The sequence below is a fragment of the Ambystoma mexicanum genome, chromosome 2p (genome assembly GCF_040938575.1).
Source record: "Ambystoma mexicanum isolate Mex_15411 chromosome 2p, UKY_AmexF1_1, whole genome shotgun sequence".
Lineage (NCBI taxonomy): Eukaryota > Metazoa > Chordata > Amphibia > Caudata > Ambystomatidae > Ambystoma > Ambystoma mexicanum.
The window spans coordinates 923,813,281-924,101,638 of NC_090923.1; positions in this window are offsets into that span (position 1 = coordinate 923,813,281).

A 288,358-nucleotide genomic window follows, 5' to 3' on the forward strand; every position below is an offset into this window, starting at 1 on the left:
GGTACAGTCTGCCTTACAGCTTCCAGCAGTGAAGGAAGGCCAGGATTTCCATGAGGGAAGCAATATCCATCCCCTAAACATCTCCCAGGGAACAGAAGGAGATACCGGACTCAGAGGGCCAATCCAGCAGCTCCAGAACAGCGTGCCCTGCTAGGTTCTGCCAGCAAGCTTCCTAGGTGGAAAGTGCCCAGAGAGTCTCTGAACAAATGACAAGGCAGTCACCTGCAAACACTCTCCTCAGCTTTGGGTCGTTCACCTTAAAGGTCAACACAAGCCCTGCGAAGAAGCTAGGAGGAGTGCCACAACAAGCATCAATCAGCATCCATCTTTTAAGGACATTTATTCGAGACAGTGGAGCCTTCGAACCGCGACCGGCTGCACCAGTGACTATTGTCATGCTGCAGTCACTAAAGCCATCTCAGATGCCTTGACCAGCTTTCCAGATCTTCCAACAAGCACAGAGACAATGATTCTTGACCCTGAACCGCTGTGTAGGCCAGCCTGAAGCCGTCCGTCCAACCTCACTTGCCGAACTGCCTGCCGCCTGATACCTGCAGCCGTCTCCCATCTTGAACTCTGTCACAGGAGCTGCAAAGTTTCCTGGAACCGACTTGCCGCTGTCGAGCATCAAGATCATCTCAAGCACCAGGTATATTGTGGTACTGTCCCCCTAGTCCTTTCTCTGCAGGCCCCTGGTGACATTTACGACCCCTTGCTCCTTTGGTGCTGAAACCAAATAACCTTGAACAGTTATGACTGATTGCTTTACCGACTACCCTCCTGTCAGTATCGGTATCTGGTCTTTCCATCAAAATATTTACCATCAAATTAAAATCCAACAAAAATTATCCATTGAAATGCATTTCCATCGAAAGCATTTTGATTGAATAATTTTCATTGGATTTTAGGGTTAGGGTCAGGGTTAGAGTTAGGGTTAGAGTTAGGGTTAGAGTTAGGGTCAGGGTTAAGGTTAGAGTTAGGGTTAGGGTTAGGGTTGGGTTAGGGTTAGGGTTGGGTTAGGGTTAGGGTTAAGGTTAGCGGGTGACCTTGGGGGTTGGGGGTTTGGGGGAGCTCCCCCCAATAAACAATAAACAATAAAATGTTACATGAAGCTGGCCAGTGCCGAAATACTTTAAAGATTTCACCACTGGACAGCTTGTTAGGAAAGATTCCCTTTTATGTGTAATTTTCCCTCCAGTTCTGTACCCCCCAACATTTTGCTGATGCCTGAACACCATAGTCTGACTTTACCAGAGGAGCACAGTGTTCTGCTGCACTCCCCAGGGCTTTTCACTCACATTTTATGGGGAAACAGACATGCCCTTAAGACAGTCAGTACTGGGAGACATTGTTTCCTTTAGTCCTTTTGAATGTTGCAACCTTTCTGCAACATGTAACAAGTGTACAATATGCCTTACAGTACAGTATACTTGGGTCTAGTCATTTCCAAAGGCCCTAGATACTGTCGAAGGATTTTTTAGGAGAAGTGCAGATGTGCCTTGGACAGGGCTGGTGGTAGCTTATAATTTCGCAAATGTTTAACCCTTTCTTGCCAGGTAAACCGCGATTACCGCTTTTGGCACAGTTAGGTGGCCTGGCTCGAAAATGGCCACGTCACAAGGTTCTCTTTGTCCTGTCAATTGGCCATCTTACCCTTTCACCTTCCCCCGGTCGAGCCGACCAGGGTCAGTCCTTATCTGGGCATGCATTTTCCTGTGAAGCGCCAAGCTTTTGCGGGCTTCTGCATGCCTTGTGTGTGTGCCTCCAGGATGTGGGCTAGAACGTTTGGTTCCAATACATATCCTGGGTGCCAGAGAATCTGAAGTGCTGTGAATTCCTGGGACCACTGTGGTCCATGATTGTTACATGTATGGCATGCCTGTATGTGAGCAGATCTCCCATTGGGTCCTCTTTGTTTTGGTGCAAAGGAGATTCTGGATAAGAGAAGACCCCAAACACCCATACCATGTCAATAATAATAATACTTTTGCATTTATTTAGCGCTATGAACCCTCAGGTATCTGAGCGCTGCTTATTATTACCCACGGTGTGTGGTGCTCATTTATCGACCTTGGAAGGATGAAAGGCTGAGTTTGGCTCTGCCAGGATTCGAACCTGCGTTAGCAGGCTCTGCACGGATGTCAAAGCGAGCGCTCTACTCGCTGTGCCACTTGACCAGCAATCTCTGGAGTTCTCACTGAATGAAGGAGAGGATCCAAGTATCCTGAAACTAGGAAGCCGAGTCGAGGAACTGCTGGTGACCCGCTAGAAGGTTTAGCACCCTGAGCCTGCTGTCGTCCCGCTGGACCCCTCTGCATCTGATCGTCTAAGAAGGTCTGCAAAGGCGCTTCGACCCATTGGAATAGTGGGACCAACTATTCTTGGCACCTTCATCTTAACCTGCAAGTAAGCCTTTTCGGAAGTGTCCCTGGGCCATCCAATGGACTGACCAGCTTGCACAGACGTTGGGCTCTGATACTGCTGCCATTTTGAGGAGGCCCTTGAAACTTGGTACATCGCAAGCTCTGGGTTCACGACACTCTCACATCAAATTTTGTACACTTGGCATTCCCAGGTCTGGAGTAAAGTGAGTGCGCCCCCGGACTGGAGTTTACGCAGTTGCCGTGTCGCCCAGCTGTGGTAACAAACTTTGCAAGTTCATTGCAGCTGTGGTCCTCTGTGCCCTGACGCCTGCTGCAGCAGAACTGGTCTGATCCATCCACCATGAGTGGATAAATCGCCACTGTCCCTTAGGGGAATCAACGCTGTAAATTTGTTGCTGAAAGCCACAGTGCTGCGAGATTGCCGGATTTGAACCTGCAACCGAAGTGGAGTCGACTGCCGAAGTATGGTCCAGCGTACGCCAGGGCTCAACGAGTAATCTCAACCCTAACCGGTTGCCCCTAATGCATCCATCCATTTTTACGCTCAAGTGACCCTTGAGGGCCCCTCTCCTTTCCACTGCTAGTGCGAACTAGCAAACTATTCCCAACTCTTGGAATCGACTCTGCTCTCAAGTGGAGGCCCTCCTCGAATAGTGGAAACCTATTCTTCATCACCTCACCCACCTTCCTGAGCTGCTACAGACCCTTGAAGAGACCCCATTTTGCCCATTTGAACTACTGCGTGCGCCAGCAGTGCAAGTACATACGAGCAATAGGCTCCACTCTTCTTAGGGATTGGACTACCTCTTAGTTAGGAGTGTGTTGGATGCAGAAGGGACTAAAGACTATTTGCACTGCCTGTTTCCTTCCACTTGTACGTTGTGGGCCCATTTTGTGCATTAACCCTTTAGACCCTATTGGTCTTATATATATGTATTTAGATAGAAATGTGTTGGCTTAAAAGTATTACTGTGAATTGATTTGTGTGTTGAAACTCAAAGGCCTTGAAATAAATGTATTTGTGTTTTTAATATATGTACACCTGACTGGGAGTGATTTGTAAGTGTACTTTGCTCTGTGTGCTCATTGAGGTCTTTCAGTCACCCTCACCCCTCCTAAGACCTAGTCTTGACCGCCGCCAAGCTACCTTAATTGGTCTGGCTTGTCCAGAAGGTTACCCTGTTCCAAGAAACTAGGCTGGCCTTCTGAACCTCTGCCCACCAGGTCAGAGTTCAGAAATCCGTCTTAACAAATTGGTGTACAATGGTGGGATAGGACTGAAGGTATCCATTTCTGCACACTAGTGAAGGCATTTCAAATTATTCCTACCCAGGACACATAGTGACTTTGTAGTGATAACTGTAAAGGCCATAGATCTATCTAATATGATGGAAACAAGTACCTTTATAACCTTAATAAGTTAGATAACCTTAGATCAGAAACATTGAGAAAGATGTGTACTGAGAGGGGTTTACCTGCTCAAGGTACAAAATTGGAAATAATCCAGGGTCATGGAATGGCAAGAGTTGCAACTCGGTGCCATAGCTTCTGATGAAGGTGTAGAAGGAGGCAGGGCTGTTCTCACTGGCAGCACTGACAGTTCTGTTGCTGCCCTCATCCATATGGCCCATGAGGTTCTGGATGAAGTGATGTCCAATGTTTCCTCTGCAAGTGCTGATGCTGAAGCAATGCTAGATTTCAAGAAGCAAGAGCTGCTGTGTAGGCAGAAGGAGCTTGAATTCCACATGGCTAAGCTGAAGATAGAGCAGGCAGAAAAACAGAAGGACATGGATCACAACCTTCAAGTTTCAAATGAATCCAAGGGATCTGGACATGGGTCTGGGCCCTCCACTCATCCAAGATTTCCTAAAGATCTGCTCTGTGTGTATGATGAGAAGAATGACGTTATGTACTGGTTAAATGCATTTCAGTACGCATGTGAAGTTCAAGAGGTTGTAAATGCTAATGAGATTGCATGGTTGCTCAGCAGACTACCCCTTTCTGGCTGCAGTGCTATTATGGAAATGTCAAAAGCTGAAAGAGTAGATTTTGCAATGTTGAAGCAAACTCTCATCTTAAAGTTTGGGAAGACTCCTGTCCAATACTTGAAGAGGTTTAGAGAGTACAAGAAGAAAGAAGGAAATACTTGGGTGTCATATGTGACTGATTCTTTAAAAAAAACTTGACTGGCTGGGTTGAAGGCTATAAGGTCTCCACCTTTGAGAGTATGATATGTCTTGTCATGCTTGAACATATTTTTGCAGTCTTGTTCCCCTGAGCTTAAGCAGCATCTGGCCATTGTAGCAGATTTGTGGGTGTCACATAGAGTGTCCCATAAGGACAAGACTCATCCTGGTAAGCAGGAGGAGGGGAACAAGTCCAAAGATAAAGAGGGTGGGGGGTGTGATAAAACTTCCTCCCAGAAGAGCCATAAAAAGAAAAATAAGGGTAAGTCACAAGAGAACACACAGGGTAGTGGAGGTTATCCTCCAAAACAGAACTCGGGTTACAGTAAGCCTCCCTATGTCTTGGGGACCCAAGATGTATGGTCAAAACCTTGGCGGTCCACTCTGCTAATCTGGCTTCTCTTCCTATGAGGAAGAAGAGATTACAGAGGCATCCGTATTCTCAGATTCCTTCCCCAGTGGGACAGATTCTGAGGTAGTTTTAGTTTCCCTGGGTTCCTGGGAGCCTAAAGTCTCAGAGGCTTATGCTAGGATTCCAGATAATACCAAGCACTACTTTAAGGACAGTGTGCTGATTAATGGAGTAGATACTCCTGCCCTTAGGGATAGTGGGTGCAGCAGACCTTGATAGACCCAGAGGAAGTTGCCAGAGCTCCTCTATTACTCACTAAATTGGCTGATGCCCCACCTCTCAAGTTCCCAGTTATACCTGTAAATCTTACAATAAATGGTACAGTGGTCAGGATTCCAGTGAGCATTCAGAGAGATGTCCCAGGAAAGGTCTGGCTGGGAAATGATCTCAGAGATTTAGGGATGGTGGAAGATATAGCAGAAAGACCCTGCACAAGGTCACAAACAAGGGGAGCCCTGACCAAGACCCCTGCCATGCCCAAGACAAAGGGGAAACCCAAGGCTAAAGGTGTCAAGAAAGACAAAAGAGGGAAAGAGAACATTCCATCTTACTCACCTACCACTGAGGTGGAGGTAGTTGGTCAAACACCTGGACCTGTTGAGGTAGACGTGTTACCTGAAGTATTTGATCCAAATGACCACCCTGAACTAAAAGACTTGTTAGTAGAAGGTGGTCCTGACAGGGATGGATTCAGTAAGGGCCAGACTGAGTGCCCATCTCTGGAAGGCCTAAAGAGACATGCCAGCTCCCAGCTTGATGGTGGACCTCCTGGGAAGCATAGGATTTCTTGGGAAGGTGGGCTCCTCTACAGTGAGCCTACAGACTCTATAGAAGGAGACCATAGGAGGCTGGTGGTTACCTTTGCTGTAAGACCCTTCCTCCCACAGCTGGTGCGTGAAGTGCCCCTTGCTGGTCACCTTGGTATGAAGAGAACCAAGCAAAGGTTATCCATACATTTCTACTGGCCCAAGATGGGGGTGCAAGTAGAAAGTCACTGCAGGAGCTCTGCCACCTGCCAGTTATCTGTAAGAGTGGCACAACACTCCAAGCTCCACTGGCACCACTCCCAATTGTGGGGGTACCGTTTGAGAGGGTAGGGATCGACATTGTGGGTCCCCTTGACTCCCCAAACATCCTCAGGCAATAGGTTTATCATGGTGCTGGTCGACCATGCCACCAGGTATCCTTAGGCCTACCCATTGAAGACTGTGACTGTCAAGTCAGTTGTAAAAGCTTTACTTGGCATGTTTACTAGGGTTGGCTTCCCTAAAGAAGTTGTGTCTGATAGAGGCAGCAACTTTATGTCAAGGTATATGCAGGCCATGTGGAAGGAATGTGGTGTCACCTATAAGTTTTATCTGCATATTACCCACAAACCAATGGTCTAGTTGAAAGGTTTGCTAGAACCTTACAAAGCATGATTGGGGCTCTGGAAGAACCCCAAAGAAGAAAATTGGATCTTCTATTACCATGCTTATTTTTTCCTACAGAGCGTTACCTTAGGAGGGTGTTGGCTTCAGCCCCTTCAAGCGTCTGTTTGGTCACCCTGTGAGGGGACCCTTAGCCATAGTCAAGGAGGGATGGGAGATGCCCACTCCCCCCATTACTACCAATATAGTAGACCATGTGCTAGGGCTCAGAAAAAGAATGGTACTCCTGATGGATCAGGCTAGTGAGAAACCAAAGGCAGGGCAAGCACTGGTGAAACATTGGTATGACCAGAAGGCTTCCCTCATTAATTTCAGGCCTAGAGCCTTACAGTACAAATGGCCAGGCCCCTACACAGTGGTGAAGTCACTGGGTGAGGTCAACTATTTACTGGACCTTGGAAGGGCTGGACAGGCTCCAAAAGTGTTCCATGTAAATAGGCTGAAGGCTTTCATCCCACGATTTGAAGTCGCTGCACTGCTGCTGGCTTCAGATGTTGCGGAAAAGGAGTCAGAACCTCTCCCAGACCTGTTCCAGGGTAGTCCTTCAGACAGCTCCACTGAGGGTGTCCAAGTGGCCCCTCACCTGACTGCTGATCAACAAGCAGAGGTGAAAGGTTTGCTGAGGCAATTTTCCCCCTTGTTCTCACAGTCCCCTTGTTTGACACATTGGTGCAAACATGACATTGACACAGGAGACAGTATACCTACCAAAAGTAGGGGATACAGGATGTCAGACAAAGTTAAGTCTTACATTAAGATTGAGGTCAACATAATGTTGGATCTTGGGGTGATTGAACCCGCTAATAGTCCTTGGTCCAGCCCTGTGGTTTTGGTTCCAAGGGCAGGCACCTCTGAACTGAGGTTCTGTGTGGATTACAGGGCTCTGAATGCTGTCACCAGGACAGATGCACACCCCTTGCCTAGAACAGATGAGCTGGTGGATACTTTGGGTGCCTCCAAATACCTCAGCACATTTGACCTCACTGCAGGCTATTGGCAAATAGCCTTTGCAGAACATGCCAAGGAGAAGACAGCTTTCTCAACACCAGAAGGCCTTTACCAGGTCAGGGTAATGCCTTTTGTGTTGAAGAATGCCCGTGCCACTTTCTAGAGGCTTGTGAATCATGTCCTTAATGGGTTGGATGAATTCTGTCTAGCATATCTGGATGATATAGCAGTTTTCAGTGGCACCTCGGAGGATCGTGTGAAGCACCTCAAGATTGTGTTGCAGGCGCTTCAGAAGGCCCACTTGTGGGAGCCCTCTTGGCGAGGCATTTGTGAGTAATACAGGGAGTTTTGAATGTAATTCTAGCCTTTACAGGAAGCCAGTGCACTTCCCTCCTGGTCTTGGAGATGCGGTCAGATTTTTTGATGCCAAGGGCTGCTCGCAATGCTTTATTTTGCAGTAGTTGAAGTTTGATCATGCAAGAATTGATCTGCCTGAGCAGAATTTTACTGATAGCAGGTAAAAACGAGATAATGCAATAGTTGGACGGGAACACCCAATCTCCCCTTTTCAAAATGGGAGTATTTCTGCCCATTTCCTATAGACTGGAATAGAGCCCAGCCTTTGAACAGCTTTCAAAGGTGACAACAGGACACTGGCACAAGTAACAGGTTTGGATTTAAATTAATATATATTGGAATATGATTAAGGCCCAGGAAATTATAGGATATTTGGATAGATGGAGCATTTTACAGCCCTTGCAGCTGTAACTCTTACTATAACACCTTCAGATTTACTGTGCAGCTTTCAGCAACGAGTTACCAATTTTAGGCTTGGCAATTGGATCTCCTGGTCACAACTGTCCGACAATAATTGGGGTTCCTTTAATAGGGCTGCCTGTAAAACCTGTTAGGCGCTGTTTTGGGCCCCTTTTTTCTCATTGACACGCCTTCACTATTCTTCACATCATCAATATCTCGCCTCAGCACTATACTGCTATCCACTGTCCTTGCGGCCAGCTCTAGTCTGCATTAGTAATATTTATAAATAAATAAAAATGAAGGATGGATGCTGCTCTGGTGAAACCTCAGGAACGAGTGAAGAGCTTAGCCATGTTGCTATGGAAGACCCATGACAACACAATGTGAATTGTTGGCAGGCTGGGGGATGGTGAGGTACCATATACCAGACCAAAGTAGTTCAAAGTGAGGACCGCAGATTGCAAGTCGGGGAAGATTAGTGCTCTCAGCTGGATGGTGTACACACTGGGCCTCATCAGGGCCTTGGCGGTATCCCGGCAGTAATACCGCCGGGATACCACCAACACAAATAGCGTTACCGCTACTGGGCTTGGCGCTTCTAGCGCCGGATCACAAATAGCGGTGTAGTTGTACGTTCCCACTGTCCATTGGGTCCATTGGAACCAATGGGGTTTTTCAGCGTTATTAGCACTTGCACAATTAGCGCCGCGCTAATAGCACAAAAAATGGGTGGGATGTGGGGATTTTTACCTCCAGCAAAAAGCTGGAGGTAAAACTCCTAACATTCCACCCAGCTCGTGATTGGTCCAGCCCTGAAATGCGGCAGTAATAGCGTTACCGCCGCATTTAGGGGTTAGCGCCCAACTCCTGATGAGGCTCACTGACAAGCCATTTGCCCCAGAGCCTGCACACGTTTTAGTAGTTATTAACAGCTAAGATTTTTTTGTATTAACTTATTTTTGCCAGTGCAGATCCAGTTGGCCTTGGGCATATGAACTGTAGTCTGTCCTCGTTGTCTAAATTTAGAATCACAAAGCTTTATTCACGTCATAAATGGTTGTATTCACATTGCCTACATGTATTTCTACACATGTTTCTTTATTTTATCATTTCATCAAGACTGTTAAAATGTTAAGGTGTTATCATTATGTATTACTGCTTCCATTAAGCATCTTTAGTCAGCGTGATGGTCCATGGGAAGGTCGTCAATGAGATACAAGCTCCCCCTAAGCCATCACGTGGACTTAAGAAGCTTAAATACTAACATGTGCACAGGCTCTGTTGCTCTTTTTATTTGTTGCATATATCAAATGCCAACAGAGAGAAGAGTTAACCTCTGATAAAGCCCAGATGCATATAGTTCCAGACACACGTGTTGCTCTCTGGCCACTGTTTCTATTGGGAAATTAAGTAATTCCACCGATGGGAAAAGCATTCAGTGCCGGAAGCTTCTCATTGAGTGCCATGCTAGAGGATGCCCACCTCCATGCTAGTGGGAAAGGTCATGAGTGTTTCCTTGCTGTGACATTCATTGTGAGACCACACTACCCTTTCAAGATTTTAATCATAGAGATGCGTTTGGTCAGTTTCCAGGACAGATATCTGGTTGGCAGGAACTCCCTCATTGACATGGTTGTGCCGTCATATTTGTGGCTGTACATATATGTTAAACAACGTGTGGAGAACCCACGTTTCTCTGCCGGTCTCGTTCCATCACAGGGCCCCATCCATCTAGGGAGCCCTGCATGTCCAGCACTTGATTTCATATTGGGACTGGAGTCCCTCTACATCAACTGAAGATGGCCACCAGGTTACCAGAAGCTCAGTTGAGCTTCCTGCTCTCTGCAGTGTGCAAGCTGCTTGCCAATTGGATGCAGTCTGTTTTTACCCAGCCCTCCCAGCCAAGCCGGAAGGCGACGCCGGCCCTCCTACAAGGCCATCATCTAAGGCCAGGGAAGCAGCAGTTTGCATCTGCCGGTCTCCGCCAGGATGCCGCTGGCCTATGGGGTCCATCTTCAACTGCTGCACCAGGGGCTGACTCAGCTAACCTGGAAAACCAGGTAAGCCTTGAACTCTGTGTCCGACGTCTGCATCGGCTTGTGATTGCACCATATCGTGCCAATTCCTGCCTTGTGGTCACTCTGCACAGCATATCCTGCACTAGCCTGACCTTCCATCCCCTCTACAACCTAATCCAAACCCCCACTCAGCCTAATTTCTTCACCTGGTGACCTTTCACTAACTCGATTCCTTCGACTTCCTATCCTTTAGCTAACACCACCGACGAAGCTCCCAGTGCTGCTTTTAGGCCTTGTGACCTATACTATCACTATTACACGAGCCCGCTGTGAGTTATGCCATGCCACCTTGCCGGACCCAGTACGTAGGGCATGACAGATCCTCCTCCTTTAGAGCCCACTTTTCATATTTTTTTTCTTTCTTTTTTAAAATGTTTATAATGCGCTACACGCTGAAGCCCTCAGGGCGCACATTGAAACAAGATAACAATGGACGACAGAGGTGACACATCGGAGGAAACAGTGAGAGAAAGCAGACAGGTAAGGCGGGGGGCTCAGCGTAAGGGGACTTAAAGAGGAGGGTCTTTAGTCTACCTTTGAATTCAGTTATGGAGTTTATTTTCCTCAAATCGGGGTGAACAGCATTCCAGATGGCAGGGGCTTGGGCATCAAAGCCCACTCCTGTGTATTTGACCAACCTGAATCTCGGCTGTGACAGTCTGGCTTGATCCTGGGACCTGAGAGACCGGGAGGGCAGACATGCCTTCAGGCGAGCTCTCAGTTATTTTGGGACAAGCACTTGTGAGTCAGGTTCTGAGTTTTATGGGTAATCTGATGTTTTACTGGCAGCCAATGCAGCTCCCTCCTTGCATGAGTGATGTGAGTGTGTCTGGAAAGGACTAGAATGGCTCGCAGAGCCCCATTCCCATTTTGGATGACTTGCAACGCTGCTGTGTTAGATCAGGAGGTGCCATTCAGCAGAATGTTGCAGTAAGCCAAACGAGAATTAACAAGAGCAGAGGCTAGAAGAGAGATGTTCTTGAGAGGTGGAAATTGACAAATATGATGGAGCCATTTTTTAATTAAGCCACATGAGGCCCAAGTCTGAGTGACATGCTGCCTCATTGTCAGCTCAGCGTCCAGGATGAGGCCCAGAGTTTTTACATGCTTTGCTACCGAGATGGTACTCTATGCAATAGAAAAGCTTGGATAAGTGGGGGAAAGTTTCTTTTTTTTGGATAAAATAATTTTTATTATTTTATAGGTACAAACAAACAAAACAGAGACTAATTAACACTTAGTCAATACATTTAAACACATAGGTATACACTTCTTCTTGGTGCTTGGCTTCTTTCCCCTTTCCCCTTATACTGTAAATCTGTTATGCCCAATGAGTTTTAGGGTCATCTTGATCGCCTGCATGAGTTCTTTTTCGGCAGTTCAGCGGATCTTAGGCTCCTTTCTACATGCCTTCAGTTGTCCTCCCATCTTTGCCATATCTTGGCCGCTTTCTCTGGGCACCCCCTTGTGGTATACACTCTCGCTTCCATTGGCACACAAATGTCTACATCCGTTACCCATTTCTCGTACTGTGGGGGTGAGGCCGAGCCCCATAATTAAGCTAGATTCCTCTTTACAAGCCCTGTGGATGTTGCAAACATGAGTTTTTTGAATCGAGATAGTTCTATATCTGCATCTATCCCCAATATAAGAAGTTTGGGGTCCATCGGTATATCATGGCCAACCACTGTTCATAGTCTGTCGCAGCATTTTTGCCAGAAGTCTTGTATTTGTGGACATTCCCATAGGATATGGAAGAAGGTCCCTCTCGTTTGGTGGCACCGTAGAAAGTTGGGATCTGTCGCCCTTCCCCATTGATGCAAGGCCTCCCTGGGATAATATATCCTGTGTAGGATCTTTAGTTGGGGGGGAGGTTTCTTGAGCTTCAGGCCGGAGGCAACAATGAGGAGTTTGGTCTTGTCAGTGTTAATAGCCAGCGTATTGGCTGTCATCCAGGATTGGATCGCAGAGTAGATAGAGTTAATGGCCTTGGAATCTTGTGAGTGCGAACCTGAAGGTTTCAAGACAGCCTGAGTGTCATCCGCATAGTTGGTATAAAGGACACCCAGGTCATCAAGAAGCCTCAGTAGCGTAAGCATGTAAATGCTAAATAGAGTGAGTGAAAAGTACGAGCCCTGAGGGACCCCGCAGGTGATAGAAGAGGGTGAGGCGCTTGCCTCATCAGAGGCCACTCTGGCATTGCGGGGGCCCAAAAAGAAGGCAACCCATTGTGCTGCCAACCCAGAACAGCCCACCAATGATTTCAACCTGACCACCAGTAATACGTGGTCGACCAGGTCAAAGGCAGTGGACAGGTCGAGTAGAATCAGCATAGTGGGCTGGCCCCGATCCACAATGCTGGAAAGACTGGACTTGAGATACAACATGGCGGTTTCAGTGCCATGTCTGGCTCTAAAGCCGGATTGCCATGCTCCCAAGATGCTGTTCTCCTCAATGAATTTCTGGAACTGAAGATACGCCACCGGGTCCATGATTTTAAGGAGAAGGGGCACGTTGGTGAAGTTGGTGAAAGGACGATAATTTTTAGAACACATGGGATCCAGATTATCCTACTTCAACAGGGGAGTGAGCCACGCCTCCTTGAGAAGAGGAGGGACCAGACATTCAGCAAAGGAGAGATTGACCAGCTTTGTAATCCAGGAACTTAAAACATCCAGGCAGCCTATCAGTAGCCTGGATGGACAGATGTCACCATGAACAGGAGGGGGGTTTCATGCTGGATATAATCTGGGTAATTTCCAGCTCATTACTTTGCGAGAAATGGAAAGATGGTCTGTGCTTGAGAAGAGAGGATGGAGGAGCTTCATCCACAGTGTCCCCCTGAGTCTGAGCAAGATTTTGGATCAAAAATGGTTTGTTATGGTTTGTTGGTACAAAGCCACTTTGGAGACAAAGGAGTCATGTATTCCTTGGTACCATGTGGAGTCCTTAATGGAGGAAGCCATAGTGCGGATCTCACCATTAAATTCTCTCAGTATAGTAAAGAGCTCCTTAGAGCTTGAATTAGCCTGTGCGATCCCAGTGTTATACAAGGAGGATTTGGCCGGGTGATGGCCACCTTGAGATTTTTCACAGAAGGTTTATAGGTGGCCAAGGTAACTGGGGAGGTCTTCGGACACCATTCGCGTTTGGCCGACCTCTTGTGATGTCTCAGTGTGCGAATGCTATCATTCAACCAACACTTATTCTGAGTTTTGGGTTTCATAAACCTATTAAGAAGGGGGGTTAAGATATTAATAGCTCCATTCAAGGTATACGTGAGGTGTGAGGCCAAATCGGAGGAGTTGTTATAGTCATCCAGGAGACTGAGCCTAGGGCCGAGAACACCAGACAATTTGAGAGGTGTGAGGTTCTTCAAATTTCAGGTCATTTTTTGGGGTCTGAGGCAAGCATTCAATCTGGGCAAAGGTGCAGAGGGAGTGATTAAAAAGAAAGCAAGTGATGATCAGACCAAGGGCAAGGGGAAATGTATAGATTATTGATGGACAGCTGATGGGATAAAACCCAATCAAGTGTGTGCTCTCCAATGAGAACCTTATGGCATTCAAAGCAGCAAGTAGAGATGGGGCAGGATAGTCTGTGGGTGCATTGGCCCAGTAGTTAAAGTCCCCCAATACAATGATGGGGGAGTTGAATTTCGTGAGTTGAATTTCGTGATTTTACTCAAAAGATTAACAAACTGTTCTTCAAAGAGAGGCAAGACTCTCGTGGCCTATAGGTGATCATGATAATGAGGGAGACAGTGTCCGATACGTGTAGCTTCACCACTAGCATGTCACAATCATCAGGAGGATCAATGTGGGGGAAACATGGCAACAAAGTTGCTTCTTAAATAGGAGGGCAACCCCCCACCTCGTTATAAACCACGGTCGGCCCAAAATGGTATCCTTTGCCATTGCATTTGTGTTTGTGATTAATGCTGAATGATTTCCGTCCTCCAGCCCACTTCCTTTCGCAACCAGCTAACTTGCAGCCTAAGATTGTAACTGGCTGCCAGGAGGGTAACCTGTAATCTTGCGGCCTAGCATACCTCACTTATCCATCCTGCCACCAATGATCTCATACTACCTTTCACCTATTCGCATGCATCACGCAGCCCCCCCGGCACCATGAGGTGAGGCTGTGCCACCATTTATTTATTTTACATTTTTAAAGCACTCACACAGCCCGCGGGCATCGAGGCGCTGTTACAGATTTTGTTTGTTTTTTAGTTGCGTAATTGTTTTTTTTGTGTCTTTGCGTATTTATATTTATATTTATAACACGCTTAAACACCCAGGCCCTCATTACGACCCTGGCGGAAATCGAAAAACGATGGCGGAAATGCAATACCGCCATCGAATACCGCTCGTTGCGACTATGACCCGTCACCGTAAAGTACGATGCCATTAGCGACACCGTAGTGAACGCCAACGCTAACTGCACCAAGTACGTGCACACGCGCCATGCAAAACCGTAATTACCACCATGGCGCAACGGTACGCGAATTCTGACCCTAGCGGACATTTACATAACGCCATCAAGCATGGCGGAAAGTACCATTCCGCCATGGCGAGAAATACGGCATCGTGAACCAACCGTAAATGGCCCTACTGAGTGCCTGTACACCACACCCTGGCCACATTGCACAACTCCTCGTAGGTGCAATGAAGTCACACAATGCAACCAGTGAAATGCACAAGTCACCCACGCATGCCAACGAACAAATGAATGTATGGGCTCCAAGTGCCTTGTGAGTGGCCATCCATATTTGGCATGTCACCATTGCCGTACTGATGCAGCACAGGCATGCGAAGGTTCAAGTACAGCAAAATGAACTGAAAGATGAGACAAAACAACAAAAGGCCCCCATCGCCTGACACCAGTGCAAGGCAACATTCAAAGCAGTATCCTGAGGGAGACTGCACCAGCCCTGTACACATGCCAGTAAACAAACCAACCATCAGCATAAGCATGTACCACACAAGTTGGCAGAGTGACTGAGCAGCCAGGCTCATCTCAAGAGGGGCCAATGGGAGCTGCAGGGCACAGATGGCACGAATACAGAATCTATTCCAATGGACATGACCTCAGTCTCCCTCCAAGAAACGCACGCAAACACAGGCACCTGTGACCAGCCATTTCCTGATAATCACATCATTCCACCAATCCACCTGGCTGACCGGCATCAGTTACACAAAAGCTAATCCCCCGCCCCTAAGCATGACATCATTAAAACAGTCATGATGGCAGCCCCTATCCCTGACCTTAGTGCGCTTCGTAGGCAAACGCGGCCAGTACAGTACCACGCAACTATACTCAGAAGCCGGAACCCAATGCAGATCTACTCACAATACATCGCTCCACAAATAGGAATATGCTACATTACTTCCAAAGAATAACGCTACACGGTTAACATCAGACTAAAATTTTAATGCACATCAAATTCACCAAGCCCATACAGCTATTAGGTCATAAACCCCGAAATATCTACATTACTGTGGGCTGCATCCGCAATAAATGACCAGCTACTCCTTGTGTGACGCCCTGTTCCTTCATGGTACACAGGGGCTACATTCACGTTCATAAAGGCAACATGGAAGCGCCTAGAACCGCAGGCCCGTCCCATTAGGTAGGCACTAGTCCAGCTGAAAGGTTGATATGTTGCTCCTAGCTACTAGTACTGCGTAAGGGCATGTGGCCCATTGGCGATCGTCCCATAAGATCGTAATGGTGCTCCACTGATGAACTCGAAGCAGCAGGTGTCGGGAGTAAAAGCCATCTGCAGGAGTGGCATACAGATGGCAGCGGCAAAAGGGGAGGAGATACCTGTCACCCAAATGAAATGAAAAAGAATAGTATGGCCATCAGAACTTCATTAGTATTACTCACTTTAATGATCACACTAAATCTACAGCCATATGCATGCTAGCCCACTCAAAAGGATTATTTCCACCCATGATTCACTTGCCAATCATAACAATATAAATCGAGGTGAAAACACTATTACAAACGAGTGTTCGTGTGCATGCGTCTGTTAAAACAGAATCCATTAGATGGGATTAGTAACGTGCATAGACACAAGTGTTGGAAGGCACGTCGAGACAGGGAGGGTTCAACAAGGGCAGATAGACGATGGTCCCACTATGGCAGCTCTGCATCACATAGCGCAGGGGAAGGGGATAGATTCCAATAAGCCATGTACATGGCAAACTCTCAATTAAATCATCTGTCCATGCATCCATACATCATTCCCTCATCCCGGTATAAAAACGCATGATTATTTACTCACATTACATTTGAAATCTCCATTGAGTCTGTGCGTAATGCAGTCTGCAAAATCCACTGTGCTCCAGCCCGGAATAATAGTGTTGTGAAGTAACATGTATGTGGGAACGTCCTGCCTATTCGTCCACTACGCTATTGCGCATCCCATACCATTCATATCAATCATTGCATTCTCGCCATGGCCCCTGTCCCAAGGACATTAAACAATAGAACGTAATATTTGCAGTCAGACCTGTGGGCGTCCTCTCGCCGCTAGCTGAAAACCGAAAGCGCTGTCCTTCGAATTCCTCATTTGCAACATCACGTCGAAAAGGCATCTGTGACCGCTTGAAATCACAAAATCATCCATGTAGTGCGGCAGTGTGTGAAAATGGCAACTGGCTTCACTCACAAATGGGACGCCCCGCCCGTCGGTGAACCTCGGTACAGTGCTCACCCAAAGGGGATTGCAGCTGGCACAGGTGGAATGAATCACCACAGGTGGAGGCTATACAGCCTGAAAACACATAAATTGCACACCCAACCCCCTCCCACAACCACACCCACTCCAAAATGCTACCGGCAGGACTAGCGATGTTGGCCCTGGGGGACCTGATAGCACTGCAAGTACTCCAACTTCAAGAAGAAGACGAACACCAACTACTACAACAACCGGCCGCACAGAGGAGACGCAGGAGGAGGAGGAGGGCAAGGCAGGGCCAGCAAGGCCCACCAGCACAGCCACAACCACCACGCAGGCAGCCCGCAATCCCACGCCTCCGAGCTCATCCGTTCAACCTCACTGCTGAGCAGATCCACACCCTCTACCGTTTGGACCGGGACACCATAATCTCCATTGTGGACATGACACACGCTGACCTTGTCAGCATGATAGATAGCCCAACCGCCATCCCACCCCTACTGAAGGTGGTGTTTGTACTCCACTTCCTGGCCACAGGCACCTACCAGCACACAGTCGGACAGTTGCATGGCATTTCACAGCCACTGTTCTCACGGACACTATTGTTAGTGCTCGATGCCCTCCTGAAGCACGCAGACGACTACATCTCATTACCACGCTCGGAGCTGGAGATTACAAACACAAAAGTGGGATTCCATGCACTTGCCGGCATACCGGGTTGCATTGGTGCCATCGACTGCACCCATGTGGAATTGGTTGTCCCACATGCCATGGAGGTCCAGTACCGCAACCGGAAACAATATCATTCTCTTAATGTACAAATGGTGTGTGACTCCAACAGGATCTTTACACATTGTTGTGCCCGATTTCCTGGATCAACCCATGATTCTATGGTCTTGAGGAACTCTACAATACCACACTACATGGAGCGACACGCAGAGAACAGATCCTGGCTACTCGGTGAGTCTCAATCCATGCATGATAATGTGGGGTATGTGATGCGGCAATGACCTGGCAGGAAGGGGGGGGATGCGTACGTAGCAATGTCATCCCACAAACATCCTATCTTGTCCACATACAGGTGATGCCGGGTATCCACTGAAGAGATGGCTCCTTACACCACTCCGGAACCCACAGGACCAGCATGAGGAGGACTACAACCATGCCCACTCACGTACCCGTGTAGTCATAGAACAGGCATTCGGCCTACTGAAGGCTCGTTTCCGCTGCCTCAGCAGGTCTGGCGGGGCACTCCTGTACCGCCATGAGAAGGTTGCAAAGATAGTCATGGCATGTGTCATGCTACACAACATGTGCGTACGTAGAAATGTGCTCATGCCCCCTGACGCAGAACTGCAAGCACCTGAAGATGGTCATGATGAGGCTGGGGATGTGGCAGCACCTCAGGGAGTCTGCGAGGCACAGGAGGCCCGTGAAATTCGTCAGAGTATCATAGATTCATGCTTCTAGCACTCACGCCTGTTGGCTGATGCATGGACACGGCACTTGTGGCACTGTGTGTGTCGGGAACATGCACAATGTGGACTGTACGCCTATAAAGGACTCATACACAAGGAACAATGTCCACACATCTCATTGGATGATTATGTAATGTTCATAGCATATGTGAAGTCATGTTACACACCCCATCGACCCGCCACCCAAGTAAGCCCAACACCCCCCCTCCACCCTCCTACCTCCCCCCCGAACACCAGTGTCCAAAGATGCTCATTGTCAGTGGGCAGACGCTATTGCAAGCCCCCTCTCCGGGTATCAGGGGCACCCCTGCCTGTGGAGCGCAGGTTCCTCCCAGATCTACGTTGGGGGCTGCCCTGGACGGAACTTGCAACGGATGATGTCTCTGCCTGCTCACGTCCATGCATGTTCCTAAGAGTTTGTGAGAGCTCAGTGAGCACACGGCGCACAGCGGCAAATTCACCACATACGTCTTTGGACGTCGCATGCAGTTCCCCCCTCAGGCTCTCGGTGCTTCTCTCCATTTGTACCCTTAGTGTCTCTGTACTTCGCTCCATTTGTGCCCTAAGTGTCTCTGTACTTCGCTCCATTTGTGCCCTAAGTGTCTCAGTAGATGTTTCTATGGCTGCCTTAGAAGCCCCACATTCATCAGCATGCTCCTTGAGGAGCGTGGCCAGTTGCTGCTGTTGCACGATCACCTGGTCGAGGGACTGTTGCCTCTGCTGGGCCATGGCCATTTGCGGTGGGGTCACAGAGGGGCTGATCAACTCCTGTTGCCTTGCCACAGGGCTTGTGGGGGATGGCCAGTCGTCGTCTTGTGGGTGCCCCTGCGTGGTATCCTCATGGTGTAGGGGATGAAACAAACAGGGGGATTGAGAGAGGTCATGGATGGGTCCTACATCGACAGCACCGTTGTCTGTGTCGGAGCATGCTGGCATTAATGCAGTGTCACCTATGGTGCTGCTGCCATCAGAAGCAGTGCCTTCTGTGGCATCCATTGGGGGGACCTGTGGTGCTGCTGTTGTGGGCATGCTGGCTGCTGGGGTGCCTGTTGAAGTCCCCTCCTTTGTGCTGCCACTTGATTTGTGCTGCTGCCGTGTCTTGATCCGTGCAGCTGAGGTGGAGGGTCTTTGGCCGTTGGTCTTGGCCCTCTTTGCAGGTGTGCTGGTAGGGGTGTCCTGCAGCTCGTCGTTTGACTCGGACCCTGTGGTAGAGTAAAGGAGGGCGAGCGTTATTAATGGGTCTGTGGAAATTGGAATGGCAATGTATCACATGCATTGGGGTGGTACCTGAGGGTGATTTGGGTCAGGGCCTTGGAGGTGGTTTAATTTCTGTGTGGATTGAGGATGCAGTTGTTTTGCAGCCTGCAGTTAGGGTGTGCATGCTGCACGTGTAGAGGGTGTTTTTAGGATTTTTAATTATTTATGTATTTAATGTGACTTTTAAAGTGCGCTATCAGGCCAATGTATGTGGCCGTTCTCCTGGACATGTGTTTCTGTTGCACTATGTGGCCACATGGTACTTCACATGATTGGACATTGTGGATTTAGCATTGTTTTATTTGGCCCACCTACCTGATTCTTCGGATGTCTGCACTCCTTTCTCCATCCCTCCGACTCCCTCTATGCTCTCCATTCCAATGGTGGAGGCACAGATTTCTTCCCAGGGGGTCAACTTGATGGGTGATTCCGATCCTCCCCCGGTAGCTGTGGCAATGTTACGGTTGGCTGATAGTACGCTCCGTACGCGTATCCGCAAGTCGTCCCATCGCTTTCTGCATTGCTGTGGGTTGCGGGGTGCGGTCCCCACCGCACTTACCCGCTGTGCCACCAGGGCCCATATGGCCTTCTTGTTCGCAAGTGCCGTCCTGGTCATTTGCGTCGAGAAGACGACGGCAGCATTCTCCTGGAGGGTCTCTGTGAGCACGGTGAGTTCCTCATGGGAGAAGTGGACCTGCCGCTTGTGGTCGCACGCTTTTTTTGCTACTTTTCCCATTTTGTTTGTTATAACTAGGGTGGCTGTCGGGTTGGGATGTGTCTCAGGGTCGGATTTTTAATGGTTGTGTTGGGATTCTGATTTTATAGGTGTACGGCGTGCTGTTTCCCGTTCCGGCCCCATGTTTTTACTTCTGTTTCCGTATATTTACGGTCACCGTATTTTGCGATTGGCGCTCATTACGGTGACCGCTATGATGGGTGGCGGAATTGCACCAAGGGCGCCGTACGACGGCGGAGAGGGGCGTTTTGGGGACATTTCCGCCATCGCGGACTTTGCACTTCCGCCATGGCGTAATGCTCGTGCCCGATGGGTCATAATTGGCCGCACTTTACTCCATCGTGCAATGGCGGAAACGCTATTTACGCTATGGCGGTCGGGTCAGTTACTTTCCGCCAGGGTCGTAATGAGGGCCCCAGAGGTTTCTAAGCGCGGACCCGGGGATCGAATCTGTGTTGCTTCGTGTGGTCTTGCTTCCAAGGCGCGCACGTTGCTGCTGAGCTAACCTCCCGGGACCATGTATTTGCTTACCTATTTTGACTGTTATGTCTTGTGCATGTTTGTAACAGTCCCCCGGACCATGAGGTGAGGCTGCACCACCATGTATTTGCTTACCTACTTTGACTCTTATGTCTTGTGCATGTCTGTAACAGTCCCCCGCACCATGAGGTGAGGCTGCATGCCATGCATTCGATTACCTATTTTGACTCTTATGCCTTGTGCATGTTTGTAACAGTGCCCTGCAAAATGAGGAGAGGCTGAGCTACTATCCACATATGCACACGTTGTAACCCTTAGATGTACCATTGCACAGTGTGCATTATACTATGTAACATGCACGATCTGTAACTAGCGCCTAGATGCCTCAGGGTTGAGTGTGCTGAAATAAATGCAAAAAATAAATATATAAATTCAACAAAACGTCTAATGTTAACCCGCAGAGTTACACTGCACAATGTGTTGAGGAACAATGGCTTCAGAGCCAGTAGAGTGGTACTGAGCAAAACCACCCCAGAGCCCTGGGTGTTATGTTGTGGTCTAGGGCATTGAATGATATGACAAGGTTAAGCAAGACTGGTGCCCTTCCTCTTCCATTATGTATCTGAAGCCACACAGTTTTTATGGCTGATTGTCCACAGGGCTTTACCGGGATCTAAATCTTGACTAAAGATGGTTGGGGAGGGCACATGTATAAATGTGTGCAGGCACCTGTTTGGAAGATGGGCCTCTACTTGAGTGGGGTCGGTGAAGTACAATGCTATGCTCTTTAGGAACTGGATGGCCTTGTCTTTCTTGTATTGGAGTCAAATTGCTTTCTTTGAGCATAAGGAAAATGTCAAGACATCAGTGCCAACTGTGCTGGTCTCTGTCCTTTCCAATGCAATCTCTTTAAAGAAATGGACAGAGTGAGGATGCAAAGGGAAGTCTGTTGCCTCTGCAGGCCCATGTAGTTGGACGAGGTAACTGTGAGGGAGGAAAGGAGGAAGAAAATGTGGGCAATGTAGAAGTGACAATAGCATATCAAAGCTGGAATGCACAGATAAGAAATTTGCTGCAGATCTGATTCAGATTGTGAGGAACTACTTTTTTTGCAATGAAGATCTTGTGATTTTAGGCATGGTCAGTGAATCTGTATCCCCGAATTCTAAGAATTTGGTGTGCATTTATTCCAGAATTCTTTGGTTCTCGTCTTGGTGGTGTAGTGCACCTCTCAACATTACCTGCTGAATATTTTATCTGTCGCTATTGTTTCACATGTCTAGACAACAAATGGGTTGTAGTTTTGGGCCAAGTTTGTAGATGGCAGGAAGTGGCTCAACCATCAGCAGTGTAGCAAAGTGACATTAAGTGAGAAATGAGTCCAGACTTCCTGCTTCACCTACAAAACAATCACAACTAAAACACTGCTCTACTTGGCTGCGAAACTCATCATCGCCGGAGGCGAGTGCATCCCCAGAAGCCACAACAATGCCAGGTTGGAAATAAATAACTGTAAGAGGGAAAAACAAGACAGTGCCCTTTTCCTGCTGTGCACCCATCCTCAGAAACATGTTACCAAAGATGATAAGACTACCGCACCTCCATTTTAGACTTCGGGAAGGCCCTGAATACACTACTCCTCAAATAACATCTTGCCAATTGCTGATTTTTCCACTCCACACTATTTCTGACCTTCTAGAGTTCCTCCACCCCCTTGCTCCCCCTGACCATCTCAGCTCTTCTGCTTCTCCTGCACCTTACCTCTGACCCCTTTGGTGTATCCACTTTTTACGCACTCTATTGCTTCCCAGCTAGGACTGAACTTTATAAATCACACTCGTCTGACTCTGTCCGTTGTGGGATGGGTACAATTGTGACACTAGGGCAGTACATTTTGTGAAGGAGGTGGACAGCCACTCAATCCCAGTGATGGTTAGAGATTATGCCTGTGGAATAGATATGCAAACCACATCCTTTATGAGGCTACCTGTGTAAGTTGAGCTTGATTTCGAAGGGTTCAAAGGGTGGCTGAGTGTGCAGGTGCTTCAAGTGCATCTATGATATCCATTTATGGGTTAAGAATCCCTGCCACTATGGGATAGAAGAGAGGAACTGTGGGGAGACAAGATGAGAATGAGGTCTATGACAAGAGAGGACCGTGAATATCAAGGAATTGATGCCGTGCTCGAAGTGGATCTCACGATACGCGTGCAATAGGGAGGTTGCATTTGTTTCGTAGCTGGTTCCTACTTCTGTTAGCCTGCATAAACATGTGGCCTGGGGTAGCCCAGAGGAGATGCTTGTCACTATTTATTCGGTAAACCTGTCTGTTATCACAACTGTGTTCAGACCGAGGGCTTGGAGTCCTTTTTCACCATCCTCATTTTCACAGTTTCTTTTAAAACAGTTTTGACAAGCCACCAGTTTCCTTAATATGTGCCTTTGAATTTACTTCTGTCAAATGAGTTTCATTTTCCATGGCTTCATTTCCTTCCAAGTTGCAGAATTCACACATTTCCCCTTGAATCCTCGTTTTAGTAAACTGTACTCAGACTTGTTGGCTGCACTTGTCAAATACAGGGGCCATTTAATTTGGTTTTTCCTTTTTGGCAGTGTTCAAATGTACATGCTGGCCTATCAGTCAGCCAGTCAACAGTGTGCTTTCAAATCACAGGAAATAGTTTCTGCACTTTTAGGCCTCAGTCAGCCAGATGCAGCTTCCTTTTGTCTTGAAGTCATATTTACCCCACAGACACACCCCTTTTATCACTGAGATACTCCTGGGAAAGAACAGGAAAGAGTGGGGTTTTTTACTTTAGTCATCAGTTTTTCTACATTCTTTTTGATCGAAAATAATCCCTCTGCAAAGCTCCATTTTTAGCCAACTGCCCTGCCAGGTCGTTCCCAGTCTTATCCAGGCCCTCTATTTTGGATTGGTATTGCTTTCCGTCTTCCAGGTTCCAGGGATATGGAAGGGGCCTCCTTGTGTTGTGGCTCTCCTCTTGCCCATTTATTTCCCGGTTTCCAGGCCCCCACTTCTCCCAGTCTCCAGGCTGGAAATGAGGAAGTTCATTTTCTAAAGAGAGGAGTAAAAATAATTGTTAAGCATTCATGTTTAAAACTTAATTCCCTGGATAACATTTCAGAATAAGACATTAATGTTTCAATCACAAACAATATTCATTGACAATCATGAATCATAAATTACAATTTTTTATTTGATTCCTCACCAGTTATATATTTAAGTTTCCATCTGGGTTTTTGATCTTACCTTTTATTCCTCAGTCTTATTCACTGTGTTCCTCAATCACTCTTAAAGCTAGTCTGGAATTACAGATTTTTAACTGATTGATATGGACCCATTTCTCTTCCGTCTGTTCTCCTTTTGGGATGCACAGCTTATAGGCAACAGGTGATATTTTGTCCACAATCATAAAACTACCACACCAAGATGGAAAAAAAATCTGTTCCTAGGTATGGGTTCTCTGAAAATTGTACCGAACCTTGTCACCTACCTCATACTCCTTTTTCGTGGTCTTCATATCATAGTATGATTTCATTCCTTCAGCCGACTTCTTTAAGTTACGCTGGGCGTAAGAAAAAGCATGCTGGAGGTATTTCCTTAGGTTCTCAATATACACATCAATAGTGGACGCATTAATTAGCATCTTCTCCTGAGTTCTATAGAGCAGATGCTTAGGTAACACCATTTTTTGTCTGATCATAAGTTCAAATGGAGACATTTTAGTTGCAGAAGATGGTGTAGACCAGGTAGCCATCAGGACAAGTGGTAATCAAATGTCCCACTGGGTCCAGAGTCAGCCATGAACTTCTCCAGTATGGGTACATTTTCTTATTATATCTCTGAACCCCTCCAGTCAACACCATGCAGTAGATGATGTGGAGTGTTCTTTTTACCCCTAGAATCTCCCACATCTTGGTCATCACCTCACTGGTAAAATGTCTTCCTCGGTTCGACTCAGTCCTTTGCAGGAGGCCAAAATGAGAGAAGAGGTGGTTGATCATTAGCGTGGCAGCTGTCTCTGCTTTATAATTCGGGGCAGGAAGGCATTCTACTCGCTTTGTAAACAAGCATGATACGGTCAACAATACTTGTTTCCTCTAGAGGTGCAAATCACTGGCCCAACGAAATTGACTTGCAAATCTGACCAAGGCAGTGAGTGTCATTCCACTTTTCTGTAGGGGAGCTCTGTGCGTGGGGAAATGTAGCTGAAATTGTGCAAACACAAGACACCGCTTTAGATATATGTTGAGGTCTTGGCCCATGTTTGTCCTGGATTCGAAACATTTTGGAAAATGCCATCAATGCCCGGAGATCCTCTTGACCGGTATAATCCAATTCTGTTACAGTAAAACTGACAGGGCCTTCAATGTGTTGATAGAATTTTCCAATAATAGGGTCCTTTTTGGTGCAGTAATCAGATCTGCATCCTGGGCATCTTTACTCCACTGAGCAAGCTCACTGTTGGAAAGGGTTTGTGACCTTGTCCCAGCTGCGACTTGGATTTCACCCAGCAGGGATTCTGTATCTATGCAATCCCCCTGCAAAGCTCCATTTTATCCAGACTCTCTATTTTGGAATGACCCCTAATCGTCTTCCAAAAGATGGTCATCCCATTGGAGGTCACCAGCTCATCAACAGACTGTATTAGTTTTCAATGTTTTTGTTTCTATAGAGCACGCCCCCGACCTCCATCATACTGGAAGAACAGCAAGAGAGCACTGTGCATGACACCTGGTATCATCCCAATGCCACATTGAAGGTATGAGAGATGTTATACACTCAGACAACCGTATCAAATGTACCCTCAAACTGAAATGGTAGATATGCATCTGCAGACACAACTGGACATAGAAGAATTGTAAGTAAAGTTGGACAGAAGAGAAGTGATGTCACAAAGAGAGAAGAAACAGAGACGCACAGAATCTGATGAATCGATGTCCAAAGAATGAAGCATGTAACTGAAGCAATGAAGTAAACATATATGTGAATGAAGAAAAACATATATACAAAGAAGATAAGTGACGAGATGTGGTAGATGTATGTACATAGAAACGCAAAGTAGATAGGACAATGAAGAAGCTTGATAAAGTAGGAGATTAATGTGAGTAAAGCAGCCATGTTGGGAAAATGTGCATTGGCAGTATATAATAGTAAGCAAGAAATCTCGAGGAGAGAGACCAAGGCTGCAGGGCTGAAAGGCGCTGGAATACAGCTTTGTGCGAGAACAAAGCATATTTGCTTGGTTTAGGATCAAGGATGCCACAGCAAAAAGCAACTGTGAGGAATGAAACAAGTGGAAAAGGATAAGCCATGTGCGTAAGACATATTTCGGTCAGATTAAGTAGAGGAGTGAATAATTATGAGAGCCAAGTATTGGACAATCAAATATGCAGAAAGTGCATGCAAGACGGAGCAACCAAGTCTGCAACGGCAAAGTGGAGTAATAGCATCCAATATGTTTGAATCAAATAGCACTAAATAAAAGGACAAAATGGACAAAATCATGGTCACCCCACACGTGGTGTAAGGCTAGAAAACAAGGCCTATTCATAAAGCTCCAAACAAAGATAGCAATGTACCTTCACTTCCTTAAAAGTTCTGAAGAAGAGAACAGCCAGCAAGGTCAACTACAAACAAGAAACCTTGACTTAGGGCCGAACTGATGAGAGATGGTAGGCTAATTAGCCAAGAAAGGCAGTTGTCTGATGTTGTTCCCTTGCACGTGGGTTTTGTTGCTTACGTGCTGGTAACAAGCCGAATGTCCAAGGTTGGAAGCAAGTGCCAACCAATCATGAGGGTCCATGTAATGGTGTATTATACATTGTTGCAGAAGCCTATCCGCTGCTGGCATTATGCTATTATCTGTATTTTACATAGTTAGAGGGTGTTATGGCGTGCCTACCAGATAAAGGGATGTCAATGATGATATTAACAGTTATAGAGAATATACGTATATATGTTCCCTTAACCAATCCCACCACCCGATAGGTTTCATTGTTTGCCACATAGGATGATGTCATAGCTGACGTACATCGAGGTAAAAAGCCTTTTGTGTAATGAAATTGAAATGAGAGTGTGTGAGCTATAATCTGTTTATTCGCCAGGTTTCTCTACTTTATTGAGTTTATGATAAATTAGTATTTTGCCATATTCTTTCAGTCTGTCTGGTTATTTGGGCCTGAGACCATTTATTTCGTAATCCCATTTGGCAAGTGTAATGCTCCAGCTGCTATTGTACATTTTAATGGTTTATTGTTAGCGCACAGCATGCCTCTATTCTTCTAGTTTATCAGATGTTCCACAAACCCATTCCTGACATAATTAGAGTCAGTGATTATCACCAATTCTTTGAGTTGGTGATGTATTGCACTGAGGATGGCTTGATGCATGACCCACAATCTCTGCCTCAATAATGAAAGAATTGAGATGCTGATCGCGGGCTCCCTCTATCGCCTCAAAAACACAGACACTGCTTACACCTCTTTTCCCATCGATGGCACTACCATTTCTGTCCTGAAACATGTCAAAACCATTGGCTTCCACTTGGACACAGAACTCTCTATGAGCAAATATATCAATGCTTTGGCCTTCTCTACAGCCTACACCACAAGACTCATCTCACTAAGCAGACAATTCTTTTCTCAGAGTAATTGACTCAAACTAGCAAGAGCCATCATCCTTAGTAAATTAGACTACTGTAATGCTCTCATCATGTGTAACTCTGCTACTAATATCGCCAATCTTCAACTGCTCCAGAACAAACCCCTCTGTGCAGCCTTGGGCTTACGTCGCTCTGACCACATATCAGCAACCAGGTAAGATGCCCACTAGGTACGCATCAAAGCCTGCATCAAATTTAAAACTCTGACTATAGCACACCGATGTATCTACAAAAAGGCCCATGTCTACCTCCACAACAGCATCGCACTGAAACTCCATGTGCTTCCACTAAGATCTGCAGCCAGCTTCTCCCTACTCACCCATCGCTTCAAAAGTAAAAGAGCAGGGGATACAAACTTCTGTGGCACTGCTCCCACTCTCTGGAACTTCTTACCCTCCGACATCAGAAATGAGCTCTCTTACAAAATCTCCAAAAAAAACAGTAAAAACTTTGCTGTTCAGCAAATATGATTAATGTATTATGTTGCATTCTCTCTTTCCTAATCCTGTACAAATGCTTTGACACCCAAAGGTTTGGGCATTACAAAAAGGTGGAAAATAAAATAAACTCTGCCAACTGACTACTTTATGGTCCTATTTTGTAACCAGTAGAGGGTTTGGGGGTGTCATTGACCAAGGCATTCCCAATGCCAGCCACTAGCTCTTTTTCCACGTGATAGTCAACATGGTAGCAGCACCCGTACACATAAACTGTGGATATCCCCTGCTAAGTGTCTTCTTCATAGACCTTGTGTGGGGATGCTGCGTATGGCTTCATATTGTTTTTGGTTATTAGACTTTCGTCCTTGAGACACAATCATGCAAGTCTGCCAATCCTTGCAATAGAGGACTCTTCTTTATTTTTTATTATTGTGTTTTAGCCGATAATTCGACTTTTCACATTACACTTCATGATACACATCATATAAACATTACATTCATTCAATTGCATACAGTAACATAATTGGTTAAAAAGAAAAGAAAACGAATTCTTGCAGCACTTTCAAAACTTAAATGGTAAGACAAACTTAGTGTCCAGCTATCAATCTCTCCCAAAAATTCTCAGAGGACAACCAATCTACTTTGTCTACAAACTGGTGAAGAAACTTGACCCTCATCTCCTTGGAACTCTACAGTCAATCACAATGGGCCTCATTACGACCCTGGCGGAGAACCATGGTGCAATTTGCACCATGGTCCATGGCGCAAAGCTGCCAACTCCGCCATGGGGGTTGGCGGACTTACCGCCCCATTCCGACCTTGGCGGGGCGGTAAGTCCCCAATCCCCATTTACCCTTCCCCATTCCCATTTTTGCCCCGTAGGGTATAATGGGAGTGGGGAAGGCGTTAATTACGCCACCGTAAATTACGGTGGCGTAATTAACGACAAGTCCCCTAGCGCCATGGATTTTTCCGCCTGCAAAAAGCAGGCGTAAAAATCACCATGGCGCTACGGGAACTCGTAGTCGGGCGGAAAGGTACGCCATGGTTTACGCCGGCGTAAACCCCTTTTCCCAGGGTCGTAATGAGGGCCAATGTGTTTTAAGGGCTGCTTTTCCATCTCATCGCAAAAAGAATAGATGTTAACATCTTGTGAATGTTTTTTTCAAATTGACTGGATTTCAGCCGTGCAAAGCAAGTTTAAGTGAAACCTTAAGAATCTTTATTTTTATTTTATTTGTTCATTTGTAGTGCGCCGGAGCTCGCAGGCATCAGGGCGCGAACATAGAGACAGGGGACGAACATGCAAGACAGGATGAGAGGAGCAACCGTTCCTGGGTCTGATTTCTGGTTTCATTACTTAAATAGTAATGTTTTCAGTTTCTTTTTGAACATTGAAAAGTTGTATTCTAGCCTAAGTGTGGCTGGGAGATTGTCCACTTTAGGGAAGCTTTAACTGGGAAAGATCGTCCCAGTCCATTTGCTTTCTTGACATGAGTGGTCTTCACTAGGCCTTGATCCATTGATCTCAAAGATCATCCAGGTTCGTATAGTGATATTAACTCTTTTAAATATGCTGGAGCAGCCCCATAGACGCAGTGGTGAACTATTGAGACTGTCTTAAAGGTGATGTGGTCGTCTACAGCTAGTCAGTGTATAGATTTTCTATATTCTGTGACGTGGTCCCTCCTAGATTTCCTTTTGATGATCCTCACATCGTCATTCTGGATGACTTGACATTGGTCTATGCAGCTTTTGTTAGCTCCTAATAGCAAGGCGTTACCATAGTCCAGTCTTGAGAGAATAATAGCTCTGGCGATGGTGGTGCAGTTGTCTTTGTTTAGGACGGGTCTTATAATCCAGTGTAGCCTTTGGTAATACCTGCAGTTCTTCTTTAGGTAAGCTATGTGGGTGTTAGCTCCATGTGTAGGTTCCAAATATACACCTAGAGTTTTTACTTTGTCGGAGACTGGAATATTTGAGTTTTTTATGTTAACCCCTTAAGTGCCAAGGACGAGGTATCTCGTCCTTGGGATTACCTCCCTGTCCTTGGCACTTAAGGGGTTAATGAAGGAGAAAATGTTAGAAGGCATGGAATGGTGAAATACCAAAATCACCAAAAAAGGCCTTGGCACTGGGGGGGGAGGGCCCATGGCAGTTAAAATCCAGGCTGAGTTTGGCCCTGGCCTGAACAGAACCGAAGATCATAAATTCTGTTTTGCTGCTGTTTAAACACAGCCAGTTTGTTTTCATCCAGGCCTCGATTACATTGTAGATGTTGGTGACGGTGGAACTGTCCTTGCTGTAGCACCCGCTTAGTTCTACTATCAGCTGGGTGTCGTCTGTGAAATTAGTAAATAGTACCCCTAGATTGTTAAGTAGGGTGCAGAGCCATAGGAGATGTAGATTCAAAAGAAGGGGGGACAAGCTAGCCCTGTGAAACCTGATAGTATGGAGAAGCCTGGATTGTTATCATTATGGAATCATTATTCATTGTTATGGAATCATTACACATTATTACCCATTTAGGGATCCAGTTTTCCATCATTGCATCCTGTTTAGTCATAGATCATACATTCTGATTAGTACTGATTTGTAGTGACATCATTAGACTGCCACATATATGTATGCATTCGCAATTTGCTTATAGAATGAGGCCTGTTATATTTGAAGTGCCATGTAGAGCTATGTAGAGACACGTTACACATGTAGAGATATGTTGTATGTATTATGTATGCATGTAGAGAGAAACGCATTGAGTGTGCACTTAGAATATGCATGAAGTTTGCAATATAGGTAGCGCTTGGTTTGAGTGAGTGAATGTGCTAAGCACTATAGAGAATGGATTTAGCTGGCTCCTAAGCCATCCTGAATTGAGACACACAGAAGCTGTTCATTCTGTGGAGTGCGGAGAGATTGTTACAGTGTAAAAGTATTCCTAAACAGTTGCTTGGCAGAGAGATAACATGACCTTTGTCCGAGTGGAGAGGGATGCTGGCTTATCAGCATTTTGGAGGTCTTGTGTTCGCAGACAGAGAGAAAAGGTGGGGGCAGCGCCATGGAGAGAGGGAGAGGAGCTTTGCAGGGAGAGCTTTGCATGCAGGAGGATAGAGGGAATTAATGGAGAAATATGAATAGATGGTAAAATGGTGTACCGCAGGCAGACCGAAGATAGATAAGGTATAGATATGATGGCAAATGTCACATTGACAAAGAACACACAGTGATTGCAAAGTACAAGTACATGCAACACAGACATTTAGGCACTGCTCAAATATAGAATTGCTGACAGACAGAGAGGTATGTTAGCTTAGAGAGACAAGTGTAACCATAGAGATTTACCTACGTCATTGAACAGTATAATGAGAGGTGAGGCTTTTGGAGTTTCTAGTTGTTGGAGATGGAGATTTGAAGTAGTTGCTGCTCTCTGCTGGTCTGCTCTATGGGATGTTGTTGGAGATGCAGTTCTAAGATCGAGGGAGCTGACTCTAAGATGGGAGAGAGATGTTTGGCGGTGGCATAGGAGAGACACTTGGATGACTTTGAGTTCGGAAGCTTGGGGAACCATTCTGAGCAAAGCTGGTGAGATCTGGCAGAGAGATGCCTGGCCCTGACACTGACTGTCTGGTTGCAGAAGTTAGCGGGAGAGGAGAGACAGAGCAAAACAAGAGAAAAAGGGGAGTATTGCTGATTAAGACACGTGCATGGGGAATTAGAACAGATTCACACAGAGCTTTGGCTGACATGATAGAGGGGGTAATCAGACAACTATTGTCTAAGAGAGAGAGTGTGAAGTATGGTGTGGAATGGAGAGGAATTGTATTGCTTGCATTAGAAGCTTGTAAGGCTTGCAGTTATTTCACTGCATGGTAGATTTGCACCAAAAGCATAAAAGGTGCAAATTCAAGGTTTGCATTATGGTAGTGTTTGCATCATGCATGGCTATGTATGAATAAAAGTGTTTCTATTGTTGAATCGATTCATGTGTTTTCTTTGTGTCTTATGTTAATGTGTTCATAGGAGTAAGATAGGCGTAAGATAGGAGTAACACAGTGCACAAAGGCCCTGAGATACAAGAGCAGGGGGGGCATAGTGATCCACACCCCCCTTGGAGTTTGTCTAAGACTGATGCATGGTCGCCCACTAGGGCTAGGTCAAAGGCAGATTTTGTCTTACGGTCTCACAAATGGCACCCGTAACGCGGGACTTCACTAATGCTGACTGATAACATGGAACAGAGGGTTTAGTCTGCAGAGTTTTGCAGCTGGCTTTGATCCACTTATCGATGAGCTGAAGTAGAAGTTTGAACATCGTGTGCAGCTGTGTTTTCTGTTAGTTCATGGGAATAGATATTTTATGTGGGTGTTTTGCCTGTCTTAGAGATGTTGTGAATTAAAGCATGCTTCGTCCACAATTTTGTTCACTGTAGGAAGGGGAACGCAATTGTCTGACTGACTTTGAATCCGGAATTGATTGGAATTGATCCAGAGCAGTATTTCATGACTGGAAATTTTTTTGGGGGGGAATGAATGTACATCCGTTTGGCCGAGCTAGAGAAACAGTTTTTTCTTGAAGACGCTTGTGGTATTTTGTTTGTTTGGAACTCAGTGGAGACTGGTAGGCTGCCACTTTTTGGGGAAATCTGACCTTTGTTTTGGATTCACATTTTTGGCAAGTTGACAACTGTATCTGCATGTTTAGAGAAGTCTTGGAACTTGTTATTTTTTTTAAATCACTTAAGTGTCGTGAGGTTGGGTAGAGAGGAGAAATCCCGAGGGTGAATAATTAAAACTGAAAAATGAGCTCATTTTTTAGTGACTTGAAAACAATAAGAAATCGGCTTAGAAAGATGCTTGATGCGTGGGAAGTTTCGCCGGCACCAACCATAATGATTGGAGAATTGGAAGTGAAAAGTGAAGTAGCAGGAACAGAAATGACACCATATATTAGTGACTTGCGAGCAATAATATATCATCTCAGACATGTAATTGAAAACTGGGGAGATGTCCCAGCGGCTTTGAATTACCCATTGAAGTCTTTGTCAACAGCAGTGATAGGTGGGAACAGAGTTCCTAGAGAAATGAATATTGTTCGTGGGGAGAAAGAGTTACCTCAGAATAATGAAATAGATGAAATGCAGAGTGCATTTTTGACAGATATGTGCAGAATACTTAGAGGGTTTGCCTATGAAGATTTGCATTATGAAACTGTATCATTGGAGACACTTTTGCATGGAAGCAATTATGTGCATGGAGGCAGTTCTGTGAAGCATTTGCAAACTAGGTTTGTGAAAAGAAACGAGATAGTGAAAATCTTTGATTTGAATAGAAATTACATTTGTTTTTTTTTTAAACTTTGGTTTTATTGGCATTTTAAAGAATATAACAAGCAGGCTACATATGTAATCACCAATCGTTCACGATGCACTTGCCCAGCAAACTCCCCCCCCCACCCACCCTCCCGCCCCCCCTTCAAACCCCCCTCCCCCCACCCCTCGTTTTACCAACTCGAACCATGACATAGGGAGATTTGGACTTTTCTTTTGCGTCCTTTACTTGGTAGTGAGTGTGAGCGTCGGCGTTTTTTGGTGGCCGATGGCCGGCCGAATGTCCCCGGGCCGTGGGCGCCCATCCCGTCCATAAGGTCCCTGGTACTTTTTGGTACAGTCTTTCGGCTTAGTCCCCCCGAGCCCCGCTCGGCTCCCCCTCAGGCTTCAGTGCACATCCCATCCCCAGGCCTCCCTTACCCCCTGCCAATTTTCAAGGAATGACCCAGAATCATTGTTCACCATGGCCGTTAGTTTGTCCATTAGAAACAAGTTTTTCAATTTCTTTAGCCAGTCAGCCTTGGACGGGGTCTCCGGGCTCTTCCAATTCTGTGCCAATGCCACTCTCCCCGCCCGTAGCATCTTTTCCCACATTCTGGGGTACCTGTAGAGGTCCGAGGTCTCTGGCGGGAGGCCCAACAGCACCGTCAGGGGGTCCTGGGGAAGCAGTTCCTCTGTGACCTCAGCCATCCAGCCCCTCACCTCTGCCCAGTATGCCTGCACCTTCGGGCAGTGCCACCACATGTGGCCTCGTGAGCCCCTCTGGCCGCAGCCCCTCGGGCAGTCGGGGGACACCGCCGTAAACATTTTAGACAGTTTCACAGGGTCCCTGTGCCATCCCTGCAGAATCTTAAAGTTATGTTCCATATCTGCCGTGTACAAATTACCGTGAAAAGCAATTTTGAAGATCCTTGCCCAAGCGTCTTCCGAAATCACCTCTCCTGCGAGATCGTTCCAATATGAGCGAAAGCCCCTCCGTTCTACCAAATTCACAGTGTTGAGGATTCTATACATTCCGGAGACGGCTCCCTTTCTAGAGGTCGCCATATCAAGGAACTTCTCAAAGGGGGTCAACTGCCTCCTCAAGTTCTCTCCCCATGATTGGTCGCCGAGGATTCCCTTCAAGCGTAGATACTCAAACACGGAAAGAGACCCCCGCCCAATGGCGTCCCTTAGGTCCTCATAGGGCAGGAATTCCCCCTCCCGGAATAGCTGTCCCACCCATTCCAGACCCGAATCAGACCATGCCTGTGCCTTGGAAAAACCCCTGTTTCCTAATCTGAACGGGTGTCCCCAGAGAGAGGACATTGGGGATGGCCATGTCGTCAGGTGCGCCGTCTGGGGGCCCTCCCTCCAGACTGCCCAAAGGACGCCCAAGGTGGGATGGGATTTCAATCTGTTCGGGATGAACCTGTGTGGCGCCCAGAGAAGATCACGTACCTTGAGGGGGTGAGCGTCCATGTCCTCCAGGTAAGACCAGTAGGTGCCCATCCCCTCCCTCATGTGCTCCAGAAGGACTCGCAACTGGGCGGCTCGGAAATAGAGCTGGAAGTCAGGCAAGCCGAACCCCCCCTCCTCCCTCGGCAGGGTCAAGACCGCCCTCGCAGTCCTCGGGGTCCTACCCTGCCAGATAAACTCTCGGACCGCCTTCTGTAGTGTCCTCATGAGGTGGTCGGGAATGTTGGATGGGAGAGAGGTAAAGAGATACAGTAGGCGCGGTAGCACGTTCATCTTTACTGCCGTCATGCGCCGTACCAAGACAAGATCATAGAGCTCCACCTCCTGAGGTCCCTAGTAATGCTAGCCAGGGCCGGTTCATAGTTAGCGGGGGACAATTGGGATAAGTCTCTGGTGAGGAGGACTCCCAGGTAGCGTATGGAAACCCTGCCCACTGTGATCCCATGAAATATTCCCACGGGGTCCAGAGCCGGGTCGTTTACCCGCATGGGGAGAAGGACCGATTTGGAAGCGTTAATCTTTAGCCCCGAGAAGTGCCCAAATGCGTTCACCAGGGACAGGAGGGGGGGGAGGGAGGCGCCGGGGTCCACCAGGTACGCCAGGATGTCATCGGCGAACAGGGAGAGCTTGAATTCCACCTCCCCCCTCATTATCCCTCTGATCCCCGGGTGCGACCTCACCGCTATGGCCAGGGGTTCCATCGTAAGGATATACAACAGGGGGGACAGTGGACAACCCTGTCTCGTGCCCCGTGAGAGGAAGAAGGGGTCAGACAGCCTGCCATTCACTTGTACCCTGGCCTTCGGAGCTCTATAAAGAGCCGTCACCCAACCCCTGATGTGTGCACCGAATCCCATTCTCTGGAGGAGTAGCTCCATATATTGCCATTCGACCCGGTCGAACGCTTTCTCCGAGTCCAGAGAGAGGAGGCTCGCGTCAAGGTCGGAGTTCTGGGCGTGGTGGATCAAGTTTATAGTTTTACGGATGTTGTCCGAGCCCTGCCTGCCCCTTACAAACCCCACCTGGTCCCCATGGATCAGTGCCGGCAGAATCTTCTCCATCCGTTTCCCAATGATTTTGGCAAGGACCTTGACATCGATGTTTAGTAGGGATATAGGGCGATATGAGGAACATTCAGTGGGGTCTTTACCTTCCTTGGGAAGGACGACAATTATGGCCTCCATCATGGAGTCCGGGAGGGTCCCCCCCTCTAATACTGCATTGAAAACTTTTACTAAGTGTGGGGCCAGAGTAGAGCGGTACCGTTTATAGAAGGACACTGTGAAGCCATCTTCCCCGGGGGAGGTCCCCGCCTTCATCCCACTAATAGCGTTACCCACCTCCTCCTCGGTCACCTGCCCCTCCAGTCCCTCGGCCATCTCCCCGGACAGGGCCGGTATCCGGACCGAGTTGAGAAACCCCTCTATCTCCTCGTCCCGCCCGTCATATTCCGAGGTATAGAGTTTTTCATAATATCTCCGGAAGGCCTCTCCTATGTGGGGAGTGTCATAGCCCGTGGTCCCCTCCTCGCTCCTCACTGCCTTTACCATTCTTTCCCTCTGGACCTCCCTCAGTTTCCAGGCTAGGATTCTGTCCGCTTTGTCCCCCTTTTCGTAATACTTCTGCTTGACCAGTTGGAGGCTCCGCTCCGTTTTGTGTAGGAGGAGGTCTCGCAGCTGGAGCCGATAATCGGTTAGCGATTCGAGCCGACCTTGATCCGAGGGGGCCGCTCGGGGCCCCACCGGTTGGAGTTCGGCAATTTTCCCCCTCAGGGCTTTCTCCTGGGCTTCCCTCCCTCTTTTGGCCTGAGCGCTCATTTTGATGAGAAAGCCCCTTAATGTGGCCTTGAAGGCGTCCCATAGGGTGTGTGGGCCCACCTCGCCATTGTCATTAAATTCAAAGAATTCCGTAATAGCCTCTAGCACCTCCTGGGCACGGACCTCATCCCTCAGCAGGGAATCGTTACATCTCCATCTCCCTCTGCGGTCGCTTAGCCAGCCTCTTGCAATGGTGGTTCGAACCAGGTCGTGGTCCGACCATGGGACGGGGTCGACCTTGTGGCCCGAGACGTATGGGTGCAGGGACTCGTCCACCAGGATGTAGTCAATTCTAGAAAAGGACGAGTGGGTGGACGAATAATATGTGTAGGAAGGTGTACCCGTTCCGGGGGAGGGGAGTGTGTCCACCAAGCCCAGCTCTGTGTTAACCTTCCGGAAGGACCGGGCCATGTGGACATTCGTGGGCCTGGAGAGCTGAGGGCCAACACGCCTTCTGTCTGAGTCGGGGTCGATTACCATGTTGAAATCGCCTCCCACCACCAACCCCCCCGGACAAAGAGCTTGAGTTTCTCCGCCACTCGCTCCCAAAACTGGGCCTGGCCCTCATTTGGACCGTAAATCCCCGCCAGGGTGAGCGGGGAGCCCTGCAGGGATCCTCGCACCAGCAGGTATCGGCCTTCCGGGTCCTTCACTATTTCCTCTTTTACAAAGCCCACGTTTCTCCCCAGTAGGATGGCCACCCCCCTCTTCTTGGCCCTGTGGGACGCACAGAACACCTCTCCTATACCTCCCCCCCTCATCGTGGGTTCCTTCCCTCTTGCCCAGTGAGTCTCTTGCAGGAAGAGGATATCAAGACCAGCCCTTCTGAATTCTCTAGAGACCAGGGACCTCTTCGTGGGGGTGTTCAGGCCCCGTACATTGAGAGTGCCCACCCCCAGGGCCGGCAGACCCTCAGCCGTCATCTAGCGGCTCCACTCTCCGTGTCGGCTCACCTACACCACCCTTGTTTGGATACTCCCATGGTTGAATCCTTTGCACCCCCCCCTCCCCACCCCTTCCGGAGGGCCTGTAACTATTCCCCAACTGCCCCCCGGGCCCCCCCCAAACTGAAACCCCCCAACTCCCGCGTTGACCCCCTCCCCCCTCCCCGGCGTCCAGCCAAATTGTCCCGCCATATCTGGCTTTTGGCCGAACCACCAGCCCGCTCCCCTGGCCGGGCCGATCATTTTGGAAGCTGTTCCTCCTGAGCCCCCCGGGCCCCCCAGGGCCCCACCCCTTTAATACATCCCATATACTTGCTGTTCGTCGGGGCGTAGTAATCGGTACAACCACATGCACCGAACTGTGCTGTCCCAACCTGTGTGCAGCGATCCCTTTCCTAGTCATCCGGGTCTCTCCCCTCCCCGTCTTTAGCCGGTGATGGCGTATTCATTTTTCTGAACTTTCGTGCGCCGGTTCGCCTCCTCCTTTCCCCCGACGGGCCGGGTCCACTAGGTCCTGCCCTCTCCGGCCCCGACGGGCCCCTCCGGTCATTCATGTCCGTCGCATATTCCAGCAGGGCTCCCCGTATGTCCTCTTCCGTGACCAGGGTAGTTCTTTGGCCCATGTATTCAAAAGTCAGGGAGAAGGGGTAGCCCCATCTGTATCGCACTCCCTTCTCCTTGAGTAACTGCGTGAGCGGGCGGCACATTCTCCGCTTGGCTAGCGTGTAGGCGGAAAGGTCTTGGAATATTGAGACCTGGGCATTGTTGTAGGTGATATTTCTGGCCTTCCTGGCTTCCTCCAGCACCTTCGTTTTTTCCGAATAGTAGTGGAACCGCACCAGTATCGACCGGGGGCCCCCCGGTCTGCCCCCCGCCCTATGCACCCTGTCGAACATAGGTTCTGTGGTCATCTCTTCGGCGAATAGGAGGGTGATGATGTCCCGCACTGCTCTGATGACGTCCCTCTCTGTCTCTCCTTCCAACTCCGGCACCCCGAAGATTCTGAGGTTATTCCTTCTCTCCCTATTCTCAAAATCGTCCATCTGTCGGGCTCTCTCCTCTTCTCTCTTTTCCAGGGCCTCCAGCCTCACCTTAAATTGTATGTCTTGGGTCACTGATGAGGATTGATTGGACTCAACCTGGAGTAGGAAATTACATTTGTAATGACATTTTTGGCAGGAGGGATAGCAACAGTACTTTGCCCCCGTTATCGAGTGAAAATATTATTTTGTCTATTAACATTGAAACTTGGATAGCATTGAAGGAGAACGTGAATAGAGTGAATCATGCGATAGTTGGATGTTCTGAGATAAAGGATTGTTTGAATATTTTGAGTTTGAATGAGTGCACAGAGAGAAGGATTATTGACGTTATGCAGAAACATCGCTCGGGATTAGCAGACTGTTTATTTGAAGAAGGAGAAGGCAGTGAAGTGAAGGAATGTTGTTTGAATCTGAATTGTATTGCACATGTGGAAAGCAGTGTCTATTTGAATTAAATTGATTTGTTTTGTCAACATTTAGTGATTCAGCGTGAATACATTATGTAGAAAGGGGAGTCTGTGACTAGAACACATGGAAATGACACAGAAAACAATGCTTTTGCAGGACATGGAGTGCAATTGAATGAGAGGAATGCAGTTGTGAAATCTTTGAATGTGCATTTTTTGGGATATGTGAAATGGGCTGTTCTGTTTTGCTTTGAGAAGGATCGAGATGGAGGCTGGAGTAATGCATCATGAGGCATGGTTAAACAGATGCACTGGTTAGACTGATACACTAGACATGATACACTGAGAGAACTAGCATTGATGTCTTTTGAGAGACATGGGCAGTTTAGAACTAGCTATGTTCATTGAAGCATATATAGATTGAGAAATGCTGTTTTGTTTTTGGCTTTGAATACACCTGGAAACTGATGAGAAAACTGATACTTTCACTTTTGTTTTCTTTGCATGAAATCTGGAGAGACACCTTGACCATGCCGAGATTTGCAGACCGTGATACACCTTGCAGATCGCCTTGATGATCAGATTACATCGCATGAATTGACCAGACCATGATTGGCAGCAGCATGACGACTGAAAGCAGCATGACCACAATGATAGACTGACCAGACCAGATTGACCAGACCTTGATGAAACTATGTGACTTTGCATCATGGCTGTTTGTTGCAGCAATGATGAGACATTGGTACCTGACCTCTACGTTTTGCATCAGCCCTACTGGTGAATGCCGACCGACTGATTTGAGGCCTTAGGGTGTGGCTTTGTCTATGGCTGTGCTCCGAGAAGGTACCCAGAAAACCTGCTTGCTACCTGACTTCCTGGCATGACAACTTAAGCCATGGAAAGTGAAGATCGTGACTGACTTGAAACCGACACCTTGCAGCATTCTTTGCCAAGAGAGAGAACGAGAGTGAAAGATGTTCAGCAAAAAGGAGAGAAGTTGTTTGTGGGCTGTTTTGTAATCGGCAGCGAGAAGAGAATCCATTTGGAATGCCTTACCTTGTGAACCAGAACCAGACACAAGTTTGGGCCTGAGAGAAGAGAAATGCAGGAATGAGCAGGAAGACCCGCTCTGAAAGCATTTGAATTCCTGTTGCTAACCACGTTTGAAAAGCAGTGAAGCTTTGTCTCTTGAGTGAAAGAGGGAGAGCATTGATCTGACACCACGGTGCTTTGAAAACTGCACTTGCATCCAACGTTGGCTGGTCCCTCATGAGAAGAGCAGGGACTAGCATGGCATGAACTGGAATACTAGCATGAGATGGCATGACATAGCAACAACTGGCATGGCAACAGCATGACCTGGCAAGGAAAGAGATCATTTGAAGCTGGGGTTTTGGCCTATATGAAGGGCCTATGTGAAAGTGCATGGAATTGCCAAAGGAGAGTTGCCATCTGCATTGTTTTGCAACACTCTGAATGAGTGCCCTGTGAATGATACATCGGTATCAAAAGAGGATAGACTAGGGAAAGCTTTGGAATAGGGAAAGCTGAGGCATCATCGAAGGAAGCTTGCAGCAGTGAGGCTCTGGAATTTGTCGCTGAAATTGTCCGTTTGCAGGACACACACACTTGAGTCCAGTTTACAGATGGAACTACTTTTTGCTTGGGCTAAGCTTTGATGCCCATACACATGTTTGCTGAACATACATATACACGTTGTGACACATTTGTGACCCATTTGTGAACACTCACTTTGAACACACGCTTTGTTAACATTCCTTGGCTGAGATAAAGGCATTAGAACTGGATTTGTACAGACTTGTAGATTGTGCACAGATGTGAGTACACACATACATTCTGTTGGAATCCAACTGATTTGATCACAGACTGACATGCAGTGAGAACCTGAAATAACTTGGACTGGAAATGTAAATGAATTGGCCTGTCAATACACTGATATGTATACACTGGAAATGCATACATCTGAAATGAGCTTTGACACCTGTGAAAGTGAGATTGTCATTTTGTGCTTGACACATTGAAGTTTAATACAACTGAATCCACAGTACATATGCACTGATTCTATGCATTTCATTTTCATTTTTTGAATAATCTGCCTGTAGACACACTTTCACACTTTTGGCTTTTGACTTTTGACTTTTTGCTATGAGAAACTTGTATATGCTATTCTGATTTTTGACACATTTTGCAGCTATGCATTTCAATTTTTAGCTTGCCACTGATAGGTTGAAATGCTTGCATTTAAGGTTTTTTTTTGCATTATGAGATAGAATGTTTTTTCCCTTTGCAATTTTGCCTGATTAAGCATGCAACATTGAGACATATTTTTGACAAATCGTTTCTAACGATTATATAATGATAATAGGAGAGATTGTGAAACCTGATAGTATGAAGAAGCCTGGTTTGTTATCATTATGGAATCATTACTCATTTTAATGGAATCATTACCCATTATTACCCATTTAGGGATCCAGTTATCCATCATTGCATCCTGTTTAGTTATCCATCATACATTCTGATTAGTACTGATTAGTAGTGACATCATTAGACTGCCACATATATGTATGCATTCGCAATTTGCTGATAGAATGAGGCCTGTTATATTTGAAGTGCCATGTAGAGCTATGTAGAGACACGTTACACATGTAGAGATATGTTGTTATGTATTATGTATGCATGTAGAGAGACACGCATTGAGTGTGCACTTAGAATATGCATGAAGTTTGCAATATAGATAGCGCTTGGTTTGAGTGAGTGAATGTGCTAAGCACTATAGAGAATGCATTTAGCTGGCTCCTAAGCCATCCTGAATTGAGACACACAGAAGCTGTTCGTTCTGCGGAGTGCAGAGAGATTGTTATGAGTTACAGTGTACAAGTATTTGTAAACAGTTGCTTGGCAGAGAGATAACATGACCTTTGTCCGAGTGGAGAGGGATGCTGGTTTATCAGCATCTTGGAGGCCTTGTGTTCGCAGACAGAGAGAAACGGGGGGCAGCGCCATGAAGAGAGGGAGAGGAGCTTTGCAGGGAGAGCTTTGCATGCAGGTGGATAGAGGGAATGAATGGAGAAATATGAATAGATGGTAAGATGGTGTACCGCAGGCAGACAGAGGATAGATATGGTATAGATATGATGGCAAATGTCACATTGACAAAGAGCATGCAGTGATTGCAAAGTACAAGTACATGCAACACAGACATTTAGGCACTGCTCAAATATAGAATTGCTGACAGACAGAGAGGTATGTTAGCTTAGAGAGACGAGTGTAACCATAGAGATTTACGTACATCATTGAACAGTATAATGAGAGGTGAGGCTTTTGGAGTTTCTAGTTGTTGGAGATGGAGATTTGAAGTAGTTGCTGCTCTCTGCTGGTCTACTATATGGGATGTTGTTGAAGATGCAGTTCTAAGATCGAGGGAGCTGACTCTAAGATGGGAGAGAGATGTTTGGCGATGGCATAGGAGAGAGGCTTGGATGACTTTGAGTTCGGAAGCTTGGGGAAACATTCTGAGCAAAGCTGATGAGATCTGACAGAGAGAGGCCTGGCCCTGACACTGACTGACTGGTTGCGGAAGTTAGCGGGAGAGGAGAGACAGAGCAAAACAAGAGAAAACGGGGAGTATTGCTGATTAAGACATGTGCATGGGGAATTAGAACAAACTCACACAGAGCTTTGGCTGACATGATAGATGGGGTAACTAGACTACTATTGTCTAAGAGAGAGAGTGTGAAGTATGGTGTGGAATGGAGAGGAATTGTATTGCTTGCATTAGAAGCCTGTAAGGCTTACAGTTATTTCACTGCATGGTAGATTTGCACCAAAAGCATAAAAGGTGCAAATTTGAGGTTTGCATTATAGTAGTGTTTGCATCACACATTGCTATGAATAAAAGTGTTTCTATTGTTGAATCGATTGATGTGTTTTCTTTGTGTCTTATGTTAATTTGTCCATACAAGTAAGATAGGCGTAAGGTAGGAGTAACATAGTGCACAAAGGCCCTGAGATACAAGAGCAGGGGGGTGCATAGTGATCCACAACCCCCTAGGAGTTTGTCTAAGACTGATGCATGGTCGCCCACTAGAGCTAGGTCAAAGGCAGATTATATTTTATGGTCTCACAGCCCCCTGGGGCATGCCGCAATTTATGCTTACAGGTTTGGAAAATGTGCCACCCCAATGTATCTTGGAACTACGTTCCGTGAGGAAAGAAGGAATCCACTCTACAGCCTCCTGGGAGCAGTTTCCCAATGTTGCCAGTGCTTCTTGGAGTTTGTGGTGATCTAGCAAATTAAAAGCTGCTGATAAATCCAAGAGTATCAACATACCAGTATTTCCCTTTTCCAGGATATTCAACATTCTAGTCTGAATTCCAAGCAGCGTAGCTTCAGTGCTGTGCGAGCCTCTGAACCTGGATTGTTGAGCGTGGAACAGGTTACGTTCGTCCACGTAGGTTTGTAACTGTTTGGTCGATACTTTGTCAAGACTTTTCAATAATAGATTACAATTAGTTATTGGGTGAGGTTTGTTGGGTCTTGTTGGTCGAGCCCTGGTTTTTTGACCAGCAGAGTAACTGTCACTACTTTGATGGCTGTTGCTACTTTTTTATCTCTAAAGGAGGCATTAGTCATCCTGCAGAAGACCTTCTCCATTTCCTCTATAGCAAGGGGGTTGAACTTAAATGTATCTTCCCGTGAATTAATGATGTCTAGGTCATTCAATGCAGAGCTTTCTGAATTTTTTCGTGAAAGGCAAGTTTAACCCTCTCACAATCATCCTGTGAGGGTTGAAAGGGAGGGGACAGGGATGGAGGTTTTTCCATGGATTTTAGAACATGAAAGAGGTTTCCCGTGGAGCTGGCGGCCCCAGAGATTTGCTAATTATAAAAGTTTTTCTTGGCCTCAGTGAGTTTGTCTTTGTACTGTCTGTCTAGTTCTTTCCATTTGTTTTTATTTTCTTGCGTTTGCCTTTTTTGCCACTGTCTTTCTAGCTTCCTTTTCTCTTTTTTCAAGTTTTTGGTTTCTTCGTTGAACCATTTTTGATGATTTACATTTCGTCTGACCTGTTTTTGTTTCATTGGTGCGTGTAAATCAACAAGCTTTTGGAATTGTCTATTGTATTTAGTGACAATGTCGTCACAGGAGTCATCATCTGAAGGAAGGAACATGATATTAGCAACAGTTTGTGCTAGAATATCAGGCGTAAGATTTTATCTTTTATTTTATTAAGAATTTCTTTATGTGTATTGTCTGATTTCTTGAGGTTGGTTTTAGGTGCCAGTTTTAATTCAATTTTACAATGGTCTGACCAGATGCAGGGAACTGTCTGTTGTATGGTAACATCCACATTGATAGAAATTACCTAGTCCAGCTGGTTTCCATTGTCTGTGGTGGGTTCATTGTTTACCACTCTGTAATTGATGGATTTTAGATCTTTTTCGAGTGCAATAGCCTCTTTATCTTTGCTATTGCCTCTCCGTCTATTGAAATCGCCTAAGACCACGGTTCCTGTGTTGGACCCTTTGAGTGTGTTTAATATCTGTACTAGGTCTTCGTTAAAATCTGTAGTCAGGGAAGGAGGGTGGTAAAGTACTACAATATTTGTGCAGTTATTTTTAGTAGGTGTCATTTTTAGTAAGAGGGTTTCACATCCTTGACAATGGATGGGTGATGGAAACAAGTCTTACTAATTTCTGGCCATTATAGCCACTCTTCCGCCCTTTCCTAGGTCTCTGGTTTTGTAAAAGACATTATAACCTGAAGGTACTGCAATGTCTATTATGGCGTCGACCAGTTCCTGGAGCCAGGATTTGGTTAGGCATAAAATGTCTAGGTTCTCCTGGGTAATATAGCAGTGGATTTTTTAGGAATGGTTGTTCATTGACCTGGTGTTTAGCAAGGCTATTTTGATGTCAGTGCATTCTACAGCCTTTGTCCTGAGAGGTGTAGTGGTTGGAGGTACAACCTGTGCATTGTTTGTGATCGGCATGTCTGCATCAGGTGCTGACTGTAAGTACGTTTTTGGGGTTGGTTCCTTTCTGGCATCAACCTGTGGAACTGTCGGTAAATGAGCAGATGTCATAGGGTGCTGAGCAATTTCGCCTAGTCTTTTATCCTCAAAGTGTTGTACTAAGTTTAGTTGGTGTGCCTGTGTGGCCTGAGCCAGAAGATGTGTAATTTCGGGGTATCCCATGGCTTACTTGAGTTATTTTTTTCCACTGTGGGGTGAAGAGAGTTTCCAGGGTGAAGCGCCGAGAGACGGCGAGGACTGGCAAAGACTGGCATGCAGCGAAAGTGACAGCGTTGAAGCGCCTGACATTTCCCTAATTGCGGTTGCTGGCCTCCATCTTGAACTTGGAAAACTCCTAAGATACATTGGTAAAAAACCTCTTCGCTGGTCATAGGAGGATAGGGATTTTGCAAGTACCAAATAATGCATCTCTATAGTTCGAATCTAGTCCATTCTGGCCAAGGCCTCCTTGGTTCCCACAGGATCCATAATTAAATATTTCCCTGCTCATTCGCACCCTTGCAAGATTTTAATCACATAGTTCCTCAACTGTAGTAGGACTGGGCTAGATCCCTTGTTTAACTGAAGCCCAATATCTTCATTCAGAGAGCACTTCTGATGCAGCAATATAAGTCTATATGACAAGATGACTTTCCAGTCAATGTACATCTGCATGGATTGTAGACCCAAATCATACCTCAGGCTTGCCATTGGCAGCTTTGGGATTCCTAGGGGCAATAATCAAGGGACTAGACGTTTCGGGAACTGTTATTGGCCAGGACTCCTAACATCAATTCCCCATCCTTTTGGTGGCTTAAATACATGTGTGACCTGGACCAGTTTTTCTAGTTATTATGCAATTTCTTTAATTCTGGTTGGTTAGCTTGCTTTTTTTCGGGCCCATATTTTAAAGCCTAGATAGAATTCCTCAGATAACTTTTTCTGAGCCATGTTTCGTCATCAAAGGAATGTTTATGGATTGACCACTTGGTTGATCCATGAATATCCTGGATGGTCTAAATCCCACAGGAATTCCAGAAAATGTGTTGGATCACATGCTTTTTTCAGTTCTAACTTAGTTAGACTATTGATAGATCTTTGTAGATTGTTATTCAAATAGGCTCCTCCCTTTCTGAATTTTACAATTCTATTATTTCCATTATTCATCCGCAAATTGGAACAATGCCCTATTCCACTCTTGTTGTCACTTGAAAGAAACCCTGTATGAACATATTGTGATCACTACTACCTCCACCACATACACAGAAACTATTGCCCGTAGCAGGCAAATCCTCTGAGAGGGATAAATAATCAATCATTGAACCAACAGAACCCCTCTTCCAGGTTAAAGCTGGAGAAAATCCCCCTCTACATTCCCATTTGCCATGACAAAATTCCATTCTGAAAGAAAGGTTAACCATTTCTTACCATTTGCAGTAGGCTTTCTATATTTTGTTCTAACCCCTGATAATCGTGGTGGTTATACACTCTTCTTTTTATGGCCATATCTGAACTCCACAGAAATGCCTTGCGTGGACAGGATGCATGGACAGGATGCAGGAAGTAATTCAGGGATAACTTACATTCCCTGCCCAGCTCATGTCAGTTTGTAAGTACGGCAAGGTTTGGTGAGGAGTCTCTACGATGATGTGCTTCCCCTCAATAAACGAGCGGTTATTTTTTAATGCCCATATTTATGCCAGTAGGGCCTTTTCACAATCATTCAATTTTTCCTTCGCAGAAGTTTTGCTCACGTAAGAGATAACTTTGTTGACCTTGTCTTGCTTTTGGTACATGTAATGTCAGGGAGGTATCTGAAAACCCTGTCTCTAAGAAGAACTCCTTATTTTTAATGGGTTAAGCTAAACAAGGAGCTGAGAAAGGCTTCTTTTCAGTTGTTTAACTGTCTCAGATTGCTCCGGACCGCACTCCCATTTTACTCCGGCCTTTAATAAATAGACCAAGGACCGAGTGACCTCTGCGTAGTCTTCAATGAACTTTCGACTATAATTAGTGAGTCCAAGAAGGCTTCTCAATTCTCACAGAGTAGTAGGGTCTTTTAATTTCAATGAGGCTTCCACTTTCTTCTCCTGGGGTGTGAGACCTTCAGGGATGATTTCATGCCCTAAAAAGTTCTTACACCATTGTGCCTTCTGAAAGGACACTTTTGCTCCGGCTTTCTGCAACTGGGTCAGAACATAGCAAATGAATGCAATATGTTCTTCCACGGTTGACATCTTGATCAATATATCAGCCAGGTTTCCCCTTTCACCCAAGTCGGGCATGGTTTTATGAAGGAATATATTGAACTAATTTGTGGAGTTTATACATCCAAAGAGTGTTTGGGTCCATGTGTATTCCTGCCCCCAAAGGTAGCAAGCTTGCATTGGTCTTTCCTACTCTCGGGTACGTCCAGTAACTGTTGGTCGTATCAATGGCTGTATACACCTTTCACCCTTTGATCTGTGCCAGCCTTTGATCTCTGTAGGGAAGTGGCCATCTAGACATGTGGGTCCATTTGTTTAACTCCCTCAGGTCTGCCCATAGGGGGTCATTACGAGTTTGGAGGTAGCCATGGTGCTTTCAGCACCATGGCTACCTCCAAAGTCGTGTCGGGTTCTTTGAATGGGGACTTACCGGGTCATTCCAACCTTGGAGGACCTGGTAAGTCCCCATTCAAAATACACTTCCCCATTCCCATTCAAGCCCCCATGGGGAGGGAGCTAATAACGGGCCCGCAAATAGTTTTACCAGCCGCCCTTAGTGGGACCCGCTAAGGGACCTCGGAATGTGGCAGTAAGGGGTTAACGGCACCGGCATCCTTACCGGTGCCATTAACCCTTTACCGCTGCACTCGTAATGAGGCCCATAGTCTCCATTGAACAATTGGTTTAAGTATCGCCAGTACTGGGTTGTTAAATGTACTGTGGATCAGACGACCTATCCTTGAGGATTCCACGTTCATGATAATCTCTGTGAGGGACTCCATAGACACGAGAGGTAGCCGGTATTGTTTTACAAATGCTGGAGCCATCTTTGGATCCGTCAGTATGGTGGTTGAATGAATAGATATACGTCCACAGTCATATGAATCTGGAAGTCCAGGAACACCTGTTTCAGTTCCTGTCTTTGCTCCTCAGTCTCACAGGCATCAACAAGATTGATCCGATCCTTGACCATCTGCCTGACACCTGGAAAGACCTTGGGCTTGTAAATCTCAGCTGTATCCTCCAGTTGTGTTGAGAGATCTCTTTTTAGGGTGTTCAACTGGACATGAGATTCCAAGGACTCAAGCCCATTGTGGTTGACTCTAAGTACCGCCTCATCCTTCCTGATGTCACAGGTTACCTCTTCCACCCCATGAGGTCATGAATAGTACAACACAAAATTCCTGTCACTGGTGTCGAAACAGTTGTTCAGAATTGGTCCCATGATTTAATTCCCTAAATCAATAGAATAGGGTTGGGCATCAACCACCTCTCCTATAGAGATGTCCACACCCAAAGTGATACTTTGAGGGTCGCTTTCATCCACCAATATTCAAATGTTGTTGTGTTCTAATCCACTAACGGTATTGGATCTAAATATAAACCTTGTTGTTGGAAGTGAGAGCTCAAATGTATGTAGTTGTCGTTATGCTTGAGGTTCTGTCCTCGCTTAATTATTAGGGGAATAGTGAATTGTGGCACCTGCCATAGGATGGTAACCTCTTCTCCCACTTGAACTTCAACTGCATAAGGCAGCAAGTGAGATGACCAAAATGCTCCTTCAGCGTTGTCAAACCCCATGGGGTTATCCACCAGGCATGACCATAGTCTGTTGTTAATTAGATCTAAGTGAAGTTCAACTTGCTGAGTACATTGCTCAATTAAATGGCAGGTGCCATTCAGACTCAGAAAATGTGTATTCCACTTCAATTTCATGGGCCGGTGTTCTGGTTCCAGAGGACCGAGTTCACTCAGTCGATCAGAGGTGATATCCTCTGAAGGAAATCCCTAGTAAACAAGGAGTGCCCTCTGGAGATACGACTATTATCGGGTGTTTAAAACGATATCACCCAATTTTTTATTGTAGATCCATAGTCCTCTAATGGGAATATCGATCCCATCAAAGTTTTGGAGTTGTCCAGAAAGAGGTACAAGAGGAATCCCCTCTCTCCTTCCTAAATTCAGTTGGTCGAAAGCCTTTCTGGACAGGAGAGTAACTTGGGATCCAGTATCCACCAGAGCCGATAATTCACACTGACCCTGTACCTTTACTGGGGCATAAAATCTGCCCTCTTTTTCCTCATGTGTACAAAGAAAATGTGAGTTATTTGCCAGCTCTGCAGTCATTTTCTAATATTGAACTCCATCACTGTGTGATCTTGGGCGTTTTTCTGTGTCAGAGATTGGGAACATGTAGGAAGGAATATACATTTTGCATTGTGTGTAGTTTGGGGATTCTCTTTCTCCCCAGATTCATTGCTGTCCCCCTTTGTCTGAAGACAGTCCTCAGAACCTGTTTGTTGGGAGGATACCTCTACAGTCTCTGTAAGATCTGGCTCACATGTTTGGGGTCTCGGAATCTCTCGATCTGGGTCAACCTTCATACCTACCCTGTCAGACTCAGGGTCTCTCGGGACCCATTTCTCTTTGGGAGGGATCAGCCATTCCTGAAAGAGATTTCCTTACCTGAATCTTCTAGAGATTCTTCTCTTTCAAAGAGGATTATCTTGTTTTACTTCTCCTCAAAGTGGGGTTTTCTTTGGCCTCTTCTACTTACCCTCTGTTCTTTGGGTTGTAACTTCCCATGGGTAGAAGAGTCACTATTAAGCTGAGAGGTTTTGTGGGGTTCTGTTTTGTTAAGAAAGGATGCTTCCTCAAGGTATTGGCATCTCCCTTAAACCCGGGCACCATCCTCAGGAACCTGTTGATTGTTGAGACCTCCTTCAGTCATTTCTTCTGAGGGCACCAGACCCATGTGTTGGGACGTTCTGGAAAGCATGGTTAGGTTGAGGGTTTGACTGAGCCCTCAGCATGCACCCCAGGTCATCGGTCAATTTGGAGATCTGTCGATCCAGTTGTGTAACTTTCTCTTTGGTGTATCGGTTGTAGGGAGATCTCTGCTCATACCTCTGCTGCTCCCTAAAAGGGTAACTGTCCCTTCTAGTGAAATAAATTGGGCACTGGAAATGTCCACCATAATTTTCAGTCCTGATTCTCCCTTCTGTTTGGTTCAGGGATCTACTGTCCTGGAACCGGGGAGAAGGAGGAGTATTGTTTTTGGAAGTTAGGATTTTGAGGGTATATAGGTGGCAAGGTCAGAGGGGTCATTGTTCTGATACCTCAATTGACTACTATTCAATTGGGCCTGGGCAGAGGGCCTTCTATGCCTCTTATTCTGCGTATCAACTGGAACAGCATTTTAGCGCCACCCTCCCCCTGTTACCAGGTCCAAAGGAGGGATAGCTTTCACCTCTGCCTCCTTTGTAGCAGCGGTGTGGTAGATGGTTTTGTGGTTTTAGGGTTGTTTTTATTGTCATTGGGTTTCAGGACCTTGTGTATCCCAGTAGTTTACTCTATTACCCAATCCAGTGTCCTGCGCTCTTAGAAATCATGAACTAATTGGGGAATTATACATTTGGGAAGAGCATGGAAGTATGTGCTCACAAATTCCATGCTATTCATGTTCACCCACCTGGATGTCTGCGCAAATGCCCATTTTAATTCTTGCGCAAACTCCCTGGGTGCCTGATCCTCCACAGATTATAATTATATGCAGCCTTACAGGCCCCTTGTGGGCTCCTGTTGGTCGACAAATGTTTCAAAATGGCTACCTTGTAGGTGGGCCATTTATAAGGATCCTGGTATTCCAGCCCTGCAAAGAAACTGGCATAATCTGGAGAAAACATACATTTTGCAAACTCCATGCAATTGACATCATTTTTTATTTCAAATGATGACATTTGTTCATAATGTTCCAAATGTTCCAACACTGAGTACTTGGCGTTCTTGTGGTGTGGGGTCATGAAGCTCTTTATGGCCTTAATTTGCCTGATTGGGTCTTTAACAAACCCCTTACTCAGTTTCATATTTCTTTTTTGCCTCTGAACCTGAGTCCATTCAACCTCAGAATCAGTGTTGCTAATGGCACTCCAGTCCCTGTCACCTAAGCGCTACTCATGGGATGTGGACTCCTCCTTTTGCCTGTGCCATCATGAACTGTCAGGGTCACTTTGCCTGTTGTCACCTTTTGGCACAGGACAGAACACAGTATTTTCTTCAGACAGTTTCCAATAGGTACAATCCCTCCTTCAATGTAGTCTGGGGAAATCCACTCATTCACCTGAATGTGTGGAGGTTTTTAAATGACCTTACTAGGCTCAAGCTTTTGCCTTTCTCTTTCAGATAAGCGGGCAAGGTGGTGTCTTTGCAAGATCATTTTCTGCAAGTTTAATTTTCTGATCTTTTCATCATAACCATTCTCAGGTTTGGAAGTACTCGCCGGACTGTCTTTGGCCTCCCATGATACACTGAGCTGACCACCTTCCCATCTATCTGGTAGAGGTGAATATCCATCTATGTCAGATAAGAACTGGCCTTTCTGATCAGATTGGCTAAGAATAGGTGAGCCAACCTGCCTTAAGTTCCCCTGTTCTCTATAAGTGGAAATCATGAGGTCAGTTCCAGGCTGTACCTGGGAGGTAAGTGGCATGAGGTCCTTGATTGGAGAGGTAGCTCTCATTGGTCATAGGGCCCTTTCCCAAAGATTGGTTAGTCACACTGTCTCAATGCCTGTTTATATTTTCGGATTTCCTTATTTAATTTTCCACGCTTGTTTCTCTACGCCAGGATTTCCTGCTTCAGAGAGTTGAGCTGCTCACTTTGACACAGATGTTCGGCTGGCTTCAAGCACACTGCTCTGAGCTGCCAATTGAGCCCTTATTTTCTGTACTTTATCTTGAAGGATTTAATTTTCCCTCAGAGTCTTGCGTTATGCAAGCCTGTTCATAGCTCTTTTAAAATGACAAATTCTCTCTCATGAGCATCTCTACTATGCGCTGCCTCCACTAGGTCAGCTTTTGTTTGTCTCAAACACTCTCCAAAATGTATATTTTCTTCCCTGATTCTGGTCAGCTCTTGGCAACCAGGTTGGACCTTTTCTACATCCATTTTCATCGGATTCACTTTTTGCAACAGTAATTTCCTTAATCAGTTGCATTTTCTCAAAATATTTAAATCCTGGTGCATCTGATCAAAGTCGTTTTTGGAGTCAATCCCTATTATAATTAACTGGCTGTTTTCATGTGTAATCCCGTTCATGGACTGTTTGGAGGCCACAATTTCTTTGAACCATGCACTATTGTATATAGTTTGATCATTTAACTTGTGTTGCAGTTTGCTGACGTTTTCTACAAATTGTTAATGTGTGTCCTGGAGTGTAGAGAACTGCATTCCTCACTCAACACTCATTTTTAGTTGCTTCATGATGTTTTCGTATTTGAGCTCTAAAATCTAGCTTTGTTGAAATGTATCTGCAAATTGCATGAGTGATTGCTGGGCCTGTTCCACATCTCCAGTCTGATTCAGCATACTGGCCTCTTTATTTTGCAATCGCTATTCAATTAATTGTTAATGAAAATACAAATGAGCTGTGAGTTGGGCCATTTTAGTCTGTTCTTCATGCACATTTTGATTCATGTAAAACTCGCCCAGAGCTTCATGTAACATCCCACTATCAAGCCAAATATAAGTGTCTACTAATGTAACTCCTGTACAATTCTGACTTGCCAACCGCGAACCTCCTGCTCATGCCAGTCTCCCCGAATGAACAGCTTGGCTCAGAGATGCTTTCTGGCCTAGCTGGCTGTTTTCATGTTTAATCGCCATTATGGACTGTGTGGAGGCCGCAATGTCTTCAAGCAATGCACTATTGTCTGTAGTTTGATCATTCAACCAGTGTTGCAATTTGTGCAAGGTTTCTACACATTCTTTATGCATGTCCTTGAGTGTAGAGAACTGCATTCCTCACTCAACACTCTCTTGTTGATGCATTTTTACCAAATCTTTTGTTGCTCAATGATGTTTTCCTATTTGAGCTCTAAAATCTGGCTTTGTTGAAATGTATCTGCATGAGTGATTGCTGGACCTGTTCCAGGTCTCCAGTCTGATTCAGCATACTGGCCTCTTTATTTTGCAATTGCTCTTCAATTAATTGTAAATGAAAATACAAATGAGCTGTGAGTTGGGCCATTTTAGTTTGTTCTTCATGCACATTTTGAGTCATCTAAAACTCACCCAGAGCTGGATGTAACATCCCACCATCATGCCAAATATCAGTACGTACTAACGTAACAACCTGTATCGTTCTGACTTACCAACCCCGAGTCTCCTGCCAGTCCCCCTGAATGAACAGCTTGGCTATGAGATGCTTTTTGGCCTCTTCCATTTCAATGACAGTCATTTATTTTAAAAGTGGTTGTTTGCAACCTTATAAACTACCTTTACACAGGAACAAAAGCATTGCCCCTTATTCCGGCTAGATTTCAACAATAAATACCAAATGAGATTACTTTTGCATTCCTCTGCACACTCTTATTCCTCTGGACACCTCCCTGATTCTCAGGGGTCAAGACAACAAAGTTACTTTAACAATGCATCAACAATCTGGCATGCACCTTACTGATGTTGCACTACAATGAATAGCCTGTTAACAATACAGTTGTCTTGAATCAAGAACAGAAGACTATATCCCAGATGAGCCCCCATTTTATGAGTGGGTATATTTATGGGGCAACAATTAATGCGAGAGTTTGTTCCCCAATCAAAAGCACCACATGAATATACCTGTTTATATCATTCAATCTTGCCATGTCTATCAACTATATCATACCACGTAGATCCCTCCCCCTTTAGCAATAGGCAAGCCAAGAACCAGTCCAGTGTGTAGAATGAATATATATTTATTAATATGTCAAATTAATATTTGCACAAAATCTCCCAACACGCCACCTTCTCAGTGGCACGGAAACAGAGCTTCAATACAAAGAAGTAAAACACAATTTGCTTTTGTGGGTTAACTAAAATCACAGAACCTATAGCACAATCCCCTGTAATGTTTTCATTTCAGGTCAAATAAACAATCACACGCTTGGTAGTAAACTTTTCAGGGGTTTTAATTTCACTAACAAGCAACACTTTTCGGTTGGTAAAAGAAATGTAACATATGCAGCGCTATTTATTTTTGTTTCCCTGCGCACCTTGCACTGCTAACTGTGTTCCTGCACCACCAACTTTTAATAACAAAACACTTTTCATATAAAGGAAACCCTTTCTCCTTCGCTGCTGTGTAATGAAGAATCTCTCTTTTATCAGGAGTCACTTTCTCACTCTCTATAGAGGTTATGATTTTAAATCAGGGAATTCACTCCATTTAATTTGGCAACACACGTTTTTGCCCCAGCACAAACCCAGATACTCAGTTTAGTATTTAAACTCCTCTGCTTTAAGGCAGGGTCTCGGGAATGAGGAACATTAGGGAATTTAGCTTTGTATGCACTCCTCCACTTTTTGGAATTTTGGGGTTGGCAAAAACGAAAATAGGAGTACCCAATTCTTTTAACAGACTATATTTGTATCCACACTGAAAGTGATGTTGTTCATTTCGAACTTCAACAAAATCACCCTGTGTCATTCAGCTATAGGGACATTAATTAAATTATCACTTGTAAGAAAATGCTAGGGATCTACTTACGTACCCCACCAACTAAATAAGGGGAAGTTATTAACTCAAACAGATCCCCCCAACATAGTTGGTTCTGTTGGACAAGTTTACTTACATTGAACAGCTCTGGGTTTTATGCTCAGGAAAAAACATCAAGTCTCATAGGTCATCTCACGGTAAAGGACAGGCACCTGGTCAGACTCCAACATCAGTCATTGATAGCCTCCAACATCCACCTCTTTATTTGCCTCTCCTTGTATGGGTACCAGCCTCTGTCTCTTTCACTGGTTTACTCCACCTCCAAGGCAATGTTGGTTCTCTAGCACTTTTTCCAGCAGTTCCCATGCAGATGATTTCAGACAGCTCTCCTCTCAGATCATTTCAGACAGCCTTCCCTTTTCCCATTGTGTGTCCCCTTTTAAAATCTAAACCACACCCACAATGTCTAAATTATCTGGTGCTAGCTTATTGGCCCTTGATTTGGATTGGACCTCTATTGTCCACCCCCATTGGAATGATTGGTTCCTTTAGTTACTAGGCACCATCTATGGTGTGTTTATGACTCCATGCCCTTGAAAGGCATTTCTGACCAACTTCATTATGAACTTAAAATCTTCTACAACATGGCAACCTTTTCCACTTGACAGATAAGCATCATAAAATATGTATATCTGAATTGGTCTGATCATGCCAAAGGTAATTAAACGTGTCTGATGTTGGCACGATGTTGCCAGTGTGAATGGCAGATTTTTACAATTTCTTCAAGAAATATAGTGATTATCATCCTGAAATGTTATATACAGGTATCTAATTTAGTAAGCTACCATCTTGCCAACTCTCCGCTCAATGACTTTTCCTGGGATGCTAGAATCACACTGTAGCTTCTAACTCTGGGTGCCAAGCTTTTATGAGAGTTGTGTCAATGGATAGGTCTCTTCATAAGCTTTTCAGGGATATTTGGATCATTTTCTGTGCAAAGTATGGTTCCGGAGATAATTAACAAAATATGATTCTCCATATAAACTTATGGCAATCCCTAGTGACATGCATGATTTTAACTTTAATTAACCTAACATTTCTTTTCTTTAAGAAACTTCACGTTGCCTCGGTCATCTGTTCCTTTGTTGACCCATGCTGCTATAAATCCATTAACATTCTTGCAAAGTCAAAGGACTGAAGCTGTTATTTTCCTGAACAGAGGAAGACCATCCCACCCCCTGACTCCTGTGACACCCTCTGGCGTCTGTCAAATGTCATAAGCTCAAGCAGAGGGACCACAAATCTGATTTAATTCTTGAGAATTAATCAGCCTTCTCAACCATTATGCAGGTCTTTGTTTGCACAGAGGTCATCTGTTTTACCCTAATAAAACCTTAATCTGGCACAAGCTCGATCACTTTTTTTATGATACGATATGATATGATATGATATGATATGATGGTTTATTTATATAGCGGCTATACACAATCTGTTTCAAAGCATTTCACGACAGGGAGGGAACAAGGGAAAATTCAAAACATTCTTACGGCCATGAACAACAAGAATGCGAAAAAACTATCATACTCATCCTAGCAACATTTCAGATAGTGCAAGTGCTAAGACACAAATAGGAAGGAAATGGGAAACAGACAGGCGGCTACTGTACCAGGCCTGATGACATTTCTGGTAGAGCCGGAGAATTACACAAGGTGAGGGAGAGGGGAGGAGAAGGGGGAGAGGAACAAAACAAGCGACTATCCTACTAGGCCTGATGACATTTCAGATAGTGCTGGAGGGGGGTAGAGGGGAATAACAAGTAAGGAGGGGGAGGAGATTAACAAAGTTACGATGATACTAGGTGCAGGGACCATTTAGATAGAGTAAGTGCATAGATAAAGTAAGAGGGGGGAGGAAAGAGGGAGTAGGGGGGAAGGGAGAGGAGAACACAAAGAGAATAAAACAGTGAAAAGAGCAGAGAAGCAGAGGGGAGAGCGAAAACAGTTGCATAGGTCAGTGAGGCAGATAATGTTTCAAGGGAACAACAGAAAAATGTAGGCAAGGTTTCAGGAAGACAATGGGCACAGCATTGGTTCTGTGAGCTTCAAAGAGAGTTTCAGATAAAGCGAGAAGGCAGTATTTGCCCTTTAGGCTTGCTGTGAAAAACTCACTGAGCTAAATACAACTCTTTGTTCAGTTCCTATGAACAGAAAAATAAATGATCCTTTTACAGTCTCACTTTTTCTACATGGACTTGCACAAATGCCTTGAAATACAAAATATATTTTTCTCCATCCTCATTCTCACAGTTTCTTTTCAAATAGTTTTGACAAGCCACCAGTTTCCTTAATATATGCTTTGCATTTACTTTTGCCAATTGGAGTTTCATTTTCCATTTGTTCATTTCCTTTCAAGTTGCAAAATGCACACATTTCTCCTTGCAGCCCTGTTTTAGTAAACTGTACTCAGACTTGTTGGCCTAGTCATTTGAATACAGGGCCAATTTAATTTAAATTTTCCTTTTTCTGACAACACTGTTGTGGTATTCAGCAGTGTTGAAATGTACATGCTGGCCTTTTGGTCCGGCTGTCAACAGTGTGCTTTCAAATTAAAAGACAATATATCTGCACTTTTAGGTCTCAGTAAGCCAGACAGAGTTTCCGTGTGTCATGTGGTCACATCTACCCCACATTCTTTAAGTTACAATCCCACCCTTCATTACTTACTGGGGCATAAATTGTCTCATAGTATTACAACCACTCATGTTCGGCAATGGGTTTTATTAATTTATTTATTTTACATTTATTGAGCGTGCTAAACCCGTGGCATCAATGCGCTGGTTGCAATATTGAAGGTAATGGCTGAAGGATGCTTATATAAGGTATATAGAGAAAGGTAAAGATTACAGTGTTACAGTTAATTCATGAACAGAACATAGTGCATGAAGGTGCATCTTGCCTGGACCTAAGCACGTTAGTGAAATACACGTTACAGGTGATTTAAGGCCGATGAGTACAGTGTCAAAGTTCGAGCGGCCCTGGGTGGCTCAATGTGGCAGGTTGGAGGCAAAGAGTAAAGTTTTTTGCTGTTTTTGAAACGCCCAGTACGATTGTTCCGATCTTAGAGACAGGGGAAGGGTGTTTCAGTTTCTGGAGGCAGTGACCGGGATGCTGGTTCCACCCGATCTAGTACGCCTGAATGTCAGGATGGTGAGTAGGTGGGAGTGAGAGGATCTGGTAGGTCTAGCACATTGAATTTTGCAGAGGGATGTAGGCGCCATCTGGAATGGCATTTATGGGCAATGGCTAGCGATTTGAAGGTAACACACTCCCGGATGGGTACCCAATGCACGTTTTCTCTGAAAGCTGAGATGTTTTCATGCTTGGGAATGTTAAGTGATGCTCTAAGTACGTTGTTTTTGATAACTTGTAGTTTATTGATGTTACGAGCAGAGGATCCTACAAATAGGGCATTTCAGTAGTCTAATCTTGATCCTATAATTGCTCTGGTGATGGTGACACATCTTTCTGATGAAAGGAAGGGTCTACAGGCGTTCAGTAGTTTAGAGGTGTGACCTGCCTTGAAAGAGACAGAGTAGCGTCCAGGTAAACTCCTAAAGTTTTGACAGTGCTGGACAATTGGATGGTGATACCATCAATGATGAACGTTTTATACTCTTGAGTTTGCGCAAGGAGGTGTGCAAACCGACTATTAGAATGTCTGTCTTTTAATCATTGCGGCAGTGGAGGCTAGAGGCCATCCACGCCTGGATCGTATGGTATACTGAGAATACGTTTTGCAAGTTGAAGGCTTAGTTTCCAGGAAGGGGGAGAAGAATCTACGTATCATCCGCATAGTTAGTATAAGATATTCCTTTGTCGTCAAGCAGGTTGAAAAGGGGTTAGTTAATATGTTATAGAGTGTCGGGGAGACACATGAGCCTTGTGGTACTCTGTGGGTGATTGGGGCAAGGGGGCTGCATTCTTCCGAAAGAAAGGACGAGATCCAGGCTATGGCGCCTGGCAGGAAGTGAGCTGCGAATGCTACGTGCCTGCACAAGATTTGGTGGTCTGCCAAGTCAAAGGCTTCCGAAAGATGCAGCAGGAAGGGGGCTAAATTGCCATCATATTTAATCTCATCGAACTGATTTTTTAAGTCAGACAAAGCGGTTTCAGTCCCATAGCCTAAGAGGAAGCTGGATTGGCACAGGCCTAGAAGGTTGTTGGATTCAAGGTGGTGCTGAATTTGTAGGTAGGTGGCAAGGCTGATGGTTTTTGGCAGGAAGGGGGTTGTAGTGATAGGGCAGTAGTTGGTCAGGATTGTGGGGTCAGGAGTAGTTTGCCTCTAGTAAGGGTAGGACCCATGCATCTTTGAAGCTTGTCGGAACTGAGCAGGCGGCAACTGAGGCGTTGATGAAGGTGGCAAGGAAGGGTGTCAGAGGTTGAGCACAGTCCTTGATGATTGGTGCCGGGCAGATGTCACCTTGGCACCGGGAGGGTTTGAGGCCTGATCTGAAAAATCTGTTTGTGATACAGGTTTGTGATATAGGTTGTGCACTCTCCTGTAGTATCTCCCCCTTTCCCATCATTGTAAAAGATAAATGCAGCCATATTAATTCCTGGGAGTATGCCCATCCATCAACTCCTGACGGGGGTTGGGGGTGGGTCATTCAAGGGGCGCATCTTCATTCACAGCTTGATGTGATTTCAGTGTAGCAGTCTCTATGCCTGTTTCTTCTGTACCTGGTCACACTTGTCAAAAAGACAGGTGTACAATGCGGACACACGTCGACTCAGTCCACTGACAGCACTTATCTGCCTCAAATAGAAATCCTCATGCTTGGCACAAGTGTTTCTTTTACTTTTTTATTTCACATTTTAACCTCAACAATACATGGACATTGAAAAATAGCAATTTCAGTGATGCCCTAGACAAAAAGAAATGCCAGCTTAACATTTCTAAAGCAATTATCTAGCTGTTGGAATGTTTAAATAGCATTTTCAAGCAGTAATACACAGTATCTTCTATAATCAGTTAATTTATTATCTAAGTAGAGAGTAAATTGCTTAGAGAATGTCCACTGGATGTTTATTTAGCTAATGTTCAGTCTTTGTGCCCTACACATGCCTGGGTAGTGCGGAGTCATTTGGGGGGATTTTGCTCGTTTAGGAAATGCCTTTTATTTTGGTGTGGGTGGGACCTTAAACGACCGTAACATAAAATAGGCTTTCTGACCTCACAGGGTGGAACGTCCCGGGTCAGGGAGCCGCTGCATACAGGTCTCGTGCAGTCACATCCCTACCTGCCTGCTGCTCGCTGGCCCTTTCTATATATCCGTGATTGGCAAGGACATACATATGAGCGGTAGCGAGAATATGAGTGATTTCTGCCCTCCAGTTCTTTACTGGTTGGGGCCACAGAGTCTTATTTGAATGGAAGGAAGCAGCAGTTACTTTCAGTGGGCTTGGTTTCAAATGTTTTTCTTTTTGAGATAGTGACATCTAGTGGTGACTGCTACAACATGCACATGATGGTAACATTTGCCTGGTGATTTTGGATCTATGATATTCGTCTGCTAAGAGTTAAAGCCTGATTTGAAGCTGCAATGCAAGCGTTGGCTCAACAGGAGGGCTGCTTCCTAATTCGCAGAGCAGAAGTATATGCTGCAGTCCAGCTGAGCGCTGATGGGAGAAAGGCCACCAAAATACTTTCCCACTCCATGGCATGCAAAAAGCGGGACTTTATTGGAAATCAAGGACGACTAAGGCGTTTTTGCATTCTAGGCTTAAATGTCTTATAGCGGCCTAAAATATCCTACTACATAAACACTCCTATTCACTCCCCCTCCCAACAACATTGCAACCGTCAATCGTTGGCTGCTCACTTCTCTTCCTCCAAACGTCCCCAAATCTTAACGGCTAGGCCCCATTTTTGGGCTGTTACAGTCTTAACCCGCTACTCTTCTGTGTCTTCAATAAACAACGTTTCCTCCATTCCACACAGTTGCCCTTCACTCCAGACAGGAAGTTAACCAACTTTATAAACATTCAGTTGAAGCCTTTGTGAAGCTTGCAACGCCTTGCTACATGTGACCGAATAACTGTACAGTAGTCTACCACAATCACAGTCCTGTTTGCAAAAACAGCTTCGGTCTCTCATGCTCAGGAAAATCCAGAAAAGGGGTGTGTGAATGAACTTTGCTTGCTGGTGCAGGAGCCCAAAATGGTTTTCCAGCAAGTCGTGTATCATCTCCCCACGCAGGAACTCCGCTGACCAATCAGTGAGTTGGGCGGGGACTTCAGAAGAGAGGAAAGGGTACGACCTGTGGCGTTGGCCCTTTAAGGGTACGCACGCGACGGAGTGATGTTCACTCCGTCGCGTGCGCTGTTAAATAAACGGGGCGTTCCCGGTGACGACACAATCACCGGGGAGCCCACACTGGTAACACCGCTGTCTCCGTGTCTCTGTGTCATGGGAGGTGGGGGGCTCACGGACGGCGGCATCCGGAGACCGTCAACAGTGGCGATGAGGATGGGATCACTTCCTGGAACAGGCGGAGACATTCGCTGGGAGCGTAGATGATCCTACGTGAACGCTCCAGCGAATTCTGACCGCGGAGAAGGAAGAGACACATGCGGCCAGCGGCCATCTTGATGTATAGGCCTCGGAGACTCACGGCTTCATAACGAAGCGTCGGTGAGCCATCCGGACATAATTTTTGGATATTTCAGCGGCGGACAGTCACTGGAGACAGCACGTGTCAATTTCAGAATGATTCATTGACATTTTCACTGTTTTTCACCGAGTAGATGGGTAAGACTCTATGGGAAGCCTGCTGAATGCACTAGGGGTCTTCCCCCCTGCTCAATTTTTGGACACTTCATTGTCTGCCTGCTGGCTGGAGTGATACATCTGCGAGGAGTGCGCCTGGTGAGAGGCAGAATTCAAACCATCTCTGGAGGCTGACTGCTGGTGGTGAGTTGCGGCCCCATCATTTATATCTTCTGGGGTGCCTGTGCGCTATCCACCATGAGTCAAGCTGCTGCTGCTGCGCCTCCGCCTGCTCCCCCGCTGAAACCACCTGGGTCCCTACAGCCAATGCCTGAGTTTGATACCTCGGGTGCTCCATCAAGCCTGGGACAGAGGTGGAAGATGTGGATGGATAGGCTTGAGATGTACTTCAGGGCCACGATGGAGACAAGCGACGACAGCAAGCTGGCCACTCTCCTGTACTCTGCTGGCCCAGCAGTGCATGAGATATTTCTGTCCCTGCAGCCGGCGGATGGGTCGTTTGCGGCGGCAAAGGATGCACTCCATAATCATTTTCTGCCAATGGCCAACGCAGATTATGAACGTTTTCTCATGGGAACGGCTCGACAGAAGGATGACGAGACTATGGATGTGTTCTATGGGCGGCTGCGGAGACTGGCGGCGCCATGTGCGTGGAACGACCCTGAAGTCATGATTCGCAACCAACTAATTCAGGGGTGTGTCTCTGGGAAACTGAGGCGCCAGATATTGCGCTAGCCTGGCATCACCCTTCCTCACATCCTAGAACTGGGAAGGTGCCACGAAGTGTCGGAATTGCGGGCGACCAGAATGGAAGCTGGTGCCCGCCCAGGCAAGGTGGAGGAGGTCTGCGCGGTCGGAAGATGCCGTGGAGCGAGGCGCCCCATGGACACTCAGAGCCCGCGCCCGCCTGGGACGACTTCCTCGTGCCCAAAGTGTGGGTACGATCTCCCGCACCCAGCTGAATGCCCTGCGACTGGGGTTAAGTGCGGTAGGTGCCGAGGCGCGGACCACTTCGCCAGGATGTGCAGATCTGCAGCTCCCAAGGTAGTGCCTAGGGGGCCTGTTCGAGCCGGTTTCTTCTGACCCCAAAGGACGTCCAACGTTGCTCAGGTGGACCAGGGTGACGAAGGGGCCCCTCAGGAAGGGGAGGAGGAGGAAGAGGACGAGGAAAACGTCTTCTTCGTTTCCAGTGTGAGCATGCTGAAATCCTGCTCCAAGAGACAGCCCCGGTGCAACGTGCTTGTCAATGGAGACTCTGTACCAATGCTAGTGGACACCGGTGCGTCCGTGAATGTGATGGCCAGACAGCACTATGATACCATGCAGGCCCCGCCCACGCTGAACGCACCGAGAGCATGCATATTCGCTTTCGGCGGCGATCAGCCCCTTCCTCTGGACGGCGTATTCGTGGCTGATGTTCAATACGGTGACTCACACATCCGGGCCAGATTCTATGTCACACCGGTGAGCGACAACACCCTGCTTTGCTGTGCTGCAGCTGAGGCGCTGGGAATCGTCACATTCGCATACTCAGTGTACTTAGACGACATTCAGGTACTCCTGGCCAAACACAGCTCCCTGTTTGAAGGCATTGGACAGTTGGTGGGTGAGTCGATCCAACCAGTGGCGCTGAAGCACCGGCAAGTTCCTTTTCATCTCAGGGATCTGGTGGATCGAGAACTGGACAATCTGGTGGGTCTGGACATCATTGAAAAGATTGAGGGCCCCACCCCGTGGGTGTCTCCCATTGTCATCGCGCGCAAGCCTAAACAGCCGGATGCGGTGAGGATCTGTGTGGACATGCGACTCCCCAATAAGGCCATAAAGAGGGAGCGACACTTGACCCCTACCATCGATGACATCATAGCAGAACTGCAAGGGGCGAGGTTCTTTTCCAAACTGGACCTGAGAGCAGGCTATCATCAGGTGGTCCTGCACCCCGAGTCCCGCTACATCACAACCTTTACCACTCATCGAGGTCTTTACCGATACAAGAGGTTGAGTTTTGGGGTGTCTTCCGCGGCAGAGGTTTTCCAAAACATCATAAGAGGGGCACTAGCGGATCTGGATGGAGTCCTTAATATTAGCGACGACATCTTGGTGTATGCCAGGTCGGAGACGGAGCATCTGGCACGTCTGGCCAAGACCTTTGAACGCCTGCGCTCGCTGGGACTCACCCTGCACAAGGACAAGTGTGAATTTCTGAAAACAATGATCGAATTCTTTGGGTTTGTGTTTAAGGCGGATTGGGTGTTGCTGCACCCCCGCAAAGTGAGGGACATAAAGGAGGCACGTCCGCCAGAGAATATTGCGGAGGTGAGGAGCTTCTTGGGCATGGTTACTTACTGTGGCCGTTTCATCAGGAACCTGGCGTCCCGCTCAGAGCCGTTGAGATCGCTCACAAAGAAGGACACCACCTGGCAGTGGGGCCCCCTTGAGCAGGTGGCATTCAACGACATCAGAGGTGCCTTGGCGGCGGACGACACCATGGCGTTCTTCGATCCGAGCCTGCAGACAGAGATCGTGGTGGACGCCAGCCCATATGGACTGGGGGCAGTGCTTACACAAGTGGGGAATGACCAGGAGATTCGACCCATAGCATACGCCAGTAAGGCGCTCTCCGACACCGAGCAAAGGTACTCCCAGATTGAGAGGGAAGCCCTAGCGGTGCTGTGGGGTTGCAGACATTTTCGCCTCTACATTCTGGGGCGCCCCGTGACTGTGGTCACGGACCACAAGCCGTTGTTGCCGATCATGGCGGGCTCATCATTCCGTCCACCAGTCAGAATAGAGCGCTGGATGCTCGCCCTGCTCGAGTATGGAGTGTCGTTGACATATCGTCCAGGGGCTAACAACGCGGCAGACTACCTATCTCGGCACCCAAGAGGGGACTCGCAGGAGTCTGCATCAGTGGAAGAGGCCGACGAACATGTCCGTCTGGTCGTGGAGACGGCCACCCCAAACTCCATGCAGGTGGAAGAACTCGAGGTTGCGTCAAAAGGCGACAAATGTTTCGCCATCCTGAAGGAAGCCATGCAGAGGGGTACCTGGAAGACGGTACTGGAGGCCGTGGAACGCAGGACATGTGAAGCCAGAGTGGCCCTTGAGCAGTTATGGAGAGTGAGAGAAGAACTGACATTCTCAGAGTCGGGCCTGCTACTGAGGGGTGAGAGGATCGTGGTGCCCCAGGCCAAAGTTGCACAGGTCATCGCCTTGGCGCACCAGGGTCACCAAGGGGCGCCCAAAACCAAAGCTCGCCTCCGCCAGAAGGTGTGGTTCTCGGAACTCGAGCGGAAGGTGGAAGCATTTGTGGCGTCGTGCGTATGGTGCCAGGCTGCGGCACCAGCCCAGCGGGAACCATCCATTGAAGCGATGCCCAGAGGGACCCGGCCATGGGAAGTAATGCACGCAGACTCCGGGTCCACGTCGAGAGGCACTCACTTCCTAGTTGTGGTGGACGAGTGGTCTCGATACCCAGAGGTCGAGTTCATAGAGTCCGTCGCATTTGAGAACGTGGTGGTGGCGCTGGAGAAGATTTTCGCCACCTATGGCCTGCCCTCTGTGCTATGCTCCGACAACAGGGCACCATTCCAAGGCGAGAGTTTTGCCGAGCTCATGAGGGAGTATGGCATTCAACACTGGCGGGTAACCACACTGTGGCCCCGGGCCAACGGGGAGGCAGAGCGCATGATGCGCACCCTCAACAAAGTGTTCAGGATCGCCCATGGAAAGGGCGAGTGCTTGCAGAGGGCCCTGTATGTCTTCCTGCGGGAATATCGGACCACACCTCACTCCTAAATGGGTGTGGCCCCGGCGGAGGCTCTCTTCCAGAGATGCCCGAGAGACGTCATACCGGAGGTGGGGGACAGGGACCCTGCCGTCATTGACAATGAACAGGTCGAAGAGGACAGACGAGTCAGGACGCAGATGGAAAACATCCGGAGGGGCCTGAGGCCCCCACACATCGCGCTGGGAGATGAGGTGCTGGTGAGGAATCGTCACCCACAAGGAAAGTTGTCCCTCGCGTATGAACCCGCTCCTCTAGATGTCGTGGCGGTCAAGGGTTCTATTGTAACAGCCTCTGACGGGACGTCGTCTGTAACAAGGAATGATTCATTCTTCAGGAGAATCGGCGACCCGAGAGTGGACAGCCCGGACAACCGAGAGGGTGAGGGTGCCTTGGATGAAGGTGGGGGTGAAAGCCCCGCCGTGGACTCTCCGGCTCGAGGCAGACCCGGTCAAGAGACACCGGCCAGGGACGTTGGTAGGAGGTACCCCCTGAGAACAGGGCGTGGGAAACCTGCCCGTCTCACAGACTATGTGATGGACTGAGCTGGGGAGGCTGACCGGGGGCTAATGGTCAGGCCGTGACAGGTACCTGCGGGGGATCCAGGGTGGCGGTGAATAAATGGGGTTTTTTGGAATTGACAGAGTTGTGTGCTTTATAAATGTGTGATAATTAGTCCCTCCTGTTTCCAATTTGTTGTTATGGAAAAGGAGGAGTGTGGCGTAGGCCCTTTAAGGGTACGCATGCGACGGGGTGACGTTCACTCCATCGCGTGCGTGTTAAATAAACGGGGCGTTCCCGGTGACGACACAATCACCGGGGAGCCCACACTGGTAACACCGCTGTCTCCGTGTCTCTGTGTCACGGGGGGTGGGGCGCTCACGGACGGCGGCATCCGGAGACCGCCAACACGACCCATGTCCCAGTCACGCCATGCTCAGGTGAGGATGATTCCCGTGAAGAAAGTTTAGACGGCCTGCACGTAAGGAACTGCGCACTTAATCCCAATCTGTGGAAAAATTGTTTAGATTGCAAGGATTACTAGCATGCTTTTGCATTTTAAGTCTAAACGCCGAGCAAATACATTATCTCTTAAAACTGTGGATTGCTGAACCCTCACAAATCAGATTGGACCCAGTGGTGGAAATGGAGACAATTTAAAGGGGGATCCAACAAGAGGCAGAATTTTGAGGAGGGGGCAGAGTTCAAACTAGGCGGAGCTGACAGTTGAACTCCGCCCAAACAAAATGTTCAAAGTAATAGTTTAAACATTGTGAAATTTCTTCCATGCTGCTTCTTTCCAATAACGATACTGGCAAAGTATAAAAGGTGCTCACCTTTTAAACCCAGCAATCTATAGTGCAATTTTCCATGGAAAACAAAATATAAAAAGATGAGACACTTTTTTGTGGACTTGTGGGTAGGCAGCAACACTGGGAAAGTGACAAGCTTGGTGAAATCAGCTTGCTGGCATCAAAAACACAAAGGGATGCTGCGTCTGCCCTCTGAAAAAAACGACACTGTCCACCCACATGTATCTTTTCCTTGTGAGCTGCAAAACACTACAGTGCCACAATCAAGGAAAAGAAATGCTCCATTCTCCAGGATTGCAAACTCTCTTGCCACATCCTGGGAAAATATTCACAACTCATTTGTACTCTTATCATCTCCCCTCCTCACCCCCCCCCTTGTTGGCTTTCAACAATACTCTGCATTATAAAGAATGCTTGGAAAGGAGTGCGAGGGGCCTGGGGGACGAGAAGATGGATCCAAGGGGCCTGGGGCCTGAGAAAAGAGGTGTGAGAGGGCTGAGGGCCTGGAAAGGAGTGCGCTTTTTTGGTAGACTATGTGCTATACAAGATTCAATAACATAGCTTATCGGGGCATAGCAAAGAGTTTCACTCATTCTCTGTTGGGACAGTTCTCTGGATGGCCCAGGACACTTTGGTGACTGCCAGAAAAATGAGAACAAAGTTAATGGTGGCTCTGCTGAGGCCAGTAATCTATACTACAAGGGATTACATTATTTTCCCAGGACTACACCCTTTGGTTAAAGAGTGAAGCTGGGATTTTAACACATGCACAGTTTAACCACTTGAACACAAACCTTCCGAGATCCACTTGGCACATATATTTAAAGTTTGGATTTCAAGGCTTACAATAAAGTCTTGGAGAGCCGAGCTCTCAAGTTTCCCATGGCTATGCATGAGAATGCCATCCAGTCCTGAATTTCCCTGGAATTCTTGTGCTTTAAATGTTCCTATATTTCCAATGGGAGAGATCAAACTGAAGGTCCCAGAATGAAAGTGGAAAAAACAGGAACTTCATGGCCTTCTCACACGTGGCCCTGAGAAATTGTAGAGCTCTGATAGTTTACTTATGAAATACAAATATCACATATTGTAGTAACATTACAATACGTTAATCCATAGAGACATATCTTAAAGCAAAATAATATTGTTGTATTATTTTCCAAATCCTGAAGGATAAACTCGAAGGCCCACAATGCAAAATATTTCAAGCATGATAAAACATTCTTTTTTAGGCCACTACTTGGATAAAGGTTGCTTTTGTCACAAACTTCTAGCTGGCTGTTTGCCTATTCATATAAATCAAACCTTTTTTTTTTTTTACATGTCAGAGCTTTAAAAGGGGAGCTTTATTTTGAGTGAATTCCTTCTTGCTAAGCTAATGATCCCATCAGTGTCAAATAAAGGGTGTGCTGGATAAGAGAGAAAGGGGAATGTTGCAGGTCATTAAAAAGCCACAGGCAGCCAAGTTCAGGACACTGCGTGTGGCCTTGCACAAGACCTGCTATCAGCCGGAGCTTTGAAAGTGCAGGGACTGGGGTTGGGACCCTTCCTGGCCTGCCAAGCCTTATTTCACAATGTAAACTCACATGAGAAGGAAAGCCCGCCCTCTTTCGATGTGCGTTTACATTGTGAAAAAAAGCCAGGCCTGGCCCAGAAGTGCCATGCGGCCACATGATGACTGGACCCGTCACAGACTACAGCATGACTGAGGAAAACCCGTGTGATTCTGGGCAAGTCTCAATGCCTCCCTGGGAATACGTTGGACATCATTGTGATGGTGTGCAGTCAAAATGTCGAAAAAAAAGGTCGAAAGACAAAAAGGTCGAAAAAAAAGTGGAATTCCCTTTTTTTATATTATTTTGGGGTCTGGGAATAAAAAAAATGGGTAAAACAAATTTTTTTTTTAAAAAGTGGGGTTGGGGGGGGATCCCCCATTTTGAATAAAAAACATATTTTTCGACATTTTTTTTTCGACATTTTGACTTTCGACCTTTTTGTTTTCAATTTTTTCACTATGAACCCATTGTGATCTGAATATGTAAAATCACCTGCACTGGTGCTGTCTAGTACTTTCAGCCAGTTGCATCAAATGTAGGGTTCTGTGATCTCGCCCTGACTGGACACTGCTGGCCTGCTGGATGCATGCACATCATCTCATGTTTCAGAGCCTCCATCTACAATACTCTGCAGTGTGCTGTGTTGTACCTTTCATCCTGCGCGGAGCTATATCAAATGATAAAATCGATATATACATGGTTCACATCAGACTCACACACAAGTCATGTGCCATTCAACATGTTCTACCTCAAAGGCCCTGATATTCCAAATGAGGTCTGTTCTTAGTTGACAGAGCACTTCCCGGAAGTGTGGTTTAAGTTTAACGATGCATTTGTTCATTCATCCATCTATCCATTCACTTGCCCATCCTACTTTGTGCCTAAACGGAATATCCTCTAGATTTGGGAGTTTGCTCTCCATTATGTCAACCACTTTTTAAAGTTGGGGATCCACCTCCCTGCAAAGTAGAGGACAGCAGGGTTCATTGGGGGGAGGGAGTGTGGGTTGGTACACACAAGCAAGGCCACGCCGCTGCCTCTTCCCGCGCGCATGGATGTGGGCATCAACCAAAGCGCAAGCCATCCGTCGGGGAGAAGCCCTGGAGGTGCATTGTTCCCACTGGAGATTTTCAGATGCTGAACCTCTTCCTCCTAAGCAGAACGAGGGTCACTCTCTGCGCGGGGCCCTATGTGCGCAGGGCCAAGTGCATCTGCACATGCTGCGTCTGCCTCGCGCCGGCCCTGCACCCACCTCTAAGGCCAGGGCTGAGGCTGGCCGGGTCCTGAGATCCAGCCACACATCTGATGCCGGATCTCGGACCCAGCAAGAGCCGGCTCAATAACCAGCGCTCATTGGAACCACTCGAAACAATGGGGGTTCGAATACGATCAAATGCTTTGATCCGTATGCAGCTGGACATCTAAAAATAATTAAAATAATCTGTGATTCGAGCTTCTTGAAAAAGTACATGTTGGCTCAAGCTGGCTCAAACGTTTGCGCATTTTTCGGTTGGCACTTCATATTTAAAACATGTGTTGCACTTGTTTTAATGTTATTTGTTATTTGCAATGTCTTCTGCTATTTGGTCGTTTTTCAGATTCAAATTGAATGGCTCTGAAAGATGCCAATGACTCAAACGTTTTCAAATGGACCTGAATCAGAAATAAAGCTACAAAAGCATGTTAATGCTCTATTTGAAACCACTAAAAAGTCAACTCTATAGCGGTTCGAATGATTCAAACTGATCAAACCATTATCCTAATGATTCAAAGCCATGGTTCGAGTCCAGCACTTTTCAGGTCGTCCACGGCTATTTAAAACATCCAAATATATTAGCCTTCTAATCCCTTCACCTCTCGTATGGACCACAACCCTCTAGCATTGGTGGCTCGACTTCCTCCCCCAAACTGGCCCAACTATGGGCCTCATTACGACTAGTGAGGAATGGGTCTAACAGCGCCGGTAATGGTGCCGGCGCCGTTAAACCCACTCCGCACTATTACGAGGTCCCCTCATGGGACCCGCTCTGGACGTCTGGTTTTTCCAGACATCCATAGCGTGTCCCGCGAGGGGACCAGGGAGCTAACAATGGGCTTTAAGGCATCCTTTAAGGCAGATAACCCAAAGCTGAGGAGAGTGTTGCAGGCAACTGCCTTGTCCTTCGTTTGGTTCAGAGACTCTCTGGCACTTCCCACCTAGGAAGCTTGCTTTCAGAGCCTAGCAGGGCACGCTGTGTGCTGGCTGGGTACCAGTTCTGTAGCTGCCGGACTGTCCTTTGGATTCAGTATCTCCCCCTATTCCCTGGGAGATGTTTAGGGGAAGGATCTTACATTTCTCTATGGAAATCCTGGCCTTCCTTCACAGGTGGAAGCTGTAAGGCAGACTGTACCTTCAGCCAGGGTCCAAATTAGTTCTTCTTGTTACCCCTTGTGAAGTCTTCAGATGATCTGCCCAAAAGAGGGGCTCAGCCCTCTTTTAAAGCCAAATGGGCCACAGTGATTGGTGTAGGCGACACCTACAATAATAAACCAATCCTGGGTCCCCAACAACAATCTCTTGTATGTATGAGATCATAACCAGAGTGTTTTGCAACAGAAAAGGTAAAGGGGTGAAAACATGTAATACTAAGTCTTCCGGTTTGTTGATGATCAAAAGGTTTCTCAGGTTAATTGAGCTCTCTGTGGTTCCTGATTAAAGCAGCAGGTCTCTCTTGAAGCTGTGGCGAGAACAGAACTTTGGTCTCTGCCAAACCACATACTCATACCTCCTGAATGGGGTCCCCCTCAGGGGATGACTACTGTAAATACATAGTCCCAGACATTACAGGCCGCTTCCCTTGATACTGAGAGGCGGGAGCTGGCTTCAGGTTAACACAGTGCATATTAAAGCTTGTTGGGGTTTTCCTGTCCTTTGTTAGTCCTGTGGCCAGGCCTCCTGTGGGCCTGTTTGAATGAACTCTGATTAGTATGTGTGGCTGCCACCAGCAGTTAACAAAGGAAAGTGCAGATCCATGCAGCCTGTTAGTTAATTAGGCTGGCCACAGGGGGAATGTTTTGCCTTCCCACTTCTGAGATGCCTTGATGTATCCTTGGCTGTCATATTCCAACTAAACATGACAGGGGGGACTGCGCCTCTAGGCTGTGACCACCCAAAGTACATAGGTCTGTGTGTATGTCGTGCGTTGAGCATAGGAACATGTGTGAGGATAGCCCCACACATTTTCCGGTGGTTGATCTACCATTATTCAATTTCATTTAAAATTTCAAAAAAGCCCAGGCGAGTGCACACCCACCATGCGGATGGTCGAATTCCTCACACCCACTATGAAGTCCATCGTCTTGTGCACATACATCTCACAGTCCAGTCAGAAAAAGGAGAAGCACACCCTCCCTACACAGGCATGGTGGACTGAACTTCACTTGCTCATACTGCAGTTAAGTAAATGTCCTTGAAATACCTGGAATGTTCCATGTTTATCTTGCAGCAGGCTGTGACAGGCTGCCGACCTCCACTGTACATCCTCCTCGGGAGCAGAAAAGTCCAGTCCCAAATACCCTATATCCCTATTAAATGATTTGGTAAGCAGCAGCCCCATATCATTCAATAGCTTTCGTCACCAAATGTATTATCTGTAAATTGTGATGGGGGATGGGGAGCTCCACTCTCATACATATATCAAGGGCCCAAGCTGGCTAAGGTTCTACCCTCCTCTCCCACACCAGCAGTTCTTACCTGCCCACCAATGAAATCCCAACTGCCTCCTGTGGGACCTCCTCTCAGCCTGAGACCCCACCCAATTTAGCGATGGAGTGGCCCACAATTCACAGTCCCCTCTTCCCTGTGTCTGCCACCTTGCTTGAGAAAATTAAACCAAAAATGTGTCTGTTGCCAGTTGGCATTTGCCTATGGCCCTTATATCTGTCAAAACGCGTCCGCCCAAAGCACCTCCTCAGGCGTTGTCTGGAAGGCCACGTTTGCTTCCATGTTCTTCTTTCCAAAGCATATATCCGTGTATCCACGCTGTTCTGTTGCCGGAGGAGGTCAGAACCCGTGGGAAATAAACCAACTGTGTGCATGCACGGTTTGGCCCAAGGGAGAACCTGAGGAAGAATTAATCTCCAACATTGTGCGAAACATTATTCAAGTGAATACCAGAGTGACTGAAAATTGATTACACAATTGCATTACAAAAGCATGCATCTGACACAAAATAATGGAATTAATACATTCAAAGATACACTTAAGAAATATGTCTAATTTACATAAATGTTTACCAGCGCCTGTGTTTCATAGAACAGTCGGTGCTCTTTTCTGATTATTCATAATTTAAATCACAGCGTATTGTCGTAGATTATATTGTGCCAGCCCCACATCATTTAAGCTCGCAGAGCAACTACATCCCCGAGGGGTAACATTTCCCCAAATGAGGTTGCAGTGGCCTCGGGTCCACCACTCTGTAGGCCGACCCATAGTGCACTTGTAACCCTCCCTAAAAAGAACGGAGCAGGCACTCTTGCTGCATCTGGAAAAAATGGTCTCCTCCGCTGATAACCACAAACACACAACATTAGCCTAGCAAACCTCTCACAGTGCCATATCTCTTGCGTTGGCCTGTCCAGTCTGATCCTGTGGTGGGAGTACCCGCATGTGCCAAATCCTTACTGTCTTCTGCTTGCAAAATCCCCTGCCATGACCACAACTTTGCACGTATCTGCTGCAACTTCTGCATTGTATTGTTTCACCAATCGCATGCAATAAAGTAACCAACTTTCCCAACTTGCCCGCAGAGGCACCATAGCCACAGTGTCCAGTTTAGTACGCAATAAAGTCATCTTCTATGCAGGACCCTCAGTTATCTCTTATTGAAACCACTAAAAAGTCAACTCTATAGCGGTTCGAATGATTCAAACTGATCAAACCATTATCCTAATGATTCAAAGCCATGGTTCGAGTCCAGCACTTTTCAGGTCGTCCACGGCTATTTAAAACATCCAAATATATTAGCCTTCTAATCCCTTCACCTCTCGTATGGACCACAACCCTCTAGCATTGGTGGCTCGACTTCCTCCCCCAAACTGGCCCAACTATGGGCCTCATTACGACTAGTGAGGAATGGGTCTAACAGCGCCGGTAATGGTGCCGGCGCCGTTAAACCCACTCCGCACTATTACGAGGTCCCCTCATGGGACCCGCTCTGGACGTCTGGTTTTTCCAGACATCCATAGCGTGTCCCGCGAGGGGACCAGGGAGCTAACAATGGGCTTTAAGGCATCCTTTAAGGCAGATAACCCAAAGCTGAGGAGAGTGTTGCAGGCAACTGCCTTGTCCTTCGTTTGGTTCAGAGACTCTCTGGCACTTCCCACCTAGGAAGCTTGCTTTCAGAGCCTAGCAGGGCACGCTGTGTGCTGGCTGGGTACCAGTTCTGTAGCTGCCGGACTGTCCTTTGGATTCAGTATCTCCCCCTATTCCCTGGGAGATGTTTAGGGGAAGGATCTTACATTTCTCTATGGAAATCCTGGCCTTCCTTCACAGGTGGAAGCTGTAAGGCAGACTGTACCTTCAGCCAGGGTCCAAATTAGTTCTTCTTGTTACCCCTTGTGAAGTCTTCAGATGATCTGCCCAAAAGAGGGGCTCAGCCCTCTTTTAAAGCCAAATGGGCCACAGTGATTGGTGTAGGCGACACCTACAATAATAAACCAATCCTGGGTCCCCAACAACAATCTCCTGTATGTATGAGATCATAACCAGAGTGTTTTGCAACAGAAAAGGTAAAGGGGTGAAAACATGTAATACTAAGTCTTCCGGTTTGTTGATGATCAAAAGGTTTCTCAGGTTAATTGAGCTCTCTGTGGTTCCTGATTAAAGCAGCAGGTCTCTCTTGAAGCTGTGGCGAGAACAGAACTTTGGTCTCTGCCAAACCACATACTCATACCTCCTGAATGGGGTCCCCCTCAGGGGATGACTACTGTAAATACATAGTCCCAGACATTACAGGCCACTTCCCTTGATACTGAGAGGCGGGAGCTGGCTTCAGGTTAACACAGTGCATATTAAAGCTTGTTGGGGTTTTCCTGTCCTTTGTTAGTCCTGTGGCCAGGCCTCCTGTGGGCCTGTTTGAATGAACTCTGATTAGTATGTGTGGCTGCCACCAGCAGTTAACAAAGGAAAGTGCAGATCCATGCAGCCTGTTAGTTAATTAGGCTGGCCACAGGGGGAATGTTTTGCCTTCCCACTTCTGAGATGCCTTGATGTATCCTTGGCTGTCATATTCCAACTAAACATGACAGGGGGGACTGCGCCTCTAGGCTGTGACCACCCAAAGTACATAGGTCTGTGTGTATGTCGTGCGTTGAGCATAGGAACATGTGTGAGGATAGCCCCACACATTTTCCGGTGGTTGATCTACCATTATTCAATTTCATTTAAAATTTCAAAAAAGCCCAGGCGAGTGCACACCCACCATGCGGATGGTCGAATTCCTCACACCCACTATGAAGTCCATCGTCTTGTGCACATACATCTCACAGTCCAGTCAGAAAAAGGAGAAGCACACCCTCCCTACACAGGCATGGTGGACTGAACTTCACTTGCTCATACTGCAGTTAAGTAAATGTCCTTGAAATACCTGGAATGTTCCATGTTTATCTTGCAGCAGGCTGTGACAGGCTGCCGACCTCCACTGTACATCCTCCTCGGGAGCAGAAAAGTCCAGTCCCAAATACCCTATATCCCTATTAAATGATTTGGTAAGCAGCAGCCCCATATCATTCAATAGCTTTCGTCACCAAATGTATTATCTGTAAATTGTGATGGGGGATGGGGAGCTCCACTCTCATACATATATCAAGGGCCCAAGCTGGCTAAGGTTCTACCCTCCTCTCCCACACCAGCAGTTCTTACCTGCCCACCAATGAAATCCCAACTGCCTCCTGTGGGACCTCCTCTCAGCCTGAGACCCCACCCAATTTAGCGATGGAGTGGCCCACAATTCACAGTCCCCTCTTCCCTGTGTCTGCCACCTTGCTTGAGAAAATTAAACCAAAAATGTGTCTGTTGCCAGTTGGCATTTGCCTATGGCCCTTATATCTGTCAAAACGCGTCCGCCCAAAGCACCTCCTCAGGCGTTGTCTGGAAGGCCACGTTTGCTTCCATGTTCTTCTTTCCAAAGCATATATCCGTGTATCCACGCTGTTCTGTTGCCGGAGGAGGTCAGAACCCGTGGGAAATAAACCAACTGTGTGCATGCACGGTTTGGCCCAAGGGAGAACCTGAGGAAGAATTAATCTCCAACATTGTGCGAAACATTATTCAAGTGAATACCAGAGTGACTGAAAATTGATTACACAATTGCATTACAAAAGCATGCATCTGACACAAAATAATGGAATTAATACATTCAAAGATACACTTAAGAAATATGTCTAATTTACATAAATGTTTACCAGCGCCTGTGTTTCATAGAACAGTCGGTGCTCTTTTCTGATTATTCATAATTTAAATCACAGCGTATTGTCGTAGATTATATTGTGCCAGCCCCACATCATTTAAGCTCGCAGAGCAACTACATCCCCGAGGGGTAACATTTCCCCAAATGAGGTTGCAGTGGCCTCGGGTCCACCACTCTGTAGGCCGACCCATAGTGCACTTGTAACCCTCCCTAAAAAGAACGAAGCAGGCACTCTTGCTGCATCTGGAAAAAATGGTCTCCTCCGCTGATAACCACAAACACACAACATTAGCCTAGCAAACCTCTCACAGTGCCATATCTCTTGCGTTGGCCTGTCCAGTCTGATCCTGTGGTGGGAGTACCCGCATGTGCCAAATCCTTACTGTCTTCTGCTTGCAAAATCCCCTGCCATGACCACAACTTTGCACGTATCTGCTGCAACTTCTGCATTGTATTGTTTCACCAATCGCATGCAATAAAGTAACCAACTTTCCCAACTTGCCCGCAGAGGCACCATAGCCACAGTGTCCAGTTTAGTACGCAATAAAGTCATCTTCTATGCAGGACCCTCAGTTATCTCAGCCACCACTGGACACCCAGCTCTATCGACAAACTCTTGAACTGACCAATGAGCGAACTACAGTTGGCTGTACTTACTTTAGGCTGACAAACAAGAAGTCATGCAAAACCTGGGCTGCCCACTCCAAAAAGGTCAAGCAAGCTTCAAAATCCATGCATGACACCAACAGACCATAGGAGCTGCCTTGCCCACCAATATTATCACTTGAACTGCCTGCCTATCAGAAAGAATTGTCTGATTGCGGAGATGAGAGGCTCACCCCACTTGGCAGTAATGGTCCAGCACCACAATGGTGCACCATTGTGATTGACTAGTGGATGGTGGTGAAGGTAGCTGCAGACTCCCGTGTATTTATTAAATCTTTGACTGAGCCTCACTCAGTCCGAGAAAGGAAGTGGACTATTCTGTATTATCCTGAAACCTTTTTAGGATTCATATCTAGAAGAGAGACAGCCAGACCCTTTAATAGGTGAGAAAAAACAGGTCTACCAAGAACCACAGAGCCCTTTTCTTCCCCAAATGTGCTACACCATCCCTGGGAAGTCTTGCACCAAACACACATTCTTCACCCACCTACCATCTCCCAGGACCGGAAACTGTCACCAAGCTCCCGATCGGGTGCAAGACCCCTTTCCCATGTGCCCATTTCTGTTCCTCTGACCCTGAACGTTGACTTACCACCTTCTCCTGGCCGCTTGCCTACAACACTCTTAACACTGAGTGACCCTTACTCTGAGTTCTGGTAGCAGCTCGCCCTATGTTAAAAACCCAGCACACTCCAGAGCTGAGAGGGAACTGCCCCCACCCAGGACCTCCCACACCCTCCTGCGAAGTGTACCCTTAGGATGGCTGGAAGAGACCCAGAAGGCAGCGGTCATGTCCAATGCTGCTGTTGAATGTGTTGATGCTGTGCTGTGTGGCGGCAGAAGAGGTCAATGCCAGTCTACCACCTTTACAGATGGCTTTCCTCCACCATCCACAACCTAAACCCCTCATCATTTTGCAGCCAAGATAAACTACTAAATCTCACAGAGGCTTTTCTAATCAAGTCAATGCAGCTGAACACTGTTATGCACTGTTTTGATAAAAGCTCACAATAAATGGTGCTGTTGATTAGAAACACATTTCTTGGCTACCTGGGCTTCCTTTCCTCCACTTTAGCCCACTCCTTGCACCACATCTCCCTGTGCAACAGTTTAAATTGTTCCATAAACTGATCTACCCATTTTTCTCATAACCTATGCTGCCACGTTGCTGGGGCTGCACTCACCAAAAAAAGTGCCACTTGGCCATCATTAGATGTCTGCGCCCTTGAAGCACGCCAACACCGTCCCACCAGGTGGTGCGTGTCGGAACCCCCTCTGTCAACTTCCACAGTCCTGAAGCCCTCATTTGCTTAACCCCACTTTTTCTCTGACAGCCCTCCAAGTGGTTCACCCACTCCCACTCCTATGCCTTCCTCTCCATGCACATATCCCAGTTGTTGAACCATTTCTGGAAGAACACACCAGCCCATGCCACTGAAGATCCATTGGTGGCATCACTCAATGCCAGGTTCGTTCTCTGCCATGGGATCAGCTTCTGCCCACAATGGTTCCTGACTCCTCTCTTTTGGCCACTGTGCCGTGTCTGGTCCCCCATACTTATGGGAGCCACCTGCTTTTGCCAATACTGCCAACCAGCGCTCAGCAAAAACACTCAACATGTCATCTCACACTGCTCTCCTGCGGTATCTGGTCTTTTCATTGAAAATGGTGTCCAGTCAAAGGGTCGAATTCAAAAGGGTTGAATACAATACGTTCGACTCAAAAGGATCGGAAAAAAAAGATTGAATGCCTTTTTTAAATATATATATCTTTTTTTGGCCTTGGTATAGGTTAAATTTGTGGTTTTTGGCCAAAAAGCGGGGGTTTGGGAGGGGGACCCCCCTAAAAAAATACAAAAATAAAAGTGCATTTGATATTTTTTCTCCGTCCTTTTGATTCAAAACAATTGCATTTCGAATCTTTGTATTCAACCCTTTCACCTACAACCATTGAAAATGTATCCATCGAATGTAATTCCATTGAAAAGCATATTCATTGAATGAATTTCAATGGATTTTAGGGTTAGGGTAAGGGTTAGGGTTACTGCCCTTGGGGTTAGGGTTATTTGCCCCGGCAAATAAACAATGAATACAACAAGTTACAGGGAGCTGTCCAGTGCTGAAATACATTAAAGATTTCAGCACTGGACAAGGGTTACATTTAGAAAATGGGGGTTGGTGTTGGGGGTTAGAGAGGAGGACCCCTCGGTGTAGAAGAGGGTTTAGGGCGGAGACCCCCCAATAAACGAAAAATATTACAAGTTACAGGGAGCTGTCCAGTGCTGAAATACATTAAAGATTTCAGCACTGGACAAGGGTTCAAATTTGAAAAAGGGGGTTGGTGTGGGGAGCTTAGAGAGCGAGGACCCCTGGTAGTAGAGGATGTTTGGGGGGAGACCCCCCAATAAAAAATAAATATTGTAAGTTACAGGAAGCTGTCCAGCTCCCTGTAATGTTACGTTCAATCGAATTTCCATGAAAAAAAATGTAAAGTCTTTTTCGATTAAACGGTTTCAATGGAAAAACACTTTGCATTTTATATATGGAAATTTGATGGAACATATTTCGATGGAAAATATTCGATGGTACTTACCTTCGATGCATAATTTTCGATGGAAAGTCCATAAACCCTCTCCTGGCCACTATCTTCTATTTCCCCTTCTTCAAAAATAAATCCTTTATCCTGTTCACTTTCCTCCAAGCGGTGGAATCCTCTTGAAGGAAAAAAAAAATGTATTGGCTCTTCCTCACATATTCCATACATCCCAGACATTATACCCGCTGAGATCCTTTATAGCCCTTTTTGCGAGGCTTAGGGACAAGGAGGACCCCCACCAGCATCTGGGGTGGATCTCTCTATAGTTTGAGGTGTGACGGATGCATACACATGGTCTATGCACCATTAAGTGAGATAGCACAAAATGGGGAAGGGAACGTTACCCAGGCTACAAAGATAAACAGTTATTAAGTTAATGTTGGACATAACTGTGATTTTGTTGAATTTGAATTGCCATATATTTCCTTCATATGTATGTTGTATGCATGAGTGTGAGGGACAGATTCCTTTTGTTACAGTTTTTCCTTTAGGTTAATTTGATAGGCAGCGAAATCCTCATTAGGATAGGAATGGTGAGGCGTTTATCAAGCCTTTTTAATTTACTAAAGTGGCATCTTATGATAAACCTTCACAAAATTGTCTGACTCCAGTTTCTGATCCCTCATATACAGGAGTATAGTGCAGGAGTGGGATTGGAATTGACTGATACAAACTGGGGATCTGACATGAATATAGCAGATAATAATCCCCCAGATCTTGTATCAGAAGAAGATTAGTATGGACATACTCATCCCCCCTTCTTGATCATGTGCAGCATCCTTCGGCCATGTCTCTACGGCCTCCACCACTTGGGGAGGAAATTAATTTAGATTCCATTTCCATCAGAGGAGCTGGGAGCATAATAGAGAACCGCAATGATCTGTGGTTTCTCTGATGAATGTAGGATGACATTTATTTAAACTACGATTCCCAGAAAGGATAAGCATTTGGTTTCCTTGCTACTAGAAGTAGAGTTTCCTGTACATGTATCTGCCTACATTATGTCTGATCAGGGAACTGGATGTTAAGTATATCCTTTAATCTGTGGTGGTAAAGAACTGATATTCATGCTTCTGAATCTATCAATAAATCACTCGTAGATGCATAAAGAGGTTGATATATGAGGTTGCTTGGGAATCCTGGAACAGGGATAGATCTAAAAGTACTAATCTTCATTGTGTGCCAGGGAACATGTTTCCTGCTTGTTTGGTAAATTAAGCTAACTGTAGACTTCTTGAAGAGGAGGAGGAAGAAGTACAGGATATGATGTCTTGTTTCAAAGATGAACCAACAGAGTCTGAGGAACATATATGTCCCAACCATGAGCCTCTAAATAATGATTAATCAAAAGACTCATGAAGCTCAGAAAACAGTAACAATCCCAGACCAAACATGATCAGTATCCAATCCCTTAACATTAAGGAGAATGATATGAAGGGTTATTCACTATCTAATTTCATTTGTTTTCTTCATACTAAGTTCTAGAGGAAATTACCTCCAAGTCTAAACACATCTCAGGAAAAGGTGACAGAGGATCAGAGAAATCTCACCACCTCATATTTTAGGGATTTAGATTGCACTGCAAACAATGCTTCCACAGAATTGGTATGTTTTAGATGAGGGAGTTTCGAACCTTATATACGTCAGTGTATTTCACAATTTCCTTCCATGCTTAAAGAAAGAAAGGGGTGGGGGTATGAGGTTTCTGGTAAAAGTATCATCTCTGACAACTCTACAAAGACAAAATTTGATGAAAGCCCTGATATGATGTTTTGCACTGGAGAGAAGAATAACTATCAAATCCTACTAGCAATCCAGGGGAAAACAATTTGGGCTTGGTTAGACACAGGGAGCCGGGGGTCTGTGATGTAAACTGCAGTTCTTCCTACAAATTAGGAAAACATTGCACACAGGAATACAAGCTGTGTTCAGGGACAGACAGAGGAACATCCTTTAACTAAACTTAACATCATCATTTTGGGAAAAGCAATACAATATTCGTGGCAGTGATACCTGACCTCCCCACCTCAATGATTCTGGGTAGTGATTTTCCCCATTTTGATGAATGGGTTTTTCGGGTAGCATAGTTGAAGGTGAAACCTATACAACAACTTGAAGAAAAGACAAATACAATGTTTCCTTCCTATTTTGGTTCCATGTTCTTCCATAGCCTGCAATGTCATCCCCTGCCATTTCAACGTGAACATTCTAACGAGAACTTTCATCGTTTTGATTTTTTACTTATTTTGGGGGGGGCCTAGCTCCCCACCTATTTTTAGCTATTCCCTACAACCCCAACCCCTTAACTACCTTTTCCCAACCCCCTAAAAAATTCAATGACTGTTTTCGTTCAAATGTTCACGTTGACATGACAGGGGATGAAATTGCAAGTGATGAAAGGACGTCATACCCCTATTTTCCCCATAATTCTTGGATACAAGGAGAAACATTCCTTGAAGCTCCACTATGGGATTGGGAGATGTGTGAACCCTCTATTAAGGCATACATTCGTTTTCAAATATTGATTAGCAGAATGTGTTAATTAACATTTTCTTGATTAGCAAACCAAAATTGTTTAGCAATTTTGTAATCATATTTTATGTCACTCAAAGTTATTTGTACCCAAGACATACAATTGACAATGTAGCAGCGAAGTGCCTTATATATTGTATGCTTGACCCATCATTTGCTGTGTAAGGAGAAGTTGGATGTTTTTCATAAAACCAAAATGTTCACAATGTTAAAGGAAACTCATAGCCTGAGACTAAGTATGTAGCATGGTTTTATGGGAGGCAGGGTAATTGTCAAATTCAGGTGGACAAGATGGCCCTTGCCTGTCATTGATATCAATTGTATTGAATCCAGCATTAATTACCACTTTTGGAGGGACGACAGGGCCACTAATGTCCTCAAGCCCGAGTCGGGTAAGCGCAAGCGCAGCACTTCAGCACTATGCATCCATGAAGGTGGTATTTATCGCTATTAGCACTCAGAGCTGCCATCTGGTGTTCTGATACTTTTTTTTGTCTGTGAATGAAAATAAGTATTTCCAGGACCTGAATGTGAGCATGGAGGTGTGCAGGTGAATTGGCAGCAGTTTTAGATATGGCGCTGCAGTGGGGACTTGACCTGGGTCACCGCCTTCAAAGACAGGATGAAGGCAGGGTAGAGCTGTGAAGAAGATGTGTCCAGACCACTATCGTATTTTGTGAAACACAGTGAAATCATCCTGACAAAACATTGCTGTTGCTCTAGATGCACTGTGGAAGTGTTTTTTATTTCCTGAGTAGAAGTTGGGGTGATCTCTTTGCTGCAAGTTGAGAGACAAGGGGCCTCATTACGAGTATAGAGGTAGCCATGGTGTTATTAGCGCCATGGCTGCCTCCAATACCGGGTTCCTGCAATGAGGAATTACCGGGTCATTCCGACATTGGAGGACCCGGTAGTTCCTCCTTACAGGAACCCATCCCCATTCCCATGGGAATGGGGAGGTAGGTAATAACGGGCACATTACGAATGGCCCGTTATTAGCTCCCTCTTCCCTTCGCGGGACCCGGAAAGAACGTCTGGTTTCACCAGACGTCTGTTCCGGGGCCCGCAAAGGGAACCCCATAATAGGCACTCCCGTAATTAAGGGTGCCGGTCCCTTAGCAGTACCCTTCATTACGGGAGCGCCACCCTTGTAACGAGGCCCAAGGAGTTCTTATTTCTTTTGAACTGTTGGAAAGTCCAAGCAGAATTCTTTTTGGAGTAAGAAGAATCTTATCACCACAGCTTTTGTTGTAAAACTGAACTTTCCTATTTTGAACTGTTAACAGAAATTCCTGCTCTAAATCTGGGGAAGGGAACATTACCCAGGTTACAAGGAGAAACAGTAAATAATCTTATGTTGGACATAACTGTGATATTGTTATATTTGAATTGCCATATATTTCCTTCATATGTTTGTTGTCTTGAGAGGCACGGAACAGCACCTGGCCGTAAGCCTCGCTGTGAGTGCCAAAGCTCACTGGTTCAAGGTCCTGGTGCACTCCTTCTAAGTTTAAAGTTTTCAGACGATTCAGAGCCTAACAATGGGGAGTGTTCAAAGCATGTGAATCTACGATGCATTCTAATGCTGCAGTTAAATGTGTTCAACCATTAACCATCAATCTTTTCCCTATGCATAGGGGACAATCTCGCTAAGTGAAATCCCGCTTCCTAAGCCACTCCTCAGAATCAAAACAGCTTCCAGGGACCCGGAGAGGTGAAGACTGGTGAAGTCAAGGGTGGCTGTTGTGAGCCACGAGCTGTTCGGAGCAGCGAGATGATCGGAAACTGCTTTTGCTTGCTTCTGAAACAGCACTGCTAAGATTGTTTTGGTCCAGCGAAAACCTGCTCTTTGCCGTTGAAGCTTCACAGTAGCGTGAGAATAACCAGTCTTCGGTGGCATAGCGATGCTCGTGTACCTGTATTGAAGTTTCCATGGAGTGACCCTCCCACAGGGTCCGCATTAATTTCGCCTTTGCTTAAACCCCCATAGACGTCCATGAAGAGCTTCCAAACTGGCTACCCCTAATCTATCCTCTGTGTCTCCTGACCCATCATCAGCTGATTCACAGCACCCACCTCAGCAAATCTGCTAAACCACTGTATAAGAGAGCACAGAGAAAGAAGAAAGTGCCCACCCCCACAGGCTTAAATGGTGTCTGCCCCTAGGCAGTGTTCCGTGGTCCGTACAAAATTGCAGCAGATATTTTGACATTCTGATAATGGTAAAAAGGAAGGCGGATGGGGAAAGGCCTCATGGTGCTAGTCAACATAAAATATTGAGACTGTTTAAAACTATTCAAGTTGTTAATCAATTGATCACGGAAATCAAGGGCCTCTTATCTGGCATCGACAGACTTGGGGGGGGGGGGAAGGATAGATCAACAAATCATCCGCCACCCTGAATAAGGTTGGGGGAGCTACCTTGGCATTTTTCACGCAAAACATAGTAGGGCTGCTGTTCCCTAGGTTTAGACTTATTCCATAAGCAATCTTTCCCTGCTGCCTTGTACGGCTCCAAACTGTGAGGATATTGTAACATTCTGAAGATTTGTACTTATGAACACAACTTTGTGAAGAAACTGTTGTTGCTTCCTGTTAATGTTCCCACAGCCTTGCTTTTCCTGGAGCTTGGCTGTATGCAGTTGCTGTCCAAATCCAAGCTAGACCAACCATCTTTTGGGCCAGACTGTGGAAGCAGTGTGGCTTCGAAAGATACCGGAAATGCAGCACAACACCTTCTAGAAATGGTGGGATCTTAAACTGATAGATCTGTGGAACTATCCCGCTGTTGTAAGGCCCTCTTCGATAGAGAGTATCAAGGCAAAGATCAGGCAGAGTGGTAACAATAGTTTGTTGGTCGATGCCTCACTCTTGATACTTGGCTTTGGTTATCTCGATCAGAGGCTTCAACAGGGTTACAAGCTATACCTTGATGAAATGTATCTAGCTTATGAAAAGTCTTTGTATCTACGCTTTTGTTTGGGGATCCTCCCTCTGGCATCTTTCACCCAAGACTGGTTACCCGCTAATACGAGTATGTGCCCTCTATGTGAGGAGGGTATTGAAACAGTTTTGTATTTCCTGTTGTTTTGTGGTAGAAAAATCAACTTGAGAAAAATGTATTTTATGCCAATGTTGGGAGAGGCCGGGGATTCGACACTCCGATAGTGCTGTAATATTTTTGAGTCAGAGTTCAGATCTACATGTTGGGCCTCATTATGCGGTAGGAGGTAACCATGGCGCTATTAGCACCATGGCTACCCCCTTACCGCTTTCTGGGTCCGTGTTCCCAGAATAGGGACTTACCGGGTCATTCCGACCTTGGAGGACCCGGGAAGTCCCCTTTCCGGGAAACATTCCCCATTCCCATTCGAGCCCCCATAGGGCTCAATGGGAATGGGGATGGAGCTAATAACGGGCCCGCTATTAGCGGGCCCGTTATTAGCTCTGAAGTCCCTTAACGGGTCCCGTCCATAACGCCTGGTAAAACCAGGCGTTGAGGAAGGGACCCGCTAAGGGAGCTCGGAATAGGGTGGTAAGGGATTACCGGTACCGGTGCCCTTCCCGGTGCCGATAATCCCTTAGCGCGTACCGCATAATGAGGCACGTTGTCTGTGCAACAGTTCACTACTTTCATAGAGCCTGGCTACTCAGGGTTTAAACTTGAGCGCAACAACCATGCACCTAATTACAACATTGATGCCATGCAGATGAGGCTGCAAGCTATTGACTCTCCTCTTTTGTTTTACCATTAGACATGACCCAAGTGATTTTGTTAATTTTATGCCACCCAGCCCACATTTATTTACGACTGTAATAGTTGCGAAACATCTCCCAGCCCAAACATAGTTTATGGAAATGTCTATTTGGGTGGGCTGATTTCAATCATGAATTCATTGTCAATTTTAGTTTTACAAAGGTAGCGGGCGCCCCTCTCTCGCAAGAACAGACATGATAACCTGTTCAGTGGTTATTAACCACTTGAGAGTTCGCAGCCACTGCTTTTACTCACTGTGCCTTTCACAGATGGGAAATATCCATTTGCATATCAGTCTTTGTCCTGCCCAGGGGCAGTCCAGCACCGAAATACAATGGCAACTCCAATCTGAACGAGAGTACCACCAGCAACCCCATACACGTGTTTCACCCTTGTTGGGGATCATCAGTGAGGTGAAGCTGATGCCTCTCTAAGCACAGTGAGAGGGAGACCACATCTGGTTGCCCCCAGGAGACCTAGGGTTACCGATCCCAGGTTCCTTAAAAAATAGTTTTACAAAGGTAGCGGGCGCCCCTCTCTCGCAAGAACAGACATGATAACCTGTTCAGTGGTTATTAACCACTTGAGAGTTCGCAGCCACTGCTTTTACTCACTGTGCCTTTCACAGATGGGAAATATCCATTTGCATATCAGTCTTTGTCCTGCCCAGGGGCAGTCCAGCACCGAAATACAATGGCAACTCCAATCTGAACGAGAGTACCACCAGCAACCCCATATACGTGTTTCACCCTTGTTGGGGATCATCAGTGAGGTGAAGCTGATGCCTCTCTAAGCACAGTGAGAGGGAGACCACGTCTGGTTGCCCCCAGGAGACCTAGGGTTACTGATCCCAGGTTCCTTAAAAAATAGTTTTACAAAGGTAGCGGGGGCCCCTCTCTCGCAAGAACAGACATGATAACCTGTTCAGTGGTTATTAACCACTTGAGAGTTCGCAGCCACTGCTTTTACTCACTGTGCCTTTCACAGATGGGAAATATCCATTTGCATATCAGTCTTTGTCCTGCCCAGGGGCAGTCCAGCACCGAAATACAATGGCAACTCCAATCTGAACGAGAGTACCACCAGCAACCCCATACCCGTGTTTCACCCTTGTTGGGGATCATCAGTGAGGTGAAGCTGATGCCTCTCTAAGCACAGTGAGAGGGAGACCACGTCTGTTGCCCCCAGGAGACCTAGGGTTACCGATCCCAGGTTCCTTAAAAAATAGTTTTACAAAGGTAGCGGGCGCCCCTCTCTCGCAAGAACAGACATGATAACCTGTTCAGTGGTTATTAACCACTTGAGAGTTCGCAGCCACTGCTTTTACTCACTGTGCCTTTCACAGATGGGAAATATCCATTTGCATATCAGTCTTTGTCCTGCCCAGGGGCAGTCCAGCACCGAAATACAATGGCAACTCCAATCTGAACGAGAGTACCACCAGCAACCCCATACACGTGTTTCACCCTTGTTGGGGATCATCAGTGAAGTGAAGCTGATGCCTCTCTAAGCACAGTGAGAGGGAGACCACGTCTGGTTGCCCCCAGGAGACCTAGGGTTACCGATCCCAGGTTCCTTAAAAAATAGTTTTACAAAGGTAGCGGGCGCCCCTCTCTCGCAAGAACAGACATGATAACCTGTTCAGTGGTTATTAACCACTTGAGAGTTCGCAGCCACTGCTTTTACTCACTGTGCCTTTCACAGATGGGAAATATCCATTTGCATATCAGTCTTTGTCCTGCCCAGGGGCAGTCCAGCACCGAAATACAATGGCAACTCCAATCTGAACGAGAGTACCACCAGCAACCCCATACCCGTGTTTCACCCTTGTTGGGGATCATCAGTGAAGTGAAGCTGATGCCTCTCTAAGCACAGTGAGAGGGAGACCACGTCTGGTTGCCCCCAGGAGACCTAGGGTTACCGATCCCAGGTTCCTTAAAAAATAGTTTTACAAAGGTAGCGGGCGCCCCTCTCTCGCAAGAACAGACATGATAACCTGTTCAGTGGTTATTAACCACTTGAGAGTTCGCAGCCACTGCTTTTACTTACTGTGCCTTTCACAGATGGGAAATATCCATTTGCATATCAGTCTTTGTCCTGCCCAGGGGCAGTCCAGCACCGAAATACAATGGCAACTCCAATCTGAACGAGAGTACCACCAGCAACCCCATACACGTGTTTCACCCTTGTTGGGGATCATCAGTGAGGTGAAGCTGATGCCTCTCTAACCACAGTGAGAGGGATTCATTGTCAATTTTAGTATGCACTTTTATGGTTGATTAACCGAAAAAAGTTTATGATGGTGATGATATTTGAATTGCCATATATTTCCGATACGTGTTTGTTGTATGTGTGTGAGGTACAGATTCCTTTTGTTAGAGTGTTTCCTTCCATTTACTTTGATAGGCAGGTAAATCATCTTTAGGCTAGGGATAGTGAGGAGTTTATCAAACCCTTTTTATTTACTAAAATGGCATCTTATGAAAAACCTTCACAAAGTTGTCCACCTCACATTGCTGACCCCTCACACTACTCAGACAGAAGGTGGTGGGATTAGAGGTTCTGGAGCCTCACAGGCCAACTTGGCTACTGATATAAGGGTTCATGAGACGCACGTCGCCATTAGGAGTCACAATAGAGCTTTTAACTGCCTATTTCCTAATACTCGCTCCTTGATTTTGCATGAAATGGAGGTTGATGATTTGTTAATGAACAGGCCTATTGATATCCTTTTTGTTACGGAAACATGGCTGCACGACGCAGCTGGCCCTGGGCTAGTATTGGCTATTCTTCCAGCTACCACAGTTTTAGAGCAGATCATAAAACAGGAAAAGATGGAGGTATGGCTATCATATATGAGGCATCTGTGCAGATACAGGAAGTGGCTATCCCAGGCCCAATGGGCTGTGAGATTTTGCATGTCAAATTGCTGTCAGACTATAGTACCACCATGAACTTCATTTTTGTCTATCGCCCTCCATCCATAATGCCTGACTTCCATGTGCAATTCTGCAACATGTTCAAGCCTTTGCTTTACCCTTGGTCCAAAGTCATCATCATGGGTGATTTTAATCTTGGGTTGGCAACAGTTCTGACTCCACTGCAGCAGTCATTGATGTTGCATCGACGGACTTAAGTTTTTCTCAGCAGGTCGGGAATGCCATCCCTGTGAAAGGTAGAACACTGCACTGGATTGCAAGCCATCAGGTTGCTATTAAGAACCTCGAATTGATTGCGTGCCCGTGGTCAGCTCACTCTCTTATCCATTTTGGAGTTGTTTGTGCGGGACACCAAAAAGAAACCAAAGTGGATGCGATCTACATTATGTCAAGAAATATGCACAGGCTTACTGCTGAGTTACTGTCGCCCCTTTTTAAAAACAAGATTGGATAAACTGGCCCAGTTTGAATCAGCAGTCGAATTGGCAGACTTATTATATCAGGATATGATGTGTGGCGCAGTTGACATGGTGGCCCCAGAGAATACCAGCATGGCTAGGGAAAGGAACAATAAAGCCTGGCATTCCTCTGACATCCATGAACTCAAGATCCTCAAACGTAAAGCCTTTGGAATATGGAAAAAAGGCCATACTGACAAAAATAGAAATAAATACAACCTTGCTGCCAAAAAACATAAGGCGGCCACCATTTTAGCAAAAAAATCATGCTTAATCACAGGATTGAAAATGCAGGCTCCACCACCAAAGAATTCCTTAAAGTTCTCAAAGAACTTGAAGATCCATGCCCTTTAGCACCACTGATCAATAAAGACAAAGGATGATGCCCATCCATTCAGGACTTCATGGCTAACAACATCACAAAGGTCCAGGAGGGTATTGCTAACAAGCAAGATGTGTTTGTAGCATCGCGGTCAAGTTCAGAAGTGACTGGGTCTGGTTGTAGTATCCCAACATTTGAGTTTAGCCGGGTTACAGAACCGGGATTGTCAGCTATACTTCAACGATTTAAACCGACTCATTGTAAGAGAGACATATGTCCCACTCTGATTTTAAAGGTGTGTGTGAAACAGCTCATTCCCTTGATCACTAAGTTTATCAATGCTTCCTTTAGGGAAAGTGTTGTACTACCATGCATTAAGCAGGCATGGATTTCGCCTCTGCTTAAGAAATCATCTCTTGATCCCAATGTTCCATCAAATTACAGGCCCGTCACCAACTCCCTGATCCTGTTAAAAATCTTGGATCGAGCTGCCTATATTCAAGTGCATGACTTCCTGTCCAGGTATAATATCTGAGGTCAAAGGCAGTTGGGTTTTTGCAGGCCCCATGACGCAGAAGCAATATTGCTTGATCTGAAGGTCAGCATTCTCCAGGCTTTTGAAAAAGGTGGAAGTGCACTATCAATACTTCTGGACATAGCAGCAGCTTTCTACCTAGTTGACCATTTGCAGCTGGCACTAGGCTATTACCCTCTGCCTCTTTCTCATCTTCCGCAGCCAGCTGGGTCGAATCATTTCTAGACAGTGTTCTACTAGGGTGTTCAGTGGCAATGTCATGGCTGACGATTTTCTGATTACTTGCGGAGTCCCTCAGCGAGCATGTTTGCCCCGCACATTATTCAATATCTTTACCAAGCCTTTATTTGAACTGCTTGATGAGAATGAGGTATTTTATACAAACTATGCTGAGGTCCCCCAATGCCTGATACTTCTTTCTGGGGGCTACATTAAAGATATGGAAACCATCAACTCTGCTTACTTTCTCATCCAGATCTGGATGATTGATAATGGCCTTGCACTGAACAATTGCAAAACTGAGTTTATGATAACGGGTACAGCTCCTGAGTTGAAAATCTGAGTCCGGAATTCTGTACATTTCAGATTGCTAGCTGCTCCATCGCCACACTCCCAGGAGTCAAGACTCTAGGGATCATACTAGACTAAGAACTAAAAATGAAGGCACACATCAATAGTCTGATTTCAGCCACCTCTTATCATCTTAAACTTTTAGCTCAACTCAGACCTTTTCTAAACCACAGCAATCTTGCCATTATTGCCAGAGCCATTATTGACACTAAACTGGACTTTTGTTCCATCTTCCTGCATGGCATTGGTTAAGGAGAGCTGGTTTGCTTACAGACTGTGCAAAATAATGTGATCTGGGCCGTGGAGGGCCTACGCAACAAAGGCCACATCTCGGAGGCTAGGAAAGCTTTGCACTGGCTTCCTGTGACTGCCAGAATTACCTTCCGATTGCTTTCCATCACTCACAAGTGTCTTTATGGACCAAGCCCGGCATGTCTGTCCAATAGGCTTGCCTGGCAACCGGCACGTAGAATGCTTAGTTCCAACAACTCAATTTGTCTGCATGCCCGGGCCAAATTAACGTTGGTTGATCAGGGTTCCGTTCTCTTCGCTGCACCCAAATGCCGCTCCCTTATTAGTTTCCAACGTGTCTTAAAGACAGTACGGTTACAGTACATTTTGTGTCCAGTTACTCCCTGCCCTGTACCTAGTCCCATGGTTATATTTTCTGCAGTGTGTCTGGTTAGCGCTCTTATACCTTCGGGTCATGTCCCAGTGCTATATAAATAATAAAAAATAACTTTAATAACTTCATCACTGTGTTGGCCATAAATGCACCACTCCACCCAGCCCTAGAGGTAAAGGGTATTTTGCTGTTTTTACTCCCTAGAAATTGGCAAATACTGCTAAAAAAGAAAAATAGGGAGTACAAATGTGCCTAACAAAATATAGGAAACTGACACGCAGAAGCTTGTCCCCTTGCTTTGATCCACACAGTCCCTTGGATATTTTTCTACCAATAGTACAAATAGTATCACAGGAAGAAACCACTATCACTACTACCTGAGCTGAAGAGGTAAAACGCCATCTTTTAATTTGCATAAATAACTAGGTGCAAAGACATATTTATTACAAACACATTTATGTTTTATAGTTATAGCATAATTTTCTCGTTTATTAAATTCTCCCCTTAGAATGGGACGTTTTTACTTCCTAAGAAAACAATTTTACTCCCAACTTTAAAAAATAGCAAGTACAATACTCCCACTCGGAAATCGTATGTGGAGCGCCGATTCCATCCATATTCTGCTCGGTTTCCCCGGGCTGGGGGGCCTAGGAACTCCCTAGACAAGACACTAACTTCTGACACGGCACACCCAATGCACACAAATACCTTTATCACTCACGGGCGAGCACGCGCCTCACGCCCTGTCTTTTGCTTCGCAGTTTGAAAATATCCCAAATGGCTAAACGAAACACAAGGCATGTGACCCGCTCTGAGTCGCTAATATGTTCTCTCGCGGGCAAAACCGGGCCCTTATCATCGACGTTCACGCCTTCACTGAATCTACCAACTCCACTTTGTGCATGTACTTGTTATGACGCAAAAAAATTCCCTTTACTTCTCTGATGGAGGGTGTGGGGAAATCCCTGTGACCCCTTAGTTGCGATCGTCGGCCTGCACACCTTGAGCTTAGCTGGCGTTCATCTGTGGGTGTCCCTGTGTAAATAGTTTAAGAGGGGACACAAAGCATCTAACATGTTCATGATATAAGCACCATGTTCTTTACCATGTCGCCTGAGTTCCCTGCTTCCACCACCTGCCATATGTCTTCTGCTCCAGAGCCCTTTGCTGAGTACTAGTTAAGCCAGCCACACATCACTGCATCAGGGGTGATCAGCCACGTGGTTTAGCTGTGGCTGCCCCCACGCAAACTCTCAACCCCTGAGATGCACGCCCTTGACTAGCAATGTACCCACGGCACACGCGGCATGGCCAGGAGTAGAGCACCGCATATCTGGTCTCGAGTGGAAGCAGAGTTGAGTTGAAGAAATGGCAAACATTAGCCTACACTACGCCAGGCGCGCGTGGAGCAAGTTGGTAGCCAAGCCCGTGATCTCATCCCACCGCAGCCGGAGAGAGACCTTTCTCCTATTTCAGTGGGAGTAGTTACTGCACACTCCCTGATAAGGAGCTGGTGGACTTTGGCCCCACGTCCCCGCAGCAGATGGAAAACATTTAACAGGCAGCTAGCTCCCCGCCTCTCATTGGGGCGGAGTCTCCGATTGCCTCACAAAGCAGCAACAAATTCACTTTTTTAGCAGAACTAAAGATTGCAAAATCAGAGCCTGACGGTATGGAATATGTGGGAAGTGTTTCTTCAGCAGCAGCGGCCGGCAGTTCGTTTGAACGCTGGTGCTCTGCAGTGTGGACAGTTTGCACTCCAGTTCCCCAGTCTAAAGATTGCCTGCTGGGTACATCCGTGGCTGCTCACAGCACCTGTGGACTTACTAGGAATTCTCAAAATATTCAAATGATATTCGCTTCAGTGTTTTATCATTGATGCGCACCCTTCTGCAGAGCTCATGCAATGTGCACCACAGTGGTGCCATGGGCTCTAGTTAGCGAAGCCTCAGTTCTTCGGTGCATTTGTGATCTGCACCCTTAAGCTTCAGAAGTCATATGATCCAAGTCGTCAAAACTCAGTTGATCAGCACCCCAAAGCTCAAGAACGCGGGTGGTGTTCAGTTCAATTTATCAGGACTCTAGACTCCAAGACTCCAGAGCTCAGGTCATTTAAACTCCAATGCTCCGAAGCTCAGGTGCTAGAACGCAGCGGTTATGTGAACTCCTATGCTTTAGAGCTTAGGTTAACTAAGCTCCAATGTTCCAGAGTTCTGGCCATCTACACCCCCCTTCCCCAGAGCTCAGGTGATCCCCAGTCCAAAGGCTCAGCAGTTTGGCTATTTTTGTCTCCAGTTTTCAGAGCTAAGGTGATCCAGACTCAAATGCTCCAGAGCTCTGATGTTTTTATCTCAATTGCTCAGGTAGCCCACGTTCTGTACTCAATTCAAGTTTTATTAACTCCATACTCCAGAGTGCAGGGTATCTGAACACCAATGTTCCAGGGCTCAAGTTATCTGCACCCAATTGCTCTAGACAAGAGGGCATTGATAGACCAAAGGTCACGTTTTGCTGTTATCCACACCTCAATTCTTCAGAGCCCAGGTTATCTGCACTCCAGTTATCCGGGGCTCACGAAGTCTGCATTCAAATGTTGCATACCGCTTTTCTCCACACCAGAGCATACATTATATGCTCTCCAGTCTTCCTGCACTCTGGTTTTAAAAACCTTTGCATACCGGAGCACAGATGATTGACTCTGCAGTACTCTAGAGAGTTGGCCATCTAGACCTCATATCTCCAGTTCTCATCGATTATTGCTCCAGTGCTGCAAGGTTCTGTTTACCCGCACTCCATAATACTTATTTGTCTACAGCTCAATTCTCCAAAGGTCAGGGGTTTCAACTCTCCAATGGCCTGGAAATCTGATGATGGATGTCCAATTATTCAGAGTGCTGCTTATTGATGATGTCTCAATAATTTAGAGGTCAGGCGATATTTTGGTTACTCATTATGTGGCCCTCCAGATGTTTTTGACTTGCAACTTCCACGATACCCAGTCAGCGTAGTCAGTGGCAAAGTATCATGGAAGCTATAGGCCAAAACATCCGAGGGCCACATAATGAGTAACAGACTCTTTCACACACCTCTTTTCTGCTTCCTCATCTTGGTCACCTGCATAGCGCTAGTCTGCATGTCTTTTCCCCAACCGTTGTTAACGGTTCTGCTCATACCTCATCAGTTTGTTGTTGAACTAGTGCAACTTTGGTACATTTGGTTAGGACCCTACTACTTGATGGCTACTTCAGGATCCATTGGGGGGTCACTGGGGTGGCTCTAGAGAATAGTTTTAAAGTCATGCCCTTGTATGCCAGGATTGTTGCGCACAGGTGATGGATGATGCTTCCAAAGGTTGGAGTGCATGTGTTATTGAATCTCTGTATCAGTTCTGTGATCAAGAGCACACTGTGCAGTGCAGAAGACACACCCCACGTACTTAAAGATTCGCATCTTTTATGTTGCTGTAGTTTCTTCCCTCCACTTTTGAAGTCTTCGCCCATTACTCATTCACTTTCCTTCCCTTGGTTACTCTGGATACCAGGATTTCACTAGACTACAGATAGCTGTCATGTGCTCCATTTGTGTGGTCCCCTTGGGGGTATTCTCTGCCCAATTAATTATTCCCTTCACCCTCCGTAATGGCAGACTCTGACTTCAGCCGCTCTTACCCAGTTGATGCCAGTGTTTCTGAATGTCAAGAAAAGCCAGGAATCAGATAGATTAAAAAAAACTGGGTGCTGGAGAGATAGAAGAAGGGTTCAATGAATTAGAACAGTTGTCATAAAGTAAATTTCTGCTTGCAGGATTCTCGGTGGAGTACTTCAGTTCTGTCATATGGAGCACATCCTTAGGCGTGGCACCGAATGTGGAGCTCGTCCATCTCCCTCTATGCGTGTACCCACTCATACCCTAATATCAGCACTCCTTGGGAGGATAGCTCAGCGGCAACATGCTCACCTTGGAAGCAAGGTGACACGGAGCAACACAGGTTCGATCCCTGGGTCCGCGCTTAGAAACCTCTGGGTATTAAGCGTGCTATAAATACCTATCATATCCTTTTCCAGTGCTCTTATGGTCTCCTGTGCAGAGCTCAACAGATCTTGCCTTCAGAATATTAGAACTGTGATAGTCTAGAGCTCAATTGTCCAGAGCACAGAAGGCCGGCAGAGCAATGCTTCACAGCACAGCACATGCATGCCCAGTGCTGGAGAGGCCTGCTCTCCACTGCTCCACATCTTAGGTCAGTTTCAACTCAAAGCTCGAGTGTGGGTAAAACAAACTGTATAACAGCTTGGGTCATCTTCAGTCATGACCTGCTCTCACTATGCACCCACATACCAAAGTGTAACCTCTGCACCAGGACCCCCTCCCATGTGCTAGGTCTGCGACCACCGTTCTGTGGTCTCAGGTGATTGCTTCCCAAAGACTCATGTGCCTAAAATGCCACATACCTAAAAGCTGAAGCTTGGGTAAAACATGCCCACTCTTCGAGCATGGGCAATCTCCACACCATTGTGCGACAACTGGGCTAAAATCTACCTAAATGTCCAGGATCCAAGGCACCTGGTTTGTAGCGCTCCTTGGCGTTAGTGAACACATAGGCTCTCCTTGACTCTTGCGCTATTTCTTTGGGATGTGGGCATTTGCCCACTTGATCATTTTTCAGGTGCCCTTCTTGCAGACTGTGCCATATGCGGCTAAAAAGACAGTTGGGGTTCTCCAAGGTTGCCCAGCTGACTCTGTCTCCATAACAAACAGTTGAGTCTGCTAGTCTTTGCCTGAACTCTCTTGCTGGATTCCCCTCTGAGTGTTCCATGACTCTGTAGTTTTCAGGCGCTGAGTCAACTCCCTAATCAATGCTGCACCCTTGGATACACCGCACCCACCCGGGCTTAACAACGCACCTTATCTAGATGGGAGGTCTGAGGAGGACCTCACCAGGGGAGGTCATGTGCCACTCCACAAAGGCTCCTACGCCATGAACCAGCCTTATGCGCATGTGGCGCCTTAAAATCATAAAATCAAGTAAGTAGTAAAATATACTAAAGCAGCGTACGTCTTGTTGACGTATAGGTGACCAGGTAGGGTTGGCTACAGAGTGCTCTGTTAAGGAGTATGGCTCTGCAGCTGCATGAGTCACCGGCAGCTCCGGCGATACTGAGGCGGATGTTGTCAGGAAATGTAGAAGCCTCGCTATCATTTGCCAGTGTTAATTGCCCACCATAAAATGTCTCGGACGTTTGTTGGAACAAGACGGCTACGCATTACCTTGTGAGTGGTTATAGGGCTGCGCGCACCTATTCCGACGTGTTCCAGTTGCACCCTTAATGAGTGGGAAAAGTCACCTGCTTTTGCTTAACCATAGCGAGACTCACAAACGCCCTTCTGGGAACTTCACGTCTAATGAGGCTTGAGTCTTAAGCTTTAGAAATCAGTCATCAACTTCTGAAGAACCCCACTGGCTGCATAGACATTGACTCGGCTTTTCTATGGTTATGTTATGTTACCTGTACTTATAGAGCACATGTACACCCAAAGGGCATTTTGGCACTAGGACACTATGCAGGACAGCTGGAGACAACCAGCCTAAAACAGTAGTGTTTTAAGGGATCGACGGAATAAAAGATGATCCTTCAGGCTCCTCAGAGCAACGGGGAGGGCATTCCAGAGCTTACCCACCGCAACTGAGAAAGCCCAGCCTCCTACCCATGTTAGCCAAAATTTCGGAATGACCGCAATGTTGGCCACTCCAGACGTAGAGTCTGATTCGGCATGTAAGGCTTAAACTCTGCCCCGTGGCTGTAGTAGGCCCGGGGAACCAGACAGAGGGATTTAAATGTAATCCTTTCCGCTACCGGCGACAATGCAAGGAAAGGAGGACAAGGCTAATATCGGCACCATAAGGGAAAGAGTGGCAGCCCTGCCGCCATATTCTGAAGACGCTGCAGCCTATGAATGAGACCCTTTGGCTGAGCCAGATAAAGGGCATTACAATAATCAATCCGACTGGTGCTCAAGGAGGACACTACCTGGGGACTTAGTGCCACTGGTAACAATGGTAAAATCTTACAGAGCACTTTCTGGGAATAGTAGCCTATTTTGCACAGCGCACAGAGGCCATAGAAATAGAGGAGAGATAGAAACCCAGATTCTTGACCACCGATACTGGGATGGGAAGCTCTCCCAGCATAGACAGCCAGAAGGTGGGGGCCCAAAGAGAGGCCTGAGAAAGAGAACTGACCACCAGAACCTCTGTCTTGTCCATGTTCAGCTTGAGCCAGTTGCTATCCATCCAGCCCTTCACCGCCGCCAGGCACCCGCACAAACGCGACGACACCTCAGACTGGTCAAGATCTAAACGGATCATACTCTGGGTGTCATCAGCGTAGGTGTAGCACCGGAAACCATGAGAGCATATGAGAGCAACCAGCGGATTGACATAGATATTAAAAAGCATTGGGGACAAGGCAGAGCCTTGGGCAACACCACAAGAGAGAGTGTGAGAGGAGGCAAGGGAAGGGGGAAAAGAAAGTGACTGAGCCTGATGGGCCAGGAACGAAGAAAACCAGGCCAGGACAGGTCCCGAGGGGCCAGCCATGGCCAGGCAGGACAGCAGGATGGAGTGGTATACGGTGTCGAATGCTGCCGATAGATCGAGCACTATGAAAGCTGTGACTCCACCCTGATCAACTAGCATCGCCAGATAATCTAACATGGCTCATGGCAGCGACAGCCCACGCTTGTCCCTTCGGCAGCACCAACATCCATGGTAATATCTCCAACACTTCACCACAAGAATATATCCACCAATTATTGATTTCCCCACCCTATAAACCCCATGAATGAACAGGCACACAATGTGGGTAAAACGTAGGTCGCAGATACGCTATTAGGCAGTAGTTATCTTACAGGTGATACATACAACACAACGTCACGGCTTCAGGTTTGATATGCTGAGCTGGTGTACTCATTACACCCCAAGTAAGATCTACGTTCATATTCATATTCCTGGCAGGGGACCTCCCCGATCTAAAACTCAGTAGCCACCCCTATCTGAACATCACTTGATTTACGTCTAATAAACATCACTTTTCCATTTGAACTTTTTCAAATTTCATTTTGCCTTTTTTCACTTCTTTACTTAGATGCTTCTGCTTAATTACCCATCGAAACATCTAGGGCTGGAAGGAATTCTAGGCTCCCCTAGCCCCACCGGAACATTCTGTGGCATCCCTAAGTCATGTGCCCCTGAGCGCCGTTAACTAAGCTGGTGGCTGTGCTTCCCCCTTGTGGTTCTCACCAGCACTTTCTTATTGGATGCCCCCTGTAACTCCACTGCGACGATCCAAACGTAGACGAAGAGCAACTAAGAAAAGCGCATTGTAGTGTATGAAAACCAAATTACCATATTGCACATTTCAAAACATTTTGTTTTTGGTGGGAGGGTGGGAACAAAAGTTGCCCACCACCCAAAAAAGGGTGGTTACATCAATGTGCCCCTTTTTTAAAGAGGGGTTTCAGCCATAAGTGTTAGGGAGCGAGAAGAAGTAACCTTCACTGATATTTCAAGCACACAACTTATGTTGTCTCTTGGGCGACTGTAATAGAAGTAGGGGAGTGGGATTCACGCCACAAGCCAAAGGCTTCATCCCTGAAAGAAACTCACGCAGGGGCTCAAAATATGGGGGTTGAGACACAGGAAATCCGACTGGCAATGCGAATCTCTGAGATTTTGATTTTCACATGTAGGTGGCTACTCTGGGACCTGCATATTAGGCCCACTATTTGACAAATTCCGAACTGAAAATCTTTATCAGTGCATATAGATTACAAATACAGCAACACACTGTAACATCAAAGGCGTCAAACAAGGATCAGTATTTATTTATTTATTATATTTATATAGCGCACAAGCAGCCCACGGGCATCGAGGTGCTGTTACTTGCAAGAACCTTAGTTACAGAGTTAAAGAGATGGTTAATAGTTGTGGGACGCATTTGCGGATCAGTACATAGATACATTTAGTACATTTTTGCTATGGGTCACGGGTTAGTCATTCATAGCTGATGGGTGGAACGTTATGTAAAGAGAAGAGTTTTCATAGCTTTGTGGAAAGAGATGAGGGAAGCCTCACCTCGGAGCGTGGGAGGTAGGGCATTCCAACGTGTGGGTGCGAGATGTGGGAAGCTGGAGCCACCTGCTCTGGTTCTTTTTATTAGGGGCACACAGAGCATATTGATATAAGGTGACCTGGTTGATCTTGAAGAGGTGGCGGGGTGAATCCTTTGTGAAAGGTAGTCCGGTGCAGTGAGATGGATGCACTTATGGGTCAGTGTCAGAGCTTTGAAAATAATTATTTCCTTAATTGGGAGCCAGCGAGCTGATTTCCTGGCTTCTGAGATGTGTTCTCTCTTGGAGATGCTTTGGGCTGCACAGAGAGCATTATGGGCCATTCAGGGGCAGTGGCCCACCTAGGAGACAAAAGACCATCTTTGAAATAACTTGGCCGTATTTAATTACAAAAGGTAGCAGTTAATTAGGAAAACTTCACAGCACACAAATTAGTCATAAGAATTAATCAAATAATAAGTTAAATATCAATTCAAATCCTTCAAACATTGTTTGGCGTGGCAGGGTGGGCCCGCAAAGCCACGGGGAGTGATAACAGGAGACCAGCAACCCAAACCTGAAATGTCAGTCTCCTGATCCTGCTCCCCCTGACCCTCTGGCCACTGCTGACTCGGAACCCTTAAGCGAGCACCATCATGACAACTTCACCAGATGGCGCGGATCACCGGGACCTCCCCTAAGTGCAAATTCTGCCGACCAAGGAGTCGCTCCCCCATCTGCCACAGAGCCCTGGGCTTACTGGTCCGGGGCACTCCTCTCAATCCTGGGTGCTGGACCCCCTGGCATGACTCCTGGCATTGGACCCCTCCATCTGGATGAAAACAATCAGTCCATCAACAGAGATCCTAGGACTTTCCTGGACAAAGGGGCACTGTTCACATACAATTCCTGTCCCTTGAGCAATCCGCGAGCCACCATTCTGAAATGCTTGTGGCTGGATGCCAACTGAGCAATTTCATGGTTCAATTTCCTCGTGGATAGATTCAGTGGCTTTGCCCTCGGGCCCTTGCCCACTTGCCCCTGGGGATCATCTGTGAAATTGCAAAATCGTGCCCGGGCAAATTCTCCCCATCCAAGAAAAATCTACCCTCTCCTGAAGGCCTTCCGAGATATCAATGCTAAATCGTTTCCCCACAGATGGAGAATCCCTAGGTCAGGATGTGGCAGGTTGCACTTATTCCTGGCTTCCACCAGTGCGTCCATCAGTTGGTGCACATCCAAATCACTGACCCCGATCCAGAAGACGGATAAGCCCTCAAAAGTACGACTTGTCACAGAGGCCCTGTAATTGGATGAGATGGGACGCTCCCTTCACAAAGAGTGTCCAACAATATACACCACACCACCGTCTCATTCCTCATTTTTTAGATCTATAGGGTGGGTCGAGCAGTAAAGCAATTGAAAGTGTGATCTTTATGCATTTGGTGCGGCTATGTTCATCTCTATGTTTGCTACATTGGTGTCTATACCCACACTCTTTTCCCCAGTTGCAGTAACCTTTCTCGAACTTTCAACCTGTGACTGTTTTCCCATTCTGCGTAACTCCCTGAGGTGTGGGGGAAAACTGTGGTGTGTTGCGAATAGAGGTTTTTGACCCCCAAGATTGTCTCTTGCCAAAGGGCTGCCACCTCTTGCGTTGATGAAAGTAACCGTCATTGGGTTTGTGTGTGTTGGGGTAGTAGGTTTTCCCTACTTGCTGTCCTGGCGTGTAGGTCATTGCTGTGGTTGTCTTTGCCTTTAATAATTTAAACATATACACATTTGCTTTTTCCTCTTCCCATCCTAGGTCTGTGTACCTGTCCATTAACATCCTGAACTCCCTATCATAATTGAGCCAAGCCTCACCCCCAAATGTCTTATAAACGTCAAGCATCCTGTGTTAGCAGGCTATTAATTCCCTCTTCTGGGAATTTTTTTGAGTATTATGGTTGCCAAAATATGGAAGGCTTCCAGCCAGTTTTGAAAGGTACGTTCAAGTGGCCCTTTCTTTGTCGCATTTTTTTTTCTATCTTCTTTTTTGTCATCTTTGGTAATATTGAAGCCTCTCTTCTGAAACTCTAGTAGTGAAATTATCTCAATAAACTCCTTCCACCGTATTTTCTTTTTAACTTTCCTCTCTATATGGCATGCCACGGTTTTTATTAAATCTCCGCTGCTCTTTACTATCTGTGTAACTCCCAAACTTTGTCTTGAATGCTCCTTGCACCTTTCTACTCTTTCCTGTCTTTTGATTACATTTGTATCTTTCACCCATGCCTTAAGATGTTCACTTTTTTCATTATCAATGATGTCTGTGTTATCTGTATCAAACACTTTCCCCTTTTTTTCCTGTTGTCTCGTCCCCGTTCTTTGAATAATTTTTTAACATTTTCTTTCCATGGTCTATTTTCTGGTTTTGAAAAACATTTTAAATTGACTTCTCTAAAACCCTCTTGTCCGTAGATGAATTTTTGCTGCTTTCCCAGGGGTCGCCTTGTTCTCTCCTTCGTGCCGTGCCTTCTTGCGTGCCAGGATCTCCATGACGTCGTAGTCGCTGGAATCCTCATATTCTGTTTCTCCAAAAAGGAGCTTGGCTTCCCTCCCTCTTTCCAGCATCATGCCGTAACCTCCTCTTCACCCAATCCAGGCCCAACTCCTTTTCGGTGGCCCAGGCTAGCAACTGATTCTCCTTCTCTCCTAGCGTGGTCAAGCCTGTTGGAGCGCAGTTCCGTCTTACTCTGGACCAGTTCAGGCCTTCCCCGTGTCCAGGAAACTCACAGGTAAGACTTCACGGGGGATCGAATGCGGTAACAATTGTGGAAGCCCAGTTCGTGCCCCTGGCACTTCACACTAAATCGGATAAGCGTTCCGACCCCCTTGCTGTTTCCCCGCTACAAGGCGTACACTTGGATCAGATCATCAAAAAATACTGATCCGTGATGAGCGCAATACGCTGGAGCCGAAGGAAATTGTAATGGTTATATTTTTTGCCAAAGAAAGAAAGCAGCAGTGAGCTTGATGAGAACGAAATTGGATTTTCAGCCAGTAGCATACCATACTCGGTGCAAAGCGTGATAGTTACCTATCTGCTCCTGTGCCGGGCAGCATGATGAAAAGATCGGTGCCGGCCGCCCGGTCCAGTCATGGAGCTTCTTTCCACACCATGTCTTCCTGCTTCCCCCCATAGGCTGTTGTTGCCAACAGCTAATCTCAGTGCACTCTTGATTGGAATAACTCCAATAAACCCTCTTTATTATATTTCAAAGAACCAGTTTTCTGCTTTCAAAACATATTCAATGGCATTGCTTATCATAAAATACATATTTATTTACTTAAACCTCTCAACAACAACTTTTCATTTCATCAATCAACTTAAATTCTGTAGTTGTGTAAAACAATCATATATAGAATGTTAGCAATCCAATTGTTCCTTCTCATTCCATTTGTAATTCAAACCCCATGGTTTCCAGATATACTGTTGCACTCTTGATCGACTGCATCCACATCATGCGCGTCCATGCATCCAAAAATCCATCAAAACATAACAATTCATTTGGCATATTTTTCATTTTTCGATATGGCTGCCGACGCGTTTCGGGTAACTCTCTCTACCCTTCTCCTTGGACTACACTGATGCAGTTTCTTTATTTCTTTAAATGTTTATATTTTCTACAAAACAAATACAATATAATCTGTCTAATTTTTCTTTCTTTTTAGGAGTTTTTTTCTTGTTCATGCAATTTTCAATGTATTATCACTCTGTGTCACTCACCTACCTCAAAAAATCCTTGGTTTTTCTACTTCTCCAAATACCTAAAACCAAAACCAACAACACAAACTTGTCAACTTGACCAATCTTGGCCCTACTCTCAGACCAACTTGCATATTCTGTCCATAGATTGACATATCTCGTTGCCTCCAATTTACCAGACAATTTGCCAGCTAATGTTTCCCACTGGCTTCTGCTCCGCTCGATACCCCTGCATCACGTTTTCGTTCTGTCTGAAAATACAAATAACCCCTATTACTTCAATTGTATAGTTTAGATTCTCAATCCCCCTTCCTCCTCTGCCCCACTCCCCCACATATCCTGGCGTCTTTTGTTCCCTTTCCTCACTATCTCCCCCTCTTTGAAGGATGAGGTGTTAGGCCACCTCTCGCTTCAATGCCCGGCGCTGAGTTGCCTCCCTCATTGTACTTATTCATATTCTGGCCTGCCCTGGTTACTGTGGAGCAGGGGGGAAGGCGTCTTTCAGGCATCCACAGATCCCCCCTCCGCCTGCCTACCTGATGCACTCATCTTAACACCGGTGCCCTCTAGTTGCATGCCTCCCGTCATTCCGCGGCACAGGACCTTCTCTGAAGGTGGGGTTGGGAGGTTTTCCTCCTAACCGGTGTGCGGGTGACTCCTCAACGGGTAAGGGATGGTGCTTCAGCAAGAAAGGTGATGTGGTCCAGGTCCATCACAGTGGCTTTTAAGCCATGTTGTTCTATCCCCTCCCTGCTCTGGAACCCGCAACCGCCCCCCCCCCCGACTTACGGCACCACATGGCACCTGAAGCCTTTCCTGCTGGACTTAGCGCCCGCTCCCAACTGGCCACCATATCCCTTCACCCAAGTTGTCTAAACTCTTATCACACCAATATCCCAGCTCTACACAGCATGTTGGATTGTCCGGTGGCTTTATATGGCAGGGTTAAAGCTAGAAAGGCTCCAGGGCCAGATTGCGTTGTACCTGTTCTTGTTCTTGACCTATGTGCCCCATTGTTGTCATGTAAAATCCAGCGGCTTATCACCATTTCTCTTGAACAAACCTCAAAGCTATATGTGCAGTACTTTAAATGGCAGGGCAGTTTCTAGACAACTTGGTGCCCAGGGCGAAATGCTAGAATGCGTCATTCCGAAAGTAGACCTCTGTGCCGTGCGACAAAACCCCTCCTCAAAATCAATAAATCATTGCTATAGAAATTAAGCTGGTTTCATTACAAGTACTTGACAGAAGAAATCTAGTGTAAAAACACAGTTGTTGCTGCCCAAGTAAATCATTTTTCTGTCCCTTTCTCTAAGGGAAGGCCTTGCCTGAATGCAGTTTCAAACTGTCCGTACTGGCACACTGCGATGTTACCAGCCTTACGGGGTTGGAGGGCGCACCGAACACTGGCTCTGTGATGCAGGCGTTCTGTTCGTACCACCTCACTAGACTAACAATATGAATTATTTTCTAAAAGGTTATCATTCCAAGATGGACAGTCTGGTGCACTCCTTTTGTACTCTTTCAAAATACCTGTATGAGAGTGGGAAAGGGGACAAACAGCACCAATGAGTGTTCCTGTCTACTTTGCATTAAATCGCAAGAGCATTTCAGTAATATAACAGTAATCACACATCTCTATATTTGATAAACAAGACTGTGATAAAAGGGTTGTATGTGTGAATCTCTAAATATATAACAGACACATGGATTGATGCTAACATCACTGTTCACAACACACACCCTAACATTAAAATGTTTGCAACCATACATACTCATTCGGACAGCTTATTTTTTGGGATGTTTAGAATTAAATGGCAGCAACATCAGCCGCTCAAATGGTTTACACGGCTTCCTTTGCTTCTTGTTTCTGGAGAGTTTTAGATGAGGACTGGCTGGGTCTCAGTGTGAGCACGGTCAGCCCTCAATACAGAAACATCTTTAGGAAATTAAATTGATAGACAGGAAAGGATACCCTGCAAGAGAAACCCAATAAACAATGCACAGAAAGGATACACAGAGGATTGACCCTTTTACAAACTTTAGCCTGACCAGTAATACGCTGATGAAGCATTTTAACCAAAACCGAGTTCTAATGCGTGGCAAAGGATCCACAGTTCCTCAACCACTACCTCCTCACCATTACGCATGCCTCATGGGTTATATCTGCAAAAAGAGCAGGCCCATTATGTATCTAACAGAGCTGGCATTAGCATCTCTTATTAGTGCAGGCCTGCAGCTAGTGAAAATCATGGTGCAGCAGTAAGGGCATTTGGCCGAGTGGGTGTATAACTTGAGGCAACTTCTTTGATTGCTTTATGTTTTTAAGTGTAGGCACAGTACATACACACAACGTCCCAGTGTGCTATTGTATGGACATGGGACACATAATACAAAGACAGGCATATGTGCTGTTACATAGCAGAGCACCACATAGACGCCATTAACCAACAGCGTGGAGACTTGTGCAGCGCACAAATCATTGCTGCACACATATCACTGCATTGATTTGCCATGGACTACTGGCTGCATGGTGACACACAATGAACCCTGCTTTCCTAATCATGGTGCCAAGTCACACTGAGGTGTGGTGTGCACTAGGCAGTGGTTGGCTTGTTAAGAAAATGAAAGGAATTTTGATGCTGGGTGGAGGCATTTAGTCCATGTTCAAAAGCAGCCACTAGAATAACTAAAAAGTAATATGCAAAGAAAGGTTTTGGTGTGTCAAATAAAAAGACATGACAATAGAGAACATAGTATACATCTTTTGTCTGCGTGGCACGTTAATTCTCTTGGAAGAATGCATAGATTTTGTCAGCTTACTGATGCTTTGTGCTGGCCTTCAGAATAAACATGCCCCATGTTCAGTTCTTGTTAAGCACATTCTGTGTAAAATCAATGGCTTGTTAAATGAGCCATCACTTATAAATTACCCCCACTTTAAAGGCTCTGTCAACACAATGGGCAAAGGGCACAGGGTGCGTGTCGCCAGAGCATCTCAGAGGTTGTGCTTGCAATGTGCACTCCTTTGCTTGTAACAAAGGAATGCTTAACTTTTTCTCTGGCGGTTCAGAGGCAGCAGTCTGGGTGGACCCCTTCCTGCACTGCCTTCCTACCCCCCAGTCCTCTGAGCTATTTAGGTGTGCTCCCCGGGCAGTCACCCTCTTCGCCTGCCCCAGGAAATGGGTCTGTTAAATGGTCCAATCATACCCTGCCCTCAGTACCTGCACTTCATGTTTTTGTCAAGTTTGAGTACTGGGACTTCTCCAAGCTAAAAGGGAGTACTGGTACTGAACTATCTGGCAGTGAGTATTAAGTATCATGTTAACATGTCGTTAAATGTTGCTGAATGTGAGGCAAATCTCACACAGCCTTGTTAGCATCTGTGCTCGCTAGTCTCCTCCTCAACACTATGCCCCCCCCCTTTATGCTCCTCTCCCAACACTGCATGACAAAAGGAAAGACACGTAACTGTTAAAGCCATGATATGCTGACCTAACAGAACACTACCGAGCCTCCGACTTCACACCTTTTTTGAGGGAAGAGGGATAGGGCTATGCCTTTTACAATACTTCCCCATACAACATTTTCTGTGACCGATAATCTCCACATCTACTGTTTAGAACGAACAGGGATACGCGCAAGTTAAACAGATCTCTCACTGCTCAGTGTCATGTTACTGTGTATCTTGAGATTTTTTGTTTGGGCTTTTAGATGGCGCTTGCGCCATCTCTAAGCTATTGCATTAAAATACATAATAGGGAGAAATGTGAAGTATTCACTGGAAACAAACGTGAGTGCTTGTAAACTGTATCTTTATTTCAAGATTGCATAAATCGGCGCCCCGCACTGCGACCGTCTATTTGTCTTCTCATTACTTCTCTAACCGACTCGAACCCTCCGGCTCTTTCAACCTAAACATTCCAAGACGACGCAGTGTGGGGGAAAACATTCTAAACAAGGAATACTACAAAATGGTTAAGAGGAGAAACACACAGCTTGTAGGTGTTGTTTGGTTATTTGCCCACCCACTGACTGCCATTGCCATGCTAATTCCTATGGCCATTCCTGCCCCTCCACACCAAAGCACCTCCTCATGGGAACTCTTTGGGCTCGCTTTAGTCAAGCCTTACTATCAAACTTTGGAATCAAAGTGCCTGCCAAAGTAGTATTCTGAACGTTAACGACTTAATTGGAGCTGTAAACTCACTACTGGTCTAATAAAAATGTCTTAGCAAGATCTGCCTCCAGCCACTCGATTTATAAACAATACTTGTGTCCTTCAATGCAGACGCGTTAAAAACAAGCATTTGTAAAGCCAACGGGTTTGGCTTCTCTATAAATACTATGCATTTGGCAGGCACTGCTATTAGATGTTCAGGTAATCGTGCAATTTGCACCTGGTACCATCAATGGCCAGTTAACAGAACTATGGCAGTGCCTGGCAAGCGTCTTTCCCATGCCTCCATAAGAGCGAAAACTGTTGGCATTGCCAATGCTTGTTTGTTTGCGTGTACCGTCCTCCGCTTTGGGTAACAAGAGAGACTTACACAGAGAGAACATGATTGGAGGAAGAGGGAGAGAAAAAGAAGGTGTAAGTCACTGGGCAGAGAAGGGGAACATAATGAAAATGGACTGAGAGGACAGAGAAAGCAAATATATAGAGAGCAAATGGAACGTAGACACAAAGAGGGAGAGAGATAGACAGAGTCAAATACATATGGACACAAATGAAGAGGGTAGCAAATATTGGTAGAGTGAAACAAGGGCTATCATGAATAGGACCATATGGTCAGACAAATGGGGAGCGGGAGACCGAATAGTGGTGGGGGGGAAGGTGTAGAGGGACACACGTAGAGTGCAAAACACATGGCCGTACAGATGGTGAATTTGTACGTTTGAGGGGAGGCGGAGATGAAGAGGTAAAAGTATGAGAGAAGGAGTGAGAGAAAGAGAGGGAAACGAGGTAAGAGGAAGCAAAAGCAAAAAAGTAGGGGGAAGAGAGAGAAACAGGAAGTCAGGGACATGGGAGAGAGAAAACACTGTGCGACATACTACATTGCTTTAGGCAATTAGCTGTTGCGAGCGGGGCACACATAAGCCTCTCTTTTTCAAGACCCATACTGACATTTTGGATCTGGCACGGCTGACACAATTTTATTTGTATTGAAGATTGAGGACACATGACGAGATGCCCGCTTGGCACTAGATGACTGTGGCAACCACAATGTCCTGAAGACAATCCCGAATGGCCACTAGTGGCCTGGATGTTTGATTCCGCCATAACATTTCAGTTTTGGCGACAGATGCACTGGGATGGCATCCATCTGCTAAGGGACACTTTGCAAAGGACAAGCAGGGGGTGTGTGTACTTACCAACAGTTGCCAGGGATCTGGCACCGGTCAGATTGTCATGATTTACAACAATTGATATTGGGTCCAGAGACATGACCAGCTTCTCCTTCTCCGGCTTCAGGTCGAGAGGCTCCACCGTGCCCCCTCCTGTATACCTGGACTGTATCCGGCCTTTAGACACCAGAGTCTGGACTATGGCACAGGTCATTCTAGCATGTGTGCAGCTTCTCCCCTGTGCATGGATCTGCAGCCACTGCAGCCACATTGTTGGATGTGTGCTCCCATATGTGTTTTTTCCTGTTTGCTGATGTTTCAGACCCTGGGCTCCAAATGAGGAGGTGGGCCTCTTCCATTACCTCATCCACAAGGATCCCATGTTTCTCTACAGAAAGCTCACACTTTTCTGGGCCCGGATCCTCCACCAGGTGCTGGAGGGCTACAGATTTTCCAGAAATAGCCACAACGGTATATGTTGTCATTGTGGTCTTTTTCTGGAATTCCGTTGATTTATTTATTTATTTATTTATTTTGACACTTATAAAGCGCACCGAACCCTGAGACATCTGGGCTTGATGGAATTTGGTTTTCACTAAAATATCAAATATTGTTACTGACACCATTGTGGTAAGCACATAATTAACTTGGCAGAATGCATCTTTCAATGCTGTCGTAAGCAGGCCCTTCATTACTTATGGCGGTAAATAAAACTGGGGTGATTTATTTTTATTTATTTTATTGTGTATTTGTAAGGCGCTTATACAACAAGTAATTTGTGTTTTCAGGCTCCCACATGGCAACAGGGAGGGAACATGGGAGTAAAATTAGATATAAAACTGTAAAATATGGCAAACCTACTAGGCCTTGTGAGAACTCAGAACGTGCAAGTGCGGAGAGAGATAAGGGGTAGAGGGATTAGGGGTAAGTGCTCAGTGTATCAGGTGGGAAGTGCTAGGAGTGAGCAACTGTAAGTGCCTAGCTGGAGTGGTCAACCGCCAATAAATAGGTAAGTACAGGCCTGTGGTGGCACAGGCCAGTGGGTGCCAAGGCAAAGTGCTGGGTGAGGCTGTAGGTGATTGGGTGTGGGAGGAGAGGACCCAGGAGGACACATAAGGGCCCTGGTCACTAATCTCAGCAGCTGTGAGGTTATCAGAGGAGGGAGGGAGGGAAGGAGGAGGTGAACAGGAGAGTCTTGTGGAGCTTCCGGAATTTGAGGTGATCCGGCCCAAGACATAGAGGAAGGGGGAGGCTGTTCCATAGGACGGAGCCTGCTGAGGAAAGAGATCGGCCAGCAGCTTGCTGTTTAGAAAGGTTTTAAAAACACAGAAAGTTGGTGCTGGGGGAATGTAAAGACCTGGAGGGAGAGTATTTTGTGAGAGCAAGTTGCTGATAGCGTAGTCCTTGGCCCCAGATAGCCTTGTGGATGATGCAGAGGGATTTGAATGTGATCCTTGCAGCAACTGGTAGCCAGTGGAGAGTTGTTAGTGCTGCAGAGATACGGTCCCTGGGCTTGAGGCCAAGGATAAGTCTTGGAGCCCTATTCTGGATTAGCTAGAGCAGATTTAGACAGGAAGAGGGTAGATTAAGGAAAAGGCTATTGCAGTAGTCTATGCCAGAGAGAAGCAGAGCTCTAGAGACATTGAGCTACTCAGGAAAAGTGAGGAAAGGAAGAATTCCTTGAGGAAGTGGAGTTAAAAGTGGGACTTCTTGGCAAGGTCCTTAAATGTGAGGGATGAAGGACAGAGAGAGGAGTCAAAGATGACTCCAAGGTTTCTGGCTTCAGATGAAGGAGAGGGCCATAGAAGATGGACATAGTGAGGGAGAGAAAGAGGGCGAGGGAGTCCCAATAGGAAGGATCTCAGTCTTGCTGGCGTTGAGTCATTGGAAGTACACCAGGACTGGATGGCAGATATACAGTCATGAACGATAGATGAAGTCAGAAGAGGATCAGAGGGAAGTTTGAAGAAGAGTTGTGTGTCATCTGCATAACACTGGACGTTTGGGGAGAAGGTGGAAATGAGGTGTGCAAGCGGGGCAAGATAGTTGTTAAAGAGCCAAGGGGAAAGGTTGGAGTTCTGGGGGATGCCGCATGTGGAGATATAGGTAGGGGAGGAGAAAGAGCCCAGGAGGAACTGGGGCGGACAGTCACTGAGGAAGGAGGTCAGCCATTCTAATGCCCACTCCGAGATACCTAGGGTATCATGGAGCCATTTTATGTGGATGGAGTGGTTGACCTATTAAATGCAGAGGAGAGGGTTGGAATCAAGTGATGCAAGCAGTTCTTCACAGGTGTTCAGAAGTGGAGTTTCCGTGCCTCTGGATGCTTGGAATCCCGATTGATGGTAGTGTAGGCAACTGTCATGCACCCAGGGAATTGGCGCATATGGCATAGTTGGAGACTTGGCCGCCATTAGGTTACCCCATCACGCATTGCACATTTCTGCTAGCACCGTCTAGTCTTTTTCTGTGTCATGGCGGCTGCTTGGGAGTTTATTAGTCTTTGAACTCCTGGCAGCCGGCGCATTGCAACCGCTTCATACCCTTGCTCTGCTTTGCAGTCTACGCTGGTTAGTTTTCCCTCTGTTCCTCCCACGGACCACCCTTTCCTTTCGCTCAACACACCTTCTCCTTGTGTTGGCCTCCCTTCGGCCATTTCTTCCTGCAGGTCTCCTTTCACCCGCTGGTCTCTTTTTCCTCTTTTCTGTTTCTCTTTCCCTCAGGGGCTCCTCCCATTTCCCCCTCTCTCCTCTCCTCGTCTGGCTCCCCTACTAGAGCCACGCACACTGGGGGGAATTACTCTATCCCTCTTTCGCACGTTTCTTCGGGCTTATCCTTTCATGCAGCTCTCTCTCTCTCGGATCACGTCTCCCGTCATCCTCCTTCTTGCTACTGTGTCGAGGATGCTTTCCCCCTCATCCGGGCTGCTCTCTTCCATTCACCCAGACCTGAGTCCGTCCTTTCTTGGATTCACTCAGTGTTCCCTCTATTATGAACACTGCAGCAGGCATCTCTTGGACTGCTATAAACCTGTATTTTGGAACTTAATTGAACTACTACTGGAACCATTATCTTACGGAGGACGCGCTGTTTGGAACAGCTTACACTATCTGCACAGGATGCTGCAGCTACGAGTCCTCTGCAAAGCCGGGTTTTTTTGTGCCTTTCAGGCTTTTTACCTTGTTTGGCCTTCCTCGGGAGAGGAGCCACAGGGCTGCAATTCACAGGCGGTCACTGTAGCCTCCTCTCGGGGCAGGATCACACCTTCATAAAAAGGAAAAGGACTATTCCTCCGTTCGGCACCTTACCAAGAACAGCTCAGACACCAGCGATACAGGTGAGAAGGAGGTGGAGAGTATCGGGTCGGGGGGATTCTGAGAAGGGGTCTGACAGCAACCCACAAGTTCAGTGTGCTGGGTCAGTTGGTGAAAAACCAGCTTCTCCAAGAGTTTCCCAAGGATGAGCGTGATAGATATGTGGCGGTAGTTGGCTGGACAAGACAGGTCTGCTGAAGGAATTTTCAGGAGGGGTCGTACAAGGGAGTGCTTGAGGGAGGAGGGGAAAGATCCAGTCGCAAAAGAGTGGTTGCAGAGATCAGCAAGTGCAGGGGCAAGAGAAACAATATTGTCCTTAATAGGTCTGGAGGAGCAGGGGGAAACCAGTTTGGAGGAGACCTTCATGGAGCGGTCAACTCTATTGACCTCATCAGGTGTGATAGGGGAGAAGGAGGAGAGAAAGGCAGAGGGTGGAAGAGGGCCATATGAGGTAGGGTGTGGGAGAAGGGGAGGGGGAGAGGGGAGTAAGTGTGCTCAGGATGTCCTTAGTTTTTCAGTGAAGTGAGTGGCCAATGCGTTGCAGAGGGACTGGGAGGGAAGAGGAGAGGAGGATACTGTGGAATGGTTGGCTAGTTCCCTGCAGATTTTAAAGAGTTCAACCGTGTTGTTGGATGCACCAGAGACACGAGCTTGATGTGGGCTCTTTTCTTGGTGCGATGGAAAGTCTGTATTGTCTTTGGAGCAGGCGACAGGCCAGTTTGTCAGAAGGTGGGCCTGAGTTCTGCCACTTCCGTTCTGCAGCTCTGCACTTGCGTTTCAGGGCTTTACGTTTGGAGTCATATCAGGTGTTAAGCTTGGAGGCATGTTTCAGGCGGATCCTCATGGCTGGGGCAAGAGTGTCGAGGGTATTGGGAATGGCAAGGTGGCAGTTGCTGAGAGCAGAGTCAGAAGTTGAGTCAATGCTGGGGGGCCGAGGAGGATGAAGGGAGATGTGAAGGCAGCAGCTGACACTCATTTCATTGGACGGATGTTCATGAACAAGGTTGGCAGGGCTGGTGGAGGAGCAGTCAGAGGCCCAAGAGGGCCCAGGGGAGAGGAGAGGAGGGAGTGGTCTGACCAGGAGAGTGGGGTCGTCAGTGGGGAGGAGAGTGAAAGATCTGTGTGGATTTGGATATCATGAGTGTGTCCAGCAGTGTGGGTTGGACCAGAAGCGAGGATGGAGAGGGAGAGTGAGGTGCAAAAGTCACTGAAGAGAGTGGATGCTGTGATTGAAAAGTCAAAGTGGATGTTGAAATTGCCCACAAGAAGGAGTTTAGAAGTGATTGCAAGGATAGAGGTGGAGAAATCAGCCCATTCAGAGAGGAAAAGGGTGGTTGAGCCAGGTGGCCTGTAGATAGTGGCAAAGGTCAGAGAGGAGGAAGGAGAGATGACCAGCTTGTAGACGAGGCTCTCAAAGGAAGAGTAGGGCTGGATGGGTATGAGGGAAGAATGGACCCACTAAGGTAAGATCAGTGCAACTCCACCACCAGCATGGTTAGGCGAGGCTTGGAGATGATCTTATAGCCATCAGGAATAAGGGAGTCAAAAGCATTGACTAAGCTGGCATTGAACCTCGTCTCAGTGAGAGCAAGGATATCAATGTCAATGTCTTCAAGAAGGAGGCAGATGTCGGCAGAGTGTTTGATGGCTGAATGAGCATTAAGTGTGGCAGGATGCAAGAGGTCTCCACCTTTGAAGGTTTTTCAATGAGGGGCATAGGGGCATGGTACACCAGTCGGAGGAGGGGGGACAGAGAAAGTGGAGGAAGGAGTAGCAGGTGTGGGCAGGAAGTTGATGAGGGATGGCAGGCGCCGGTCAAAGAGAAGGCGGTTGGGTTGAGGACCCTGAACCAAGATAGTGCCAGTGTGATTGACATTAATGATACACCTGGATGATGCAAAGCCCGCCAAGAGGATTTCCCATTTGGTGCCACCATTAATGGGAGAAGATGTGTAAGGTGAGAGTGTAGAGATGAGATGAGGAGTCCATAGATCTGGGGGGTGGACAGAGAAGAGGATATCAGTGAAGACCTGTCTGGAAGTTACACAAACATAGGTGTCTGTGATATGTAGGCTAGGATTCGTGCTCTGAATGTCTTTTCACTAGGCAGCCTAGAAGTTGCAAAAGGACACAAAATGCAATACAAAATGTGGTGAAAAGATGTTAAAAAACATGCACCTAAATTCGAATTTCGACAAAAGGGACACAAAATGCAATGCAAAATGGGGTGCAAAGATGTTAAAAACACACCTAAATTCGAATTTAAAAAAGGGACACAAAATGCAATGCAAAATGGGGTGCAAAGATGTTATAAATACACACCTATATTCGAATTTTCAAAAAAGGGACACAGAATGCAATGCAAAATGGGGTGCAAATATGTTAAAACACACACCTAAATTCGAATTTTCAAAAAGGGACACAAAATGCAATGCAAAATGGGGCGCTGAGAAGTTAAAAAACATACACCTAAATTCGAATTTCAAAAATGGGATGCAAAGTGGGGTGCAAAGATGTTAAAAAACCAAACACCTAAAATTGAAATTCTAAGAGGGACACAAAATGCAGTGAATAAAGAGTAGATTATGCGAGGCAAGGAAGGCAGAGTGAGATGGGCACAGTTTTGGCTCAGAAGTTGTTAGTGGAGTAGGCAGTTGAAAAGTTCAAGAGTGTAAACTGGTTACCCCTCCCTTGTGTCCACAACACTGGTTCGGACTGACATTTCTATACTGTGTTTGTTTATCAACACTATATTCAACCATGCACTTTTTTCACCATTTAATCAATTTATTCAATTCTTTTCTAAACACAAATATAGAAAACAGTACTTATAAAAAATATTTTTCAAATATTATTCAAAATATTGGCCACACATATATACTCATATAACCGTAGGTTTTTGTACTGTGGGGTTAGTATAACATGTGACTTAATTTTCATTCAAAACAAACACAACTCTTGAGCTATCAAAGAGTGGCGTGCTTCCTATTTTTATTCCACAATGAAGTACTTATTAAGTACATATTTGCTGGTGGTGGTACAAAATACCACCAGCCACAAGTATATACATTTATGAGGCAGGGATACCTTGTATCACAACCCACTTATACAAGATTAACTGTCTGTTTTTGCCAAAAAGGAACACACGCTTTAAATAGCAGTCTTTTTATGGGTTATATAAATGTTTAGACCTGCTAAGAGCCAACCTTTTCTTGCTCAGTGATTTCCAACATAATTGGGTGGCATTTTGTTATAGTATGGTGTTTGCCTGTAAAAATGTTATCAATAACAGAAATAGTGCATTTCCCGTGATGGTAATGTTACTACCAGCTGTTGGGAGGCAGATGAATATGTGATCCATAGCATCTGCCCACCACAATCCAATACAGCACAGGTGAGAATCATTACTCACTAAGACAACCCTAGCGCCCATATCCCAAGCAGGTACAACAAGACATAGAGACAATCTAAGCTGAAGATGGCAAAAGCAGTCAAGCTAACATTGCAACATGAAAAGGCGCATGCACTAGACATGAAGTAGATATGCACTCCACATGAATAGGTAAAATATGCATTTATACATGAAAAATATTAACATAGCAACCACAAGACATGATGAATATTAACATAACCAATATATAAACTGCATGCAACACGAACGACACGCAAGTATAGCACTCTAACATAAAAATAAGAGCATAATAGGGCAGCCATTTTATTTAAAATGGACGCTGCAGCATGTTTTTAAATAGACCAAGGCCTCAAATCTATCAGAGAACTCAAAAGGCTGAATCCGCAGAAATACGGAGCTGTGCAGAGCTCAGACAGTATCTGGCAGTTAGTGGCAAAGTCATAAGGAAATAGGTTGGATGGGAAAAGAAGATTAAAAGGCAAAAGATAGAGATTCCCAGGACACGGGCAGGACACTCCCAAATTGATTAAAGCTTATAAGAGCACAAACAACCTGTGTTAGCCGAATGCATCAGCACAGACCCCATGGAGAACACCCCAAGAGTGTCCCTAGAGGCAACAGAAAACACGGCACGTGCGTTAATATTAGCTAAAATCCCAATAAATAGTAGTTTATTCTACTTCATATACGTGACTCACCTTCTAACATGTGACTGACAATAGGAAAACACTGGCTATTCATTAAGTGCAATCAGGAGATAGGACTCCTGTGGTACTCCCTAAAAGGCACACACTAACCCAAGGTCAAGTACATAGAGATTGTTAGAGCTCATGGTCTAAGGAATAAGGAATGGTAACTTCTTTAATGAATAGAAGACAGTCCATTGACTTCTCCCCCCTTACTACCTGTCTGGTGCATATCTTGACGACGCGTCAAATGTCCAAGGTTGGTTAGCAAGAAGTCAACCAATCAAATCCCTCAGTGTCATGCCACCCACCATGCAGTATGCCAATCAATTGTTTTTCTTAGTAATTATGTATTTTTACTTTTATCAATATCAGTAATAAATAAAAATTGTTAAAGGGACCTATGCAATTCAGTAAAAAAACGTTGTTAAAAGGACATTATGGTTACAAGTAAAATCTAAAAACCCCTGAAAGTCCTAAGTTATGGTAAACTGAGCAACCATAACTTGCGCCACCACCGTGCCCTGCTAAGATTAACACCCAGGACATCAATGATGACATCACAAATATCATTCATGACATCACTGATGACATCACATGTCTAGTCCCTTCTTTTGTTCACTGCCATATCTAGGCCGGGTGGGTTTATTTACTGACAGTCAGAAACTTAACTTTCAAAAGGTATTACATTTATAGATATTGCTATTCTGACATGTTCTTACACTACTTTCCTTAGAATTTAATCGCCTCTTATGATGTACATATATAGGGGAAGAAGCGGGCCTGAAACATAGCAATAATTTTTGTGCATGCATACACTTATGTAGATCATACACAGCTGCTAATGATACTGCCTCTTGTTTGCTTACTTTACTCTCCATATATAAACCCCATATTTGTATGCATTGTTGTCTATTTATGTTTTGTGTGTATTACTAGAAATATGTAGTAAGTGATGCATTATTAGCAATTTAGGACATGTTTCACAGACCAGAAAAGTCTGATACAGAAGTATTCACCGTTTTATTATACAACTTTGGAAAGTACAAATATAGCACCTCTGTGGTGTATGCAGCATCAATACCTACATTTCTGTATGAGTAGGTTCCTGTACTAGAAAGAACACTGCAATGGAATTTTCTTTAGAACACTACTTTGCGTGATGCAGTATGTAGTTTATTACACATGTCCCGATAATCCCTGATACTTTTTTGCCAAAATTACATTCACAACCTCTTGTCTGAAAAGTAAATGCACATGTGATGTCATCAGTGATGTCATCAATGATATTTGTCATGTCATCATTGATGTCTGGGTGTTAGTCTTAGCAGGGCACGGTGGTGGCTTGAGTTATGGTTGCTTAGTTTACCATAACTTGCGAATTTCAGGGGTTTTTAGATTTTACTTGTACCCATAACGTCCTTTTAACAATGTTTTTTTACTGAATTGCATAGGTTTTTATTAGTGCAACTTAACCATAACGTCCCTTTAACAAAGTTTTTTCTTAACTGAATTTGACAGGTTTTTAGTAGGGCAACTTAACCATATCGGTCCTTTAAGAATGTTTTTTTGGTAAAGGTCATCGGTTTTTATTAGTGGCACGTAACCAGAATGTAAAGTAACTTCTGACTTAATTACACACCGTGCGCAGAATGCCACATGACCATATGCTGGCGTACAGCACGGTGACGTGTCTGACAATCTGTACAGACTTAACAATAAGATGTATGCCTAGTGGACAGTGTGGAAATACATTTCATATTGATGTAGGAACGGCGACCTTCAACATTTCCCTTGCACAGCTCCAACACGTATTGGTAGTCAGCCATTAGCAATGTAGTGCACATTACATACTTTTAGCAAAAGCACTAGTCATCTGAAAATGACATGAGCTAAGGCCATTCCTCCTCCCTAAGAAACAGCAGCACTGCTGTAATGAAGGAGCATGAGAAACGCTGCCCCTAACTTACAAATAACAAACGCACAACATTTTGCGCCATACACCTACCCCCGCCACCCCATATTAGTGTTTGGGGCCTCTTTCATCATTTCCGTTCGCAAATTCCCTTATTAGCTGTCCTACCAAAAAAAAAAAAACATCATCCGTAAACAAAGTAAATGTTCCTTTAAGAACCACTTTTCACAGTGTAAACATATTTAAATAAAATAAATCGCATACACTCTATCTACTTTATATTTTGCAATAAAGGACATAAACGTAATAAGATTTGCAATTAACAATCTAGATTTGCAAAGCAGTAACGTGTGGTACTAACAAATAGGATTTGTCATTATAATCCTTTTCCAAGATAGCCATCATAGAAAGGGAAGGCGGTTGTTCCATACATGTCCCCTCTTTGCTTTCCATGGCAGCCTGCAAAAAGTAAAAATACGTGCCGTGATGCAGAACCGGAAAATGAACATACAGCGACGTACAACGTAGCACATTTCATTTTGAAATAATACATTGTTTTTTAAAAGAAAACCTTTACATTTTAGAATTTGTAAAGTAGTTTTATTTCACAAGAAACTGTTCGAGACCATCGGACTAATCCCATTTCCAATTAGAGTGTAACATTGTGTCTATGTGCGTCATCGAAAATGTTAATGGTGAGCCACACGTTCTTTTCGTATACACAAAGTATGCGTTTTTCGATAAAGCAACTGCTTTGTTCGCACGGTGATTTCCAAGACGTCGCCATGACCTACGGCTTACACCACCATAAAAAAGGTTATGTAACTCCTAATGGCCACCTCAGCGTATGGACAAAGGGGGCCGGCGCGATTATCCCACAAAATTGTGACGGAAAGGCAGCCGGTCACGATCAGTTGCATCTGACGTCCAAAGAAGCCATCACTTGGCATCTGAAATCCATGGCACGTACAGTGAGGCAGGATGTAGCTGTTAGAAAAAATGTAAGAGAAAGTACGTATCAATACCCAGTCTTCAGCAAGCAATGTCAAAAAACACAAAAAGAACGTGGAAACTGATACACAAATCGAAGTGGTCATACATTACATTTTAAGGAAATATTAGCGTTGAACATGGGTAAATCTATTGACAAGCTACAAACGCAGAGAATCTGCACTCTCCATAAATTACAAATAAATGACAACTACACACAAAGATGGACCTTCAGTTACAAAGCCAAAATTAATGGTCAAGTAACAAAAAATGACATCTCGTTATTTCAAAAAAGACCAAAATAACGTGCAAAGTGATAGACAACGCGATGGGGTCAAACATGACATTTTAAATAAGAAATATTAGCGTTGAACAAGGCTAAGTCTAGGCAGAACATGGGTAAATCTAGTGACAGGCTACAAACGCCGAGAATCTGCACTCTTCATAAGTTAAAAAAAAATGTCCACCACACACAAAGTGGTGCTTCAGTTAGAAAGCCAAAAATAATGGTCAAGTAACAAATAATTACATCTCGTGATTTCAAAAAAGACCAAAAGAATGTGCAAACTGACACACAAAGCGATGGGGTCAAACGTGACATTTAAAGATGAAATATTACCGTTGATCAAGGGTAAGTCTAATCATAGCCTGCAAAGGCAGAGAGTCCGCACTCTTCGTAAGAGGAAAAAAATGACAACTGCATAGAAATGTAATACTTCAGTTATATTGTCAAAATTAATCTTCTGGTAATAACAAATTTAAACTGGGACCGGTGTAGAGTCGTCATAAACTTACATGATATTTACCACCTCCATTGGTTTTGGATGAAGTCAGACAGCAATGTGTTTGCAGCAAAGAATCTGCGCGAACTGATATTTCATGAGCCTTACAAACGCTTTTGAAACATAACCTTATAAAATGGTATTATTTTGGAATTTTAACTCCCTGCATTGCTGCTTAAGTTTCCCTTTCGCTCAAGTTCAAAAAACGAATTGAGCCTTATGGTTTTAGACGGATGCGTGGGCCTACTGAGCTTGCAACCATAAAACTAAACCAAGTGACCTTCACTCAGAATGCAAATACATTCTCACTTTGCAACAACATATGAGAATCCATTCATGAGAACTCCCATACATTTGCAGAACCGCTTTTTCCAACAAACAGTGCAGGTGGCTGGCTCAGATTTCAAACTCTAGGACGCCAGTCTGACTACAATATTATTCTACAGACATTGTAACACAGATGTAGTAATTGTTCGCCGTATATTGAGCATCGACTTTCAGTTTACCGTATGACTTTGGTGACAATAAAACACCACTTTTAGCCTTTCTGCTCCCACATCCCATCCCAGCCTGGTTAACGCTCACCTTCCGAAACAGTATTTCATAAGTGTAACAAGTGAAAAATCTCTGGCATACCTGCAGAACTGTTTTCAATGCAGGGTGCCATGTTCCCTTACTTTAAACACTTAACTGCCGAAGTAGGTGGAGCCTGCAATGATGCAGGTTGGAAATACTCCTAGCACTTAAGGGGATAACAGGGCAGCAACTTTCAGTGATCTTCAATTCCATGCCTCCATTTCTTTTATGAAGCCCACAGTCTTCTAGCCCTTGATGTTCGCTTTGTACCTTGACCCGTTGCCTACCAACTCTGCCTCGCTATTCATCCGTTTTATCTACTTTTTCATGACCAGATTTTACAGATTTCTTTGTCTACATTTATACTGTTCTCCCAACACTCCTCTATGCCACTCTAGTGCCCACTGAAACTCAGAGACTTCATTCTTACATATGTCACCAAAAGACCACCTTCACCATTCGGCAGCCTGTCGGGGAACAACGTATGCTTTTACTGTGCATATGAGATGAACGTACTAGGAAGTGGTGGATGACGGGGCGAGGTAGGAGGAGGGTTAGGGAATGGGTATGTGTTATATGTGGAGAACGGAGGAAGGAACAGGAACGCAGGGATCACTGGGGTGTCCCACACGGAACACAGAGCAGGGCAGAAGGGGAGAAGGCGGGGGAGACAATCGGGATTGCTGGGGTTTCCCCTGCATTGGGAGGGGGCAGGTAAGGGGGTGCTCTGAGAAAATTATGTTTCCCCGCAGCATCAAACCTGAGCTCCGGGACCTGGGATTTGGTCAAAACAGCCTGCAGGAAACAGCAAAGATTTATAGATCCGTTATCTTCCTCACCCTCAACCAATGCCAAAACTCTTTATTGAATTCTAGAAGCAATCTCATGGCATGCCATCCTCTCTCATCAATTCAAGCTACCCCGACTTGTTTTCTACCTTGCTTGCCTCTTTAACTTGTTCCCTAGATAAGGAATATTTCCACAGACATTTAAATCTGCTATTATAATTCAATTATTATAAAACCTTATTTGGATTTGTCCAATCTTTCTAACTTCCAGCCTATTTTTCTTTAGAAGCTTCTCTTAAGAGCTATACAAGCTCATCTATCCACCTTTTCATATTTTTCATGATGATCGGTCCCTTCAAAATATGGCCAGTCCAGACACGCAACCAGCGTGTTTATTAATGTGTGATTATCTTTTTTAACCCTGCCATACTTAACTTTCAATTTGATTTGATTAGGAGTTTGTCATAAAGTACACAGTCGAAAGCACTGAAAACTCAATAATTTACAGGAACAATTGCAACAGATGTCCAGAAACAAGGAATGACAACCTAAGGAAGGGTTTCATTGGCCTTTCTGAAGGCTGGAAAGCTAGGGATCAGCTGCATGCTGAAAGGGGGGCTATTCCAAATCTTCAAGTCCTGGACCATTAATAATATTTCACTAATAAACTTACATATCGCATGAGGAACTTCCAAAATGAGGTGATGAACTGAGCGCAAAACTCCTATAGTGTGATCGAGGTGACGTTTGAGTGTGGGATAAGGTGGGCCTAGGTTAATGAGGAAGTTGAACTCTAGGTAATAGATTTTTAAGACTAACTATGACCAGAAAGCCAATACAACTCTAGGAAAAGCGGGGAGAGGGAGTCCCTCTTATTAAGGCCAAACATCAGCCAGAAGGCTTGTGGGATGTTTTTACCCATGCATCCAAGCCCTACAATAAAACTGTGCAGTACTGGCATGGGAAACATCATGATGGCCAGAAGTCCCCAGAGAGTGCACAGGGAAAACATGAAGAATAGGCTGCCACCCATTTTTGCCTATGTTGTGAGCACAGGAGGGCACTGCCTAAAACCACCAGTGGGCTACACACACAGTAGCCTGAAACCATTGGGAACGCAATGCTGATTGCCAAAAAAGCAACTCAGAACTGTGGGGAATTCATTTTCTTAATCCCAAAAATGGTTGCATTACCAGTACTCACCACTATCAGAAAGCCGGCGTTTTAAAACCACCAGACTTTTGTGTAAAACTGAACAAATGAAACAAAACCAGACCAAGGAAAGACTTTCTAAGAGGTGGATACAATGTAAAACTATATTCTGAAATGACTTGAAGGAAGTAATTATTTAATGTATATGTAAAAATTGTCAGTTTGATTTGAATGTAGAAAACTGGGAACAAAAAGTGACATTTAGCTGAAACCTGGCTTAATGAAACTGGATTCTGCCTGACAACTACCCCCGACAGGAGTTGAAACCTGTTCAGCCACTCCCCTTGCCAAAAGGAGTTGTCACCTCTCTGATTAGATTAGGGGTGGAGCAGCTGGGAACTACAGGGAGTTGAACAAAGGCCTGTCCTGGACTCAGGCAAATGTTATATTGGGGGTGTCGTAAAAGTGGCTTCCTCTTAGGGGAAACTGGGAGGGGCAGTGCCTCTGCTAGCAGCTGAGCTTGGGGGAAGTGGATAAACCAGTTATTCCACCCTGTGATGTGGGAAGCCAGACCCCTTTTTGACCAGGGCATAATTTTAAAAAGATAGATAACTCATAGTGCGGACTTGTCAGAATTATATAAGTAATATCATTATTTTTGTGATTTTTCTGTGAACATTTTGAGAGGTGTTAGGACCCTGTGGTGTATTCTGGGGGGTTGCTAGTAGAAAATAGGGTCTCACTCCAAATGTCTGCATGTTAAAAATCTGACACTTCATCAATTAATGTCCATACTCCTTGCGCACATGTGTGTAATTTTGGGTAAATGTCCGATATTGCAAAACCAGTTAAAAAGCGCAAAATGTTGCCATTTTTGAATGCAAGCCCCCAGGAAGATCAGAGGCAGACAAGCATGGACCATAAGGAATATATAATGTGCACATGTAATTTCAACAAATTGTATATCTGGGAAGGATGTATTTGAATCAAATATAGATTTGTGGGCAAACTGACCAGGGGAGGTTCCTCTGACCATAAAACCTACAGCATCACTCTGACTCACATTTCCTTCCCCCAATCAAGGGAGAGAGGAGGAATTGGCCAATGATAAGTGAGAGGGCAGGTTTAGTTATGACCAACGCACACACCCACTTTCCAAAACACATAAAAAGAGACTGCTGGGACAGGTAGAGACATTCAATTCCGTTTGCTGCGGAGCATGCTGACCGACGACTTCACATCCAGAGATCCAGACTTCAAATCCATCAATCTCCAAAGACCAGAACTTTACTTCAGAACTTAAAGCAAGGGCCTAAACTCACAAACTGAGAACTCTTCTCAGCAGGCCTCAGCAACCTTAAAATCATTTGCAAACTATTCCAGCGAGCTGTTTGAATTCTTTTGCCAAGAACAATTGCCAGAGACCAGACCAGAGATCCAGAGTGACCCAGACCGCTGTGAGCAGAACCAGCGAGCTGACCCAGATCACTGTGAAGTGCCGAGTCCAGAACCGGAGTCCAGTCCAAAACCTGACCAGATCCGTGGCGAGGCCTATTTCAAATTTATATTGTGAGTCCTAGCAGAACTGTGCAGAACCAATCTCTTAGTTAAAATAATCTAATCCAAACTATTTTAACCTAAGTAGAACTGCCTCCTAGAAATCGTGTCATCTGTCATTTTTAAAGCTGCACAACTGTCACCTGTCAATTCTGCAGCTGCAAGCTGTCACCTGTCATTTGAGTTTACTTTAAATCCGAAAAACTACCTTTATTTAATCGACTTGCTACTCCTTATACTTTTGCCGTAATCACGATTCACGCACTCGCGAATTTTGCCGCGATTCGCGATTTGGCCTGATTTCTTTACCTGTAAAAAGATAGCAGCTTTTTGCTTTCCTTTGCTAAAACTTTGTTTGTCTCTTAATAACCATCCCGGAATCATTGCTAAAGTGAGCCTGAGCTCATCCCAAGTATCTCTCACTCACCCTGAACCTCCTAAAGGGAATTAAAAGCATTTTTAGCACATTTCTCACTTCATTGTCATCACATTCAAAGCATTTTGGGCCTGTGTTTCAAACTTCTATCTGTTTCCTCTAAGCTTGCTGGGGGGGGAACTGAATTTCGTATTGTATTTGGTTGCATTCCTGAGAACTGTGTGCTCCTCTTTCCATCTCCTTCCATTTCTTACATTGCATAGGGGAGGGGGGTGAATTGCCAGAGAAAAAGTGATTATCTTATCTTTTGCTAAAATCATATCAAATATTTCTGTACTGCATTTTATTCCCCATTGCTTTTCCCTTGAAATCATAAAATTATTTTTGCTACTTTATCCATCCTACACCCACTCCTCATTGATTATAAAGAAGTGTGCTAGTGTCAGATTACCCATTGTTGATTAACATTATATATATAAGGGCGATATCGATTATTAATTTATTATAAAAGCGTGGTATCTATATTTTGTTTTATTTCTCAAATAAACCTTTTAAACTTGCAAAACAGAACTACTTCTTGGCTCAGTGGGGTCAGGGGGATTCTAAGAGAGGGGTGTTATATAGGGGGTAGTCATCCAGAACTCATGAACTGGACATAAAGATATATCAATAAGGGTTTCCATTCAGTATCCCAGACTAGGCATTGACTTAGCTGTAGTGTTGGATTGAATCCTCTTACAAATTGGGGGCTCGTAGCTGGGGATTCCGGATTAGATCTATCACTTGTGCAGATTAATACAGTGTGCTAACTGACAAGATACATACATCCGGTCGGATCACCATGCTGTGTTACGCTGTAAAGCACTCCTCAAAGGAACACTCTAAGGAAACGGTCTGTTTTGCAAAAATAAAATAAAAACTTCTGTAAGTCAGGAAGGAACTCAAATTCCAGAATGACGACACTGGTAGACATCAAAATAGCCAGAGAGCACTTCTTACATAAGCTATTTGTGAGAGGTGAGTGGACTCATCAGGACCAAACGGTCTGGTTGCAGGCAATCGCACAAGAGGTCACTGAAACGGGGTCAGATATATGGGGAGATCAGGGTACCCTACATGTGGCCCTGAGTGAACTATATATGGCCCCTAAAGCCAAAGATGAACATAATAAGATTGCCAGGATAGCGGCATATTTGTATCTATATATGGGAGCCATACAGAACAAATGTGCTGAAGGCCAAGATCTGGCGAGTAGGCAACAGATGGCGTTAGAGAAGGCCCAATCTGATCTGGACTCTTCTGAGCAGAGGCTGCAGAGGAGCCAGGAGTCAGAAAATGATAGTAGGCAGTATATCATTAAAATAAAAGAGGACATGGATATACTGCAACAGGAAAAGACAGACCAGGATACCAGAATTCTGGCTTTGCAGAAGGAGCACCAAGACAGTTTGGACTCCTTACTGCAGAGCAGGAAAAAGCTGGAGCAACAGATCAATTTCAACAGGGCATGCACAGAGCAGGTAGCCACCCTGCACATCCAACTAGACAGAGAGAAAGAGGAAAGCAATAAATTGATTTTGAAAGACCTGGATACCCAGGCAGAGTTTGATGAAGAACGCCAGAATGCTGGTGCCTTTCAAAGGCAGAGGGATGACCTGGCGTCACAAATGCAGGCTCTTGGTCAGGAAAGGGATACCTTAGGCCAGGAAGTCTGCCATTTAAAAAGAAAAATTGAAGAAAATCACTTGGCCCTTCAGGGGCTGGGTGACCTCCAAAAAGAGCATCAGGGCTTGCTAGATCACACCAGGAGGGTGGAGGAGGCTCTGGCAAGAAAGGAGCAGGCCAATAGGGACACAGCTCAGGAGGTAACCCTCCTACAGCAAAGACTCGCCCAGTACTCCAGGACCAATCAGGAGGCACAGAGAGAGAATGAGGCTCTCTGCCAGCACAATGATATGCTCCAGCAACAGGTAGCCATGCAGGAGAGACTGATAGAGTCTAGTAAGGCCTTAACTGAGGAACTAAAAACGCAGGCTCTTGCATTGCAACAGGAAGCAGGGGCGATAGAGATGAGGTTCACTGGGAAAGAGAAACTCCTGAGCATAACCTCAGGAGCCCTAGTACCAGATGCCTTCATCTCTCCCACCCCCATGCTGCCTGGCGCACATGAGCACGGGGGCACAGGGATGGCAGATTACTATCCAGCTAAAAGTATGGGGCTCATAGGCCAGTACCACCCAGGAATGGAGGGGCGGACATCCGGGTATGGGCACCCAACCACAGTGCAATTTAGTGGGGAACCCCAGGAGAGTAGGCCCACTAAGGGCATCCTGAAAACCTCTGCCCAGTTAGGTCAGTGGGGGGGATACCCAGCAAATCTTGGCAGCAAGGAGGGATCTGAAGACTCCTCTGAGCGGTACAGGAAACAGGAGACCAGGTCCCCACATTCTGCCAGCCATTTCCAGGCTCGCAGAATCCGGGAAAACCTGGAAGATCAGACGGGCACCTCTGGGAGCAGTGCTTCTGAGTCAGAGGATGAATGGACCAGGGTTACCCGAACCAAAAAGGCCAATAAGGCAAAAAGGGCCTTGCTTAAGGACCCATTGAAGCAAATAAAGGCAATCAGGAGTGTCATCACTCCTTATCATAAGAACGCCAAGTATTCCGTTTGGGAACACCTGGAGCTCTATGAGCAAATGATGGAGACTTTCCATTTGAAGGACAGCAGTAGCTGCATCCAGTACGTCAAATGGACATTCTCCCCAGAATACTCCAGTTTCTTTGCGGGGCTGGAGGACCAAAATCATTTAAGATGGTCCACCTATAAGGCGGCCATCTTGAAACATTTTTCTGTTCACAGAAATCCTCAAGAGGCTCGCAAGGCAGCCTACAATTTGCAATGTGGGGAGGATCAGGCCCCACAAGAGTTTGTCCAAGAATTAAAACGTGCTTTTGCGCAGACCACCAGAAGAGTGCGCACGGATAGCAGAGAATTTATCAATACGTTTTTCCATGCCTTACCCAAATACATAATGACCCAGCTCGTGAGAGATTTTCATGAGAAAAGATCTTTAGACTGGGTCATTGAACAGGCTACCCGGATCTATGAGGTGCAGAAGCCTATCGAAAAATAAAAATAACGCGCCGAAAAACCCCAAAACCAACAGCACCCTGGCTGCTGCCAAGGTGGCAGAGGTAAAGGTTGCCCCTGTTTTAGATTTGGAGATGGGGGGGGCCTAAAAACCTGCCTGCACCAAATAATTCACAGCCCAGAGGGCCCTCGGGCCAGTCATAGACAGGGAGTCGAGGAGGTAGTCCCACAAATGGGGTCCCCCGCTCCCCTGACTATGTAAGTCCCTGCTACAAGGGAAACCGACCAATCCTGGGTTATGTGTGGACTCCTCCAGCCCAAGAGGGGGGATCCAGCCAAGCACCTGACCCGGGGAACTTCCCTCCTAACTTCCCCCAGAAGGGCAGAAATTCTCCAAATCCTGGGCAGAACTTTTTCCCCAGGTATCCGCCCAATTTCCAGCCCCAAAATCATCCATCCTTCTTTCCCCAATTCTCTGAGCCCAGACAACCTAATCCGGGAGAGGGGAGGCCAAGGGTGGAGGGGTACCAAAATCTTCCCAACCAGGGGTACTACCAGAGAAGGGATAGCTACCCTTCCCGGGATCAGCCCAGGGGAGACAATAGAGCCCCGTATCAGCCTGAGCGGGTTTCACAACTTGAGCGCCAGGTCCAAAATATGGCACGAGATCTGGGTCACATACTGAGGGCTCAACAGAACCCTCAGATGAGCATGCCACCGCAGAATGCCCCAAACTCTGGACCTGGTGCTCCAGAACAATGACGGGGGCAGCACCCCGATAACCCACCGGTTCTGAGGGAGGAGGCACAAGGGGAAGGGGGGTGTAAAGCCTTGGAGGAAGCTTCCTTCCCAACTGTAAACAACCCCTGGAAAACCAGGAACCGGAAACAAAATCTCCTGCCCCTGAAAGCCTGACTCCCAAGGAGCAGAGGGGGGGTAGGAGAAACAAAGGACCCAAACAGACCCACTTTGTGGAGGAGGTACAGATCTTCCAATTTGAGGGAGAGGGATCCTCAGAGGATCCTGGGGAAAGGATCTTCTCCTTTAGAGATGGGGGAACTCCTCCCAAGGAAAAATGGGTCCCAAAGGATGCCAATTCAGACTGGGGAGATATGGAGACTGAGCTATCGCCGCCCATCATCTCATCCCAGAACCCACAATACCGAAATCCCCTGGTTCAAACCCATCCTGATGACTGCCTCCAAAATGGGTGGGGCGGCCCAGAACCGGAACCAGGGGAACCCACAATGGCTCTGATCTCCAGTTGCCAACTTTTTCTTTCAGATTCCCCAGGCTCTCCACAGAATTCTGCCCAAATCTCTTCGCTAGCAATGTCCAAAACCAGAAAGTTAGCCCACCAGTTGTCCAAAAATGTGCATTATCTGTGCCCCCTTGAGGAGAAGGAGGGAAGATACTATGCCCCGGTACAAGTACAGGGGCAGGGTACAATTTTGGCACTGGTGGACACTGGATCCCAAGCTACCCTTCTGTCCAAAAGGGCCTTTGAGGAACTAAATGCCGGAAGGGGGGAGAATTACCGTATTCCTCTCACCTCTCTTCCGGGACAACTGCAGAACTTTGACGGGAAGGAAATTCCTGTCGAGGGGATTGCGGATTTGGACATCAAAATTGGGCGACACAAGGTGAAACACCTGGTCATAGTAGTGACTCCAGAGGGCACCCCTTGTTTACTAGGGAATGACCTCCTGAGAAGGTTGTCACCCCTAATAGATTGTGTAAACAAGGTCCTCTGGACCCAGACTAGCCGACCAATAAAATTAAAACAGAGTGTCAACCATGTTAGTTTAAACAGCACATGCCACATGGTTGAACAAAAATCTGACCAAGTAGAATTTCACTTCCAGAACAACCAAACTCCAGACGTGACAGTAATAGCAGTAGGACAACAGACTGGTGATGGGGGGTCCTCTCTATTTCTGAAAATCAACCTTCCTTCCAGTTTAAGGTGGTATTCCACACTGGAAGGAAACACCCTGAAATTCTTTACTAATCCACAATTAGAAACTCCCACTCCTATAGTCCAGAAAGATCTGAAATCAGCTCCGAGCCTGGCTGATATTCAACAAATTGGAGAGCAGTTGTTCATCCCTGTTCAGTTAAATGATGGGAAGGACTCTGTTCTCGCTCGAGTGTGTGTGAACAACGGTAAGAGCTTCATCAGCGAAGCCATGTTCCGCCAACTCCCAAAAGATCCAGCCATTCCCACATTCAAACTGATAGACAAATGGGAAATGGACCTGGAAGCACCTAATTCCAAACATCTCCTGCCAAGCAGGTGTATGCTCAAAATCTCCATTGGCAACAAGAGCATAGTCCATAATTGTTGGGTCGTGCGAGATGTCACTGCCGCCTTTTACTTAGGCAGTGACATTCTCAATCGCTTTGCCATTAGTGTGGACCTAATAAACTTCAAAGCTTGGTCCCGATTAGCGGATAATCCCATGGGCTTTGATGATCCAGAAAAAGAATAAAGGTCAGCTCAATTGCTACCTTATGCAGTTGAAATTCAGATTAAAGAGGAAGTCACCATCCCAGAAAGGACCAGACAATTCTCCCTGGGAGTGAAAGTTAAAAGAGGACAAAAATTTAAAAACCCTGATGCTTATATCCATCTAAATGCTTCTCTCCAACAGCAAGGGTTATGGGTAAACCCAACACCATTAGTCAACATAGAACATGACACCATTCCAATAGAGGTGGATAACAGCGACTTAAAGAGTATTACTATAGCCGCAGGCACCATTATTGGAATGGCGATTGATGACCGACATTTCTCCATTGATTTAGGAAATGAACTGTTAGGACCAATCCCCAAGGACTGTTTTGACAGTGACAGTGAGGACAATACAACACCGGACAGGATTTTCACCCGGCATGGGGGGAACTTCCTGGTGTACACTTCTTGCCCTTATGGTAAGGAAGATGTGACTTGTGACTTCAGGAGGGATGAGGTGATTTTCCAGGTCCATGAGGGCTGCCTTTCCCACCTGAAACCTCCACTCCAAATCAGCACTCTGACCAGGGACTTCTCCACCCAGCTGGAGGAGGCCGCTGAGATAGCCAAACCAGAAGTCTTTCCAGGCTTCAGGCAGATGGTGGAAGAGAGAGTCAACCTAGCTGATGCCTGTGTGACTCTGGAACAGAAGCAAAAGTTGAAACAAGTTTTCTTGGATTTCCAAGATCTCTTTACGGTAGACTCATATGACTGTGGTCGCACCGACATCCACACCAAAATAATTCCCACGGACCCTGGAATGACTCCAGTGTTTGTGAAGCAATATCGCTTGCCTCTCGCATCCATGGAGTCCCTTACTGAAATAATTAAGAACCTAGAGTCCGGGGAATAATCCGTCCAGTCCACAGCACTTTCAATAATCCGGTGCTGGGAATATTGAAGCCAAACGGCCAGTGGAGACTCTGTGCCGACCTTAGGGAGCTCAACAAACGGGTCCATACTTCCCGATGGCCTCTGCCCTACATTGACCAAGGGCTGGCCCAGATTCAGGGGTCACAGGTATTCACAGCAATAGACCTGACCAATGGATACTGGACCGTGTCTGTCAGTAGGGAGGACCAATACAAACTAGCTTTTACCTTTGGGGGCCAGCAGTACACATGGACCCGGACTCCCTTCGGATACCTCAACTCTGGCAATGAATTCAACATTTTCCTACATAAGGCCATGCCCGACCTGGGTGCGAGGGGTAACCTGGCTTATGTAGATGATGTCCTCATCAAAATTTCATCTGTGGAGGAACACATAGCGGAGATCCGTAATGTTCTGACACAGTTGAGGGCCGCCGGAGCAAAACTTTCCTTTCAGAAAGCACAGTGGTGTAGAACCCGTGTTAATTTCTTGGGGCATGAGATTACTCCTCAGGGTCTCTGTCCCCAAGAAAAGAAAGTGGAAGCACTCCAGAAACTGAAAGACCCCACAACTCTGCGGGAACTAAGGAGCCTCCTTGGACTGACTAATTACAGCAGAAAGTTCATTGAAGGCTACGCAGAGATCACTAGACCCCTGATTCATCTCTTGAAGGGGGGGTCAAGTGGGAATGGGGTCCAGAACAATCCGAGGCAGTAAGACAACTCAAAAGAAACCTCTCGCAAGCGCCTTGCCTAGCTTACCCTGTCAGAAACAAGGAGTTCTTCCTGGAGACGGGGTTATCTGATACGTGCTTGACGGCAGTATTATACCAAAAGCATGACAAGGTCAATAAAGTAATCTCCTATGCGAGCAAAACTTTATCCTCTGTGGAGGAAAAATTCAACGATTGTGAGAAGGCACTCCTGGCAACGGTGTGGGCATTGAAGAATTACCGCCCGTTTATCCAGGGGGAACACATCATACTGGAGACTCCACACCAGCCTCTGCAATATCTCCAAAGTGACAGAATCCGGGCCAGAAATGTGAGTAATTCCCGAATTACTTCCTGGATTCTGTCAATGCAAGGCTTTCCAAAACAAGAAGAGTCCCCTCGCGCAAGATCTGGCTGACTTGCATGATTGTGCCAGAGAAAACTGTCTCGAGGACGAAAGTCTAAAAATCAAGGACAACATGGAGGCATACCTTAATTCCCCACACAAAGTCTTTGAAGAAGACAAGTGTGAGGGAATGCCCACTGTCTATGTGGATGGATGCTCTTACCATGTTGACAACGACGGGGAGAAAGAACTGGTGGCTGGCGTAGGGAATGCATGGGTGAAGGAGTTCTCAGAACCCTCCGCTGGATACAAAATTGGTCCCCGAAGTAGTCAGGTGGCAGAATTGATGGCTGTGCATCAGGCCATCCTCACTGCTGTCCAGCATCAACTCCACGAACTGGTCATAATCACAGATTCGGATTATGTACGGAACAGGTTCGTGGAGCACTTGGTCAACTGTAAAACCAGAGGCATGTTATGCGCTAATAACAAACCCCTGAAACATGGGAAGTTAATCCAAAACATTGATGATCTGGTCACCTCGAATGGGATGACCATCTACTGGAAGAAGATCAAGGGTCATTCCAAAGTAGAGGGACCAGACAAAACTGGAAATGACTTAGCTGATCAGCTGGCCAAAACCGGGGCCATCCAAGGGGACCTAACCGAAATAGAGTCCCTGTTGGGGGAAATCCAGGTCACCGCTATCACTAGGTCCCAGACAAATGCTCACAATGATCTTTCAACTGCACAATGGAGTAAGGGGACCCCGATGCTGATTTAATTACAGCACAGAAGGGGGATCCAATTATTGGTAAGTTTTACCAACACCTTGAGGACCCTGAGAACTTTCCCCTGACGGATACCGATTACATTGGGAAAGAGGACCTAAGAGTGTTGATGAAATGTCCAAAAATGTTTCGAATCCAAGACGGTTTGTTGGTAAGGAAATCCCAAGCTGGCCATGATCAGTGGGTGGTTCCTACCTCATTCCGAAGCCTGATGTTAAGTCACGCCCATGATGCGGGCACCGCCGGTCATAGGGGGTTTCACACAACACTGGAAATCTTAAGAGAGGTTGCATACTGGCCACACATGGGGCAGGACCTCGACCAATACTTGAAGGGGTGTCTTGTGTGTGCACAATTTCAGCCATCATCCCTCACACACCGTGCGCCTCTCCAAAAGAGGGGGATGACACTGCCATGGTCAGATTTGCAAATCGACTTTGTAGGCCCTGTGATTCGCTCGTCTAGAGGAAACAAGTACATGTTGACGGTTACATGCTTGTTTAGCAAGTGGGTGGAATGTCTCCCAGCCCCAAACTGCAAGGCAGAAACAGCAGCTGCCCTGATGATTAACCACATCTTTTCCCGTTTTGGTCTACCTCAAAGGATTGAGTCAGACAGGGGTAGCCACTTCACCAGTGAAGTAATGACAAAGATGTGGGAGATACTGGGGGTCAAAAGAAAGCTACACATTGCTTACCGGCCAGCTTCTTCTGGAGCAGTGGAGAGATATACCCGAACCATTGTGAGCATCTTAAAAAAGTTTGTGGCAGATTCTGGGCCAAGTTGGGATATCCGATTACCTCTGGTCCTAATGGCCATCAGATCTACCCCTTCATCTGCAACCAAAATGTCACCATTTGAGTTGATGACTGGATGCAAGATGGTGCTTCCCCAGCATTTGCTCTACAGAACCCAAGAGCAAACGTTGATAAATGCCTCCACAACTCATGAGTATGTGGAGAATTTAAGGAAACACCTTCAGCATGCTTTTGCCTATGCTCAGCGGAATCTAGAAAGATCAGCCGAGAGCATGAAGACCCACTATGATTTAAAAACTACACGAAAGGAATATAAGGTGGGTGATCGGGTCTATCTATACAATTTCCAAAGGAACCAGGCCAAACAACGAAAATTCTTGCCTACTTGGAAGGGATCGTTTGAAATTATAGACAAGATCTCCCCTGTTGCCTATAAGATCTGCATCCCCAAAGGCAGTCTGGCGGAAGGGGAAGACAAGTGGGTCCATATTAACCAGCTAAAGTGTTGCCATCCCAGGCACACTATGCAGCAACTGGAGGAGTCCTCTGCAATACCAGAGGGTACCGCTCCAGATTAATTCAGTTCCAACCCTAAAATATCCCACATATAGTCTCTAAAATATTATACTCTTGTAAGCCACTGTCTTTGGATGATGACTTGTATCTCAAAAGTAAAATGTTAGGTATGTTAAAGTATAAAATGTATATGTCTGCCACACCATTAGTAGTGATGGAAAAATGTCTATGAATAGGTATTGCCGCTTTTCCTTTGTCGTCCTAGGAGAAAGAAAACCTGGAGACTGGCCAAGGAGGACGATCCGGAGACCGGGAGCAGAGACCCAAGGGGCCCGGGGTACCGCCCAATCCTCCCATCAGGACCAGCAAGGAGAAATGATTGATCGACTGGAGGGAGGAAAAGATGCTGAACTGTGCCACCTATGGAATTGGAAGAAGAGGAGGCGAACATCCCAGATCTTGCGAGTTCCATCAGTGAAAGGACAGAATGGCTATCGCAAGAGGGGGGCTTGTGGGATGTTTTTACCCATGCATCCAAGCCCTACAATAAAACTGTGCAGTACTGGCATGGAAAACATCATGATGGCCAGAACTCCCCAGAGAGTGCACAGGGAAAACATGAAGAATAGGCTGCCACCCATTTTTGCCTATGTTGTGAGCGCAGGAGGGCACTGCCTAAAACCACCAGTGGGCTACACACACAGTAGCCTGAAACCATTGGGAATGGCAATGCTGATTGCCAAAAAAGCAACTCAGAACTGTGGGGAATTAATTTTCTTAATCCCAAAAATGGTTGCATTACCAGTACTCACCACTATCAGAAAGCCGGCGTTTTAAAACCACCAGACTTTTGTGTAAAACTGAACAAATGAAACAAAACCAGACCAAGGAAAGACTTTCTAAGAGGTGGATACAATGTAAAACTATATTCTGAAATGACTTGAAGGAAGTAATTATTTAATGTATATGTAAAAATTGTCAGTTTGATTTGAATGTAGAAAACTGGGAACAAAAAGTGACATTTAGCTGAAACCTGGCTTAATGAAACTGGATTCTGCCAGACAACTACCCCCGACAGGAGTTGAAACCTGTTCAGCCACTCCCCTTGCCAAAAGGAGTTGTCACCTCTCTGATTAGATTAGGGGTGGAGCAGCTGGGGACTACAGGGAGTTGAACAAAGGCCTGTCCTGGACTCAGGCAAATGTTATATTGGGGGTGTCGTAAAAGTGGCTTCCTCTTAGGGGAAACTGGGAGGGGCAGTGCCTCTGCTAGCAGCTGAGCTTGGGGGAAGTGGATAAACCAGTTATTCCACCCTGTGATGTGGGAAGCCACACCCCTTTTTGACCAGGGCATAGTTTTAAAAAGATAGATAACTCATAGTGCGGACTTGTCAGAATTATATAAGTAATATCATTATTTTTGTGATTTTTCTGTGAACATTTTGAGAGGCGCTAGGACCCTGTGGTGTATTCTGGGGGGTTGCTAGCGGAAAATAGGGTCTCACTCCAAATGTCTGCATGTTAAAAATCTGACACTTCATCAATTAATGTCCATACTCCTTGCGCACATGTGTGTAATTTTGGGTAAATGTCCAATATTGCAAAACCAGTTAAAAAGCGCAAAATGTTGTCATTTTTTAATGCAAGCCCCCAGGAAGATCAGAGGCGGACAAGCATGGACCATAAGGAATATATAATGTGCACATGTAATTTCAACAAATTGTATATCTGGGAAGGATGTATTTGAATCAAATATAGATTTGTGGGCAAACTGACCAGGGGAGGTTCCTCTGACCATAAAACCTACAGCATCATTCTGACTCACATTTCCTTCCCCCAATCAAGGGAGAGAGGAGGAATTGGCCAATGATAAGTGAGAGGGGCAGGTTTAGTTATGACCAACGCACACACCCACTTTCCAAAACACACCAAAAGAGACTGATGGGACAGGTAGAGGCATTCAATTCCATTTGCTGCGGAGCATGCTGACCGACGACTTCACATCCAGAGATCCAGACTTCAAATCCATCAATCTCCAAAGACCAGAACTTTACTTCAGAACTTAAAGCAAGGGCCTAAACCCACAAACTGAGAACTCTTCTCAGCAGGCCTCAGCAACCTTAAAATCATTTGCAAACTATTCCAGCGAGCTGTTTGAATTCTTTTGCCAAGAACAATTGCCAGAGACCAGACCAGAGATCCAGAGTGACCCAGACCGCTGTGAGCAGAACCAGAGAGCTGACCCAGATCACTGTGAAGTGCCGAGACCAGAACCGGAGTCCAGTCCAAAACCTGACCAGATCCGTGGCGAGTCCTATTTCAAATTTATATTGTGAGTCCTAGCAGAACTGTGCAGAACCAATCTCTTAGTTAAAATAATCTAATCCAAACTATTTTAACCTAAGTAGAACTGCCTCCTAGAAATCGTGTCATCTGTCATTTTTAAAGCTGCACAACTGTCACCTGTCAATTCTGCAGCTGCAAGCTGTCATTTGAGTTTACTTTAAATCCGAAAAACTAACGTTATTTAATCGTCCGTATCTCTGGAACCGTTTGGGCTGGGAACGAAATTTAACTTTCCTCTGAAAGCTTAGAATCTCAGCTTTCCAACGAACCTAGAACTTGCTACTCCTGATACTTTTGCCGTAATCACGATTCACGCACTCGCGAATTTTGCTGCGATTTGCGATTTGGCCTGATTTCTTTACCTGTAAAAAGATAGCAGCTTTTTGCTTTCCTTTGCTAAAAATGTGTTTGTCTCTTAATAACCATCCCTGAATCATTGCTAAAGTGAGCCTGAGCTCATCCCAAGTATCTCTCACTCACCCTGAACCTCCTAAAGGGAATTAAAAGCATTTTTAGCACATTTCTCACTTCATTGTCATCACATGCAAAGCATTTTGGGCCTGTGTTTCAAACTTCTACCTGTTTCCTCTAAGCTTGCTGGGGCGGGGAACTGAATTTCGTATTGTATTTGGTTGCATTCCTGAGAACTGTGTGCTCCACTTTCCATCTCCTTCCATTTCTTACATTGCATAGGGGAGGGGGGTGAATTGCCAGAGAAAAAGTGATTATCTTATCTTTTGCTAAAATCATATCAAGTATTTCTGTACTGCATTTTATTCCCCATTGCTTTTGCCTTGAAATCATAAAAGTATTTTTGCTACTTTATCCATCCTACACCCACTCCTCATTGATTATAAAGAAGTGTGCTAGTGTCAGATTACCTATTGTTGATTAACATTATATTTATAAGGGCGATATCGATTATTAATTTATTATAAAAGCGTGGTATCTATATTTTGTTTTATTTCTCAAATAAACCTTTTAAACTTGCAAAACAGAACTACTTCTTGGCTCAGTGGGATCAGGGGGATTCTAAGAGAGGGGTGTTATATGGGGTAGTCATCCAGAACTCATGAACTGGACATAAAGTTATATCAATAAGGGTTTCCATTCAGTATCCCAGACTAGGCATTGACTTAGCTGTAGTGTTGGATTGAATCCTCTTACAGGTGGCGTTTTGGAAAGTCTGAAGTCTTTTAATCTGAGATGAGGGAAGGCCCATATGGATGGAGCTAAAGTAATCCTGTATTGAGATAATAAGTCACATTCTTGTAAGCTGTCTTATTAACTCATTTCGGATGTAACGAAGGATGCATTTTAGCTGTCCAAGTTTGAAAGAGGAGACGTTACTTGCCTGTTTCAATTTGGGCACACATCAGATTAGCCGCAAAGCACTACAAGATTTTAAACTCGTCCAGCGAGTTTGCAATGGTGGCCAAAATAAAAAGGTGGCACAGGCAGACAACACGGACAGCGGAAGCAGATGGTGGGTGCCTATCAGGAGCAACCCTCTTTTGGAGCACTTACATTCAAGGCAATGTTCTCTCATCGAGTGAATGGCCTTCATACGACCAGAAGGTTTTTGTCTTGTTAGGGGCCACTGACATGTAGAATAATGTGTGCGTCATCCGCAAAAGGAAAGATATGGGAGCCCCGGTGAGTTGAGGAACTGCAAGAGAGGGATCATAGAGACCTCAAGCATAAGAGGGTAAAGGCCGTAGCTCTGGGCATCACCACAATGGGTGGGGATAGAAAGGGCTGCAACTGGGCAGATTGTTACACCCCACCCCCCAGAAAGGAATGAAAAACCAAACCATTCCAAGGGAGTAACCTCCGTCAGTACTAAATGTGACAATGGGTACTTAAGTAAAGTGTGATTCAGGCTATCAAAGACCGTGGAGATAATTATTTAAATGATGAGAGATAGTGGCTCCTCCTCAGCCGCACCCATGATATCATCCCAATGGTCATGAGAGCTGTTTTTGTGACGTGCTTAGGGCATACATTGGTTTGGAATGAACCAAACAGAGAAGCATGCCCAAAATGGTCCTAAAGATGGCGAGTGGCCACATTTTCCAATACCTTGGACAACCAGGGGAGGCTGGCAAAAGGACACACATGATTGAAAACCGTATACTACGAACTTTCCTCCATGATTCCATGGTGTCTCGGATGTATTATATATTATGGTGTCTATTTTGGGCTCATGTAGCAACACTTTAATAAATATTCGGGACAAATGAACACCCCGCCGCCCCAAAAGCAAGAAACACCCAATTTTTTAATTTAGCGCCTTTTTGCAGAGCCCAAATTTAACAGTTTTGACATACAGAACTCCCCCTCCCAGCACTCTGGGACAAGAAACAAACAGTATTATAATAATAATGTTGTTTTTACTTAAGCAAATTAAAGAAATGTGTATGTGGTTCCAATCTTACAAAAAAGGGGAAATGCCTGTAAACCAGAAGTGCTTCACTATTCAGCTTACATCACATTCTTCCTAATCTACAGAACTCACATCACTCTACTCAAAGCAAGCCTTTTCTGTGCTCTGGGTGGCTGCTCTGAGCAATGTATCCAATATACTTTTCATCAAGTTCCACAGACAAATGCATGTTCTACATCTTTGGTTATTTTACTTCAAGCAAGTCGTCACAAAAGCATGCACTGAACAAATATGTACATTGTAAAGTTATCTAATTCACTAACTATTGGGTTGGGGTTGTGACCTATGAGCCACACCTTTATTCTTGTGATGTTTCAAAGCTACGAACAATTAACAAGGGTAACCTTAAAATGATTCTCAATTTCTCAGGGACAAAGGAAAAGGGGACTCTGACTCACCTATGGGATCCCGGAACCTCATTTCTCTATCACGCTCCCCACCCCTGCTCTTTCCGCTCTTTTATAAATGATGCATATATATGTTTATAAAAGATTTTAAAATAAATTAAGGTGTTTACAAGGCATCCAGTCTTGAAAACCCACCTCTCATCTGTGAAGTCAGCTTGGCAGTGAGGGGTCACAGATTGCATGAGTCCCTTGTGTTACTCAAATTGATGTATTAGCTTCTAATCATCGGAGGTAACTCCGGCATTATATTTGGTTCTTTAGAGAAATACGGTTTAATACTCTGTAAGGGAATTCTTTTGCTCACTTTTGAATTTCTTTTTGTTGCTCACAGTACAGTGGTGCTCTGTGCTGATTGGTAAATCTGAGTAATTCCCTCTGGTATCTCACTACCCTGTGTTTGGAACAGCAATAGGGCAAATCATTGGAAGATCAGGAACCCAAACCAATTGCTTTAGGTGGTTGTGTGGGTTCTAGGCACTGGATTCCCACTGTTCCTGTTCCTATCTAGTTTTTGGACCTTCAGAAATGGCTCCTGTCCAAGTATGCTCCTTTTACTCCTGCTGACATTTGTCTGCATTGCTGGGTGACTGTCTAATTTCTAGAAGTATGCATTTATATTGAGCCTTCATATTCCTCCTTTCTGCGTCTGTGATGCAGGGTATTTCTTAGTGGCCAGCTCCTGCTACTCAATGGCATATTTGATAAATATGTCCCTAGCACCTAATTTGCATAGTGCTTAGAGCATGAACATTGTTTGTAGTGGGGTGTTTCTATTAGATTTCAAACCTGTCTTTACCATGGTGAATGGTCACATGCTCAACTTCTCCCTCCTCTTGAACACACCCCACAGGTAGTGACATCAATTAAATGATAAAACATTATGCATTCCAAAGCACTTGTGCAATAATCAAACAATCATATTAAATCAATTAAGGCCAACACTTTTATATATATGTTACTTGCAAAAATGAACTTTCATTAAAGCATTTAATTCCATTGGTGGAAATTCTGACGAAATCCCCATGGAGTACTATTGACTCAGAAAATGAGTATTAACACTGCCTTATCACTACTTGTAATCCTTCATAAAATCCATAGGACCAAGAGGCGTTAATGGTAATCGAGTCTGGCGGTAATACTGCAGATTCACAGCCAAATTTACACACAATTCATAATGAGACCTATTGTGTTGGTTTAGCCACAATGCCAGAAAAACATGCCACTGTAAAATAAAATTTATAATCGCTGCTTAACCAATGTAGGCCGGTATGGCAACATCAAGACACTTTGTGGTAGCTGTGCATAACATAAGAATAAATGTCATGCCACTGTAAGAGACGATGCCCATACTGGCTGCACCACCAATGTAGGTCAATATGGTCATCAGAACATGTATTGTGTTCTGTTTTTCATAATGTCAGTAAAAAATTGCATGCCACTGTAAGAAAACACATCCATACTAGCTGCACAACCAATGCAAGCCAATAAGGAAAAGTCATAACAGATTGTGTTTACTTTTAAGAGAACACGTCCACACTGGCTGGACCACCAATATCAGCTAGTATGACTATGTCAAGAACATTTATTGTAAGTAAAACATGCAATGCCACTATAAGAAAACAAGTCCATCCTGGCTACACCACCAAGGTAGGTCACTACGGTCATGTCAGAATAGTTTGTATTGATTTTGCAATAATGCCCTAAAAACAAGTCATGCCAATGAAAGATAACACGCCAATAGAGACTGCACCACCAATGTAGGACCAGTATGACTACGTCTGAACATTTATTGCGCTGGCATTGCCATAAAGCGAGTAAAAAATGATATACCACTTTAAGAAATTACATCCACACTTGTTGCACCAAAGTAAGTCTCCCTCTTCCTAGGTCACACCCTCAGAGAAAGAGTCCCTAGCTCGCCCCCTTTCATTCCCCAGCACACACACACACATAGTGCTGGTGGTCTTACCAGTGTTTCCCCTCCAATCCCAACCCTCGTAAATTCAGCCCTCTCACTCTCTACACTTCTGCACAAACATTATAAGCATACACATACATGTTAGACATGCACACAGGAAAACAAATACATACATACTTACATACACAGTATTTTGTTACACTTACCTGCACTCACTTTCAGCTCACTGCCACCGCATGGTGAGCCGGGTAGCCCGCAAAGTTGAGAGGCTGGCAGGCAGAGACAGCTGGTACATTTTTACAATGGAGGGGTGTAAATACTCTCCATTAATGTGCGCAAGTGCCCGATTGTAGTGAGGGAGCACAACCAAACCAAAGAGGGTTTAGGGGTGGGGGGGTTCGCCCCGTGAGAATTATTTAATGCATTAGAATTGTGCATTTCCAGTATGCTGTGTATGAAAAAAATCACAAAGAGTGCAGATAGGCATTTCCCAAAGTATCTTTGGGTTTTCGGTGCACAAAATATCTGCCAGCTTTTCCCCTATAAGCCCAGTACTGCCACTGTAAGAGCATATTCATCTTGCCTTTGACCAATTGGGCCAGTAGTGACACTAACTTACTACAAAGACCCACGCGTAATGGCTATGTCCAATAAAGCCAGTAATGACATTGCAAGCACACATCTTTGATACTTTTGCTAAAATGTGCCAGTATTTGCCCCTGTAAGCACACATCTGATGTTCCTCCCCAGGATACCAAAATGTGCCTCTGTGTGCAAAGGCCTGTGATACATGCCAGTATTTGCTCCTGTAAGAACTCTCATGTGATGGCTCTGCCCCAACATGCCAGCCCGTCTAAGAATATATGTGTTATGGCTTTGACCAAACAATGCCCCGAAATGCCAGTGTTTGCCAATTTAATGATAAACTTATGATGGATTTGCCTAAAATGTCATTATTTGCCCCTCAAATTCCTCACAAAACATTGCCCAATATGACACCATGCAAAAATACATCTCAACTTTGCCCTCAGACACCGGGGCCGGCCTTAAGGCAGGGCTGCCCGGATGACAGCCTGGGGCGCTATTAGCTCCCTGTCACACCAGTTTGGGGAGTCTTTCAAGGGCTCCCCCGAGCGGGCACGGTGGGTGCAGGTGCGGTAGGTGCTCTATTGAACCGAAATGTGCCCTGCTCCCGCTCTGACACCAGCACGAGAGCAGGGTGCATTTTATCACAACAGAGAGCGGCTGTCAAAACAGCCTTTTAAAGACAGCCCCATGCTGGTTTGACAGCCACAGCTCTGTTGAAGCAATTAACTCCCCACTCCACCATGCAGTGGGGAGTTAATCGCTTAATTAAATACAGCGCTGCTGCGAGTTTTGCAGCAGCGCTCTATTTAATTTGGCGCCACCACTCCCTCCACCCAATGGGTGCCGGAAAAGGGAGTGGGGGCGCCAATTTTATTTGACTGGTCCCGGGCACTGGCAGTGCTAAGGCCATCCCTGCCTGACACACACACATGCGCACAGACGATTAAGGGTGCTCTAATCAATGCCAGATTGTTGGTAGCACATGCAACGGACGTTGCCGACCTAATCACTGCACATCATTTAGACTTCCTGGCCATTACAGAATCCTGACTACATGGGGCAGCAGGACCGTCACTCTTACTAGCTGTACCAGACAATTACACAATTGTAAGAGCTGACAGTGTAGATGCCAGAGGCAGCGGTATAGCCATCATAGCTAAAACTAACCTAGACATCAGATTAACTACTACGACTAAATTCTCATCCTGTGAATCACTGACAGCCAAAATACCTATCAACAACTCTTGTACCATAACCATCCAACTAATATACAGACCCCCAGGGGCCATTGGCACCTTTGAGGAAGATCTGCTACTACTTCTGACGGATAATATTAAAACATCCTCCCAAATGTTAGTATTGGGAGATTTCAATCTAGGTCTAAATACTTACGTGCCGAAAAGAGAAAATTGGAATCTACATGGAAACACCTCCCTTCCATAGAGAACAAAACCAACATAATGGACCTATTTGCAAAATATGAGGATGAAATACTTTGTACCAAACTTGAATCATATAACAATAGAATAAAACAAGCTAGTTCCAGTACGAAGGAGTTATTTGTGATTCTTAAAGAGATGGAGATGCCTATTACCCCCACAGACCCGTGCATCAAAGATAAACATTGGTGTACAAACATTCAAAATGCTCTCACCAACAAAATAGCCACACGGCAAACTAATATTGCTGAAAAGCGCCTAAACTTCCAAAACTCTGGTAACAAAAACCACAACACAAAGCCCACTGTTAAACCTCCCCAAGGTTTTAAATTCTCCAAAGGCTCAGCCCTGGAGGTACAAAAAATCATTGCGTCCCTTAAACCTTCTAGGTGTGAAGGTGAAGGTTGCCCAGCGCAAATTAATAAAGACGCTGTGAGGGACCTGACACCATTCATATCTAAACTAATCAATGCGTCATTCACCTCAGGTATAGTACCAAATAACTTAAAGGAATCATGGTGCTACCACTCCATAAAAAACAATCACTGGTCCCCACCATCCTCACTAACTATAGGCCTATTACCACAGTCCATTTTACTGAAGATACTGGACAGGGTAGCTTACCTACAGATCCAGGAATATCTGGAGACTAACCACCTCTTACGGACTCGCCAATCCGGATTTTTACCTCAACATGGGACTGAAATGGTGCTGATTGATCTAAAAGCACAGATAGAGGAACTTAAGGACAATGGTCAAATTGCCTTATTACTACTTTTGGACCTTTCAGCAGCGTTCGATCTAGTCGACCACAACATTTTATGTAACCACCTCGAATCAGCAGCCCATTTGTCACAAAATGCCATCACTTGGATAGAATCTTTTCTAAATAACAGGACAATGAGAGTCTTCTCTCCCTCCGCAGCAGCTGAGCCTATTCCTACCACATGCAGAGTCCCCCAAGGCTCCTGTGTATCACCTACAATGTACAACATTTTCCCGAAGCCCTTATTAGACGAATTGGACTGTCTGAGTGTCACCTAAACTAACTATGCAGATGACACCCAGATCCTCCTTCCTCTAACGGGTATTTATGACAGTGATGTACTACTAGTGAACAAAATGTATCTAATCATTCAGGCATGGATGGCTACTCATGGCCTCTGCCTGAATGACGATAAAACTGAGTTGCTGATTGTGGGTTCTACAGCTAATCTGAACAAACTGAATACAAACTACGCCTCCTTTAACATCGACGGTAATAAGATCCCAGTACCTCAACGTCACATTTAATCTACACAAACAAGTGAACGCTATGGCTTCGGCTACGGCCTACATGGGTAAACTGATTAGGGCATGCAAACCTCTGCTTTCCAAGGAGAGTTGCATTACACTCGCTAGAGCATTAATATTGTCCAAGTTGGATTATTGTAATGGACTACAAATCTTGCAAAATAACGCCCTGAGGTCTGCGTTGAGCATCTCAAGGAGATCTCATATATCTAAAACCAGTAGACAGTATAAATGGCTCTCAATTAAGGGTAAGATCCAACTCAAAACTATGTCCCTTACCCATAAATCTTTGAACCAGGCGGCCCATTGTACCGAACAGAAAAGTTCTACTTCTGATCGCCCACCAGAGTCACTCGGTTTTCCAACTCCAATGGCTTAATAATCCCTATGTACAAACTTCAAAAGACAGGAGGGACAAGTTTCCCAGTCATGGCTGCTCAGCTACGGAACTCGCTCCCTCGCTCCTTGAAAATGACCAAATCATTCTCCAACTTCATAAGTAACTCCATTAAATGGCTCACTGAGAAGGACTAACTGTAAAAAACAGACAAGTGTATTTTTCCCACCATCCAGTTCCTATCTGTATATGTTCCTTGCTGTGTAACGCCTATTGTGAACTTAGGACTGTACATCGGACTGTATATAGCTTGTATTTTAACCTGTTGTTGTTATTACCATTTGATTGTACACACTGTAACCCTGTATTCTATGACAACTGCATACCTGTAACACTTGTAACTGTTCCAATGCGCCCAGATACCTACCCGTCAAGGTGTGCTATAGAAATAAATAAAACACACACACACGCACACACACACCCCCCCACCCCCCATGCACATACTGGCTCTGCCATCTCCTCCTACAGCTGCCCAGGCAACCGATCTGTTTGATAATGCAAAAGAAAAGACCATACATTGATAAAGCAAAAATACTTTCATGTGTTGAAAAAAGATTTTAAAAGTTTTTGCAAAAAATTGAAAAGCTGTTATGTGTAAAACCTACACAGATTTTAAGTAGCCCCCGGTTCACTGGATGTAATCACCTCTATTTAAGAAAGAGATCACTTACTGATACCAGTCAAAAGCTGTGGGAGGGCGCCAGGTTTGCCTAAGGTCATATCCAACGGTGCATATTGGGGTGATATTGGAGTGGACGGGTGTATGGAGAACCACGTTATAGGCAAAGCAGGGAATATGAAAGGTGTACCAGAGAGTGGATAATACATTGATAGTAGAGGGGTGGTGAGTGGGGGTGAGATGTAGAAATTAACATATTGCAGAGAATTTTGCATTAGAGGGGTATGGGAGCAAGGGGACATCTGTAGGGAATGGAGAAAGATGCAGGGCAGGGAAAGGCGCCAATATTGGAGTAGAAGAGCAGGGGAGAGAGAGCGTGAAGTAGGGTAGATGTAGTAAAGAAAGTGTTGTAGAGGACACGTGAAAGTTACAGAGGAGGGGTGCCTGGTAAGAGGGCAGCAGAGAGATAAAAGGGAGAGAGAGGTAAATGAACATATAAGAGGGTGCAGCAGAGAAAGGCGGTGACCCAAAGAATTGCAAAGAGGAATGTTTCAGAGAAGAGGTGTTGGGGAAAGACGCTGTCAGGGTGGTGGACACAGGCATTAAGGATGTGCACGGTACAGGTCCGGTGCAGGATTTAGGCAAGGGTACATGTGAGGGAAAAACAGTCAAAATTATAAACAAGCAAACAGTGACTGTCTTTCCAACGGCACGTGCAAACATGGGGGAGGGCAGGCTTGCAAAGCACGGTAAGACGTTATTACATTGCCAGGATTTTTTTTGCAGCGTTTTGTGCCCAAAAATATCGTCCGGAAAACTCCTAGGAAAATATAGGGGGTGGGTGGATAAGGGCATATAAGGGGTAGTGGGTGTGGGGGTATAGGGACTACAAAACAGAGAAGGGGTCCTGGGGAACCCCCAAATATTTTAAAAAACGATAATCTTTTTCACCCGAAAATGTTGGGCCAAAAACTCAGTGAAAAAAAGCCTGCCGATCTAAGAACATAGAATGGCAAAGCAGTAACAAAGACTCGCTGTATTGTGACTGTCTGAAGCTTGCCCATTCACGGCCAATGGCGGGGACAGACTTCTTGCATCCCGCTGGACTCCATCTGTGCGCCTTTTGCATAGAGCCCATTGGGCTCTGCAAGAGACAAAAGGTCTGATAAGGTGGATATCAAGAATAGCTTCCAAAGGTAACATTCGAAAAGATAGGGACAAGGAAAAGCAGGCAGTGGAAAAAGTAAAAATTTCTATGCGATTCCCCCATTTAATAGAAGGAAGCAAAGCAGAGAATTGTTGAAAACAGAAATCTATGCAAATAATGTTATTAATTGAAAGGCCAAACAAACTAGGTGATGAATGGAAGGTTTAGAATTAATCCTATCCTCTGGCATTGCTCTGGGGAACCCTCCAGACCATCGCTCTTCACCTGCCAAGTCAATACAAAAGGGGAAAGACCATATGCAAATCAGGCTTGGTCCCACCCCAAAAGGAGCATTCCAGCCCAAACTGCTTGGTCACATCCCTTCTGCACGAGACCCCAAGCACCCCCAAACAGGTTTCAGCCTGGAACGCCTTCATTATCATTTTGGCTCTTAAGCAAAAACAGAGAGTATGAGTCATACTGCTGGTTTTTTACATCCTGAAAATCACAAGCATGAGCTATTTAACTCCAGTATTCCGGGGTACACTGGATGTGTAAATATCTCATGATGATGACGTGAAATACCCCCAAAAACGTCCTTCAATGTTCACCTCCATTGAAAAGGTGGAGGCAAAGATTCCAGCTCCCCCACCATTCGCGCAGGTACTTGTGCTTTACGTGTAGGGCTGTACCAGGGCATCCCTTTAATTTAAGATAGGAAGACTGCAAGGGGTACCCCCAGATGGGGCAAAGATGTGGGCAATGATTATCTTCTCGCGACCTTTGCCAAATAGTGCACAGAAAGGTCATTAATGGCCTAACTTTGCATTAGTGTACATGTTACAGTAGCTGTGTCATTCCAATTGTAACACTTCTTTGCCCATCTCCCTAACTGGGTTGAACAGATTTTTATGGTGTTAAATCTTCATATCAATCGAAAATGTTTTAGCAACTGTACTGCAGTAAAGATCCATTGCTGCAATGCTATTGAGATGTCTGCACTTGCAGTAAGAGAATTCTACGTTGAAATGCCGAATAAAAAATAACGAGGCTGAAAACGCAGAGTTTTTTTATTCAAATTTCCGAAAAACCTTGTCTTTTTTTGCACTTGAAAGTAAAATGTGGGGGGAGACCCGCCATAGTCCCCCCAATATTCCCCTATCCTGATCTATTCCCTGAGCCCACTCCCTATCTATTTATTGGGAAAATAAGTGCAAATAAATCGAAACTTTCGACTAAAAAAATGTAATAGCCCCGGCTGAGGTTGGGCCCAAAAATCGAGGACCAAACAAGCATGACTAATTCATTATACACGAAATTGAGTAGTCAACATGTTTTTCAAATCAAATTCTGCAGATCAAAAACCCCACATAGAACCCACAGTAATCGGTGGCAGAAAAGGCCACCCCCGTCTCGTGTGTTCCGCATTATTTAATAAATAACTGACGCACTTCAGAGTTATTGCAACGAGACCCAAAGAAATGAAAAACAAGATGGAAATGGCGCTGCAGAAGTAATCATTTGGAGAAAATTAATAATTCTAGAGATTTCCAGAAAGGCAGGTCACGTGAGACTAGGGGGGAGAGACCTGAGGAGGATGCTGGAAGTCAGGAGTGGTACTTCTCCGAAGCCGTGAGACAATCGCCAAGAAGGAAGCCCTGGCAGGGGCGGAGAGATTCCAAGAGCACTCGTGGCGTGTTTGTTTTGTGAGTTAAGTACTCTGGGCGCAGGGACTGAGACGTTTGAACTTGGGAGCGGAAGACCTGCAAGGGCCCTCGTGTGCCGAATTGAAAACTGCGAATGCCAAATTGCGAATACAGCCTATGGTAGCGGTGTGGGAAACACTAAACATGGTGGGGGGAGGGGAAAGGGTACGTCTGGGGATGCAGCTGCTGACAAAGCCGACACCATCAAGCTAGATCTGAGGGACACATCATTCCAGCCCCCCTGCCCCGCCTTAAACATGTTGATTGTTAGATTCATTTTTAAATAATACCAAATGACGCCAACATTTGTAAACATGGTTGCACTCCAACGGAATTCCGGTTCTGTAGGGATCATTTTCAACAAATCTCCTCGCTTCCTGTGGTAACTTTTTTTGTTCAAGCAAGTAGAAAAGGACCCCCTCCTCTACTCATCACATTGGGGAGACTGCCACCATTGCTATCGATACACAAAAGAAGGGCCTGCGGTTGAGTGGAGAGAGACCCTCCCCTTGCAACCTCCAGAAAACCCTAGGGCTCAGATTACAGAAACTTTGCACCCGTGCAAGTCCAAAGGTGCACAATATTAGCACAAGGGAAAGTTTGCCCTATTTTAAAACACCCTGGGAAATATTAGAAAACCATTGCACCATGACAAGTGCAGTTTGGCCTGGTATAAGCACCAGCACAGAAATTACCTGAGTGCAGAAAAAATACTTTTTTGATGCATTGTTGCACCAGGGCAAAGTTTGCCCTAGTGCTAGCCGGAAAAGTCCAAAAAGCCAGCAAAAGAATAAAAAAACAAGTTCGACCAAATCCCCAATTCAGTGCTAAGGGCTGCGGGGGCTGCAGGGTTGTTCCGCGCACCCTTTTTCACCATATTGTGAGCAGGGGTTGCGGGGGTGTCCCCCACAGCCGATCCCAAAAAGTTTTTAAAAATAAAATATTTGAAAAAATGGAAAGGACCCTGTGGCGCCGGTTCCCGATCACGGTAATGAATGGGAACAGGCGTCGCAGGGACAGAGCGAGTCGGCGGCACACAGCGAAGTGTTCCGCTGCAAGGTAAGTAGGGGGGTGGGGTTTGGGGTGGGGGCCAAGTCGGAAATGTTCAGGGGAGAAAAGACTGAAGGTTATTTTCTGAAAAATAATTTTCAATCTTTTCTCCCTCAAACATTTCTCTCATGGGATTCTAACCCTGATCCGTGCTAGCCCTTCTTTTGTGTATCGATGGCAATGATGGCGGTATTCCTGATGTGATGAGTGGTGGAGGGGCTACTTTTCTACTTGCTTGAACAACAAAAGGTTACCACAGCAAGCGTGCTCATTAGTTGAACAAAAAAGATCCTTGTTCGATGCATTTCTGCACCGGTGCAAAGTTTGCCCTAGTGCTAGCTGGAAACGTCCAAAAAGCCAGCAAAAAAAAAATGAATGGGAGATTTGGCCGAATTTTGCCCGTTTGAAAATTCCAAACGGCTGAAAAGTTCGACCAAATCCCCAATTCAGTGCTAAGGGCTGCGGGGGCTGCAGGGTTGTCCCCCACACCCTTGTTCACTATATTGTGAGCAGGAGTTGCTGGGGTGTCCACCGCAGCCGATCCCAAAATGTTTTTTTTAAAAATATTTGAAAAAAAGGAAAGGACCCTGCGGCGCCAGTTCCCGATCACAGAAGTGAAAGGGAACAGGTGTCGCAGGGACAGAGTGAGTCAGCCGCACACAGCGAAGTGTGCTGCTGCAAGGTAAGTAGGGGGTGCGGTTGGGGGTTGTGGTTGGGGGCGGGAGCCAAGTCAGAAATGTTCAGGGAAGAAAAGACTGAAGGTTATTTAAAAAATATATATTTTTAGTCTTTTCTCCCTCAATCATTTCTGTCATGTGATACTAACCCTGATCCATGCTATCCCTTCTTTTGTGTATCGTTGGCAATGATGGCAGTATTTCTACTGTGATGAGTAGTGGAGGGGGTACTTTTCTACTTGCTTGAACAACAAACGATTATCACAGGAAGCGTGCATATTAGTTGAAAAAAAGATACTTTTTCGATGCATTTCTGCATCAAGGCAAAGTTTGTCCTAGTGCTAGCACTTGCCTGTCGCCGGCGAGGCCATGTTGACTGTTATGAAGCCCTGGAGACAATTTCCCTAGTTCTTCGTCCACCATTTACGCCCCTACAGGTCCCACTGGAACTTCATGAAGAGATAACTACTTAACAAGCTCATTGTTACAGCAGAGCATTAAGAAGGGAAACTCAAAATATGTGATGGTTTATTTGATTAACTATTGTTTTCGATCAGATCTTAATACGTTTTAACATTTTTGTGACAGTAATGCGAATGGGTTCATTTTTATTGTTAAAGCTTGGGCAAGGCTCCAGCTAGCTTCCCACAACTGTGCTTTCCTGGAAGGAAATTAAAATGTACCACTTAAATAAACACATTTTAACCTGTCCTCACTTATCTTCATGTGTGCTTATTTGTAGAACATCAGATTTTCTACACATCATATGTACAGCAAGCCTTTGTTAAACAATGGGCCTCATTACACGGACGGCGGTAAGGGTTTACCGGTACCGGTAAGGGCACCGGTACCAGTAAACCCTTACCGCCTTACTACGAGGTCCCTTTGCTGGTTGGTACTTTAACGCCTGCTGTTTAGCGGGCGTTAAAAACCAACCCGCAAAGGGACCAGGGTGCTAATTACGGTACCGCAATTTGCGGCACCGTAATTAGCGCCTTCCCCATTCCCATAGAGCCCTTTGGGGCAGAAATGGGAATGGGGAAGGGCAATAGGGGAAGGGGGAACTACCGCCCCGCCAACCTTGGAATAGGGCGGTAATTCCCCTTTCCTCCAAGACGGTGCTGGTATTGTACCGGCATCGGCCAAGGTGCTAGTAGCACCTTGGTCCTCCGCCTACCGTGTAATGATGCCCAATGACTTCAACAGGAGCCCTTCTCAAACGGCAGACTGGTCTCAAGCCCCAGCTTCACCACATAACTAAAGTGACCTGGGCAAATACTTTTTTTCTAACTATGCCTTATTTGCCAAAATTAGAAGTCCCTGATTCATTTCGCATTGTCCGCTAATCAACTTAAAAAAGCCTTAGACATTTTATTGCTCTAAATAATAATAATAATAATTAGAATATAAAAGTGCCCAGTCATATATTGCATATCACAAAGTTAATTTGCCTCTTCTTTTCGTATTGTAATTTACCATGATCCTCCCAAAGACTCGCGTCACTGTCTGTGAAGTCATCTTCTATCCTGTCACTGTAATGTCAATACATCTGCAAATTAGGGAGCCGTGCACATCTCTTGCCACAAATGAGCTAACAAATGTTAGAACTGTCCCTGAGTGCACCCAGTGCTTAATTTGTAGGGGTATTTGACAGGGCTGAGCCCCAGCACTTTTTCCCGAGCACCGGCACTTATGCTCTCAGACTCAAATCAATTGCAATGTGTTTTGGCAACTTTATTTTACTCTCTGTCAGTCATGCCGGTGTTGCTGTTTTAGATATCCAGTTTCATGAATAACAATGACCCGGAAGGTGACAGTGCTGGGTGCTAGTGCTGGGCATGCCATCACACTGCTCTAATCAGCCCCTAGCTGACTGGCATCTCTGACACAGCAGGGTGTGTGCTGCGGGCACAGCCAGGCTGCCAAGGTACTAGGTGCAGCTCACTAGTTCACCAGGCAGGCAGGCTGAAATACACATGCTTATGTGCCAGTGCCAGTATGAAGTTGGATTTGCTGCACCTCTGCACTCAATGGGTTACATGCAGGGCCTGGAAAATATTTGGGCCCTGGCACTTATTTATGTACAAATGAAGCACTGCACCCCTACATTGTACTAACCCCTGCTTACACAAGTGTGGCTGTGGGGGATAAGTCACACACAGGAAAGAGAGTGAAGTTGAGAAGCCCCTCTGCCTCATGCTTCCTACACCTTTGGGGCCTACCAACAAGCCGTGGTCCTATCCAGTGATATTAACGAAAACCAAAACACTGAACCACATCGACATTGATTGTTTGGGAGGGTGTTAAGTGCCTTTAAAAAATATATATTGAATCGCTTTTGATGTGATTCAGTGTTTTCGTTAATATCACATAGATCCGCCGTGATCACCATGGGAGCAGTGGTGGGGTCAGTAACTGGAGACAGCCCTCTGCAGTGATGCTCTGCCCAGCGGTGATGGGAAACGGCTCTACAGCAAGAACCTGTCAAATCCCTCACCAATGATTGGCAGGCTAGCTGAAACAAGCTTACAGTGGAAGAGGACAGATGCTTGCCCTGCCCATATCAATGTACCTGGGAAGGTAGCTCAGGGGCAACATGCCTGTGTTGGTAACAAGACGCCAAGCAGCACGGGTTTGAAACAGGTCCTGTGCTTAGAGGCTGGAGTCTGGCATGACACCCCTCAGGATGAAGCCATAGACCTAGCTGCTGTGTTCAGCTTTTGTGTGCCCCACACTTCCCAATGATTAGCATCTCTTTATGAAACTGAACATCCTCTGAGTTTGGGAGAAAGATGTATGTAATGGGTCAAAGGGAGGTCTAACTGATATGCAGCCTTCTGGTCTCGGTGGAAGGGAGGCAGAGAGCTCACTGGGGTAACCTGCAGGTAACATATTCAGTTCCTGTTGCGATGCGGATACATGTGTGTTTGCTATGCCGGGTCCTGTCCGTGAGGTGTCCTGTTAAATTCCCAGCACAACTAACTGATCAACACTGAGCCCAATGCTTCACTCCTTTTCTTCCACTTGTTCAGGGCAGTTGGGAGCAGAGAGAGCTTATGTATGCAGGTTACTGAGGCCAAGCCACAACAGATAGTTGCCATGCAAGCCCCTGAATGCAGTTTGGATATTGGGTGATCACAGATGTCTCCACTCAAGAACCGCTGTTCAAAACGTTCCTCCCGCTCTTCCCTCAATTTTGAGGCTGGCTCCACCTCTGCATGAGCGATGAGGTGCAAATTCACGTCCTCTCTCTCTCGAGTTTCCCTCCGCCAGTTGAAGTTCCTCTCCATCTCAGCAGGAACCTCCAGAGAACCTAGGGTTAACATCATATGTGTACGTGTTGTTAAAGCACGTTTACTCTAACACATTTTGGTGATCTTCAAACTGGGGGCTGTCCCCCAAAACCCCCGTAGTGAGGCTAAGAAGGATGTCCATGGGCGGCGCAAGGCTCTTTAAAAAGGGATTGCGGCGATTATAGCTTGTTGGGGAGGGGGCGCAACAATACTTTTACTCAAGGGGGCCTAGGCATACACAAGTTTGAATACCACCGCAATACATGTCTTGTTTTCACACGTTAAATAGGATTCATGGGGCCACCAAACTTGTTGTCAATGTTACTTTTACATTTTTCGCTGGAAATGAAATTTAAACTTCTATGGCGTCACGTCCGGAAATGGTGCCTGAAAGCAGCTCTTGTTGTGCTGCGATGTGGGGGAAAATTGAAATTATACTGGGGCCCTTGAGAGGTCGGGAAGGGAGAGTAAAGTCGCTCTTATGTCACATGACGTGTTGTTGGTACCGCTTCCTTGCCCGCCTTTTTGATGTGGCGCACCCAGCATGCTGGCAACTCTCCCCCTTGGAGGAAACATGCTTTCTCCCGGCATGCCCCAGTCACACGGGGAGTGGAAAGCGAGCCTAGCTTACGCCTCTCAAGCACACAACGCAAGAGGGGAAGGGGTTAAAGCGGACCTTTTCCTTATCAGGGGGGCGGGTGGCCGAGCCATCCCACTGCTGCCACCGTCTGTTCCCTTATCAGCCCTCGTCCTTGGCCCGCACCTGTCGCTGCTATGTCGGGGTGGGTTAATGGTTAACCAAAACTTCCTGTTTGCAAAAGGTCGACGGGAGAACGATATCATAAAAAGGCAGGGATGTTAAGAGAGTGAGAGAGATGGCCGAGGCCACTCCGAGTTGGAAAATTAGGTGGAAGCAAATCGCAAGCCAGACAGCCGACATTAGCCCTAAAACTGCACCAAGACCCTTTGTATTTTGGGCTACTAATCGGGGTGGCTGGGAAGAGGGCAAAGTAGCCATTTCCCTCCATCTGGCAGGCTTGTAGCTCCCTAAGCGAGGGCTCTGACATGTTAAAAAAAACGAGATCGAAAAAATCGTTCAAAATCCAGTCTGTGTGCAAGGAACCGTGTGTTTGCCGCAAGGCCTGTTTGGCGCGTGTGCAGATGGTGTGAGGCACTGGCGTTGATTTTAGTAATGTTGTAAATGTGCCGCTGTGTGCCCCGCGCATGTTCACACCGCCTAGAGGAAGCATACGCCTTTGAATGAAAGATTCTGTGAACCTGGAGGGTAATCTTGGCCCCACCACAACCAATGCACCTAAGGTCTGTTGGTATCAGGTATTAATATCCCCAACAACAATATTGCCGTAAATATGGCCGTTTGCTTCGCCATAGACGATATTTTGATTGGGGATATTATGTGGGAGCAGGGGTTGCGTGGGTTTCCCCCGCACATTAAAAAATGATGCAGGGGTGTCCCCCACAGGGTGCATTGTGAATTTCGCCACAAAAATATGCCAATTTTTTTGTATTGCAATATTTTTGCGGCGGAATTATCACATGGAACCGGTCAGTTGTAGTCCTCAGCAGCGTATCACAATTTCGAGCTGCAGAGGAAGTGACGATCCAGAGCTTGTCTTATGTTCCGGCTCTCGATCATTGGTGAGTTCATTGCAAAAGGAGTTTGCTAGTTCCCCAAAGAGGAGCCATAGATATTATTGTATTATGGTTATAGTAATGCATGTTGTATTGATGTACTGCTGACATGCGGTATCAGCTGACAAACATGCACAGGAAGAGACACATTTTAGATATGAATTGCTAGTAGAATACACAGTGAGTCTTTGATAGTTTTCATTGTCTTGTCCATATTTCTCTTATGTGAGCAATAAAAGCCACAAAAACAAATTGTATAGTAGTCGCCATTTATATAGCGCCTTTTACCATTATTATTGTCTCAATGCTTTGGGGGAATAGGACAAAATGACTGAGGGCAAAAAGTCAGAAGCCCAAAAGTCAGACCCCTATTTGTTTGTATATATATATATATATATATGTGTGGGGGGGTAAAATTAATACAAATATATAGGGGTAAGGTGGGAGGGTCTGGGGGGTTTCCCCCACATATATATATGCAAATGAATAGAAAAACCCCCCAAAAAACGGACTTTTGGGACTCAGACTTTTCCATTCGGTAATTTTACACAGATCTGCTTTGGGGGTGGGAACGCCTTCGGGGACCGAAGTACAGAGTGTTCGAGGTCAGGGAGTACGATTAGAATGAGGGTGTGCATTTCACCAAATAAGACTTACCATAGTTGACCAGGCTCTGGTGAAGAGCACCCCATGCGGTCAGGGATGTGGAAGGGTGCTGTGAGGAGTCAGGAGATGGCGTGAGTGCTAGAGACTTGCTATGTGTTAGCATGCCTGAATTTGTGAGGGGTCTTCGCTGCATACTGATGTCAGAAGTGTTGAAGTGTAGTCTGGTATAAGTAGGTGGTGAATTATGTGACCAGCACGACCAACTTTGTCCTTGTAGATGCAGTATACTGATGTGTGTGGGTAGCCATGCCTGCGGCCAGTGTCCACCAGAGTGGTGCGTTATACGTAACTAGCAGGTTCGGTGGTGATTAAATCAACAACATATACACAAAAAGAGATACACAGTCACATGAACAGATACATCCCTCCACACATTCTTCACACAGTCCCAAATACACTCAGTCGTACAGACCAAAGCATAAACACACAAACACACACACCCTTCTTTGTTACACGAATAAAGAAATAAATATAAAAGGCCACTCCCTCTCCATCACCAACTCACTGGCAGATTCCCCTGGCAGTTTCCTCTTCCTACATCATCTGATGTATGCAGCCGGCTTTCCAGAGTGCAACTTGGGAGAACAGTGAAAGGCAAGTCCTCTTGGCACCTTGAGCTCTGCATTGTCCAAATGCAGACTCCAGTGCCACAGTTACCAGCAAGACCCTGAAAACAGTTTCTTGCATGTCTGCCAGGATTCGACTGGGAAATCAAGGTGGTCTACAGTCCACTTGAGAGCCAGGGCAATGGAAGGCGGTGAAGGGCAACAAATGGGCTTGTTGTCATGGACAATTGAAGAGGGTGAGCAAAGAACTGGTGACTAAGCAATATGGGCATAGGTATGGGGGTCAGTGCAAGGTAGCTGAAGGATGTTGAGTTAAGGGATGGAGCAAAAGGGGAACAGAGGTCTGAAAGTTAACTGTGGGGAAGGGGCCTCAAGGATGAGGTGTAAGTGAACGACACCGGTGGGCGATGGCTAAGGGAAATAGGCTAAATGAGGCAGAGGTAAAAATCTGGAAAGGTATGCCAGTGGATAAAGTGACTGTTGCTTAGATATGTGCCTAACTTGAATGCCATTGCATCCAGTTGTGGGAATGGCTTGGCCCCTTTCCTTTTGTCAGAAAAATGAATGCATACCTACTTTTTGAATATGTGTTTCCATTAAGATTTGTCGTACATTTTGTCAGATTGCCTTATCGTGTTATTTGGTGCTTTAAAAGTCAGATTTATTGAACAATGCACCAGTTTAGCCCTTGAATAACAACTTTGCAGAAAGAGTTTTGTTGGTTCTAGAAGTTACGATGGAATAGAAGAAGGTGAAATCACCTGTGCTGTCCAAATTGTAATCTGTGGAAGTAGGATACAGGGCTTAAATCCTGCCTTTCACACTTCACTATGTGATCATGAGAAGTAACTTTACCTCACTGTGCCTAAGTTTCCGTAACTATCTTAATTAGTATCAACCAGTAGAGATTTTCTTCTGTAGAGAAGGTCTCACTCATGTGCATGTGTGTTTATAATCTGTAGTTGTCATAGTAAGACATGTGGCAGTGGATTTGGCTAGGGAAATGTGCACAAGATCACAGAGTGAGTAATATGTATCAAACAACATGCATCCAATAACCAAGAAACATGCACGCCAACCCCAGGATGTGCGGTGGAACTTAATACAAATATATGAAAAGGGATGTGGGGTAAGCACTTAGAAGCTCCTTATGAGTATGAAGACAGTTGGCAAGCTCCTCTCCCACAATTGCTGTTACCAGTACTGTCAGCGCTAATCCCACATGCAGGACACGCTACGACAGGATCTGTGAGCTAACGCCCCTGATTGGATTGTATAAGGTAACTTAAAGACAATACTCACAAGGATGACAAACACCACTTGGAATGTCAGCGAAGCCCACAAACCCTAAGGATCAAACAGTGACCCAGAAAAGCAATAACAGCAAAGAGAGGAGAATATAATACATACGACGCCTGAAAAGAGGCAAGTAGGAATAGTGCTTACAGAAAAAGAGGAAAACATAGGCATGCACACACGAGCTGGATACAACAGCACACCACACCTAACAATAAATAGGGAACAAACAGAGAAGTGCAAGGGAAAACCGGGAACAGACTCCAAAAGAAGGTAAAGGAGTAGGGAAAACGAAATTACAAGTGCAAGAGCTCCACCTTTCCCCCACAGGGAAGGAAAGGAAAAGGGTACATCATCGGAAATCTCTCAATGAGGGGTATCTAAAGGACCAAGCGTACACTGAAGAACATGGCAAAGTCGAAGGAATTAAAAACACAGACAAACTGGGATGCACAGGATAAGGAAGGCACTGGAAAGTGCTAACTGCAAAACAGAGAAAGACAGAAAGGGAATCCAGGAGGAAGAAAATACTAATACAGACACCAAATCCGAAATCCAGGGATCCATGAACAAGAAATAAGAAACTAGGAACTAGACACTAAGCATAACCACCAGGAACAAGGGACCGGTCACAAACCGGAACAGTGCATCAATGACCAGTGTTGGACTGAAGCAAACAGAGGCTTTTAAAGCTGGCTTAAATTCACACGCTTCCGATGAGCTGTTCGCTAGCACCTGTTATCTAACCTTGTCCTGCAAGGATGGAGATGAAGCAGTGGGCCAGGCATTCTGGGAAGCACAGTCTTTTGATTGAAGCAGCACACTGGCTGCCAAATACCTGGAATGGATCTGGAAGTGAAGTGAAATGGAAACAATTGATTTAGAGCTTGCAAATCACCAAAGCACTTTCTCGTGCCGTTTGAAAGGAAAGTCCAATAGGGAATGAACCCCAAATCATGCCCCCAAGTGGCGGGAATGAGAGCGGAGGGAGTGAATCATTACAATTGTGTTACTCCATAAATAGTAATAATATTAACCATTTGTAGAATGAATACTGGGGAAAGCAGGATACCAGGAGTGGGTTTAGTGTTGTGGGGAGGCAGGAGGCCATGTATGCTCGGTTGGTCATCCTGAGTTACCTGGGGGAACCCAGACGCGGACTCCTTGCTCACTGTGCTCAGAGAGGCACAGCTCCACCTCACCAATGAGGCCCAACAAGGCTGAAACACGTGAATGGGGTTGCTGTTGGTACTCTTGTTCAGAAGGGAATTGCCATAGCATTTCGGTGCTGGACTGCCCATGTGGGTGGGACAAAGACTGATATGTAAATGGGTATTTCCCATCTGTGAAAGGTACAGTGAGCAAAAAGCGATGGCTGTAAACTCTCAAAGTGGGAAAAAACCACAGAATAGGTTATCATGCCATGTTCTTTCTGGATGGGGGCGTCTGCTACCTTTTTGAAACAAATTCACAAACGGGTTGCGCTTTCAAATGCCCTGAAATGTGACACCCCCCTGCGCCTTTGGAAAAGTTGCAGGGGGATGCGTTTCACTGAGACAGCCCTTTAATGGCCGTATCAGGGAAATGCGCTGCCAGCAACCAGTAGCCTGTCATACACTAGTGTCGGGAAAAAGCTCCCAACATTAATGTATGCACGGGGGCTAGACAGAGTATCTTTGCGCTATTGCTCAGCCACTCCTAAAATGCTCAGATCACCTTTGAGAAAAAGTTTAAAGAGTTAAAATAAGGAACAATAGTCAAAGCAAAACATGGCTATGCAAGGAATAACAGTGCACCCCCCAGATAGTGTTCTGCCTAATGCGGGTCAACCCGCAGTGACCTGGCCACAATTAAGAGAATATTGGCACAATTAAATCAAGACAGTTGAGCAAGAAATGTTCACTGCTGAAAAGAAGAAGTTACTTTTGCTATATCCCTTTGGCCCAGAGGGACAGCGCAAATATAGGGAGTTACCAGTACTAGAAGGGTTGGATGCTGGAGACATGGATGTCCATGAATGTGCCATCAGAAAACTAGATAATTATTACACACCAGAGACTAATGTCGCAATCAACAGGTTTAACTTCTATACAAGGGTACAAAAGGTAGAAGAGTCGGTGGAGGAATATGTGTCCTCTCTAAAGACATTAGCCCTCACAGGCAAGTTGGGTGCAGGGATTACAATAGAAGAGTTAATATGTGATCAGATCATTATACACACAAAAGATTCTGTTAAACAAGAGATGTGGATGGTAGGAGACCCATCACTACAGCAAACGTTGGCAATCACAAAAAGGGTAGGCCACACTCAGAGGTGCTCAAAAGAAATTAGAAACAAGAAAAAAAAGTGCAACAGTCTGCGGGAAGCAAGGAGGAAGAAATGGGTGAGCAAACACTTGTAGCAGTAGTTAGGAAGAAGAAGGAAACACTCAAAGAGAAAGAAGAGGAGTCGTGTACCGAGACACTGGGCCTCATTACAAATCAGGTGGTCCGGAAATAACGGTGGCGGTAAACCCGCCGCCACCGTTGTTTCCGGACCGCCTGATCCCAACTCCTGCAGGCGGGAGGTGATGTTCCCGCCAGGTTTGAACTGCCGGGTTTAACAGCGCCCGCCTGCAGGCAGACGAGGAAACACCGGCAGCATTACGAGATGCTGCCGGTGTTTCCATGATCCCCATTCCCATTGAGTCCTATAGGACTCAATGGGAATGGGGATTAACACCATTCCGCCTCCGTGATTCCCGGGAAACCGGGGTTGTAATGCCCCGGTAATTCCGGGAATCACGGAGGCGGAATGGTAATACGAGTCCGGCGGTAACCAGGCGGTTTTACCGCCTCGGTTACCGCCGGACTCGTGTCTGTAAATAAGGATTGAGATGGCAGTGTCCTTAAAGAAAAAAAAAACAATGAAGAAGAGTACATACTGGCCAGGTTACACTAAAGAAAGAGATGTTTTAGTTTCAGAAGAATAGGACATTATGCCCCGTCCAGAAACTGCCCGGCCATTGACAACATTTGTGCAGCTTGCAAGGGTAGAGGCCATTTTGCAGTAGTATGCAGAAATAAAAAGAGACTGTCAATTGCACAGGAATATTCCGATTCTGAGGAAGAAAGAGTAGTAGTGGTGCACGAAGACAACCAACAAGGCATGAAGTGCCCAATGTGTGAAGTGATCGTCGAAAATTGGTCACTGAAATAGATGGTGGATAGTTGTTCACCATATATGATAATTACATAAAACAAGTGTCAGGAGTTGCTGAATGAGGACTGAAACATAGATTGCACCGGTCAGGCATATGGAACCCAGGGGGTTTGAAGGATATAGAATATACTTGATCAGTTATTTCATGAGCAAGGTGCAATTTAAAGATCATACAGCTGAAATTAAAATATATGTGGCCAAGAAAGGAGTAAATGTTTTGGGTTGGTAGGAACCGGTCAAGCTGAACATTCATCTTGATCCCTGTGACACTGACCCTGTGCTCTACATAAGCGGAGGAGAACGTGAAGTGAATGGATGTGCAGTAGAGAAGGAAGATGTATTTCAGGCCAAGTTGTGATTGCTGAAAGGGTGGACACAAAGAATTATACTCAAACCCAGGGCGATCCCGGTGATAAACAAAAAAAAAGACCTGTCTCATTTGCGTTGATGGATAAGGTTGAGGCAGAATTGGAAATTGGAAAGAGTATTTCATCAAGAACATTGAATCTTTGGAAGGGGTGAGCCCCATTGTGGTAGCAGTGAAAAAGAATGGGAAGCTCCAATTATGTGTGGATTTAAGCGACATAAATAGAAACATCCAAGTGGACAATTACCTGTTGCTGATCATTTCAGAAATGTTAAGCTGTATTGAAGGGGTGAACGTGTTTACGAAACTGGATTTAACAAATGCTTGCCACCAAATAAACTTGACGGAAGACGGTAGAGACTTAACAGCATTTATCACACCTTTTTCGGAATGTTTCATTATAAGAGAATGCCTTTCGGATTAGCATCAACAGCCGCCGTATTCCAAAAAGCTAAGACACATGTGCTCAAAGGTTTAAAAGGAACATTAGCATATCACGATTAGATAATAATATTTGGGAAAGGAGGAAGTGAAAATGATGAGAGATTGCAGATGTTGTTACAAACGTTAGCTGAAAAGGGTCTTAAGGTAGAACAAGGCAAATGTAAATTTAGGGAGCGTGAAGTGGAGTATTTGGAGCACATTGTGAGTGGGAGAGGATACAGACAAAATGTGGATGCCCTGGAATCTATAAGGAGTGCCCTAGCCCCTACAAACAAGGAAGGGGTGAGATCATTTCTAGGTCTTTGTGAGAACTATAGTACATTTGTGCATGATTTTGCAAGTTTTACAGAACCTTATTGGAAGTTACTGAAGAAGGAGAGTGGAAATGTGTGGGATGAGAAATGTGTACATGCTTTCAATGTTGTAAAAGACAATATTTGTGGAGAAAAGTGGTTTCGTTGTTGGTAGGGAAACAAAGCTCACGGTAGACGCCAGTGGAGTAGGACTGGGGGTGGTTTTGTCCCATGTAGTGTAAAAGCGTGAAAAGGTAATTTGTTATGATCGAAGGGCTGTTACTGAGGTAGAGAGTAGGTATTCAGTTATAGAAAGGGAGTTGTTGGTATGTGTCTGGGGGATAAATGATTTCTGCAAGTACATCTGGGGAAGCAGACAAGTATGTATGGACCACAAACCCCTAGGAAAATTGTTGACTGTCAAAGGTTTATGCAAAGCTATGCTGAGATTGGTGAGCCTGAGTGTGAGATTGCAAGATTATGGTTTTGCAGTGAAGTATGTATCAGGTGTGACAAATAATGTGGCAGACTATCTTGCATGTTTACCAGTTAAAGTTGTTGATGAAAAAGACCTGCAAGAGGAAGTGGTTGCAGAAGTTAGTGAAGTGATTTCTAAGGACAAGTGGATGGAGGAGATTACAGGAGAACAAGTACTTGGGAAAGTAGTAGAATTTATGATAAAATGATGGCCAGCTAAAGGAGAGCTGGAAGCGAAGGTTAAGCCATATTGGCAAGTTAGAGAAGAGTATTCTATGGAATGTGGAGTATTTGTCATGGGTGACAAGTTGGTGCCACCAGAGATGTTGAGGATGGACCTGATGGAAAAGGCCCATCAAGGTCATCCAGGTTCCACGATAAAAAGGCATACTTTGAGTGAACAGATTTGGTGGCTAGGCATGGATTTGATGGTAGAGAGGTTTGTGAGGAACTGTTGGCCTTGCCAGAACTCTGAAAAAAGTTGCAGGATTTAGAGTGTTGAATGTAGTGTAGTGCCTAAACCAGAAAAAGCATGGGAACAGTTGAGTATTGACATTGTAGGACCATACAGTAGATTAGGAAGAGTGAAGAGATTTCTGATAGCATTGGTGGATCACCGTTCCAGATGGGTTGAAGCCAAATGGGTCAGAGAGGTCAGTACCGGTGAGGTGTTCAAAGTTTCTGCAACCTGTTTTTAGAAGAGAGTGTTACCCCAAGAGGATGATATGAGACAGTGGGGTACAATTCAGGAGTGTGTAAATGATGAGATATACATGCAAAGTTGTGATTGAATGGAAGTTTTCAGCGCTTTACCACACGCAGCCGAATGACAAGGTGGAAAGGTGTAACAGGGTTTTGGTGTAAGTGGTAGAGCAAGCGATCAGAAACAATTGGGATGTGAGGTCCGTGAATGAGGAGAAGTTGTGGTTACGAAAGGCAGACAGTCTAGTACCATACTTAATCCAGCATGGGTCAAACTAAAAGAATGTTTTGAAAAGGAGCGCAGAGTTTGAGGCAGTTTAAGCAGGATGAATTGTAACAAGAGGATATTCAAGTCTGGCGATTATGTGAGGATATAGAAAGGTGTGTCTCCCGGTAAAGGTGGTTCTAAGTTCTCGGATCCAATGAGGATAAAGAAGTCTTTGATCAGTCTATCAGGATTGAGGACGGGACTGTCTGGTACATTTGCAGTTTGAGTAAGTGAAATTGGAGTGGTTTTGGGTGTTTGTGAGGGTAGGAAGAGTGATGTGTGGATGGAGGAAGATGTGGATGAAGTGGTAATGGAGGGGAGAAGCAACAGTGGAGGTGGTGAGGGTAGGATACAAGTGGAAAGCATGACGATAGAAGGAAATGCTGTTAATGATTCTGCAGAATTCGCAGAACACCAATTTTATCCAAAGACTATGTTATGAAGCAAGGAGTTGTCCGAGCACCATGTTTTGGGGTAGGGCATCCCTTGTTCTTATATATTATTACGGTCTGTTATGTGCATTGTTTTATTTACATTTTTCTCGCTTTCGTGTTTTTTCTTTTTCTTTGGGGAGAGGGATGTGTTGAATTGGTGCAGTCCACGCCTGTGGCCGATGCACGTGTAGGAATTAAGAATGTGGAATCTTGGAGGGAAGGACGGTTGGTGAGAGGATGGGGAGATAGGTGTGAGCAGAGCACTGTGCCATCCCGCTGGCAAATAAAAGGCAAACATTTTGGTACTTACCGACTCCGAGTGTTGACTGGATCTATCACTCTGTGATCAGAATTTTGACAGATCAACTATGGCCAAGCACCCATACCCCACATCTAGCAAAGCAGGGATACATAGTTCGGAGATACTTTAAGAATAGAGTATTCAGTCATAAGTTGCCCTTAATTATAGTTTAAAGAGGGGACAACAGACAGGTAGACAGCTAACTGCCATACAGGTACTCTGGCAGAACACATTACATCGTTAAAAGAATTTGCCATGGCAAATTACCCACTTTAATCGAGTTGTAATCTTCATTCAGGCTTTACTTGAGTTTCCAATGACAAGTGAGAACAGTCCGGTCCTGAATGGAGATTTTCCACCAAACATTCTTAAAACCATTTTCCAAACAGTCTTCGGAACATTATTTTGAGAACAGAAGTGTGAAAACATTTGAAACTGCATGCATATAGTTTCTTCAAATCACCACCCCACTACTGAAAGATTTACCTATGGGGAAGCATCTTCCTTCCACTTGTTCTGGCCCAACACGCATCATGATTTTAACTCGGATGGGGGCAGAAGGTATTTTCTGAGGTTTTCGAAACTCCAGAAACTCCTAAGCTGCTTTCAAATGGGCTTTTTTTTCACCTGGAGCCAAAACAGCCCTATGCTGTGACCAGAGTGGTGGGGTCTACATCACTGGTTTGGTGTTGACTACATAGGCTTAGATGAGCTGGGAGGGCTGAGATAGCTGAGTAGTGACGGAACAGCAATGACTGCTCATGGTGGATTCAGAGAGATGAGAATGGCAAATCAGATGGCATAGTTGGCACGGCTTGAATACATGAACTGCAATTTTTGAGGTGGCGAAGGTTGGAAGGTTGGGATGGCTGAGCTTGGATGAAAATCCCGGGAAAGTTGGGAGGGATGCTCTTAAGATTTCAATGGTTGAGCTGAGAGGAATGTTATGTTATGTTACTATGCTTTTGTACTGTGTCGAATTACCACCTTAGTAGTTTCAAAGCTCCACATCTTTGTCAGTGCATGTTGTGCCCCCACCGGAGTCACCTGACCATAACGTACTAGGAAGTATAGCATGAGCGAGGGTGATGTGGAGGAATGAAAAGAGTGAAATGAGTTTGCAGACAGAGGGAGGGAGTTAGGCAGGGTTAAAAGCTTGTATTGATATGACTGTATGGTCAGCCATTATACATGGAGTATCTACTAGAGACCAACGACACAGAAGACTATGGGTCTCAACCCGAGTTCGGCGGTAGCCCTTAAATGCGGCAGTAAAGCTATTACCGCCGCATTTAAGGGTCCGCCCAATCACGAGTTTGGCAGCATTTACCCCTAGCTCAAAACTGGGACTAATTGCGCCAATTTACCACTCATTTTCGGGCACAATTAGCGCAGCGCTACTAGCGCACGCTATTTGTGCCGAAAATGTTACATTGGGTCGGGGAATGGGGAATACCCATTGCCACCCAGTCTGGCGATATAGCGCCGGATCAAGGATTGGGCGGTAATGGGTATTCCCCATTGGGTAGCATTTTAGGAGCAATTAGCGTGCGGTAATTGTGCCCGACAATGGGTGTTAAATTGGCGCATTTCCTATCAGCTTAGAGCTAGGGGTAAATGCTACTACTACTGTTAACGCTAACGCTATTAGTCAGGGCGGTATCCTCGCGGTAATACAGCCCAACACGTGATGAGGCCCTATGTGTTTAGCTAGTTGTATAGTATTTGTATTAATTTATAATGCACTTTCGCCAAAGTGCAGAACAGTAAAACAAAGGTACAAAAAGGTGGGGAATGCAAAAGTAAATAACATACATCAGGTTTACGCCAAAGACAAAAGCAGATGAGATTTAAGATTAGAGCACAAGAGAGAAAGGGTAGGTGAGCACCTATCAGAGAGAGTTCAAGAATTCCAGGGCTAGAAGTGAAAAGGAACGGAACAGAGATTGCGCTCTAGGAGGCTTTGGAGCTGTCAAGAGAAGGTGAGTTTGGCAACATAGATAATGAGATGGAACATAGAGATGGAACATAGAGACTAGAGAAGGTAGGATGAAACCAAGCCATGAATACATTTAAAGACAATACAAAGAAAGAAAATTAAAGAGAAGAAGGGATTCAATGAAAAGCCTAAAAGTAGAGCGGAGCAAACAAGAGATAGAAGTGTGAGACAAAAGACAAAAGAGGATAGGAATAGCCAAGTTAAAAATGCAATGCAGAGGAGCAAGTTGATAGGCCAAAAGACCAATTAACAAAGCAGAGAAGTGATCAAGATGAGAGAAGATAAGTGTTGTAGTAAGTAGGTTGATAGTGTTAAAAGAAGGAAAGGAAAACGCTTTATGAATATTAGAGAGTTGAAAGCGACACACATGGGAAATATTAGAAATCTGAGTGGAAAAATAAATGACTCCTAGGTTATGTGCAGAGCGTAAAAAAGGGAGTACAAATGCAGGAAACGAAAGAGAAAGATGGGGAGAATGGCAGGAATAGGAAGAGCAGGAAAGAAGAGAATCTTAGTTTTGGAGGCATTGAGGTGAAGTAAGTGAGAATGCATTCACGATAGGCCGGCCAACTAACATGCAGTAAGAGTGTGAAAAAGAGGAGAAAGAGGCAAAGCTCTGAGAGACAGCAGCATAGCAATGACAGGACAGACCAAAAGAAGTAATCCTAGAGGAAAGAGGAGAGATAGACAGTGAGAGGAGAAGAGCCGAGAAAGGATCCATGAGGAACGCCATAATTGTAGGGAAAAGAAGAAACAGCATTTAGCAGCCCAAGAAACAGAAATGTGATGGAAGAGAAACCGTTGCAAAACAGAACCAGAAACGCGCAAAGAGGAGAGAGAGGAAAGAAGAGTAAGAGGACCAAGAGTGTCAAAAACAAACGATAGATCAAGAAGAATAAAGATTGAAAATAGATTTGAATGATGAGCAGAAAACAGAGGATTGCTTCAGCTAAGAAGAACGGTTTCCGTGGATCCAAAAGAACGAAACCGAGATTGATAAGGACAGAGAATGGTGATCAAGATGAGTAGCTACACAGTAATATGTTCACAGGGAGGGGGATGACTGAGCCGGGTGGGCTAAAACTGCAGGGAAAGCTGAGCTAACATGTAAGGAAGGCTGACCTTGGAAGTTTGCGATACCTGTGTTGGGACCAGGAGTGGACTTGGAACCAAATGAGGATTCTTTTTTGCAAAGTGTCCTCATATTTCAATATGCACGGGAAAATCTTAATCGTGTGTGCTGCATGCAGCAATATCACCAATTCTGAGTGCTCTTAGAAAGGGGGCTCATGCTTCAGAGGCCCACTGGGAAATGTCCAGACTTCCCTGTTGGCCAGATTGCCAATCGCTGAGATGGCTTTTATGGCTAGGCTGGGATCTTCTAAATGGATTTGTTGAGGTCGTATTCTAGGATGGCTGAGGTAGGAGGGCCAGGATTACTGAACTGTGAGGTTTGGAATGGTCAGACAGGAAGGGTATGTTTAAGTTGATGCGGGAACTGGTACTATTGGAGGGACAGAGAAGCCTAGATGGCATCAATGAACTGTGTGCAACGGGAACCCAGAGGTGCAAAGACAGTACGGGCGATTTTTGAAGGCTCAAATGAACGAGCTAGGCCGGATGAGGTGGCTGTGTGCAATAGCACCTGGAGCGTTCCAAGTGACAAATGGGATTATCAAATAAAAGATCTCAGACCAAAATAACCAGACAGAATCAAAGAATATGGCAAAATACTACTTTGTTATCAATTCAATAAAGGTGGGAAATCTGGCAAGCAAACACATTGTAGCTCACACACTCTAAACACATTTCCATTACACAAAAGGCTTTGTACCTCAATGTACTTCAGCTCTGACATCATCCTATGTGCAAACAGTAAAAATCTATCGGGCGGAGGGATCGGTTAAGGGAACATCTATACCTATAGTCTGCATAGGTGTAAATATCATAATTGGCTGTCCCTTATCTGGTAGGCACGCCTTGAACAACCTCTAACTATGTAAAATACTGATAATAGTATAACAAGAGCAGCAGATAGGCTTCTACAACAATGTATAGTCCACCATCACATAGGCCCTCAGGCTTGGTTGGTACTCTCCTCCAAACATGGACATTCAGCTCGTTAGCATCAGATAAGCAACGAAACCCAGGTGCAGGGGAATAACATCAAGACAACTGCCCTCCTTAGCTAATTAGCCTACAATCTCTCATCAGTTAGGCCCTAAGTCAAGGCTTCTTCTCTATAGTTGACCTTGCTGACTGTTCTCTTCCTCTGAGCTTTAAAACAGGGCTAAGGAGACCATGATTTTGTCAATTCTGTCCTTTCATTTAGTCCTATTTGATTCAATTATATTGGATGCTCCGTCTTGCATCTGCTTTCTGCATCTTTAATTGTGCAATACTTGCCACTCACAATTATTCAATCCATTACTTAGTCTAAGAGACATATGTCTTATGCACAGGGCTTGTCCTCTTCGACTCCTCTTGCTCCTTGCAGATGCTTCTTGCTGTGGCAACCTTGATCCTGAGCCAACCAAATATCCTTTGTTTAGCACAAATCTGTATTCCAGTGCTTGTCTGCTCTGCAGCCTTGGTCTTTCTCCTTGAGGGTTCTTACTTATTATTATACAATGCCGACATCCATTTTCTCAACATGGCTGCTTTACTAGCGTTATATTTCCTACTTCAGCAATCTTCTACATTGTCTCACCTACCTTGCGTTTCTGCGCATATACATCTACTGCATCTCTTGTTACTTGTCTTCTACGTGTATATGGTTTTCTTCATATTCACATATATGTTTACTTCATCACTTTAGTCACATCTTCATTCTCTAGACATCCATACATCAGGTTTAGTGCATGCACGTGTCTTCTCTTCTTCATGGCGTCACATCACACCTGCCAGACTTTAGTTTTAGTTCTTCTATGTCCAGTGGTGTCTGCAGACTCATGTCTGCCGCATCAGTTTGGGGATACATTCGGTACGATTGTCTTAGTGCATAACGTCTCTCATAGCTTCGATGTGGTATTGGAATGATACCGAGTGTCATGCACAGTGATCTCTTGCTGTTCTTCCAATAAGACAGAGGTGAGGGGGTGGGATAGATAGATGACATGTTCATCTACCGCTCTACATTCCCCCTCTGGTCGAGTCCTCGATCACCTCCCCAATTTTATTCACCTTTTCTTCACACTGCGGTTTCTTTGGAATCCATATCTTTGTGACCTCCTCAGGTCACCTGCATTCTTCGTGTGTTCATCCACACTCCGGGTCATGTAGCAACATTCCCCAGTCGGTGAACAGAACACCCATCGCCAGCGTCGGACTGGGGCATACAGTTGTCTCAAGCACCAATGAATAAGTGGCCCACAGTTGCAAATGGCAATTCATTCCTTTTGTGAAAGACTGTTTGAGTGGTACCGAAGGGGGAGGTTTTTCATAAAATGTGATGCAAATTGTGCATCTTAAAGAATATTCACTCAGTAACACTGGTCAAACTACTAGCCGCATGGTGAAGTAACTTCACAAACTGGCCCACATGGGCCAAAAAAGTGGCCCACTTTGGCCCAAAAAACGGGCCCACCCTAGCATTTTGTGGTTTTTGTTTGTGCATTGCCATATGACCTTATATGCTAGTCCAAGCCTGCCCATCGTTCCACATAGTTCTTATGGTCCTTAGGATGCTGAAATGTTGTTAATGGGGGTGCCATGGTACTTCCCTTCTGGTGCACACGGGTAGTGTTTTCTGTCTGTGTGTGTACATCAGCTACAGCATTCACATCAATCATTTTCTTCATCCCAATAGCTTTCTTTGCTGTCTTCTTTGGTTGTCCTATGATTATTCTTATAAAACAGAATCCCAGCAACACTAACACTAGTATTGCTCCTAATATTTTGAAAGCATTTGCCATCCATATTGGAACCCATGAGAACACAGATGAAAATCAATCTTCATCTTCGGTTTCATCTACTCTTTCCACCATTTTCGCATGCAGAGTTGACATCATAGATATTGCTTCTGTCAAGGTTCTATTTTCTCCATCGTTGGCGGGTGTCTATGTATAGCAAGAAGCCTGATTTCTCGGCAAACACCTCCTTCCATTGCTGTAATTAAGTCCAGGACATTCCTTTTCTGGAGGGTCACGGGCCTGTTGGCCCTCACTTCTTCTTTAATCGCATTGAATCCTTTTATTGTTGTTTTAATGGCTTGCAGCAGCTCCCATTTGGTTATTTCTAACCATTTGGCATTCACTGCAGCCTGAAGTCCTGGCAGAAATATGGCTGTAAATATCACTGCTGTCCTACCAATCAATTTGTGTTCATCTGGAATGTTTGTTTGTTTGTTTGTTTGTTTGTTTGTTTTATTATTTCTAATGCGCACCAGACCCAAGGGTATCAGGACGCAACAGTTACAAGAATATGCAAAGCTTGGTTACTAGGTTACAGAATTAAATTTAATGAAATACAGTTGTATAAAGCAATATACATATATACAGTATATACATGGTTCAAGAGATCTAGTGCAGGATACAGATGGAACACGCAGCACTTAAATTTATATTATTACATTAGAAAGGTCATAGTGTTAAGATAAATCTTAACTGCAGAGGCATAAGGTCACAGGTGGAGATGACACTGGCAAGTTACCATGTGGATTTGACCCATGTGATAGTGTTAGATCTGAGGTTCAGGTAGGATTGGGCTTCTCTGAGTGAGGGGGGCAAGGAGTTCCAGAGTTGGGCTGCCTTTACAGGCCGCCTTTACATGATAAGCTTCTATTTTTTGCTGAAAAATAGTTCTCTCTCTTCTATCAGGTGAGGTTAAGCAACCTCATCCTTCTTTGATGCGCATCCATTTTTGGAAAGTCGCTGATGGGGAGATCACTTTGGGGGATCACCAATGCAGGAACATGTATTATCACTATAGAACATATTCCTCCCCAATATTTAGGCAGCTTTGTATAATTTTTGGATCCACAGCACCTCAAAACCTTTCTCTTTGCTTCTGCTTTTTCTCCTCCTCTCCCTTGCTGACTTCCTGGCTGACACTGAAACTGCACTGGTTACCTGGCCACCCTCTGATCTCGGGCCCAGGTCCCCTCCCCCCAGCAGTCGTACTCCTGCACTGCCTTCCTGGCAATCCCCGCACTTGGGGACTGTGTTCTGTATCCCTACAGCCCCACTACCAGCACTTGACACCTGATGTCTGCACTTACCCTTGCACTTGCCACCTGTTGGCCGTACTTTTACTTATTGTTTATTTATTTTCTTATCCCATGTACTGCACTGTCCTCTCCCCCCTGCCCCCACACTTCTCCTCCCGCCCCGTCCCATGCACTTGTGCAATCTCAATGACACCTGGCCTAGTAGGATCGTTGTCTGTCTTCCCTTGTTCCCCCTCCCTTGCCTTGTGACGCCTTGAAACACTCGTGTATAGGCATATTATAAATGCCATATCATATCATATCATATCATAATAGTGGTCCATTATCACTGCAGTTCCTCCTGTCATTCCTGGAACATCAATTATTTGATTGCATTCTTTATTTTTTACAATTTAGGTCAGACCCGTTTCTTAAACACAGCGTCATATTCTCTGTGGGTAGTATGGATACAGGTCCTGCTTCATCTTCGACCCATGTTAGTAACTTTGCATACTTTGCACAATCCTTAAGACATTCGTCATTCACTACTTGCAATACCTGTACTGGTGCTGTCATCTGTAAGTGTGCACTGCATCCCAGCAGTCCTGTTTCCCATTCTGTACCAACTGCTACTTGCCGATATACCAATAGCTGAGGACTCTCCCAGCATCCTGGCAATCCTGGTGTTTCCCATGTGTCTGCACAATTCAGTGCCTTTTGTTCAACAATCCTCATTTCTCCTCCAATCAGACCACTAAATCAATACAGGAGCATTCTGTTCTTCCAATCTGCATCCTTTATCATCGTCTGTTTTTTTATATAAGCATCTTCATATGGGAATGTTCTTTTTGACATCCATTGTAGGGTTGCCCATTTCCCTTCGAATTGTCCTCTTGTCATGCATGCTGCTAGATGGATGAGGCACTTCGCATCATGTATAGGTATTTCTCTCGCTATAAATGTTCTGGCTGCACTCATGTCATAAGGGATGAGAGAACATACATAGCAGCTCTCATCTGACATTTTTCTCCCCACCTCAGCCAAGTGCTGCTACCACATGTTATTCTTTAAATGGGCTGAATTATCGTGGTATGTATTTATATTCTGATAATCTTCTCCAACATCCCCCTTAAATCGGTTAATTTGTTTCGAAATCTCAGGGAAAATTTCACTTGTGCTTTTGTTTGGGATAGAAACAGCTGTCTCATTGTTGTATACTTCCTCTATAATGAAAAAACATCATTTGACAAAGTTCTATAAGAATAAGGAAATAAAGACAACACACTATACAAAATGTGGCTACAAGAAATATTGCAAAAGAATTCATGCACCGTATTCTATCATTCGTATTATTTGGTCGTCTGGCTAGCAATGTGTATCTTATGAATTGGAAAATCCCCATTCTCTTTAAATCAGCGTTTTGATCTTGATATTCTTTATAACAACCACACTTTTTTAGAAGAGAAATTGTAATAGTATTGCAATGATGATCCTGTAAATAATAGGGGCTGTCTTAGGATTTCTCAAAAATGTGACATTTTCTGCGTGTTGTCTCACTAGAGCTGGATAGGATCGAAGTATGCAAGTGAAAACAGCATACAAGAATGTGTCTAATGTTATAGGCAACATAACTTGTTGGGTGCGTTCTTCGTCTTTTGTCTTCTTTTTTTAAAACATTGGGCCTCGTTACAACTGTGCCAGTTCGGGAACAATGGTGCCGGTAAGCCTATTGGCACTGTTGTTTCCGGACCAGCACAGTACAACCCTGCGGGCGGGTGCTGTCCCACCCACCAGCTTCAGACCTGGCAGGTGGGATGGCACCCACCCGCAGAGTTCTCATGGAAGCACTGGTACCGTTGTTAACGGTGCCGGTGATCCTGTGTCCGCATGGGAATGGGGACTAACAAAATTACTGGTGCCTGACTTTCCGGCCACCGAGTCGGAATAGCCCGGTGGCACCAGTAATTTGTTTCGGGTCCAGTGGCAACCCGCCGGTTTTCCCGGCAGGGTTACCACCGGACCCGTAATGAAGCCCATTGTCTCTTTAACCTATCAAGAGAAGTTCTGTAAATATTGCAAAGTTTATTTGTTTCCCTTTGAACTAGGGAATAATCAAACGTTTAAATTGTTTTTATTTCATGTGTTCTTGTTGGCTCTTGGTAGCCGATATAATCTGCATTCGCAGAACTTCTTCTTTTGCTTCACTGTCAATGGTTGCCAGAGGGGTAAGGGTCTCTCCTTTGTAAGGCTTTATGTCATTCAGGTGCAGCCAAGCTAGTCTTCCTTGGATCTTCGTGGCAGTGGGAGTGACCTCCTCTTCTAGGTACAGTCCTTCAAAACGGGGCTTATTCCAAGTGCAGACAAAACTTGTTACAAGCACTCAGTCCCATAGTAACACACTAGATGGCTTTAGCAGTTCAATTGGATTGATTGTTTGACTTGCGTCTTCATCAATCTTCTTCAACCCTTCCCTCCGATTTTTGATCTGTTGGGACATAAAAGAAACAATAGCAGTAATGTTGTCAAATAATCATGCATCTCATCCCCTAATGTTTTTGCTACACTATGGGCATCAGTTTCTATTCGAGTGGGAGTGGCAAGTGCTACTCTAACAGCGTTCAGCCACCAACTCATGAGGAGTCAGATGTTGATATGTACCAGGCTGATTTCTCAATGTAAATAGGGAAAGGGGTAGGCAATGTAGCCATGCCTTCTTCAAAGTCATCTTTATCTTGGCGATCCTTTCTTTAAGGAATCCATTTAAACGCTAACAGATACCATTTGCCTGTGGGTGATAAGCTGATGAAAACATATGCTTTATGTCTAATAGAAGAGTAATCTTTTCATACATCTCATTTACCAAATGCGGCCTATTATCAGACCGCAGGACTTCGCATACACCCCATCTTGGAAACACCTTTCATACAAGAAACGTGGCAGCAGAATGTGGCATTGGGGTGCGTGCATGGACCTGCCTCCATCCATCGAGAAAAAGGACACAGTATTACTAACATATATCTGTAGCCATTGTATGTTTGCAACATATCCACGCAATCTATATGCAGATGCTGAAACGGACCATTAGATGGGATATTGCTCCTATCATTATTCGCAAGGTATGCCCTGCTCTGAATTTCTGACATATAATGCAATTCACAATAAACTGTGCAATGTGTTCTAATAAATTTGACAAAAACCAGTCTTCTGCGATCAAGTCTGCAAGATTCTCTCCGGTTGTATGTGCAGGATAGTGAAGCTGATCTAGAGCAACTCTCAATATTACTAGAGGCAAAACTGTATTTCCAGTACTATCTTGTCTCCATATGGCCTCTGTGTGGGATAAAGAACACTTTCTACTTCAAAATTAGAAATATTTTTAAAATATGCTGCTCTTTTTGCTTCAGCATCTGGGGCTCTGCTACCACGAGAAATCATGTATGCCCTCTTAGTAAGGGCTGCAGACTTCACCACAGTGATAGCCAATGGAATATTTAGTACTGTAATAAGTTTCTCCAATGGTGGCGCATGTTGCACTGGTATGCCATCTGCACGGAGGAAGACCCTCCTATTCCGGCATGACAACCCTGCAGGTACGGTTGATGTCACATAGACGGAGTCAGAATACACTGTCACTTCCTCATCCTCATACCTCTGAATTACAGCGATGCACAGCACTAATTCTGCAACCTGTGCTGAACAAGGTAAAGGCAATCTTGCCCGTCACTACTTCAAATTCACCATTCTTTTTTAACTTCACTACTGCCATTCCAGTATGCTTTTCTCCTGCCGTTTGATCAATTCTCAAAGAACCATCAAAACATAGAATTTCCCCCTCCTAGAGCGTTTTCTTTAACGTGGGGAATATCGCCATAAAATTCAGTATACGTTGTGCAATCATGGACATAATCCTCCTTCTCTACTGGTTCTGCTATGAATGTGGCTGGATTCACTACTGTAGATCTAACTATTTTGATCGCTGGGTTTAAAATGATCACCTCATAACCTGATGCTCTTTGTGTAGTCAATGTGCTTTTAGGTTTCTCCAAAATGGCAAATAAGGAATGCTCCACATTTAATGTCATTGAACACCCTGTTACAATACTTGCAGTTTTTTGTTTTAATTCTTGCAGTTTTCACAATTTCTGAGAGTAGCAGCAGCTAATGCTTGTTCGCAAGAGTAATGTCCTCTCATTACTGGGTCTAGAATCCCACTGTAATAAGCCAATGGTTTATGTCTATGTCCTAATGTTATTTTCTTTCTGCTTAAGGACTGCTGTCATTATCACTCCATTTGAATGCGAGAATAAGAAAAACTCTTCTTTATAATCTGGACTCCCTAACACGGGGACTGTACAAATTGCCATTTTCAATTCTTCAAATCCTTCTGTCATTTTGTCTGTTCGTGCTATGTCATCTTTACATATCTGTACTTCTTTAAGTCCTTTCAAAAGTGGTCTAATTTATTTACTGTAATAAAAAACCAAGGACCTACAATAATCACATAGGCCTAAAAATTGCTGCATTTGCCTCACTGTCTTAGCTTTTAGAATTTTCATGATTGCTTCTGCACTCTCAGGGGTCAATTTCCTCCCTTCTTGAGAGATTAGCTGCCCTATGTATAGGACATCTTCCTGGAAATACTGCTGTTTCTCTTTGTGCACCTTGTATCCCTTTCCTGCCAATACTGTCATTTACTGGACTGAGTCTTCTCTGCATTTTTCTTGCACGCTAGTATGTCATCTACATACTGAATTAGTGTGCTCTCAAGTTGTATATTGCCTAGGTCCACCTGGAGTACCCTATTAAAGAATAATGGGGACTCACAGTACCCCTGTGGTAATCTTGTATGTTTCCACTGCTGATTTCTATATGAAAGGGAAGCCAAATCTTGGGAGTGCTCATGAAGAGGAATTGAAAAGAAAGCATTTTTTAAATCTACAACTGTAAAATATTTAGCAGGAGCTGGGATGTTACATAATATCGTAGCTAGATCCGGAACCAGAGGAAACTCTGTTTTGACAATATTGTCTAGGGTGCGTAGATCCTGAATAAATCTTCACAACGCCCCGTTGATGTCTTCACTGGGTACACAGCCGTGTTACACGTGAAATATGATGGTACCAGTATTCCCTGCTGTACTAAAGCAGAAATGGTTTCAAATATACCATTGTCTGCTTCTCTGGACATGTGGTACTGTGATACTTGTGGTAAAATTGCTCCTGGCTTGAACTTAAATTTACTGGCTCCTCCTCCGCTCAATAACCAACGTCATATGGACTGTTGGTCCATAAGATGCTTGGCACCTTCTCTAAATCTTCCTGGAAAAATGACAGTTTCTTTCTTACCAATGCCATTCTCTGTAGTATTTCCACATTCTCAACTTTAATCCAATAAGTGAGACTTATGAAAAATACTAATTCATTGTCTGAATTCCCATCTCTGAACAACTCTTCATTTGTGAAGTCTGTTAGTCTATATCCCTCATCAAGAGCTATTTCTGTTCTCCCTGCTCTTCCTTCACCATCTGTCCCATGAACAACCACCCTTTCCTCTCTTACCACTGCTGCTTCTAGTTCTAGTTCTATGGGAATAACCTGTCCTACCTCATCATCCATAGGCCGAAACAAAAATTCAACAGGTATTCTAAGCATTTTACCTATCAATCTAGGACGCCATGTCAACATGTCAACAAAATATTTGCTCCATACAAAAATACTTCTGGGTCTAGAGGAACACTTCCTGGGTCTAGAACACTTCCTGGGTCTATAACACTTCTGGGTCTAGAGGAACACCTCTCAATGCTTTTTGGCCTGTAAATGCTAGTATAAATTCTCTTACACATTCATGTAATGTATCCCTGGAGTGGAACATACTATCCCCTTGTCAGTAAATTATATTGTCATGTTAAGTTTTGTCATCAAGTCACATCCTAAAATGTTAACTGGTGTCTGTCTGGAATATAATAGTGGCACAGACACGTCATGTTCTCCTATTGAAATAGGTAATTCATCAGTAAAAGGAAGTCCACTCATAGCTCCAGAGAATTCCTGCACATTCATGGCAATGCCAGGCATTGGATACTTTGCCTCCTGAACACAGGAACAAGTTTCTCCCGTGTCCACAAAAAACTAAAATGTCTTGCCTCTTATCCTTACCTTGACCCTCAGTTCCTTTTGTGGATCTGGTGTGACTGATAGTACTGAACACATCAGGTCACTCTGTGGGCTGTCCTATTGTGGATATACATTCATCCTTGTACCTGTAAAATGATTTCCTCCCACCACTGTCACACTCCCTACCCTGGGTGTAGGTGTTTGTGGGGCTCCTCTATTTGCATTCCATTGTGGTATCGTCTGTTGTGTTCGAGTGTACTGTTGGGTCTGTACTTGTTGTGTTTACATAGGTGCTTGCTGTGGTTGCGCTTGTGGCGACTGTGATTGGAGCACAACCTGCTGCGTTTGCTGTATTTGCTGTATTTGAAGCACAATGCACGTGATCTTGGGCATAATACTCTGGTGGTTCTGTATTATACTCTGGAAAATATCCCATCCTCCCTCTTGGAGCTTGCCAGTTTTGATGCATGCCTCCTCTACTTCTGCACGTGCGGGCCATATGTCCCATTCTCCAATAAGTCCAGCATTGTTGTGGCTGTCCTCCATTAAATCCCCCTCCCCTTGAGGGGTTGGAAATCCTCCACCTTGTTCTATAGATGCATTCCCTCTGGCACATGGCCAAAAATTCTACCCACCCTGATCTACTGGGTACCCTACATTGATTGCTGCGTAGGCTGTAACTCTTGTGTAACCACTCCTTCACTGTTGGTCAGTAAACAGCTAACGTTGCTCCCTCAAGCTTCCTATTCTCTATTTTATTGTTATTCTTCTCTTGTAACAATCAACAATGATGTACAATAGTCAACTGTATTTCTGGCCATGGCTTTGCTTCCATCCCTACCTATTTTTTCATATGTCGTTGCACTGGCTGGGGCAGTACCTGACATAAAATATGATAAAATAATGTTACTGTTTTATCCCACGTTTCCCTCATCTCAAGACGCAAAAGTTCTTGAATCTTCTGAATATAAGCAACAGGATCTTCATTCTCACCCATTTTCCTTGTCATGATCGTGCCCATGTCTGACATATCAGGATACTGTATATGATATGATAGGTTATTTATAACACGCTTAATACCCAGAGGTTTCTAAGCACGCACCCGGGGATCATACTCTAAGTGCCCTCCATAAGTCTGCTCTGCAACTATAATAGTGCTACATCATGGGCAAGGTTTTGTGCTGTCACACTGCATATCCTGATCGTCTCCAAATGGCATCAGCTCGCTCCCCTAGGAAAGCTGCTAGTAGACATTTTAAATCACCCAACACTAATGTCATTCCCGCTGTCAATCTTTCTAATTGATAAATCCATTTACCCACTCCTATAGTCAAACACGGTAACTTGCATTTCAAATTATCTTTATCCATCTGCAGCCATGGTATATATTGTGGTCGTCCACCCCCTTTCTCTAATAATGGGAATTGTGAGAACCCTGTTCTACAATCATATCCACCTATGCTTCTTGTCTTCCAGGTGGGGCTAGTTTCGCCCGCTCACCTTCGCCCTTGCAATGATCTTAATCTACTCACATAAGGCAGGTACATTTTCTCCAACACTTTTCAATCCTCCTTGTGGTCATTCAGGATATGATATAGGTTCTGGTGATTTTGCTTCTGGCTCTCCTAAATCTGACCATTTTACCCCTTTTCTTACATCTGTATCTATCGAAGAGTCACTCTTCTTGGGCTCTCTCATTTTCTTCGTCTGACATCATTATACCCCAACTGGTATGGCTGTTATCCCTTTCCTCGTCATCAAGGTCTAATCTGCTTGGGGACAGTGTTCTATTCTTTTCCATCATTACATCATCTGATCTACCTCTTGCTTCTCTCAGTGTTTCTCTTTGATACTCCCTCTGGTCTCATAGCAATTTCTTTTCCTCATCTGTCTATACAATTCCCCCAATTCTTTTCCATATACCTTCTGCCTCATGCTCATCAGCCCAAGTCGGTACTATAGATATCTCGTGCAGGTCCCTGCGGGCTGTTGCGGTCTTCTCTCTTCTTCCCATCGTTCTCGTTCTTCAACTGGTATTACACATCTGTTAGAGATGTGATTTATTTCATCGTCCCTTTGTCTCCTACTTCTTCTCATATCCTTCTCCTCTTGCTTTTCCCATCTTCTCATCCCCTCTTCTCTTCTTCCTCTCACCTTCTTTGCAACCTTCTTTCTTTCAAACCTTGTGTTTCTATTGCCTCACATTTCTTCTTTTCCCCATCTTTTCTCTCCCTCTCCTTTACCAGGTTTTCATACCTTCTTCGTTCTTCCTTTTCCTCCCTCTTTTTTTACTTCTCATCTTTATATGCCTTTTCTCGTTTATTTTCCTTTCTTTACCTTTCCTCTCTTTCTCTTTCTTTAACTTCGTCGATACCCTTTCCATCTATTTCAAGTAACATTTTCGCTCCCATCCACTCATTCTGTATAATTGTCACTTTGCTGGCTTTATCTCTCCTCTTTGCATCGTGTTCTCTTCTTCTATCTCTATTTGTCCGTCCTTTCTTTCGTTACGCTCCTCATATTTACTATGCCCAGACATGTATTTGCGTTCTTCAATCTTACTTTCTTCTGCACTACCTTCACTGCTATAAGCGGGGGGTGGATATATCAGATTAATATACATTGCTGCTGCTTTTAATTCATTTAGAGGATATAATCCATGTTTTTCAGTGGATACACTATTATCTTCAGAAGGAGAAAGAGGAGCTGAGGGTGCTTTGCCCTCCCCTTCATGCTGATTAAGCATCCACTCCTTCTTGGCTGCGTCTTCTCTCTTGCTCTGATACATTTTCTATAGCTCTAAAACAGCTAACCTTTTTTGTAACTGTTTCCCTGTGTACACAGCATGTAAGTATTTTCTCATGTGTTGCAATACTCTTTTTAATAGGGAACCCTCTTGAGGTCAAGGCATGAACATTTTGTCAGCTGTGCCTCTTACCCATTTAGCATGATATTTCCTAATCTTAGGTGTGTACCTCGGTAATGTCTTGCACAAGTGTAGAAGAGGAGTGTCCTCCATGATGACAAATCCATTTTAACTGTCAATACTTACCAGACCTTTTATTCCGCTATAACTTAATAAATTATATCACAACAATCAATTCTGGCAAGCACCAACAATCACTGCCCATTTCCCAAAAACAATTTCTTCAAACAATGTTCAAGCTGACACAATAATATTCGTTTTGCTCCTTTGTTACAGTTCTATCAATTCTCACTGTCCTGCTGTTTTATTATTGACAATTATAAATAATCTTATTTGCTCTATTTTTTCTCAACTTTTATCCTCCTACGATTGGTGTCAATTGCTTGTTTTTAGGGTCTGATAATTAGTCAAATTAGACTTGAGAGAAGACCGTGCTACTAACAGCTCAAATAAAAAAAATACTGGTGAAATACTGTAATTATTCTATAACCCCCATAATAAAATGTTATTTAACAAAAGTAATTCCAGTAATCCTCTATGGATTGGAAGCAAAACCATTAGCATGGGACTTGAATTGGCAAAAGTTGGAAGGGCACATTTGGAAGAATGTCCTTGGTCTACCCCAGAGTGTGTCTACATGTAGGCAGAGGTATAATCTTGGCCTGAGATAACTGAAATCCCATGTGGAATGGAAATTACTATCTCTTTATCTCCTAACAATAACACCACAGGCAGATACACTAAACGTAGGCATAAAGGGCCACTTGAAGCACTCCAATTCAGCGCTGGTGTCGAATCTAAATTCTATGGTACTTGGGATATTGAAGGATGTAGAGAGTGATGTAATAACACAACTTCAAAATCCTCTTAAAGTCAAAAAATGAATAGAAAGAAGGGATTGGATTACAGCAATAGAAGGAATGCGTAAAGCGGTCCTGGCAAAATCCCTTTCCTTTTTTGACAAAAAATGTGGCTTCCTCCCAAAATACCTCAGACAATTTCCGGATTGGAGGGAGAGACAGAACTGCCTTAGATTTCCGTTAAATTTTATTCACCCAGGAGAAGTGCTAACAAAGTGGGTATTTAGCGGAGAAGCACACAAAGTTTGCCCTATATGTAAAGATCCCAGGAGACAAACCATCAGACATATTTTAATAGATTGTATGGGAACCTGGACTATAAGAGTAACATATCTTCAAAGGTTCGTAGATAGAGAAGACAGCCTTTTTTCAGAAATGTTCTGGGATAGAGCAATCGTAGGCCATGAGACATCATTGACAATGAATTTGGTCCAGGTACTCCAAATGTGTGGGTTAATAGACAAGAATCATTAATAGAAGAATGAAATTGGTTAAACTAAAGTTATAAGAGGAATGTAGCTTAAACATGTGGTGTTGATTCTGTATGTAATAATTAATTGTATAAAGAATTTTTATGATAACTGTGTATGAATGTATGAATTTAATTTTCTAAAATGTTGTAAAGGTTTATTTTTAAACCATAAACAATAAAAAGAAAATATTCTATATTTTCAGTTTACAACCTATTTTATCACAATTACACTAACATATTCAAAACCCCAAACAAATGTGCACAAAAAATGCTCTTTCTCTGCTCTTTCTAGTAAAAGTATCTCATCTCCATTTTACCCCATTTTTGAGTGTGTAACTCATCCATCATTTTGGCCTTGCCTCAGGAATCCCTCAAAAATACCCCACTTGGTGTTGGATGCGTTCCCTTCTATCTCCTTGAGAATAGGCAACAAGGTAATCTTTCTCTCTCTTAAACAAATCTCGATACCATTTCCCCACTATATATATTTTTAAACATGCATTACAATCCCTCCCCTTTTATTTGCCACTTTCGATGTTCTACTGACATCTGTTATTTAGTTCGAGCCCTTCGGTATCGACTCTTCCCCAATCAACCAGTTTGCCGCCAGTCCATGGGGTGCCCATGGGGACTGGACAGGAATTTCTTCAAAGAGACACCTGCCGACCGTCTCGTCTTTACATGCATGTTTTCTCCGCTTTGTACAGGAATCCATGATCTCTGGCGAATGGTGGAAGACGTGAAAAAGCTGGAGAGTCTGGATCTGAAACCATATGCACCGCTACCAAAATGTGCTATAGCGCCTGGAGCATTCCAAGTGCCGAATAGGATTATCAAATGAATGATCTCAGGCCCAAATAACCAGACAGACTCCAGCAATATGGCAAAATACTACTTTATTATCAGTTCAATAAAGTAGGGAAATCTGACAAACTAACAGATTGTAGCTCACACACTCTCAACGCATTTCCATTAGACAAAAGGCTTTCTACCTTGATGTACGTCAGCTATGATGTCATCCTACGTGGCAAACAGTAAAAATCTATTGGGCAGAGAAATTGGTTAAGGGAGCATAAATACCTAAAGTCTGCATAGGTGTTAGTATCATCATTAGCTGCCCCTTAACTGGTAGGCACGCCTTGGTGTTAGTATCTTCATTGGCTGCCCCTACATGATAGGCACGCCTTGAACAACCTCTAACTACGTAAAATACTGATAATAGTATAACAACAGCAGCGGATAGGCTTCTGGAACAATGTATAGTCCAACATGACATAGGCCCTCCTGATTGGTTGGCACGCTCCTCCAACCTTGGACATTCAGCTTGTTAGCGGCATGTAAGCAACTAAACCTAGGTGCAGGGGAATATTGTCAGACAACTGCCCTCCTTAGCTACTTAGCCTGCCATCTCTCATCAGTTAGGCCCTAAACCAAGGCTTCTTCTCTGTAGTTAACCTTGCTGACTGTTCTCTTCCTCCAGGCTGTAAACGGGGAGTGAAGGTGCATTACTATCTCTGCCTGGAGCTTTATGAATAGGCCTTGTCTTCTGGTCTGGTACCACGTGTGGGGAGACCATGATTCTGTCTATTCTGTCCTTTTATTTAGTGCTATTTGATTCAATTATATTGGGTGCTATTATTCTCCTCTGCCTCTGGAGGCTTGGTTGCTCCGGCTTGCATATGCTTTCTGCATCTTTGATTATTCAATACTTGGCACTCACAATTGTTCACTCCTACTCTTCATCTAAGAGAAATATGTTTTAGGCACATGGCTTATCCTCTTTGGCTCCTCTTGTGCCTTGCAGTTGCTTCTTGCTGCGGCATCCTTGATCCTGAGCCAATCCTTTGGTCTGCACAAATCTGTTTTCCAGCGCTTGTCAGCTCTGCAGCTTTAGTCTTTCTCCTAGAGGCTTCTCACTTACTATTATATGATGCCGACATACATTCTCTCAACATGGTTTCTTTACTCGCATTATATTTCCTACTTTAGCAGGCGTCTATATTTTCTCATCTACCTTGCGTTTCTGCATATATACATCTACTGCATCTCTTGTTACTTGTCTTCTACATGTATATGGTTTTCTTCATACTGGCATTTCAGTTTTTTTCATTACTTTAGTTGCATCTTCATTCTCTAGACATCCATATATCAGGTTTAGTGCGCCCACGTGTCTTCTCTTCTTCATGGCGTCACTTCACACCTGTCAGACTTTACTTATAGTTCTTCTATGTCCAGTGGTGTTGGCAGACTCATGTTTACCACATCAGTTTGTGGATACATTCGGTATGATTGTCTTAGTGCATAACGTCTCTCATACCTTCAATGTGGTATTGGGATGATACCAGGTGTCATGCATGGTGTTCTCTTGCTGTTCTTCCAATATGACAGAGGTGAGTGGGTGGGCTCTATAGATGACGTGTTCATCTGCCTCTCTACAGCTGAAAAGGGATGGCTGAGCAGGGTTGATTAGGAAGGCTGAGCTGAATTGGCTAGGGGGGCAGATATTGGGGGAAGGGGTTCCCACTATGTGGGATTCGTGGCTGTGCTAGGTGTGTTAGGTGGGCTGTGGTAGGCAGACCTATGCACTCTAAATGTGGAGGGCTCTGCGAGGAGTGCTGCGACAGCTGAATTGGTACGGCGAGAGAAGACAGGAGCAGATTCGACTCAGGCGCAATGGAGGGAATATGGTGCACACCTGTAATGGCATGTGGATGATGGCTCACACATGTGATGGTGTGTGGATGCAGGTGCATACCTGAGATGGCTTGTGGATGCTGGGTCACACCTGTGATGGCGTGTACATGCCGGTGCACAGCTGAGATTGTGTGTGGATGCTGGGTCACACCTGTGATGGCGTGTACATGCCTTTGCACACCTGAGATTATGGCCCTCATTACAACTCAGGCGTTAAGGGTTAATGCCACCGTTAACCCTTAACGCCTGATTCTGATTTTAACGCCTGCTTTTAGCAGCCGTTAAAATCCATGGCGCTAATCTGCCATGATGCTAATTACGCCACCGTAATTTACGGTGGCGTAATTAGCGCCTTCCCCACTCCCATTATGCCCTATGGGACAAAAATGGGAATGGGGAAGGGAAAATGGGAAATGGGGATTTACCGCCCCACTCACCTTGGAATGGGGCGGTAAATCCGCCATCCACCATGGTGTAAACATAGTTTACACCATGGTGGTAAAGTTGGTGTACTTAGCACCAAGGTTGTAATCACCTCCTATGTGTGGATGCTGGGTCACACCTATGATGGTGTGTAAATGCTGTTGCATGCCGGTGCACACAGGAGATTGCTTGTGGTTGCCTGTTCACACCTGAGATGGCATGTGCATGCTGGTGCACACCTGTGATGGCGTTTGGATGCTGGTTTACATCTGTAATGGAGTGTGCATGCTGGTGCACACCTGAGATGGCGTTTGGCTGCTGGTGCACACCTGAGATGGCGTGTGACTGCTGGTGCACACTTGCAATGGCGTGTGGGTGATGGTGCACACTTGTGATGGTGTGTGGCTGAAGGTGCACACCTGAGACGACGTGTTGCTGCTGGTGCACACCGAGATGGCGTGGGGCTGCTCGTTTGTGGGAAGAATTAATGGTTGAAGCTACAAGGCGGGCGATTAGTTTGAACATAACAGGCTAATGTGGTAACTGGAAGGTGGGCGTGCACACTCTTTACACACTAAATCACATTGCAAGACATAACAAGCTCAGCCTTCTTTAACCAAGTGGGGCACCGTGTGTGCAGATCCACTCTTTGTTCTAGCACGGCCCGGACCGTGTTGGCTAGTGCAGTATTACGTTTTATCATCTTAAAACAAGTTGTAATGTACAGTTCAAACAAATATTAAGGTACAGCTTGCTTACATTTCTAGTGGTGTTTGTGCAATCATGAAAACGCGAAGATTATAAACTGACAAACCTCTGAATGCAGATAGAGTTACATAGATAATGAAGGCAGATAAGGACTTCTGTACCTGTCTAGCCTGTCAATAATATTGTCTCGTAATACTGTAGACCTGACATATTTTTCAGCTCTATGTTTGCACTTACACTATGAAAGCAAAGGCCTTTTTTTAAATTCTGCTTCTTCTTTTGTTCGTACAGCTCTGCCTGTCAAACGGTTCATACGTTTATCATCCTTTTTGTTGAGCTCAGCTTGCGTAGCTTACTCTTATGTGGTTGTAGCACAACGCTGCCTGGCAATATATTGAGCTTAGCTTGCTTAGCTTACTCTTATTTGGTTGTATAGCGCAACTATGCCTGGCAAGCGGTTCATGCGTTTATCATCCATTTTGTGGAGCTTTGCTTGCTTATCTGACTCTTATTGTATAGTGCTTTATACTGCACTGTAAGGCCCCTTCATTGTACAAAAGGGAAAGGGGAGGTAGGGAAATGGGGTTCAGAAAATGAGAGTAGGGGAGAGTGAAGATGGTGAGAGGGTGAAAGTGACAAAAACTTTGGCCTGCTAGTGAGTTAGAAGAGAGCAAAAGGAGGTCACAGGACACGATCCTCAGGGACATTAGTCGGTGTATCAGCGCACGTCTAGGTGATAGTTTTCAGCAAAAGAAACTCCTATAAACCTTTGCGATTTCTAGTTACAGGTATTTTATTTCGTTTTCACACAGAAAATTGTATTATTTTGACAGGATTCTGCTTCGGCTCATTCACAAGTCTCTTGTAGACACATTACGAGTTCAGGGGCATCACATCCCTAAAGACCGCTGGCGTGAAATAGTATATCTGCCGGTGGTATTTTGAATCCTCTGACCTGATCCTTGGTTAAACGCAATGGCAGCCATAAGAGTATTTTAAGTACTATTACAGCCAAAAGTCTGTTGCCTCTGGTGGACTTCCATGAACACTACTGCTACTTCTGGACATTCTGCCAAAAACATTTCCGTCACCAACTTCCGCCAAGGCTGCCGTTATGGAATTTCCAATTGATCTGAACCCAACTCCATGACTGCCTTCCTGTCAACATGAGCCACAAACATGGATTTGAGTCACTTGGTTGAGGTGCATATGCTTAAGTTTTCAGTGAAGATTAGATGATGAAGCAGGCCACAAATCAACCTGTTTGTTGCGTTCAGCGGGAACTCCACTGATGCAAACCAAAAAACACTAAAACCTTTAGCAGCAGATTGCAGACAAGGAGGCAGCAGTGTCCTGCCAGCAATGCACAGCTGATGATATTCACAAACCCTGGAATTAATTGCCGGGGAGAATCATGGCTCTTGTACCGGAGGGGGGAATGGTGGATTTGTTGGTCTTGTGTCCAATGGAGGACAAAGTGGCTGTGAAACTGGAACCAGTAACAACCGAAGGCTTTAGGACCCCGGCGGTTGGTGCAGGATCCCTGCAAGGTCTTGGTGAGTACAAAGACACCTCATGGATGTACATGGCTACATGTCACTTGCCATGTGCAAGATTGCCCTGCTGACCATATCCATCTGTCAACATTTCTAGACCTGAACAACTGGAGACCCACTTGTCCAAACCATGCCTAACAAAACTTGAATGGTGACAGGGCATCAGGATTTGACTATCATCTCAAGAATACACATGGACATCTTGACATGTTTGAATACCATTTACATAAGTAAGGGGGGTTCTGGGAGTATCTGCATCTACCGGCCTATATGCCGGGTTAGAGTCTCAACCAGATTCTTTATTTTACCATCCTTTCACAGAAGAGACATTTCCACTACATATTGGTCTTTGTCCTGCCCTAGGGCAGTCCAGCACTGAAACAACAGGTAATGCTCTTCTGGACAAGATTACCAACAGCAACCCCAGACACATGTTTCAGCCTGGTTGGAGCTTGTCAGTGAGGTGGAGCTGTGCCTCTCTAGAAACAGAGAGCAAGGGTTCCACGTCTGGATTACCCTAGTAATTTAGGGTGAAAACCCAAAGCTACTTAATATGCACAAGTAAGGGGATTTCTGGGAGTATCTGTATGTACTGGCCTATATCCCGCGTCACCACACAGGAATGCAAAGACGAGTGTGATAACCATACTTGTTGCAACATTTCATGTGAGGCCCCATTCAGTAACCTGTACCAACACACGCTGTAAAGTATGAGGTTCTATGCGATCTGCTCGAAAACATTTCATAAAATTTCCTTTTCTTATTGGTAGATTATGCCACACAAAATATGTGGGGAGAGACCACTGAAGCCCCACACTCCCTTTAGCCTCCCTACATTAGTTGTTAGCCTAAACCCACCCACCACATATATTTGGGGCAAAATCCGTAAAAGAAATGTTGATATATTCTACTTCGATGAAATCTCCTGTGGCAAAATCTCCCTATCCCAATGTACGACACTCATAACGGCATACTGGCTGACCCATGCACACCGTGCATCCTAGTAGTTGCATATCACACCGTGAGTGGTGGAAGTGTGAAACATAATATGAGAGTGTTTGGCACTGATTTGGAATTGTATGTACAAAATGCAACTAAGCCTCATGTTCAACACCTTACACCAGTTACCAGTCATTTGGTCGACAACCAAATGGTGGAATGACCATTTGGTTGACACCAAATGGTGAAAATCCAAATGGTCGAATTTTTAGTTTTTACTTTATTTTTTAATTTTTTTTGGGGGGGTTTCCCCCCAACCCCCCTTTTTATATATTAATTTTTTTTAACCAAACAAAACGAAAAAAAATATATAAATAAATTAAAAATAAGTTTCGACCATTTTTTTTTCGACCATTTGGTTTCGACCAAATGGTCATTCGATCTTTTTTTTTCGACCAAATGAGCGGACATCCTCACACCACATGGCTTTGTATTTAACAGTGCATGGGGTAGCTTTGCAGAGGCGAGTGGAGACACAAGCGGCTGCATTGGTCTATGTAGTGAGTGCAGTCTCCTTTGGGTCAACATGCAGTCTGGTAGTACCCAATCCAACAACCCTCATGCACCATGCATGAGACAGTGGGATATCTGCAGGGTTGAAAGTGTAGGGGATGAGATGTATCATGACACCCAGTGTGTGGAGAGGCAATACACCAAAGGTAATGTCTCTGGGGTGGTGCCATCAAGCAGGCATGTGGGTGAGAGGACCATATTTGTAGCTGCATGGTCAGCAGAAAACATTGGTGTGGGAGAGTGATGCATGGTCAGCAGAAGACATTGATGTGGGAGAGTGATGCATGGTCAGCAGAAGACATTGGTGTGGGAGAGTGATGCATGGTCAGCAGAAGACATTGGTGAGGGAGAGTGATGGAGCACCCCTGAACAGGCCTGTGCCCATGCAACAAGAACACGCCCAGCCATAGGAAGTATGGTTTGCCTTACGGGTAGGAACAACGGTTCCATTGTGTCATCATCATTCCTTACACCCTTTAGTCACTGCTTATAGGTGCAGCATTGGCAGAAAGTCTCAAGGTTGCTGTAATTGTAGAAAACCAGAGGTGTGTGACCACCCATTCACGAAGGCACAATGACCCTGGCAGCTCAGGCAAAAAACATGTTTCACAAGGACAGACCATAGAGAGGTGGCACAGTTCCTCAAGGCCGCCAAGAGCCTATCCCTGCATATAAGAGCGTGGGATCCATACGTTCACTGGTGACGAAAGGTGTCAGAACATCAGTCTAGGTTTTTTGCCACCACTCATCCATAAGAACGGTCATTTTCTGTCCTGTGCTCGTTTCAGTGATCCCTGTGCAGGGAGCCCTGGCAGCAGAGTGAGACAGCACATGTCCTGGATAGTCTGGATGAAGAGGACATGAGTCCACCTGCAGTGCACCATCATGGCATTATGAATGGGCAGCTCACAGAACTGGCAAGGCCTCACATCTCAGTGACATGAGGGACACATGGAACCCGAATGGCATGACTTGCAGGCACACTCCGAAATCACGCTCCCCAGCGACTGTGTGCTGCACGCCTGTTCAACAGGAGAACGTGACATGGAATGAAAAGGAGAAATGAACTTTGTGTACAGCTCCAGGTACCACAGTACCATAGGCAGCCTGCCCTGATGCACCACCACTGCCACAGCTGCCTTATTGCCATCATATCTGCCTCTCTGCCTCCACAACTACCTCTGCAGCAGCTATACGTGCCTCTGCCTCCACAGATGCCTCTGCAGCTGACACGCGTGCCTCGGCCTCCATAACTGCCTCTGCAGCTGCCATACGTGCCTCTGCCTCCACAACTGCCTCTGCAGCTGCCATACCTGCCTCTGTCTCTGCAACTGTATCTGCAGCTGCCAAACCTGCCTCTGCCTCCACAACTACCTCTGCAGCTGCCATACCTGCCTCCGTCTCCATCTCTGCAGCAGCTGCGTCTCCACAGAACATTGCTGTTCACATTCGAGCTTAGTGGAAGGGGACAAAGAAATACTGCACAAAGTACACCACACTGCCAGGCAGGAACACTGCACCCGAAGCTCAGCACTGCCATCACCCACCACGGATCCACCTGACATTGCACACACAATCCTGGCGACAGGTGAAATATTGGGCCCCCTGGATCCAGGCTGTGCCAGAAGACGTGCTGGACGTGTGGGTGCAGCACCCCGCTGCCACTAAGACTGGCGATCCAATTGAGCATCTCCATCAGGATCTTGGTATGGGCCGTTTACTGGTACTGATGGAGGAGGGCTAGGACCATCTGTCTCTCCCAGACCCAGGGAGCCACCTACCCCCCACTATGACCGGCAGCACATCCAGCACCTTCTACCAGAACCAGACTAGAGAGGGCGCAGAATCATCCACCAGGACCGGGAGTGTGTCACTGGGAGTGGGCTCTAGGTGGGGTAGGATCTGACAATAGGGCAGGAGCAGATGTCAGTGGGATGTGGAATGGGTCTTGGTAGGATCAGACAATAGGGGAGGAGAGTTGGAGTAGAGAGGGCCGCTGGGGGGGAATTGTAAATATGTCAAAAATAGGTTTTTTGCAAATTCGCTTAGATCTGTTTTCATTCCTGTGTTTTATTTTAACATACAAGTATAACCTATGGCTGTGTGGTATGTAGAATGCCATGTATTATCTAATATTCCAGTTGACCCAAGAATAATATGCCCATGCACTCCTGGTGGCTAATGTGTCCTGCATGTCCATCTTTCAGGACTGTTCCTTGATGCACATCGCCATTCTCATTCACGTTGAAATACTCAATGTGTTTTTGTTTGTGCTAGCACTGCAACAGAACCAGTAATGCATGGGCTGTGCAGCATGCACTTCACTATGATTTTTTATGACCTTCTTAGTGTTGAGAAGGAGGGACGCTCGTCCCAGGCCCACCAGCACTTTCGAATGAGGCAGAGGCCTGGGAGTGTGTAGCAGGGGTTTGGGGAGGATACAGTGGGAAGCCGGTGTTCACAGTAACCATAATGAGGGGAGGGTGGTGCAGGTTTTCTGCGCTGGTGTACCGGGGAACAAAATGCCATCTTGGAATGCAGCAGCCATATTAAAATCGAGGCCTAGTGTTGCGCTGCAGTTAGGGTTGCATGCCCCAAGGCACACATGAGGGAAGTAGGTGATTGCATGCGAAAATAGGTCGTACCATGGGCACCGGTGAGAAAGGCCAGAGCTGCAGAGATTCAGAGACCTACCATTGTCTCATGTTGTCGGTGTTCGTATGACAGAAATAATGCCCCCTGTAAGGCTACGAGGGGGTTGAGAGCTCTCTGTACAAGTGATCCCACGAGAAGGAAGGCAAGAACCTCCGACCTTCCCTGTTTCAACTCTAAGTAATAGCATTCAAATGCCCCCATCCGAAGACCCCTGGCATGCCTAAGTACCAGCCAGTCCAAGACCAGCAACCATAGAAATGTTAGAACCAAAATCGAGCAGGAAAGATCAGAAAGCAGGGAGCAGTTGCCATCACCATAGGTCACGTGATTTGTGCTGCAAGGTGCTGGGAGGGATAAAACAAAATAACCAAAACGAGGGTGGCAAGTCTTCGGAGAGCTCCAGCATGTCTGGAATCGAGCTGTAGGTAGTTAGAAGAAATGGCATCAAGGTCTCCTCTTAGCCCATGTCGGTAGTACCAGGTGCACGTTAGGTCAGAGATAGAGAATGCATTGGTTTTCTTTTTGGTAACAAGCAATTCATTGTAACTTTGTGTTTGCTGAAGTGTGAAGACAAGCCCACGTGGAAGAAGATGGATGGGTAGTGATGGGACCTTTAGCCTCGCATCCCGTATGGAGCAGGTAGCCTATTCAATGGATGGCACCAACCAGTAATTTGGATTTGTACCGCATGTAAATTACGTCACTGAGGACACTGTCTTTATAACATGTTGCTCATACTACCTTTGGCAGAACGTTCAGCTGCACCAAAGCTCTTTGCTGGCGCATTTCTGTTTTTGTGGAAATAAAACTTGCAAGAGGTGTGCTGGGCTTTATTCCCTACTGGGTTGTATTTTTTCTGGAGTGAGCGTTGAGGGGCTTCTCTACATTTTTGGGGACCCCGATGTGAGTCTTACAGGCCGCACCTAGGGAGGGGCCGCACCCACCTATAGTGACCAGTCCCAAGCACGTAAACCGGCAGTGGTGTGCAGGAGCGGTTTTCACAGAATTCCTGTCTGCTCTTTGAAGTGGGGGGCAACTCCTAGGAGGGTGCAGAACGTTGTTGGGAGCCCATGACGGAGGAGCTTGCATGAATACACTGAAGTAAGTACACCGCTTGCAAAAGATGACAACAGGGGACAAGAGTGAGTGGGGGTGTGGAAAAAGAAGTTTTCACTTTTTATTGTTGCATTTATTATTGAGGAAATAATGTGGAGGAGGATACAAAAGTAGGAGCTCTACATAGTTAGCAAGCAGGATTCCTGTAGAAGAAAGAAACGTAGTGGTGTTGTTTTGACTTGTTATTTTATTTTATTGTTTTAGCGTATTGAATTGTTATTGTGGATTTGGTGGAGGCCGAAGGAGGGCCTGTGGAAGTGTTGTGAGTTTGTGGAATGGGCATTGTGGAATTGTGGGGAGGAGAGTAAAGCAAAACAGGGGGCGAGTGGGAGATGCGCTTGGAGGACTGGTAGTGACAATTGGGGTATTTTGCGTGACGTATATTAAGAAATTTCTTTTTAGAATAAAGTTGTCGATATGTGCGAATTACTCTGCTGGAATATCTGTATAACGCTTTACCATTCTACAAAGATAAGATAGAGCAATATTGTCGTCATTGAGTGACAGCGACTCAAGGGGGGATGACCCACCCTTGGCCAGAGCAAGGGATTAATAACAGAGAGATACATGAACATATGGGCATGTTCCCGGCAGCCAAATACAAAGGCAAACAATTGCTGAAACAGAAAGAGATTTTAGACCTTTGGAAAATGGTAGAGGATGTAGAAGATGCTGCCAGGTGTGTGCCCCAATGTGAAGATAGTGCCCCCTTAACTATAGTGATTACCACAGCACCAGAGGAAGGGCCGCAGCCTGACCCTAGGCAGGGGCTTTATCCACTCACCACCCGCCCAAACACAGGATATATTAACCTGACATATGTGCCCTCACCTGCAACCGCCCCACCCCCATATCAACCAACATCAAGCAACATTGTGCCATGGGAAAGTAAGTCGCAAAGAGAGTTAGAAGAGGCTTTAGAGGCAACTCAAGCAGAACAGGCCCGTCTGAGGGCAGTGAAGGAAGGAGAGGGCAGCAAGGGGTGTGGGTTGGACGAGTGGAGGGTGGGAGACATTTTGTTCAGACTGGATAGCATTGCAATAAAGGATGTGCATGTGGAGAGAGGGAAGAGTGACCACAGCAGAGCGGAAAGCGCAGGGTACGGAACAGTGAGGTGGGATAAGGATGCAAACAGGCAACTGCAGGAAGGAGTATGGGATACTGTGGACGAATTTGAAGATGACAAGGGGGATGCCCAGGAGGCACCCGTGATATCACCCAGATTAGAGAGCTTGTGAGGACCGAGATTGAGGAACCGATTTGGGCCGGTAGCCTTGGCAAGGAAAAAGGAAATTGATGGGTGGAGAGAGAGAGGAGGGTAGTGGGAACGCAGCTGTCGCTGTTGCTTAAAGGACCAGGGAGGGCGCATTATGTGCCATGGGTTCAGATGGACAAAAACAATTTAATCATAACGCTCCCGCCCCTTACTGCCGGGGCTGGAAAATTTATATATGCCTTTGAAAAGCAGACAGCAGGGATCTCCTTAGCAGTAGGAGACATGAAAGGTTTACTTGTTGCAATTGTGGGAGACCAGCACGGGACATGTGGGCTAAGGAGGGTATCCAGCAGAAAAGTTATATGATGATGCACACGATGGGGCCCCATTTAACAACATCAGAGCGCAAATGTGGAACGCACTGCTCTGGGCCTACCCAGACACACCGGACCTACAGTGCATAATGCGTTACACGATTGTGGACTATGAGGACCCTGCGCAATACATTTTAAAAGTGTAGATGATGTGGCGGGCGGAGATGGCTGACCAGTGTGACCGATCAGTTCCTCTTTATTATTTTGTTATTAAGAGGGACTTACCAAAGGAAGTTCAGAAAGCACTTGATAAGATAGTGGGCGTGGAAGCGAAGGAGTGGGTGGAAATTCGGACCATTATTTTACATAATTGTAAAAGGATTAAAGAAAAAGAAAAGGAAACGGCTCAGAGATTGCAGGCTGAGGAATTGAACAGGCTGCAGCACGCGCAGATGTGAGAATAGCAGCGTTTTGGACAGGTGGAGCACAGGGGCAATGGAGTGGCAGACTTCAGCACCAGTTCTCTGAGTGGCATCAAGGAGGTCAGCAGCAAGGCAGAAGAGGGCTTCAAGGGGCAGAGGGGGCAGAGGGGATTCGGGGAAATGTGGCCAAGGGGTCATATGGGATCTTCTCAGTGATGGTGCTGTGGCAAGTGGGGACATTTTGCAAGAGAGTGCAGAAGTAGGCAGTGGGAGTAGGATACAACTCATATAACCAGAAAAAGGAATTTTTCCTGGTTATCTTGCTTCAGTGGTTCAAATAATAGTTCTAACACAGTAGTTATTGAGATACGAGTTTAACTTTTATTTGTGCTCGTGCTGAGATGTTTTTAACATTTGGTTGGTTTGCATTAAGTACATTTACGTGCAAATGTATGCCATGGTTGTCAGCCAACACGTGTTTCGACCCGTGGGTCTTTATCAAGGCTGATGAAGATTCAAAATCCATGTGAAGTGTGCAGTTTGTGACATTTTGTGACATATATTATTTAAGTGCATGAAGAGTGGTGTTTTAGTGAGGTGGTTTGTTTTAGGCATGTGATTCATAGTAATATAGCAAATACATTAGATGCAATAACAATTCATTTAAGGCAGAGGGAGAGAGGAGAAAGGACAGGGGAAAGTTAGCAAGGTAGTGGTAGGGGGTAGTTGAGGTTGATAATAAAAGTCATGAGGATTGATGCCTCTTACCTATCGTAGACAGTCTCTAGCCCCCTATGGGGTCCTGGTCTGTGGTATGAAAACTGTCCTGTAGAGACAGTGGCTCCTGTTGGGCCCTGAAAAGCATGTGAGTTGCTGTTAGTGTGGGCGTACTGTCTGTGGCTTATGTATAATTAAAGCTAATGTGGTGGGAGCTTCCTGCGCAGTCTAGAATTGAGTTGCATGTCCAGATATCAGGTGGCTATCTGTGCCAATGAGGTTGGGTCCTGGGGTTGGGAGAGGAGTCAGGTCGGCTGGGGGCCACCGGGCTGCAATGGGTTGCATGGCGAAGGCAGGTGCAAAGAGGGGCTCCTATTGGATTGAGGGTTCTTGGTGTATGTGGGTTGCCTCCTTACCCTGTGGGGTAAATGCAACATCATCATAGAATCCGGATGGTATAGCTGCCCTGATGGTGCGTGGCCCCATGCCCTGGTTGGCTGGGGTGGGGGGACCCCTGGTAAGTGGGGATGCTAGTCCCCTTGGTATAAGATGGATGGGGGTGGCGAGGGCTTGAGAAGGGGGGGGCCCGGCTACCTAGGTAAGGTGCTCTGACGGTGCGGGGCATGTTGAGGCCGTGCTGGGCGAGTTGCGTTAGGCCCGTTCATGTTCTTTTGGGACAGCGGCCAGGTCCAGGTATTGCTTAGGCCATAGTACCAGGCACTGTGAGGGCAGGAAATTAATGGTGAGGCCCAGATACCCTTGTGGGGGTGCTCGGCCCGTTCGATCGTGCGAGGCAGGGTAAAAAGGGGGAGGCCATGGTGGGCGGGTGAATGGGATAAAATGCGTAACGGCCCATCCGTTTTGAAGGAGAAGTGGCCTGGTCCGGAAACAGCTAGAAGTTAGCTGTGGAGCTACTCGGGGGGTGCATGATCTTACCTGAGGGTTACCAGAAGGTTCCGGTCTATAAACAGGTCCGTCGCAGCTCCTGGTGGGTGCCTGTCTGTGGGACCTATATTTGCGCCACTGCGCATGCATGCCGAGTCACGTATGGTGACTACAGCGCATGCGTGGGGGAGCAGTGTCTGTGCATGGTGGCATGCGCATGACACAGGGGAGAAGTGGTTGGGCTTGCACATGCGCAAGCTTTGTTGTGCACTGAGGTGCGCCGGCGGTACCGTGTGTTGGAGGATGAGAGCCCTTGGGCATGTGCAAGGAGGGATTAGTGTCCCTGGGGCATAATACCCTAATGGTAGGCGAAGTTCGGATAGGGGTGCGCGCAATGGGTTAGGGCGAGGCTCTGGGAGAATGGGGGGTCACCGTGGTGCTACATGTCATTTAGACATAATTAGGATGATAGTGCACGGGACCATCTATAGGTTGATGATAGGGTGGGCGCTATGGCCCTTGGGAACTGAGTTGAGATGGGTCCACAGAAGGTGGATGAAGTACCAATAGTGCATTGAGATTCTGTGCAGGGTCCTAAATACCTGCATTTTGGGGAATGGGTCCCAGTCGGTGCAAAAGGGTGGGACCTGCTGTGAGTGGAAGGATCCACCGGGTGGGTGGTGAGTTCTATACTAGTGCTACTAGTTGTTCATCCATTTTGAGTCATGGAGTCCTGCTAATGTGGATAAAGTCCCGGTAGGGATACTGTGAATGCAGGCTGTGTTCCAGCAAGAGGCCCAGGTGGGCAGTGGTAGGACCCTGTCTGCCATGGGGGCTGATGGATCAGTTCCGATGGCTCGGTGGTCATGAAGAAGAAGGGAGTGGCTCCAGGTGTATGGGCCAGTGGTCCGCTGAGGTCATGCCAATCTTGGGATCAGAGAGGCCGCGGTAGTCTTGGAGGTTGTTGTGGGTCTTGGTTGGGTTATGGGGAGTAGGCTAGTTGGCGTGTTGAGGAGGGGAGGTTTACAAAAAAACATTGAAATCATGATCCTTGTTGAGGCGATTTTTGACACATCTGAAGTGACAGATCAATCGTGCTTCCTCTTGTCTGAGTCTTCTTATTCTGTCTCCACCTCTGACTCCCAGCTTCACGGTTTTCAGTCCAATATATCTTATCAGACTTTTATCTTCCATCTGGTGGTTCTTCTGCCAGTGGTTGGCCAAAGGTAGTTTAGGATCCTGTGAGTGTCTGCTGTTCATGTGCTCCCTTATCCGAGTGCGTACTTCCCGGATGGTGCTCCCTATGTAAATCTTTTTACATACACAGATTAATGCATAGATTACAAATTTGCTTTTGCAATTGAGGTGCTCCGTGATTTTGAATGTTGGGCAGCCTGTAAATTTTGCATATTTAGTTTGGGTGGCATATTTGCACATTGAGCAAGTTCCACATTTAGTGAAGCCAATTGGTGTTTGTCTGCTTAACTAGTCCTGTGCTGAGATATTTTTCTCAGAAAGAAAGGATGGGCTGAGTAGGTTTCTCAATGTTGGTGCTCTACTGAATGACATGCTGGGGTATGCCTCCAGTTTGGGTTTGATGTGCTCATCCATGAGTAGCAGGTCCCAGTGTTTGGTTAGGATTTTCTGGATAGCTTGACTGTCCTTATTGTATCTGGTTACAAATCGGATTGTGGGGTTTACATATTTCTTCTTGGGTTTAGGTGAGAGTTGTGTTTCTCTTTTAATATTTAGGGCTTGATTCCTGGCTAACGTGAGGTTCTTGTCGGAGAATCCTCGACTTTTGAATCTTTGGTCTAGCAAATCACATTCCTCTGTAAAAAGTGTTTCAGTGTTACAGTTTCTTCTGGTGCAAATGTATTCCCCTTTAGGGATATTTTGAATAACGCTTTTCCTGTTGCAGCTTTTTGCATGTAAGGTTGAGTTAACCTCACTTGGTTTGCGAAAGTTTTTGGTTATTATTTTGTTGTCCTCAATTTCAATCCTCAGATCCAGAAAGTCAATTTGGTCTGTGCTGATGTGGCTGGTTAACTCAATACCATAGTTGTTTTCATTCAGGTAATACACGTATTGATTCAGTTCTTCTTGGGTTCCTCTCCATATGAGGATGGCGTCATCTATATATCGTGCCCAGTTGACAATATTGGTGGTGAACTTGGTTTCTCGCCCCATTAACCCTGCCCTCACAGTGCCTGGTACTATGGCCTAAGCAATACCTGGACCTGGCCACTGTCCCAAAAGAACACGGCCGGGCCTAACGCAACTCGCCCAGCACGGCCTCAACATGCCCCACACAGTCAGAGCACCTTACCTAGGTAGCCGGGCCCCCCTTCTCAAGCCCTCGCCACCCCATCCATCTTATGCCAAGGGAACTAGCATCCCCACTTACCAGGGGTCCCCCCACCCCAGCCAATCAGGGCATGGGGCCACGCACCATCAGGGCAACTATACCATCCAGATTCTATGATGATGTTGCATTTACCCCACAGGGTAAGGAGGCAACCCATATACACCAATAGCCCTCAATCCAATAGGAGCCCCTCTTTGCACCTAGCTGCGCCATGCAACCCATTGTAGCCCGGTGGCCCCCCACGGACCAGGCTCCTCTCCCAACCCCAGGACCCAACCTCATTGGCACAGATAGCCACCTGATCTCTGGACATGCAACTCAATTCCAGACTGCGCAGGAAGTTCCCACCACATTAGCTTTAATTATACACAGAGAGTACGCCCACACTAACAGCAACTCACTTGCTTTTCAGGGCCCAACAGGAGCCACTGTCTCTATAGGACAGTTTTCATACCACAGACCAGGACCCCATAGGGGGCTAGAGACTGTCTACAATAGGTAAGAGACATCAATCCTCATGACTTTTATTATCAACCTCAACTACCCCCTACCACTACCTTGCTAACCTTCCTCTGTACTTTCTCCTCTCTCCCTCTGCCTTAAATTAATTGTCATTGCATCTAATGTATTTGCTATATTACTATGAATCACGTGCCTAAAACAAACCACCTCTCTAAAACACCACTCTTCATGCACTTAAATAATATATGTCACAAAATGTCACAAACTGCACACTTAACATGGATTTTGAATCTTCATCAGCCTTGATAAAGACCCACAGGTCGAAACACGTGTCGGCTGACAACCATGGCATACATTTGCCCGTAAATGTACTTAATGCAAACCAACCAAATGTTAAAAACAACTCAACACGAGCACAAATAAAAGCGAAACTCGTATCGCAATAACTACTGTGTTAGAACTATTATTTGAACCACTGAAGCAAGATAACCAGGAAAAATTCCTTTTTCTACTTAACAATTGGGGTGCTGGCTAAACCCCAACAGCTCCTGTGATCTTGCAACTTAAGAACCCCATTATTAGACTTGGACAACAACAGAGCCTAGCACAGGCTGTTTCCACACCTAGAGCCAATCACGATTCTATCAGCAACCCATATAACCAATTCATCCACACACCTCCACAGCCATCTGCACCCCAGCCCCTGATGTTTAGCTCCATACCCTACAAAATACCCCAGGTGTACACCCAGTTACCACGAAACCCCCACACATGCAAGCACAAGCACCACCTAATGCCCACCCGTAGGTGGCCCAGCAGAATACAGTGAATGGGGGACAAATGCCCACATCAAACACAGTACCAAATGGAACGGTGGTGCCTTACCGAGGGGTCAGCATTATGGGGGGAACCCCTTTTATGTTCCCAGGCACCAATACTTACCCTGACTAGGACAGCCCACAGATAGCCCTTATTTGCCCAGTCCTGTCCATGACTACCCACCCTGATGAGGAACCCTTGCTGGGCGCTAGATAGTAACAAGCAATTCATCTTCATGGTCGACATAGGTGCTACCAAATCGTACATCAGTGAGGGAAACTTCCCACTTTCAGGTGAAACTTTCCACACACAAGGATTCTCTGGGGCTGTCATAAAAGTTCCCTAGACAAAAGAGGTAGCTATCAAAATAGGGGGAAAGGTGGTGCATGCCCCCCTGCTGTATTCAGAAGCGACCCCCATAAATCTGTTGCGACGAGATTTGTTGAGCAAGCTGAACATGACTATCTCCTTTACGGACAATTTGGTGGTATGCACAACCCTGGGTATGTGTGCCTTAAGGACAATTGTCATCATTCAGGCATGGGGAGGGGAGGTGGTGGTCCACATCATTCCAGTGGACCTGGACATGTTTGCCTATGGAATTGTTGGCGGGTGCCCTCTGATTTCATATTCCGCCCTGTGGTGACCCCAAAGCTTGTGGTGAATATGATACTGTCCCTAGATTTTTCAGGGCCTCGTCATGTTGGCCAAAAGGATTGTTGTGGTCGGGACAGATACACATGGGTGTGAGTGGCAGACAGTGCTGTGAATTGACCCTACAGTGCCTCTTAAGTAGGTGACAGATACAGAATTGTTTGAAGACAGGGATGAAGATGGAGAAATTGTACTAGCAACCTGTATCCCCTGTGAAATTATGGTGCAGTACAGCAAAGTGCAATGTTCCTTGATGGCCCTTGTAGGGCGCCTCCTTTCACTGAAACAGACTTAGAGCAGGTTCCAGGGTGATTATGGACTACTAATGCTCATGATGTTGGGCTCTTGCAGGTGGTGGCACCAGTTTCAATAACACTCAAGCCAGGTGCAGTCTTACCACAAGCTAAACAGTGCCCATTGTCCAAAGAGGCGGAAGAGGGCATAAAGGACACCATCGTGGCACTCCTGAATGAGGGAATAATAGTGCCCTCCACCTCCCCATGCAACACGGCTATCTACCTGATAAAAAAAGGCAAAAGTGGGGAGTTGGAGGATGATCCAGGACCATTGCCCCTAAACGATATTGTTCAGGCAGTTTCCTGTAGTTCTGAACCCCGCAACAATACTGTACATGATCCCAAAAGAGGCAACCCACTTCACTTTGGTAGACCTTAAGAACACCTTTTTATCCATACCCACAAATCCCAATTCGCAGTACCCCACTGCGCTCACACATGGTGGATTGCTTTTCGAGCACACAAGATTTCCCAACGGGTATTGCAAGTCCCCCAGCATCTTTAACATTATCATACATGCTGACTTAAGGATCATTCAAGTGCCCAGTACCATTATTCAGTATGATGATGATTTGCTGGTGTGTAGCAACAGTGAGAAGCAGTGCAGGAAGGATTTGATAACACTCCTACAGCTGCTGGCGTACAAAGGGTACAAGGTCGATAAGGCAAAGTTGCAATATTGCCTTCAAGAAGTGCTCTATTTGGGCCAATTGATATCTGTCCATGGGAAGAAAATCATTCCTGATCGTGCCAATTCAGGGCGCATCACTCCACAGCCCAAAACAGATAAGAAAATGCAGAAATCTCTAGGGTTGTGTAACTACTGCCTAGCATATATTTTAGAATACATTGCATATACAAAGCCTTTAATTGCAGGGCCTCAAGGAGGCTCAGAAAAAAGATCAGAAGCTTACCTGGACAGAAGACATGCTCACCACTTTCAACGATCTAAAAGAGGTCATATCTACTGCCCCAGTATTAGCCACACCTGACTGTACACAAGAGTTCTACCTGTTTTCCCATTCTAATGGCCAATTGATGACTGTAGTACTAACACAAAAAAGCACTATGGCCACAAGCCACTGGCCTACTACAGTGTTCTGCTAGATTTTGTAATGCAGGGCCAGTTATCATGCAAACAAGCACTTGCTGCACCTGCATTTGCGATTGGGAAGAGCTCTACAATTGTCATGGGCTGCTCTATAACATTGTACGTGGAACATGCAGTGTTTGCCACTCTATAGTGTTCCAAATGTACTCTGACCACACAGCGGGAGGAAATCATTCTGTCCAGCCCACACATCCACATTGTAAAATGTAAAACTGTAAATTTCACCACATTTCCGACAGAACAGTGCACTGAGGAAGATATTGCAGCACACGATTGCGTAACATTTGAAGGGGAGGAGGAGGAGGACATCCCGAAAGCAAAGGATAGCACTCTTGAAGAGGAGATACTTTTTGTTGACGGATCTGTAACTATCGAGCAGAGCATGGGTTTGAAACATAATGGGGCAGCAGTGGTCCACCTAGTAGATGGGCTCTATGAGGTATTGGTGCAGAAAAGACTACCTATTGTCTAGTCAGCCCAAATAGCAGAACTTGTAGCACTCATCGAGGCACTTCTGGCATCTGAAGAGTGCCGTGTTACAATTTTTCTGATTCAGCTTACATTACCAGTACGGTACACATGGGTCTGGCGCAGTGGAAGAGGAGGGGATCCAGAAGGGCTGACGGGTCCCCCGTACAATATGCATTACTGACAGACAAATTAATTGTTGAACTCTCACAACCCTCCTTTACAGTAGTGGAGAAAAACGCACCTCCAAAACTAATTATACAGACAAGGCAACGTGGACGTGGCAGCCAAACAAGCAGCAAATGCTGATTGTCTCTGAATACCTAGTGGTAGCATGGGGCAAAGAACAGCTGCCTGATTCCTACAATGCCTTACCTGTCACACATCTAATTGAGCAACAGAGACAAGCTCCACAAGAAGAAAAAGATTTGTGGGTGAAAAGGGGGTGCAAGCAGTCCCCTACAGATTTATTATGGCAACAAGAAACGTCAGGCAAGGCAGTTAGGCCACAAGAATAGTTGCAGGTTGCTTTCGACTAGATGCATCATCCATCCCTTGTGTCCAAACAGCATATTGCAGCAGATATACAGGAGGACGGGTTTGTCCTGAATCAGCAGGAGACCATAACTAAAATGGTTGTTTACTGTGTTACCTGTCAGACTTACAGTACTGGTCTCATGTTAAGAACAATTCAAGGCACACGGCTCCACCCTACTGAGCCATTCCGTGAGTTACATATAGACTACGTGGGCATGAAGAAAAGGTGTGGGGGTTACAATATCTAATAGTTGTCATGTATCCTTTGTCACGGTGGGTGGAAGCTGGTCCTTGTGCACACTCTGATGCAAAGTGTGCAGCCAGGTTACTGGTCAGAGAAGTTTTTCCTCTATGGGGTTTGTGTGAAGTTTTAAGATCCGACAATGGCACAAACTTTTTCAATGAGCTGATCAAAGAGGTAACTGCATTACTGGGCATTAAGCCTCAGAAGTGTACAATGTACCCCCCCCCCAGGCCAACAGGGTTGAGGAAAGGATAAATTGACTTCTCAAAAAGCTAATTGGGGATGCTGTGCACCACGTTGAAGAAGAAGTGGGTGCACTGCTTACCCCTGTAAGGATCAGCATGAATCGCCCCATGCAGTGGTAACTGGACGGCGAATGCACATGCCCATATCTCCAATCAAGAGAGCATCTGATGCTCTCAGGCCCGTGTCTATTTTGGGGGATTCATTTGGGAGCTACTTGCATGCCCTAACCAAAGCGTTAAAATGTATCTTTCAACAGATTGCACCGCCAAGAACTGGGGAAAACACCCGTGCTGCACCTGATTCTCAGCACACATTACCCCCTCCCCAGCGTTTCCAGGTTACTCTATTTATGTGAAAAATGTTGTCTGTCGATGGAATGAACCGAGATACAACACCCCCTTTGAGGTTGCCTGTGCTACCCCCCTTGCTGTAAAAGTTAATGGATAGCGGAATTAGGTGAACCTATCTGATGTTTGCAAAGCACCCCAGTCCACAAACTGTGCCCAAGCCCAGTGAAAATGTACAATTGCGCAGCGCAGGCAGTGCTCACTAATAGTCCTCCTGACATGCCCCCAAAGAAAAGATTAGAGACTCCTCTTTTTGTGTCTTTCTTTTAGCAAAAGACTCCCCTTTTTGTGGTTTTCCTTTAGCAAAAGAATACCCTTTTGTGGTGTTTTTTTTAGCAAGAGTACCCTTTTTTATTTATTTATTTTTTAACAGAAAAAAAGAAAATAATATCAAATTGAAACTGAACCTTAACTACCTCATGGACAAATAAAAAGTTGCTATGTAGTGTGTGTACAAACAAAATCTCTCTCTCTCTCTCTCTCTCTCTCTTTCCCTCTCTCTCGCTCTTTTCCTCTCTCATTCCCTTCTCTTTTGTCCTGACATGGACATCCTTGTTGGGATGCACTTCTTTCCACTGGTGGTCCTGGGTGGTATTGATTTGCCAGGTTAGCAGTGGGTATTATGAGTAATCTGCACAAGAAATGGGAGGTATTGCTTAGCATGCAGACACTACCCTGTAAGGATCAGCATTTATCGCCCCATGCAATGGTAACAGGGCGGCAAATGCACACGCCCATATCTCCATTCAGGAGAACATCTGATGCTCACAGGGCTGTGTCTATTTTGGGGGGTTCATTTGGGAGCTTCTTGCATGCCTTAACCAAAGTGTTGAAATGTATCTTTCAACAGATTGCACCGCAAAGAACTGGGGAAAACACCAGCACTGCACCTGATTCACAGGTGAAGCCAGAGACCTCCAAGAAAAGGGCAAGCCTTTTAACTTCACCATTCTAAAGGAACATTTGGGGTGATCCTCTGACTGGATAAGTCCAACTGCAACTGAGACCACCTGTACCCAGGAACCTGCTCACTGGAGGTGACAGACACTGATTGTGATTCTTAGACCTTCTGGGTTAGGAGATGTAGACGATAGAATTGATCTCCTCCCTGGAGACTTTGGATGCAGTACCTTCCACAACCCAGAAGTGAAAAATCAACTCTGGACTCTGTTTTCTAGATTCTAAACATTTCCAACCTTGCTCAATAACGTCAAGATGCATTCCAGAGCCATTGCACTCACCCAGAGCTGTCATTGATACTTGCTTTTTTAAAATCAAATTTTGAGCAATCAAGCTGCTGACTTGACCTACTGCCTTCCTGTGCACCAGCCATTATCAAGTCGATCGCAACTGAAGAACAGCACTGCATTGACCAACTTGAGACACTGACTCGACCCGTCTCATGCCTGCTCTTCACTTGATTTGAGCCGATCACTGCTAGAGGACGGCACTACATTATTGGACCACCTTGAGCCAACTTGATTGTCTCAACTCCCACACTCCATTAGGAACAACTGGCGCAAAATGTCTTGACATGGACCCATCCTTTTTGAAGTGCCTATAACCCTGGATCTAAGGTGTTGAGCCCCAAGAACTAAGTATTACAGTTATTTGAAATGTTTCTGTCCACCTGGCCTATTTTTTGAAGGCGAAGGCTTCCAGCACCATCTTTCTAGCTTTTTAAAGACACAGGCCCTCATCACAAGTCTGGTGGTAACCCTTAAATGTGCCGCTAGCGCTATTACCGCCGCATTTAAGGGTCCGCCAGATCATGGCCTTGTCGGATTTCCCCCCAGCTCTGAGCTGGGGGGGAAATCCGCAGCAAATTTGCAGATTTTTGGCGCTATTACCGCCGGCGGGAAATCCGCCAGCGGTAATAGGGTGAATTTTCCCCATTGGGCCCAATGGGGAATGAGGAATTCCCGAATGAGCCCAATGGGGAATGGGCACTAACCATAGAACTAATAGCACCAGTGGTAATAGCACCGGTGTTACCGCCCAACCCGTGATGAGGCCCATAGTCAGTGAACTTGACATTGTCATTGAGCTTATTGCCTGTGCACCCCTGTCTAAAAACCCACAGTGCCTCCTTTTATTGCATGTCTGCATATTCTGTGCCTTCCTTTTTTTACAAGGGTGGGTAATAGTGTTTTTGATTAGTATGTTTTGTATTGTTAGTTTAATTAAAATATCTTGTTTGTGTAGACCTTTGGTTGGAAATTCTTTTATTTTGGTATCACAGTGCTATCTTACATCCCTACTGAAGAGTACAGCCTGCCTGCCTAGTTTATTCTGCGCTATCATATGAGGCTGTGAAGGGGCAGAAATGTGTGATGGACACAAAGGTATATCTTTCTCAATGCTTACCATTTATTAAATGAAAAGGGGTGAGAACAGTGCCTATCTTTCCCTATCCTAACAAGGATGTCCCCGCCTACCTACTAAAACTAAAGAAAAATGACCTAGTGTCCAAAACCTCTCTGACCCTCACACTCATACACACAACAAAATAATACAAGGAATATTCTGCAGTCTTAGGATCCACAAAACAATATAACAGTTCCAACTTGGAAGGTACTCCTTGTGAGCAGGGTTGAACTCGCTTCCTCTGGATCAATTCAGGAATACCCTTGGTAAAGTCCTGATTCAATAAAGTCCTGCTCAATGTAACACAACATGTCTTGTGCATCCACTGCATTCTTCCATTTCATAAAATGTATGTCTCTTTCACAAACGCTTGTTTGAAAACCAAAACAGTTTTTTTCCCCAAAATATACTTCTGGCCAAAGTAAATGTCTCTTTCTCTCAAAACACCTTGGTAAAACAAGTGCCTCTTTGTCTCACACACTTTGGTAAAACAAATGTCTCTTCTTCTCAACACAAGTTCATAAACCAAGGCAATGGCTCCCCTCAGAATGCAAAGCAACTATCAGCATGTCACACTTATTCTTCAAATGATATACTTTTGTCAGGGTAGCACAGCAGCCACCTTTGGTAATGCAACAGTTTGTCATAAAAAATAATAAAATTAACAAGTTTCTTGCCACCACACCATTTGCTGCAAAAGGACTTCTTCAGATCATTTTCTTCTTTCATGGTATACTCGCCTGCAAGGAAGAAGACTCCTACAACTACAACAAATCTCAGTGGCAACGTTTGTTCCAGGATTCTCCACGCCAGTATCCTTTGTGAGGAGAGTTGAACAAGGGCATCCTCTCTTTACAGTCTCTTGACTCTTGGCAATGTGGGCTCCAGGTTTTCTCAATTGTGCCCAAGTTGCCTTTTTACTACTTCTTTACAGCCTATTGACCATGTGGGTTGCAAGTTTCCCCCAGTTTATGTCTCATATAAGGGTAGTTGTGCCCTTGCTGCCTCTATCTTGTGTACTTACAGCCTCTTGGCTGTTGGCAATGTGGGTTACACGTTTCCCCCAGTTGCTATCCCATATAAGGGGAGTTGTGACCTTGCCGCCTCTGCCTATTACTTGTTCGGTATTCAAAATTATTATTTGCTATCAACTGTCCAGTTCAGAGCGCCCCGGGCCACCTTTACTTTCAGGCCAACTCACTGGTTTTCTGTGGTGGCTCCTCTTCATTTTCAGTTGCTGTGGCAGACCTCCTGCATCCAGTCTGCTTGATTGCCAGATCCCGCTCTGGCGGTCCTCCGGGACCTCTTGCACACCGATGCGCCACATGCTGAAAGAACAAAGAAATATCCAGGCTGAGTACCACAAAGGAAATACACCAATCACGGGCTAAAAAGATTCAGTGATCTTTTATAACTGTACAGTTTACAAAGCAAAACAGATAGCTATCTGGCTCCCAACACCTCGCAGTGTGTACCAACCGACAAGGAGAGGTGAGAAAGAGCTGAACATCTAAACGTTTGTGCTTTTATATAATTTGTGTAATATTCTCCAGCCTCTCTTCACGTTAATAATTCGTGGTCTAGAGTTTGTGCCTAGTTCATATACAGATTATACTTTATGCAAAGGATTAGATAGGTTTGCATTTCCATGAAGACAGAATGGTGATATATGTTCTCGGATCCCGCGGTAAGCCTTGTACTAAATTCCTTCACAATGTAGTTCAGCCAAAGTATACGCTCGAGGTTTGTTCTTCATTGTCCCAATGTTTTATACAAGGATGAGGCTTGTGAGCACAGACAACACTTGAATGACAGTTCACATGAAGCACAAGGGCTCTTTGCTTGGTCTAAACAGTCGTCTCTCGGACAACCTAAACATTAACAGAACTCAAAGGTCGGAAGGCTTGGTTGGAAGTTGAAAACACAGTCCACCATTTTAGAACGGAGAACACATGAGTGGAAATGAAAATGGCAAATGAATCTTAAAATGGCAGTGAAGTTAACCCGAAAATCGGAACTTTGCAACGTGGATTTCCATGTAGCGAGAATGGGCTTAGGCCAATATAAATACTAAGGAGGTACTATATAATTAATGTTTAACAAGCCCTCCTTTGGCCTAAGCCAAGAGCCTTACTAAAAATATTCACTTTACTCGTAACTCCATGTTTTAATGTCCCTACATCCTGAATCACATTCATCAAAAATATCAATTGCCATGAGATCTTTGACAGTCATATCCTTCAATAAAAAAACATTAGTCATCTTTTCAGGTGCATGTATTTTCGGTCCTAATGTTCCTACAGTTTGCGCACAACATCCCCCTAACATTGAACATATAACAGGAAGACATTGTATGCAACAACAACAGAACAACAGAATACTAAGGATTATCATTAAGACTGAAAAGAGTTTCCATCCCCAAGACCGTAAAAAGCCCCAGAACCAAGTACTAAGATCCCAGTTTCCCTTGAGAACATGTACTTCAGTACTTAGGACGTGCAGATTTTGTATTGCCTTGAATACGGTAGGGGAGGAGTCAGGTACGAAAACACAACAAGCAGATCCCACCAATTTACATACTCCACCATGTTCAGCCAGGATGACGTCTAACACCATCCGGTTCTGTAGAGTCACTAATCTAATTGCTTTCTATTCTAACGTCATGTTGTAGAGTATATCGGTGGTCCGGTTGATGGTTCTCTCCAATACTTTTGCTAGTCTCCTAATATCCTCGGAATTCATGATCTGTCCTCAAAATAGCACAAAGGATTTTGCTACATCACCCATGACTTGTGAAGGATTATCACTGTTCTCGTCCCGCCTTGGACGAGCACTAGAGACCTCAGAGGTGCTAGCTACATATACCCTGGTAGCAAGATAACCAAATAACAATTACCCTGCCAATCCCTAGGTATCCAAGGAAAAACTTCATCTCCACAAATAAAATAAACAGGATTGCCTACATACAAAGGTCTGTCCTCACTGGTCAAATTCGCAATATTGATACAACCCTCAAAAGTACCCATTTACTGAGAACCATTCCTTTGTATGCAGAAGGAGACAGAGTTGGGGCTGTGATTAATAGTATAGGAAGGAGGTGTAGCATCCCGGTTGCCTACGGGAGCCATCTTGAAAGAAATTAACGATTGGAAAGGTCTAGAAAGTCTATTGGAAGGCCTAATAGAAGCAACATTAAGCTTGCTCCTATTTGCAAAAAGGGAGCATCCCAGAGGCTTCAGGACTCGCCTTTCAAATTCATTTAAATTAGTCCCGTCAAAGTTCCCTGAGATGCTGTCACTCCAACGACAAAGAATAATGCCCTTAGAGAGGCATAGCATGCAGTAGTTAGAGGCAAAGGATGAATATACCAGCCCAACCCTTTTTCCCCATGTTGTGGCAAATGCGAACAGATCCAGCAATTAGTTCTATTCAAAATCGCATGAGTCGCATTCATAATTAACAAAAGTGTATTATTGTGATAATTCTGCCTGTGTTGGGAATCCCTAGGAGATAGAGTGTGCAGATGCACAAAAGGAGAAGACATAGTGGGAACACTCTCAGTGGGTATAAATGCTTCAAGTGGACACACCCCTTCAATGTACCAGAACCCAAGAACAATTACTACTGTCAGACCAGTTAACATAATTACAAGGAAACAATACGTCCTCAAGGACCATGTATTTTTCTGTCCAATGTCTTTGTTAGCCACACAATCGATCGGTTGCTCCGTACGAGTAGAGGAGCGACAGGTGTTCATCCTTGAAGCTCTTTCCCGAAAAGGTTTCTGCGATAAACACCGTAGTTCGTTCTGCGAACAGTGTGCCGTTGCTTCCTGATGGAAGTGGTGAAACAGAGACAAGGTCGTTCAAGAGTGCAGAAAGATTGGAAGAGCAATTCAGAGACAAAGCAGCAATCTCCCCATGCCCCACAGGCTCAGGAAGAGTCTCCGAAATACCCTTGATCTTGTTCAAGACAGGTTGATCACCAGAAGCAGAGCAAGCAGTTTCCTTCTTTTCTTCTCTGTCATGTGGCAAAGGGAAAGGTATCCTCTTGATGAGCATAGTGTGTATCCAATGTCATCGACCAGCTACTCGTACAGCAGTCTGTGTGGCTAACAGGACCTGAAACGGTCCTCTCCAGCGCGGTGCGAGGCTGGATGCTCTCTAAAATGACTTTGTGAGCACCCAGTCACTGGGTCAAATTCTGTGACCTGGCCCCTCGTATTTAACTGGGAGGGCTTCTCGCACCTGTTTATAAATCAAATACAAGTTTTGAGTTAACTGATCACAGTATTCAGAAAGAAGCAAATGCTCTACATCCTTTAATTTATTAGGTTTTGGCAGGCTCCAAATGTTAGCTGGCCTCCCCATAATGATTTTGTAGCGGGAGAGTCCAGTTCTAATCTGTGGGGTTGTCCACATGGATAGTAGTGCTATAGGTAAGGTGTCTGGCCATTTCAAATTACTGCTGGCACAGACCTTGGCAATTTTGTTCTTCAAGATACCATTATGATGTTCTAGTCCAGCACTCTGAGCGTGTCTAGCCGAATGGAACCGTTTATCGATCTGTAATCCCGCACATACAGAATAACAGCAACGGTAAAATGTGGACCATTATCCGACCAGATAACCCTCGGCAAACCAAACCTAGGAAAATATTCCTTAAACATGGTTTTCACCGTTGTCATTGCTGTAGCATCTTCACAGGGAAGGCTTCAACCCACTTGCTAAAGGCACAAAAGACTACCAAGACATATTTGTTGTTGTTACAGCACTCCATCTCAATGAAGTCGAAATGAATCACTTCAAAAGGCACAGAGGGGGGACCAAAACTACCCCTTGGTGTCGTCGTACCCTTCCCCGCATTATGCTGTAAGCAAACCATACAATTCTGGACAAAATGCTCAGCAGTTTTTGAGATGTTAACATTCACCCAGACAGATTCTAGCATTTTACAGATTTTCCTAGCACATATATGAGTGAGGCCATGTGCCATCATCATCATAGTGATGACATATGCATCGGGTAGCATCCATCTTCCCTTTGAACTGTTTACCCAACACCCTTCCTCATCCAACCTTGTCAAACCCTCAGCCCAGTGTTTAAGTTCTTCTTGAGTGGCATCAGCTTGAATATTCTTTATCAAATCAATCCCTTCATCTACTGTACAAGTGTTTGTGGCTTCCTTTGTAACATACATTTCTGAGTATAAATTAGTAGCAGTCTGTTTATCTATCCGCAAAAGCATTCCCTTTCCCTACATCATCTACTACTTTCTGATGTGCCGCACACTTCATGATTGCTACTTGAGTAGGAAGCGCAAGTGCTGAGAGTAGATGAACTATCAAGGTGCCATGTTGGATTTTTGTTCCGTGTGAGGTCAAGAAACCTTGTTCTGCCCATAATCTACTGAAATTGTGAACCACCCCAAAGGCATACTGGCTGTCAGTAAATATATTCACTCTAAGCCCTTTGGAAAGTTCACAAGCTCAAGTTAGTGCAATAATCTCTGAGGCCTACGCGGAGTTATGCGAAATTCTCTTGGTTTCCACGATCGTACTTAATGTGGTGATGGCGTAGCAGCAGTGGATGTACCATCCGGAAGTTTGAAGCAGGAGCCATCGCAAACCAGCTCCCCTTGTGGATCGCTCAGAGGTGTACCTTTTAAATAAATTCTGCCTTTAGTTTCTTGCTCTGTAGTATAAAGGCAGTCATGTGACATTTCGTCATTGCAAGCAATATCTTGTGGAAGAGGTAATAATTCAGCCAGATTTAATACGCAACACCTTTTAATTTGGACATGCGGTGCAAATAGAATCAGTTCATATCTTGTTAATCATGCGGAAGTAAGGTGTTCCGTTTGCATTCTATTTAATAGAACGTCTACAGAGTGAGGTACCATCACGATTAAAGTATGGCCTAGGACCATACCGTCACTCTGCTTTACAGATGCAGCAGCAGTAGCGACAGCTCTCAAAAATCTCAGCAAAGCGCATGCAACAGGATCAAGTGTGGAGGAAAAATAACCGTACAGTCTATTCTTCCCCCCATGTTCCTGCGTTAACACAGCCAAAGCACATCCATCACGTTCATGCACATACAACACAAATGCCTTATCATAATTTGTTGTGCCCAAAACTGGTGCTGAACACAGTGCAGTCTTAAGCAGATGAAGCTTTCTGGGTTTCCAAGTTCCATGGTAGTGGCAAAGAAATGCACTTCTTTGTCAATGCCAATATTGGTTTTATCACTAGTGAGAGGTTAGGGATCCACTGTCTACAGTAAGAAGCCATTCCTATCAAGGCTCTGACTTCCTTCTGTGTATTTGGGACAGACATGCCAGAAATGCTCTTAATTCGTTCAGGTGCCAATCTTCTTCCCTCCTTTGACAGGAGATAGCCTAAATAGGCGACCTCCTGTCGACAATACTGAAACATTTTCAATGAAGCTTTATGCCCATCCTTTGCTAAATGAATAAGCAATAACACAGTGCCTTACTTGCAAGCACTTTCTGAGTCTGCAGCTAAGGGAAGGTCGTTGACATACTGTAGCAAAGTACAAGTAGAGGACAACTCAAGTGTATCGAGCTGCTCTTTCAAAGCCCTACTATAAATGCTCTGACTCTGCGTGTACACTTGTGGTGCCCGGGTGAATGTAAACGAGCGTCCCCCTAGGGTGAACGCAAACAAATATCTACTATCCACGTGTATGGGAATGCTAAAGAAGGCATTCTTAAGATCCACCACACTGAAATTAGTAGCATAAGCTGGAATCATTGTTAGTATCGTCGTTACATCAGGCACAGTTGGAAATTGTGGAGCAACAATCTTATTGATAGCGCGCAAATCGATAATGAAACGGAATGGAATCGCATTATCCCCTTTCTTATACACTGGTAAAATCGGGCTATTTCACAAACTTCCTGCAATTTCTTCAATTACTCCACGATGTACAAATTCGGAGACTATACACTTCAAAGCTTGCTCACCATCAACTGAAATCTTATATTGTGGAATTCGTGGCAACTTAACTCCTGGTTTCAGAACAATTTTAACAGGCTCAAGTTGCAAAATGCAAACATCATTGTCGTCAATCGCCCATAAACTCCACTAAATTCAGGCGGCAAAGGTCTAGTCAGAAACTGTGAGGCAGAATATTGCTGAGGTGAAATCGTCAAACGCAATCCATCTGAAGAACAATGAATTACTGCATTTAATTCCTTCAACAGATTCAACCCCAACAAATTCTCTCCACAGTTTGTTGTCAGAAGAAACAAACAGTAATCCGTGAATGGACCCAGTGAAATTGGTACCGGAAGAGAAACCGGACTAACCACTGGCGTACCAGAAAACCCTACAGAAAAATTATTCTGCCCTGACAGTGGAATGTCTGGAACCCATGAATGATCAATGGAGCACTTCTGTGCTCCTGTGTCTATCTAAAAATAGATGCTTCCTATTCCCCACAATCATCTCAACGTAGGGAACTTTCTGATTAACGGGAATAGGCATCAGTTCCAAACCCTGCTTCGGGCTGTCCTAATGAAACAATATATCATCGAAGACAAGATCTTCAGAAAGAAAGGCAGTTGAAGGATTATCAAAAATATTTCTGCTATCTGCACTAGGTTGCTGATTATCTTGCGAAAAAGACTGAGAATTTTGAGCGAACTGGCTTCTACCAGGACCTCCTATCCCAGGGCGGCCTCTGGATCGTCTACCCATGACACCATATGTGTTATTCGACCTTTGCTGGAGGATCAGGCATTGTGCTCACCAATGACCCTCTTGTCTCCAATAAGCACATTGGTTCGCGTGTACAGGACCCAACGGCGCATTACTTTGTGGAACAAATTGCGTACTTCCACCTCTAGGCCCTTTGACCATATGTTGCATTAATACTTTGGTTTTTAAATCTCCCCTTTTCTTTCCAATCCTTTCCTTTTCATTATTGACTCTATTCTCGTAATACTGAGCCATATGCAATACTTCGGACTGTGATTTAGCACTCTCAGAAGTCATAATTTGTGACTGGATATCAGGCAACAATCCACACACAAACGTATCCACAAACAATATTTTCCCTGACTCAGTGCTTAAATCCTGTCCGCTAAAATCTGAGAACACTTGTTCGAACCGATTAAAGAATTTGGTAGCACCTTCAGATTTTCCTTGGGTACAAGCAGTGAGTTTGTCCCAAAAAATCCTTCTCTCTGGAATGAAAGTCTTTAATTTTGTTACTATTCTATCTGGCAAAGTCAGTATCACCTGCGGTGGTCTTTCACCAGCTGTCCTTTATCCATCTAACCTAACCAAGTTAACCCATGTGTCACCTAACCCCGCTGGATCATCTACAGTCCTAATCTGTTTCCATAAATCAGCAGGTAGCAGCACAGGGAACAACAAGTCTATATCACCCAAAGTGAAAACTGACGTGCAAGACAGATTCTATTTCTTTATAAAACCCTGTTGGATTTTTCCTAATGTCTGGAATTGACTGTCTAATAGTATTCACTTCCTGTCGTGAGAAGGGGAGGTGAACAAACTGTGATACATAGTGAGCCTCAAAATTAATGGCTGCTGAACCCGTTACAGCATCAGCCGGAATCTCAACTTTGGGAAATAATGTCGGAGGAGCCCCTCTTATAGGCAACTGAGGAGTAGGCAACTCCGAACGTTTTCTAGGCAACAAAGCCAAATCGAGCGCTAAAGTGGTGGATGCAGTATCAGACGCAAAAGCTCTCTTATAAACATTCAATAATTCTGCGGGGCAACAAACCTTTTTCTTTATACATTTATCCTGCAGGTATTCTACCATTACCTGTAACACTTTCCTCTGCATTTATGGAGTATACTGACTATACGTATCATGTACTTAACCGGGAAATATCGACATATCTGAAATCCATCTAAGTGCATCCCTGTGCAAATTTGCGTTTCTTCACTCATTGACTTACAAGGAGGAAGGAACCGTTTCTGCACATAAAAAGCGTCCAAACTATCACCATCTACTTCATCATTCTGTAACCGTTCTAACTCCCTTCTAAACTCAAAAACCCTCTCGACATGCTCATGTACTTTCTCCGCAGTATCCCTTGAATAAGCTAAAACATTCAAATCCCTCAACCCTTGTTGGACATCTGTGTCCGTCAATTTATTCCACATTACAGCCAAATGTATCCCCAACCCCTCAATAAAGACGTTCTGATCGGGAATACTTTCTAGATTAAGGATTATAGCTAAGACAGTAGATTGTTCACCTTTCTCTATACATTGCTTAGCCCATGCATCCAAATGTGTCTTCTTTTCTTTGGAAACTGTGTTCCGTGTTAAAATTTTAGATTCAGCACTCGCCCCTTTATCAGCCACAAGTGGAGCAGAACCGCTTGGAAACGAGAGAGTAGACAAATCCTGTATAACAGGTAGTGGAGACACTACTACTGGCAATAAAGACAGATCTACTGGAACAGTAACAGTCGGTAAAGGTGGAGGTACAGGCGGAGGAACTACAACAGGAAGAGGAGCAATAACTGGTGCAGAAGAGTAGCAGGAAGAACAGGAATTGCTACAGGAGGAGGAACGACAGCAGGAATAGGTACATAAGGAGGCGGTGCAGTGGCACCAGGCCTATGTTCATTTAAGAGTTTATCAATAAGCTCATCTGAGGCATGAAAATGTTTAGACGGATATATTTTCTGTAAACCAAGTTGAAATGCCCTATCCATGTTTCTAATGACTGTTTTTGTTGATCGTACAATAATGCCTTTTCGGAATTTGACATGTGACGATGTGCATGCTTCTCTTTACTCTTAAGTTGCTGCATAGCTTCCTTTTTCCAATTTTGGATTACATCAAATGCTGCAGGTCTAGCTTTTTTCTTTAAAAATATGGATTCTAAATACTGTATTCGGGCAATCTCGAAACTACCATTGACTGGCCACTGAATTTCGGGAGCATGTCTAGTTTGTCTGTGCCAAATATTGTTGAATACTATACTGCCAATGCCGTACTTACAGTACATAGTAAATCCTGGCAACTCCTCCTGTGGTGCCGGATGGCCAAATTCCAAACATTGTCTGTCTCTGCGGAATAACGCCCTGAAACAGGCAGACAATTTCCCAGGCATGTCAGATTACTGGTGTTACCTGGCACCGATTGTGCTCGCAAGTACAATACTACAATCAAATATCAGGATACTTAGGAATCGGGGCATGACTCACCTGATTCAAAGGACAAAGGGAGGTCCAATCGGATTACAAAGGACAAAGGACCCTCATGGTTGGTGATTTCATAAAACTGCCCACCTGGATATATGGACCCTCGTCAAGATGCCGTCTGAGACCGCATGCTCACCGTCTAGGGATCGGATCATGCAGTACTGTTGAAGTGTTGCGTCTCATCCAAAAAGGGGCCCCCTTTTCTCACTGTCCGATCCTGGCTGATAGCCGTGTCAACTCTCCAACGAGGTGGCATCAATCTTGAGGGTCCCTTTTCTGGCACCATCTGAAAGAACAAAGAAATATTGAGGCTGAGTACCACAAAGGAAATACATCAATCACGGGCTAAAAAGATTCACTGATCTTTTATTACTGTACAGTTTACAAAGCAAAACAGATAGCTATCTGGCTCCCAACACCTCGCCGTGTGTACCAACCGACAAGGAGAGGTGAGAGAGAGCTGAACATCTAAACATTTGTGCTTTTATACAATTCGTGTAATATTGTCCAGCCTCTCTTCACGTTAATAATTCGTGGTCTAGAGTTCGTACCTAGTTCACATACAGATTATATAATATTATGCAAAGGATTACATAGGTTTGCATTTCCATGAAGACACAATGGTGATACATGTTCTCGGATCCCGCGGTAAGCCTTGTACTAAGTTCCTTCACAATGTAGTTCAGCGAAAGTATACACTCGAGGTTTGTTCTTCATTGTCCCAATGTTTATACAAGGATGAGGCTTGTGAGCACAGACAACACTTGAATGACAGTTCATATAAAGCACAATGTCTCTTTGCTTGGTCTAAACAGTGGGCTCTCGGACAACCTAAACATTAACAGAACTCAAAGGTCGGAAGGCTTGGTTGCAAGTTGAAAACATAGTCCACCATTTTAGAACGAAGAACACACAAGTGGAAATCAAAATGGTGATGAATCGTAAAATGGTGGTGAAGTTAACCCAAAAATCGGAACTTTGCAGCGCTGTTTTCCGTGTAGCGCGAATAGTCTTAGGCCAATATAAATACTAAGGAGGTACTATATAATTACCGTTTAACAATGCAGTGTTGGGAGCACTTCTCCTGCTCGGCTGGGTCCTCTTCCAGACGCTGCTTCTGACTGCATGCAATCTGCACTGTGGTACACCTGCACCTCTCGTGTCAGCATCAGCTGGCATTCTATCTTCTACAGCAATCCCAGCACACCTGACTGTCTCTGCCTCTGCTACTTCTCCGGCATCTCTCCTTCTCACTTCTCCTTTCAGCTGCAACTCATTCCTGAGTTGAAATGTCCCGCTCAGGTGTTTTGCTCTGCCACAAACAGACTGCATATTCTGGATAACAGCACTTTTGATCCTTACTAACTCTGAGCCCTTCTTATTCGTCTCAGTACCACAGGCATTATGGGCCTTGAAGTCCATAGTGGGTTTGGTCCTTTGATACTTAGCTTTGTAGGTTTTGTGCACTGACAATTGTTAAGAGACTGAAAAGGTTTGTGATTTAATATTGGGGTTGGGACCTCTACCTTATACAGAATCATAACAATTAGAGGATGTCAGATGTCATTCTTGAACTCCTAAGGTACAAACTTTACTCTGTTTAGCTGACTGTTTATAGTATATTCTTTGGGTAGTTTCATGGGAGGGCTTGTGCTATGACAGCATGCCATTAGATATTCAGGCATTATAGTACTCTGTTCCTCACAGGAAGATGAATACTGCATCTCTCCCAACAGAGTCACCACTTCCCCCTGACAGCCATCTCCTCCCATGTGATCCTCCCTCATGTTACCAGCCCCAAGTTTAGGATAAGGTAGAGGCTGCCTTCCCCTGGCCACATGGGAGGAGATCTTAGGCTGGGGTTTAATGATGACTCTGCAGGACTCATTACAACGCAAAGGAGGTATACCTGTCGGGCTGAGACTGTTTCAGCTTTCTGATTGGTATTACTGTTGGTTTAGCAGTGCTGAATGGTTGATTAAGAGTTGCATTCACTACTCATCCCTGTCCTCGTGCAGATAAGTAGTCATTGGGCCTCATTACAACCTGCCAGTCCGGGACCGTGCAAAATCCGTGATGGCGGTAAAAACGTTTCCGTGTCCGCAAGGGTGCGGAAAAACCGCACGATTACACGCTGTCGGTCGCGCGCACCACACGGACTCGGAAACGTTGTTACCGCCGTCACGGAATACCCCACGGAAATGGAAATAACGAAGCCACAAGTGGCGCAAAACCCGTTTCCGCCTCCGCCGCCACGGACACGGAACCGGAAATACCATGATCGCCAAAACAGGAAACAGAGAGGCGGCCATCATATAAAAGCACAATCCATTGCCATCCAGAGCCAGCACAAGCACAATCCTGACTCTGAGAAGCCAAAAGGGACCACCAGCATGTCTGCCAGGATTCCTGCTCAGAGGCAGCGCAAACAGCGCTTCAGCGAGGCGGAGCTAACCGTCTTGGTGGAGCACATTGTGGACAATGCTGAGATGCTGTTCAGCGCCGACCAACGGCGTGCCACACAGCAGCGGAGGAAGGAGGTGTGGGCCGAAGCTGCACGCAAGTGCACCGCTGTGGGCGTGGCAGTGAGGAGCGTGAAGGACTGCCACAAGCGTTGGGACGACCTGAGGCTGAGGGTACGCAACCTCATTTCCACGCACCGCCAACGCAGCAGTGGGACAGGCGGAGGACCCCCTTCCCCACTGAGGCTGCAAGCATGGGAGGAGCGTTGCAGCAGCGTCCTCCACCTAGAGGGAATCCATGGGATTGGGCAGGCTGAGGCAGGAGTGAGCCCACCTGCAGATGCCGGTAAGTGCCCAAACATGAATGCCACATGTAAATATGCAGTTGTGAGTACTGGGCCAAAGGACCCATTAACAACCCCCCCCCCCCCAGGCAGTGCATGTGTGGGCCAAAGGACCCATTAACAACCCCCCCCCCCAGGCAGTACATGTGTGGGCCAAAGGACCCATTAACAATCCCCCCCCCCCAGGCAGTGCATGTGTGGGCCAAAGGACCCATTAACAATCCCCCCCCAGGCAGTGCATGTGTGGGCCAAAGGACCCATTAACAATCCCCCCCCCCAGGCAGTGCATGTGTGGGCCAAAGGACCCATTATGATCCGTATGGCAACCAATATCACTGAATGCAGACACCAGCAATCAGATGCATTTGACTAACACTATTCAATGTACAATCTTAATGACGCATGTGATGCACCCATCTGCCACCACAACAACACTAATTGCATGCCCTTTGTGTCCCCACAGCCGTTTCAAGTGACAGTGATACTGCACAACAGGCCAGCCAATCAGCATCGGCAAGTACACTAGCCACCGCCACCACACAGGAGGATGCTGCCGGCAGTTCTGCACCTCTGGCCACATTACCAGCCACTACAGATGTGCAGCACACCACCACCACCACCAACATCCCCACCATCTCCACACTGGCTGAGTCCAGACAGGTGCCACAGGAACCTATCATGGCCACCCAACAAAACACCGAAGGCAGCAGCACTGCAGAGGGGGCGGCCTGCAGTGATAACAGTGCCCCGCAAGAGCACTCGGAAACGGGGCCACAGGGGGAGATGCCCACATTGGAAGACCTGGGCTCCTTCCATGAGCTGGGGTTCAGCCCCACTTCACTGGGGAGTCCCATGAGGTCGCCCACCCCATCCATGGCCGAACTGAATGCCCGCATGCAGCGGATGGAGGACCAGCAGGCTACCCTCACCCAGCTGGTGGAGAGGCAGCTAGAGGAATCCAGGCTGCAGAGGGAGAGCTACAGCGCCTCAGTGCGTCGCCTGTCGAGGTCCATTGGACGCTTTGCGAGCACCATAGTGACCCTTGCACGCCATGTGCGGGAGGGCAATGACCACACCTCCAGGCTTGTGGAGGCCATGTTGGTTGGCCAACAGGCAAATCTGGCACGGATGCCCTCAATCCCTGATTCTGGCCAATCAAACACTACCACCCCATCCAGCTCCACTACTGCCAGTCCAAGGAGGCGCTCGAGTAGGCTAACGGGTCCCTTGGGCAAGGTTGCACAGAAGCGCACACGGAAGTGATGGCATGTGTGTGGGGCAGTGCAGGACACATGTGGACTACAAGGGTGTGAGAGGGGTGGTCACGTTTGGGTGGTGGGGTAGGTAGTTTTGGGGGTTTGGACAATGGGCTCTGGGTGGGGGTGGGCACGTTTGGGTGGTGGGTGGCCCCGGGTGTACAGCTTCCCTAACCAATGCACCTTCTTCCCTGTTGTTATTACATCAATACATCACCATTTCAAATCAAGACATACATGTGTGGACATTGATCATTTATTTTGCAGTGCAACTATTAATTCATTGTCGTCACCATGTTTGTGCATTACTGTGAATGTGCTGTGACTCAAAAGTAAATGCGAATCAGGGCATCCCGTGCTCTCTGGCCATCATGTGCACCCCCAGGGGGAGGCGGTGCCATCCCATCCCCATCTCCATCTCCATCCCCATCTCCATCCCCATCTCCATCCCCATCCCCATCCCCATCCCCATCTCCATCCCCATCTCCATCCCCATCCCCATCCCCATCCCCATCCCCATCCCCATCTCCATCCCCATCCCCATCCCCATCTTCCTCATCTGCGTCTGGTGGCATTGGGATGTTCCTGCGCAGGCATATATTGTGCAGCATGGCACATACCAGCGTGATTTTGCCCGTCTTCACTGGGCTGTACAGCAGTGATCCGCCAGATCTGCTCAGACAGCGGAAACGGGCCTTCAGCAGTCCAAATGTCCTCTCAATCATTCCACGTGTGCGGATATGTGCCCTATTGTATGCCTCTTCATGCCTGTTCCTTGGTCTCCGTACAGGTGTCATCAACCATGGCGTGAGTGCATATCCCGCATCACCTACATGGGATGTAGATGGGGGAACATGTCAGTGTTTGTGGCATCATGTCCTCATCTGCTGCTGTGCATTCTTGTATCATCATTCATTCATGCATATGAACCATGCAGTGTCTGGAGGTATGTTTTGGCCATCACGAGGAATGTCGCTGACTGCATATGGGCCTACACATTAACTTGCATGTTTGCTGTGCCCTGCGGGTGACATTTGATTGTGTGCATGTCATGGTGCAGTGCTGTCCACACATGGCAGAGTGACTCCACTGTACGGAAGTAGTAAATACTCGTCGTATCATTTACACGCCTCTCGTGCTTTTTGGGGCAGTGTTTCAATTGAGGGTGGGTGTCTGCAGTGGCACAGGGTTCATGGGACAGTGACGGGATTGGCTGTGGCAGCGTGTGCACGGGCACATTGTGGTGCCCTGTCATGTCTTCCTTCATGATGTTTGGCATCCGCTGTGTATTTGGTAGATGCAAGGGGGGTGATGCATGTGTGGTCACAGCGGCACACTCACAATGCTCATTGGCCTGGACACACAAACACCACTCCGACAGGGTTGTAGCATCGTCAGCTGTACTCACCCAATAGCCACGTGCTTTGTCCGGCATAGCGTTCCATGTACCGTGGCAACGTGGAATTCCGCAGTACCATTGAGTCATGTGATGAGCCTGGGAAACGTGCGCAGCAGTGTGTAATCAGTTGCATGGCATCACAAACCATCTGGACATTCAAAGAGTGATACTATTTCCTATTGCGGAACACCGCCTCAATTGCATGTGGTACTGTCAGCTCGACGTGGGTGCAGTCAACTGCGCCTATGCAATTTGGCATGCCTGCTATGGCATGGAAGGCCAACTTGGTGGCAATGACCCCGGGGAGGGTGCGGGGTAGGGCTATGTGTTCCGACACATGGCGCAACATGTCATCCAGTACCTGTACCAGGACTTTTGAGAAACACGGTTGTGATATGCCGTGCAGCTCACCAACCGTGTGTTGATAGGTGCCAGTGCCAAGGAAATGCAGAACTGAGACAACCTTCAAGAGGGGGGGGATGGCGGTGGGGGTGTCAATTAGGCTGCTGATGTTGTCCTCAATCATGGCGGTGATGTGCATGATTGTTGCACGGTCCAGCCGGTATAGGGTGTGGATCTGTCCTGGGGTGAGGTTCCAGGGTGAGGCCCTGATGCGTGGTATTGGTGGCTGGCGGCGGGGTCGGGCTGGCTGGGCAATGGGGTTTGCCATAGCTGCAGGGTTGGCTGGTTGCCGCCTGCGCCTCCTCCGCCTACGCCTCCTCCTCTGCGCCATTGCTGCCACCATGTGCAGTACTGCCTGTTGGTTGAGTAGGCCCAGTCACAGTGCTACTAGCCCTGCTGCCTGCATGGTTCTGTGTTGTGTTGGGCTGGGTGTGGCCCTTTTGTAGGCTCCCAGTGGCCTGCTAGGTCCAGCTGGGCTGATTTGGTGCACCTGTGCCCTGATTCAGTTCAGCCGGCAGTGTATAACGCCATGTTCGCGGTGGCGGCGGTTCCGCCACCGTGATCACGGTATTTCCGCCATTTTTTTCCCGGTATTTCCGTGTCCGCGCTAGTTGTGATGCTCACAGTGTTTCGTGTTGCCGGTAACGGAGGGGTTTCCGTGCAGGCGGAATTAAGGGGAACCCTATTTCCGCGGTGGCGGTTTAGGGTAGTGCTATTACCGGGGCCGCGGGTCATGATTGCGCGGACATGCAAACGGTGCCGGTATGGTTTTACCGGCAGTGTTAATTCCGGACCGGAGTACTTGTAATGAGGCCCATTTTGTCAGAGGTGCACCCCGACACAGGGTCACTCCCTCACCAGCATCAACAGCCTAGCTGGCAGTGTGTGAAAACGGGACTGTCATGGGCTGCTGCAGGTATACATGTGGGCATAGAATTGGAATCTACATTAACAACACTTCACCTCAAACCATGGCCCTCTAATGCAGCAGCCGTCAATGTACAATTGTGTTTATTGCCTTTCATTGAGAGGATTTTCATTGGAATAGCGACATGCCAGGTGCTTTTTAACCTCTCTGGAAAAACAGAATAGTTTCCAAAGTTGTTTCCAATTTCTAGCAGTACTTTCAAAATGGAGTATTGATATTTATGTATTGTTGATTTATTAGATACCTGCTGCACACACAGTCGGTTTATGGCACCGCCAAAGCAAAAGCCAAGGTTTACAGGACAGCTGATCTTTCAAAAGCTTTGAAAGATGTTTGGACCAGGCACGTGCAATGGAGAAGATGGGGACTATGTTACATTAAGGGCAGAGTAGTGGTGACAACTAAGAGTGCAAACCCAGTAAGAAGGGGCATAGAGTAATGGTAAGTGGAAGACCAAGGCCTGAGTAGAAAGGGAAGTACTGAAGGGAAAACATGGTGGAAAAGCACATGTCCAGATATTTTTATTGGAACTTTTAAGAAAAGAAAATAGCAAACCGAGAAAGCCGCGCATTAGCCCACACAGCACATTACAGTGCAAAGACATGCTTTAAATCAAATCAGTCCGATAGTAGGTATGCATTCAAGTAAATCCCAACACAATATTCCTCAACTTACCCTCAATCTGAAAATTCAAATAAATGTCTGACTCACTCTTCATTGTATAGTTTATTCAGATGCTTCAGACTGAGAATCCCGATTCTACCTAACACCCTGAGGAAACATTGCTTAGATAGTAGAAGTTGAGATGATCTAAGCATGTTAAGCCTCCCAACAACTTCCACGGAGAAAGTGTAAGTCTTCCTTCCAATACCACTCTCAGAATGATTCACATTTAGACCGTAGCCCGAGTTTTTGGATGAAAAGCTAGAATCACGACTAGGAACAGGAAACTGTCCCACTGTCTGGCTAATGCCTGCTGCAGAGGAAGAAACAAACACAATTCTGCAATTAAGCATTAATGGGACAATTCTCTACGTGTACGTTTTGAAGTGCGTAGGCATAGACTTACCAAGGATTCTAGATATTAAGGTCCATGAATAAGAAGCCCAAAAAGAAACAATGTCCCCGTACAATGTCCATAGGTCAGGAGACCGCCCGAACGATGCCCAAGCCGGCCATAGACACTGGTGGAAATAGTCCAGGGCAACAGTTTGCATGCTCCTACCCGATGACACAAAGACGTTCTAAACTAGAGTCAAGATGCTCCAAAAAAGAAAAAAATAAATAATCTGGTTTCTCATCGAGGACAACCAATAGTGGAGAACAGTTCAGTAGCAGTCATCAAGTTCTGAATCCGAAAACCACACAAAGAAAAGAAACCTTTAATGTAGGAGAGTTCCACATCAAGATAGCAGAGCAGGAACTGTTGATGATACAGTTCACAATACAAGCAAGAAAAAGCACACCAAAGAATAGGTAGCTAAGTACGAACACAGGAATCAAAAATAGTTACAAGGTGATTCTCTTTGGAGAATTTATATAGCACAGTGAGACTGCGCTGATGTAGTTTGTCGCCATCCAGGGTCGGGGTGGATGCTGCTGTATTCTGTGGGTGTGGCAGAGTTGTCAGGGCAACTACCAACGCCAATGCCAGGCGTGCATACTGAGGAGATGGAAAGTGGGCTGTTGTTGTCCCTGTGTTGAGCAGTACCTGCGTATTCTGAGAAAGCAACCCTGTGAGTCACACCTTACTGGACTAATGGGTGAGAGGGTGGCAAAGGAAAAAAGAGATCAAAGAGAAAAATAAAATACAAATTTAATCTTGACAATACAGCTGTTATCATCAGCACCCTGTGCTACTCATTGCAGCGAGGATAGAGCAACCTATATCTGTTACAGCCTCCGAAGTACAGGGAAAACCAGCACATCATTGTTGAAGGGTACACCATCCTGAAAGCCCAACAATTTACTCAGAAAGCCTACTCAGAGCATTAATTTCATTCCTCTGCTGTCTTAATTATCCTTTCCAAATTATATGTCGAAAAATAGCCTCTTGAATTTGAATACCATTAAAATCACGTGAACATCAACTTTATCAGAACCAATGTCGTGTCTTCCCTACTCTGCTCCCAACCCTCCCCTCTTCGACTTATAAGGAAACTAGGTGGATTGTTCAGCTTCTTGAACTTCCTCCAGCCTGGCATATGGTGTCTCTTGAACTGTGTCTCTTGAACTGTGCCTTCCTGGTCTTGATTTGGATTTTCAGGGCTCTCCACGAATTCCCCTGTGACCCTCTGAATGTCATCTTTGGTGATCAATTTGTATTTTCGAATTCAAAAGAAATAGATAAGGGAGAACCCCATCTATATCGGGAAACGTCCAAAAAGCCTGCAAAAAATCCTGAACGGGAGATTTGGCCGAATTTCCAGCCGAAAAGTTTGACCAAATCCCCTATTCGGAGCTAAGGGCTGTAGGGGTTGCAGGGGTGTCCCCCACACCTTTGTTCACTATATTGTGAGCGAGGGTTGCGAGGTGTTCCCCGCAGCCGATGTCAAAAAGTTAAAAAATAAATAAAAAAAGGAAAGGAGCCTGCATAGCCGGTTCTCGATCACGGAAGTGAAAGGGAACAGGCATCGCAGGGACAAAACGAGTTGGTGGCAAATAGCAAAGTGTGCCGCCGCAAGGGGGTGGGGATGAGGGGGGTGTGAGTGGAGGTGGGGGCCAATTCGGGAATGTTCAGGGGAGAAAAGACCTTAGGTTATTTTCTGAAAAATAATCTTCAGTCTTTTGTCCCTCGAAAATTTCCATCACAATATTCTAACCCCAATCCCTATATCGCACTCCTTTGTCGTTCAGCCATTTCGTGAGTGGATTGCACAATCTGTGTTCCTCCAGTGTAAAGGTGGATAAGTCTTGGAAAATCATAATTTTGGAGGTACCTTGCTGTACCAGGCCGATTCTCACAGCCTTGTCCAGAATTTAAATTTTCTCAGGAAAATTGGGGAATCGGATCAGGATGGACCGCAGACCTTTAGTAAGTGCCGGATTACCAAATAGGCAATGTAGGCACCGGCCTACGGGCTCCACTCCTTTTTAGGGGCCCTGTGACTACAGATCAAAATAATACTGATTTGACCTTGGAAGAAAATTACCATCAAGCTTTCTTAAATTGTTTCCAAAAGATAGAAACAAATGAATGAACTCAAAGAAACAAACAAAAACTTTCCATAAAATACTGTATTAATCTAATGTACCCATTAACAACTTCAAGTACATAGACCAGAGACATCAGATTCACATAACAGTTTGTCTCTGAAAAGCGCAGCTGTCAGTTTGTAAATAAATCTGGTGCAAACTACTTGTGTGTAATGTACATTAGTGATGGTCATCTTCATCTAGCGGCCGATGTGCTCACAGCTTAGTTCAATGTCATCCCACTAAAGTGCGCGTTACGCAGTCGTGCATGAGAAACCTCAGAAACTAAGCTTTATGTGAGTTATTGTGTCTCGAGTTTCTGCCGACTCCAGACCCTCGTAGAATATTTGCAAGTAGAAGCTTTAAGAACACAGAGGAGTATATATACTGTACTGCTGTCTGCATTATTACATTAGCTTTTTCTGAGTTAAAATGAAGTTTGATTAACTTCACTATCTAATTTCTACCGTAACAGAACAAATCTATCTTGTTCAAGCACTTTTACTCATTTGTGGCCGAGACTTAAGAATTCTTTCATTTTCTTGAACAAAGCGTAAATATTGTTTGTCGTCGCTCTTTTGTAGACCCATAATGTCGTTGCCCGAAAAAAAATAAGAGCTACCAAAGCGGTTCATAAAATTAAAAATGTATTAGGAGCGTTTGCAAGGGGGGCCTGACATTTTGACTTCATAAGGGCCTGCACAGGGTTTAATCTAGCATTGCTTCTAGCACTCCCTCCAGCTCTGTGATCCTGGTCGATCTTGGGTTCATCAATAGTGTCGTCACCAAACAACAGTTTTGCTACTTCGTGGATGGATCTCCTTGCACCTCTTTCTGTTTCCCCTTACTTCTCCAAAAACCCAAAAAATGTCAGGATATTTCTTCTCTCTCTGTATTTTCAAAGTCATTCATTTTTAGAGTAATTTCCGTTTTGCTTCTATCCATTTCCGATAGTCTCATATCCATTTGCATTTCCAGCGTGTCCAGGGATGACTGGTTGTTCTCTACTTCTTGAATAATCTTGTCCATCTTGTCGACTCGCTTGTCCAGTTTGTCCGATCTGCCCCCTATGTCCACTCTTATTCCCTGTATCTCTGCCAGAACGGAAGCAATGTCTTTTTGGTGGGCAGTGGGTATCTGGCCTCCTCCACCATGGCTTGAGTATGTGGTGAGTCCTCGGGCGTAGACTTCTCAGGATAGTGGAATTTCTTCTGTTAGGAGTTTCAGTCCATTAGGGGGAAGATATGAAGTCTCTGACACCTTCCGCTGCTGAGGCGTCTGCCTTCATGTTGAAATCTCTGAGAACTTTGTAGGGGGTCACCCAGCGGCTTGAGACAGGGGTTGTATGTGAGCAGACTTGGCAAAGCAGTGATATAGCGCCACAGAGACAGAGGTGGGGACAGCCATCTGTGCACAGGAGCTGGTAGCTTATTTCTATACCCACCTCCTTTCCACCGTCATGCTCTCAGGCCCTTGACACCCAGATTTCAGATCCTGCAGGGCCAAACAGTACAATGACCACTCTAGTCCCAGTGTGGTGAACTGTGCTCCACTGGGGCTGGCCTATCCTGTGGGACGTGGGTCCCTATATTGAATAAGCTCCTCTGAGCAGATCCCAATCTGCTAGGTCACACCACTATGGTGGATGTGTACAGGCCTGGTCCCTGTCCCTCTGTTTTCAATGTGGGCTCAAGCCATACTCCTTCAAACCAATATGCCACTGCTCAGGCCCGATCCGCCCTCTGGCTCAAGGTTGATGAAGATTAGGGAGGAGGTGCACACTCACCAGTACACACCGCTGCTCCCCGTGCCAGCCCATGCTGTGATTCCCTATACAGTACACAGCACTTTAGCTTCAGTCCCTGATCAACTCGGCAGGGTGTCATGCGGTGTGTCCGTCGGCGTGTCTCGGGTTTCCCTCGTCCTCCTGGGCACTTCTCGAGTTCTCCGGGATGGGTACGACCTTACCTGGTGCTGAAGCTAGTGGGTCTGTGGAGCCTATGGCTTGCTTCAGATCCCAGTGTGTCAGGTCTCTGATATTGCAGTCAGATGGATTTCCAAAGTGCTTCCGAAGGGCCGGAACAGCGGGGCAGGCTCTTTTACAATTGGGTCCCATCAAAACATTGCCAGGGGGAATCTCCTCATACGTCAGGCTGATGTTGCTGCAATTTCATCAGATTGTTGCTCTTGGTGTCCCAGTCGATTCGATCGGGTCACCGAGTTCTCAGGGGGGTCTCAAGCGGGGGCTCTGGCCACTATTTAACCCATCCAATCGGGAGCTGCGCTTTCAGGTGGCTACCATCCGCGTGCCCCTGGTGGCCTCTCTGATGCAATATAAAATGACCATTGAATCGTTTTAGTGACATTGTGCAGAAGAGACAGGACCCTGTATTAGGTAGACTTGAATTGCTCGGTAGGATTGGGGGTTCATTTCTACCTCTTAAGAGAATTATATTGTCATGTTGTGCGATTGGTAATTGAGCCAATATGTTTTGTTCTCCAAACTGAACGGACAGATTCCCTAAGTCTAAGCCTATAGACTCTATATGCAGCCCACCATAGTTTGCATTTTGCATACATGCCTATTCTAGAAACCAATGATATAACCAATAATAATAATTCCCCGTAAGCCTCTCTCCCCCTTCTTCCCTAAGGCCAGTTTCTCACAATTGCAAATTGGATTTTCCAAAACCATACAGCAAAATAAAGTTGCAAACTGCTGGGCTATTATGCATGTCTATACAAATAGGACGGATATTCTCTTCCTTAGCACTTAAGAGGATAATTCTAGCTCTTAGTGTTGTATATGAATCAAACATGTGTGGACAAAAGCATGTCAAGACACTGCTGTGCTAAAAAGGCCACCTTTGTACGACAATCCAGTATCCTGCATCATCCCTAGAGGTGTTTTGTTGACTCCCTTGACATTCAGTGAGAGGCATTGGTTTAGCTTTGCGTAGTCAATACATATTGCTAGCCTCATCCTGTTTGCTAGCACAAGCCCGCCAGGTTCCTGATTGAATTGGTACTTCTGTGTCAATGATCTTCAAGCCTCCCTGGGGAAAGCCCAAAGTGGATACGATGCTTCTCCCATGAAATCTCTCAGTCACCCTTTTTGCCAGACCGGAACAGCCTCCTTGGACCATGCATGCCTCTACGCAACCCACTCATGTTTTTCAGGTGCCCACTTTGTATTAATTGGTGGGTGGAGGCACACCAGGGTAAGAGTTATTTACTGCTGATGAGTAAATTATTCATGGAGAAACAAAAATGACAACGCTGCATTTCCTATTGTAGAGGAGCAGACATACACATCCGGAGGAGATCCTACCCCCCTACCTCCCCTGTATTGGAGACATTAGACCGTGCCATGTCTAACACCAGCTATTGTACCAATACCGCAGCGAGTATTTGGAAGATGGTATCAATTGAGACAACCATATCGAATGTACCCTCGAGTTGATGATGGCCCTGCAGGAGGAGCTTCCTGAAGGAATATGAGAAAGAGCTAAGAAAACGACATAATAAGAAGGTGTGCACAAAGTTCTGAAATACTGAATGAGGACAATGTATGAATCCTATAGAAGAAATTACGAAGTAAATTATCAACTGAACCATAGAAGTTTAAAAGACGAAGATTACACGTTAGAAAGTACTGCAGATATCAGAAGAATAATGAATGTACATACGCTGAAATGCAAGATAGATCAAGCCATCATATTGACTAGCTACAAGTAGTGAATAGAATGCAGGCGGAGCTGCCATTGTACAGAAATTGGACATTGGTATCATGAAATAAGTAAGCCAAAGAATAATGAAGAGAAAATGGAAGGCTGTGTCGCAGTAGAATAGCAGGTTGTTGGAGCTGTGTTGGGAGGCTGTCTGGCCTAAAGTCAAAAAATGAGAAGTCGAGGTCAGCTATCTATGCTGAAGAGGAACATGTGTGCGGATGATGAATCCTCTCACGTTAAGGTGCAATAAGGAACACAGGAGATGCCAAGTCTTAATTATTTTTAAGAATTTAAAATCTTGCAGAATTAGGAGAATCATGCTCTCTTGTCACGTGAGTCAAGGTTGGAAATAGGGCTTGAACTTGGCGTTCCAGACACGATAGTGAGTGCCCTAACTCCCGTTGCATTCCTAGGACAAGAATACTCTGCAAGGCCAAGTACAAAGAGAATTTAATGGCAGAAGGCATGGGTGATGAGAGATATTGGGCTAATGGGGTAGTAGGGCAGCTTCATGTTCTATCTATTTGCACCTGGGTCTTGGTTTATGTGCTGCTAATTGAACCGAATGTTCCAGACATGGCACAAGCATGCCAAACCAATTGTATTCATCCATATAATGAAGAACCTTATAGCTTGAGAAACCAATGAAACACTGTGTAACTGATTTTTTCTAAAATGACACATATTAAGCGGTAGTCATAAATTGTCCACCTGATATCAGACAGCCAATAACAAATTTAGCTCCTATATGATTGTATATCTACATGTGTCCCTTAACCAATCCCAGCCCTTGATAGGTTGTTCACTATTGCCATGCAGCATGACATCATTCTGACGCATCAAAAAGTATATCATTGTATTTCATGTGGCAATCTCAGAGAGAATGAGCCTACGTCCGTTGATGTTCGTTGTAACCTCCATGTTTTAGATAATTGCAAATAAAACAGCAACTTGCCATCTTCCATGAGTTTGTCCGGTTAATTGGACTCAGAATTATTCTGGTGTAATCCCGTCCAGTAACAGATGCACGTTGCAAGGGCCATATAATCACTATTTAATGACAATCTTGAAGGCAGTACTTTGAAACTCTTTCAGGGGAGAAACCATATGTAGGTCTTTGGAGTCATTCTTTCTCGCTTCCAAGAAGAGCTGTTTTGCTTTCTGTGTCCAGTAACCTTGTAGATTTAACACTTGTTTATAACTCTTGGGGACAGAAGAACTCTACAGGACCAAACTAATGATGATAATTGTGGTCATATACAGAGATTCATGCTGGATTTCCTACAGCTTCTATGTGCTGTAGTGTTACCCACATCAGGGATATTCACCTTATCGATCTCAGAATGATGGAGGTTTGGTCGGCACGGCACTGGGCTCAAACTTGCCAATTGTAGACTCGGATCATGTGAGAAGCGAGCATTTAAGGAGTGAGCTATCCGCTCAGGTTTACCACTGAAGGAGTCACTTCTGGAAGCTATCAAAGAAGCAAAATAGTTTGATAGGAACATATTTTCCACTAAATTTGGGCATTTAAGTACGCATTTGTTATATCAACAAGTTAAAGGGTGCCAAAAAGGTTAAAAAGCTATGTTTTTTCTTCCTCATTAAGGTTTGAACTAAATATATTCCATTAGTGTATGGCAACATTTTCACCAGAAGATCTGGGAAGAGAATTATTCTCTCAAAACAATAATTGCTAAAAATGCTTTCCTGCAAATCAAGAACAGTTACTTTCAGTTCCAAAGGATGATGGAGGGACCCCAGCATCAGGCCGGACAGTGAACCAAATCCCCTCTCTAGCGGTTGGGCTGAAGAGTGCTCAACAGGCCATCGTCGCGCCTGGAAGAATATCTTGACCCATCTTTTCTCCAGCTCTGCGTGCCTTACGTTTTTCTTGGAAGAAAATATGCACATAGTTATTGAATGAGTGCTTTTATTTTTTTTCATAAGATGGGGCTTGAAGAGCAGGCCCAAAGCTTTTTTCTTTTATTTGTTCTCATATTTGCCATCTTGGATTTGTTGTGAATGTTAGATGTTTCTTCTCCATGAAACTGTACTTACCCAGGAAATGTCCTCAATTGGGGGTATGCATCGTTTATTACCTGCACATTAATGTTTACTAATGATTTTTGGTCGGAACGATGATTGGCGGGAGATTTAATCCGTAAAATAAATGTGCTGTGAAAATACATTGCCGGAGGTGTAATTGATTAGGACAAGGGAAATCTTTGGAACTTCACTCAGCAGCAAAGTTTGTACTCAGGTCTTGCAGCATGTATTTCCTCTGATAAAGAATGGTGAACTCAAGCCTTGTGTCTGCGTATCACTGCCAGGGTGCTGGCTGCCAGGCCAGTGCCATCTCTAGTCATTATGGGGATGACAACCGGCACCCAAGAAAGTGGAGCGCCCTGAAGTGTAACAGGCTGTTACTCCTACATCTTGATTTCGTTCTCTGCTCCATGATGTTTTTAGTCTCGCTTTGTTTGCGACTTGCTGGGAAGAGCATTTAGCCCCTCGGCACTCTCTCACAGGCCTTCTGAGAGTTGCTGATAGCGTAGAGGTCCAAGTAAAGCAGAGCTGCTGAGAAAAGCTGGTACACTCCCAAGAAAAAGAAAAGTGGCCTGACAAAAAGACCTGCTACTATGGCAAACATGCTGGGAAGTACCAGCGCAGTCCACTAAAGAGCTTAGCCGCCTGCTTGGAAATGCATGGTACGTCTAGAGTATAGGGCCGTGCTAAAAAAGCTGCTACTGTCCCTTTAAAAGTGCACACGCCTCTCTGAACTCGTATAGTGACGACGTAATGTATTGTCAAAGTAGATTTCCCCTATCTGCCTATCAACATTATGCCTAGTCTCACCACTTGACCATCGCCCTCTCAATGAACCTCTACTGCTCGGTCCACGACTGCAGCGTCCCTGTTCCCCTGCCATCATCTACCCTCCTCCCCTTCTTGTACCCACTCCACTATCTGATAATCCTTGTCTCTCTTGTTCCTGACCCTCTCTGGCATCTCTCTGCTAGCGAATTCCCCCATATTGTATTTGTGTTTGTATGTAACACAGATTAGCATTTCACTATACAACACTCCAAACTGCTGGAGCCCATACCAGAATTGATTCGTTTTAGCAACACTTGAGGTTGTCTGGAATTGTCTCGATCCATCACACCAGAGCACACAGTGGCCATATTGGCACGTGTGCTGCTTGCTATTGAGAAATACATGTAGTCTCTCTCCTTTCCCATGAATCTTGGCATGCTAGACGCTAACCATATTCCCCTGCCATTTATGGTGAAACTGAGCCATGTGTCGAGTGCAGATTCAAGCCAATAGATACCATTCCTTCACCTACCTTACCCTCCTTTTACAACAGAGAAGGCATCTTACAACGTACAACTCTCCTGGGAGCCAGTGTGTATAGATGAGTGGGAGCAGGGTAGCCAATAAATCAGACATTATATTGAAAAACAAGTCTGAGGAAAAGCTGAGGGATTGTTGTTGATCAGAGAACACTGAAAGCAATGACTGAGAAGGCCTACAGAGCAGGGCTGACAATTTAGATAGAAAGGGTCGCACTGGGGCATACAATTGTCTCGGGCATCAATGAAAAAGAGGCCCACAGTTGAAAAAGGCAATTCATTCCTTTTGTGACAGACTGTTTGAGTAGTACGCAAGGGGGAGGTTTTTAATCAAATGTGATGCAAATTGTGCATTTTAAAGATATTCATTCAGCAACACTGGTCAAAACTACTAGCCGCATAGTGAAGTAACTCATCAAACTGGCCCACATTGGCCAAAAAAGTGGCCCACTTTGACCAAAAAATGGTCCCACACCGGCATTTTGCTTTTTTGGTTCGGGCATTGACCTATTGTCCTATAGGTCAGTCCAAGAGTGTAGATACACCCAGGGTAGAGGCATTGAAACTTGCACTTCTCCTAGAACATAAAAGATGGTGGTCATTGATCCATGGGAAGTTCATTCTACCCATCTGCATAATGCAATCTGGTTAAGTATCAACCACAGGTAAAAACCTCCTTGAACTACAAGACGGCACCCACACAAAAGTCAGAGAATCCGTTCGCATCATAACAGGCAGGGGTCTCTACGTCCTCCTTGCTGAAGGAAGGTAAGGAGGCCAAGAATACAGCAATAGTAACACTCTAATCAATCTTTATAGGATTCCTGCATGTTCTGGTTTCCAAACCCTATACCTTTCCTAAGAACACATACCCAACATTCGGTCCCTCTTTCTCTGCTGGAGGGCCTAAGGTTTCTGACCCAGACCCCAGTAAGGAACTTGAGTTCACAGCTGCTCCCATGGAAGCTTACAGGCAGGGACACCGGCACTCAGAAGAGTTGGAGGATGTCCTCTTTGTTGTGAAAGGGTTAGTACGCTGGCAGATACTCCTAGTCAAAGAGGCACCAGCAACATAGCTCCCTTTCAACATGAATGCAGATGGCGCACTCATTTTAGGCCATCTTTGGACAAGACTCCTTTTTGGGGCGAGGAAAGAGTGTTCAGTTGTTACTTTGTTGTAATTCACATCGATGCAGTTACTTCGTGGGGAAGCAATAAAAGAATATTTGGAGTAAGAGGTAAAAAAAAAGGGTAGGAAGGGTAGGGGGTGGATGGGAGGTGGCACTAAGTGATTGGGCAGACTCCCCATTATAAATTTAACAAAAACTGAAAATGGAAATTTAAAGAATCTGCATCAAAGTGAATTACAACAAAGTAATTCAAGTTGATGAAACATAGAACCGTTACAGCTATAAATAGTGAATAGACTAGGCTTCCTGAGGCTGAACAATGGCGCAGGCAGGTTTTGGTGCCAAGGGGCCAGCATCTCGTGAGGGGGCACCACTATTATTTTATTTTAATTTGATTTCTTATAGAGCAAACCTAGCTCAAGAGCAGCAGAGCGCTTTACAACAGGATTGCGCCAGAATTTGGCTTAGCATTTTATACAGTAACGCAGCACTGTTGGTGGAGGGAGAGAGGGATTGTTAATCCCCAAGCAGGCATTGTTGGCAGAGACACGTTTTTAGTGTTTTGAAGAGCTGGGGGATGGTAGGGGCATTTCGAGCCTCTACCGGGATTGGGTTCCCAATGGTCATGGCACAGCAGGAGATGGGATGCTTGCGAGCCTTCTCTTTGCAGGCTAGCTTTGACTTCAACCTTTTCATGGTTTGCTATGTGAGGCGCGAGAGCCTCCCCAGGTGTAGAGTTTAGCCGCCAAGCATGTTGGATTCTGTTTGAGACGGCTTTATAGGTGATACATTCAGTTTCGAATATGATACTGGTGGGGATGGGGAGCCAGTGAATTGTGCGCAGTGCTGGAGAGTTACGGTCGAATTTGCGGGCACCCGTAATGAGGCGGGGTGAAGCGTGGTGTGCTGCTTTGAGGGAGGGGCTAGTGTGTGGCTGGAACCACACTAAGAAGGGCATTCCCCCCATCAATGTGTGAGATAAAAAATGTTTGCACCATGATATGGAATTCGTTTGGAGAAATCAAGGGTTTTATTTTTCGTAGTGCGTGGGTCTATAGCTATGTGGTTTGTGCCTTTTTGTCTATGTGCTTTTGAAAGGAAAGGCGACTGTCAACAATGAAGCCCCGGGATTCGGCTGAGTTTGAAAGGTGTGAATCCTTCAGGCAAATGTCATCCAGCCATTGCTGCATGAGTTCTTGTTTGGTGGGGACACCGATGACGTTGAGTTAAGTTTAAGGCAAGTGTTTGACATATATGTTTGGATAGTAGGAAGGCATTTGCAGAGGCGAGCAATGTCCTGGGGCTGACTGGCCTTAAAGTACAACTAAGTGTCATCAGCATACATATGGATGGCTATGTTGGGGTCATTTAGGAGAGTTGCCAAGGGTTCTAGGTATAGATTGAAGATGATTGAAAGAGAATGGAGCCTTGTGGGACCCCGCACACGACTGGGTGTCGGTTGGCTCTGAATGAGCCCATTCGCACGGCCTGGTGCCTATCAGGACAGTTCCAGAGAATCCCATCCTGTCAGCGAGGAGGGAGAGGAGTATTTTGTGATCAACTGTGTCGAAGGCAGCTGAGAGATCTAAGAGAAATAGCAGACATGAGTCTCCAGCATATGTGATTCTGAGTGAGTGCATCGTCCACCAGTTGGATAGTTGCAGTCTCAGTCGCTGCATTTGGGATGGAAGCCATCTGTAAAAGTACATTTATTTTTCATCAAATAATTAGTAACTTTGAATGATGCTTCTGTATCAGTATTTGCATTGCAGCGTTTAGTTTACCTAACTTTTAAGATCCCAGACTGCTTCCTTTGGGAAAGTTATTTTCATAATTTGTGGGTATTATTGCAAAATGCCTCTTATTGCCAACTATAACTTTGGCACCCTAGATGCACATTTCCTTTTTGCGCTGGAAGAAATGGTAAATGTATTTCCTTATGTTGGATGGTGCATCTGCATCCAGGATACCAACAAGGGTAGTTAGTTTCTTTTGGGGGTGCATGTGCAAAACCAATCTGAAGAGTATTTCAAACAATGTGCTGTACATTCAGCATATACCACCTTCTGCTCAATCCACTGCCAGTTTAGCAGTTCCCCCATTCATTCAAATTGCTAACATGCCAGGTCCCAGAATTCAGCCAAGGAAAACTAAGCCAAAGCCTACTTTGTTGACTAACCTTAAAACGTTTTGTGTCAAAATAATTGGCAAGGTTGAAAAAATGAACGTGTGGAAACCCTGTGATAGAGTTATATGCAACAAAAAGGTTAAATCACAGGGCTAGAATAACATTACATTTTTCAGCTATGACTTGAAACGTGAACACATCATAAAAACCCAACCAGACAATATATGAATCTGTATTTTAACATTTTTAGTAAAGAGAGTATGGTGGTGGTGAGGGTCGACTTAGTCATAATGGGTGGTGTGATGAATCCTTCAGAGTCCTCACAAAGACCCTACCTAAAGTCTCCTCCCAAGTGGCAGGGAAAGGCAGACGCTTCCTGGTCCTTACCCTGAGGGTGGTATTAGCTGGGAGGATCACCTGGGAGGAGAAGGGCCCTAGGGGAGCAGGAGGACTCTGTTGGGTGAGACATGATATTTGTCTTCCTCTAGGAAAAGAAATATCAGCAATGCAAAAATATGTAATGGCTTGTTGTTAAAAAAAAACGTTTAACTTCACAAGTTGAATATCTTAATGTGGGTGAAAACATTCATGACCACTTATGCATTGGAAGAAATGAAACCTCTTTTAAAAAAACAGAGATTCATAAGCTGGAAGCTCCCCTGACTCCCAGAAGAATAATAAAGATAAGTCTGCAAATAATACCAATTTAGTCCCTGAAGATCTTTATTTCTCTTTAAAGCCAAATGTCTCAATTTATCCTTATGATATTCCTTTAAGGAATAAAATTAAGGAAAGAAATTAGCATAAGATTAAAATTCCATTGAGAAATGCTGAGTTTTACATTATGGACCCTAAGTCCGATAATCCCCAAAGTACTGAGACGAAGAAGAGGGCTGAAGAGGCACAAATGTGTAAAGTGCAGCTTGTTAATAGAAATGACCCACCCCTGAGGGAGACTTGGGGCCTCATTACGACCTGTGTGGTGTCGGAATGAAGGGGGCCGGTACGGGGCAGGCCCCCTTCATTACGACAGGGCTAATTTCAAGCTTCTCATCGCGGGACCCGGATCGCACGCCTGGTAAACCAGGCATGCTTTTCGGGTCCCGCGAGGGGAAGAAGGAGGTAACAATGTGCCAGTTGTAATCTGCCCGTTGTTATCTCCATCCCCATTTCCATTGAGCCCTATGGGGGCTCAAAAGGGAATGGGGAATGGTTCCTGCAAGGAGGAATGACCGGGTCCTCCAATGTTGGAATAACCCGGTTATTCCTCATTGCAGGAACCCGGTAAATGAGCCCGGTTTGGTGGCAGCCATGGAGCTAATAGCTCCTAGCTCCATGGCTGCCACCAAACTCGTAATGAAGGCCTTGGAGCCTAAAAATGTCATCTCAGAGGCAGGCCATGAGTAAGAAAGAGGAGCACAGCAGTAGTTGTAGGTGGAGGAGTTTTGTACTCTCCACATTGCAGCAGAAGCAGAATATAGAGGAGGAAGAAGATGCCGGGACCACTGGCAAGTGCCGAGCAATTGCCGGTCCTGACAGGGTCTTTACCTCCAGAAGTCTTCAGAGGCTGGGCAGTGGGAAGCGAAGGTTTAGAAAGCTTTCCCCACAGTAATCCTGTCTCTGGTGGCAGTCGAGCACTAGAGAGTCTCTGGAGCAGAGAAAGCTCTGTGTGCCAGTGGCGCAGGCTGCAGAATACTGAAAGCAGCAGGTTGTCACATTGTTAGAAGCAGCTGAGGCAGAGGACTTGGAAGCAGTGAGGCGAATGGACGCGCACGCCAGACCCGAAGAGTTCACTAAGATGTTGTAACACCGTAGCACTCCGTAACTGCCCACTTGCTCAGACCAGGTACTTTAACATAAGAAACAACATGTGTAGAGGGAACTACATGAAGAAAAGTACATTTGAATACCCAACTGACAGAAAGCAAATAAATCAGTATTTTGTAAACCAAACTGACTTTGAAAGGAGCATGTGAAATGCTAAGAGCTGAACTATCAGACCAAAGGGGTGTGATGATGTGCATGCAGGTCAATTTGAAATCCAGCAACAAGATCAATTCGTCAATGCCTCTTTCAGGGATTGTGTGGGGCCCACTTGTATCAAACACTCCTGGGTGACACCATTATAAAAAAACAACTATCTCTCCCCTGATGACCCACTTAAATATCGTCCCATCTCTAATTCCCCATTTCTCCTTAAGATTCTGGACAAAGTTGCTTATATTCAACTATTGGCTCATCTGAGAAATGGTAACATCTTGAATAAGAGACAGTCCAGCTTTCTGGAAAAGCATGGCACAGAGTCTGCTCTGTTGGATTTGAAATCTAGGCTCCTCCTACATATGGACCAAGGCGACCCCAGCATGCTGATGCTGTTGGACCTATCTGCCGCCTTTGACCAGATAGACCATACTGTATTGGTCTCCAGGCTGAGGGGGGTCACCGGTGTCTCAGCGTCAGCGGCTGATTGGGTTACCTCTTTTTGAAAGATCACCATTGAAGAGTGAGCAGCAATCCGGCAGATGCTAACATCAAGGAGCTGACTCAAGGCGTCCCTCAGGGAGCCTGTCTTTCTCCCATCTTCTATAACATCTTTACAGTGACTTTCCTTGACTTTCTGGACAGTAATAACATTGAGTTTACAAATTACGCAGACGATACTCAGTGTATTATACCTATCACTGGTTTCTTTTTGGATGATGATATTAAAATCAACAGGATTTACCTGCTCATCCAAAGTTGGGTGTGCTCCAATGGATTGGCTCTTAACGCAAGCAAGACAGATCTTATGCTTGTGGGTACTGATCCCAAGATTCATAAACTTAAAGACCAATACTCCAAATTGGTAATCGATGAATGTGTTATAGTGGTTAAGAAAAAAGTCAAGACTCTGGGTATCTATCTTGACAGCAACCTTAACATGAAAGCACAGGTTGGTAGCTTGGTGGCTTCGTCCTCCTATTATATTAAACTGCTCTCACATGCCCGCCCTTTCCTTTCACAAACCAGTATGGAAACTCTAGCAAGAACATTGGTAAGCTCCAGGATAGACTATTGTAGTAGCCTGCTGACCGGTCTACCAAACTGCGAACTGAATAGACTGCAGGCGGTGCAGAACAACGCGGTTAGGGTTGTCCTGCACAAGAAAAGGTCAGACCATATCTCTGAGGCTAGAAGGGAACGTCATTGGCTCCCTATTAAAGAACAAATTCTCTTTTGGCTCCTATCTATTTCTTTCAATTGTTTGAAAAATTCTGACGCTACCTATCTTAATGAGGAACTAAGGCCTAAAGTGAATAAACATAATCTCAGATCCAATAATCAATCTCATTTTATTTTCCTGGCATGCAGATTATCGCAAACTAAGGCTTGTGCCTTTTTTTCTGCAGCTCCCGTGGCTTGGAATAATGTTCCCTTGAAACTGAGAGTGGAAAACTCCAATTTTGTTTTCAGAAAAGGACTGAAGACACACCTGTTTAAGTAAACATCTGTTGGCTTTTCGAACGTCTTTCTACTCTTGCACTTCTTTGTTGCCGGATTGTTAACCCGTATATGCTACATGTTTGTCAGTGCCCTTAAGCCTTAGGGTCAGTGGTCTCTGCGCTATACAAATGTTTAAATAAATAAATAAATAAGATGGGGCAATAATTCAAGAACATAATACAAACTACCATTGCCAAAGTCCAAAGAGAGTTATAACATGGCACATTAGAAGTAACAATCCCCGCCAAAGTCAAAATGGCACAAATGAGAATCCAAATGTTTGTAAAACCTACTGCCCATATTTGACAAAGTGCATAACATGAATTTGCTTGCACCCACAATGCCATAGCCAAAGAAGAGTCAGAGTGAGACAGAATTATTGTCAGTATTTGGTTAATGAAGAAGTGGGGAAACAAGAGTGGCAAAAAGGCTACCCTTCTGGCAAGGGATATTAAGAGGGAGTGGAGCATAACTTGCAGACAGTGAGGAAATCACACGCGTATAAAAAACAAAACAAATGTGTTTCTTGTTTTCCCCAAAAGCAATACTTGAGTTTGAAGTTGTAAAGAGGAAGTGGAGAAACAGGAGTTGCAAGAAGGCTTCCCTTCTGGTAAATGATATTCAGAAGGAGTGGAGCGTAACTTGCAGAATGTGTGGAAATCACAAGTGTATATTAAATAGCACCAATGTGAGTCTTGTTTTCCCTGAAGAAATTCTTAAATGTGGTGTTGTGACCAAGAGACATCGCTAAGTTTTTGAAAGTTGATCTTTACCACTGAAGTACTTGAATTTCATAGTTTATTCTGGCCTGGCAGGAGAGTACACCAGGTCAGAGGCTGTTGTAATACGTTGTGCTGTTCTAGCAGGAAAGTACACCAGAACAGAGAACTTTGAATTAATAGGCCAGGTATGTGAGTAGACCAGGTGGAAGTTGAAGATGTGCTGTGTAGTGGTATTGACAAATCTGAAAGAAGTGGTAGAATCACTGATTTGTTGTGGTGAAATATTACAGAACAATTGTGACAAATTGTCATTGCTGAAGCACATGTTGTGAAAACGGTTGCTGAAGTGTTTAACATTTTCAGACCAAATATGTTGTTGCAGAAAAATCCCGACAAAGACAACATTGCTAATCCTGATGAACTAGGTAAGTGTTATTGATTTATGCAAAGAAGGTTGTTTGAGTTCTTAATATCACACGTGGAAGAGAAAGAAACTTTGTTGAACAATTCTGAAGTGCTGGACCTTTTTTTGTCAAGTTAGAAACAAAAAGAACTGTATTGCAACTTTGTTACAAGACATGTTTTGCGTAATTCTTTTGGAATTGTTGAACAGAATTCTGCTTGAATTCACCCAGATTATAAGGAGAGGCAGTTACCATACTGTGAACTTAACTGTTATATTTGTTGTTTTTGAACTGCCATATGTTACATTGTTGAGCTATTGTATGCATAAGTGTGAGGGACATAAACCTTTTGTTAGAGTATTTCCTTTAGTTTATTGTAGACAGGGAAATCTTGGTCAGGGTAAGGATAGTGAGGAGTTTAACCAACCTTTTGAGGTAATATAATGGCATCTTTTGTAAAACCTTAACAAAGTTGTCTGCCTCACATTTCTGACCACTCACAGTGGCGACCTGCCACTCATCTGTCATGTTTAATGGAGGCCATGTCAGAGAACAGCTCACAGTAGGGCTGACTCTCCCTGCAGGAATCATGCAGGCCATTATGTTTCATGACCAATGGACCATGCCTGGTTTACACATACAGCTCTCCCAGACATATTGAGGGCTCCAGCATCACAATCAGTTATGACATATTGTTTGCAATGGCATCACCATTTGTTTAACACAGGTAGTACTGGGATATCTTATGTGCTGTTGGCGACCAGACATCTATTGGAAGTTTCCATGTGTTAGAGAATTACGTGTAAATTGTATGGTGTTTTGCGCAATGTTTGGCTAAACATTGGTCATAAATTGCACCATTTCAACCTATTATTGAAAGGCTGAAAATCCTCTCCCAGAATTTGAACATATGCACACAGGTTCCCAAAAGACGTATGTAGATCTCCTGCTTTGTATACATAGCCAAACAGGAACAACCTTATTGTTCTCCCATCCAATGGCTTTCCTCAATGTTCTCAATGTTCTCTCCCTGTATTCACCACTCGGTTTTGTACAGTGCTCTGTTACTTATGTTATATTAATCCTCTACATATCAAAATATGTACATACAAACCACTGCTCACTTTTCTCACCAGTTACTTACTTCATACTTTTGTTTCGTAAAACATATGATGAAACAGAGCTCTCAAATCTTGTTCTTTAGGTCCTGTCAATGATGGCACATGTCATTTTACAACCCTCTTTAGTTGTATAAATATAAGTGGACAAGCACCAGAATGCTGTGCAGCTAGTAGTTTTCCATATTTACTTATATGCAAAATTGCCATTTGCGCCTGAATTACTGCACTGGGACACACATAGAAGTGTGTTCCTCCATATCACATCTATATCTATCAGAACCTTAATACAATTGGGGTACTACTGCCTTAAAACAGAGTACTCAGTATCTTTAAATAAAATAAAAAATCACAGTTTTATCATAAAGAGCCACACAGACTATTAGATTTACCTTTTTCCTTGCAAGCTGGGACTCACACAGATTGTCTGTTTTTACACAAACATACACACACACACACACACACTGAGCAAAAATCGATAACAGCTGTAAGCTTGCAGTTCTCAGCATGCAAAGTAATGATAACAGAAATAATTCTAAAGAAACATAGTGAGAATGAAATGATCACAGCCTTTCACATGGCATGCAGATTCATGCACGCCTTCCATTTCTAATCAGCCATCATTGTGAGCCGGGCCTGTTGCTCAGTGGACTGATGTATCCACTGCAGAGGTCTGTGTTTGATCTCATGGTCACAGGTTCGAATCATGGTATGTCTGCTGCGCCATTCATCCTTCTGAGGTTGATTAAAGGATGTCAATAGCGCCAAGATACCCCTGTGGTGGTGAACATGCACTCTACAAATACACCTGTTATGCATTGTGGCCACTATCACAAAGAGGTGCAAATAACTTAATTACTTTTATTATTTATACTTCACCACTTGTTGGGACACTACCCCGAGCCCTTCAAGCCCAAATGTAGCTCCTACTCTCACTGTTTGCAGGAAGAGGAGAGTGAGGGGACAGTGGAAGAGGCCCAGGGACTTCAGACATCAAAATAAACACACAGTGCTTGTTTTGGTGTATGATGTGAAGAGCTTCTGAGAAGCCTCAGGGGCGAGCGACCAGTAGCTCGCAATCTACTGGTTGGTGACCGTGGACTAGACTTCAGAGGTGCATGGTCACTAGTTATTTGGCAAGGCGGTTAAATGTATTTAGAAGGGCTGACGTATTCCCTGTGGTGGTTAATGTTGTCTCTAGTATGTCTAGCAGGAAATTCTTGAAGGATCAGTGCTCAATAAGAGGGCATTTGGCTTGGCTTTTGTGGGACAACCTTGTGTGTGATATGAGAAGGGGGATTGCGCCATGGTCAGTCCATCAAAGGGAAAGAGGGTTTGAGCATGAGGGGATTGCCGTATTTAGGTTTCCTCAGGCACATCAGCGATGGCGCGTCAGGGCCAAGCCAGTCTGTGGTGGTCCATGGTGTCCAAGGCATGGTGTGCCCCTCTGTTAGTTGATTCAGTAAGCTAGCTATATAGTTTGTTTCAGTTCAATTTCCTGTTATTAAGGATATTATTGCTATTTGCCAGATTAACAGCTCTCATTCCTTTTGTACTATTCGTCCTATGCTCTTATGATGTGTTTTTTATGCCACAGATTTCCTGCTCTCACTGAGATTGTGTACTAATGGCACCTTTTCTTTGCGAGCATGGAATACAATTAGACAACTGGACATTGAAAGAGCCTCTGCTGCCTTGGAATCCAGTTCTTTTTCAATCAATATGGCACTTATTAATTTTAGATCGACCATTAAATATGCTGTGGTACTCAATAAGTTGATGATGACTTCTACGTTGGATATTTGATCTATTATGGAATCATGGTTTTCCGATTCTTGCTCCACCTATTTTCATTTGTTAGTGCTTGATAATTTTCAAATGAAATGGATAAACATAGATTCTCACAAAGGCGGTGGCGTTGCCATATTTTCAGAGCTTCCTTGGAACCTTTGAATTTCTAATCCTTAAAATGGGATGTCGGTTCCCAGGTTTTTACATTTAGTTATAGACTTTCACCCAAGGGAGCATGTCATTTTATTCTCTGTTATCGGCCAGCAGGTCCTGCTGGACCTTTCTTAATTGGCTTACAGTCACCTGGGAAAGGAAGCTCTTTTGCATTTCAATCTTGTCATCCATGGCGACCTGAATATCTGGTGTAATGTGTCAGATGATGCTGATTGCAATCATCTTTTGGAATATCTACAAACTCACCATTTGCAATTTTTGAATAGGTTGCCAACTCATTCTGGAGATCACTGCCATGATCCAGTACTTTTCAGAGGACTGAATTTTGAGCATCAAGCTACTACGCCAGTTTCTTGGTCTGATAATTTTGTGATATTCGTTTCCCTTTTAGTTACTCTGCCGCCCCATTAAAACCTCAAATCAACAATAATATTCTGTGTCGTTAAAGGAAAGATTTGGATCGTATTTCAGGTGTGATGCTGCTGGATGGACAGCTCTCATTTGATTCCGAGTCTGATTGTGCGACCACATATGATAGTATCATATCGGGATCCAAAAATGTGTAACAGTATGGCACCTTTCAAATCTCATAAGCTCATCAATAGGAATAATGCTTGGCATCACGATCAATTGCAAGCTCTTAAGAGAGCATATCGGGGGAGGGGAAAAGCAATGGTTAAAAATAAAGATGAGGATTCCCGCCTTGAGGCTAAGTCAGCCTTCAAGACCTATAAGAAAGGAATAAGCCTTGGCCAAAGCTCAGTATTAGCAACAACAGATTGATTCTTCAGAAAACAGGCCTAAAGCTTTGTTCTCGGCTATTCGGAATTTTGTTGCCCCTCAATGCTTTGCCTCTTGGCCTTCCCCCTCTCTTCAGTTTACCAATAATATTGATGTTTTTTCCATTAACAGAATTGACTCCATTCGGAAACAACATTGATCTTGAGCTTGCTAATTGTTAAGTCCTGTCTCTGTGTGGCACATTATCTGTGCCTGATCCATCAATTGGTACTTTTTAATTTTCTCCAGTTCATTCAGCTTTTGTTGAGGCATTGCTGAAAACCCTGAAACCAACAAACTTAACTTATGATCCTATTCCTGCCTCTGTGGCTAAACAGCATGCTGATGGTCTCAGTGTTCCTTTTACTTTTTTTTATTAATTCATCTCTTTCCCAAGGTTTTGGCCCAACAGAGTTAAAATAAATCATACCTCATGCCTCTTATGAAGAAATCTACTCTGGACCACGAAATATTAGCCAACTATCGCCCTATTGCAGGCCTTTTGTGGCCCGATATGATTCTGGAAAAAGTTGTTACTCGACAGTTGCAGAACTTTCTCGAGGAACACAATATTCTTGATACTTTTTAGTCAGGTTTCAGACCCAGGCATGGGACTGAGACCGCACTGCTCTCAGTGTGGGACGGTATATTGGGGGCTGTTGATAGGGGCGATATCTGCATGCTGGTTATGCTAGACCTATCAGCAGCCTTTGAAACAGTGGACCTTGATATTTTGCTGGTGAGACTGACTTCAGTGGCTCGAATCTCCAGCAAGTCCCTCAGATTTGGCTTGCTTCCTTTTCATTGGACATGTTCAATGTGTCAAACTGTGTTCTTTTGCTTTTGATTTCCTTCCGGTTCACTGTGGAGTACCCCGAGTATTCATCATTGTCTCCCATTCTCTTCAATATTTTTGTGTGTCCTCCGTTGGATATTTTTGCACCGTTTCATTTGCAATATCATTCCTATGTGGATGACACCCAGATCTATGTCCAACTTACCCAACCTAGAGAAGCTCTCAATAGAGTTGTGGCCTGTGCAGAGAAAATTCAACTTCGGATGTTGTATACAAAACTCCAATGAAATCCAGCTAAACGGAAATTGTTATCCCGGGATCAAAAAAAATGTTAGCTGCTACTTTGCCTTTTGTCCGACTTCCCTCTTTTCTTGGTGTCCCCTTCCAATTGTCATCTAATATAAAAAATCTGAGTTGCATCTGCCAATCAGAGTTGTCTTTTAATATGCATAACGGTCACATTGTCAAATCTATATATTTCCAACTTAAATTGTTGAAATCCATCTTTCCTTTTCTTGCTGAGAAAGATCATGGCACTGTGGTAGGAGCCTTAGGCAACTCAAAGCTGGACTATTGCAATGCCCTAATTTTGGGTATTCCTAAATATCGAATTCAGCACCTCCAGACCACTCACAACTCAGCTGATAGGCTGGTCTTTGCACTGCCCAAGCATTCTTATATTTCGGGCTATCGCAGATCCCTTCACTGGCTCCCAGTGTCTCAAGGCGTTATTTTTCAAATGTTGTGTTTGATTTATAAGTGCAAACACAGGCTTTCACTGTTATATCTTTTATCAAAGACTCTAATCTACCAGCCAATGTGTTCTTTATGTTTTCTTGACCAACATCTGCTGGTAGTACCTCGTTCTAGATTGGTTTCTTGGGGTGACAGATGATTCTTTTCCAGAGGACCTCGGCTGTGGAATTATCTTACTTTGGAACTCTGTCGAATAGACTCTTACAGTTGTTTCAGAAAAGGTTTAAAAACTGCCTTGTTCTGCTAAGTTGGTTGTTGTTGGTGTTTTTTATATAACAGCTGTGCCCAGATGCAGGTTCCCTTATTGGTCCCCAGAGATATGTGCTTTACAAATAATTAAATCAAGTCAATTCAGGATTGGGCAGTGGGTGAAGACTAGGTCAAGCGTGTGACCTTTGACAGACGTGGGGGAGAGTATGATCCGTTTAAGGTACATGGAGTCAGTCACAGGGAATAGGGAGTCACCTAGTTACTTGCTGGTTGGGATTCGGGGATGTGTTGCTGCGTGAGTGTTGATCAAAAATGATAATCAATTACTTGCACTCTTGTGGTATAAACCACCTAGCAAAAATAATGCAACCAAATAATTGATAAAACTGAAAATGAATCACAAAAGCACAATGCATACAACACTACAACTACATGGCATATACTCAAAAAAACTCTACAAAATGGCACAAATTCATAGAGCATTGTCATTCTAGCTCAAAATCTCCCAACATGTTTCTTTCCCATATAACCATTGCAATGAATAATTGAAGGGAAATTCTTCAGGGGTTTTATTGTGAGGTAGCTCCGTCTCTACCAATCTTTCTGAACGGGGTGGCTTGCTCTGTTATAGGGTGTGGTACTCGAATCAAATGATTGTCAATGGTAGTGCAAATGAAGGTATCAATCTATCAAATCAACTTCCTACATGGTTTGTCTTTAAATACCACAAGAGGGCAAGTAATCGATTATCATTTTTGATCAACACTCACATAGTGGTCTTTTAATATGTGATGCTGTTTTAAATTTACATGAAATATGTTTGAATAAAATGTATAATATTTTTCAATTATGATAGCGGGACAATTGAATCTTTATTTCAGCCCCTAGCCTTGCTCTTCATATGTCCCCTTCCACTCCTCTGCAGTTTGAATGAATTGAAGTGCCCGTCTTTGTGTATTGTCTGCAGGAGGGCGTAAACCATGTTTCAGTAATGAAAAGTCAACACAAAAGGGCAGCCTCCATCTCTGACAGGAACTGAAGGAAAACTAGGAATCACAAAAGAGGAGTTACCACCAGGAATGATTTGTAGCCACTTTACAAGGCTGACGCCTTCAGAACCATAAATTCAGCAACCCTGCTCATGGGCAATTATTAATGTTATGTTTTGTTATGTTACTTTGCATTTATATAGCGCCTTATATACCATTGATATGGTCTGAAGGCGCTGGTAGGTTGAACGCCCTTGGGAACCGAAGTTCAGATCAGTAGAGAGAGTAGAGAGAGTCAAAGGTGCGTGTGAGCACCGGGTATGTGTGCAGCTGGTGCGGTAATCGTGTAACGGCTACGTCTTAGTGATAGGTGTGGTGGTTGAGATATCAGCAGTATGTGTTCGTTCTGGCAGGATTTATCCAGACCGAATGTGGCTGTGTTAGGCCTGAGGAGAACGCCTGGCTGGGGGTGTGTAGCCAGCGGTGTTTACTTAGAATGATGTGGAGTGTGCGGCAGATGTTGGTATGAGAACAGTTATACCGAATGGTGTCATAGTATCTCTGTGTTCTAGTTGAGTGGTGGTGTAAAGGAGAGAGTAAGCCTGGAGGTGTGATATGATGGGTTATATGCTCTTTCAAACGTTCTCTGCATTCCATACCATACTATATACGTCAAGCAATTCTATGCACTCCAGTCCGCTCCATGCACTCCTATCCACTTCATGTACCCCAGTCTGCTCCATGCACTCCGGTCCGCTTGACGCACTCATGCACTCCAGTCTACCCGCATGCTCCAGTCAGCCCTGCGCGCTCCAGTCGGCCCCGCATACTCCAGTTTGCCCCACGCATGCACTCTTGTCTGCCCCACGCATGCACTCTTGTCTGCCCCACGCATGAACTCTTGTCTGTCCCACGCATGCACTCATTGTCTGCCCCATGCATGCACTCCTCTCTGCCCCATGCTCTACACATTCAACAGCTCTACGTACTCATCCATTCTACGCAGTCATCAGTACTGGATGCAACTTGCGCTCGTTCGTTCTACGTACTCGTCCGCTCTACGCAACTCATTCAATCTAGGCACTCGTTCGCTCCAGGCACTCGTTCACTCCAGTCACTCATTCGCTTCAGCCGCTCGTTCGCTCCAGGCGCTCGTTCGCTCCAGGCCCTCATCCGCTTTATGCCCTCACACATACTATGAATTCACTTGTTTTGCTCATCCACCTGCTCTACGCACTCACCCGCTCTTCGCACTCACCCGCTCTACGCACTTACCAGGCATTCACCAGGCACTTATTTGCTCCAGGCACTCGCTCCAGGCACTCGTTCGCTCCAGGCACTCATTCGCTCCAGGCACTTGTTCGCTCCAGGCACTTGTTTGCTCCAGGCACTCTTTCGCTCCAGGCACTCATCCGCTTTATGCCCTCACATGTACTACGAATTCACTTGTTTTGTGCACTCACCCACTCTACGCACTCACCCCCTCTACGCACTCACCCCCTCTACGCACTCACCCCCTCTACGCACTCACCCCTTCTACGCACTCATCCCCTCTATGCACTCATCCGCTCTACGCACTCATCCCTTCTATGCACTCATCCCCTCTACGCACTCATCCCCTCTATGCACTCATCCCCACTACGTACCCCTTTTTCATATGCACTCATTTGCTCATATGCACTCTTCTGTTCTATATATTTGCCGTGCTCGATGGGAGTTGCATAAGGTTTTGAAAGTCACCCTTCGGGATACTGGAAGCCAGTGCAGCGTCTTAAGGGCTGGGGAGATGTGGTCTCTTGGACCGAACGCAAGTAGCATTTTGGCTGCCGTGTTTTGTGCCCTTTGGAGTTTATTCAGTTGGTACGCGTGGACTGCGAAGTATAGGGGGTTTGCGTAGTCCAGTCTTGATATAACGATTGATTGGACCGCAGAGAGTCTGTTGGGAAAGGAGAGATATGGAAAGATGCACCTAAGGGTGTTATGGTGGTAGTGGCAGGACTTTGAGACGTTGTTGACTTGGCGCAAGAGTGTTAGGTCAGAGTCAAGGGTGCATACCCTAGGGTAACAGGGCGCAACAGTTACAAGTATATGCGAAGCTTGGTTACACAAAGAAATTTACAGTTTACATACAGGTAATAATTAATTACATGAAGAAGCATTCGGTTTACATGCAGGTAATAATTACAGTGAGATATATACATGGGGTACTTATTTACAAAAATAGTATGCAATAGGAGAGTGTGCAGGCAGTCTCCGGTGAGGCATTATGTTCAGAGTAGGGTTAGAACGTGCAAGATATATAAGGTTTATGATAGGAAAATAGGTAAGAGATAATTAAGGATGCTGGCATGGAGTGAAGATGTCAAGTCACGTCAAGTAGTGGGTACATTGGTAGTAGCCGGTCGATACTAGCTCTGTTCTAAGTAGTGGGTCAGTTACAGGTTGTTGTCTTTCAACCATGTAATGGTGTTGGATCTGAACTTGAGGTAGGATTGGTCTGCTCTCAGGTTGAGAGGTAGAGAGTTCCACAATTTGGCCGCTTTCACCGGGAAGCTGTTACCTCGAATTGTGGAACGTTTGAAGCAAGGTATGGAAAGCCCGTCTCTGTTGGCTGCTCTCATTGGCCTCGAAGTTTGTTTGTGGAATCTCTCCACCAGGTAAATAGGTGCGGCATGATTGAGGGATTTGTGAGTAAGTGACAGAGTTTTTAGGAGGACTTTGTCGTTGGTTGGAAGACAGTTATTTTGTCGGGAAGTCTCTGAGATATGGTCTTTTTTAGAAATGCCTAAGGCCGCTCTAAGGGCTTTATTTTGTAACGTTTTGATTCTTTTAATTGTTGCTTTAGTCGATCCCAGGTAGAGGGCATTACAGTAATCCAGGCACGACAGGATGAGAGCTCTGGCCAGAGTAATGCAGATACTGTCAGAGAGGAATGGCTTACCAGTGCGTATGAGTTTACACGTGTTAGCGGTAGAGGATGCTAGGGAGTTGGAGGGGGTCGGTGAGTTGCCCATGGCGGATGGCCAGCAAAGTGGATGCGGAAGAAGTGCGGAGTTGCCACATATCATGATTTCCATTTTGGAGGTGTTTAACAAGAGGTGGCTTTGGGTCATCCAGAGTTCTATGTCAAGGAGACAGGAGGCCAGGTCCGGTTGGGAGTTGGGTTTTGAGTTCAGGAGTTTTAGAATTAGTTGAGTGTCGTCGGCATAGTTGTAACACAGGATGTTATGTGAACGAATTATTGATGGGAGGGTGATCAAGTAGAGATTGAACAGGAGGGTGGATAGGCATGCTCCTTGTGGGACTCCCGTGTCAACTGGTCGGGCTTGGGAGGTATAGGTGGAGAGTATCGTTATTTGGTACCTATCTTTGAGGAATGAAGCTATCCATTGAAGAGCGGTTCAACAAATTCCTAGGGAGTGGAGGCGGTCTAGGAGGATTGAGTGATTGATTGTGTCAAAGGTGGATGGGTCAAGAAGGATTAGTGCGGCGCATCCCGCTGAGTCTGCTATCATTTTAAGGTCATTCCAGATTGAGGTTAGGGTGGTTTCAGTTCCGTGACGGGCTCTGAAACCTGATTGGGCGGGGTCTAGGAGATTGTTGGCTTCGACAAAGGCATTTAGTTGGGAGTAGGCGGTTTGGTCAATGAGTTTGGCAAGGAACCTGGTGTTTGAGATGGGGCGGTAGTTTTTGGGCTCGAGAGGGTCGGGGGAAGGTTTTTTAATTAGAAGTTTGACATGAACCGTTTTGAATGCATCGGGAAAGATACCAGAGGAAAGGAAGGCATTTATGATGGATCTTGCGTGTTCTCCTGCGCAGGTGGAAGCGAAAATTTCTTTGAGGGTTGTGGCTGGGAACGGGTCCAGCGGCGAGCCAGGTGGTTTGCGGGCAGATAGAAGTTTGTGAAATTGTTCTGGTGATATTGGACTAAAGGATTCGAACGCTGGTTGCATAGTGGTCGCAGCCGGTGGGCTGGCCGGTATGGGGGGAGAATTGCTGGGTGGATGTAAGAGAGTGAGTTTGGTGGCTAGAGTATTTGTTCTTTCGAGAGCTGTGGTGTAAAGGTGGAGGGAGAGTGAGTCGCACAGTGATTGTGATGGGGTCGGGACGGTCAAGGTGCAAGCCGGTTTTGTGAATTCGAGATGATTTTGTGGAGTTCTTTGCTTGGGTTTTTGCAGTTTAGGATTCGGGAGTTGTAGTGGGCTTTTTTTGCTTTCCAGATTTCGGCTTTGTACAGATAGAGGTGTCGGGCCAAGGTGACCCTGCTCTCCTGGGTTTTGTCTTTCTGCCATTTGCGTTCTAGATATTTATATAGTTGTTTAGCTAATAGTTAATAACTAATAACATATACATTTACAAAGCAATTTCATTTAATGCTTCACTCAACAAATATAAATAAATTATGAAAATGCATGAATATCATAAGGCGGTGTTGTCACAAGGCAGTTATCAAACAGCATGTAAGAAAAAGAAAAAAGATTGAAAATAAAAATTCACAAACATACCAGAATCACAGTTTTACAAAAGACCGACACACATTGAATTAATGTATCCAGAATGTCAGCAAAGAAAATGGCATCGAGATCATTGTTGATTATCTAACAGTTAGGACGGGAAAGGAAAAGACAGGCCTTAGTGAGCGGTGGGGTTTAGGTCACGTGACCTAGATTCACTCGCACTAGCTTGCCAACTGCAAAATAAAAAAGGCTGGCATGCTGCTTAAAAAGGGCGGAAAAGAGTGTCAAACCAAGAAGGCACCAAAAGATTAGCAGTGAATAACAGATGGGTGGGGTTTAAGTCACATAACCTAAATCCGCTTGCACTAGCTCACCAACTGCAAAAGAAAAGAGACTAGAAGGCTGTTTAAATAGAGGCAATAAAAAGGGCAGCAAACCAAGACACCAAAAGATTAGCCGTGATTGACAGGTGTGTGGGGTTTATTATTCAAATGAGCCATGGTTGGTTGCAGCTGCTGAATATTACCAGTGGGGAGGCCTAAACATCTCCCCAAATTAGCATTAGTGAGAATTCACAATATATGGCAGCCATCATGCTATATAACACTATGATCAGTTTTGCCCACAATTAATGTCAACATTGCCATGGCCTTTCTCTTTCCGAATGCTGGTTAGACCCCCCCCCCGCCACACCAAACAAAGCACATGCTCATATCAGACTTTAACAAACATACGCACGCGGACCGACTCACTCACAAGCACGCACCTTCATCCAAACTTTTACAAACGCACACACATTGTTTACCATTTTAAACAAGCATGAACACATGCATGCACGCATGCAAACACGTTAACTTAGCTTCGCATGTTTAATCCGCAGGTTCCTTTTACCCACTGCACATGTTCTACCCAAAGAGAGGTTCCCCCTCTTTCACCCGCTCTGACTTGCCTTCCCCCACCCATCCACCAACTTCTACCTGTCCCATCATCCGGAAGAGGGAGATTTGTCCTTATCACTTCCTACCCACACCCTCTTGAAGTGGGGACCCTTCACGCTCCGTCCTCATACCAGCAATTAGTGCTGCCCATGTACCCCTACTTCAGCATTCACTATCCAGGGCAAGCTGTGCTCCTGGTTGTAGGCGCCTCCATTCCTGTTACCACTGCCTGCCCTGTAGTCTGGAATGACACATCAGTGAGCCCTCCTTCCATTTCCACTTCAAAAGTGACCACTTTCTGCTTACTGCCCTAGTTTTGTTCCAGCTCTGCCACCTGGGTGGTGGGCATGGGGCACCCCCAGCCCCATTATAAATACATAAGGAACGAAATGAATAGTTAGTAATTGCACCGAAGTGAATTACAATAAAGCAATTCACTTCAAAGAAACAGCGTAGAGCCGTTTAAGGGTGAGAAACATGTATTTTTTAACAGAAAGAAATTTACATCTTCTATGATGCTTATCATTTTGATAGAATTAGTTTGTGCAGTTTTAATTGTGAAATGAACGTATTCAACAAAATGTCAATGGTATTTAAAATGTGCAAACTTCCATTATGACATCCCTCTGTGTCGACATTTGGTTGAGAAAGAAAACATTAAAACTTCTGCGGCCTCACAGTGGCCTTCTGCATTGCTCCCCCATCATCGTACGCTGCTGGGTGTTGTCTCAATGTATGTGTTTTGACTGAACAATGGCATTGGTGCCTTTTTTCTAACTCTGGCCCTGGCAAAAGCCCTGCCACCCCCTTGTGAGCTTTTGGATGGTCAATGATGGCTTAAGGGCCAGTTTCTTTTACTCTTTGACCACTACAATGCGGGGATGGAAATAGAGAAGACCATACGGATGAACAGATGGGGAGACTATGGAGAACTCATGCAGGTCGATCTTAACCATTTTTGGGGCCCTGGGCATGGACATCTTTTGGGTCCCCCTCCACCAAACAAAAGGAATTAAGTGATCAGGAATATTTGGTAGGACCCCCCCTCCACCGTGATCATAATCTATAGGTTGATATGCCGCCTTGCAGTATTAAAAAAAAGCATGTTTATATTAAGTCCCCTTACACTCTTCATTCTTGCTCTAATCAGAATGATAAACAAGTAGCATTTGAAGGCCAACATTAGCAATCTACGAAGAGGTTACTTCTCTTCTAGTATAGAAACAGGATACTTTTTATCAATAGCATCCGGGAAGGTATGTAGCCTGTAGTATTAATGCAGGACTGTATGTAAAAGATACATGTAACCCAGAATAGGCAGAGAACTCACATTAGCTGCCTCAGAGAATGCAAAAGTGCTCACGCATGGATAGAGTAGACCAATTGTAAGCAAGGAGAAAGCTACACATAGCATAGCATGGATAGCGAATGCAGATTAGAAGTTACCAGGAAGGTGTCTCTATCCAGACAGACTGAGATTAGAAGTGGGACATGGTTTTCAAATAGTGTTGCCATTAGGGATCAATGGAACAAGTGCCGAGGTGTGCAGTATATCAATGCTCACTATTATAGTGGATAGCCGGTGAAACCATGAGTGAGGCTTTTATGAAGGTCATCCCCTGAGAAGGAAATCACTCTGAAGGGCTGACAATTTTCAAAGGTTTAGGGACTGGCAATTCTGAGACGTTAGGCAATAAAAGATTAAATGAGATTCCCAGGATCACACATTGCTTAAGGGGTGAAGCTGGGATTTGTGCCAATCATGCAATTTCTGCATTGGAACACTTTCCTTTCCAGCTCTTACCATGTACTAAAACAATCTAATTTTATAAAACTGACGTGCAAAGTACACAAATCACATTTCCAAACCTAGCCATTTTTAAAACCATAATATTACATTTACGCAAAATGGGACTCATTCTAGCTTAATTCTCTCCATCATCAAGGGAAGTATATATGTACCAGCATACCAATCGATGTGATTTAACAGATTTGATCTAGGTATGTCTTTTCTACTTTTAAGCTTTAAATACTTCCAAAACAATAGCTTGGGAAATTGGCATTCATAAACGTGCAGACAAACCAAACGTTTTTGTGTCAAACAAGCAGACCTTAAAATATGCTTGCTCAAGGCCTACAACATCTGGTCCTCTCTAACCTGTCTACCACCCGTTTCATTCAAATGGCCTACATAAGAAGAAATATCAAGTAATTCGCTAAACAATGCCACCAGCATGCAAGACGGCACACCTCCCAGAAGACAGCACAGTAATTCACGAGATATTATATGATTTGACCAGGATCACTGTATCGTCTACTGGCAAAGCCAGTATAAAAGCATGAACACTTTTGTTCCACAATCTTGAATTTGGATACTTATTCACCTCTTGGACTAATAGTTTATGCTCATCTTTGGAGTGGATTGCCTAGGTTTTAGAACGCCCCATCTGAACAAACCAATTTCTAGACCTTCACCATACGAATGACATGTTAATTTATATAGCAACCCCTATCTGGTGCAAGAACATTGCTGATAATAGCACCTTTTATGCTGCAAAACCAATTACATATGCAGGTATGTTTATAAACTTTAGACATAGCAAAGGTTCAGCCAGCCTTGCTGGAATGTGCTCTTCTAATCTTTCATATGAACACATATCTCTGCAATGAGTGCTTAACACACTGAGCTAACTTCTGAACCATTGTGGCACTCAATTTATCAATATGGATTTCAACTTTGACTATTGCACATGATCAACATAATTCCCACAGGAAGGAAAGAATGCTACAGAAGTTTTGCCGTACGGAGCACACAAACTATGTATTCAACAGTGAACACAGAAAACATTACATAATTAATTGATCAAGGCAGAATGTACTTGTCAAGACAGACAGAATAGGTTTAACGCCTCAGCAGCATGCCATAAAATCTCCTGGCGGGTGCTATTTAAGTCTGGTGAACAATGGATTCTTACTTTGGATCAGGCAGCCTTGTGGGGTCCCCCTCCAATGTGGGGGCCCTGTGCAAGTGCCCCTTTTGCCCTCCTATAAAAACGTCTCTGCTCTCATGGCTGAATAGTATTAAAATCCTATTTTTTAGATTCAGTAATTTGCGTATTGGCTAAATGTCAATTTTCTGATTTTTCCAGAGCACTCGGTTACACAATTCGGAGACACTCAAATTTTGAGAAACATAAAACAAACACAGGTTAAAAATGTCCAGATCCATGCATCATTGAGTATAAGCCTCTTTTTAAAATGCTCTGAGTGAGTTTAATGTGTAAAGCGCAAATTGTATCACAAGGTGATTTGATACAATCCAGTTATACTTATAAACTCAAAAAGTAGCAGCAGCACAAGGATGGCTCTAAAGTTGAATGAATCATAACCTCTGACATTGCTCTTGGCAATCCTTCAGATAGCAGTGGCTGATACATTTTTTAATTGGAAGAGCGTATACATTTCTCATAAATGTGTGAGTGATCGCGCATCGTACCAAAGCAATAACCAATTACTAAGGTTTTGAGGGCTTCTTCCCCAGAGAAAATGTTACATTTTTGGGTGAAAATTGCACGGTTTACTGCACACTTTATGTGAAAAATGGGTAAAAAGACATACTGCCTCATCATGAGTTTGGCGGTAACCCTTAAATGTGGCGGTAACGCTGTTACTGCCACATTTAAGGGTCTGCCAAATCACGGGTTTGGCTGGATTTACCCCTAGCTCTGAGCTAGGGGTAAATCCGCTGCGAATCTGCCGATTTTCTGCACTATTAACGTGCAGTAATACTGCCGACGGTAGTAGCGCCAACAATTCCCCATTGGGCCCAATGGAGAATGGGCCCAATGGGGAATGGGGAATTACTGTTCCGCCAAACCCGTGATCCGGCTTTAATGGCGCTGGGGGGTTTGGTGGTAACACTAATAGCCCCAGCAGTATCCCAGTGGTAATACTGCCGGGATACTGCCCAACTTGTGATGAGGCCCATATAGTTTACAATCATTTTTGTAGGGTAACAGGTGAAATACATCCAGTAGATGCTTAGTCAATAACAGTCCACTGGAGTATTCTCTAATGCATTTTCATGATGCCTTTGCACACAATATATGCCGAGTGCCTTCCCTCCCCACTCAAGGTGTTATGCAACAAACTGCCTAACAGATTCTTTTATTCAGCCCTGCAGCCGTTGGATCCCTCCTCCTGAGCAACCAATGAGCCAAGAACCAGGCCAGTGTACAGGAAAGATATTTGTTTTCATTTAAATTAAAGTAATAGAAATCACACAACTACACACAACACCTTCTTTGTGGCTCACCATTAACTTCTTGTTACACAAATCTATGATACATATTAGTTAAGAAAAAAACACAAATCACAATTCTTTACTTTCTGTAAATTTCACTTCAAGAAATAAATAATCTGATCAATAACCAAAACAATTATACATGTAGTGCTGTGCAATTTTGATTTCCCCGCTGGCTTAAAAGGCTAGCTGTAGGGTTTCCAGATTGCTACAAGTACATATGGCAATTATGGTTTCACCTACAATTTCGGTTTAAAATAAACACAGGGCGATTTAACGGTTTTTTTTTCAGACCCCCACCCCTACTTTGGTCTGTGTTGGAGAAGTCAGACAGAAAAATGTGAGTGATTTGTGAAATTTTGGATTTCAGACCTCCTCCACTGAAAGGCCTGTGTTAGGGGAAGCTGGAAAAAAGATTGGACTGATTTAAGAACAAAGACACCCCTCTTTCTTAAAGAAGTCTGGGTCAACAGGACAAAAAGGATTACCCAATTAAATTATAGGCTATAGTTGTTCAGTGCACACTGGGAAATGAACTGTGGTCATTTCGAATTTTAACAAAAATCACCCCATAGTATTCCAGCAAATGGGGAATTAATGAAATTAATCTTTTAGTCAAGTAAGCTAAGCTAAGGAGCTACATAGTTTTGACCCCCCCTCCACCCACTATGAATGGAACAGATTTAAGGCAAACAGATTCACCCACCTTTTGATTTCCCAGGGCTCAGTTCTCCTTACATAGAAAGCCTCTGTTTAAAGTTTGGGAAAGCCAGCTGCGTTTCAGGACACTGGAAATATAGGGCAGCGGCCTGATCACTCAGCTCCCAAGGATTGCCTCCCGCTCTTCACCATTGGACCCCGTCAGCTTTTAGGCCTTCCTAGCAGTAGACAGCTCCACCCAAATACACTCTCAGCAATCTAATCTGGTATTCTCTTGGAGCTGTCAGATCGTAAGTTGCAGCAGCACTCTTTTGATGGTAAATTTCTACAGCTCTGTCTCTTCCCCCTAGTGCAGTCGCCTTCATATAGCAGCAATGACACCACCAATTTTACAATCTCGGGAAAGTACCCTGTCAGAGTTCTCGCAACTAGGATTGGACAGTTACCCTTCTCTCTCGTCTCCAATCAAGCCCCTCTCTATGCATTTCTTTAAGAGTCTGGAGCAGACACATGGCAGCTTAATTTACAAGCCCCATTTTTTCTCATGTCAAGTTTTTGGCAATAATTAGTTATGTGGCAAAACTTCATAATTTTACTAATAACTGCCATAATATTTTCTGATTGAGCTAATCATGGGGAATAAGACGATAGCTAGGTCCACACCATGTTGCACAGCCATGTGGCAATTTTCTGCCCTTTCTGTAAAAAGCATAACAGATATGAATATGTAATTTATTACCCACATTCCAAATTGTTCCCTCCACCCGTTCACCGGCTTTGGAACATTTCAGATCAGCCAGAAACACATCTTAGATGGCCATTACAGTTCCCTGAGTCACAGGTAGATGAATTTTTTATCTCCAAAATCGCCTGGGAATCGCTGGGAAATTACCTACACAATGGTACATACATGAAGAAAATCTGCCTTCTGGTCCCAGCAGAACCCAGTCAATCAGATACTTTCCTCCCCAGGCTAACATGCAACTGCATTGATACCCATTCACATGCGTACCCATATGCTACAACACACATACACACTGCACACTCATTTACAGGAACACTTACACAGATACAACCCCTTGCATTCACTCATACATACATACATACACATCGGTATCTGGTCATTGCATCGAATGCCGTACCAGAGAAGAAAAAGCATTGGAAAAAAAGCATCAAATGCTTTTTTTTAAAAAAAAATGTAAGGGTTTCGTTTAATAAAAATGGGTTTTAAAAGTTAAAAAAGGGGGGTTTGAGGGGCCCCCTCATAAAAAAAATGAAAAAGAAATGCCTGGGCCTGTGTGAAGGTGTCTTGCAGCCCACAATCTTTCTGTTTCAAAAGCTTTAAAGATCTGTAGCGGCTTTATGGAGGGATTGCACGATGCTGCCCACAAACTGGTATGTACATAGTCTGTGTTCAAGCAAGTATGTTTTTCCCGGGTAACTTGTAATCAGAGAGAGTGCATGCGTGATGCCAAATGTTCTGCAAAATAAAACAAGCAGAAGCTGGCTTTGCACCTCTGAGGTGTCTCTCACATGTACTATCTGCTATTATGACAACAGGCTAAACATTTGCTTGTTAATGTGCAAGCACCAAGTACGGTTTTGCAGCAGTTGGCTTCCTGGTCACTGGTCACAAACATTATGTAATACTGCATCCAGTCTCTTTTTAAAGGTACATTTTGTTTTTTTTATTAGGTGATAACACTGTTTGTGGGATATTTTCAGCCCCTCAAAAATGAACTGTAAAACCTGGGTAGGCTTTACTGTGAAATACATTGGTCTAATTGAAAAAGACATACTGGAAAATACAGGCTAGGCCCAAAACCTTCGCACAGCCAAGGGGCCTAGTGAATGCAGAGTGTGTGGGCCTCATTAGGACCCAGGAGGTAAGGGGTTTACGGCGGCGTAAACAGCGCCGACCCTTACCGCCTGATTCCGAGGTCCCTTAGCGCCATGGAGGATTTAACACCTGCTTTTAGCAGGTGTTAAAATCCATGGCGCTAAGGGACCTTGTTGTTAATTACGCCACCGTAATTTATGGTGGCGTAATGAATGCCTTCCCCACTCCCATTATGCCCTATGGGGCAAAAATGGGAATGGGGAAGGGTAAATGGGTTAATGGGGACTTACCGCCCCGCCAACCTCGGAATGGGGCGGTAAGTCCACCAACCACCATGGCGTAAACATAGTTTACGCCATGGTGGTAAAGGTACGACCCAGGCGGTAACTTACCGCCTGGGTCGTAATGAGGCCCTGTGTCTTTCTGCAAGTAAAACCAGGAGTATGTGTACATAAATCCAGATTGCAGAAAGGAATTGAAGATGCGCATTTTAAATGACAAAATAAACAACAGTGCTTCACTTTTAGTTCCCCAGTCAAAAACAAATGATGTGCGCAAATCAAGGGACTGAAACTGCAATGTCCCGAGGTGTGTGTATTTTGCAACTGTAAATGAACATGTGGAGAAAAGTGTCAAGCTGCCAAAATGAACATATTATAAGGAAGGCCTGAACAGTGGTAGCAAGATGCAGGAACATAAGGCTTCACATGGAAAATATATGTCCCAATTTAAAAGTGTATTTTCTTTCAAATGCAGCATGTGAATCTCATCTGAGCACAAGAAAAACATGCATTAATTTTAGGTTGTTGGGCAGAATTTGCAAGTGACTTCTGCCATGGCAGGTCTGTTGGGCCTGTTAGCTGGAAGGGGTATCTCTTTGAAGCTTCTGCATGCTAGCCATTTACGACAGGCCAGATCCAAACAGGGCTGGCCTGGGTGGGTGCAGTGCTCAAAGAAATAGAAACTATTAGATCAGAATTGTAGTCAACTTAAGATTCAATTACAAAAAAAATGGCAGAGGCCAACAGGGCCTCATGATGTCAGATGGCAGAAGTGGACCATCTGCTTCAGGATAAGAATCTCCTCAGCCCATCAACTCTCAAAGATCAAAAGGCTAATGCTTTACCCCAGCCTTAAATCAACATTCAGCTCAGAGATTCCAAATGCTCTGAACCATGTATTTTCAGGGAAATGAGACCAAGAACCCAAAACTAAACTGCTATTTATCTGTATAAATATATGATCATTAACTTTCATTAACAATGTCATTCTATTCAATATCTTTGAGATCATAATACTGACAGCTGTTGTCAAGGAGATGGTGCTGATGCCATTTCTTCCTGAATATGATCTTTGATAAGCTAGTGATATGATATGATAGTTTATTTGTATAGCGCCAATACACAATGTTTTTAGGCAACCCCTTGGCAACCTCAAAGGTATTTATAGCTGCCCCGAAAGTGCTAGAAATCCGAACATCGGGGAACTAATGACATGCTAAATTAGTTATGAAGTTTAATATGCCCAACTGTGATAGTTTTCGAATAAAGGGTGGGCAAACATAGCATGCCCGTGCAATAACCTGCCGTAATTAAAGTTGGCTCTAAAATTCATCATGATTAGGGGAACATTACTATCTATATATTAAGGCAGTTATCAGTATGTTACTCAAATTTGCCATGTAGGGACTATTTGAGGCAAAGATCTGTAATGAGAAATTGTAAATTATTGAAGGTGTGTACCTCTCCACTTCAGCCAAGGGCCTATTGGCACGGAGGGGTTGGCTCGTGGGAGGAGGAAGAGAGGATCATCCTCCTTTTGAAAGGTTAGCACCAATAAACTGGCACATTCTAATTTTAATAATTGGTGTGGTTTATACATTAAAAAGCACTTGTTCTATGTAAAAAGGGACAGACAAGGAAAGACAGAGAAGGAGAAAAAGGAGAGATGCTAAACAACCTGCAGGAGAACTGCCCTTAACCCACCTCGGGGTATCCTGAGACGGGCTGCCTAAAACCACTTGGGTGGAGAGGCCTTAACATTGAGAGGCCTTAACCTTTGCCTGGCAGAGAGACACTGGGGAAGCCAACAGCTGACTAGGCCCAGATTCTAAAGGAGAGCCAGATGAGGGATGAAAGCTGGTGTGTATCTCTGAATGAAGTGACCAGACCCTGTGCTGTCCAAAGAGGAGCCTGATTGTCTTCCCTGAGCACCCCAAAACAGAGGTCCAACGTAGGTAGAATTTCTCTATTTGAAACCAAGTCTGTGGGGGATCTGCCTGCCTTAACATCTTCCCTTCATAGTAGGTGGGGTGCAAATTGTGTATTTGACTGTGTATTAATTTAATTAACTCCCAAATAGATTGACACATGGGGAGCTAGGAATAGTTTGAAACTTCCACCCTATTTCCTAGTGGGAATAATGTTATAGTCACGCGAAGTTATTGGGTGCCTTTATTTTTCCTGTCACCATATTTCTCCAATGAACAGGGGTGTCCTAGCCACAAAAGGAAATTCTCAACAGATACCCTTCCCAAACCTTGCATTTGAAACAGAAAGGTGCTAGTTGCAAAACGAATTCCCAACAGATACCCTTCTCAACCCGTGCCTTTAAAACAGAAAGGTCCTGGTCACAAAAAGAAATTCTTGACTGATACCATGCCCAAAACCTTGCCTTTCAATGAAAGGTGTTTTTGCCACAAAATGAAATTCCCTATTGTCACAACTACTTAATCATTGAATTTAATCAAAGGGGGGCCTTTGGCCCCAAACGAAATTGCTAAACTGTCCCCCTCCCTAGACCTGGCCTTTAAACAGAGGGGTGCCGCATATCACTGATGCCTTGGTCTTTGGTGCTGGGGGGAGAAGTACTTTGCAAAGTGAAACTAGTGTCACACAATAGACACTCTCTCCTGAGAGTGAGTGAGTGACCCTGATAGCAGAACCGTTTTGCAGTGCTTTTGGCTGAAAAGGAAACATGTTGCTATTTGCCACATGCATTTTTACAAATCTTTGCTTTCAAAACTGCATGCATTGTCAAGTGTGCAGGAAATTAAACAAAGGACTGCATGTACAATGTGTAACGTGTTCTCCAATCCAAACTGTGCTTTGTTGTCACTTCAAATGCTATCAAGTCATGTTTGCCTGCTTCCTAAGGAAAGGTCACTGTGTGTGAAGCTTTCGTTTGTGCCATAGAGAAGGTGGCGTGTGGACTCATTAAAAGATCTATTGAACATATACTTTAAATAAATATATATTCTCTCTATAGCCCGGCCTGGCTCTTGGCTCATTGTTGGCACAGGGGGTGGGATCCAAGTGGCTTTATATGAGTCATAGATAGTGCATAATGAATCCAAAGAAATGAATGGGATATTGTGGGCTCTCTTAATTGGGGGCAGGGTGAGAAACATCCTATGTTGATGGTGGTCTCCCAATATAGTGTTACATATTAAATGCACAGAGGAGAGTATTATGTACTTTTCATTATTCATTATAGCAGCAAGATAATTGAGCGCAAAGAAAGACTCCCACTCCCACAATCCTTTGTGTTGGAACTCTCCTCCCTCTCTCCATTGTACACTAAAAGTGCTACTCAGTCCTGTCGTGGTCGCCATTCTGTCACTTTTCGGTCCACAGACAACATCATCGTCTACTAGACCATATTCCTGACCAGCATCTTGAAACATTCTTGTCATTGGAACATGTTTGCAAGGGATCTTCTCTGTGCTTTACAATAATTAATGAACACCCTTTGACAGGGAAAGAGAGGGAAGGAAAATACTCACCTCTGTGCCTTTAATAGAATCACAACTGTGTGTCTTAATCTGCTACTACTAATCAGTGTTCCACGACATGACACAGGGGCTCCTATTATTCACTCTTCAAAGCCATGTCAAAGCCGCTTCCTAAGCACGCACAATAGGTTTACAATAGAAAGTAGAGGAGGTTGAAGCATAAGCCTTATCAGCCGCTTTAAGAATATCTTCTAATCTGATAACTGACACAAAGGCCTAGGAAGCCATAGCACTCTGGAAGAAAAGACTCCGAAGATAGTGTCTACCCCGGCGTCGTTCATAACCCCCTTATCCCCACTGGCTGATGTGGGAGGAGACACTGGGGCAAGCCGTGTACAAAGGGAAATTCACAAATCCTCCAACGATGTTCTCAAATCAGCTGTCCACCTTTTATACACTGAATGACAAATAACCATAGATTATTTGGAAAGGCATGGTACTCAATGACTTTATGTTTATGTTTATTAGGTTTATATAGTGATTTAATCCAAAGCGCTTTACAGTATGACAACAAGGTACAATAATGAAAGAAGCATATTTACAATCATTAAGCAAACAAGTGAGACAATATGTAGAACAATTTAGGTGGAGGGGAAGAGGGAAGGGAGAAGGGAAGGGAGAGGAGGTAGATAAGGAAGGTTTCAAATATCTGATTTGAGATCAGTGGGTGCGAGAAGAAGGGGAAGGGAGGGAAGGGGATATGAAGGGGAACAGGGGAGCTTGGGAGGAGAGAAGGTAGGGAAGGAGAGTCAGGGGGGAGTGAGGAAGAAGGGCTTTCAATGAGGTGCGGAAAGATGAGTAGGTAGGGGTGGAGCAGATAGAAAGAGGTAAGGAGTTCCAATGTAGGGGGGCGAAGAGCTGAAAGGAACGGAAGCGAGATGGGGCACTTTAGATGCTGTCTTAGTATGTTGACATAAATGCAAGGTGACAAACAGTGCCGTAAATACTCTACCCTTAAGATTCAATACAAACATGTCTGAAACATGATGAAAGGTCACTACAAACATTCAAATGATCAGATTAGACAATAGCTGCTTAGGAGAGAGATGCAACTTCTCCTGCCACCTTGCAAATAATACAAGATCAAAGTCAACATCCCATGAATGTGAATACTTAGGTTTGGGAGGGTTGGTGATTAGCACCCCAGTCAGAAAAACAACAGATGCTCTCCAACCCAAAAAACATCCACCAGATCATGGTGCACTGAGATGGGCGGGTGAAGAAAGTTTGCTGTTGAATATAAAGCTTTTCTGGCCAGGTTTGCCACAAATAAGTCATCACTAGTACCACTGGTGCCTAATGGAGATCGATATGACCTTGAATGCACCAATGAACCTATGCATTCAAGGCAGAACTGTAGACTGAAGGGTGCTTGGGGCCAAGGAGCTGTTGATAAGAAGCAAAGCTGAATGCAAAATGCCCGGTGGAGCCCATCTATCCCCGATACTAGCCAAACCATGAGAACCAAATGATTGTCTATTATCAGCGGATAGATAAGCTGAGACTGGGTGATCTGTTCCCTCCGCTTCCTCCCCTAGTTGCACGAAGATCCCTTGCTGCCAAATTGCCTGCCCTCCCCTACCCATCCACGGTTGTTATGTCCCGGATCCCTTGTATCTCTTCTTCCCACATTGTGTCTTTCCCCATATGACCTTTGATGAAGCTAGTTCTATGCTCAATGAATATCCTAATAATAATAACAACCCTAACAAATAATGGGGATCCCCTGCCAGGCCAGCGAGAATGTCAGAGATGGGCAGTTAAAGGGCCGGTCTCACTATGGCAAGGCACAATGTCAGTGGATAACGAGCTAGAGAGGGGCATAAGAGAGAGAGAACTTTGCAGCCTGGGTACCTGTAAATGTAACAAGACGCTAGGGACCCTTTCAAAGGGTGGAAAGGCATAGAGAGGGTCCTGACACCAGGCTTGGGAAAAGGTATCCATGACAAAGGCCACTGTTCCTGGTATTCAAATGAAAACACTTGGAAGCTATGTATTGAGTCAGGAAGGAAATTGATCTAATTGGAGAGGACCGAGCAATTTTAGAATATTTAGAAATACCTGGCCTCGCAGGTGCCAATCCACCGGGTCTTCCCAATGACACGAACACCAATATGTGACTGTGTTGCAGACCCCGGGATGAACTCCACCCTGATCTTCAATTGTCAATACGTCCAGATCTGCCAGTCTATTGGATTTGGCGCCCAATAACTTGTCGATGTAATGGCCAGTGGAGAGGCTGTCCATCCGCAGCCTGATTGTGCACTAGCAAGAAGAGACAATGTATGTGCAGCTGTGACTCCTGCGGAAATCACTTTCTCCAGTGAAACCCCCACTGCAGTGACATGGGCGTCAGCTCAAGATGGCACTCCCGTTCCAGGTGTCCATATGTTTTCTCCACATGCCTGTTCTTTGCATGCCAAAGAAGAAAGTAGAATCCAATCTGAATACACTCAGCCTTTGCCGTGGTCCTCTATTTTTTATGCGGGGGATAGATGGTTTGTATGCACGCCAAGAGAAGCCCGACAAGTCTAGTCATCTTCCTTAAGGTCATCATGTTGGTCTAGAGGGCCTCCTGGGAAATCTTATTTAACCACACGAATTTTGGACCTGGGGAAGCTGAAGGGTGGATGTAACATAATTGACTATGAAACCAAGAAACAGGACTTTCTGGGAGGGCCGAATCTCTGGTTTCCCTAATGTGTGATCGTTTTTTGCATGTGTTGCTGTACTAGCGATAGATCCTATGCCACCATAAGGATATAGCCAAAAGAGATCAGTCACCTGATACCCTTCGCTTGTAGAAAACCGAAAAAATGCTGCAATAGTTTAGACAAATGCAAAGAGACTGAGGGCAACCCGAAGGGCAAGTAAGAAAGCTGAAAGACAAGCTGGCACCAACGGAAGCAAAGGAAACACCTGTGTTTCAATCGCGTGGCCTCCACATGTCTCATGTAAATGCAACTATCTCTATTTGGAAGTGGCGATAGACTGCATATGAAATGAGTAGTCTAAAGATGTAACCCAGATGAAAGGTCAGGTCTCTCTTCTGCACTGAACAGAAGTTGCTGTAAAACCTCTAGTGATCTGGGGATAACAGCCCCATTGCCCTCTTCTTCCATAACTGAACCACTTCCTGGTGTATTAGGTGGAACTGGGTCTGGAGAACTTAGAATGAAACCAGTTCCCCTTCTGTTTGAGGTTGGGAAGTGTGGCAAATTCTATTTGATCAGCTAACATCATATCCAGTACCTAGGGGTCTCTTGAAACACATAATCAATCGTTGAAAAAAAACATTGAATCCCCCTCCTCTTTAGCCTTGACCCCACTGAGGAATAAATGTAGGTCTGGCCTTAGCAATGGTGCAGCGGTTCTGGATCATCTGAATCTGGGGGCCTGCACCACATTTTCGTCCGGCAAAATGAGCTAGGCTGGCCGAGGGACCCCTACCTCGGCTGGCCCTGGTCGACACCTGTGTGTGAAGAGATCTCTTTAATGAAGCCTGAGCTTCATACAGGTTGTTAAAAGTAGCAACACAGGTTCTTATTTCCTTAACAGAAACGTCCCCAACAAGCACCTTCACTAAGTCTCATTTGGTCGGGGCATCTGCCAGACCCATTAATATTGGGATTGACTTGATTTTATTTATTTATTTGTTTGGCATTTATTTCAGTGCTCAAAGCCCTGAGGCATCTAGGCACTAGTTACAGAAAGTGCATGCACACTTTTAGAAGAGCTTACTGTGTAATGAGTACAATGTAGCTACATAAGAAATACAAAATCAGTAGATGCGCGATACGGGGGGCTACATCAGAAGTACAAAACCAGCATAAGGACAAAGTCAGTAGGTGCGCACTCCTGGAAAAGCCTTGCCTCATGATACGGGGGGCTACATCAGAAGTACAGAACCAGCATAAGGATAGAAACAGTAGAAGCGCAAGGTTTGGAGGGACGGCACCTCATGGTATAGGGGATGCAGCAGCAAATGAATACAAGGGAAGGCCAACAAAAATATCACCACAGCTAGGTTCGATTTTGTGCTAACCAGTTAGAAAGGTAGATATGTGGATGCAGCACCAGATTGCAAATAACAGCAATAATCAGTATTTGGCCGTCAGGATAAATATGGTAGCATTTGAATACAGCAGTGATGGAAGTTCGATAGTGAGTAGTTTGTATGCAGTAGATGATGAGAAAAAGGTCCCGGAACATGGAAGCTAGGAAGAGATTAACCATACGTGCGCAGCGCAATCAGGTGTGGCGCAAAGTCACATGAGACAGCGGTAAAGTTTGCAGTTCTTTGGCTAGTAGTGAAGGCAGGAGCACGTGGGCAAGTCAATGCGGGGTGAGTTTGGCAAGGGCAGTATGGAAGGGGGTGCAGGGAAAGGAAATGGAGGCTGCCAGGCTGTGGAGCAAGTGGCTTTCAGCTACGGGCAGGTATGGGAGGCTTACCCGGTATGATGGATCTCGGCGTGAGAAACCTCAGTACGCCATGGTGAAGCAAGGGGGTGGGCCTCTCAGGCCCGGACAGGGCCAGACAGGGTGAGATCCCGCCCTTGTAGGGAGGCCCCCAGAGGGGGTCAGCATTCACTTACCGGACTTCCTGTCCTTAGTGCCTCAGCCCAGCCAATCCCACGGCTCCATGTAGGCAGGTCAACAAAAGTCCTCAGAAGAAGGCAGCAACCCTGGTGGCAAGGATGGAAGGCCCTGGAGACAGGGATGGCAATGCGGCCCAAGTAGCCCAAGGGGCCTTGTAGAATAAATGGAGCACGATGCTCCTGATGAAAGAAGGTGGGCAGAAGTGAGCACATACAATGGAAACCTGGCCCTTGTATGGAGGCCCTTAGAGGGGGCCGGCGTTCAACTGCCGGCTACCCGGGCTTCCTGTCCTTAGTGCCTCAGCCCAGCCAATCCCACGGCTCCATGTAGGCGGGTCGTCAAACGTCCTCCGAAGAAGGCAGCAACCCCAGTGGCCATGATGGAAGGCCTGAGAGACAGGGATAGCAATACGACCCAAGTAGCCACTGGGGGCTTGTAGAATAGATGGAGCACGATGCTCCTGATGGAAGAAGGTGGCCAGAAGTAATGCAATACAATTTTTCTGCTCCTGTTTGAGAGATGCGCAAGTGTCGCAAATTAAATATAATTCTCTATGTTCTAGTTCTGGGTTCGTGGGTTCCTTGGTGACCCTTCGTGACCCTGGCTTCTTTAGCCCTTTCATGATTTTTAGTACTGGTCCAGTGTTTAGTAGAAGTTCATGGCACATTGCTCATGCCTTATCTAATTCCTTTGTGATGTATTTCCCATAACAGGAGAAAAAATAGACAACCCGGTGCCCACCAGGGTCCCAGAATTCTGATTTCCAGATATTGGTGGCTTTGGGCACCCTGTTCTCATCATCTTTCTTGAATTATTTGCCAGTTTTGAACTAAGGAAATGCTGTGCAAACTTCTCCACATGAAGACGGATAAACCAGTCAATGGGGTCAGGGTGAATTAGATCAAACGGGTTCAGCATATGTTCTCATAGCTTCAACCTTACAGTCCGAAACCCCCAAAGTGTCATCTGCCTCATCAACGACTCAGTGACCGGAAGCAAACCCAGGATCCTTACTAGTGGCAGGGAAGAGGCGGCTGAATGCAACAGCCTCCACCATTCTCTGCCTAAGGACGGGTTCAGAGACGATAGACTGGCTCTCACCTGTTGTATTCTGCGTCCCCTCCACCAGGGGGCCTATATGGTGAGGCTAAATTACACTTCTTTGGCACTCCCATGAACGCCAGAGCCCTGGGATCATTAGGCTGAAAATCAAAAGAATAGCCATAGACTCCTGGCTAAACTCCAAATGGTTCATTTTGTGTGCACCCTTTCTGTATAGAGAGGGGGGCACTACCTTGTCAGCTTTTCTGGCACGCTCTCCCGCTTTGGGCACTTGTGAGTAGATTTGCTCACCTGCAGCAGCCACAGATTCACCAAAGCTAACCATATAGAACAATGTGACTTTAATGGCCTTTTCCACATTCTCCTTCAGTGTGATTTCACTTGCCTGAGTAAGAGTGTTTTGAATACATACAGCAATGTGCCACACATCCTCTTCTTCCTACATGTCAGCAATGGCAATCACTTCAGAGGTCTCTGGCTCACCTTCTCTGCCGGCATACTGTCAGATAATTGTCTCGCAAAGCGCAGCAATGCTATTTCTTGTTATTGATATTGATATTTTATTTGTATTGCGCTCGTACAGTGTTTCAGAGTGCGACAAGGCAAGGGAGGGGAACAAAGGAGAACAAAAACAACCATCTTACTAGGCCCAGTGATATTGAGAACGCGCAAATGCATGGGAGAGGGGGAGGGGAAAAGCACATAGAAGGGGGGAGAAGTGGAAAGTGCGCAGCAAAGGAGAAACAGATAAATTATAATACATACATAAATAATAAAGGCAACAAACAGCGGTAGTGCAGCCAGCAATTGACAAGTGCTGGGTTTTTTAAGGCAGCAGACAGGGTAGGTCTGATAAATGCAGGAAGAAAAAAGGGGGGCTGTATGGGTACAGATACAGACCCCAGTGCAAGGGGTGGCCCGGAGGCAGTGCGGGCGGGTGGCAGGGTGAGCAGGTACCTGCGCCCGGAGGACAGAGGTTGGCCATGTGCACAGTGCCAAGAGAGTATAGATCAGCAGGGGAGAGGGGGAGCGAAGGCAGAAGCAAAGAGGAAGGTCTTGAGGTGCTTCCGGAACCGGAGATGGTTCTCCTCAACTTTTAGAGCGGCAGGGAGGCTGTTCCAGAGGGAGGCCCCAGCCGAAGACAGAGATCTACCCCCAGCTCATTTCTTTGAAAAACGACTGACCCTGAGGGAGTTTGAGGTAGAGGAGCGAAGAGCTTGAGAAGGAAGGTATTTCCAGGATAGCTGAAGGTATTTCGGACCCAGGCCCCAGAAAGCCTTGTGGACAATGAAGAGGGTTTTGAATGTAATCCCTGAATCCACTGGGAGCCAATGGAGTGATTTCAGAGCTGGAGTGATACGGTCCCAGGGCTTGAGGCCAAGGACAAGTCTCACAGTCCTGCTCTGGATTAGCTGCAGAGGGCAGAGAGTAGAGGCAGCTAGATTTAGACAGAGGCTGTTACAATAGTCCAACCTAGTTGGCTATTGAACAGTGGATGTCGCACAAGGCATAGGGTCCTTTTTTCTAATGCCCCAAAGATAGCTGATGCTGATCAGCCTGAACCCCTACTCCTCCAGCCTGCAGCCGAATGTGTGGGGCACTGCATACACCAGGAAGCCCACCAGGAGCCCAGCTTGGGGGCGGTGATGACCAGGGTGGGAACAGAGCACCCATGCCCTTGCATCGAGTCCAGAGATCCACACGGAGGAACATGAAACACGGTAAGCATCACCATGGGCAAAACACACCAGGCTGTAGCACTGAAATCAAATTACCAGACAAACAGTTAATCACAAGATGACAGTTATACTTAGCTCTATGACAGTTGGGAGCCACAAGAAAACAGGCAGAATTATGGTCCTAACAGGACTTCCTTTAGAACTGTGGAGCACTACTGGTAGACACTGGAAAGGGGAGGAGTACCAACACTAAAGATTGTGGGAGTTTTTCTTTATGCTAAATGATGTTGCGGCTACAAAAAATAAAGAAAGGAGAAGTGTAATGGGAAGCTTTATGGCATGCCTTAGATTGATTCACAAGATGGTTGCCCGGGCTGCTAACGGCCAATTGCCCAAGTTAAGTTGTAGAGTACAGTAACAGTTCTTAAAGTGTAATTGGAGGTTCTGTTACCAACTGGGTTGGACTGGCAGGTGAGTGATCACCACCATTACCAACTGCAAGTTAAAAACACTGGTGTTGATGTAAGAAAACAAAACATAAATATTGTATGAACAGATTTCTAAATTCTGGCCTGGTGAACATTTGTTTAGGATGCCACCCTTGTTAGTGGAACAGGGGAACAGTTCTGGGAAGATAGCCAAACCAATTCACGGTAGCTTGGAGAGCGGTCAAGGCTAAGTCTCAGTAGGGGTGAGAGTGATAAGAGGTCTCTAATGAGCACACACAGTGAAGCACCAGGAATTATAATTAGACAGTAGTAGCAACAAACTATGTAACATATATACAATCACTGGAGTCAGTGGCAGAAAGTTAAGAACTCCACCAATACCTGCAAATGAAAAGGGCGAATAACTTTTACAGCACAGACAACCTTCAGAGATTGCAACCCTAACTTTATAAGTCCAGCCCTATGATTAATGGAGCATTGTGCCCAATGTTTGATGCAGTGTAAAAGCGCCTGGTCATGCATAATGTTCACAAAGTACTTCTTAGGACGCAGGAGAAAGTTTGGGGAAGGATTCTGAAGGGGTGAAACGAGCTCCAAAAGTTAGGACAGGATCTGCTACAGTGAACAAAGCTGTTCTGGCTTTCGGAGGGCTTTAGGGAGTGAGCACTACCCAAGCCAACAGGAAGGCCAAAATAACCTTCAATGCGTAAATGCGCTTGAATAAACAACGGGCCACCAGTAAGTGACTTCACTACTCACCACCCCTAGGTTTGATTTCCTGCCCTATTCAATTTTGATTTCATTGTTTTTTTATAATGTGCTTAATACCATACCGAGTTCGGTTTCTAAACGAGGATCCAGGATTCGAACCTCTGGTGCTTTGACTTGATCTTGCTTCCGAGACCAGCGCGTTGCCCCTGTGCGTACCCTCAGTTTGGCTTCCAGATGCACAGGCACTGCAGGTGCAGACACAGGTCCGGAATGGGATAGGAGCTGCTACTCTTAATTCAGATTAAGAACAAAGAAAACACTGATGCAGCAGGCATCAGGGCACAGGAAGTAACACAAGAAAACTGCCTTCAGCAATCGTCGCTGTCGCACAGTGGCGCAGGGGCACCCAACTCTTATGGTGTGATGCAGCCTCCTATCTCATGTCCTAAAGGTCCTGGGACAGCAAGATTTGGTAGAAGGGTGCTTTGTGGGATAAGCTGGGATGCCCCAAAGACTTGGGTTGAAACTCAAAACGGTGATGCTCCTGCACGGTACCTGTCACGGTTTATTACATGGCACATGCCAGCTAGGGAACTCCTTCCCCTACAATGACTGTGGCGCACAATAAAATGCTTTTTATTTTTGATATACTACGGATTCTTTTTGAGTAGGCCTCCAACTCGCCTCGCACCCAACCTCCACAAACACCCTGTGTCAGAATGGTCAAGGAATCAGGCCTGTGTTTATCAATAAGATATTTATTAATGTATTCATTTAATGAAAAAGGAAAATCAACCAATGACACAGTCACCAATGTTGTGGCATCACAACATGCAATAATCTCTACAAAATAACCAGGTGAAGATATCCTATTAGAGTAATTCAGATTTTTAATGGCAGAACAGAAAAAGAACAATTTAGTGCAAAGCAATAGCACCTACAGTTGAGGATTCCCCCCACAACACTCACCCCCAAACATCAATTAAACTTGATTAATTTCAATGGAAGGCAGTGGCACAGAGTAGGAATATAGGGGGGAAATCGGATTTGGGGTGAAGCCCACCACCAAAAGAAGGGAAGCCAGCAAAGAAAGGGAAACCCCGTTTTTGGGGCAAAATGGAAGAATGGGGTTTAATTACTTCTCACAACTGCTAGGGGACAGAGTAGAAGCAAATTTGTATTGCTTGACTTAGGAGATAGGCCAAGTTTTAGAGAATACTAATCAGCACACCACAGAAATAGAAATAAAGTAGGAAAATCGTTTTTTGGGAGAAAGCAAATGCCAAGGGAAAATACAGTGGCAAATGTGAATTTGTTTACACTGAGGCTTACAATGATAGGTAGGCTCTGGGAAAGGGTAATTTACAGTAGGAAAATTCATTTTAAGTTACAATGACAGAGGCACATAACAGGTAGACTTCTAGGCAAAGGGATTGCTCACACTAATGAAACCAGTTGGGATTTAGACTGACAGGTGCAAATCGGAATTTGTTTGGTAATGCATACAATATACGGACAAATTTGGTTTTCAGCTCACAATGGGAATAATTCTTTTGGGGCAACACTTTAATGACTATAACCATTAAATAAAACACTGGGAGCAGGATTGTTGGCTTTGAATTTCAACAATCCCGATCTGTGAAATACAATGGAGGAATTAATTGATTTACTTACAAAAATACTAAGAATTTACACAGACAAATGAGGGATTTTTAATGGGGATATGCTAAAATATACAGGCAAACAAGAGATTCTACTATGGGGAGATGGCTGAACTACATGGGAAATTGGGGTTTTAATTGCGAAAGATAGGATGCACTGCTACAAAAATGTAGGGCTTATGCAATTTAGGGCTAGGGTTATGGCTACTTACATAGCAAGCCTTGGCTTAAGATTCAGGAAAGCCAGCTGGATCTCAGGACAATTTGGACAGATAGGGCAAGGGGTCTGGTCACTCCACTCTCAAAGATGGTAAGGTTCAGCAGCCTTCTATCCATCCTCCTGTTCTGTCTCCCGGGTTTTTTGTGTGTCCTGAGTCCTAGTACAGTCCCCCTTATATAGCAGAAATGACATCACTAATTTTACAATCTAGGGGGAGTATCCTGTGATTGTCCCTGCCACTAGGATTGGACAGTTAGCATCCCTCTCTCTGCCGCCAGTCAGGATTGGTTCAGGGGAGGAGAGCACCATCTGTCTTTTCCCATTTTTCATCATCTTTTTGTTCCCCTTCCAGCTTTTTGGCAAAAACAAGTTATGTATCATAACTTCATAATTGTACTAGAAACTGCCATATGAAATATACATTATGTTTGAGTTGGTCATGAGGAATTAGGTAAGCCGATCGCCGAATACGTATGATGTAGCATGGACATGTGTCACATTTCTGTCATTTTCATAACATGTACAACAGTTATGAATATGTGAGTGATCAAGCATGTTCCTAATTTCATTTTCTACCATTTCACCAACTGTCACATTTGTCAAATGTTCAGATCAGCCAGAAACCCAATCTAACTGGCCATTACAGTTCCCAAAGTCACAGGTAAATGCAAATTTGATCCTTAAAACCACATGGAAATTACTTGAAAAATGGCATAATATGGAAATCAATCCTCAGTCTGATGGCTGCACAAAATGCCTAAAATAAAATAGTCTTTTAATATTAATTGAGAGTGTCTTGTTCAACATATGGGAGGGCTGCTTCATCCACCACAGCCATCTGTTGCCCTAGTTCAACCTGTGACCAGAGATATTTTGTGAGTCTCTTTGAAATTTGAAGTTTGCTCTTTGAAGTGGGTGCAACAAGGACTTACACATTTTTTGTCATGTTTCAGCCATAGATGGCCTTCTTTGAAGTCCCTGCTTTCCTGCCATCATGACTTCAGAAGAGGGAATTTTGATGCCCTCAGCAGCACCAATTTTATTGCGGGGTTATTAAAGGAGAGGTGTGATATCCAGCTGGAAGTGGGGCTTGTCATTGTGAAGTTTCTGCCTCAGCCAGAACAGGTTTTTCCTGAAGTAAGTGTCTCTTCAAAAGCAACTGGAGTTTTGTGGGTGAAACATAATATACATTTGCTTTGCTCACCCCCCACATCATGTTTTACTGTCCTGACATTTTACTGTGTGAGCAATGATATCTTTTTCCATTGTGGCTTTTTAAAGTTGGTTTTATTTGCAAACACCTGTGCAGGCCGTTTTTGCTTTTAATGTTTAAAAATTCTGCCTTGCTCCTCCTTCTTGGGTGAATTACACTGCTGTTTGTGCATTGAGGAAAATGGGTAGGCCCCTTTCCACAGGGTTCTTTAATTTGACATGAAACAAAAGAAAAAGCGAGGCTATTTTTGACTGCAGTGTTTAAAAGGGCTGCTGTTCATGGAAAAAGGGAAAGCAAAAGCCAGGCCATTTTTGGCTGCAGTGTTTAAATGGCTGCTATTCATGTAAAAGGGGCTTCCGTTTGGGGCCTTTAAATGCACCCCACATACCCACGGTTTCAGCTGGTCAGTCCACTGGATGGTCAGGGACACTTCGGAGAAGGCTTGCTTGCCGGGTTACCAGGAGGTGTCGAGAGTGAATGGTCCCACCACTCTAAAAGTTCGAAGCACCTTCACAGGTCTTCTGAGATCAAGCGAAGAAGCAAGGCTCTGCTGGGACGCCTGGAAACTGCCCCTAATGGTAGCGGTGTGCAGTTTAAATTAACTTAACATAACATAACAACAATGGTATTCGGCTGCCAACCCTCTTTAGTGCATCTCATGATCGTCTTTTGTTCTGCTTGACTCTTCAGGATACTTGATTCCTTCTGCAGATCAATTTGGATCTGTTGCTTTTTTCTGATCTCTGCTGGAATTAATGCAGGACCCCTCCTCCTATCCATGATCAGGTGAGTGTTTGCACTGAGCGTACCAATGAGATCTGCCCCATGCATAAACACCAGCAGTGGTCCAATCAGAGACCACTGGGGTCTTTATGCTCTCAGGCACACCAGGCGCCCTGGCACCAGTAATGTGTATTGGGACCTGACAATCCCAGCCCACTTCCTGGGTTCCTACACACGTGACCCGAAGGGACCCACAAAAGAAGCAGCTTTTGCGGAAACTGCATACCCAAATAAGGAAGTCCAGGACCTGCAAGGTCAGGGGGAAGGTCAAGTGACCAAATGGCTAAAGGAACAGACAAAAGAGCTTGTGGCACGACCGTGTTGGACACTAGCCACACTCATGAGCTAAAGGTTTTGAATGTGGTAGGGCCACCAGTCCGTTCCAAGGCACATTGTACAACCACCAAAACCTCCTTAAAAAGTGTCTAGGGTCATAAAACATTATAAGCCCCATTGCGTGTTATTGTAAGGTGATAAACTTTTCCAGAAAAGTGGCAACAAAGTTGCAAGACTAAGAGAAACGATGTTTCTGAGTACTGACAGCCCAAAGGACATTACAGCTTCCAACAATGAGCAAAAGCCAGTGCAGGGAAGCAGAAGGCTTGAGTGTACTGCATAACGTTCAGATCAGATTCAAAAATGAAAAGCAAAATGTTTGGGGGTCCATAGGAATGAAGGGAAAGTTGCGATAAAGGGAAATCTTTCCTAGCGCATATTGCAGCATTTTCATGAAAATGTGTCAATGTCACTCTGTCACTGAAGCGTGATTTAGGTTGAAAATGGACTAGAAGAATCCTGGCTCAGCAAAGCTGAGGTAGTAGGCTAAGCTTTCTTCTACTTTTGTTAAAAGTGAAGGGAGCAGTAAATCATTGAGGCAACAGGAAGCGGTACTGGCAGCTAGAGAGGAACACAGTCTCACACTGTTGAATATATAGTCTGCATTCCTACCTTCCTGACTGGCTGGTCCCTCCTCCCTGGGAGCATATTTCTATAATCTTTTGCAGGTTCACCAACAGCAGCCATTTTCCAATTTGTACTTGTCAAGCCTGATTGTTTTATCAATTCTTAAACGTCTCTTTTGCATCAAAACTGACAGTATTTTATGCTTCCTCATAAACAATGACCCTGTATCTATAATGGGCAACGCAACACAGCAGCCATGATCAGGGATGTGACGCGGTAGGGCCGCGTACGAGCAAGAGTGGTTGGCAGAAATCAGGATACCCATGAGGGTGTGATGCACCAACGCTAGTCTCTGTCTCGGCCACGCCTAGTCACATGTCACACACAAGGGTGAGGTGTTCTTGCTTGAGAACGGGAATAAGGGTCTCATAGGCGCTAGTCCCCAGATCGGACCTTGCCGCGCATGATCAGCGATCCACTGCAGGGGTGTCACGAGGATAGGCAGAGCAGAATTATACCAGCGTAGCATGACATTGTGAAACCGTGCCACTCAAGAGCGGAGGATGTTCATGGCTAATGCAATCAACTAAATGCATAGGTTACTGTTTTTCTGCAAACCTCATTGTGTAAAAACCCTATGAAACCCTGAGAATTCTCTGCTTTGGGGCCTCATTTCTGCAATGGAGGCAATTTGCTGGATTCGGTGCCCATTTCTGCACAGCTGTATGGAAATAACCCCGGCTCTACTGCCTCTGCCTTGGTTGCCTTATTGGATTTATTTTCCGGGTTTCAACATCTGTATAGTTTCAAGTGCCTGGAAGAGAAATCTGTGCACTATGTGCTTGACCTAAGAGCGACCTGTAATGTGATATGAGGGCGTGTCAGGCTGTCAATTTACAGATATTGTAGAGAGCAGTAAAGTAGAAGGTTTGTAATGATGCTTTAGTCCAAACTGGGTCACCCAACTAAACAAATTCTGCTTATCACTGCATACAATGGTCTTGATTTACAAAGCATTTTTAATGGGATTTTCCCATTCAAAATTGCATTTGTAAATCAGGCCCCGTGTGCAAGCAATGGTGGTGTGCTGATTTCCTCCTTTTGTGAATTGCCTTATCATGACGCCTGTTTGCTTTTGATGCACTGGTAATAATGTTCAGCTGAGGCAGGTGGTTGAACATGATGTCTGTGAGATCAACGTGTCACTAGCCATTAGGGCGGTTAGTTGCCTTGGAGAGGCAGTGCTCCTGTAATGTATGGCATGGGATATTTTGTGGCAGCTCAGCAGCTCCGCCAGTCTCTTGGGGAGTGGAACTTTTCATCACCAGGCGAGCTTGGTCACCTGAAAGCCCGGCCAGCTGGGCTCAGTCAGTTGGTGGACGACGGTTGGGATTGGCCCATAGCCAACAGAGGGTGATGTTGAGAAAGTGTGTGAAAATGACACAAAGCGTGAGTCAGCATCCATCAGTCTTCCGGCGAATTCGACGTGCCAAATTGTTTCTTATTTTTGCTGCACTGGGAGTCCATTCGGGCGTACGCTCACACCTGGAGCAACAAAGGAGCAGGATTACGGTTGTTTAATTTGCGGGAGTTCTCCTTCACGGAAGTCGGCTCCGTCTGCCCCCACAATGCACCAGGAAAAGCAGGACTTGAGGCCCTGTATCCGGGAGCTGTAAAGCCGTGGAGGGCTCAGCCTGTCACCGGCGGCCTTAAGCCGGCTTGGCACACCTCACTGACGGAATCGCGTGCGTAGCGTGACATCCGGGAACATCTCGGCTAACGGGTTAATGTTTTTTTGATTTTTTTTTAAAGAAAGTAGATGCTGCTACAAAAACAAACCCTTATGTGACAGCTCGCTGACGGCCTGTGTATAAATGCTCAGAGATTTCGCAATGTCCTTTTTAATCCTGTGTAACCACAACATCAACCAATGTGTGGGACTGATTGCACTCTAATTGTGCATGCAAGACTATTTAAGGGATTTCGGGTTTCAGGGCACAAACAAATCGCCACCAACCGAAAACCAAAGAAATTGAGGAATGCAAGAAGTCTTCACATTGTCCCTCATTCGTAAAATCACAACCTACCTATATAGGCTGCCACTACAATCAAAATAAGCATCAGAACTACCCTGAAGTCCCGATCCCCCTTCTCTTGGGCTGGAATAAGGATAATAAGCACGTGGCATTTCAAAGCAAAAGTTAGTAGTCAACCATGAGGATGATGGTACAGTGTTCCAGCATAGGAACAGGACACATTTGAACCATCGCAGCTAGGAGTAAGGTATAATGGCTGTAGCCATTGACATAGAACTCAGATTAGCAGCGCCACCGAGAGTACAGCTGGCGGACTGACAGCACCATGGAAGGCACACAAACAATATCACAAAGACACAATGGGCCTCATTACTAGTACGGCTGTAACCCTGCTGGTGCTACTGTTAACAGTGCCAGTGCTTCCGTGAATGGTCTGCCTACAGTGGCCACTGCGCCCCGGGCAGGGTCAGACCTGTCGGGCACAGCAGCTACGGCAGGCAGACAAGTAGTTTGCCGGTGTGGAAACAAGGGTGCACTTGAGTTTACCAGCACCCTTTTTTCCGGACGGGCAAATTTATAATGAGTCCCAATGACTTTGTGGTGTGTTATATATCAATGGTCACTATTAATGTACATAAAGCAGCACTACAGCCTTGAGCGAGGCTTCTTTGAAGTTCCCTGGAAGATAAATTGCTCTTAGGGGTTGCCAATTCTGAGGTATTTATGGGCTGCTAATTTTGACAGATTATTCAGTATAAAATTAAGTGAGGTGCCCAGGATCACACAATTTGGATAAGTGGTGTAGCTGAGATTTGAGCCCAGTCTGCGACTTCGTCAAATGAGCACGTTGTTTCCCCAGTCCTTATCAGAAAGTCAAATTTGAATTTTTGACTTTCATGAACTAAAACATGACCCTCTTTTATAGACCTGGTTTGAAAAGCAAGCAAATCACAGGATAAAACAGCATGGCCATTTTGTTTCCAAAAACCCTCATAGAAACATGTTATGCAAAAGGCGAATGATTGCATCTTTTCCCCCTACATTTTGGAAAGTAAACGGAAATCCATTAGTACTTGAATACCAATTAATGTGAGACTAGAGCATCTCACCTGGATTGTATTACTGCATTTTAACGATATAACTGTAGCCAACAAAAGAAACAGAGGCCGATTCATGGAATAATTAGCGCGGCGCAAGTGGGCAAAAACGTGCGAATCGCAGTGGAATAGCGAAAATCGCAGCGCAAGTGCGAAAATCGCACGAAAAGCAGCGCACGTCGATTCATGGAAGGCCGTGCGCGAGAAAACCAGCGGATGTGCGATAAAAAAGTGCGCGGCGCACGTTGGCGCACGTTGGCGCACGTTGGCGCACAGGCCATCTAACAGCGTGCGCCAGGTCACAGCGAAAATCGCACAGGCCACAGCGAAATTCGCACATAGCGCGGCGCACGCAATAAAAGTAGGCGGAACACGGGCGTAACACTCGGAATGGGGAACAACTTGCCAAAACGTGGGCGTCACGGGGGAAGTACAGGGCACAAGTGCGCGGAACGCCCACACGCTCGCCTACAACACGTATTCATGGAATAGAATAGGGGAAAAAAGCGCACGCTCAAACCAGCACAGGCACAAACACGACCGCCACAAGAAAGGAGGCGGTAGCGTCTCTGCGGCTGTAAGAAATGTGCGCCAAAAGGTGCGCCAACAAATAGCACCTATATACTGCCATGATGAATGTCCCATACTGTGGGCCTCCAGGAAAAATGACGTGCAAAGGGGTACCCACAAACACGGACACCCGCTGACAAAAAATACGTGTGCATGTATACCGGGGTGCGCGGGAAGTGTCACACGCGATTTGCAGGGTACGTGCATCACAGGGGTTCGCGTGAAGTCATTCACGCGATCGGGCCTGGGGGAGCGGGCTACGTGTATTACAGGGGTTCGCGTGAAGTTCCTCACGGGATCGGGCCTGGGGGAGCGGTCTACGTGTATTACAGGGGTTCGCGTGAAGTTCCTCACGCGATCGAGCCTGGGGGAGCGGGCTACGTGTATTACAGGGGTTCGCGTGAAGTTCCACACGCGATCGGGCCTGGGGGAGCGGGCTACGTGTATTACAGGGGTTCGCGTGAAGTTTCACACGCGAATAGCCTGGGCGCGTGAATTTGAGGGGTGCGCGGGAAGTTCCACACGCGATCGGGCCTGGGGGAGCGGGCTACGTGTATTACAGGGGTTCGCGGGAAGTTCCACACGCGAATAGCCTGGGCGCGTGTATTTCAGGGGTTCGCGGGAAGTTCCACACGCGAATAGCCTGGGCGCGTGTATTTCAGGGGTGCGCGGGAAGTTCCACACATGAATAGCCTGGGCGCGTGAATTTGAGGGGTGCGCGGGAAGTTCCACACGCGATCGGGCCTGGGGGAGCGGGCTACGTGTATTACAGGGGTTCGCGGGAAGTTCCTCACGCGATCGGGCCTGGGGGAGCGTGCTACGTGTATTTCAGGGGTTCGCGTGAATTTTCACACGCGAATAGCCTGGGCGCGTGAATTTGAGGGGTGCGCGGGAAGTTCCTCACGCGATCGGGCCTGGGGGAGCGGGCTACGTGTATTACAGGGGTTCGCGGGAAGTTCCACACGCGAATAGCCTGGGCGCGTGTATTTCAGGGTTTCGCGGGAAGTTCCACACGCGAATAGCCTGGGCGCGTGTATTTCAGGGGTGCGCGGGAAGTTCCACACACGAATAGCCTGGGCGCGTGTATTTCAGGGGTGCGCGGGAAGTTCCACACGCGAATAGCCTGGGCGCGTGTATTTCAGGGGTTCGCGGGAAGTTCCACACGCGAATAGCCTGGGCGCGTGTATTTCAGGGGTTCGCGGGAAGTTCCACACGCGAATAGCCTGGGCGCGTGTATTTCAGGGGTGCGCGGGAAGTTCCACACACGAATAGCCTGGGCGCGTGAATTTGAGGGGTGCGCGGGAAGTTCCACACGCGATCGGGCCTGGGGGAGCGGGCTACGTGTATTACAGGGGTTCGCGGGAAGTTCCTCACGCGATCGGGCCTGGGGGAGCGTGCTATGTGTATTTCAGGGGTTCGCGTGAATTTTCACACGCGAATAGCCTGGGCGCGTGAATTTGAGGGGTGCGCGGGAAGTTCCTCACGCGATCGGGCCTGGGGGAGCGGGCTACGTGTATTACAGGGGTTCGCGGGAAGTTCCACACGCGAATAGCCTGGGCGCGTGTATTTCAGGGTTTCGCGGGAAGTTCCACACGCGAATAGCCTGGGCGCGTGTATTTCAGGGGTGCGCGGGAAGTTCCACACACGAATAGCCTGGGCGCGTGTATTTCAGGGGTGCGCGGGAAGTTCCACACGCGAATAGCCTGGGCGCGTGTATTTCAGGGGTTCGCGGGAAGTTCCACACGCGAATAGCCTGGGCGCGTGAATTTGAGGGGTGCGCGGGAAGTTCCACACGCGAATAGCCTGGGCGCGTGTATTTCAGGGGTGCGCGGGTAGTTCCACACGCGAATAGCCTGGGCGCGTGAATTTGAGGGGTGCGCGGGAAGTTCCTCACGCGATCGGGCCTGGGGGAGCGGGCTACGTGTATTACAGGGGTTCGCGGGAAGTTCCACATGCGAATAGCCTGGGCGCGTGTATTTCAGGGGTTCGCGGGAAGTTCCACACGCGAATAGCCTGGGCGCGTGTATTTCAGGGGTGCGCGGGAAGTTCCACACACGAATAGCCTGGGCGCGTGTATTTCAGGGGTGCGCGGGAAGTTCCACACGCGAATAGCCTGGGCGCGTGTATTTCAGGGGTTCGCGGGAAGTTCCACACGCGAATAGCCTGGGCGCGTGAATTTGAGGGGTGCGCGGGAAGTTCCACACGCGATCGGGCCTGGGGGAGCGGGCTACGTGTATTACAGGGGTTCGCGGGAAGTTCCACACGCGAATAGCCTGGGCGCGTGTATTTCAGGGGTTCGCGGGAAGTTCCACACGCGAATAGCCTGGGCGCGTGTATTTCAGGGGTGCGCGGGAAGTTCCACACACGAATAGCCTGGGCGCGTGAATTTGAGGGGTGCGCGGGAAGTTCCACACGCGATCGGGCCTGGGGGAGCGGGCTACGTGTATTACAGGGGTTCGCGGGAAGTTCCTCACGCGATCGGGCCTGGGGGAGCGTGCTACGTGTATTTCAGGGGTTCGCGTGAATTTTCACACGCGAATAGCCTGGGCGCGTGAATTTGAGGGGTGCGCGGGAAGTTCCTCACGCGATCGGGCCTGGGGGAGCGGGCTACGTGTATTACAGGGGTTCGCGGGAAGTTCCACACGCGAATAGCCTGGGCGCGTGTATTTCAGGGTTTCGCGGGAAGTTCCACACGCGAATAGCCTGGGCGCGTGTATTTCAGGGGTGCGCGGGAAGTTCCACACACGAATAGCCTGGGCGCGTGAATTTGAGGGGTGCGCGGGAAGTTTTACACGCGAATAGCCTGGGCGCGTGTATTTCAGCGGTGCGCGGGAAGTTTTACACGCGATTTCTGCACGGTACGTGTATTTCAGGGGTGCCGGGGAGTCCCACATGTGATTTGACAGTGTGGGTCCTCCCAGGTGTACCCTGTACACCCTCCACGGCCCCTGCAGGCAGCACACACCACAGGGGACTACCCTGCATCCCTGGTCATGTCCCGCAGGCAGCCCACCCAACATGGGCATGCCCCCCAGCAAAGGCACATGTCTCCTTGAACTAATGAACACCAACACATGTCCCCTTGCACCCCCACCCCCCAGCACTGTGGGGCACATGCCAGCAGTCCCCCACCCATGTCCAACTCATGTCTCCCACCACCCCCACCCGCCAGCACTGTGGGGCACCTGCCAGCAGGCCCCCACCCATGTCCAACTCATGTCACCCACCACCCCCACCCCCCAGCACTGTGGGGCACCTGCCAGTAGGCCCCCACCCATGTCCAACTCATGTCTCCCACCACCCCCACCCCCCAGCCACAAGGGTCACCCTCCACCAGGGCCCCACTCATGTCTCCCACCACCCCCACCCCCCAGCACTGTGGGGCACCTGCCAGCAGGCCCCCACCCATGTCCAACTTATGTCTCCCACCACCCCCACCCCCCAGCCGTGCAGGGGCAGCCTCCACCAGGCCCCCACTCATGTCCCCTATCACCCCCACCCCCCCGCCACCAGGGGCACCCTCCACCAGTCCCCCACTCATGTCTCCCACCACCCCCACCCCCCAGCAGTGCAGGGGCAGCCTCCACCAGGCCCCCACTCATGTCACCCACCACCCCCACCCCCCAGCCACCAGGGGCACCCTCCACCAGGCCCCCACTCATGTCTCCCACCACCCCCACCCCCCAGCAGTGCAGGGGCAGCCTCCACCAGGCCCCCACTCATGTCACCCACCACCCCCACGCCCCTGCCACCATGTGCAGCCCCCACCAGGTCCTCACAATCCCCAATCATGTGCGTAATGGTCAGCCTCCACAGCCAAAAAGACCTACCAAGTAACCCATTCACCCACATGGAAATGGAAATCACATGTTACACCCCCAATGTACATGAAGCAAATGAACCCATGTCCGTCACACACATATTTTCAAATTGAATGGGAAAACACACAACATGACATGCATGAAACCAATGAGATGAAACCACACAGTGAACAATGGAAAAAAAAATGTATTGAAAAAAATACAAATGCCAAAGAAAGAAAACTAACTACAATGTAAATGTGAAAAAATAAGCTGCATGTCCGCATAAAAACACAAAACTAGAAAATCAAATCAAAAAAATCATGTCCAAAGTGAAATGTAAAAACTCTCCATGCAACAAAGAACTATGTACAAAAATAACAAGGGTCCATCAACACAACTGAACTAAGGAAACCTCCTAAAAAACCTACCTAAATATCAACTATATACAAAAAGTGGAGCAGTGTCCGTCGACTCCAAATAATAATAAGAACGAAAGGAAACCTAAAACTAAAGAACTATATACAAAGGCGGCGGGCAAGTCCAGCAGCTCACTCTGTGGTGTTCCGGGCCAGGGCATCATCGAACTCCTGTTCGATGTCCCGGAGGCGGTCCAGTTCCATGGCCCCGAGGGTCCGCAGGGACGACGCCGTGTCCTCCTCCAACCCCCTGCGGATTGCCTCGAGGCACTCGGCCCGCCTCAGGGCCCTCCGCATGGAGTTCTCCGCCCTGACCATTGTGAGCCGCGCCTCTTCCGCCCGCCGCCGCTCCGCACCTATGGCGTGGCCCAACCGCTGCCACACGGAAGACACTCTCTGTCCTGGGTCCTCCTGCCCTCCGGCCGATGCCTGCCCCTCCGATGTCGAAGGCCCCGAGCCTTCATGGCTCCCACCATCTTGCTGCTGCTGCTGCTCTGCCTCTGCCCGTGCACTGCCTCCTGCTGCCTGCACATCCTCCGCCGGCTGGGGTGCACCTGTTGATGTGGCCACCCCTGCTGGACGTCCGACTCCCGACTGTGGCAGGGATGCCTCCTCCACCAGCCTGGCCGCACTGTCAGAGGCAGCTCCACAGGGCACCCAGGTGACTGATGGGTGGGAAGATGGCACAGAGGACGACTGGCGCGTAGGGGGTCCAGTTGAGGAGGGGGTCGGAGCAAGCCCCATCAGACAGCGGAATCCGGCCTGGGTGACCTGTCCCAGCAGGCTGACGTGGTCAACGAGCCATTCGAGATGACGTGCAGTCTCTCCATGAAAAGACTGCAGGTCACCTCGCATGGCCCGTTGACGCAATGCCACACCAGCCAGGACAGGCTCAACCCGGTCCTGGATGGCCACGTCCGCAGGCAGAGGAAGGCCAGTTGACGTCAGCTCATCCCCTGCCTGAAAACGGGTCTGGACGTAGGCATCCCTGCTGGTGCAAGATGATGCAGGGACAGGATCGGGGACAGGATTGCACACAGGCACCTCCGCGGCCGCCTGTGCTGCCTCCTGTCCCTGGTCCTGCACTGCACCACTAGCACCAGTGGGATCCCCACCTCCAGACCCTGTCTCTGGTGCTTGCGCGGCCCCCTCCTCCACCAAACCCCCCACCAACCTGGATGACTCTGTGCCATCTTCCCCTGTTGGGCCCTGTGGGGTCCCAGCTGCCCCTTCTGCTGCCGAGGAGTCCAACTGCAACCTCCGCCTCTTGGACCTCCCCCCGGCAGCTGCGGCCTGGGACGCGGCACCGGACTCCTCACTCCCCGACGAGATGACAACACGGGAGGGGAGCCGGGCCTTGCGTCTCCGGCTGGCGGTCGGATCCCCGCCGCTGTGCTCCACAGCACCTTCTCCGCCCTCTTCATCAGTTGACGCTGCAGACAGGGAGAAACAAAACACAGGCATCAGGGCACTGTACAATGGACACATACACGCATGACAGTTGCACATGAGTGGCATTGGCAAACCTCAGACATGTCATCACAATCCCCAACACACATGTCATTGCAACTGGCACACATGAGCCATACCACAGCCATATCGCAACTGCCACCACCATCCCTACACATACAACAGCATCAGCAGCCAAAGGGGAGCCATACATCACATGCAACACAGGAAGTGCACCACACATGTACACACACCACCACACTTGCATGCATGTCTACACCTCTGCCAAGTGTCGCACTGTTCAGACGGGCATCCATGTCACATCTGCCAATCATGCTTCCACATACCGCTGTCACATGCATCCATGTAGCATCACTGTTGCACCTTTGACAAATACACACACATGCACATGTACACAGTGCTCATACATGCAGCCGAAAACAACATACATGCCTGACATCACGGACATGTCTACTTACATACACATTCATCCAAACATGTGTGCACGCACAACTGCATTTGCCATGCAAGCCCACACACACAAGCACCATCCATGTCTCACACATTACAGCCCTCGCATGTGTCAGCCCCACGGCCCTGTACACCCCCACCCATACTCGACCCCATACAAACAGATGTGCAACCGGCACAATGGGGAATGATCACCACACGCCCTGCTCACAACCAGGATGCATGTACACTCACCGCTCGACTCCAGACGGCTCTGCTTCTCTAGGACCTGGACGTGGAGCGCTGGGGATATGCGTTCCAGGACCCCCATCTGTTCTTCCGACAAGTGGCCCCGGCGCCCCTTGGCATCCGCTGCCTTCAAGAGGCGCCGGGCCTTGTTCAGGGTCCTGGACCTGAAGTCCTCCCAGCGCTTCCTGACATGTTGTAAGTCCCGGACTGCCACCCCCTCCGCGTTGATGGCAGTCACGATGTCTGTCCAGATCCGAGTCCGTCCTTCCTTGTCGGCGCGGGAACTTCCAAAGAGGGCATCATACTGCCCCAGGACTTGCTCCACCAGGACACCAACTTCGGTGGCACTGAAGCTGGTGCCCCTCTGCCTCTCTGGCCGGGGGTTGTCAGTGGTCACAGATGGTGTTAGCCCCGACATGACAACCCCAGAGGCAGGAGTGGGTGGGCAACTGGGTCCTGGGGCTGGGCTGTGGAGCGATGGAATTCCAGTCGGGAGTCTTCTGTTCCAGCAGGGGTGGTCACAGCAACAGCACCCCTGGCTGATGTGCAGGCAGCAAATGGCAGTGCACGTGGGCAGCAGGCAGTCAGGCAGCAGCAGATAGCAGGTGGGAGCGTGCTCGGGGCTCTGGGGGGCAGTAATTCGGCCTTCTGGGCAGGAGCGTGGTCTCCCGTGTGCTCACGCGTGGCCAGCTTGGTACGGAGTGAATTGGCACGTGAAAATCCTGCACGTCAGCGTGAAAACCGAGGAAAGGCCCTTAGCGCGTAAGTACGTCAGCACGCATACGCGATTCCATTGGACCAAAGGCCCTCAGCGCGTAGGCGCGTCTGTGACGTGACCCGCACGGGTGTTTCCCACACAGCACGTGATGACAGCACACGTGGAAAGACTGCACGTCAGAGTCTCATTGCGTGTGATTGGTGGAAATGGCCGTACACCGGGATACAGGTGCGCTGACGTACTTGCGTGTGTAAGTGTCCGCGCACACCTCATATACACGTACATAGGCCAATCGCGTGTACACGCACTTTTGTCCAATTACACGCGATGAGACTCTGACGTGCAGTCTTTCCACGTGTGCTCTGTCATCACGTGCTGTGTGGGAAACACCCGTGCGGGTCACGTCACAGACGCGCCTACGCGCTGAGGGCCTTTGGTCCAATGGAATCGCGTATGCGTGCTGACGCGCTTACGCGCTAAGGGCCTTTCCTCGGTTTTCACGCTGACGTGCAGGATTTTCACGTGCCAATTCACTCCGTACCAAGCTGGCCACGCGTGAGCACACGGGAGACCACGCTCCTGCCCAGAAGGCCGAATTACTGCCCCCCAGAGCCCCGAGCACGCTCCCACCTGCTATCTGCTGCTGCCTGACTGCCTGCTGCCCACGTGCACTGCCATTTGCTGCCTGCACATCAGCCAGGGGTGCTGTTGCTGTGACCACCCCTGCTGGAACAGAAGACTCCCGACTGGAATTCCATCGCTCCACAGCCCAGCCCCAGGACCCAGTTGCCCACCCACTCCTGCCTCTGGGGTTGTCATGTCGGGGCTAACACCATCTGCGACCACTGACAACCCCCGGCCAGAGAGGCAGAGGGGCACCAGCTTCAGTGCCACCGAAGTTGGTGTCCTGGTGGAGCAAGTCCTGGGGCAGTATGATGCCCTCTTTGGAAGTTCCCGCGCCGACAAGGAAGGACGGACTCGGATCTGGACTGACATCGTGACTGCCATCAACGCGGAGGGGGTGGCAGTCCGGGACTTACAACATGTCAGGAAGCGCTGGGAGGACTTCAGGTCCAGGACCCTGAACAAGGCCCGGCGCCTCTTGAAGGCAGCGGATGCCAAGGGGCGCCGGGGCCACTTGTCGGAAGAACAGATGGGGGTCCTGGAACGCATATCCCCAGCGCTCCACGTCCAGGTCCTAGAGAAGCAGAGCCGTCTGGAGTCGAGCGGTGAGTGTACATGCATCCTGGTTGTGAGCAGGGCGTGTGGTGATCATTCCCCATTGTGCCGGTTGCACATCTGTTTGTATGGGGTGGAGTATGGGTGGGGGTGTACAGGGCCGTGGGGCTGACACATGCGAGGGCTGTAATGTGTGAGACATGGATGGTGCTTGTGTGTGTGGGCTTGCATGGCAAATGCAGTTGTGCGTGCACACATGTTTGGATGAATGTGTATGTAAGTAGACATGTCCGTGATGTCAGGCATGTATGTTGTTTTCGGCTGCATGTATGAGCACTGTGTACATGTGCATGTGTGTGTATTTGTCAAAGGTGCAACAGTGATGCTACATGGATGCATGTGACAGCGGTATGTGGAAGCCTGATTGGCAGATGTGACATGGATGCCCGTCTGAACAGTGCGACACTTGGCAGAGGTGTAGACATGCATGCAAGTGTGGTGGTGTGTGTACATGTGTGGTGCACTTCCTGTGTTGCATGTGATGTATGGCTCCCCTTTGGCTGCTGATGCTGTTGTATGTGTAGGGATGGTGGTGGCAGTTGCGATATGGCTGTGGTATGGCTCATGTGTGCCAGTTGCAATGACATGTGTGTTGGGGATTGTGATGACATGTCTGAGGTTTGCCAATGCCACTCATGTGCAACTGTCATGCGTGTATGTGTCCATTGTACAGTGCCCTGATGCCTGTGTTTTGTTTCTCCCTGTCTGCAGCGTCAA